The sequence below is a fragment of the Serinus canaria genome, chromosome 1, assembly GCF_022539315.1.
Source record: "Serinus canaria isolate serCan28SL12 chromosome 1, serCan2020, whole genome shotgun sequence".
In the NCBI taxonomy this organism is placed as follows: Eukaryota; Metazoa; Chordata; class Aves; order Passeriformes; family Fringillidae; genus Serinus; species Serinus canaria.
The window spans coordinates 96,957,545-97,245,902 of record NC_066313.1 but is presented as its reverse complement, the minus strand read 5'-3'; the positions used below and the strand labels follow the sequence as shown (position 1 = coordinate 97,245,902).

The 288,358-nt window shown below is 39.7% G+C and overlaps 3 protein-coding genes across 6 annotated transcripts; 1 reads left to right on the top strand and 2 right to left on the bottom strand.

The window, feature by feature from the left end:
- Positions 1-63,035: 63,035 nt before the first annotated feature.
- MOSPD2 (motile sperm domain containing 2) lies at positions 63,036-95,374 on the bottom strand. 2 transcript variants are annotated; one of them, XM_009089670.4, is made up of 15 exons: positions 95,237-95,374; positions 94,961-95,027; positions 85,984-86,139; positions 85,160-85,246; positions 83,689-83,843; positions 81,247-81,307; positions 79,987-80,025; positions 78,911-79,035; positions 73,698-73,868; positions 71,439-71,551; positions 68,060-68,156; positions 67,227-67,323; positions 66,423-66,552; positions 65,157-65,259; positions 63,036-64,401 (listed from the first exon to the last, which is right to left on the bottom strand). In XM_009089670.4, exons 1-15 carry the CDS (start codon positions 95,243-95,245, stop codon positions 64,255-64,257), a joined length of 1,557 nt encoding a protein of 518 aa, XP_009087918.1. In that variant the 5' UTR covers positions 95,246-95,374; the 3' UTR covers positions 63,036-64,254. The 2 variants fall into 2 exon arrangements, with proteins under 2 accessions (XP_009087918.1, XP_018769107.1); XM_018913562.3 differs by having other exon boundaries at positions 94,961-95,024; positions 95,237-95,347.
- Positions 95,375-95,421: 47 nt separating this feature from the next.
- On the top strand, positions 95,422-110,678 carry FANCB (FA complementation group B). Of its 2 annotated transcripts, XM_009089669.4 has the most exons (9): positions 95,422-95,775; positions 96,334-97,371; positions 98,391-98,543; positions 99,057-99,149; positions 103,506-103,634; positions 104,492-104,658; positions 106,731-107,185; positions 107,940-108,177; positions 109,271-110,677. In XM_009089669.4, exons 2-9 carry the CDS (start codon positions 96,439-96,441, stop codon positions 109,689-109,691), a joined length of 2,589 nt encoding a protein of 862 aa, XP_009087917.3. In that variant the 5' UTR covers positions 95,422-95,775; positions 96,334-96,438; the 3' UTR covers positions 109,692-110,677. The 2 variants fall into 2 exon arrangements, with proteins under 2 accessions (XP_009087917.3, XP_050833814.1); XM_050977857.1 differs by lacking the exon at positions 95,422-95,775 and having other exon boundaries at positions 96,435-97,371; positions 109,271-110,678.
- A 34,395-nt stretch (positions 110,679-145,073) lies between these two features.
- On the bottom strand, positions 145,074-267,537 carry GLRA2 (glycine receptor alpha 2). 2 transcript variants are annotated; one of them, XM_009089667.4, is made up of 9 exons: positions 267,470-267,537; positions 265,185-265,318; positions 241,930-241,997; positions 234,755-234,978; positions 221,417-221,499; positions 220,345-220,482; positions 217,961-218,175; positions 172,291-172,440; positions 145,074-145,352 (listed from the first exon to the last, which is right to left on the bottom strand). In XM_009089667.4, the coding sequence occupies exons 1-9, from the start codon at positions 267,535-267,537 to the stop codon at positions 145,074-145,076; spliced, it is 1,359 nt and encodes a 452-aa protein (XP_009087915.1). The 2 variants fall into 2 exon arrangements, with proteins under 2 accessions (XP_009087915.1, XP_009087916.1); XM_009089668.4 differs by lacking the exon at positions 241,930-241,997 and adding an exon at positions 241,766-241,833.
- Positions 267,538-288,358: the final 20,821 nt, after the last annotated feature.

The window sequence follows — 288,358 nt, the reverse complement described above, 5'->3', positions numbered from 1 at the left end:
GCTATACTGACACAAAAGGAGATGTCTTCTCTAAATTTCTGGTAACCACCTGCCTCTCACAAGAAAGGACTAATATTTGTTTTCAGACATGTGTTCACCCCTCCAGTGACTAATGTAGATTTAATTGCTTCATTTTCTTTAATAGCAAGTGGCTGTGTTTTCCTTCCTTCCATGATAATAGTTTTAGAGTTTATTCAATAGCAGAAAAACAAAATGGACCAGTTTGGAAGAGTTTCTAGGTCTAACTGGCTTGAATTTGCTGACAGAAGAGTCTTTAGTAACCTGCCACTTTCACTGGGTAAAAGCTGAGCTGTTGGCTGAGATATGTCTGTTCAGCAGTCAGCACTGTGACTACAAGGATTGCAGCCAGAGCTAATAATTAGCTAGATACAGTCAGCAAAAGCCATCAGTGCTGCTGTATAGACACCAGCAGGGTCTAACTGCCCAAGTGTGTGCTCAGGATGTGCTCAGTATTTCCCACATCAGCTTCCTGCCTACCACCACTCCAGGATGCTGGAGCTGGCTCAGATGTGATCATCTGCAGCCACAGCAGGGGTGAGAGCACAACCTGGCACAGCCATTTGCCAGCCAGCTCAGCAAGGGTTGAACACTGGCACTCCATAAAAACATTTGAATACAGTGGTAAATGTTTGTGAAAACAGTAAAGAGCTTTGTCTCAAAACTTTCTTACAGACATCAGTCAAGACTTGTTGCTAGGAGTGCTGTGAGCCACAGAACCTTCCTTCTGCTCTGGGTGCTCTGATGGTCTCTCCAAGACCTCTGTTTCCACATGTGTGAAGGAGGAATGGAATTTACTGCCACGAAGCAGTTTTTTGTGTAATATAATTCCCTGAGAGCTGGACGTGCCTTGTGAAATCACTGCAGAAATACGGTTTTCTTTCTGTAGAATACCTGAATGAGACTGTCAAGCATGAAGGTATTATCTGTTTCTAGTCTGAATGTGAAGGAACAGAGAGTGTTACCCAACAGCAAATACTGATTTAGCAGCAGGCAGCACTGTCAAAAATTGGGCAGATGAGTGTAATGAAACCAGTAGTATGTTACCCAAATTTATAGAGAACTAGATGATGGTAGAAAATAAACCCCTTACTGGCTATTTGATTCTTTAAGACCACATTTTTTGCATATGTACTCTTCTAGTCATATCACCCAAAATTATTTTCCCGCAGAGAAGATTTGTAAGGACCAGGGCTTACTTTCATGTCTTTTCTACTTTTGTGATTCATACCACAGTTTAAGCAGTTTTTTCTTACTGAGTTTCCTCTGCCCCAAGCAGCAAAGCCAGACATGCAGGGCATGTTCAGGACTTGTAGTTCTGGGTGCCAAAGTGAAGTGGTGCAACATTTACAAGAGATATATTTATACATTAAGCATCCTTGTTACCTTACTATCCTTCAAAGCAAATGAGAGCTTTTACAGAGTAAGGTATAAACCCTAGATGCAAGTTCAGGAATAGGTCATGTCTCTTGCTATTTTTAGATGATTCAGGGATGCCCCTGTCAAGTCAAAATCTTGATTGTGGAATCATCTTGAGTGGGAAAACACAAACTGAGCACATATTAACCAGACAAATTTCATGTTACAGAAATAGAAACAAAGATGTTTCTCAGTATGAATGTGTGTGAGTTCTCATCACATTCTGCATTCTCAGTCTTGCTCACAATAGGCTTTTCTACTTTCAGATTGATTGTCTCTGAAAACAGAGCTTTTACAGGGCTTTAAAGTATGTCCTCAGTCTGCAGATGGCATCCTTAATACAGCTCTAAAGATACTGAGTGTAAGCTGGACTAGACAAGTCTGAAAGTACTGAAAACATAAAAAGGAGCACAGTTTTATGTCATGATCTAGAAACATCTTCCTGCCTTCATGGACACCCAGTTCTGTACTCATGGAGTATAGAACTGTTCCAGCTGTGCTGAAATATGGAACAAGTTTCATACAGTGGTTCACAAATTATTTATGGATCAAAATTACCTTGTAATGACAACAGACTGATATGGTTTCAACTTTCATTGTAAGAATATAACAGAACTCTGCAGAAATGCACATGCTACCCCATGAAAATATCCCTAATACAGTCCTGGAGGTGGAGTGAAACATGCACATAACCATACTGTGTGCACATAAAGATTACTGGCTATAAGAATTATTGAAGTTCCTCTACGACTGCCATATGTCTGATTTATTTTTTTTCTATGCAAGATGTAATATGCTACTCCAGAAGGATGTGCACCAGAACTTACAAACCTCACTAGATCCTTGCAGGGAAAATAGGAGTAACTTGAGCACACACACACAAGGTGGTGCTGCTGGGCTGACACAGTGAAGGTCCTGCTACTCCACTCACAGACCATTTTGTGAGAGAAAATCCCACCCTGGGAAATCTTTCTTTGATCCCCACTTTCTGAATACTCCCCCCTTCACATGTCAGCTGGCCAGGAAATAGTGGTCTTGTTTCACAGAGATGGTGCAAGTCTGGCTTTTGTCTTCGGTTTTTCAGTATTTTTGGCATTATTTTACTTGTGTCCTAGACACCAGTTTCAGTGGGTTACAGATACCACACAGATCTTTCACCAAAACCTGGGTCAGAATGACATAAGGAAAGATTTCAAAGTGCCTGTGTGAATGTCACAGGGTGCAGGATGTGTAACAAAGGTCCAAATATCTTTTTTCTTAAATAATTGTGGTATCAATTCCTAAGCCATCTAGACACCTTTGCAAATGTTATGAAGTCTCTAATTTTACTTCATGGGATCAAAACAGAAGACACCTTAAACCACCTTATGTCTTGGGGATGGAATTCACACCTGTGTTTTTAAAATAAGCAGTTACATAATACACACTGAGATTTACATAAAATAAAAGACTGAACAGGCAAATTTATTTGATACAAAGTATTAATACAAGCAAATATGGAAATGTAAGGTCTCACAATGCAAACATTTGTGGAAATCTTTAATATGTGGGTACGCTGAATTCTTTAAGTAGTATAATTTCATGCCAAATGAATTACTTGCCATGAATTTTCAGATGCTAAGGGTTAAGTTCAGTAGGTTTATGTTGATTTGAGCTGAAATAATTCTGGAGTTTCTTAAGGCTTACAGCAGCAATACAGATTAGAAAGCCAAATTGTTTTGTTAGACATTAAAAATTAAATGAAATCTAGAATTAGAATAGCAATGAACATGTGTAGAATGGCTCCTTACCTGAAGGAGAATTCTCAGCAAAATTTGAAGTGCAGAGGGAATCTTGAAATATGAATTATATGCTCTAAAGTGTAGGTGTTCCTACATGATTTCCTCTAGACTATCTGTACTGGCTCCATTGCTGACTAGTCAGTCTGCCCAGAGCACCCTTTTTTGTCTCTTAAGGACAGCTAGTGTTTTGATAATCACAAAGTAATTAAAGTTTGCATAACCATCACATGGATGCAGGTTACTTATTGTTCTTTGATGACACAGAAGTTGCTGTACTTACAGGATGGTTGCAGACACTGGCAAAACTAAATAGGCATTGCTTTGCTAGAGAAAAAGCTCTGTGTTGCCTGTCATCAGCTCAACACAACTTGTTTGAAAATTTTATCACAAGAGCTCTCTTCCTTAATTAGCACAGTGTGGCAAGGCAGGACACTTGCTGTGATTGTGAAGAGAGCCTCTCCTCTTTCTAAAGGTTTTAACATGAGTGGTCAATTTGTGATCACCGTAGTGGTGGCGTAAAAATCTGCAATAATTCTTCAGTGCTACCAGGATTCCTTAGGTAAACCGGTAAACCACTGCTCTTATTCTTAACTCACATTCCTGATGATGAGATCAAAATCTGGATCCTAGCAACTGTATCTCAAATTTTGGTTGGCTGATTACTCAAAATATATTTCCCTCCTTCACTGTTTCTCCCCAAAACCAGATTCTCCCTGTGACAATTTTCACTTTATTGTATAATTAGAAAGACAAAAATTCCTACTTCTTTATTTAAGCAGTGCTCTCTTGCTTTTTGAACTACATTTATATCTTACAGATATATTCCCTAGTAACTTACTTGCTTCTTTGAATAGTGTCTGCCTTTTTATTTGTTGTGTTTCAACACCGTGTGGGTTTTTTGTGTTGAGTGCTAAGTTCCCTGTTGATTCTCACTTTGAAATATTGGCACCTCCTTTTTGTTTTTGAAGCAAAGACATAGCAACAATTTAAAATTTCTCTTTATTCCCCCCAGTCTGTGCATTTTTCCACTGTCATTGGGCTTTTTACAACAACTCCCACTGTAAATTTCTGTTGTAAATCCAATCATGTACTGTAGATGGAGCTTTAAGGTTTTTCCAGGAAGAAATCCTTTCACTAAGCCACAGAGATGTTCCAGTGGTAGAAGGAGGGGGAGACTCACAAAAGATGAGTGAGGGAGTCTGGTGTGTTTTTGATTTGGATTTGTACTATGAATTTTCCTCTAACAGGGTAGCACAGAAAACACAGACTCAAAAAATCTTGTCTTTATCCTCTCTGTAATCCTCAGAAAATCATGAAGGATTGATTGGAGGTCCCCTTGGAGCAGGGAACCAAAGTATATGCCACAGAAAGGAGAGAGAACTTTTCAGCTGGTGTGTTGAAAGGAACAACACAGCCAACACAAAGCAGAATTATAATGTAATAAGTGAAAAAGATTCCTTCAAGCCACAGTCTATGTGAAAGTGAAAGGTCAATGACAAATTCTAATTAACATAACATTTAAAATGGGATTAGTCCTAGCCATATGTATCAGCAACAGATGCAGTCTTGCAAAAGGAAAACTGAAATGGGCAAGAGGTTAATTATGTAGGTAGACATCACAGCAATAGCCAGAAAAAAAGCCAGCTGTGAAAGAGTAAAATTGTCATATTCATTTAAAAGTAGATTTTTTTCCCAATTTCTCCCTGTTCAGTTGGAAAATCCAGAGAAACAGGAGCTGCTGTATTCTGGGAGTGACAGTGATCCAGGTTAGCATAGCCTGTTTTCCTCTGCTTGTATTTCCCTTCCCTCTCTACCCTATACAGACACACACAAACCCCACTAACCCTACAGCTAACAGTCCTGCCCTGTGATGTGTAGGAAATAAGTACACCTAGAAACCAAGAAAATTTGATTTAATCTGGGAGGTGATTTCATGCTGAGCAGCACTACTGCTGAACTGGTACTGTAGGACAGAGAGAGCAGCCCAGTGCCAAGGGAGAGCTGTATCTTGCTCATCTTTAAGATGTGTCTGAAACTACTTTGAAAGCCCAGTCTTGTCTAGTGCGGAGGCACAGAGATGAGGACATTAAGCCCTGAATTGAAATGTCACCCAAAGCAAATGAAAACTGAGAAAGATTTTGCTCTTCTTGCTTTTTATGTGTCTTTGCCTACACTAGAAAAACAGGATTCAGGCTCATCCTCACCCTCAGGCAGCTCACATCCATATCTCTTATCCTCAAAGGAGCAGATAGTCTGAGGCTTTTGGTGGTGAGTGCATCCAGCCTCTCTCCTGTTGTACCACACTACAGCTCACCTGGGTTAGAGAAAGGCAGAATATATCTGTACTCTAGTGATGCAGGGACTGACTGAAGTCCCTGCAGCCAGAGCTCCATGAGTTGCCCATGAATTTTTATTAGCCATGAAGCTGTACCAGCCCAGAGACCAGAAACCAGTGCTCCAGCAGAGCCTTGTCACAGATCAGAGCACCAAGAGATGCTTTTGTTCATGGAGCTGGGCTCTTGCAGCCCATTTCTCCAGCAGGACACTTGGGCTCGCCCTCTGCTTTTACAGCAGCAGCCCTGGCACCCCTGTCAGATGACCTGACTTTTACTCCCAGCTCACACTGAAGTGACCCAAACCTCTGTAAGGAATGCTGCAGTCAGCTGGAGTATATAAATTTAGCTTACATCTATCTACATTATTAATAGACATTTTAATAAATTGCTGTAGCCAGCTGGAGCAAGACCAACAGGTGAGCAGGCTCTCTAAAACGGTATCTCATCTCTACCTGTGCCTTCTGTTGGGGTGCATGTATCTATCTATTTATGTCTGTAACATGCTGGTAACATTAATTAACCCTCCATAAACTATTTATAGGTGTTCTTTTCATATAGAAGTGTCATCTGAAATGCAAACACAGGTTTATCACCCTCTACCACACTCCTGGCATGCAGCAGCCCATGCCTTAAAGATTAGAGTGACAGCTGGTCTCTTTTTAAGTGCACCAGGGCATGAACCCCCCCTTTCTTTCAAGATTATTCAAGTCACTCAGAGGGAAGTTTTCTAACCAACTCCATGGGGCTGAGAATCAAAGTGGTAGTTTCTGTGTGCAGTAGGAACATTCATTAGATGTGTCAGTGCATAATGAAATTACCATGTCAGTGAGAGCACTGCATTAGGAAAAGAAACTGTATAAGTCAGCCAATGAATTATTCTAAAGGCACTTTTATCTGGAAAACCCCTACTCTTCTCAGATTTTGTAATATCATTAATGGTACCTACTGCAGCTTTATTTGCAGTTAACACAACTTTTTTAGCTCCCACTCTGCAGAAGAAGAAAAAATGATAAATTAGATGTCTCTCTTTCTTACTGTGAAATGTGGTCTCTATTTTATTATAACCTGTAGAATCTATGATTAAAATATATGATATTTTCCTCAGTGTCCAAATGAGATGAGAGATCAACTTATTTCTTTCTGTTAGATGTAAACACTGTGTAGTATCTTACCAATGATCCCCTTTAAATCACCCTCATCTTCTGAAATCCTCTTTATTCAGATTACTGCACAAGCATGACAGAAAATACAATAAAGTAATTCTGAAATCCTTCTTTGATCTACTTTCAAGGCCAGTTTGCTGTAAGTTAGCTCCAAATTGATTTCAGAAGTTAATCATCAAATAGGCAAACCACATCAGTCAATACCACGTATTAGAAAAACTTCCCAATCTGATGGTTAAAAAAGATTAAGAGTTCAGAAACACTCTCATTTCTTTAATATTTGACATTATGAATCATAAATCATAAATAAAAATAAACTATAAATCCTGCTTTTTCACTATAAATAGGAAATTTTATAACAAGAGCTTGAAGTCAGGGTTTACACAGTGTTGAGTGCACACCAGAAATCTGCCAGTTCACTGTATAAATGCTGCTTTTGGTTCTGAGTTTTGTTTCTCTTCTGCAGTGCTAACTAGACTAATTCAACTTTTCATCTTCATGACACACACAACCAGACAGCTTTTTAGCATTACCTGGTTAGTTGTCCAAATTGCAGCTGTTATCAGATAATTTTGTACTAACTTTGAGAGGGCTTCTTAGGTGTTTAGATTATGCTTATTTGTATGAGTGGGTTTTGTGATCCTGTGGTCTTTTAGTATACCAGTAGCATCTGCAGCTGCATCATTATTTGAAAAAAAAAGCAACTCAGACAATGAAATCTCATTTTAACAACAACAGATTGTGCAATGCAACATAATGTAAAGAAAATGAGATGTCAGAGACTCCATCCAGGTACCATTGTACCAGTGAACTCAGAACTTTAGGCACCAGTCAAAATTTTGGCATGCATCTTTGAGACTTTCTCTGGCTCAATTTTAAATAAGATAAGGGTTTCCTTTTCTACTTGTGGCCTGTGTTTTGTTATCTGCCTTGCTGATAGACCAAACCTGCTCTCTTTAAAATCTACAGAGTTCCTCCCTCCAAGGGAATGGTCTAACAAAATGACATTTGCACTATCATGATATCATGTGGAATGATACACATCAGATTATGCAATAGGAGAAAGAAATTGTATGTTAGTGTCACACCCCAAATGCAGACTGGACTTTGTGGTGCTTCACATGTGTCTGGTTCTTCATAAGAAAACCAGGAAGCAGCTCCATCATGACTTCACACATTTCAAAATGTTTTATGTCAGTACAGTGTGTTCACTGCAAGTTCTTACACGTGATCCAGCCCATGGCAGAGCCCAGCACTGCAGTGCCTGGCAGTGCCTATTTCAGCCCCACAGAGTCCTCAGCCCTGCACTGCGTGCCCAACGTTCACAAGATCAAACACCCCAACCCATGGGTTTGTCTGGTATCCCACAAGAAGGATTTATCTTAGATAGAAGCAAATGGAATAAATGAGAAAACTGGTTGAAACAAGGAAAGTGGCAAGACGGGATGTAGCCCTCAGAAGTCACAGCCCTACCACAGCCCTGGTCACAAAACACAGCTGAGAGATGAAAATTTTACAGCATTAACCAAAGATGTGGGGGATGCAGCTGGAGCTCTGCAAGATGACATACAGGATCAGAACCTCACTCTCATCCATAAGTGAGACCAGGTTTTCCTGGCTGCAACTTTAATAATGAATAAAATTATCTAAAGCTTGGCATAGCACAGCTCAGAGATCACACCTACACTCTCCAACCTTTCCAAAGACAGGGTTGCTACCACAATCCAAAATGTGCATGGATAAGGTCCTTGGAAAGCCAACTCCCTGTCCCTGTCTAGTTTGTCAACATAGCTCTTGTCCAAGTGAGCAGGCATTCAGGAAAATCTAGCCCAAGGTTTACCCTGCTAATGTTAATCTGCTGCTGTGGAAAAGGTTACCTCTAGTCTGAGTCAGAGAAAAGGACTGTACAGATCCCAGAGCCTGGCTGCTGGAAGCCTCACATGGAAGATGAGGTTTATAGCCTCTCACAACTTTTGAGATTAAATCAGTAAGATGTGAATATTAAATGTCACTACTGCACACTAAATATTTATCTCTACTGGGGCTGAGCCCCAGATCTCACCTTTCTTAGGTGGACACGCTGCTCTTACTTAATGTCTTCTTAATAATAGAGAAGGGACAGGACACAGACAATTCCATGCATTAAATATGCAAGCTCTAAACTGGGCTGTTGAATATAAACACTAATTATTTTTGAGGTACCTGAAAATGAAAGTTTAAATCACCTGAATAAGAGAGTGGGCATTAGTAGAATTTACTATTGCAGTTTGTGTAACACATTGGTTAAGAACCACTCTTGAGCCACAATGAACTCATTAACATATTGGCATGACCTCTAAAATATAGCTTCAACATTTAAAGTGATTAATGCATTATATTCATGAGTTCTTTATGTATATGTCACACATTCCTTTCTCATCCTTGTCATTGCTAACATGTTAGCTAAACAAACACACTTTCCAGTAAGAATGTTCATTCTTGCCAGTATATTTTTGCAGGCTCAAAAAAGCTCTTGTTTATGCCCAAATAACTTATTCCAGATTAAGGAAAAGCCACAAAACATCTAAAAACTAGAGTCAAATCTCCAAGAGATACTGTTTGTTCTATCTACATGCTAATGATTTAGCACAGCCAAACAATGCTCAGATGGTTTCAGACCTAGAAAATATAAAGGTGCAGAACACAGAAAAACAAATGTTACTTAGTTTCTTAGCACACACACATATGGCACATTAGCCAATCTCTAAATTTTATTGCAGTGATTTACAGAACAAGAAGTAACTCTATGTCTTCTTTATAGTTTCCTATCTTTAATATAGATCTCTACTGGTACAGCTTTTCCCAAAGATAGCTTTCCAGTGGGATGTACAGAGCTTGGATAATAATTTATCTGCTTTTTACTACATATGCAGCTTGGAGTCAGAGCTTACAATGGGATTTGATTTGCAAGGTAATGCCTTGCTGATGAGCAGTAACACCTCACTGGCAGCACAGACAAGTCACAGGGCTGTGGGTGACTTGCTGTACAGATGAGAAAGAATTTCCAAATAAAACCTGCCACCCCAGCCACCCCACTGCTCAGTGGGAAGGGGAGTCCCTACTTCTTCTTCTTCTTCTTTTTTTTTTTTTTTTGGTTGAAAGGAAGGAAGTCTCTTGTCCCACATTTTTCTGGAGAAAGAGAGGCATTCTCTCTGCTTCCCCCTGTAACAGGAGGTCAGGCTATGCTGCCTTGGCTATGATTTGGAGCAGGCTGGTAGCAATTTCTTCGTCTATGTGTGTCTTGCTGTGGTCAGGGTTTCCTGAAGGAAAAAAAAATGGTCATGCAATCTGCTCCTACCTCCTATGTGGGATTCTATGAAATGGTGTTTCAGGACCCAGTAATAGAAAAAAGTTTCAAAATCTACTGTTCCAGTGTACTTAATAGAACAAGCATTCCTTGACTGGTCAGAACCAAGAGGACTGGTTGTGTTCTCCATCCTATAAGTGTTCTGTCTGGAGAACTGAAGGTCAAGAGTACAGTTACAACCTCTTGGAAAACAAGGAAATTTTTACCTCTCACTCCAGTGTGTGCTATAGGGTCCCAAATATTTTGAGCTCTATTTCACAAACTTTGTGCTCTGGTGTTGCAGGCAATGTTTCCCAGAAAATGTTTCGCTGAACTTTCTGAGCCTATGAACATTTAATAGCCACTTTTATGAAAGCTTTTTCTTTATCTTTAAACACAGAGTGAGGACCCTGGTTTTTAAGTGTAATTCATGGCAAGAACATGTGACAGCAGCATCACTGCCAACATACAGTGTTTCCAACACACCACTCCTGCCATGTCTTCTGTCTGATGTCCACTCTCTGACTGATAAAATTAGTCATTGTCATGTTAATAACATAATGCCCCTGAACCTTGTTTCAACTGCAATTTGGGATACTATTCTTTTTCATTTGACATCTAAAAGCAGAGTGGTTGGGAAGACCTCCAAGTAAATATGTGTCATTTCAGCCATTGGTATAGGAACATAATAATATCTGTTAAATTACATCATCATCATTATTATTATTGTTATTACTGCTATTTTCATCATCAACATCATATCAAAATTGCATATTCCTTATTGCCAATTTAAATACTCTCCTAATCTGCACTTACCTTAAATACTTATCAGTAGCAACCTTTACCACTTCTTAACCTGTGACAAGGACTTCCATGAAGCAGCTGCTCCTGCCTGTGGAAGTGTTGTATTTCATGGCATGCATCTAACCTTCCTTTTCCAACAGGAAAGTTCAAGCCATGCAGAAGTCTGTGAGATTCAAATTCTGTGCTCACTTTATTCAGGCGAGTGGACGCTCTATCACATTTCAAGTAGGAACTTGCTAAAATGCTAAAATAATATGCTGGTTTGCACTTAGTAGGCATCAAGGTCCCTAGTAGCTTCTGATTTAGCCTCTTTGGAAAATTGCAGACAGTGCCATTCTTTATGGGCTTTTTGTTGTAATTAAAATGAAGAAAAGGGATAAGTTTCCTAATAGAACCCAGTAAATTTAATTTTTGGTACATTGTTACTAAGGAAATTAACTGGAAGGAATAAGTACATTTGTCTTTTCAAATGTGCTTTCTAATACACATTCAATATATCTGAGAAGATACAGACAAGATCCACAGAATATACATATGCTGTAATCTCTATTACTCTAACCAAGGATTGGAAAATTAAATAGGAATCCACTGCTTTTGTGTATTTCTGGACCTGACTTACAGACCTGGGTATTTTCAGATTATCATAGAATGATTTGGGTTGGAATGGATCACACCGTTCCAACGTCCCTGCCATGGGCAGGATCACTTCCCTCTGTCCCAGGCTGCTCCATGTCCCAGCCAACACTGCCAGGGATGGGCCATCCACAGCTTCCCTGGGCAGCATTCTGTGAGAGGTGAAGGGAGGATGTGTGCCCTGTGGTGTACAATTAGACACATAAGAACCCATTCATATGTGTCTTCTTCCTTCCAGACTTCTCCAACAACAAAGGTCAAAGCCTTCCTCATTCTCAGTCACTCCCACAAGCCCAATTTCTATGTCTGCTCTTATTTGCTACCCCAGAAAGGGCTGTGCTGATTATTTAGGCATTAGGAGGAGTCCCTTGACAGGAAATGTGGGTACTGTCCCTTATCTTGATAGCTGTGACATTGAGGGCTGTCAGTGACCTGTCGATGATAGCAACACTGACGGATTTGAGCTTGTTGTTAGAAACAGCTCCTTGGGTAGACTTGACCTTGCAAAGCAATGTTATGGATCTTCCCTGATTAGCTGATGCCAAGCAAAAGGTTCTGGCATAGTTGATACTGGGATGTTGATACAATGAGTAAATACAAAGTCTGAGCATGGAAAAGATTTCAGATGTAATTTTTGAGTGACATTTATCTACTGGTCTCCATGAGCAGTCAGCTAGGGTCATACAGCACTCTTCTGTGTGTATCTAAGCACTCTCTTCAGTATGCTTACTCAGCCTGAATAATTAGAAACATCAAGCTTTGCCCAGTCTTTGCCAGGTGAACTCAAAATTGCACTTAAAAGTACATTTCCTTAATTAAAATATTTCCTAGTTAAACACTAAATATTTGTAGGTCTTATCAGACTCCAGTATAAATATTAATGAGGTGTAAATTTTGAACACACAGAATTTCAGAAAGTAGTTGTGACTTTCAAATTACCCAGTACACTGTCTGGTACACAATACTGATGTATTCATCTGCAGACACTCCTCCTGGGTTTGCAAAGTTATTTCTGCATCTAATAAAACCTTTAGAGGTTCAGACCATATGAGCTCATGTTATATGCATCCTTCATGTTCTTACTCAGCCTCACCTTAAGCCCATTGCTGCAGTGCCAGGTTAGTGTGCTGTCTCAAGATTACTTTACATGATCTCTTCAAAATAAAGTGCAAAATCCTGAATCCAAAAATTTCCTAAGAGGATTGACTTAAAATTAAAAACACCTGAACACATAAAATAATGGAGTTCTCTGAATTCATTAATTCTCCAAGTTCCTAAAGCACATTATATCTGTCACCAGTTTTCCTACTGTTGCAAAAATGTCTGGAGTATAAAATCTATAACATAGAAAGCACACTATAGGAGAAATTACCTTGGTTGATGAGAAAGCCCTTCTGCCTGAATCCTCTGTTTTGTTTTGTTGTGTTTATTTTTTCCCAAGACTTGTGAAGAGAAGAGAGCAGACTACAGTCACAATCTGGTGAATATTGTCACCTCATCTGATATTTTTTCCACTCACTGACAGAAATAAAAGCAGTTAAAACATGCAAACCTAATTTTGTGTAATAGTGATGCTGTTTGCAGAAGTGTTTTATTCCAGAGTGCTGTAGGATTCACACTGGTGCCCCATGGTGTGGTGTAGCTCACGGGTTTGGTCATGAGGCAATTGTGTTCCTGTGAAATTCCACAGTACCACATGCACCATATTGAGATGTTAAGCATCATGTGCTGCTGAAATAATGCTTTGCAGTTTTTTCAGGTGTTGGATAAGTCCAACAGAGACATACAAGTCCAACAATGTCCACCATGCACAAATGGAGCTGCAGGGAGACATTTAGCACCCCATGGCAGACACTCTGCTCTCCCTTCCAAATCCACCATTCCAGATGTGCCCCCCTCTCTGTGCTGCTTTCTGGGATTGCCTACACATATTGCTTCCCTAACCTTGCACCTCCTGAAAGGGAAGTCCCACTGAGCCTCCCAACCCTCCCAGAGAAACGATTAAATAAACTTTTCAAGTGGTCAGTTTGTTTTTATCTTTAGCATGAAGAAATTAAAAACCATAATTTTTAGTTAAGCTGACCTAGTAGTCCATTGACTGGGGATTTCTTTGATGTGTCAGATCCCAGCAAGTCACCTACATTTTATCAAAACAAGAAGCATACAGATGGGGAAAAGCAAATGGAAATTGTTAAGATGAACATTAGAATTAAGTATGAAAATGTTCAGAACTCTGCCTAATTTCACATTTTTAGTGCATTTCCAATAAAAGATTTGTATCTGTTTTCAAGAACAAGATGAATTCAGTTATTCTTTATATCATATTCTGTGTTCAACTTTGTGAAAGCAAGAATGACTTTTCAAGCTACTTAACCTGCCACATCTACAGCCACAGTCCTAACCTGTAGATGCTTAACAGTGTTATGTGAATTAGTTTCATAATTAAAACACCTAAAAATCTAGCTTAAAATTCTGTGGCTGTAAAATTCTCACCAACTTGTAAAATATCAAGTATAACATAATTCTTTTTTTAAACTAACTTTCCACTGAATCTCAGCACAGACACTGAGCATCTCTGAGCAGGAGGATGTAAAAAGGTATGGATGTTGTCCTCAGACTCACAAACCACATGCATGTCACACACAGATTTGGGAGCAGTAATCCTTGTGTGTTTTCCATGCCCAAACTTGTTGTACTTTACCTTCCAATGAGAGGTTTAGCCTCCAATTCCTGTGTGTTTTCCCTGAGATAGGAGGTGTGGGATGGCTCAAAACATGTTTAGCAACTTCAGACCTGGAAGCTGAAAAAGACAGAGATTCTTTTCTGGGCAGTGATGCACCCCAGGTAGATAAATGTCTCCTGGCTCCCAGCAGCACCGATGGCAAAAGGCTTTTGCAAGTCAGAAGTGATTGTGACAAATCACAATCACAGGTAGTTTCTCAAGATGCACTGAGAGGGCATCTTGAGAAACTACCTGCCACGTAAAAAAAGCATTTGCCTGCATAAAAATTCCCTCAGTGCTATCTTGGGTGCTCACTCAGGTGTGTCTCTGCCTGTGCAGCTTTATTAGAAAGTGATCTTCTTATCTTTTGTATCTAGAATTCTAAGGAGAGATTCACAGGATTGCTCACACTGGGACGGATTTGAAGGTTGGGTAGTCCAGCCCTCTGCTCATAATGGTAAAACCTAGATCAGATTTCTGACAGGCTTGTCCTGTCATGTTTTGACAGTGTTGTCTGTGGGGAAGATCAATGCAAACTGTCTGGGTAGTGTCTGGCAACGCTTGTGGTGCAAAATCCTTCTTCCTGCCCAATCAGAATTTCTCTTGCTGCAGCTTCTGCTCCCTGCTTCTCATCCCACCATCAAGCAGAGTCTGGCTCAGTCTTGTCTGTAATCTCCCATTAGAGGGTTATAGGCAGCAGCAAGACCTTCTCAGTCCCCTTCTCCTTCTCTTGGGAAGACACAATGAACCCAGATCACCCAGGTGTCTCATAATCAGAGATTTCTACTGCTCTAAAAACAGAAACCTGTGCTGAAAAACCTTGGCTTCAGTCAGCACAGCAACACACTGTGCCCCCACAGCAGCTGTAATTTCTGCTCAGCACCATCTTCCTTTAAGCAAGACCTTACTGCAGTCAATGGATGTTTTTCCAGAGAATAAAAAGTGGAAATAATTCAGTTGTGCAAAAACCAAGTAACAAACAAGAAAAAAATCAGGTATAAACAAAAAAGAAATATCCAGCTGTCATTGGACATAGTCCAGCTCCAGCTGAGGTCTCTATCAGGTCAATGCTTCAGGCTCAAGTCTGCTCATGTGTTTACACCTTATTATAGTTCCTCTAGTAAAGCAGAATTGTAATTGAAGCATGGCTTGGGTTTGCCAGAGTGGGAGGAAGCCTCCCATTCCAGGTACATCCACAGCCCAGCTGTGAGTGGTTTATCAGTGTTATTTGCTGCTGCTCAGGGAAAAGTGATAAATTAAAGCCCTGGCAACCCCAGGGATACCTTTAGCTTTGCTGTACACACACCTACACACCCACACTTGTCAGACCTTCTGCAGACACAAGGGCAGGGAGCCAAGGCTGTTCAGAATGCAGTAATGACATCTTGGTGCTTAGGCTGGGTTTATGTTTCTACAGATGGAGGCTGTTCTGTGCCTTAGCTCTGCCTAGAATCTGAGGCTGCTGGAAAAGGAAAAGGAGGTGTTGGCATGGCTGCCTGTTAAAACAGTGTCTGCTCACCTCAGTAAGGCCAGGCAAAGGAAATGTAGTCATGTTCCTTTTCTTTTTATCACTAGGAGTTGCTGCCTTTAATGAAGAGAAAGCTGTGTCCATCAGAGTATGGTTACCATTCTCCATGGGCTGGCAAAGCAGGGCTTTGCCTTCTGACATGTCAGGAAGTAGGAGCCTGCAACATGGATTTGACAGTCAGAACTGAGAAACAGCAATTTGAACAGTGATAGCAGTAAGAACCCCTTGATGCTAAAAATCAGACAAATTAACTCAGTGCTCAGAACTCTTGAGTGTTGAGGGAGAATCACAAAAATCCATCAGCCTCCTGGATGGCCTGCCACTGTCCATGTCTGGCAGCAGCCATTGCTCCAGCCTGTCCCTAGACCCAGCAGAGCTGGTGCCCTCTGTCCCATGGCCAGGAGCCTGTGGGATCTGCTGCTCACCCAGGGGCTCTGCAGGCTCAGGAGCCCCAAGCCTCCACTGTCCATGGGACCACCAGTCTGGGAGCCAGGACATTTCCTCTTGAGATTTTAGCAAGGTTTTCACCATTTTTTTTTCTCTTGAAGATTTGTCTATAGGGCCCTAATCTGAAACAGGAGGCAACGAGTTTAGGTGCTTTTTTGTTTTGTTTTTTTTGGTGGTTTTTTTTTTTTGTTTTTTGGTTGTTTTGGGTTTTTTTTCAGTTTCTAGCTAGCCTTTATTCAGGACTGAATTTTTATCAAGTAATGAATAATAGAGTGAGACAATATGTTTTGCTGTCATTTTTATGAGTGAATTCCATCTAGCTAGCAAGAGAGTATCTGAATGTTAATGCATCCTTAAAATCTTCAAATCTGATTTTCCACTTATAATCTGTATCACCTCCTTAACCAAACATGTAACATTTAAGTGTCTTATTTTAAAATATCATATAAAGAGAGCAGAAAGCACCAAGACAGTAATTGCCATACATAGGAAAGTATGAAACTACCTTTGATAGCAAATATCTCTCATTTCTGCACTCCTGGGTTGTAATGTGCATCTACATTTTATGCCACGAGGAACAGTGAGGTGAACAGGGTATATAGTCATCAAATTAATACGGTGTGTTAACATGGACAGAAGGAGACCTGTGTCCCATCCAAGTGCAGAAACACCAGTATCTGTTTTCCAGATTAATATTTTATGCTGAACAAACATGCAGTCCTGGTCAGTGCTGCTGCTGGACTCACTCTTTTGGCAGTTCTTGGCTATATCTTTTTGTGACCAGTGACATTTCTCTCTAAATGGATGGGAAAAATAATCCTGGCAGTCATCCTCTATGTTGGTTTTTTCCTTCTCTTTCAAGCTATAAAGCAATTTAGTGAGGTCTTTTCCAAAGTTATAGTGTAATAGTGATTTTCAATGAGAGCTGTCTAGAAAAGGGCCAAGTTTTTACAAAGGGACCAAAAAAGATTTTCATGAGTGCCTGTGCTTCAAACTCTCCAAGGTGCCGATGGAAATGCGTGGGCATTAGGCATCCAAGGCCCTTTGCACTTGGAAAGTGAGATTTTGGTTTCAGTCCACTTTGCAAAGCTTTAAAACATATTCATTTAAAAATATTTACCTCCATCATCCCAAGTCAAATCTCTAATCTCCAAATGAAACCTGTACACTCCTTGGCACAAGAGATTTGTAAGTTTATTTTTTTTATAAATTAAAAAAAGGGGTAGCTGCTATAATCTTTTCTCAGTCACACCTTTTACCAATTCATCCATTCTCTTCTGCAATGTTTCATGACTGCTGGCTAGAATTTCACTCTGTGAAGTCTTGCCTTTGCTGCACTCAAAGATGATTTTTTTGACTTGCAGAAATCAAGATTTCAGTCAGTGTATCTATTTGACACTTGACCCAATCTCAGCTGGGCTTCCCAGGTGCTATCAATGTTTTCAGCTATTACTCCATGATCATCAGATTGGAAGAGAGGTAGGACTAAGAAGTGTACAAATCTCCACAGTCAGGCTGCTTTGAAGAATCACAAGCCTACAACCCACACCTGACATTGCCTTTTTGAAACGGGAAAGTTCACATTCAGGGTTGGATCACTGGGAATGACTTGCCTGGCTTTCATTTAAAGAGATGCTTTGCTAACATTTGCAATAAAGCATTATTATTTATATGGCCCAAGTGTTTAAAACACTGCCCACAGAGGAGGAATCTACTGTAATAAATGCTATACAAACAGAGGTAGGAAAGAGCTTTAATCTAGCCCAAGGACATTGTAACATGGGAGAAATGATAGTATAGAAATGTAGACAGTCTGGAGAATACTAAGAAAAAATAAGTCAATATTGGTCAGCATGTCAGACAGTAATCCTAGCACACTGGTGGTCTAAAATACATCAAGCATTCCTGAGTAGTTCCAGACACAACAAAGAATTAAGCAGGGATTTCTAGGAGAATACTATGTGGTTTGGCACAAAGAGAGCATCCCACAGCTGGAAAGTCGTGTAGGTAAAAGAAAAAAGTAATAATAATAATAATAATAATAATAATAATAATAATAATAATAATAATAATAATAATAACAACTGAGTTAGAGAAGCTCAGATATAGAAACCATCTTTTTAATCCACAGTGAGAGATAATAGAGAAGTGAGGTAGGCCAGAAGGGACCTTAGACCTTTAATTTCTCTGTGTCTGAGAAAAAGCTGCAGGAAATGGGGCATGGTGCCCTCTACAGAAGCAGTGATTTGGTTCTGGGTCTTGCCCAGGTCCTGCCTAAGCCTGGCAACCTTGACCACGTGCCTTATCTCGTGTCCTGTTCCTTCCCAGCCCTCTGCACCTTGGCAGGTTGGGCAACAAGGTCAAACACGGGATAAAGTTATTTTTGCAAGTGCATTTCTGTGTGCACAGACAGAGCAAGGATGGGATGTGAGAGCCAGGGGAGCATCCTGCAGGTGTGGGGAGAGGAGAGCAGCATTAGCCAGTGGGTGGGCGCCAGCAGCCAGGTTCAGGTGTTTTGCAATAAAGCTGAAGTGAAGGTGGGAGCAAGAACCTCGGGTGAGATTTGGGTTGCAGAAGTGAGCAGGTTACAGGAGTATCTGCTGTAATATAATAACTGTGAAAGCAATTTTGGAGGAGGACTTAGGAGGAAGGAGACAGAGGTTGGATTTAGGCACATTGAGCAAGAGCTAATAATTTTACATCCAAAGGATCAGAGGGACAAACATGGAGATGTTCTTCAGGCATGTGAAGGCAAGTCTAAAGCTGAGGTTTAGTGATCAGACTATCAGTAAGCTACAAAACATTATTTATATCCAGGAAAAGTTCTTGAAAAATTAATTATATCTCTTCACTAGAAGTCAAATAATTCCATTATTCCCTGGAAGTAAATTATCTTGCTGGAATTAACTTTCTGTGTTGACTGTTCTTTCTTCTGAGAATAGAAACACGTGTATTTAAGCAGCTTTTATTTCAATGAAAATGTATTACCTACATCAAAGTGAGGTTCTATACTCATGTCCTGCTGTTACTAATTTCTGTCTCAACAGTTGCTCATCTGATCTTCATCTTTTTATTTTCCTAAATTCAGTGAGCAGAGAGGATCAAACATGCTTGAGTGATAGAATTTTGCTCACCAGGAGAAAGTCACATTATGCCTTGTTTATTAGACTTTGTTTCAAATGAAAAATGTATTTTAGTATCCTCAGCCTCAGTAGGCACACTGCTGTGACTTACTTTCCTCTGAGTTGGTAGAATTATAAAATCATAGAACAGGTCAGGCTAGAAGGAATCTTGGATACCAGCTGATCCAGCCTTCCATGGGAAAAAGCCTGGAGGGCATTATTTATTGCCCTGTCCAAATGCATCCTGAAAAACTCCAGAGACAGGGTCTCTACCACACACCTGGGGTGGTTACCCCAGTCAATGATTGTTCACACAGTAAAAAAATTCTTTCTCATATTGAGATGGAACCTTCCCCTGGGCAACTTTTAGTGTTGCCCCTTCTCTTGCCCATGTGCTGCCTTGTATACAGAGATCTTCCATCCCCTTTGTGGTCACCTAAGTACCAGAATTCTGTAGCTGCACTTCATAGTACAGAAAAAAAGCAAGGAAAGCAAAGAAAATTAAACCCTTCTTCTTTCATTAATCCATTTTGCAAAGGAGCAAGTTGCTTTCCTTGTTAGGAATTTTACTGTTTCACCTAGGTATTTTATACTTTAAAATTTTTCTGGGAAAAAAAAGATTTGGAAAATCACTGTATGACTCTTGAAAATGTTTTTCTTTACATTCTTAAGTGGGTGAATTATGGTTGGTTCCTATTGAGGAAACATTTTACCTGGATTCAGGCAGTTGCTTCAGAAGTAGGCACAGGCATTTTTTTTTTAAACACTACCTTCATATTTTTTTAATAATGTCTTAGTCCAGATTTTTAATTGTTAGTATCTGCCAGCAGTCAGGTATTCACAGACATTTAATTATAATCTGAATTTCTTACCTCCTCAAGGGAGTGTAAAGTGAATTCAATCATATTTTTTATATGGGCCAGTTATCATGATGCAGGATGATTTCTGGTCCAGGTATTTATTTAGGATTTGTAGTTTCCTGAGGAGGGGAAGAAGGGGAAAATATTAACTGCTGATGGAAGATATCCAGATAAGATGTTATTCAGATAAGATGAAATTCCTAATATTTCATTATTAGCATACAAAGGATGTGTGAAATTGTCATCCTATCCTGCTCCCTCTACCTCTCAAAGCACAAAGTAAAAGATATTTTACAAGTAAGTATTCAGACAGGGAGATGCCAAAACCTGTCAGCTAACTGGCAAGGCTGAAGGGTAAGTGCTCTGCAAGTATTTCACCATTTAAGCATTTCAGGGCTGGTAGGCACAGCTGAAGGTGCATGCCAGGTCTCAGGAGTCACATTTCCATCCAGTCAGCCCCAGTACAAGTCCCAGCAGCACGTTCCCCTTGTGCCTGCTGACCACAGGGCAAAGAGTGGTGAGTAACAGGGAGGGCATCTGGTGCCACTGCTCCCCTGGGCTGATGGCTATGGAGCAGGGCTGTGCCAACAGGCTGACACAAACAAGCTCATCACTCAGATGAACCAAGCCTGCTCTGCAGCCAGCTGTATATATTTTTGCTAGTTATCAAAAAGATCAGGGGTAATTTTCAAACTGGTACAGGTCTGGGAATGGCAAACACATGATGAGGATGTGGCCATTTATACAGGTAAGTGGGTGTTTAAGGCATCACTATGCATTAATCATCAAACACTCAGTGAAATAATTTAGAATACACAAAACCATTACACTGAGGGTATGTGTGGGTGTGCATAAATAAATCATAAAATTACAGAAAGATTAATTTTGGAAGGAACCTCCTGGGGTGAACAAGTCCATCTGCCTGCTTCAAGCAGGGCCAACTTCAAAGTTATGTCAGGCTGCTTAGAGCCTTCTCCAAGTGAGGTATGCAAATCCTCAGGGATGGAGATGACACAACTCCACTGCATAATCTGCTTCAGTTTTAAGCTGTTGCAAACACTTTTTTCCTTATACCCAGATGGAATTTTCTCTTGTTGCAACATGTGAGTTTTACATCTCCACCATCCACCATCATCTGTGCTGTTCAAGAGGTAGAAGACTACAACCTCTTCCTCAGCCTGCTCCTTTTCCTAAGCTACACAGACCCATTCCCTCAGTCTCTTCTCACACACCACGTGCCCCTGTTCCCAGCCAGTCTGCCATGGGACCCTGCTCAGTGTAGTGACACACAGATGTTGCCTGGGAAGGCACCGTGGTGAGGGCACCTGCAGTACCTGCTGCTGGAGATTGAAGCCCCACTTGCTGTTTGTGGCCAACAGTGTGGTTGTGCTAGCACCTTTTTATTGCCCAGCTATGTGAATGAAGGGAACCTGGGCAGGACGTGAGGTGCTGTGCTGAGCTGTGAGGCACTGACCTGGCAGGTGACACCAGAGGTGCTCACATTCACTCTGCAGCCACAAGAGACTCTGCAAAGCACATCCCCTGTCTCTGAAGGGTGTCCTAATCAGAGTGTGCTGAGCCAGCACCCAGCCTACTGCAAATTTCAGTCTGTCATTTACTCAGCACTACAGGTGGCTGATTTGAGACAGCCTAAATTCTATCTGATGAGACACAACATCCTATTTTAGCTAAAGCTAAATCTGGGGATGTTAATACCAAACAGATTAATTCAGCTTAATTATATTCTGAATTTCTTACCTCCTCAAAGGGCTGTGAAGTGAATCCAATTATGTTTCCTACGTGGGCCAGCTGTTGTGACAGAGGGTGACTTCTGGTCCAGGCATTTATTTAGGATTTGTAGTTCTTTGAGGAGGGGAATTAAGGGAAAAAATATAAACTGCTGATAGAAGAACATATCAAGAGCTGTAAGATTACAAACATATTTCAGGTCTTTTTGCAAACCAGAGAGCGATTTTTTTTTTGTCCTCAGAATTTAAGAATTAAAACAGACTGATGACAATATTCATCCATCTGCCAGACTTATTCTCAAAATAAACTCTCTTCCCACAAAGTTAACACAGGAATTAACCTGCAGCAAGATCTATGTCTGACCTTTGGTATATAATGAATATAGAAAAGCTTAAAAATTTCCTGACAAGTCAACTCTGGCTATTTTTTAAGGCTTGCTGGGCTTCTCTGCAATTCCTGGCATATGTGTCCCCTTTGAGTATTCTGAGACTGAAGTGGAAAATACCTGCTCTTCATCTGGAGAAGGTGGACTGGTGTGGGTCACTCCAGTCTCTGTTCATGGCACCCAGCTCACAGACACCTCCCATCTGTCCTGCCTTCAGCTTGGGTGGAGCATGTCTGTCACTGCAGGGCACAGAGGGAGAGTGCCAGAGTGGCTGGCATAGGTAGAGGGGAATGGATCATCTCTCTAAACCCAGACATGTAATTCAGGCAGCTCCAGGGTATCTGAGGCATCTCTGCTAAGCCAGCAGATTTGGCACAGGACATTCACAGTCCCTTTGATAGTCTGGAGCAGCAGGCAGAGACCTCTCTGGAAATGTGCCATCAGGTGTCATGTGGTCTCATAGAGCATCTCAAGAGGCATTGGACACCTTGGCTTAGGCAGCTGAATCTCATTCTGTGTCACACAAAACTCACAGACCACAGCATTTGCAAGATGTCAGGTGCTGCTCTGCTTGCATGTCAAGCAGTGTTGATCTGCTGGAGGGTAGGAAAGATTTGCACAGGGATCTGGACAGGCTTGATCGACAGGCTGAGGCCAGTTGTGGGAGGTTTAATAAAGCCAAATTCCAGGTCCTGCATTTCTGTCACAACAACCCCATGCAGTGCCACAGGCTGGGTCAGAGTGACTGGGAAGCTTCCTGGTGGAAAAGGACCTGGAGGTCAGCAGCCACTGGGCCAGGGTGTGCCCAGGTGGCCAAAAAGGCCAGTGACATCCTGGCTTGGACCAGAAATCTTGTGACCAACAGGGTCAGGGCAGGGATTTTCTCTGTGTACTCAGCAGAGATGAGGAGGCCACACCTCAAATCTTGTGTCCAGTTCTGGGTCCTCCAGTACAAGGGAGACATTGAGGTGCTGGATCATGAGCTTGTCCAGAGAAGGGCAGTGGAGCTGGTGAAGGGTCTGGAGCACAAGTTGGATGTGGAGCAGCTGAGAGAGCTGGGATGTTTAGCCTGGAGATGAGGCAGCTCAGGGGTGGCCTTATCAATCTCCCCAACAGCATGAAAGGAGGTTGTAGCAAAGTGTAGGGTCAGTCTCTTTTCCCAAATAACAAGTGGTATGGTGAGAATAAATGGCCTCAGGTTGTGCTAGGGGAGGTTTTGAGTGCATATTAAGAAAAATTTCTTCACCAAAAGGGTAAAAATGTTAAATGTTGTAGTGGACTGTTCAGGGAAATGGCTGAGTCACTGCCCCTGGAGATGTTCAAAAGACATGTAGATGTGGCACTTAGGGACAAGGTGGACTTGGCAGTGCTGGGTTAACTTGGGTTAACTGGATGCAGTCACTGTGCCAGTGGCATTTGTCACAGATGTGTCTGTGTCTCTGTGCCAGTGGCCGTTTGTCAGAGATGCCAAGCAAGCTCTGACTTGTGCAGAGTGAATATCACTTGAAAGCCAGAGAGAAGAAAAACAGTCATTGCCACTGGTGTGGATTTTCTGTGCCTCCTGATCCTCATAGATATCTTCAGAACCTGATGCTGCCTGAACACATCTGCTCCATTGCCAATATTGAATTGACAGTTCTTGACCTTCTTTAATCCTTTAGCTTTAACTTTATTTACAGTTCATTTAAGTTTAATGGCTTCAGGCAACCATGGGCAGTCATGCCTTACTCTCTTCAGAGTTTTTGTTATGTGTGAGGACTCTCTGTCTCCCACTGTTTCGAGCCTTCCAATCCCAAAGGCTCCTCAGAAGGATCACGAGTTTTGACTTCATCAGAGCTACTCATTGTAGCCACAGTCTGGAAAAACACAAAGTAGCTCCAACCAATTTAGCTTGCACAGATCTGTATTTGTTTTTTTAATGGACTCTCAAGCTTGACTACTCATCCTTGTCATTGACTATGCATGAATAATACATGTTGCTTGAACTAGGTGAGATGAATTCCCAGCTGCATTCAGTCATCATCTACCTGCTTCATGCCTTGGAATATAAAACATGCCCATCTATTTTCAACTATTCAAGACCAAGAACAATACAATTATATACGTAGAGACTGGTGATTCATTTGCCTTGGTTGCCTATATCGATGGAAATGGGGGTTGTCACTATAAACAGAGTTTTGTTGGCTGAGAGGGAAGTCAATGCCGAAGCCATCTTGTATCAATAAAACTTGAAATATTGCTATTAGGCCTTCAATCATAGGGCTGATTCCTAAGCTTTTTATATATTTTTCATTTATTTGTAGCTTTGTAGACTGCTAATGCATGGCTGTAACTCCAGTAGTTTTCCTACCATTTTCCCCCAGGTTTTAGAACAATAAGCTAACCTTGTGATACATTCCTGAAATACTGGTTGGTTTTATTGTCAGGAAGAGAACCTACAAAAAGAATATTTTATTTTCCAACTAGAATCTGAGAAGTCATAACAAGAAGAGGGGCAAAAAAGCCCTTGGACCAACTCCAAGGGGTTGACCCAGGGTTGGGCTACTTGGGTGACTGAACCTCCTATTGGAGGTACCTGTTAGGTGTCCTAATTAATTAACTTTATAAAATTCTAGGAATCTGGTGCCAACTGTGCCCATCACCACTGGGACACCTGGAAGGTTTCAATAAAGATCTGTTTTTTAATTTATTATTCTAACAGTGTTGCAAGGTTTTTTTCTCTGTTGATTTTAGGCAGCAGGGCACATAAGAGCCTGTATGAAAATCCTACAGCCTGAACCCTTCTGGGATGGCTCATCAGTGCCAGAGTCCATCTCCTCAGAGGTAATCCCTTGTGCCACTCCCCAGGGGTGTCTGATTTGGGCTATTCTGAGTATTGTAGGCACCAGCAGGTACACCATGTGGTGTGTGTGAATATGTATGCTCCTTGGGACTACATGGGGCTGGCTATATGGATATATTCAGTGTGTGCAGATCCACATATTTCCATGGCAGGGAGAGGTTACTGAAGAGAGTGCAAGAGTAATACTAGAGGTCAATTCTCTGTGACAAAGAGAAATGGGTGATGCAGTGCTGCTGTCCTTTCAGGAATATACTAGAAGGTGTGATGGAAATCCAGGAATCACCTATCCTTTCAGTTCCTCTGTGGGGCTCAGTTTGTCTTTCTTTGTTACAGATCAGTAAGGGTGTTTGCAGAAAAAGGTCCTTTCCTTTATAAGTTTTCTGCATTTTTCTGTTACTTAGTTGGTAATGATAGGTTCTCGTGCATATTTTATTTGCTGGTAGATGGGCTGGAGACAGTAAAAGTATTTTAAAGTATTCTAATTTATTACAAAGGACATTCTTACAAGCAGCAACTACAAAAGATATCAGTGAAGCTGCTGTCACAGGACTTCCTCTCAAACACTGGCATAAACTGGGGGTGGAGACTTTGGTGTGTTAGAGAAAAGGTGCAACAGCTTCCAGGACCCAGGGGGCCAAAATAACACCAAAAGAAAGGCTGTAGTCCCCACAGGGTAGATCTCAAATCTGGCTACATGTGCTCTCTTTTTTTGCCTGTATTCATGACCTGCAAGTTCCATGCTGGGCATCTCAGAGGAAAATAAACCATCATAAATTGAGAACTGCAATGCTGAGGGAGGAATGGACAAGAGGAATGCATGAATTCTCAAGCAAAATGTGATCAATGTTGGGATGAGATGAAAGGGCACAAATACCTGCAGAGCACCCAGCTCTCCCTGGTCTGGAGAGAACTTTCTACTCAAATAACGGCAAAGGCAAGAAAAACCCTGATTGTTTCCTTAAAATCAGGAAGACAATTTCACTGTAAATAGTTTCCAGTTCACAGCCCTGCTTTGAGCAGCAGGGGCAGCTCTGAGGGAGCACACCTGCACTGCCCTGGGAGTGTAGGGGACACAGGTGTGATGGCAGAGGCAGGGCCAGCTGTGCTGGAGGCAGATAAAGCTGGAAATGGTCCCTCAGCTGTGATGTACCAGAAGGGCTTGGCTGCTTCTGGGGCACTGGGGACATGCGTGGTGTGAGCCCAGGCTGTGCCTGGGATGAGCTGGAGCCCATGAACAGGGCAGCTCCACTGGGTAGGCTCAAGCTTGTAACACCCCATTTTCCAGCCAGCATCCCTACCTCACTGACAGCATCCCATCAACAAAGGGCAGTAACTGGGAAAACAGGGTAGCAGGCAAGGAGGAAAGGTTTTCCAAGCAGAACAGAAGAGAATGTTCCAGATGACTGTGCTGCTAGCAGACCTGCAAGTTGAAAGTCTGACTGCCTTAGCATCACTGCAAAGCACACACTCCCAGGCTGTCAATAGGTGAGGAGGTGGAACCTGCCAGAACATTGACCCAATTCCCCTGTGGGCAGTGACTCCCCCATCCATGGCTGTGTCCTGCTGACTCTGGAGTGCCTGCCAAGTCAGACAGTGAGCAGTCTGGGGGGCAGTCCTTTCTACTCATCCTTTGCAGCAACCTGTCACCTTCTTCTCAAACAATGCTTAATGTGGGAAATCATTAGAGGCAATTTTGTGAACTGTATGGATGATACCCTTATTCACCCGCTCCAAGCTTGGAGTCCCTTTTCAGTAGCTCAGTGCAAGTGCTCATTATTCTCACACGCTCTGCCAGTTATCTAACAGCAGGGACATCTTTCATCTTCAAGGATCTCAATTTGTTGTGAGATCAAAGTTATTTCAGCTTCAAATTAAGAACATTCATTACTAACACTTTCTAAGTAATATAGGTTCAGGAAAACCTTTCCAGTGAAAATAAATTGACTGGTTTATGTATTGAGTTGCCACACAGGAGGTTTCAACCAGTGCTAACAGACTTCTAAAAATTCTGAATCTATTAATCTGATCTATCTGGACCCAGCTGACAAATAGAATAATGTTTTTGTTTGTTGTTATGCTTGCAGGCCATTTTCTAAGTAATGCTGGTGTTAGTATATGCTTAGTTCTGGAAGGTTCTGCCTCTACAAAAGAATTAATTTTGGCATAAATTAATGTGATTTCTGTAATAACAACTAATAAGATCTGACAAAGCAAAACCAAAATGCACAGATGATAGGAGGAAGTGTGTCTGAAATAAACTCCAGTGTGATGTAGCCACACTCCCTTAGACTTTCAGTGCAGTAAATTTGTGCAGCATTGCTTTTTCCATGGATACAATGCTGTACTGGGCACAGCTGACACAAAATGAGCTCTCTGGACACTGCATTGCAGCAAGCAAGAAGGATGCATTCAAAGGAAAAAGTTTCACTTAGATAAAGCTAAATTGAATTTATGCAGACCCCCGTTGAAGAAAAGTATTTATAGAAGAAAATATTTTAAAACATGTTAGAGTTTGTCAAAAAGAGGTAAGTGGTACAAAGCCCATTTTTCTGAGTCTATGGAAGACCATATTTGCAATCTATAGAAATTATTTGTTTGGGTTGAAAGGGGACATGTTTGACACTGGTGGGGAATTCTCCAACATGCAACACACAGCCTTTGGGGAGGTGATCCCAGGTCCCTAACTTGGCCTTAAAAATCACCCCAGAGTATCACACTTGTCTTAAGCCATTGCCCAAAGATTGCTGATATTTCCTGACATGTGTTATTCACACAAAATTCTCCCCTTTTGATGCTAATGCATCGTGATGCTAACCCCACGATGTTAACAGGTTGGATAGCTCCATCCTTTGGAGCTCAGTGAGTTCATAGTCCTTACTGGAGTTATTCCCCATCAAAGGCAGGATCTTGTTCCGGAGAAAAAATGATGAACCATGGGGTTTAAAATCACTCATCATTAAATTTTCCTTAATACCATCATTTAGGTGGGGCCTTGAGGAGAAAAACAAGAATTTCAGAGTAGAGAAATAAGTTCCCAGTGCTGACCAGGAGTTTGCTGGGATCTCAGCAATAGAAGACATCTTACTCTTGTGTAATCAATACACCAGCCAGTGTCTATGCCCTCAAGTATGTGCAGATACAGCAGTAAATATTGCCATAAAAATGTGCCCATGGACCATATATAATTTCTATCCTTTTTTGGGAGAAGATATCATAAGTTATTAAATGCACTTTTGATTATTGCTAGCACTTACTAGACCTATAGGGAGAAAAAAAGAAGAAAGTCTTTTAGAGTCTTTACATTTGCAAATGTTGCCCTAACTTCCTCGGTTTTTCTTTCATAGTAGCAATGTGTGAGTACCCAACACTGACTGTCACAAGAACACAATATTAAAGAGTCGTTTTCTCTTTAAAATAGCAGATAATTAGTTTGGCAGTTTGGCAGATAATTAGCTTGGCACCTGGTTACTGTGCAAGCAAAACTATTTATAAAGCTGTAAAGTGGCAAACCACTGGGGTCTGGTGCTTTGATGTCTCCTGTCTGAATGAGCCATGGGAAGTAAACTGAGTATTTGCCCTAGTGAATGGGGACAGGAGTTCATGTCACCTGAGTCCTGCCCAGGCTCTGCCCCAGGATCACTCCTTACCTTGTCCTGACCTTTTACAGTCTCTCTTCCATTCAGCTCCAGTGGGAATTTTCTCTGGGAAGGAACTAACTATAACACATCAGTTCAATGATCAGCAAAATAAACCTTTCAGTCACAGGGACCCAGAGCTGTTTTCCATGTTGCAAAAGCACAGCATCACATCTCAGTGCTGAGGTACATCTCCATGGCTGCAGGACCCAGGCTGACAGGCCTCAGGACCAGGGACCTGCAGAGGAAAGCCCAGCTCACTGACAGGCACACACTTGGGCTGGTGGATCTGTTCCCTTTTCTCTGCCTGTCCAGGAGCCAGAAAGCTTCTGTACCCAGGAAGACATTATCATAGCAGATTTTTATCTGCTTATCAGTGCTGGTGGATTCAGGTGCTCCTGTTCCCATAGAGCTTAGTGCTCTCTGATTTGCACACAGCAGAAATGCAGGCTTCCACCATCTCAAAAAACCCACATGCACACAGAAACCTTTCTACCAGAAAGCATCCTTTATCCCAGGCACACCAGGAGCTCAGTACTAAACTCAGCTAAGCAATCTTCAAAATCATCTCTCAGTGACAGGAATCCAGAGCAGCTGGATGCTCTATGTAATTGAAGTTATCCAGGGAATCAGTACTCCTTTACGGGTGCATTTTTCTCCTTAAGAAGTCAAGGAACCAAATATTGTTTGTGGATACATCAGCACTTTTTATAAACACCCTTTGAGAATAGTCAGCCTAATTTATGACATTTCCACAGCTGCCTTATGAGGAGGTTGTGAATCCATATCTGCATTCATCTTGGAGTAAAGATGCCTTTATCTCCATCCCTCACTAGCCTCAGGAGTAATGCCACTGGAGTCAATTGAATTGCAATGTGTAAAGCCAGCATAAGCACAAGCAATTCCAGAATGCAAAGCAGCATGACTCACTAGGTGGGGAGCAGACAGATGTGCCAGGTGTGAAACTAGTAAGGAATCAAGAGCCACAAGTCGATTCCCAAACCAGTTTGGGTGGTGGCAGCAGCTTGTCTGGACCAGAGAAAATGCACCAGAAAGGAGCTCTGTCCTACAGCAGGAAATGCTCCAGAAAGGAGCCCTGTCCTACAGCAGAAAATGCTCCAGAAAGAAGGCTCCTGGAGCTCAGTGACCTTGCTGGGAGCAGGCTGGGGGTCCCTGCATCAGCCCCTGCCATGGATTTACTACAACAGGAACGTGTGAGAGAAATTAAAGTAAACTTCTCTCCATGCTGGGATTCAGAACTTGGCTTTTTTTTTATGAGATTTATCTATGTACCCAGAATGAATGATAAGACAAAGCATATTCCAGTCTTTAGGGCATCTTTTTTTAAGTATCTGCCAGAGTTTCTTTTGACCTAGAAAGTGAAAAAGAACAAAATAGAACTAACAATCCCCACTGCACAAGACCATCATTTAGTTGAAAGTATCTCTGTTCTCAGGCATTCAGCTGAGAATAATAATATATGAAGCAAGAGAAATAGGGAGAGAACACAGCTTCTCACATCTTTCACTATATGAAACTCTGACATTTTGCATTACATTTTTAATTAGATGGTTTTCAAATATTTATGTTTAATACCAGATCTGGATTTTGGAACAGCTCATTTTAAAATGAGCCTGAAATTACCTCACAAAATAAATAATGATGTAATATAAATTCTTCATCTCCCTGAAAATTCTTTGTAATTTCCAGGAAAAAGAACCCAAATATGTTCTCTTGAGAAAATGTAAAATTTGTTTGCTTTTGGAAGGCAGAAGCCCTCTCTGTTTATTAAGGGACCTTGTAGAAGCACTTGGACAGTGCACAGGCTCCATGATGGATTATGGCACTGCCCCCGAGCATTATCAGCTCCATGGCATTCTGATAATGGATTATCCAGTGAGACACTGGCACTTAGCTGCAGATTTTCCTTTACAAAAATGAAGGTGTGATATATTGCTCCAAACTATGGTACCAGGAAGGACATACTGGTTACATTTGAAAGTATGAGAGGAAGAAAGCTCCTCACACTGCACTAATATTTTCTGATATATCTTTAACTTCCTATTCTAGGAAGCCTCTGTAAACTTCCAGTTTCCCTGAAGATATAATAAGCATATAATAGAGCCAAGTCAGGGAAGAAAATATCTTTTTGCTCTTAGATGGCATGGTTCCTATATTTTACAGCAGAGTAAGGAGTTTGAAAAAAATTACCATTTCATGCCTGTATATGAAAAAAAGTTCCTTTGATTTACATATGATCTTTTCACAATCTGTACTGCTTGTTTAACAGAAAACACTGTCTTTGTGGTTGCCTGCACTGAATGGCTGCCTCTCGTGGATGAGATGGCTGCCTTTAACTTGTCTGAAATGCTGGGGTGAGGTGGCTTCAGCAGCATCACCTCATCCTGGCACCAGCCTCTTGCCCAGGCCAGCACACCTCCCCTCTGTGTTGCTCCCTTCCTGTACTGGAGACTTTTCATTTCAGAGTCTTTTATCTCTAGAAAGGCCTCATCAGCTCAGTTTTTTTCTGGGTTAATTTGCATTAAAAGCTACAACCTATCAGTCTTTATATAGTAAAAAGGGATGTGGGACAGTGCAACTAACTTTGTTGAGCTGTGTTTTCATAGCAGGCTTTCCCCTGGAGAGTTAGCGCAGTAAAACTATTGGGGAGGCTGATCAGCTGCCCAAAGGGTTGTTTCAATGGCTAAGACAAGATGAATAACTGGGAAAGTGTTGTCCTGTTATAGCCTGTGTTGGGCTACATGCTGATCTCATGCTCCTGAGGAATAACCTGGGGAATAGCAGGGGAACCAAACTCAGATCTGTTTCCTCAAAAAGATACAAGTACAACAGAGCAAAATTCAAGTCTGGCCCTTTTCCTTCAAGCTGGAGATGATTCTGAAGGCACACCTTCCCTGAGGAAACAAGACATGTCTTTTAGGAAGAGCTAACAAAAGATGCTGACACTCTGTGTGTGTGCAGCAGCAGCCTGGCCAGTAATTGGCACACAGATTCTTTTACTAGAGGAAGGAGAAGGGAATAATTCCATCACTGTCTTGTTTAGCTGCTCTAGGGATAATATGAAGGAGCTGTGGATTCAAAGTCCAGTTTAACCAATGCTTATGGTTCAGGCAAATTCCAAATTTGCAGGCAGATGAGGTTTCTGTGTTATTGGGTAAAAGATGTGACACAGTACCTCTGGACAGATGGCAGAAGTGTAGGCAGAGAAAAGGGCTCCACCATGGATGACAGCACCGTGATGCTGAAAGCTTTGGGAGTAGACAGCTAAGGTGCCATGATTCCTGGGCTACAGCTGGCATTAGATGTAACCTGATGGAAGAGCTTTCCTTCTGCCTGAATCAAGAAGAAATCTGGTACATTTTTCCCTTCTGGAGTCTGGACTGGGGAACAGTGTTGTAGCCACAAAGGGCTGAGCACAAAGTGTCCTGGGGAGAAGGACAGGAATCTCTTCAAGCCCCAGCTGTGGAAGTTTGGGAGCTGCATGGATGAAGCCGTGTGCAGGGAAGCAGCATGGTCACCAAGAGGGTGAAGAACTTGGAGAGGACCCCGAGGGCATGGCCCAGCAGAGCTGTTCCAGGCACAGGCTGCAGTGGCTGACTCAGACTTGAGGAGCAAGGAAACTGTCCTGGCTTAGTTCAGTCATGCTCAAGGGAAATGATAGGATTTTGTAAAATAAGATACTGCCTCAAGAAATTCCTGACAGCTCCCAGCTTCCCAAGAGAATCAGATGGGACACACAACAAAAGCCAATAAGCCACATCATCATAGCACTTGGTGCTGTTTTAGCAACATTTATAATATTAGCTTTTGTGTTTTCTAGACATGTCTTTGATGCCACAGCTTCTGGAGCTACTTAAGCACTGTCTGCCATGAGAACAGACATGCTTACACTGTTATGTATATTGACAATGAATTTAGGTGTCGGATTTTAGTTTGTATTAATTGACAATGTTCTATGAAAAGCAATGGGACTGCTCAGCTTTGCACAACTTGAAAGTGTTGCCCTTTAGTTTCAGTTTCTAAGCAGAAAGAACAGTGCTCTGGTATGAAAAAATGCCATACATGGGCTTTTTACTTATTTCTTTCTAGTATTGCAGAGATATATGGTAAGGAAATAATTATTTCTAGAATAACCAAGGTTATTTATGTACTCTAGCATTAAAGATTTAACAGTATTGGGAAGTGTTACTTTTTTTTCTATAGTAATCAAAGTAGGTGCCTTAGTCTTGATGGAGGAAAAAAAAACCCATAAATGATGACATGCAAGTCCAATTGGGATATTGTCCTCTGTTTGCCATAACAGAAATACAGAAGTCTTAAACTTATCTGTGTGCACAGGTCCCTCTTTACAGTGCAAGGAGCTAATCAGGAAAACCACAGGGACCTTTTCTGTTTCTCAGTGAGTTTCTTACTGAAAGTTTTAGTTCTAGAACCAAGTTTTTTTCAAACACTGTTAGTATCTTCCTGTGGATACTGATGCCTTGCCAAGAGAATTTGCTTTGGTGTTGCACCAAGAGGAAATATGGTCCACCAGGAGGAACACTATTTCATAGTGTGCAGCTCAGCAATACCAGACTTGTACATGCCTTACCTGCTCTATAAAAAACCTATTTTCAAAACCTTGTAATGTTCCTCACACGTTTTCCCTATGCCAAGAATCAAGGTGTTCTGAAACAGTTCTCTGGTAAGGCAAAAAAGGTTTACAAACCCTGAGTACTACTGACAGACCTTATGGAAAACATTGTGAAATTCTGCAAAAAATGCATGTATCTTATAGTTCATGGATTTATGTGTGGCAAATTTAGCTGACAAAGAAGTGAGCTCAGACACTAGACACAAGGAAATTTAGTTCTCCAAAGTATAAAAATATATTTGATCTGGTAGCAAATATGTCATGCAGATTTCTACCCTGCTAATTCAATATTCTTTTCCTATATATATATTTTAGGATAACGTATTAAAAAGTTGATATCTGCCTACCAGGCAGTTTCTACTCTGTTTCAAAATAATCTGATATGATGCCACAGAAGAACACCCCATTGTACCTATACTTCCCACAAGATAACCTGGCAGGGTGGCATAAATTATAACCCAGACCTCTTTGAAATGCCAGTGAGCTGTTCTTTTTATCCAGATCAGTGGAAGAGTCTAATTAATTTGGCAGAATTTCTGTGTCCTCGATTACAACATCTGCTCTGCTGTGGAATGATCCAACACAACCATCTGTCTTTCACCATGCAAAGCAAGTGGCTGAGGGAAGATTTAATATTTTTCGACAGCAAAGGTTAGAAATGAACACAATATCAAATTTAAAGCCGTGTTCTTCAGACAGTCAAGGTTAACTGCTGGAGTTATGCATAGACCAGCACATTGGACTGGGGAGAGGTGGTGTGTGCCAGCACGTCATTAGAGAAGGACGAGCAGCAAAGGCACTCATTGGAGCTCACAGGGTTCATTACTATTTCTGTCTCGACTAGCTAATCAACATCAATCCCAATATTATGCCTGAGGCATCATTTTTGAGGCTCTCTCAAGCAGAGTATAATTTTGCAATCCTAAATGTGGTCTTCCCTTTGAAAGTAGCCAACAGCTCAGTATCAATGAAAGCAGCAGGGGGGAAAATCTTCCTTCTCCCCATCATGACAGGCATGCCAGCAAAACCCACAGTGTATATCGAATTATGCAGGCAGAAAAGTAGTTCTGTCAACTTAAATATCTTTGTTTTGAGAGACAGCTTTACCTTGACCAGTTTAGGGGGATTCTCCTGCAGCTGCCAGGCCTGCAGTACCAGCAGAGCTGCATGTCCATGGAGAGAAGATGCCTGAGAGATGAGCCTGTGCCCTTCATAGCTGTGTGCCTCCATCAGGCTTTGCTTTGGCTCCCTCACAGATAGCTGTGGGTGGCCAGGTGTGCAGTTTAATAGCCCCTGTCAAAATGAGTGTGTGTGCTTAGTTTTTCATTTAGAGGCACAAATCTTGGAGCTACCAAGCATTTCCAGTGGGAAATTGTTGCTTGCACACTGTCTGGAACATTTTTATTGTAAAATTACTGGTGCAAAATGCCTCTCTGACTGATGTGAAAAGTTCTGCAGTAGGGCTAACCTGGGGTGGAGCCATTGATTTCACTGGTAGGAAATGTTGGCTGCTCAAAGGGCAGCAGCATCACAGATGGGTGTTCTGCAATCATTCCATGACTTGCAGCTCCAGTTTGGCACTGGTTATGTGAAATGCATTGACCATGTGAAACTGGATCTTGTTCTGCCGGTCCACTAAGGCAAACAGAAGTGTTAGCAACAGAGCCCATCATTAATAACAGTGTCTTCTTACCACATCAGACTGATGGCAGCCAGTTGTGAAGACGCTCTGCTGTGACGCCAAAAGAGGTAAATTTGGGTTTAAGATCAAACAATCCAGCATTGTTCACTGGTGTATCCATACCATAAAGTACTGATATGGAATGGCAGCCTGTGGCCTGTTTTGTCCCTAGATTCAGGATTGCAACCTGTTGTGTAGGAATATAGAGCCTGTATCCTTCTCTGATGTTTTTCCTGTCACACCCAATTTGCAGCAGGGCAAAGTTTTATCCATGCAGTGTACTGGACTTTTTCCATGCATCTCATTTTCTTTCCTCTTCTCGTTTCACAGTTTTGCCTATCTGTATTATGCTCTCTTATTTTGTGAGAGTTCTTTAGTTTTGCTGGGGTTGTTGGACTTTTTATTTATTTATTTGGCTTCTAAGGAGTGCCAGTGGCTTTCTTTAGTGGCTGCATTGGAAGCAACATGAGGAGATGAAGGCAGCAGCCTGCCATGGAGTGATCACAGAAAGCCACTGGGTTTATTTCCTATTCAGTCCCCCAGTTTCATACAGGTTGGCTCCAAAACAGCAGTTCTATCTGCCAATTGCTGCTGCCCAGACTAAAGAGGGAGACTATCTGGCCTTTACATCACCCAAAGCCCACTGAACTCAGATCCTACAAACTTCACTGGTCTTCAGGAAACATGGCAAGGGCTTCACACCCAACAGCAGGAGATGCCCATGCCACCCCCACATGAGTATGAATATAAGCCTCACTTTTCTCCTCCTCTTTCCAGAACTGGGAGACTGTGCAGACCTTGCTGCTTGTTAAAGCTCTGAGTTAACATTCTGTGGTAATTTGTTTGGCCTGAAAGGTAGCTACAGTAAATGTGTATAATGGGAACACGCTCCTTTTATTCCCTCCCTCCCCAATGCTTCTGTAAAGCTGTGGTTTGTGCAGACTTTAATTAGAGAAGAGGAATTTTGCATGCTCTCCAGCTGAGCTTTCTTGGATTTAATCATCATTTTAGATTTTATTTTTATTGAATTTGTAGCAAAACAAATTGGTGTAATCCTCCGATCCAAAATAGATATAATCCTCCAAACCAAAAGGGAATGCAGTAATAGAAAGAGGGCTATGATAAAAATAACCCACTTCACTCTGGCAAATACCTTCGTCATTCAACAGAAGCTACCTGCTGTCATGAAGACCAAAACTCCTTATTTACATGGCATTATTTTGATTTCTTGAGTTTCCAAGTTTACTAAAACTGCTTGAATGACACATTTTATCTATTTTTTAATTTCTTTTTTGGAAAAAGTAATGACATTGGTTTCACTACGGAGTTCAGCATCATTGCTGACAGCCACAGACTTCAGCAAGAAAAGGGCTTAGGTGTTTCCTTCATTCTGAGGAAATGAAAATCCCCCTTCTCCAGGATGATCATTCCTCCTGAACATCAAGCTGCCTCTGTGCCAGAGTCTGATGTCTGCATCAGTGCCCCATCTGGCAAGAATGAATGGGCTCCATTAAGGAACCTCATCTGACAGGAGACATGCCAAGGCCATGACACAGAGATTACTTGTGGCCAATGTCAATTCTTCACACTGCCACTTCAAATACATGTCCTGCTCAGGGTGTGGGTGATGCACATCGACACCTGGCATATGGCAACAAAGCTTCTGCATCTCCACGGAAGGAAAGGTGAAGACATTTATGTCAGCTGTGGTGGAGACAATCAAACTGTTGTGACAAAGTGAATTAACTTGCTTTTCCATTGTAGATGACAGACAGATAGGTTTATGCACTGAGGTTAAGATGTTGCTTAACAAAATTGCTTAGGAAAAATTTAGTCATCTAGGCCATAGGCAGCTTTCAAAACCACCCTAAATAACCCCTTTAACCACTGTGTGCCATGGTGCACACCCTCACTCTCACACACAGAGTCATCCATCTGTCTGCCTCACAGCCCTGGGTGCTTGATATACCAAGTTCATGTGAAGAGTGTCCTCTGTCCCACCAGCCCAGAGCCTGAAGACTGAAGTTCTGGGCAAGGGATCTGAGCCTCCTTTGGTTAAGGATCACCTTGGCCATAGTATGACATGCCTCACAAATCCTGCAGTATCCATCCCCACCAGGGTATTATGTGAGGGATCATTGCTAATATGGATTTGTTCTTAGGTAGTCACTTTTCCCCCTTTTACATGCTCTGGATCCTGAGAGTTTGGTGACCACAGATGGTGACCTGGGCATATGTACACACCTATATTAGGTATGAGGGGCTTTGGTGTCACCAGGGACACTTCAGATCTCCTGACTGATGGTAGGTGTCTGCATCTTACTGTAGTAAGACTACATCCCTAATCCTAGATATTGTACCACCTGCTGCTGCTGCCAAGTCAGGAGCCAATGAGACCTGAATTTGCATGTAGAACAGCCAGTGGGGTTTTTTTACTGTCCCACAGACCTGGTAAGAGCCAAAGGCCTGTGCTATTAGTACTGGCACTGGCTGGGGCTCACACAGGGGGAGGAGGTGAGCTCATTGTTGGGGTTGAATAGCTTCTGGTCTGTCAGCAGTCCAGGGACTCTGCACCACTGTTATGCCCAAAGTGGAGGCTGGAGATAGAATGAGGATGATGGCCAGAAAAAGGGGAGAAGTAACATTTGTGCTGGACCCTGAATGGTCTGCAGGCCTGCTACAAGATCTGCTGCCAGCAGTGTAAAGGATGTGTTCAGCCTTCAGAAGGGGCTGGAGATAAGGCAGTGACACAGTGACACGTGTCAAAATTAGAGTGTAAGCTACCGTGAAATGATGACATAAATTTGTTACCAACCATCAACAGTGTACTGTGTTTGGAATGGATTATTTCCAGGGATTATTTACATTTAGATATCTGCTGAAGTCCTACCCAATGTTCAAGTCAGACAGCATTTGAGTTTAGATTAGTTTAGCCTTAGGGGCAGGCCCAGAGAACTTTTTGATAGATTTTGGAAGGCTTACAGAGACAAGGTGATGTCAGATATTGACAAATGCAGGAAACTTTTGGTGGGCTCCAAGATGAGACTGGAGCTGGGGCTGCATCACTATCCCCATCCTGTTTTCAGGCAGTCCAAGCATGAAGGAGGATTGTTGGCAGGTCATGCCAATGTGATTGATCAGCTTAGGTTTTTGAGGATGCCTGCCAGTTTTCTCTAATATTAAAGGTAGGGGATAGATTAGGCTCTGGGCTAGAGAAAATATAAAAATAGGTTTGGAGCTGGATTACCATGGAAAATGGAAGGTTGGTAAAGCTGGGACGAGGTGTGGTGTGGGTGAATTAAACGATGTGAACAAGAGTCACTGAAGTATTAAAGAACAGGTCAAAGATGGCATTTAAAGCTCATGTAGGGATAAAAGGGTTGAGCCACCAGATTTGTCACTGGGTTTTCCAGTGACAGATGAAAAGAGCTTTGTGTTAGGTTGGTTTAATGAAAGGTCAGCCTTATATCTTTACACCTAAAGCTAGGACTAGAGGGAGACTTTTTAATGGCAAAGACAGAAGATGCAGTGTTATATTTGGACTCTACATTGTCCATTAATGTGTCTGGGCTTAATAAAATTTTGTTGCATTAAGTTATTTTCTTTTTCTTTTTTTTCTTTTTTTTTTTTTTGGCAAGGATTGCCATACTCAGATGTTAGAGGAAAGGTTGGATTTAGCTTTAAAAGCAAAGGTTTAGACCAGCAGAATTGAAGAATACGGTTTATAGCTTGCTCCCAAGGGAAGTGATCAACTGCAGTGAGTTTCTTTCTGGGTGAATGATCCACAGCCATTGCAGGATGTTGTTAGGCTTTGAGAGAGCAAAGGTAAAGGAGCCAGATTTGCAGCTGGTATCTGGCAAGGCAGATATTGACAGGCAAAAATGGCATCATCTTAGCACTGAAGTAGTCACTGGAATGTAAGGGATAGGACTGGTTTAGGATGACTTGCCAGAAAGGTTGCTATCAGCAGGGGAATTGTGAAATGCAAAGTTGGGCACTAAATGAGGATGATGGTGAGATGAACAAACATCCAGAAACTGCTAGAGGCCACTGGGTTAGAATGAAAACCAGGTGCAGGAGGATCAACTGGTGTAGAAATATTTTTGGACTGTTGGATTCAGGATAGATAAATAAAGTTTTAATAATTGAAACAACGATAGGATTCAGTTTGATTGTTGTTAGGGGTCCATCAAGCACTCACTGGGATATATTATATATAGGCTTATTACAAATGGGGTTAAAAAGCAAGGTGGTTTTGTGTCTGCTGAGTCCCTCACACTACACAAAGACTATAACCCCAAATAAAACCTTCCCTTAAGACTAACCACCTGCTAACCAACCTGCTCAACCTCTTCCACCTCTATCCTGACTGGAGTCCAAGGACTCATTAGATCTTTATCCAGGGTGTCCAGAGACCTAATGTAAGCCTTACAGTGTCGAGGATTTTGAAAAGATCTCAGAGTAACAAGTCTGCAAGACCGGGCTGTTTTATTTTTTCTGGTGAAATTCTGAAAGGTTGGTTGGCCAATGAGATCAGCTTTTCTCATTTTTTTTAATAGTGTTTCATAGATACTGAGCCTGGGGCCTTCAATGATTTATGGTTCTGTTTCTCATTTCAGTCCATGGAGGCTATAGCACTGCTTTTTTATGAGAACATTTGAAACTAGTACTGCTATTACCAGGCATGGGAAAAATGTCTTGACTTTTGTGGGATTTAGGTCAGTATTCAGGATAAAAGGACTTGAAGAACAATTTCTTTCATGTCTCCTCAAGCTCTGGCAGCATAACAAATTGCATAGTGTTGGGCTTGAGGTTGCCAACCAAACAGTAAAATTGCAAGGTTTCAGAATGGAGAAACAGAGCTCAGTACAAAGGGGATGAGCCAGATTAGGGTCTGTACCTGAAGGCTGTGATTAAGGGCATCCTTTGAGAAAGCATTTCTGACTGTCCAACACTGTTCAGTCCATTAGGGCAGGCCAGGTGGTTAGTTTCCTGTAGCTCATAATAGAAACTTTATTTTAGGGTGAGACAGATTTCAGATTCATGTTTAGAATTGGTTTTGTTTAAACAGAATGCATCAAATTTTGTTTGTTTGTTTGTTTGGTTTGGTTTGTTTTTTGTGACAAGGGCAAACAACGTTTTGGTAACCTGGCATTGACCACAATCTTGGCTTTGCAGTTGGATTTTGTTGGAACTTGAGATATGCTACTAAGCCTTGATGGCATCATGTCACACTCTGCCCTGTTGATCTTTGAGGACAAGCTCCTGAACACTAACCCTAACTTGAGTCCAGTGGAACTGCAGGCCTGGGCTGATTCAGAAATTCAATTTACTCTTCAGTTTTCTCTTGCCCTTTTAGCTTATTCCCTCTCCTCCTGCAAAGTCTAGAAATAAGGTTAAGCTTATACCTCAATTTTCTTAATTTTAGTCCTAATCTCAAAGATGTCTCTGTCATAAGATCCACTTCTGATGCAGGGCTGCCCATCAGCCATTCTTCCCCTCCAGCACCAAACTTCACTCAGGCTTTACAGAACTTCCTAAACCAAAGAGCTGTATGGTACAGTTGATATCAATACTGCACCCAACCCTAAACATAAATTCAAACCTGACCAAGTCACATATACAATTGATTCATGTCTGCTGCACTGGGCACATTAGGATTTCATGTCAAGTCTAGATTTTGACAGGTATATTAGGATTTCATATCAAGTCTAGATTTTGAATGCACTCATTATTTCTCCTTACTTCATTCCCCATCAATGGTAGTATGGGATAGGCAGTCTAAACCAGATTGTGGCCAAACCCTGAATATAGATGAACAGGAGTCCAGTAGACCAGATTTGTAACAAAACAAAACAAAACATCAACAAAAACATCATAAATAGCCATGGAGCTTTCTGCCTTTCTTATCAATTAAATTCAGGAAAAGTTCTGGTCCCTGCTTAATCTCCAGGGATTTTTGGTGCCTAATTGTCTTGGAAACAATATTTTCTTTCTGCCTTATAAAAAAGATTGGATATTGGGCAGACACAGAGTCCACTCTGTGAAGAACAGCTCAGTAGCCACCTGGGTACAAATGTGACAAGCGTAGGAGTCCCAGCATCCCAGTGAAGGACAGGATGGGAAGAAAAAAGGTGAATGAGAAGCAGAAACCTTGTGAGTCCCACTGGTTACATAACCAGACTAACTAGGATGTTTGAGCTCAGTTCAGTGTTTTGCTCATATCCAAAAATGTGAGGTGAAGCTGCTGGGCATTTCCATGGTGCAGTGCTTAAACAAGGTTGGTCACATAATTTTGAAAATATTTTCTTTCTCCCAGGATGGAAGGGGGAGAAGCTTTGAAAGAGAAGCTACATAAACCTTGCTGCACGTCTTGCTCAGATGTGTTGTTCCAGGCAGTGTTAGATGGCTGCAATTGATAACACAGCCTTTGCTGTATGTAAATTAATACATATTTTTGGAAGTGCAGAGAATGTAAAGAGAAAAAACTACATTAGCTCATGTAAAGAGAAAAAAACACATTAACTCATTTCAAAGATGAGAGGATTTGGGGTGAGCATTGGTCCAAAACCTAAGTTAGGTTTCCAAAAAAAGACAGCCTTTCCAAAAAGAGTACATGAAAACTCTCTGGCCATCCTGTTTTGGTAGCCATTGGGTCTTGAATGTCTGTTGGCTTCTATGTGTTACACCATCCTGAAAATCCTAACTCCCTTATGCGTCTAACCAACAGCAAAACTTCCATTTCCCAAAGTATTTAATTTGCATTGTAAAGATCTTTCTATAACTAATCCCTTAAGACCAGGGCAGGAATGGATTTGTGGATCCTGTTGTAAGCATCCTGTTAGATAATGCTGAAGGAAGCCCTTTGCCTTTCAGCAGAAGGGGAACCAGTTCAAGGGTGCAAATGAAGGATGTGCTGCTGCTCTTTCCTAGCCTGGTGCTTGTTTCCCAGGTGAATAAGAGGTTCAGTCATTGTTCACATTGCCTGATGGCAGCTGGGAAACAGGCCTAGGGCCTGTATAGTTTAGCAAATATTTCCATTTTCATCTTTTCACCCAATATTTGGGACAAATTACTGCTGCACAGCTAATGTGGAGAATATTCAAGAAAAAGCTATTTAAGTATTCTCCCTGATATGCAATTTTTGAATGCCCAGAGGGAGTCCCTGTGAACTGGAGACCAGGTGCATGAATGGCTGGAGTCATGGCAGCCTTGGGGTATTTAAAGAATAGGTATGATACCAAGAGGGAGTCCTTTCCTGAGTCTTTCAAATGGAACTCTCACTGCACACTGCAAATGTAATGCACCACAGAGACCTCTTCTTAATCCAGTTCATATGCAGGATTTGTGGATATTTTCTTTCCCTTGAGATGCTTTTCATTTTCTCTTCACTAGCTAACTTTATGTCTGAAACAAAGGCTGCATTTTGTTCTGCACATCTCAGAGAGCAAACAATAACGCTTGTGAGGAGTCAGAGGAAATCTCTGGAGGACAAGACATCCTCCTGTCCCACTGTGGCCTTTGCAGCAGACTGTGCTGAGGGGTTCTGCTGCTCTGGCTGCTGCTGCAGTGAGGAGCTGTTCTGCACACAATTCACCTGCTTCATGGATGTGTGTGCCTTCCTCAGGGTACTGGGAGGCACCAGCAGAACACCCTGCACACACCAGCACCTCTCAGCTACCTCAGACAAAAGCACTGGATGGACAAACCAGAGTGCCTTTTCCTACGGGTGGTTTTAAGCTGTTGCACACCACCTCAGCTCCTGCATGGTGGGGAGCCAAATAATTAATGACACAATTAATGTAAGCCTGGCTCTCGTGGGAAAAACACTGTAATTAATTGGGAGTAATGTAACTGTTATGCTACAGAGGAAAAATTAGGAAGGTTTTGCTACTTAGGGTAAAGAATTATCAGAGGGCAGCTTATTACCATACTAACTACTGTCCTTTACTTATGAAGTCACAAACTGTCAGTAACATGATTTAGACATTTTCTGTTGTAATACACCAATCCACTGTCCAGATGCCAACTAGTGTTCTGAAATTTTTTTATCCTAAATTCTTCAAAAGTCCTCAGATGACGTTATCATTGAGACTCTGTCAAACATAGTTTTCTCAAGAAGAGAAATTATTTTAGTAACATGTTCTCTGACTAGGAGAAATGATCAGAGTTCAGTTTTATAAAAGGGATGCATTCAGATATTGGGACAATTACTGTACACAAGCAGGCATTACTCACATCCCACCTTTTCTGGATTTGCTGTTCCATGGATTGTTAGGTGAAGACTTGGATATTTCATCACATCCACAGAACCTTTCACTCCCATGTATCACATTAGCTAGCTTTGAAATAAAGTTTATTGGTATGTACACTAATGCTGGCATGGCTGAAGGTGGTGGTAACTGATGAGAAATGGTTCATCTCTGTAGTAAGTGATGAGTAAATGTGAGGTCAACTCATCAGCTCTGCAAAATAGATAAGGGGGAAAATAAAGAGGAAGGAAAACAAGAACTCACATGGCACTATGCACAGCTGACAGTGAGGGCATTCCTGTATGCTCCCCTGCTCTCCTCTGGGACATCCCAGACTGCTTCAGCCACTGGAAAAGCTTCTATTGGTTGATGAGATTTATTTGTTGTTCTCCTGGTTATGCTGTTTCTCTCAGTGAAGGCTCTAACAATATTCAAACATGTTCTGATATAGGAAATATTAGAGAAGGCAGCAGCCTGTAAATGAATAAAGCCTTGCAGACAAGAGCAGTGGTGCTCATGTTTCATGAGTTCCTGGAAACCTCAATGTTTCCCCTTGATCACCATGGTGTCCTCTTGTGCCTAGTTCTTACAGTGTGTCAACAGATACCTGCCAGGGGAACTCCAGCTGCTGCAAGCCTGAGCATGCTACTACACTTCTAAAAGATCTTTGTTGCATACGTTTTCTCTGTATTTTTCAAAGACCATTTCTCCTCCCTCCTCACGAAATCCAGTGCAGATAGAGACCCAGAAGTTCAGCTGGCCTGTAACAAGATGCAATTTCTCATGTCTGTCTTCAGCTACTTGTGTAAATTCACTACTCTGATTTGCAGTGCTTGAAATTGATATCCAGATACACAAGTTAGTTGCCAAAACATGGGCCTCAGGGGGTTCCTGCCTGGCCCTAATGCTCACCTCAAATAAATCAGGGCAACCCTGACGTCTGGCAGAAATGACTAGGAGAACTCCATGGACATCAGAAGGCTAATTAATTACTTTATTATACTATATTATATTACACTATATTACACTACATCTAAACTGAATCTGCCAAGCACTCAGCTCCAGTCAACTGCACAGAATCTGGTGACTGTCAGCTGGCAGTCCCAGCACACTCACCTGGTTCAACTGGTCAATGAATCAAAACAAAACACCAGAATACAATTACCAAATTCCCTTCAGGTAAACAATCTTCCACAATGCATTCCACTTGTGAAGAGCAAGAGGAGCAGCAATTGAGATAAGAATTGTTTTTTTCTTTCTCTGAGGTTCATAGAATGTGAAACCCAGAAAATCCTTGGGAAGTTGTGCTTTGCTTTTTCCTGTGAAGAGAAATGTGGCTACACCCACCTCATGAGGACACGGGTGTCCCACATGCCTTAGGTCATGTGACCCCATTTTATGCCACAAAATCCTGGATATCTTGGCTCATCTCCAAGGGCAGCAGCCATCTCCATGTAGGCAATGGACTCTTACCAAGATTTGGTGTCCCAGGGCTGGTGATACTTCAGCCTTGAGCAGCAGATGCTGCTGGGATCACAGCCCAGCCCTGCTGGGCAGCATTGCCACTCCTTGGATGGCCTGTGCTGGCCTGGCTCCCCAGCTTTGCCTCCTGCTGCTTTCCAAATGCTGCTCCCATGCCAGGCAGCTGTGCCACAGCCCCAGCTCCCCAGGCCAGCTGTGCTTCCCCACCGAGGGCACGGGGCTGGGTACAGCAATGCTGCTCCACAGTCTGGGCACTTTGTCATCCCTGCCCCAATTACACAAGAGCACTTCAAACAGATTTCCTGCTCACATCTGTGTTGTACTTTGTAGCACAATCAAAACCAAAGCATCATCACAAGAAGTTAACGAAAAACCCCAAACAAAATCAATTACTAATTGTGTTGTTAAGAGTTGTGATAGTCTAAGGGTAAAGGTAAATAGTTTTAGACCAATTCCAATAAAACAAATTGCAATACAGATGCATAGATACTAAAAAAAATTCTATTACTTTATTTTTCAGGGTCTTAAATACATCTTGACCTGTGAAAATCCCTTTGTAAAAGTTACCTGTCATTCTTCTCAATCCCAGTAGTTCACTTGTCATGCATTTTCTATTGTCCTTTCCATGACTTGACACCTGCACATTGAGGAAAATATCCAAACTTAAAATTTTTATGTCCGGGGTTGTGCTTATCAGACACTATTTCTGCTAGTCATGCAATGTGTGTCTACCAATGATCTGTCTGATCCAACAGGACTCACAATACTTTTTTAAGTTCATGCAACGTCTTATGGACCTCTCAGGAATATTAAGGAGCTGGGGATGGGTGAGACATTTGTGTCTCCATTCTCAAATCAAGCTCATGTAATTATTGTCTGGAATTTTTTAAAAGAGATCAGTATATAACAAATTATTTATGCTAGCATTTAGATGCATGTGATAAATGGTGCATGAGGTTTCCAATATTTGACATTGGAGAAGACATTAAGTGTTTTGTTATTACATATGAGTATTGGCAAGTTAATTAATCTAGCCCAAAGTGTCACCAAGTTTGTTCCTTGCTCTTTCTCTGTCTCCTTTTCTTTACCCTTAGCACTCAGCAAAGTTACTTGAAGGTGTTTTCAAGGAAGTCATGGAGGATTTCCACAAGCATACTTTTGTGATGACAAGGACCTGTAGTCAAGAAGCACCAACATTACAGTGAGTAGTCATTGTTATTTATCATCTTTGCCATAGACCTGGTGAAAGCTGCTTCTAAAAATTATAGCAGTGATGCTACAGAAGTCAGTGACATATCCCACAGGGAACAGCCTAGGAAAACTCTCCCTTTGATCCTGTTAATATAAATCAACCTGACAATCAATGTCAAGGATGACTGTGGGCCACAAACTGGCAAATAATGGGAAAAAAGTCTTCTTAGGAAAAAAAAACTGAGATGGACAATTCAGCTAACATTGACATTATACCTAAGGACAGTTAATTAAAAGTCTAAGGTCAGGTATTTGGGTATAAAATATTGGGAAATTCAGCTTTTATTGTTAGTGTCAAATCCTATCTTTTTCTTTAGGGAATAAACAGATTTCACACATAGAGTTAAAACTGCGTGGCAGCTAAAATGTGGGAAGTAGTGAAGTCTTTGTTTATATTACCCTGGGTTATTTGGTGTTCTTCTTGCTAGTTATAAAATAAAATAATGAAGCGATATTGCTTTGTTTATGTTCAGTTGTCAAGGAGAAGGAACAATACTCTCTGAGCCATCCAACATGCCTCCCAGCCTTTTTGATTAAAGAAGACAATTGCTCAAGATTTGTGGAAGCACCTCACCACCTGTACAAGGAAATATCTCTCTATAAAAAAGTCCATTATGAAACAATTTCCATTAAGAAACACATTCTCTGTCTTTCCCAGAGAGGCAGTGTGGCTGTACTGAGCACAGGTTCCCCCTTGCTCTGCACCTTGTGCACTGCTTCTGGCCCCAAAGGTTTTGACTTCCAGTCATGATGCTGTTCATGGTTCATGAGCCAGGTAACTCCATAGCAGCACAGAGTAGCCTCTTCCTTTGTTATCTCTCAATACTATAAAAATTAATATCCTTGGATGATAATAAATTCTTCCTGGACTTGCAATACCATCAATTATTTATTGTGACTCTCAGTAGAGACTCATCCAGGTGTAGGACAGCAGATATCCCCAAGCAGCACATCACAAAATGGCAATTTTTCACAATATAGCTGTAAACAGAAGGTAAATTTTTGAGCTTTGAAACTTGCATTTCTGTGACATTATTGGAAATGTAGTAGCTGATGCTTGTGTGTGCCTGCTTTTTCAGGTTATGGGTCTGCCTTTTTGGCTGTCACTGCAGAAGACACTGAACCAATTACTTGTCTGTGTAAACCATGGGCAGCCTGGTGCTCAGAGCAATGTGGGGAGCAGAACTCTGGTCCAGGGACAATCTGCAAGTATGCATCTCCTCAAGGCTGTTCCTGCCTCTCCCTTTGATCTGGGACAGGGGGTGTCACTTCTTTCTTGCTGAGAGCAACAAAGCACATCCTGGGGCACGTTGGACACATCATCAACACTTAAAAGAGGTGATCATCCCACTGTGGTCAGAGCTGGTACAGCCTTACCTGTGTGCTGTGTGGAGTTCAGGGCCCCACAATTTAAGAAGGATATGAAGGAATTCAAATGAGTTCAGAGGAGGGAAGCAAAGATGTTTAAGAGTCTGAGAGGAATGTCCTGTGTGTTGTGGCTGAAGACTTTGGGCTTGTCTGGTTTGGAGAGAAGAATGCTGAGGAACAAACTGATTGCTCTCTACAGCTTCCCCAAAAAGGGAAAGCAGAGAGGGAGGTGTTGATCTCTTATTCCTGGGCTCCTGTGACAAGGTGCAAGGGAAGGGTTGAAAACTGCACCAGGAGAGGTTCAGACTGGATATTAGAAAGCATTTATTTACTGACAGGGTGGTCAAACACTGGGACAGGCTTCCTGGAGAGATGGTCAGTGCTCCAAACCTGTCAGTGCTTAAGAGGAATTTAGACAATGCCTTTAAAAGCATGCTTGGTACTTTTGGTCCACCATGAAGAGCATTTGCAGTTGGACTAGGTCATCCTTGTAGATCCCTTCCAAATGAGTTATTCTATTCTATTCTATTCTATTCTATTCTATTCTATTCTATTCTATTCTATTCTATTCTATTCTATTCTATTCTATTCTATTCTATTCCATTCCATTCCATTCCATTCCATTCCATTCCATTCCCCAAATTATCCGAGTTAAGCATTTGGCCAAGCAGTTGGCAGCACCCTTCACAGCAGTTTTCCTCCTTCTTAATGAAAGAGAGCAGTGCTGATGTTAGAATGGCAGACACATTTCCATGATGTTATTAGTGCTGATGTTCAGTATGCTTTTTTTTGTGCTGCCATCAAGTCAGTAAGCCTAGATTTTACAGTGTTTGAAACTGTATTATTGTACACTGTACATAAGTACAAATGTTTGTACATAGTACACAGAACATATATTTTGCAGAATTCCTACTTTTTAAAATTTTCGATTTATTTGCATCCTATGCATTTTATTAAATCGTAAAAATACTTTGCACAACTAACAAAGTATTTGTTTTGAGGTTAGAAGGACTTAATGTTGCTTTATCCCCTTCTAGAGTCCTCTGTACCTCCTCCATGCCAGCAGGACACTGAGTGGACAAGACTGGCATCCTCATACAAGGTTGGGAGATTCACCTCACTTAGTCACTGAATATGGAATCAAGTTTTAAATTACTTCAGGCTTGTGAATTGAGAAATTTCCAATGGCTCTAATATGCCTAAGCAGTTTGTAGAGCAGAGCCCAAAGCCCAGTCCATTTCCCAGGAACTGGGAAATCCACCAGAACTGGTGGAGTTGCAACGATTTTTTTGGCATCAAGCTGCTGGCAAAACCTTGGGAAATGTTTCTCCTCTTTTTTTGTAACACACAGCTGGATATAGTTACTCTTGGCATGACCAGGAAACTTTCTTTGGCATCCCAGGAATTTGGGGAGCTCCTTTGTAGATCTTGGTAACTTGAAATAAATCTTCTGACCATGTTGACTGACTAGACTTTAGCATCTCTTGCAATATGTGTCCTAAAAGAGAGGAGTTCTTATCAAGTTTCAATCAGTTGAAATTCTGCACTTTTCAAAATGTTTCAACAAAATCCACTGGCAAAGGTGATATCCGGGAAAAGAGGGAGTCAGAACACAGAGATGAAATTGGCTCGCTGAGGTCTCACAAGAAGTCACAGTAATAGATGCTGAGGTTTCTGATGAGCAGCCCTCTGGTCTGATCTCTTGATCACATTGCCTTCATCTTTCTTGACCCAGTGTCATTTTCAAAGTGTCCTGTGAGCTCCTTCTCTTCCAAAATTGAAAACTATTGTATCCTACACAAATCTATAAAATTAAGACAGGAACACAGGACAAAGCCTTACTGACACCCGGTCTCTTTTCTTTTTTCACAAGGATGCTGTTATCTTATGCCCAATGAGTTTTCCCTCAGTTTTCCTGTTGTTTTAAAAATGGTGTGTAAAACTATCTTATCTATTTGTCTCAATAGTGCTGCCCCAGCCTACAATCTTGTCTGTGCTAGTAATGTTGATTGCAGGGCCTTTTTGGCAGTCCAGACATTATATCAATGGCAAAAGAAAACCCTGAATTTCTTTCCTTACCTTTCTCTAATTATACACATAATGATGCGTGCATAAAATACCCAGTTATTTTCAATATTTCTACACATGTTATTTGTAGGGTACCCAGACTACTCTTTTCTCTCACATTTTGTGATGGGTTTCTACACATCCATGTAATACCAAAAGTTTTTTTCCACAGTTCCCTTTCCCTTGCTGGCATCCCTATTTCTCTTACTTTTCCTCTCTGATTTTCTATCTGTTATCTGGTAATATGCATCAAAACCAGCACTTTTAAAATGCTGTGAGATATCTGAAGTAGGAATTATATGCATCAGGATATGGAATTTTTCACAGCTTTATTAAAAAAAGAGAAAAAAAGAAAATGTGTGTTACATTATTTATATCACTTTGTTCCCATTTTAGCTGTACTTTAGCCATATTTACTCTCTTGTTTTAGCTCTGTGATAGATTCTGCCAATTATGATTTCTCTCTAACAAAGTGTGGACACTGAAGAAAGGCAGAACATTATCAGATTCAGTTGTGTAATTACAAGCTACAGCTATGCAGCCAATCCAAATACTGAAAGATCATTGAAACAATGATTAAGAGTATAATTTCAAACAAGCTCAAGTATGCACTACAGTCGTGCCTTTACATTAAAATTCACATTTTGAATACTCTTCTTATCCAAGAGAGACCTAATATGTCTTTTTTATGAATTTGATTCATCTGTCAATGACAAATATTTCTGAACATGAAATCAAATACACTTTGCTTTCACTCATTAACATCAAATTCTGCCACATTATGAATATCACCAAGGGAAGGGCTGTCCTTGTTCCCACTACATTTGACATTGTTGTCATTTTGCCTCTCTGCTTCCCCTCCACATTCACACACCCACATTCACACACACCTTTCATATTTCTTTTCTTCTTTTCCCATCAACTCTGAGCCCAGTGGCTGCTTTTAGCTCTGCTTTTGCTTTTATCTCTGCTTTTAATGACTCCTTTGAAGTCTGACACTTCTATTATAAGAACCAAATCGGAAGACATTTAGCACCCTCAATTTCATTTTCACTATAAAAAATAAGAGTATTAAATGCAGGGAAGCACCAGAGAAAGTAATACTTAGACCTACAAGGGACTGTTTTTATTGAAGGTGGCTCTGTGAGATGTCTGTGAGTTTAGTGCTCCATCTCCCTCCCCATCTGGTGGGGGGATCCAGCAGGCAGCTCTGGCCTTACCCACTGCCTTCCTGTGGCTGCCCTGGCTGCTCTGCTGTGTTTTGCTCACATTAACATTGAACATGCTTTCCAGTTAGACTTGTTCCATCCCAGGAGGCCCAGCAGATCGCTGTGGCTCCTTCCCTGTCTCACGCCTCCTCCCACAGCATCCCCATCTGCAGTAGAACATCCTTGGAGCACTCAGGCTCCACACCTGGCTCTCCCCTGGATTCCAGCCTGCAGAGAGATGGCTGCACTCCAGCAGCCTGTGGAGAACAGCTCTTCAGCTGACAGATTTTCTGTGTTCAGTTCAAATATTTGATGCTCAGAGTTTCCCAGTAAATCCTCGCTTTAGGGGGTGAAATTAACAACTGTAGTGATAATCCTGCAACTTCCTCATCCAGAGAACACTGATGGGATTGTAAATGGAAAACAAAAGCAATGCAAAAAATATATTGAATGGCCACTGGTTTCACAAAAAATGCTGTAAGACACAGCTTTTGTTATTACAGCAAGCAAGAGGAAAACTCTTACTGAAGATCTTAAAACACCAGTAAGTTGCTTCTGAAGCCAACCTCAGAAGCAAATCTGTCCAGGAAATATTAAAGATTGCCTGGAAGCAGAAAATATCTGACAAGGATGGCAGAGGCCATTCCCAAAGACAACAAACTTTATGTTCCTGAACTTCTAAGTGATAAAGATTCCACTAGAACAGTAATGTGAAATAACTTCCAAGTATCAGTGCAAAGGTCTCTGCTGTAATTTTCCTATCACTTGTCAGGCTTAGATAGAATCATTATGCTGTTATAAACATTCTTGTTTAAGAAACAGGTTTGAACATAACTTTTAAGGGAAATTGCACAAGGAGGCAGAGGAAATCACAACCTGTATTTGGTTTGTTTTCAGCTGGATACACTCTTCTCAAAGTACCAATCAGAGACAGAACAGCCATGACCCTGTTTAGGTGAGAGAAGCAAAATAGATCTGAGCTACAAATTATGGGAAACCCAGGTTGGCTCAGTTGATTATTTTTTATATATATTGGCAGTTACTGCTTAGACCCCCTTGTGTCTGATTAGGATTGTCAAGGAACAAGAGCATCCAAATATATTCAGCTATTAGGATGTGCATGACTTTGCAAATAATAATGTCAAGTTGTCAGAGGAGAGATCATAACCCCTAGAACTGTAATATTGCCTTTACTCAATGTTTTGATTTTCATTTTCCCTCCACACTGTACATTAAATTCATATGAACTTGAATGATATTTCAATTTGGTGAAAACTTAAATTATAAATGAGTCTGTGCAGCTGGAAGAAAATTGTCCCATATAAATGTCATGTCTGAGGTATTGAGATAAGGAAATTTGAACCCACTCTCAAATGAGACAAAATTATCAAGATAGGTTCAGTAGTGTTTGCAGCACACACTAATGGGAAGCAACTCTGTGTGGCTCAGGCCTTTCCTCATACAGTTGGAATCTCCATCCTTGGATCCCAGATAAATGGTTTGGGTCATCCTGTGGAAAGAAAACCCCATGCTTGGGCTCACCCCTACATACCAGACTGATTCACTGACCCTAACTCACTTTCTGACCTCCGGGTATCTCCTTCAACTTCTTGCCATCTCAGGAGCTGTCAGTTCCAGCCTGCATCCCTGTGTCCAAGAGGGCTCTCCCTGGCTGCTGCTGTGATTCTCTCTCCCCACTCTGCCCTCCATTTCACCCTTTGAAGAGAAAATATTTTCACTTCCATTTAGCACCATCACCACCTCACCCCAATGCCTCTGAAGCTGTCTCATTGCTGAAGCTGTCCTGCTAAGGGTTTTCTCTCCCTAGCAGTCAGATTGTCCTTGATGCCTCTTGAAACAGCAGGACTGGAAATGAAATCCTTCAGCTGCAGTCAGAATCATGTAAGGAGTGAGAATTGTGGGCGTCTCCAGAGGCCCTGGCATTGTTTGATTCCCTGTCATCACTGCAACCCTGTTAGACCTCAAATGCTGAAGGGACCTGTTCCCACCAGCCTTGCTGTGGGTTCCCAGGGGGAACAGCACAGACACAGCACAAACCTGCTCAAGCTGGTGACACACATTTCTGAGCTGGTCTACAAAGCTCTCCAGCTGCTTGGGGAGAGGCTGGTTTGCATTTGACAAGGGGAAGAAAAGGTCATGTTCTGTGTCTGGTGCACTCTGCATATTTCTGCACCTCTTGAACAGCAGCAAGACACCGTGAGGCTCAGTTATGAGTCTCTTGAAAAGGGATTTGAATGCTTTTCTCAAATAATAACAGCAGAATAGAGTGGTGTCATGGCAAAAGCTTTTTCAGAGAGACAGCTCTTTCCCAATTTTTCTTTTCCTGCTGATAGAAAAGGTCAGAAATCACTGACATTTATGCTGCAGAGTCTGTTGAAATGGGTGAAAATAAAGTATTTATGCAAATAGAAGTGCACAGATAAATAGAGACAGACATACAGATGTAAGCATGTGTACCTGTGTAATACTGAGCAGGATGTGTGCAACAGCATCAATGTTACTCTTGATTTCTTCAAAACTGTGAGTTGATATGACAAGAGCAAGGTTTGTTCAGGATCTGGGGAGGGGGAGACTCCTTAGGTGTCAAATGCAAGAAAGGATAAGCAGGAATGCCTCAGAGGTGCTGAACATCCCCAGATCCAGCAGCAGCAATAAACATACTGAGATAGCTCAGCCTCCATCCTGCAGGTACTGCTCTGTCCTGGCACAAGCACCCACGGGGCTGGCCACAGGTCATGCTGTTTAAAAGGAAAATGGGAGCTGTTTAAAGGGAAAATGGGAGCTGTTTAAAGGGAAAATGGGAGCTCCCTCTTGCCTCCTGTCTCCACAGGAAGCACAGGAGACATCTGACCTGGGAAGAGGCGTGGATCTCCTGTGAGTTTGGGCTGAGAATTTCCACCCTTTTCTCCTGTTCTCTCCATTCCTGTTTTACAGCCCCACTCCTGCCCTGAAGAACTGCAGCTCCTGTCAGCTCTGGAAGCAGCAGGACATGTAGTGAGCACTAAGCTCTCTGTGTCATGGCAGCAAAGCCTGCAGCAGTGTGAAGAAACTCGCTGCCTTTTTGTGTATGCACTGGGAGTCTCCCCTCCAAGAAGATGCAGTGTCTGGAGGAACTGCAGTCCCTCTGGAATGGAGCACAGACTCTAATCTGATTTCCACAGACTGAAGACCAGTGTCTTTACAGGGTAGGCCAGCTTTCCATGCAGTAGAACCTGCAGATACTCACTCCTGATGTTGTAGCCCAACATCTCCCAGCCATGCCAGGTCAGACAGGTGGTCCATCCATCCGAGCATTCTGCATTTCTGAGCACCCCTGTCTGAGGCAGCAAACAGAAACAGTTCTTTTCTGTCTCAGAAGTCTCAGAGAATTCACAGACTTGGATCTGAATGAATTTAAGAGAAAGAAGTTTCATTTCCTAGAGTTTGGAGAGGGGGGAAGTGGTTTATATTGCTTTGTGGAAGTCTACATATTTTCATGAGAGAAGGAACTACCTTACACAGGACTGCAAAAGGTAATCTTTCCCCTGGAGATTCATATTGAGCTCACAAAGAGAAAAAAAGAAATATCTGTGAGCAAAGCCAGCTTGCTTATTCACTCTTCATCTCCAAGTAGCCTGCAGTCTACAGCACATTCACTCTCCATCACAAAATTTAGCACTGGCTCTCTTAGCTGCTAGACTTTTCAAGAGCTTTTCTCTTTGACAGCCAACAAGGATTGCAGAGGAGCACTCATTTCCTCAGCTTGTCATTTTTGCAAATCTCTCTGAAATGAAATGCCTGCACACAGACTTTGTTGATACAACAGAGAGCAGTATTTAAAATGTTCATGGAACTCTTTTGGCACAAATAGTCTCCTGGTGGATGTGGCAAGAGTACTACCCAGCTCTGGGTTTAAACATTTGCAGCAAAGCAGCTGAGTAATTTTTGCCAATGACACTGGGTGTTCCATCTGTGCAAATCCCATCTGTCTAATTTAGATCAATCCACTTAAAGAACATTACTGGCTGTCATGGCTTTGAGAGATTTCCTCTGTTTTTCACTCAGGTCAGAGCCCACAGTCAGAGTGCTGAGCAATGGGAGACCCAACAGCTCTTCATCATACCAGAGTTTTCAGTCTCACACTGAAGAATAAACTGCTCTGCATCCAGCAGCATCATGATTGTTATAAATTATGAATAGTGCTTATCCACAGCCAAGAAATCTCTGATTTGTGCTGACAGACCCAACATCAGTATTCAACATCAGTATATCACTAGCTCACGTGCAAGTGTAATCCCAGTTGTTTACCAGGCTTGTGGGAAAGGGAGCACTAAAACTGGGGGATTCCACTTCACTCCTTGAAAATTTAGTAATCTGCAAAAATATTTTCTCTTTTGTGGCAGTAAAATGACTGTTATATGAAAGATCTACATAGAATGTTTCCAGATATGGTATCAGAGCTCAGTCCTGTCTCCTCTGGGTTTTTAAGACTTAGACCTTTTAATGTTTCTTCTTCCTATACAATCAGATTGCAAAGCAGACCTGATAGTAGAGTTCAGATCTATTTCAGCATGGATTTTGGAAAACTGCTGCTTTTCACTACAGCCCTGCTGTGATGCAGCTCTCAGGAACTCCCTTTCTCCACCAGGCATGGCTTTCCCAGGCAGGGTAAAACACTTCCTTGTAATGTCAGCCTTGTATTTTTAAGCTGATACATTTGATCACCTAGCAATTATAGTACAATTTACATAAGTATGATGCAGAGTTGTTAGAAAAAAAAAAGACTGCAGGCTACTCCCTGCCTGCTGGGCTCCTTGTTCCACAGAGCCTTCTTCCTCCTGAGTCAGGCATGGCCAGCAAAGATGCACCCAGGACCATTAGCCCCCATCCTTCCCTTAGCACCACCAAGTGCCCCTTGGCTGAGAGACATGGAACAGAGGTGTTTATAATTTTCATTTCAGCTGCTAAACAATTTTTCCTTTACATTCTGTAACCTAAAATTGCTTTCCAACCCCCAGAATTCTTGGAGTATCTGCCACCTTTACAGAGCCCTCAAGTCTAAATCCTAGCAACATACTGCCTTTAGCAATCAAATATTTTCTCTAACTCCATAATATTTTGATTCCCTTATCCTCCAGCACTAAGTTGCAAATTATATTGGGAATTGTCTATCAGTTTCTCCCACAGCTTCTGGCAGAGTTGCTATGAGTTATCAGATATGTTCTGGAAGGAAATCCAATTGTAAATAACAGCACAACATATCCCTAACTTCAAAGAAGACACAGATCCTACTCCAGAAAAGTGTGTCTTCAGATAGACAGCTGGCAACTCATTTTCCTGATGCAAAACTGTACATTTCCTAGAGAAGCCACACACCAATTTAGAAATTCTACTAAAAAAAATAAGTAAAAATATTTAAGATATTTTATTATAGAATAAAAAACCTAGAAATATAATTTGCTTAAATTTTTTAGTTATCAGTTCATATGAGGTTAAGATTACTTTCTGGTATCAAGTTCTTTACTTAAGAAGAACATCAGTTTCAGGCATACCTCTTTCCAGCAATTGAGGCATTTCTGTAGTTTATTTTCCCTTACTGTAAAATTGAAAACTGACCATTCATATCATAGCTTGATGTGAATAACATCAAGCTATGATATGAATCAATATGGGCACTCCCAGCTCTGCTAGGTACTACTAAATACTACTATTTTTTTTTTTTTAGCTGATCTAGAGAGAAGTGTTATACAATTTGCAATACTTACAGTTTTTATATGATTTCGTTTTTCTTGCAACTAAAATTGTAGTCCTCTACAGACAGGTTTTGTATCTAGTTATTGCCTGCACTGATACCAGAGAAATACTGAAAAAAATGGCAATTTGGTCTCTAAATGGTCCCCTATTTCTCCTTTTACTTCTCTTGAGGATAAATTCACTGTTCTCCCTAAAAATTGTCCAGTACTACCCCAGTATGAAGGCCATTTTTGCTGGTGTGACAGAGCTGTATTTGAAGCATCATCCCACTTCCAGGCTGAAATTTTTCTGGGAGAAAACACAAGAGCAGCCCTTCCCCTGGTAGAGCCAGGCTGTGTTTTGGGGGCATTGCAACCCAGGTGTTCTGCCCACTGGTCCAGACAGGTTGGCAAGAAAGATCCTTGCATTGATGAATATGGCTGAAAACCCTAATATGTATTTATATGTATTTTCCTTTGAGAGACAACACATTTACCTGCAAGGGCCTTCACATGGACACTTGCCCATCATTACACAGAGGTGACTTTGCTGGTCAAGACAACATTTTCACTGCATGGACCAAAACAATTTTCAGTTTGGCTACTGAAGCAATTTCCTTTTTTTTTTTTTTTTTTTTTTTTTTTTTGTGTGACTACTTCTTCCTGGAGAGTGTTTTTATGCTTGCATGCAGCAAACATGAGGGGTCTCTTTTTCTTGCACGCCCCTTGGCAAGTTTGAGAGCCTCTGCCTCAGTACTGCATGAGGTCAACAAACACAGGACACACTCTGCCTGTGCAGGGACTTTCATATGCAGGGCCAGGTGAGGACATCTGGTGCTGGGTACATTCCAAATGGAAACTGCACACATGCTGGCAAAACAGTGCTTGGAAAAGGTCCTGGAGGCTGTAGGGAAAGCAGGAGTCTCCCCTGCACTGTGATGTTGCATGTCATGACTCAATTCCAAATTACCCAGTGTTTGATGTAAATCTGTGTGTCTCCTCTGTCTGGCCACTCTTCCAAGAGCACTGTTTTCACTGTTTTCAGCCCCTGTTGGTGTTTTATAAGGTAAACAGGAGAGGAAGAGGTTTTAGGTGAGACAGGTGGAAACAAAAGTTGCAGTAATAACTCCTTGCCCTGTGTCACTGGATTGCAGCTCAGGGCATTTCTTCCAGCCTGTCTCTAACCAGAGCAACTTTTTCATTATTTTCTTTTGCATCATGTCAAGAAAATTCAAATTCCTCTCCCCCGAAACTTCAGTTCCTGCTCTGTCCCTCCATGCCTGTCCCTTTCTGCAGCCCAGGAGCCCCTGTGGCCCACACAGCAACTCTCTGAGTGGTACCACCTCTCTGCAGGCTCCCCCCTGCCCCAGTGAGCAGTGGTCAAGCAAAACTTTAAAGTACATTTATACAACTTTCCACATAAGTTACTTTGTGATTTGATCCTAATGTGATATTGGCTACTTACACTTTTGCTGTGAGCTGGCATCTATGTGACTAAGGAACTTCAGATACTTTTCCAAAGTGAAATGATTAATGGAAGGTAAATCTCACTGAAAATGGGCAAACCATAAAATCAACTTATCTGTGTATTTTCAACGTGCAGCTTAGAGAAGGCAATTCCTTGGCTATTTCACCTTTTGTTTCTCATGTAATTCTTCAAGTTTTCTACCAGATGCACTTAGGCAAAGAAGCAAAATGAAGTAGTTTCTTTCTCTGGTGCTTTTGCAATTTCTCCTCAATTTGGGAACTTGTTGGATAAGTGAAGGCTCTCTCTGAAGACTCTGAGAACAGAGTGGCTGTACCAGTTCCCCATATTCCTCATCCATATACCAGTATGGGACAGCCAGCACAGGAATACTGGAGTCTGCTTTCAGTATGGGCTAGGGATGTATGATTTAACACCTACTCTCAACTTCAACACATATCCAGTGTGAGTGTAGGACGCATCATGTGAATCACAATGCCTGCCAGAACTGCCCAGCAGTATCTGGGATTATATATACACAGGATATTATGTTCAGGATTGTAGTTAAAATTTGCAACAGATTAGCATGAATGAGCACTGCTGTTCTGAGGTGTCCCACCTAATCCCAGGCTGCACTCAGGAGCCATGTTTATACATCCTCTTTGCAGGTGAAAGTTGATTAAACCATGAACTCAAGAAGGAAATGCTACTTTCTTTAGAATGAACTAATGCACTTAAGAATGCACTAAAAAATAGTTCTGTGAATCATCACCATCAGCTGCAAGTTTAAATTCCAAACAAAATTGTAATGTAAGAAAAGAAGGGAATGTGATAAATGCTACTTGGGTACAGGAAAATGTACTGCAGGGCATGGGAATTATAGTAATTCAGATGCCAGGAGGTCAAGCAGCAATCTGTAAATTTTAGTTTTACCAGATTACTGTAGCATCTGTGGTGTTTGCCTAGACTCACTTTTGCATTTAGCAATTTATCACTTGTAGCATTATAGACAAAAATTAGTTAAAGATATTCTATTAATAATTCTTTTTCACACTACTATGGTAATCTCTGTTTATTTAAATGGTGTTCCTTATTTTTGTCATTTTTCCTGCAGCTTGACGAGCAGGTGTTCAGATATAGCTCCAAGCTGTCAAAAATAAAACTGGCAATGACTTTAACAGACATAGAGCTGAGGAAATATAAGAGAGTTACAATTTTGAAAAATTAAATGCCACAGAGGATTTGTTAGACTACATCATGGTTGCCCAGAGGATATTTTAATTTAGATTTCATCATAAACAAAAAATGGAATTGTGATTATGGTGGAACTGATAGTGGAGACTTGGACTTTGGTCTCTTGTCTTGCATTTCTTTGCAAACTTAGGGAAAACACAGTAAATCAGAACCTGTCAAGATTGTTTTGATCCCTTTACTGAGGCCTAAATGTGGGGGCAGTTCCTCTAGAGAGACCCCTTAAATATCCTGTTGGGGGAAGCCCATATCCTTACATAGCATTTTTCCACCTTGTGCTCCAGATTGTCTGGGTAACATTGACCTGTGGGGTCAATTTTCTCACTGAGCAGCCATGCAAGTTAATTGTGTGGCTCCTTCTCAGTATCTACAGACATATACTGGAACAATACGAGTAGATAAATGCTGTTATTTGTAGCTGGGTCTGTGACAGAAAGTACATATCCAACTATCTGTTCCTTCTGGGAAGTTCCCACAGGCCAAGGTTTTTGCTTCTTGGTCGAGTAAACTTGTGTAGATTCAGAAGGAAGTTCTGAGTTTTCACAAAAATGAAAAAAATAAAATCTTTGAGTACATTCAAAGAAATCACTGTTTCTTGCAAACTGAATCACCATCAGGTGCTGGCCTACTTTATGCAATAAACAAGAAGAATGAAATACATAATGTACCACCATTCTAACAAGGTATTTTTAAGAGAAAAGAAAACCTTCAAAAATACTTTGTGCAAAACCACCAAGTGACAGTAAAATAATAATGAGTACATGCTATTGCTGCTTAAAGAAAATGAAAGATAACCAAAAGTTACAGGCTCTTGTTTCATATCCAGGTTTTCCAGCATTTCAAACAACTCCAATAGAGTATAGCACAACTAGTATTGAGTGAATTAGAATTGAATAAAGAATTACTGACCAAGAGACCCTGAACTGGCATGAGAACGACTGTAGCAGACCTTTGGGTGGGTTGCTGCTACACTCAGGCTATGATGAAGACAACAATGGGCAACTGATAAACAGTTGGGTCTTTTCCCCTTAAAGGGCTTTGTATAAGGAAAAAATCAGAAGGAATTGCCTAATGCAATCTAAACCCAACAAGTGCTATCAGCTGAAATCTTACAGCAGTAATTGAGCACACTGCGCTTTCTTCAGTGTTTAGGAAAACAGAAGTGACTTAGAACATGACAAACAGATAGGCTGGTCCACCACTCTTGGGAATAAAGAAAGCCAGGAGATGAGATACCTACTGGCAAAAAAAATCTGTCCAGCTGCTTACTTTTTGCTCACATAACTTGGGAATTTCAGTGCTTCTACTCAGAAGTAGCAAAGCAGTAATTGCTCAGATCTACCTGGAAGCTGCCTATATCAGGCCCAGAAGAGGCCAGCACGTGGAACTTCAGTCAGTTCCTCCACAAAGAGGAAAACTCACCCCTGCCACACTCCAGAGAGATGGATTTCCTGTGCTTTTTGTTTTGAGCTATGTCTCTGCATTCCATGTATATTGTATTACTGCGTGCAACCATTATAAAAGTGTCAAAAACAAGAATAGTGAAGTTCCAATTGAAAAGTGGCACTGAAACAATTGAGAACACTGAAAGAGGGAGGCTGTTTCTCATCAGCTGCAGGAGGCACAGAGCCAGAAACTGCTGATGCTGAAATGTGCCAAGGAAGCACCAAGGATACTGAAAAGCCTAATTGGAATCATCACTTACCATCACATACCTGTGCTAGCACAAACATAATGGAAATGTAGCAACTGCACAACACCAGGCTGGTAATTCCTCAGTGAGCCATCTTCCAGGGAAAATAAGACATGCACTGCAGAAGCTGACTGAAATGTCTTATTTAGCCTCAGAAATGAGGACACAACCTGCTCTTCCTGGCTGATTAGAAGTCATTAGCTCTTCCTAAATCAATATACATACTGTCTATGTATAGTCTGTGGCCCCTCATGTCTGGGCCACAACACCCCAGGGGGCTATAGCAGACCCAAACTGGTGAATTCTTACCAGAATTCTTTGCAGAATGCTGTTATCCTGACTGAATGCCCACTTTCCCAACAAAGCCATAGAACATGAGTGAACTAACACTGTGCTTAAAAACAGAACAGCACATACATCCTCATGCTGCCAGGGTAATACACAAGAACATCAAGACACTGCATAGACTTAAAATGCTCTCCCAAAATACCCCATACAGTCAAAAAAACCCCATATAAATTAACAGCCTCTGGAAACAGGGACAAACTGAGATTCTGAAGGCAAATAACAGCGACAAATTAGTTACAGCAGGGAATCACTGATGAAATATAAAGGAAATTTAAAATCCCTGCTCCTGCTGCCCCTCATCCCCATGTTGTTGCTGTTGTTTTCTTTTACAAAATGTCTGATCTTTTACACAGGAAAGTAGAAAAATTAAGCTCAGAAGAGGGTACCAAAATTCCTTGCTAGGAAAAAGACTTTGTGTTCTTTTGGAGCAAAAACTGCTAATTTTTAGGATTACATCTTTGTTGTCTCTTAATTGTCTGTAAAAGCTGAAAATAACTGTGAATCTACAAATGAGGGAAAGGAAAACTAAATTTTAGATCTTGATAGTTCATGTAATCAAATCCTATTTTGTGAATTGTCTAAGTTCTAAAATGACCCAGTTTTATAAACTGAGTTTCCCATAGTGTGAAAAAAAAAATATTTTGTTTCTTCTCTTGATTTTGGGTCTCAAATCATGTTACTCTGTACCTTCAGTGTGTGTTAAGAAAACCTTCCACAGTGAGACCCATTTCCAAGGACTGTCACACAAAATCTGAAACTACTAACAACTGAAAGCTTTGAAAATACTGGGAAAATACTCGGTGATGATAGAAAGAATTATGTTCTCAAAGAAAAAAAATACAAATTGACTATTGTCCATTTCAGGTTAAAAACCCCTACAGTCACTTTGTGTGGACTTGCATCCCTTGTGCCATGGTACCACTGACATGCCAGTACCACGTCCATGTGATTATGTCAGGCATTCTGTTCAAGAAGCCATTGTCACCTATTTCACATTTGTCTGACAAGTTCCACCACAACTTCTGTTGCCAACAGACTATGGGTCATCACCACACTTACCTCTCATACATGAAGTATCTGCAGACTAACAAGAAAGCAAAAGCCTCAGGAGAGGAAGGTATTTTTAAAAGACTAAACATTCAAGACTATGTATTTTGTCATATTTATTTTTTAACTGTATTTTTCTAAAATATATTAAAATAGAAAAGATGTTCATCTGATTCATACAAAGAAAATACCAATAATAAAATAAGTAATAAAATACTGAAAATATATGAAAGCACCAAAACATTAAAATATTCATATTGGCAAAGACTCTAAGAATATATTTCTGGCAATTATACAGTAAAGTGCTATTCAATCCACCCAAATTAAGGAATTGGCATTTTAATAGCATGGTTATTGTTATCTTAAGGTTACAAATTACTTTGTTACTTTTCTCACTAAGACAACAACCTGTTTCTTGTAAGCAAAGCATTTGAATTGCATGCACATAAAAAGAACCCAAGTAACAGCTTCATTATAAGCAGTTAACAATATTAATTGCCAAATCATTAGGAATAGAAAATACTGAGAAACAAAACAGGCAGAAATGAGATTAGTGAAAAATTAAGAAAAAGCAGACGTGGTAAACCATTGTATAAATTAAAAGAGGACAGAAGGCTATGCAGCAAACCTTTATGCAGCCTTACTTTGTACATGGCATTTTTTTAGTAATCATATTGCTGGCTTTATTAGTTAATCTGTTTATTATTTTAAACTGCCCTTTTCTATTTTCTAGAAATGATACATCACCAACACACTGTAAGCAAAAAGACAGAAGCAGAGTATGACCTTTATTTTTCCTTAACAATCACTTCTCATCTATTGAAGTCAGCAGACAAAACCAAATCTGTTACAAAGCCAGTCTGTAGCAAAAATTAATTCAAGTAACATAATTCTCTTAAATCTCCTAGAGTGAAAATTTTAAAAGTATGAAAGATACTATCAGTCTCCTTTTAAGTTTTCATCATTTTAATATACATATTTACAGCAAGGAGTACAAAGAATCCTTGTTAGCAGAGTTCTTTCTAGCTTCGTGCACCATTTCCACAACAACTTCTGTGAAATGGCAGATATAATACTTTTATGTTGCCTTCAAGTGTATTTAATCTTTCTGATTTGACTTGCTTTTTTCATAATTTCATATGTCATTTAACCATATTGCACAGCTCAGAGTAAGTTCTTACACTGACTATTTAATAGCCTTTTTATGAACCAATAATAGGCCATCACAGTAAAGAAGTCAGCTGCCACACTCCTGTAATTTCAATACAAGCTGCTTTCCAAAAAAAAAAAATAGAGAACAGGAATAGTGTCTTGTCTTGTGCGTATGTTACTTGGTAAGAAATGTTTACAATAACTTTTCATTTAGAACAAGCACAAAAATAAGAAACTAATCAATGAGGGCAATGAGGCTGAGTTATCAGAATAATTACTAACAACAAATATCTTTCTTTATGTGTACGTACATACACTGAGTATATTAAAAAATCCACCTATACTACATAATTTCTGTCAATTTTCCTGGATGAACAAATTAACCTTGGAATACACTAAGTTGACTGCTTGCATCTTCTATGGGAGTGATTCAGAATGAAAGAATAAATATGATGAAAAAAAATGAAATATTGTATTTAAAGTAGTTGAATAGAGGGAAAAAAAAGCACAACAGTCTTAAATAATGTTGTATTTGGTTTCCTCCTTCCAGTTCAGTAGCTTTTATTGAGTTGTACAGTGAAAAGAGGTCCTAGCTTTAACATCTTCCTCATGCCCTATTTTAAGTGTCAACTTAAACAATAATTTCAGTAATTTTTTTTGCTGGTCATTCATTTCTTCTATCTTTTTTTTTCCCCAGTAAACTGTTCCTTGTTCATTGCTGTAGGCTCAGAGACCTCATTTTGGCAGTTCCAGAATCCAAGTGCAGCACTGCAATCTTTTTGACTCCAACGAGCCATGATAGGCAGCAGCACATCCAGGGCACAGCAATTCTTTTTAGCTTCTCTGGGCATATGCCAGGTAGAAGCAGAAGGCAGCAACAGTAACTGATAGCAGTGATAAAACAACTGACAGCTGCTGGAACCAGAGGCAGCGATTCATCTGCTCCTCAAGTCTTTTATTAATCTGCAGTAAATGAGTTAGCTGAAAATAGAACAGTTTCATTAAGTCAAATTACTGCACTTGAAAGCACTTGGCAATTTTGAACAATTCTGGCAATAAGGAAAAAGGAAAAGGAAAAGGAAAAGAAAAAAAGAAAAAGAAAAAGGAAAGAAAAAGGAAAAGAAAAAGAAAAAAAAGAAAAGAAAAAGAAAAAGAAAAGAAAAAGAAAAAGAAAAAGAAAAAGAAAAAGAAAAAGAAAAAGAAAAAGAAAAAGAACAAAGAAAAAGAAAAAGAAAAAGAAAAGAACAAAGAAAAAGAAAAAGAAAAAGAAAATGAAAAAGAAAAAGAAAAAGAAAAAGAAAAGAAAAAGAAAAAGAAAAAGAAAAGCCACCTCTCAGTGGTCTCTCAGCAATACCTTTTCTATCACTACACACTTCAAGAATCTCTCCCATGAAAGGAGCTTCAAATCTTAAGTTACGGATAAACAATAAGGCCTGAATCAAGCAGGCAACATCTTTACACTCAGAAGCAAAAGATACCCCTGATGCTCATTGATATGTCAGATCTGTATTTACACAAGAAGTATGAGCAAACTGCATTGGAAATTTATGATTATTAAATCATTATCATTAAACAAAATAATTAAATCACTATCACTGATATAGTTACCTTCAATTGCTGAGACATTCAAATAGTATAATTCATAAAATACCAAAAAGATTCAGTAAAAATTCTTTTTATCTCTACCATATTCTATAATTTGGCTAAATATTCAGCACAAAGGAATATGCTATTACCTGTATATGTAAATCTTCATTAGTTTTTGCTGGAACATTAAATGCATTGTCTTTTAATGTCAGAGAAGAGGGCTTACTACTTTCTACAACATGACACCTGAGCCTGTAAAAAGGAAACAAGAACACACACCAAAAATCACAAATTTAATGCAACATTGTATAATTAGGAGTAAACAATCCATCTTAAGAGGATAGTCCCTACGCTTTTAAAATTTAAGAGACAATATTATAATTACACTACGTTTAGTCTAGGTTTACCAAAAAGTAAAGGTCAGGTTTATATTGGTGAGTAACTAATGTACACAGCACACTTGCAATCAAATAACCTCTCTCTATTGTTTCAGGGTCTGTTTAAAAAAAAAAACCCAAAAACACTGCACCAATTATGCAAGGAAGCTCAAGGCCACTCACATGATGTATATTTTAATCAAAAGGGAAGTAAGGGATAAGCCCTTGAAGCAAACACAGAACAGGATTTAGGCATCAAGACTCACAAAATACTTTTTCCACAGTAGTTTTAGCCATGAAGGGGTAAAGAAGGCTCCAAAAAACCAACCCCACAAACCCACAGAAAAACCCCAGGAACAATCTATGGCAAAAAAAAAAACAAACAAAAAAAAACCAGTCAAAACTGCAGGAAACTTTTCCTAGACATGTTCAGTGATACCACCCAATGTGATAGGATGAGAGAGAAGAGCAGCAGGTGCATTTAAAAAGTGTATGGGGAAATGTATTTTTCTGGTGACTTTTCCAGATTACATTTTCACCAATAAATATCAAAAATACACATATGAACATGCAATAGGTTTTAGAGAAATTTTCTACAAAAAAAATTTTCTGATATTTAATAGTAGAAAGGGAACATTTTTAATATGTTCTAGAAAATACTTCTGTGTTTACTATGTCTGCTTTCCTTAACTGCTTCCTTTCAGAAAACTCAAGTGACGCATTCTTATTAAAAAACCAAAACCACTATTGTTCATGTGAATTGTCACATGCATTCATATTTTTTCCACTTAACTCTTAATCAGCATGAGAATAACAAGAAAAAGAGAAGAGCATGTCCAGAATACCAATTTATGCATTAAACCCACATCTAATCAGTTCAAACAGAGCAGAAGTCTCAGCAATGTATTTTGGTCAGTAACCACACAAGTGAACTTGGAGAATCCTTCATTGATTATGATTACACAAATGCTATAAATCAGCTAATTAATAAAAGCTTAAAATCCCCAAACCCCTATTACCAGAAAACCATATGCTTACCTATGTTCCATCACTTTGGTCCTAGGGACTTCTTTCCAAAACTGAGTCAGTTCTGGCACACCTGCTCCAGATGACTGGTCCATTTCTGCTGCCATTATAAGGAAACGATCTTGCAAAGAAGCTGCAAAACCTGCCCTCAAGGAAGATTAAAAAAAAAAAAAAAAGCAACAGTGTGCTTAGATAAAACAACAATATTGCAAGGAGGATAAAAGTATTTTGGACAAAACTGCCATAAAATGAGAACTTGCTTATTGCAGGACACCAGACATTGTCTTACTAGAAGTAAAAACTAGGAAATCATTCTCTAAAGGTCAATAAATCTAATTACAGTTTTCCCAAAATTGTATATGTTATTTAACAGAACTAGTTTCATCTTAATAGCTCAAAGACAACCCAAAATTTTGTAAAGAACATATTCTCCAGCAAATTCACCTGTCCTTGCAACAATTTAGGTATCTGATTTACTGTAGATAAACTCCCACTGTAATAATGAACCAGTGAGACAGCTGCCACTCAGACTTTTTGTTTTTTAAGACAAGAAAAAAAATGGGTTGCAGTCAACAGCTGCTTATGCCTCAGTGAAGCAGGAAATCAGTAAAAGCAGTTACTCAAATCCTTTCTGACATCCATGTTTTTCTAACAAATGGTACCATTCTCATACGTAGAGTGAGAAGTAGAGTCACGTAGACATGGGCATCAGTCAGTCCCACACACCAGCAAGCACACACAACCATCAGTGTCTAGAGCATGTCCAATACTACTTGCCCAGATTTCTTACAAGCTCTATTTTACAGTTTTACTTACCACCATGAAGAGAAACTATTATATCTAATGATGTGCCAGGTTCACAGCTGCTGTTACTGGGTTTAACCCTGTATTTTTCTGGTGCAGTTGTTCTCACCTATAAACAAGAAATATGAAGGATACAGTAAGTGCATGCAGAAACTACGACTGCTTCATAACTTCTCTCATTCTGTAATAACTAAATCCCCAAAAACTTGACTATTAGGACAAATCTCCAAAATACATCATTTTGTAGGCGTAATAGGACTCTTGCATATTCCTTTTTCCTCTGTGTCAATTGCATTTATCCTTTGTTTTCTTGCATTTGCTATTTTTCTTTTGCATACATATTTAAAACCAGCCAAGAACATGTAATATAAATATGAAAATATGAACATTTTAAGTTATTTTAATGTGCAGAGAATGAAAAAATCCGCAAAGATGCAAATAAACTCCATCTTTCTGAAGCAAATATAACTACTAATTCCTTTGATGGTGACATTTGCAGATGGATCTGCATCATTTTGGAATATTTCTAACTTGTTTCCAGACAGTATTTTAAAAGAAAGATTATAAAAAGATGACTTCCCAAAAAGTATTACTCTCACTAAAAAACCAACCATCACTTTAGCTCTTTTTTACTCAGTGCTCCAAAGATTTGCAATACTAAGTACCCCCTTTGAGGCGGTACATTGTAGGCATAAATTCAGCCAGAAAATCTTTGATCTGCCTCAAACATCATTACACAACAAAAAATTTTGCCTGTAAAATGGATTTAATAGTATTCTTCCTCCTGACAGAAAACATGAAAAAGTTACACAGTTAGTAAACCAGGCCACAGATAAAACACTTACTTTAAAAGCCACTACATTTTTAGTGACGTTTGTGAGAACTATCAAACATTTTTTCTCTCCAGTTTCTTTGGATCCAAAATACAGCTCTTCTGCTGGGCTGATAGGAAATTTAAAAAAATTTAGTTTCTTCAGATTATCTTTAGAATAGATCATAGAAAAAACTTGACCACACCTCCAGGAAAATAAAATACTTTCTACCCTGCCATTACAGTCAGGATAAACAGATTTTCATCAATAGAAGCTATGAAAATAAAAAGCAGAAATTTTGTAGTGAAGCTCAGGGTTGACTCATGACAAGTGGAACTGGCTGCCTCAGCTGATAACTGCCCTTGACTTCTGCCATCTGTAACATCAAGAACAGCCAACGGACACTCAAGAGTCAGCTACTGCATCTTTGGGCAGTGTGTTAAGGGAAAGCATCGCTGACTTTAATTTATGCTTCTGTTAAGTAGTATAAGGTGTCACAGACAGGGAGTAATTTCAACCTCAAACATCCATCTTTGTCATGGATATAGTGCACACATAAGAGAAGGCAGATATCCACAACTGGCCATCATTTCAACCACGACAGCTGAATCCACTTGTACTTATGAGTCAGTCTTCACATACTTGTGGTATCACATGCATAAATAAAGTTACTGCTTGTTTTTAATATTCTTGTGCAATTAAGAGAGTCATGCATGAGCTATTTTAAACCACATCAAACTACACAACTCAATTATGATAAGCATTCAAATGAACACTAATAGGTAAAAGGTAGGGCATGCTCATATAATACAAGTTGAAAGGAAACTTGAGTAGCAAGTGAAGAACTTTTCCTTCATTATGTCACATGAGGAGCACGCAAAGAACTGCCATTCTACTCTGTATCACTGAACTGCATATACTTTTTCAAAACACGTGATTTTTTTCTCCATGTCCTCTTTTTGGAATGCCAATTTCATGTTAGTTTGACCTCCTCCTCAAAAGACTTCCTTTTATGGTACCAATCCTTCTGCTCCTACTTAAACCAGGGTATGAGCTAGGAAGAAAAGCCCTTGGTGCTGCAGGGCAAGTGTGAACGCTCCTGCTGGAAGCAGGTTCCGGGGGTGACTGTGATGTTGGGGTGCTGATGTTTTACAGTGCATTAGTCAGTCCACATGACAAGACTACCTCTTTTGTGGTGGGGATAAGGAAGTGTGCCTAATAAGGTAGAAACCAGAAAATAGATAAGTTTAAAACTGCTTTATTGGGTAATTCCCTCCTCCTCTCAGTATTCTTTCAATTCCAAATTGTCAATTGAAGTAACCAGTGCTAGGGAAGGGAAGGAGTGTAGCTATCTTAATACTGTACTACTGCAGCTGTGTGCAACAGTGATTGCAAGATAAACCATAAATGAAACAACATAATAATCAGCCTCAAAATAAGCCACAAACATGATCAAGGGAAGGAACATTGTGCCAGAGCCTGATCTTTCTTGTTCTACCCATTATGGTCATTGAGCAAAGGAGGAAAAAAAAAAAAACAAAACCCAAAAAACTTGGAGACCATGGCTCTATGGCTCTTGTTAGTGAAAGCAAGTTCCACAGCATTGGGGCTAGGTGGCATGTATCTATTAGGAGGGTGGATTGTTTAAACAAACACCCAAGCTTTTTAAATTTCACAGATGCAGGAATTTCCTTACTCTGATCTGTGTGACATAACCAGCTTGTACTAGAAATTCTTGTACCACAACACACCACGAGCTGCTCCTCTGCCAGACAATACAAGGAAGCTGCTGCTTTTTGTCTGACCAAACAAATTAATTTATTGAGAAGGAAAGTCAGAGGCAGCCTTTCACTGCAAGGTATACAAGGCAAATACAATTGTGGTCTAAATGAAGGAGACAGCTGACTCATAAACATGACTAAAAATACAAGAAACAAAATAGCACGAGGACCCAGCTTTGGTCCATAATTTTATGGTGCCAGAGCTGCAGTGCCTCAGCTGTGTGCTCAGGCTCCTGGCTGCTCCCTTCACAGGGCAATGCTGAGAGATGAGTAAGGATGCAAGTTAATCAGGGTGGCAGAGCTTATGGTCTCTGTGATAGGTGCCTACAACTGGTTATGAATGGCACTATATATTATTGGCTCAATCACCTTCAGTAAAGTGTCCAGAGCAAGAGGTGCATTCAGGCTTTTACTTTAAAAACAAAACAAACAGCAAGAACAATGGAGACACCAGTATTTTATTTTCCATGACAGCAAGACTACAAGTATTAACACCTCTACACTTGACTAACTTTACTCTTCCATGTGTTGCAGTCCATGTAAGTTACTTCTATTCAGTGACAGCTTGAAGTATTTTAAGAGAAAAAAAGGAAGTTTCTGGGGGTGTTTCTGCTTGTTTGAATTTTTTTTTCTTGTCTGCTTATGATTTGTGCTCTTTTTTTAATTAAAAAGTGGTTGGAATACACATCTAGCATTTGTGATTGTCACAGAAAATGTTCAACATTCTTTTATAATCACAGTTCTGCAGTCTACACCTTGGTCTTGCCATATAAGAACCTAAGGCTATACAGAGGAGGTTTTTAATTTCAAAATTAGGAAAAATTTACACATATAAAATATATTTATGCTAATGAACATGTCATTATTAAAATTCATTCCAAAACTAATTCATTACAGCACTTTAAAAGTTAGCTAAGAAATTACCTAAAAATTAGATATTTTCTTCATTCATCTAATAGCAAACTGAAAGTGAAAATAAAAGTTAGCATCTAAATCAAATTCTAAGCAAGCATCTTAACCTAGAAGACAGTGAAAAGAAAAAGTTATATTGGCTAATTGATTTCTTTATTTTAGTTTAGTGATAAAAATAACTGCGAGATGTTGCATCTTGGATGACAAAACCTTCTGGGTAGATATGTCATTATAGAGCCCTTTCCACACAAAATAAATTGGACCCATGAATCAAGTTTAACTGCTGGAAACTATTACTGTAGACATTTATACCATCATAAGGCAAAAGAATTCAAGCAAGATTTGACAGTGGAAACGGTCTTGAAAAAACACTGGTTTTTCTTGAGCCAATGAAATCAAACAACGTTAAATCACTGCTCTCATTACAAATAAGGACTTAGATGGTTTCTCAATATAAACAAAACACTTCTACAATTCTGTGGAATATACACCTATTTGTACAAAAAGTATACCAATCTTTGGTTATATCAGAAGATTCCCTGAAAACTTGTAAAACCAGAAATACCTTTTTGAGCTTTGTAAAAATCCATCTTAAAAAGTTGTTTCTAATTTGTTTTCCTCTAACAGTCTGAAAAAAGTTTATTTTAAAAACCAACTAGTTCAGTACTCTAGAGTCCAAGGCACATTGTAAAAAGAAAATTTAAGAAAATTATTATTACCTGATATGTAATAAAGGTCCTTTAAAAGTGGTTAATGCTTTCTTTGCATTTTTTGGTTTGACCTCTGTTTTGTCAGTTTCCTCTGATTTGGAAATTTGTTCTATAGAATTCATCTGAGTAAAAATGATAGTTATAATGATTAACTAGAAACCTGGATTATATGTTACAGAATCATGCAGGTATTTAAAAGAATATGATGAGTCTTATTTCAACAGTTTATATATTACAGACCAAGCTTTATATATATTCATTCCCTGAAGGTGCTTGAAGCCCACTGAATAAAATTATTTACTATAGAAATTACATAACACATTAAATGTTTATGAAACAAAAATTCTGCTTTGTTTTTTTTCCATGTATTTTCCTGCTGGTCAAGTCTGTTTTTTTAAGTTATAGCACATCAAAGATTATAAAGCACTGGTATTATTCATCCATTGCAAATTTAAAATTAAAACAGATTAAAACAATACAATCACTGTACCACTGTAAGAGAAAACACAGTACCAATTCCACACTTCATTGCATTGCAGGGTAGCTAAATATATCTTCATTGCTCTTGGTTGAAACTCTGAAGTATTGCAGAACATAAAAGAAATAACGCTGATTGAATTGGTGCTTTCAAAACTGCAGGTACATCCTAGGTTCTGAGGGTTTTCTTCTATAACATTAGGAAAATACATGCAAAACAGGGCAGGTGCTGGGAGAGGGTACAGAAGACTGAAAGAATTAGGGACATCATGATTCCAGATCAGCTGGCTGAAGAGTTTGCTTAGTCTCATTTTTTATTCCACTCTTAATATGGAGAAAACACATGAAGAGAACTCAGTTCATGCAAGTTTGAAGTATGGGAATGAAAGGAATACAAACTTTATATGAACTAGGCTGTATAGAAAGAACCCACAGGGGAACTTTTTTAATAATTATATAAAAGTGGTAGAAAAAGGTTAGTGTGCAAATACATTGCACTAGTTATATGTTGGGCTTTGTTTGACATAAAACTACCAGAAAAAATATTACTGTAGATTACAAAAGTGGAAGCACCTACAGGACAGGCACTTACTAACCAAGTTTATCCCTCATGATTCCCCGTACTGAAAAAAATTGAGTTACCTTGATTACACTGAATAAAAGTGAAAACAATTATATGCTTAATGGTATTTCAAGAGTAAAAAAAGTAAAAAACCTAAAATACCTTATGTAGAAAGATAAGTCACCCAAGCAAATTAAAAGCCAGCAAACACTGAGGCTTATTAATTACCAAAGGCAACTCACAAACAGAGCAGAAATTCTCCATGTTTCTGTATGTGAGAATCAGAGCTTCTAAAATGTGCCCCCAAAAAAACAAACTACTGAGTTTAACTGTGATTATGTAATGCTTCCTTTTGACCTCAAGGTCAGTGAAATTATCTTTTTTTTTTTTTTTTTTTAAAGCTGGCCAAGTTGCAAATAACAGCTGGACTACTTAGTGAGCTGCACATTTCAAATTATTCTGACAAACCTGTAACAGTAAATGAAACTGTATTCTACTCCACTAAACAGAAGTTTTGCAAGTAATATTCCAAAATTAATTATGGTAATAAAAATTTCAAAATTTTTTCTACTATTTTCAATAGCAATACCCCCAGTTAACATTACTGCATATTCCTAAATATCACTTCATATGAACTTGTGCAAAACAATGCCTTTATTTCTGGATAAAGAACACTGCAGGAAGATTATGTTGCAAAACATGATTGATGGAGTAGTAATACAATCTCTCCTGAGACTAAACGAAAACATATGTTGAGATTTTATCAATAATTTAAGAAAACAAAGTAACATCCAATAGTGCATAAATATTTAACAACATTTTTTCATGTACATACTGATTTAAGCATCAGAGAAAACTAGATCTATTTCAAAATGATCACCACTAAATATCCCAAGATTAAAAAGAAACCTACTAGAAAAACAACCTTTGAAAACAAAACACAAAAACCTTTTTCCTTTTGCTGCACAATTCACTATATTCCAAGAGACAGACTAAATACTTGGTGCACGTTTTATGCATTTTGAAGCATGAAACTTGTCTTAACAGACCAAGAGTCAAGGCTGAAACTGCAATTATAATTTTTTAGTTTTTCTGTGTTTTTTTGCTAAATTAGAAGTCAGAAAAACTGGTAAAAACATAGAACACAAAGACAAGTAACCAAAATTATACACCTCTTGTGCCACTTTGTAACCACCTAGCTAGTCTTGCCTAAATCTTCACTCAGATACCTTTTTCTGATTAAGGTTTTGTGCTTCATTCAGCTCCCCAGTCTCCTTGGTGTCTGCATCTATCTCTTCTTTACTTTCATGCTCATCTTCACTTGTAATGGGCCCATTTTCACATAAAGGAGTTTGAAAATCATCATCAACCAATGGAGGATAACTGTACTTGAAAGAATCCTGAAAGATAAGGATTTATAAAAGATGAGTTATTCAAGAGGATTAGAAGTGCCTTCTCTAGGGTTTTTTAAATTGAAACGCTGTCTTTGTTTCTTGTTTCACATTACTTGTATGTTTCATTTATCTATTTCATGTTGCACCCCTGCACAGAAGGCTGACACCAAGAATTCCTATTTTATCATCAACAGATAAATAAATACAGCCATCCAATGAAGTCAGTAAACTGTAACTTATTTATATTCACAGCAGAACTACAGAGGCTGGTCTATCAAGGATCAGCATTCAGAGTCTAATTGCTGAAGTTCTCTTCTTAGTTCTCAAAAATGTGGTTTAAAACTTATGACAGCTATTTCTAAAAATATTTCAAAAGTGATGAAAAAAATCAGTTGTTCCTTTTTAGTTTCCTAATGGCCACTTTAAAAAAAGGAAATAAAGCCCAAAACCATAAAACAACCCCAAATAATCCCTTAAGTTTAACATAATGTGTGTGTGGACCTTTAGCATATTCTGCAATTCAGACCTCTACTCTTTGGAATGACAAATCAATTTAAAGACCATATTTAAGACATCTGAGTAACGCAGCAGCAGAATACTTAAGTTCTCAATGACTCTACAATAAAGGTACCTTTTCCATTGGAAGATCAGTAAAAACCAATTTTTGCTAACTGGAAATTTTCTTAACGTTCTCCAAATTGTTTTATTACATTTAATGTTAGAGGCAGCATTGGAACAGGGATCTCATCTCTGTTCCTACTACATTTTCAAGCGGTTTTAAGCATCAAGTAAACTGATATAGTCTGTCAGCTTTTCCAGTGGAGAAAAATAACATAGCTTTAACTCCTGTGAGGCAGAATGGAGCAACAGCCCTGCTTCACAAATGATGCCTCCCTCAGCAGGGAGTTACAAAGAGGTGTTTCCAGAGAGCTCTCCATAAGCAAGAACATCACATTATTCCTTGTTTTGAGAAAATATTAAGAAAGATTAAAAGGGAGAAGTCTTAGATGGACCTATTCAAAGAAACCACAAACAAAAAAAGTGCTCATCTATAATCAAGGTCTAAATCTCATCTACTCCTTTGTAGCAACAGTCAAAGACCTCTAGGTGAATGAAACAGGTAGTCACTGGCACAAACAACATCCTATTAAGGGCCAGAAGGACAAGCTTTAGGTATCAATTACAGACTAAATCACTATTAAAAGAAAAGTCTCCAGTCCACAAGAAATATTACAGTAGTCTTTCAGAATACTGACATCCCACATTTGACAGAAATATCCAGCTTCCCCTTATCCAAACCAACAGAGCCTTGTCATTTCCTCCCAGCATAGGATGAAGGGCATGTAACAAAGTGACCTTAATAGAGGGAAATCAGTTTTGCTGCACACATTACTTGGCCTTGTTTATCCATGCTGCTGGATAGCTTCAAGAGCTGAGTTGTCCCACTGATGAGATTCTGTTCTAAGTCCCACACTTCCTAGTCACACTGCCTAAGTTTCAGTGACATGAGTGTATCTACTAACAGGGTGAAAACCCCAGCCAGGTAAACAAGACATTTATTCAATGCCTGATACATCCATTCTATAAATTTATGGCTCTTTTTTACCGCAGATCTAGAAAATGCATGCTACTATTTTTGGCTGGTTTTGTAAAGGTGTCTTAATCATAGCAGTGATATATTCTAAGATTTCATGGCCACTGTGTGCATGTAGTCATATGCAAGCTTAGTCATGTCTTAACTTCAGGCCACTGACCTATATAAGGTACTTCCAAGAAAACCTGTGGGCTATCAATTTAGATACCCAGGTGAAAAGCAGAGCAATTGCACACATTGTTCAATATAGGCACCAGCAAAGAGAATCTCAATCAATTCATCCTTGTTAAATCCATCTTCTGACAAAGAAAGACTGGGCAAAACAACAAATCAAAATCCTACTGTGTGTGCATGAGTTGTATCAAAGTGTACATGGTATGTACTTCAGTCTTGCAGAAAATATTACTGAAGAGATAAATCTCCGTGCTCAGTCAGAAATGTGTATGCCTTAAGAACTGGACTGTTCCAACAGCTGGAAATGGCAGAATGTGTGATACAATAGATAGGAAAGCCAGAAAGCACCGAGTTAGAATACATTTATTATTAAATGAAAAATATTACCAAGGCTCTCGAGCACCTAACCCTAATTTTCCAGGCTGGCTAGCATCAGCCTGCTCCTAGATCTGCCCTGAGCAATTCTGACAAGCTCTACCAAAATAAACCTGCTATAAAGCAAATGACCTCTGTGCTCTATGGACAAGAACAACTCAAAGCCACATATGTGATGTGGAGCATGCATGGATTAGCAATATCGTAACAGCCACAGCCAACACACTGATGAGGACTTGAATGGAACTTAGACCCAATTCATACTCTGAGGTCTTGCAAAACCCAAGTTTCTATTTTCCATAATTAGTTTTACTGCTTTTGGTACTCTGGAGACACCTTTGCCCACTAGTTGTCTAAAATAAAGCATGTAATATTCCTCTTTCACAGCTGGCTGACAGTCAAAGGATTTTAAAACTATAGAAAGTTTCTGATTCATCTTTTGAGTGATGCTGAGACAGACTTAAAATATGCTTAAAGATAACTTCATTGAGACATTTAAGTTGGAGGCTTCCAAAAGAGACAAAGAACAGTTCCCTTAGTTAAGCAAAGTAATCACTGACTCCAAGTTCAACACTATTAATTCTGCAGATTTTTTTGTTACTACCAGAACTAATCTCTCTGAAATACAAAGAACGTAAGTGCAGTGGAATCGAGGTATCTCCCCAAATTAACCTGCCAAATTATCTGCTCCACTGGCTGGACTTAGCTCTTCAAAACTGGATCCTGGTAGGGGACACAGCAAAGGATGCACAGATATGCTGTGCTCTTCACTGCATTAGGCTCATGGCAAATATGAAGATCTGTAACAAAATGTGTGGAAATCAAAGATGACAGAGAAAAAAATCAGAAAGAGGCAAAAAAAAAAAAGTGCCTCACAAACAAAATCAAGCACTTTAGAGAAAAATGGAAGGAATCAATTTGTACAAGTCAGATACTGCATTTAAAAAAGCAACGCTTGACAATACTAATAATGGTGAAATGTACTCTAGCTAGCTGCCTCAAAAGAAGCCAAGGTTAATCACATCAAGAAAAGTAAAATTCTGAGAAAGGACATTAAGTTGTCTGTTGTCTGGTCAGTGAAAAACTCCCTGCTATCAGAGATGCAAAGATCCTGCTTTACTGTATACACTAAAAAAGTCTTGGGAAGAAAGATTCAGAGCACAATTTTGGAGTCTCAGTATTTGCTAACAATTCCTCCAAATTATGACAGTTCTGAGGTCAACGGCTCAAAACACCCATCAAGTGAAACTCAGTAGTTAGACAAAGCATGTGCTGGTTCAAAATACAGGGCTCTTAATATGTAGAGATAAAGCTGTTTTTCTGAAATTGTTAAAGCCCCTGGAGTTCTTGTCAGACAAGTTTACTACTATTCTACTACTTTATTTTGCCACTGCAACTTCTTACCCCAGACAAATGATGTGGATAAGCTACCTCAATGATTCTGAAACTTGTTAATGCCCTCAGAAGATGGGCAACATGAAGCAAGCTTGATCAACAATCACTAATCAGCAATCAGACCTTTCAGGTCCAAGGCAGGATTACAAATAACTAAGACAGTATATTCCATTAGATGCTTCAGGAGGATATTTAGAAAAACCACATGTTTTTTTCTTTAAAGACATAATGAACTATTAGGTAAGATAGTCTAAAAAGCAGATGGGAGACACTCAGCTTTAATAAGGAAAAAAACTTGTCCCTCTATTGCAATAGGACAATACCACAGGAGGCAGGCCCAGAACCACTGCTAAGCAACATTCAATCCTTACTGAAGCTACTTCAGGCATCATCAGCCCTTCCCTCAATGCCCACTCCTGCTGTGCACTAATTTCTGCTTTCTTCCATATGAGAAAGTTCTTCTGTGAGACTGAGAGCTGGGGCAGCCACTTTCCACAGAGAAAAAGGGTATCTTTTCTTCAAGATTCACATGTACTTTTTAAAGGCTTCCTAATATCAGTCAAATGAAAATCAAAGTAACATTCTTTTATGTTCCCCAAACAAGTTTCTTATGTCCTGGCCACAATAACACTGCCCTGAATTCATATACAAAGGAACATGGCCTCCTCTACTATTGCTGAAACACAACCCTCCTTTTCTCAATATTGTTACTGCCATAATGCCAAAAGTACTTCAGAAAAGAAAAGGTGGAAAAAGAACCATGAAAAGTAACTCCCTTGCAGTGGGCTTATTTTGCTACCATAAATGGCCTATTAATATTTTAAAGCACAATTTTTCTGCTAATTTATTTTAAAGGTTATGCAATACTGATCTACTAGCCTTGTGAAAAGTGAAACCTGTTGTGCAAGATGCTTCTGCTGTTCCACTCTTTCGATTGCACTAGAACTGGATTCTGGTTCTGTTAAACTGATGCTGCTTGTACCACTTTGGAGCTCTACTATACTCTTTGAAATGAATCCTCTACAGCCGTGTCTTAAAATGCACCCCTAGAGATAGCAAAGGAAAAAGAGCTACAATATAACTGTCTTTAAGGAATCATAGCTCTGGAGCAGGAGTAGAACTCTCAGAGGACAATGAAAACTACTTTCTGTTCATAGAACTTGTTTCATAAACAAATACCATTTCTAATTCACCAGGGAGCAAAAATGTGCAAGTGATAATGACAGATAGTTTTTCAGACTTTCAAGAAAAATTAAGTGGTTTTCAGTGACTTATAAGGGGATGAATAATTCATAAAAAATAGTAGCAGTAGTTAAGAATGTATTTAAGGATGTAGATATCAAATTCTCATGAAATTCACCTATTTTATATTACTGTGATTTTGAAATCATCAATGGCAAAACAATTTCAAGAAATATCCCATCTGTGAAGAGCCAGCCCTCAGGCCCACACAGGAATTTATATAGGTGTCTCAATCTGTCACAACAGAAACATGACATTTCATACTCACAGTTCCACCCATGTGAGGTGGCAGATACTCTCCACTGATGTATTCCTGCACGTCATTCTTGTTTGTGAACTTTAACATGCTTATTGCATCTGGGCCAAGCCAACCCTTCACAATTTTAAAAGCAGCTTTAAAAAACACAACAAAAGGTATACATGAGTTAACAGGAAAGCAGTTTTGTTATTTTGTTTTTGTAGGTTTTTACCAGTGTATTGGTAGATCTTACAAAAAACAAGTGAGTTACATCCCTCAAGATATTGCAGAACCTGCTCTGAAAGTATCTATAATAATTGGAATGAGCAATGCAAGGGAAAAAAAGTATTATTTACAGAGAAAATGGACAGAGTATCTTTGATTTAATAACTGACAACTCTGCTGTCTTAGAATTTAGCCCTTGAAGTACTGAGCAGGTAAAACCCAATTGTGTTTCCAAATCTGAGTGAGGGAGGTTGGGAAAGATGTATACACTCTTCCTTGCTGAAATGTCTTGCTGATTTAAAGGATATTTGTTTAGATTTATGAAGAATTTACAAAGACCACTGTTATTTTTACTGAGAGTAAAACACGAATATGCAGGAAAATATAAAGCCAACATAAAAATATGTATTCATATGGCAACAACAGAGCAATACTGTATTTCTCCTGTATATTATAGTTACAGCTAATTACTGAAGTACCCATATTAGAACAAATGTAACCACATCAGCACCCAGTGTCAGGCACTATCCTAAACTGTGTATTCTAGTTTTGAGCTAGTTAAAAGTCACCATCACTGCTAATGACAGGATTCCTGAAAGGATTCCAGTTAGCAGCATTCAAGGAATGGATTATTTATCAATGTCTCCTAACCTTTGGAAACAACAGGATGAATACGGACTTCATGTGAAGTGTGATCCAAAATACAATGATAGAAGGAAAAATAAAAAGGTTGCAACCTTTAAACTGACAGATTTAAAGATGCATTTTTAACAAACTCCCTTATTCATCTGTATTTACACAGAGTAGAAAAATGCTTCTTATTTATGCTACTAAATTTTAAAAGTTATCACAATCTGAAAAAAAAAAGCAGAAAAACTTACCATTCATTATCCAAGGCATTTCAAATATTACTATCTTTGCTGAAAAAGAAAAAAAAAAACTGAATACCAAGTGCTAGGTATTTCTCTGTTTAAGAGCAAGTACAGCAATAATGTTCATGTAAAAAAGCAAATACTCACTTTTACAAACCTTCATGTTCACCTCCCTCTAAAAGCAATTTTGTACAAACTAATTGCTATTTAGAAACATTAGCTGTTTGCTTGGAAAACAGTAATAAAATTCCAAGCTTTACATTGTTTATGTACTTCCTGGGATATTACTTTTCAGATATTTTGTTACTAATAACTCATCTCACAAATAAGGCAAAGAATAAGAGCTCAACCTGACCTAGAAAACTAGCTACTTAGAAGAAGAAAGTTTAACAAGTATATTCAGTACTCCTTAGTTCACAAAGAAACAAATAAATCTGGTACATCTATTTTTTCCAAATATTCTTTATTTAACCATATAGGTTAGAAAACACTTAAGTGTCCCAGTTTTTTTTCCTCTTGAATGTCAAACTACAAAAAACAATGTTGCTCTTGCCTTTAAGATTGATATTTGATCAAAGCTTTGAACTTTGATCAGCAAGCCAAAATTTAATATTCAGATTTTAAGCAGTTGCTATATGGAAACTCACCATTCACAGACACTTTCACCTAAAATTTACAACATATTTAAGATGAGCTAGCATAAACTACGCAGTGTTTGCTTATGCATCAAAAAAATAGCAGGCAAGTACGCACAGTTTTCTAAGTGCACACACAAAAATGCCTTTTCAGAATACATAATTTTCAGAATAAACCATTTTCATTTTCAGAATAAACCATTGCTCCCCGTAAATTTCCAGAGCCATTCATTCTTTGACCACTCAAGACTCCTAAAAAGCACAAACTATCATCAAAGTTTGTAAAACTTCTACACAAGTAAGAAGCAAAGGAAAACAGGTCAATTCCTTTCTATTATGTGCTTATAGTTCTTACTAGGCATAAATATAGTAAGAACTATTACTTAGTAATAGTAATAAACATTATTATTTCACAAAAAGAATTGATTTTTGATGAAAGTAAAGTTTATTCACAAAACAAAGTTGCACTGATTTCAGGACAAGAATATCCTAACACTGTAACATTCACATTTCATGAAGTTACCCCAGAAAGCACATGGAAAAAAAAACCCAATCTTCCCCAGCTTCTATCATATTATGAAATGCTCTTGTTACACCAGTCTACAATGCTTAATACTTAACATGCAATACTTACTGAGGAAGTTTGGGTAATAATCTGTAAAACAGTTGACAATAAACCGAACAAAATCCAAGTCCTAAAAAAAAAATTTAAAAAAAAAATAAATTAAAACCACAGCATAAATGCAAAGCAAGCCAAAACATTAAAAGTACAGGCTTAGTTAAGGCATTTAATGAAAAGCACAAAATAGATATATTGTAGTCAACTGTGATCAAATTTCACATACACAACAAATATCCTCAAAGCACAATGCAAGGCTTTTTCCTCCACCAAACTGCTGCAGGATTGTGGTCACACTTCCCCTTATCATCAGAGAAAGAAGTCAATACACCTCTGATCACTGCAATAACTAAGATCTAAACTACTGCTGAGTATCAACAGGACTTAAAATGTGCAGGAAAGATACAGGAAAAAGAAACCTTTAGCACTAGAGAAACTTGACAGGTGGAAGAATACTCAATATACTGAAATTTCCCTTCAGTAATTATCCTACATACAGTTCAATATACTACTGCACTCAGTACAATATTTCCAAAGGGAAAAAAAATAGCTTTCCTTTGAAGAGAATTCTTGGGTTTAATATTAGTTGGCGGCATGCAGAGAAACTGTGGGCAGAGACAGTGCTCAAAAGAGCTGCTTCTATACCACCCATTTTCAGGATGCTTCTATCCAATGAGCAACTGTACAGAAATAGTACAGTCAGTCTCCTTCGCGAAATCCAGGTATGATGGAACTGTATCACACAGTAAAGGGCAAGGAAGGGTTTTTATGAAACAGGTATAGAAATAAAGTAAGAGATACCTTGCCACAATAAGGTACTCAGGTGGGAAGCTTGCCATGAGTACTTTTCCCAGTCCTTTAAACAGAAATGCCCACTACTACTAATTTCAGAAATAGTACAGACTGTTTCTGGCTGAGGATCCAAAGCCTCAGCCAGTAACAACAATGGGGAAGGAGCTCCCAGGGTGACGTAAACACACTACCAAAACATCTGTAGAGAGATAAAAAAAAAACACAAAAAAACCCAAAAAACCCCACTGTGTAAAGGGACTACTCACAACCTGAAAGCTTTTTAAGCAACTAGAAACTAACTTGATATCTTTACAGGCAGAAGGTGGCCTCTAATAGAAGCATTCATCTCAACTGTCTATTGCTTGTACCAAGTGCAATATCTTTCATTTAACAGAACAAACACAATGATAGATTGGAATGACGAGAATCTCCATTAATCAGGATGCTGCTCTCTATTCTGCTGCCTATGCAAAAGCAGCACTATCAGACAGCAGAGGGAGAGATCCATTATTTTGATGAAAGTCTGGAATTAGAAGTGCAGATTTCACAGACTATTCAATAACTGCATCTATTCCAGTTACCTGAACTGGTACAACAAGCCATGAGCTACCAGAATTATCTCCTCCATACTAGTGATAAAAGTGATATAGCAGATGTCCATAGCAACAGAACAAACAAATGAGGCATGCTCTGGAAGAGAGCTCAGATTTCTGTTAGGATAGATTCATCAATTACTCCACATGGCTACAAATAGCCATTAAAAATATACTGAGATAAACTATAACACAAGACTGTACAATGGGACAGTTACAGACAGCACTTGCTCAGATTTTGTCTCTGGGAGTCTCAAAGACACAGGGGGAAAAAGCTGCTTCAGGATATAATCCATAAAACCCAAATCAAATTAATCTTTCACATCAAGGAAATTATTACAATCCTTTACTCCTGCTACGTAAAACTGTGGTTCCAGTACTATCTTTAGGAGCATGAACAGACAGCTCTCACTGTACAGGTAGGAGCAACAACCTTGCAAGACAGAATCACACCACATTTATTTTTCAAATTACCTCTCCATAAGCTGGTGGCCCTGTACTGCAGAGCTGCAAGGTCCCAATGCAACATTAATAATCTTCCCTATGCCAGATATAGACAAGCTTTTGAAGTTGGGTTTAAGGTTGGGGTTTTTTTGCTTACAGTCATTCTTGCCATAACACCACCACCCCCACAAAAAAAAAAAAAAAAAAAGCACAAAGATACAAGTTCCAGCCATTCCTGTAATAACAGGACAGCATGGCACTCTGTAAGAAAAATTTAATTATTCTATAGAAATACATTTTTTTAACATATAGACAATCTGTGAGATTTTTAGTTATTAGATTAAACCTATAAATATGTACTGATAGGCAAGATCCCAACCTTGCAATCTAAACCAGCTCAGCTACCAAACTAAAAGAAAATTTTCAGCATATTGCAGAAGACAAAATTTAATATGTAACAAAATATTTTGGAAACTGCTCATGTCATGGGAAAAAGCTCTACCATATCACTTATCTCAATGACTGTTAAGTCATTTATGTGTCAAGGACTGCACAGTGACTTCCTTTTTTCTTGTAACACAGGTTAAATAATTCCAAAATAATCAAGACAAGACATAAAAATACTTACTATATGACTGATTCCAGTTTCAGCCATGTCAAATACCACTGTCAAGGGCTTTCCATGATCTCTCTTGGCATAATGTTCTAACCAAAAAGCCACCAGCTTCTTTTTGTCAAGTTGCTGTTTAGGATCTCTTGTATGATGCTTCACTTTGAACCAAACTTGGACAAAAACACACACAAAAGTTGAAGGAACAATCCAAGCAAACAGAAAATATCATGCAAGTAACTACAGAGGATGCACTGAAATGTATTAACACCTCTGAGTTTGTATTTTATATTTGTCCTGATTTTGTGATCACCGAACAGCCAGAAAAACTGCATACTTCTTCACAGGCCCCAAGTCTCTCACTTTTTTACTATATTTTTTTAGAAATTGAAATTATACCTCAGAAGAAACAAAGTGAAAAAGCACTTTTTGTGTATTTAAAGACTATTTATCTAGATTAATATTTCATAATTTAAAATTAAATCACAAGGTCTTCAGACAATACTATGTTCAGCACATATTCTAAGTATAGCTGTAAAATTAATGTTTCCTTTTCTTCTTAGGTTTCTTACAGCACTGCAGAGGATGTGTTCTGGAAAACGATTTATACATGCATTAAAAATTATATAAAAAGCAACAGATCTTTCTAAAATAAAATTAAAAATTCCAGGAGGTGACCAGCACTCTAGAAATGAAAGCCTTGTATATATTCTTCTGGAATAAAGAAATGAGTCATTCAGAGGCTTGTTTTTCCATGGGGGAAAAAAAAAACAAAAAACAAAAAACCAAAACCTCACAGACGTAATTCAAAGTAAAGACTTGATAAAAATGTCTGAATCCAAGTTAGTGATTATACAATAAGTGAGAAAATAAATATAAATATTCTGGGCAGCAACGTGAAGGGTAGCTTCCATTTTTACTACCTTTACAGAATCTAAGTTATACAACTTATATGAAAATAACTTTAGACATGCTTAATATTCTTCTCCCTGAAATCTGGAAAGCTGTAGTAAAAACCAGATTTCTTCTCCATGTCTTTTACTTCCAGTTGCAAAACTTAAGTAAAAAGCAACTTGTTTCATGTGAAGAAACAAATGTTTTTAAACAGCATGTTTTTAAATAGCATGTTAGCTAGGCTGTATTTCAAGATTAAGAGAAAGCCCTATTCAAACACAGAACATCCATTAAACTATTATGTTCTTGTTTAGGACAGTGATCACATCACCAAGCCAGTCAGAGTCAGGCCCATGGTGTGACTCTGAGGCTGCCCTGTGCAGGGTCAGGAGTGAGACTCCATTACCTGCTGGGTCCCTTGCAATTCAGTAGATTCTGTGATAAATAAAACCTTAACTCAACTACATTTTTAAGTAAAAACAGTAGCCAATATATACCTATGTCTGTTTTTAAAATGCTTATTTTTCAAGAAGATAAAATGCTGGAAAGAAAACAATGACCAAAGGCTGAAAATATTCTATGCTGTGTAACTTACATAACTTATAGCCCTCTTTATCATATCCATGCAGAAAGAGAGCACCGATTTCAAATAACCATTTTGGAAGGACAGATTCTGACAAGTCTGCAAAACCAAATGAAATATTATTTCAGTAATCATATTAATAGTCACCTTGTAACTTAACAGAAGTCACTAAAAATTGAAAAGTCTCACAAAAAACCCCCAAAACATCTTTATAAGCCACTTTCCAAGGCCTTTATTAAACTAATGCAAATAGCAAAGATTTCAAATTATCTCAATATCTTGTTCTCATGCTACAGAGCAGAATCTATTTATGAAGTAAGAATAATTGAAAAAATCTACAAATGCTGCAAATGTTTATTTTTTTCATATTTGAAGCCTCCCCACCATGCTCTACCCTTCAGAGTGTCAAGTCCTGTAGACAGAGTTCACCTTCAAAATATTTACACAGCACAAAAATGCAATCTTTTGTTTAATGCACCAGACCAGTGTTATTACAATGAACAACACAGCCCTGTTTGTTGTGGGGTTTTTTGCTATTTGCTTTTTTTCTAGAACTCTATGATGCAAAGAGACAAAGCAAGAGATAGCTGCGTTCCTTCCTTCCCCTTAAACACCCTTTCAATGGACACATGGAACCACAACAAAACTGAGACACTACTAGTCAACATAAAAAACAATATTTTTTTTCCTTTTTTCCTTTTTTCAAAGTTCTTGCTCAGCTCTCCGTGGTACTTGCAAACTTCAAAAGGTTATTAATGAAACTACATATAGAGGTCAGTGGTCGTTCAAGAGGAAAGCAACACACACCTTCAAAATCACTGTATAACATAGCTTACCATTAACTGTGTATTCTTTCCTCCACTGAAAGCTTTCATCAATCATCTTTAACGTATCATCCACAACATCATGACGCCAAATCAAGTAGTTTTCAACCCATTTATCATCTTGCTGAAGTCTCTCCACATCTCTAGAATCATATTTGTCTGATTTATCTAGGAAATAAATAAGTTAGTGTCTATAGCATTTGCTTCAGAAACGTGCAAAGATTTGTAAAGTGTATGTCTATAAGCATCCACTTGGTACATAGGATTTCTCTTGCAGTTTCAAATTTTAGGAAACAAAACAGAGCATGATAAATTAATGAAAACCATTTATCTGCTGCAATGATATTTAGGGACACTACAACATTAGTCTCACTAGAAAAATATTTTCTGTGATCCTTATGCAACAGAAAAAAACAAGGTGCATTTGGGACAGGTGTAATTTTTCTAAAACCAGTTTTCTGCAATTAGCATGAATTAGTATATAGTATAGAATCTGTGTACTGATGAATGTATACAGTAAACATCACAAGTACATGCTTGAGTTCTCAAACTTATAGGTATCAGCATGTTAGACCATAAAATGTCTGACAGCAAATAAAAAATTCGTGGTTTTGAACATGCACTATACATAACTGCATTAAACAAAATTGTTTTATTTTAAAAATGTACAGTTTACACTTGTTCTAAATTGTTACCCTACCCAAAAAAAACCTACATGCAACTCTAGAGTAGCACAAAAGCCTCCAAGGCTTCTTGTATCTTCTTGTATCACATTAGCAGCATGATAAGAGGCTTACATGCTTTTGGAAGTACTTCAGATTAAACAAGACTTGCTGGTGTTCTGGGTTTTTTTATTTTTAAACAGGAAAGTAAAACACAAATGCTAAATGGACCTATTTCTACTGTAGATACACTTAAACAAAAGCCTAGTTTTTAAATCAATGATCCTCTGTCTGAGGAATTGGTAAAAATAGAATGTAAATCAAAAGCCCATAATAGAAAAAGGCTTCTGAAAGCAACAGACACTAATACACATCTCTGCTAACTAATAAAAACCCATAAACTCTTAAACTATTCACTTAAGTTCATGATTACCATAGAAAAAATTAAGAGTGTTAATAAAAGAGATTTAATTGTCACATACTGGAAAGAACTGTTCCTCTGTCAATAGCAAACTGCTTCAGAGCCATTTACATCTATCTAGAACTGTGATGGAATGGCTTGGCAATGTGTATTTCAGTCAGAAAACTCTGAGGGAGGAGTTAAGAAAAAGACACCTCTAAATTCTGCTAATACTTGTTGTTTTACTAGCCTAAATACAAAAATATGATCTATTTTACTTGTCTTTCAATTTATACTGTTTCCTGTTATAAATTAGTCAATATAACTGCAAGAATATACCAATTTAAATGTGTCCATTCACTAAACTGTAGTTGCACTCCCCAATGCATCTCTTCACATCTGACTGCATCTCACATTCATCATCTACCATGTTCCCTTCTTCATTAGGCTTCAAATTTTTCTTTCCCTTAATCCCATTCCACTACTTTATTCCTTAGACAACCCTAGAATTTAATACCACTTTCCTTAATCTTAGTCCCCTACTTTCTTCTCTGTCCAAAAGCCTCTAATCCACTAAAATCTTTTTAACTATTGAATTTCCTTTTCTCATCATTTCCATATTTGCACTGGACAGCTGATTTCCTATATTCTGAGCCCAGCGAAGTGATCACTCAGCACCAAACTGAAGTGTTTTACTTCTCTGTGGCTCTAGAGGAACCACAGATGAACTGCAAAAATGCTGGGAGTGAAATTTTGTAGTCTCAACTGCTTATTTGAAATTTGTAGTTCCCCCAATGATTTAGGAAGTTTTTTTCTGAGAAAAGCTAGCAGCACCTAGTTTTAAGTTAACTACTTCACTTTGGTTTGATAAACTCTTACACACACTGGCTTCCAGCTATGACTAACTGCAGTTAATCAGCCAAGTACTTTGCTGAGATCAGTCCCATGTGTACCTTATACAAATAAGGGATTAGGGTACTCTGTAATTAAAGAGAAAACCCACTACTGGGTAAAAACTAACAGGATAACACTTCACTTTTTGAAGCTCTCTTTGCTTTCAGTATCTGTCTGAGAGCACAACTGTCAAAATGAGAGAATTGTGCACCCTGTATCAAAGTGTAATTTAAAACCATTGACATACCATTACGTGGAAGACCTCAGAACACATTTCTCAGCCACTAACAAGTTTTCCCAAGCTCTGAACTTAGAGAATATTTTTAAGAACACAGACATTTAAGTTTGTGAGTATTTTAAGAAAATGAAAGAGAAACAGAGAAAATGTTTAATCCAAACTTCCAACATCAATAGAAAGCAAGCTGCATTCAGTGATTAGGATAGTTGAAAAAGCATCTTTCCCTCTCTTCTGTAACTAAGTTCTCAAAAAGACACACATAATCTGAATTTACAAAATGCTACAATATACCCTAAAACCAGGGGAAACAACTATTCAAGTTCTACATCCACAAGTACTTGCAGAATGCCAGTATTTGAATCAGGTTAACTTGAGACTGACAGAACAGTACTGAGTACTGATTACTATATGACTTTTACCTGCTTGATCCAATTTTTGCTACAAAATAAGTAAAATTTAGAATAAGAATGTGAATCCAAAACAAAGGTGTCCTATGTCACACACAAAAAGCAGAGTGATATAAAATTGATGGATCCCTTCCAAGAACCCACTGATTGAAAATGTGTCAGTTCAGAGGAGGAATTCCTCTTCAAATCTGTACATGCCGCGTAATTCTACAGACATCTGGAAACTTGTTTTCAAAATATACTGTGAAATAATCAGAATGTTTCTATTTTAAATCACTCATGGAACACTTGGGTGCAGTTACTATATTATTAGAAACTTCCGGAGTTAAATGAGAATTAGTTGAAATAAAATAAGATCTTTATTAAAGTTCTTATTTTAAAAATTTAAATACATCCTGCACAACTAAGAGGCCAAAAAAGAAACAATATTTGAGGGGTACCCAAATGGAAATTCAGGTGGAACTATAAACTGTAGTAACTTACCTCAGACAATCTCCAAGCCTACCCATTTAGATACCCGTAACCATATACTGATGCTTTTCTCAAAGGAAAATTAGGTGCTTGCTTCTTCACTGAGACACTAAGTTTAGTCACCCTCCCCTCATGAAGAGAGACAGCTCTGTAATTGAGTCCAAAATGAACAGAATTTCATAAGGTATTTGGAACACACAGCACTCACCCCAAAGGTAACACAAGGAACAGCACTAGCAGATATTTCTGTTCAGAAAGGGCTACTGAAAATCCCGCGTGTGGCAGCAGTGCCAGACTTTTTGTATAACATTTCATAGTCCAGAGGCTTGGAAACCTGGTTGCTCCCTCAGCCCAAGACAATCAAACCTTTCTGTATCATAGAATAGTTCCACAGCCATGGAAGAGGCAAAACTGGGTGCTGCAATACTTTTCCACTGACGCAGAACACTGTAGAAACTAAGCAAGGCTCAGATCCAAGAAAGCAAGAAAAAGCATAATCTGCCAAATTACAAGTTACACATAAGGGAGTGGCAGTAGCAAGGAGATGTGGCCATTATTAACCCTCTTTATTCCTTTAGCTGAAAGCTCTTCAGGAAAATTTGAGTGAACAAAACTGACCAGGTATTCAACCTTATTTTGAAAATAGTTGGTAAAAGTCACTGCCATTTTATCATTGGGCATTTGAGGTCAAGAGAAAAGACTGGAAGAAGACAAAATGCTTTTATTACTTGCCTTTTTTTTTTTTTTTTTGCTTTAGTGAGGACTTCTGTCCTTTCCATGAGCACATTGACACTCTACCACTTAATTACTATGTTTCAACATAAATAATCTTCTGTAACATCAGAGAACAGCTCTGAAAACAACTGCAGAATTACACATAACTAGATAGACACAAATTTCACTGCAATACTTTCACTAAAAAATTTCATTAAGTTTTCTGAGGCACAAATTGTAAAATCCCTTTTCTTCATGTTACTCTTTTTTTCACTGCCATCCAATTTCTATGCCAGGAGCCTCTGGAGCAGGTCCAATGGAGGGCTACAAAGAAGATAAAGGGACTGGAGCATCTCTCTGAGGAGAGCAGGCGCAGAGAGCTGGGCCTCTTCAGCCTTGAGAAGAGATGACTGAGAGGAGACCTCATCAATGTCTGTCAGTATCTGCAGGGAGGTGGCAGAGGATGGGGCCAGGCTCTTCTTAGTGGTGCCCAGCAACAGGGCAAGAGGCAATGGCAAAGACAGATGCTCAGGAAGTTCCAACTGAGTATGAGGGAGAACTTCTTCATGGTGTGTGACTGAGCCCTGCAACAGATTGCACAGAGAGGGTGTGGAGTCATCCAAGGACTGACTGCATGCAAACCTGTCCCCTGTGCTCCAAGATGACCCTGCTTGAACAGGCTGGACCAGACAAGCCACTATGGCTCCTTCCAACTTGATTTATTCTGTGATTACCAGAACAGTGCTGTGCTGTTGTGTTTTCTTCTAGTGTTTATGCTTTAGGAAAAATAATACAATTGAGAATATTCAGCAGGAATATAGAAGAATAACTACAGGATTCAAAACTAGGCAGCACAGCTGAGTCACACACTAAATTAATCCAAAGAAGTTCAGAATTAAAAACCTGAATGACCTCTCCCTTAAAAAAAAACTCTTATCTAGAAAAGTAGTGCTACAGAACAACCCATACATAAAGCTAAGTAGGGACAGCAACTGAATATCTTGTAATAGAGAACAAACCCAAAAACTGTATTGTACAAAGCAGAGAGAAAAAAAGCAACTCAGAAAAGTATGTCAAGGGTTACTTTACACAAAGAGATTCATTTAACTACTGTCTTGAAGCTATTCCAGCCAAGAATTCTTGGTCTAAAATGGTCACAATCATTTCTCTGACTTTGACCAAAGAGGACACCCATTTTAATTGGCTGTTGATGTCAAACATTAAACTAAGTACAGTAACAATTCAAGTACGTGCCCTCAGTTGCTACATGAGAAAATCAGCAAGACTAGAAACAATTTAAGAAGGTCAGTAGCCAGAAAGGAACAAGGGTGAGGAACAAACTGAATACTATTTCCATCTAATAAGGAATTATTTCAATACCTCAAGCAGCAATAGACAAATATCTGCATTCACAAAGTGAGATAAACTTTTAGCAAAGCAGAACACTGTCAGTGACAAAGACCGCTTTCAACATAAAGCTCGATCATTAATGTTACAGAGATTTTTTTGAAAGTATGCTTCCCATCTTATCCTTCCACCAGTCTCAGCCTGAAAGCTAAGAACCAGGGGAAACAGACTTTTCAGAGCATAAAAAGACATGCAAGTATGCAAAACATTACTTAAGAGTCTTCTTCAACAGTCTTAGCACTGATTTTTAAGGGTGTCCCACATGCCTAAAAATTTATTTGCCATCAGCCCATATGATTAACAAAACACCTTTGCTACTGGCTTAAAGAAAGTCATGGTGAAATTTAATCCTTTACACTGGAAGGATGGAAAATCCCTCTTGCAAAATCTTTTCTGAAAATTAAGATTTGCCTGAAGGAGAAAGGAAAAGGATGTAAGTGGGGATTGCCAGGAAATCACAGGCAATTAGAAACAGTTAATATACAAAACAAAATACGAACAAAACTAGCTTACTGAAAAAAATCAAACACGACTTGATTGTAAATAATTTCCACTGTAACATTAAAATAGAAAGTAACAGCCCAGAAATAAGAGCTAATTTTAGAAATCCTCTAAGGAATGGAAATTCACTATAGAAAAAGACATGCTTGTTTGCTAGAAAACATTGTTAGTGCCAGTCAGTGCTAGAAAAAAAATCTTTTGTTTTCATTGTTCCTTTCACCAGTAAAACCATTTACATCACCAACTCTCACAAAGACTCTAAACAGGCAAAACAAAAATTAGGCCCAAAACCAGTGAAGACAAAGTGCCGTCTGCCTACCACATCAGACAGCGCTTGCCAGTCTATTGGACTAACAGGGACACTATTGGAGATAAACCTTTTAAATACAAGGGTTTCATTATTGGGACACACATTCCTCACAAGAACTGAAGTTGCCTTTGGAATCCAGCTAGAAAGTTAACTGAAGAGGAAAAAACCACCACAAGATTTCAGTTAATAATAAATATTGTTTTGCAGATAAGATCCAACAGTGGCCAAGTTTTCCTTCTAGAACACTTCAATGGCCAAATTAGCTGAATTACTTCAGCAAGAAAGTTCTCCTCCAAATTTTGGGAAAGTGAACCAGTAAGGTTCTCTGACACTTTCACACTGTATCTGACTATCAAAAGCATCTTCTGATTTTGTCACATAAATGAAACAACTGTATAATTAAAAAAAACCCCAGATTTATGGTGCTTCCAATTGCTGAACAGAACTTTTCCCACCATGAAAATTATCAAGACCACAGCATATTATTGTTATTATAATAATTATAATACATGTTGGAATATTAGACTTTTCTGAATCAGCTATATAATGTATTTTTGTAGATTCTACTTTAATCTAAAAATTGTATTCTGCCAATAAATAATTTCAATCAAAAAGTAAGATTACAAAGACCCTCTAGGTTTTCATTTCATAGCAAAAGTAAACATTACTGTAAAGGCCATCACAGCACTTTTGACCATTACGAAATCTTCCTGCATGAAGAGGGGTGGGAGGGAAACTAGTAACTATGAGTTACAGAATATGAGAGAATCACATCATCTTTGATGATCAGAATTACTGTGTTTCTAGAATAACCAGTTACATTGTTTTCCCCACAGGGAAAACAAAACAGTGGCAGTGTAACTTCCAGGGAAAAAAAAAAAAAAAGAAAAAAAAAACCACACACAAAAAAAACCCCTGCTTGAAAACTTTTCTCCAACTTTAACACCTGCAGCTTACCAGTGAACAGAAAAAAGTTTGCTCTGTAGAGGCCCACAGTTCTATGACCACACTAAACTTTACAGGAAGGATCAGCTTCTCAGTGTAGCCTGACAGTGCCCTTAGTTTTGAAAGCAGACTAAAATTCCTGGGTATGAAGCAATCATTCGCACCTTTACACCCTAAGTCACAGGTTGAGGGTGTCTGCATACATGCAGCCCCACATTCCTTTGATTAAGAAGCATAAAATAATATGTTTTAGAACCCACACAGTCAAGGCTGATAGACCAGTACAAAATTAAAATCCTGTGGTTTTCACTCTTGGTTGTGGTCATGAGAACATTAATTTGCTTGTGGCGTTCCTAAATTTGTGGCAGAATCTTAGCAATGCAAACTCAAAAAAAGTCTTAATCCTATTTTCTTGAGAGGGCCAAGAGCCTAAAACCATGACCCAAAAATGGGCTTACTGAGAAAAAGTGTTCAAAATACTGCAAATAGGATTATAGCTTACCTTGCAACAGTATTCAGTCATTTAATGGCTGTATCCACCAGCCCAACAGAGACATCATTACAACTAGAGAAACTTGTGGAATTCCAAGATCTTAAGCAGCAGATGAACAGAAAGAGTAATACCCCTTTTCCACAACCACTGTCCCAGAGCAGTCCTAGGCTTTCTGAAATAATTATTTATGAGTGTGACTCTGGGATAATAGAATACAAAGCAACTTGAATCACCCACAATATAAAAATATACACTAATTGAAAACATTAAGAGGCAGAAGAAGGTATTTTTATTCATTTAGAAATATCAAATGGTAAAATAAGCTCTCTCTACTTCAAGACTTTCTAAATTTTGTCATCAGAAATAAAGGTCATCTCTAACCAAGGCCAAAGTAGTCTCCTTTATGAAAGTTAGCAGAGCAACCATATGAGACAAAGTTGTACCACCCTCAAGACCTTCAAAGTTTTCCAAAAGCATGTGCTAGCCCACTACAATGAAGAAGCACATAACCCTTACATAAAAGTGATAGATAGCAAGGTAACCTCAATAGTTCTGATCAGAAACATCAAAGCAAGGCACTTGTTTGCAGAACTGAGGCTCATATTAAAGGAGATGCAGGTAACACAACTAGGGGACTTTCACTGTATTTGTACTAAAAATTGCACAGAAGAACGTTTTTAGTGGAAAGTCTCTACTAAATGAAACATACACAATGTTTCCCAATGCAACATACTGTTTACTACAATTGTTAGCATACTCTACATTCCTCCAACATAAGCAATGCAAATCAACCTTGAAATTAAAAGAAACCACTCCAGGCTTACTCCAGTCTTCCCTCTCCCCTAGGCATCCCAGCATCTCCTGCCCTTCATTTACAAATTCAAATGCACCTGCACTTAAGAACCGAGTTGGACATGCAGCATGACCTTAATTATGGCCTGCATGAAATTCAAGTGCAAGTTACTCCAGAAAAACAACTCTTCCTTTGACAAACTCGGTGAGGTCAGAATTCCTCCATTCCCCCCTCCCTGACATGTTTTATGTTCAGAGAACACCAAGCACAGCAATGTCCCAGGCCACACTCTCCCACCAGCCAAACACACCTGCAAGAGAAAAGGACCAAGAGCTTTGCCCCAACACAGCAACCCAGCACCGAGAGCCAGCACAGAAACCTGCTGTGCACCGTACCCTTCCATGGACTCAGACACCCGAACTGTGCCAGGGCAAGTTCAGGATGGACATTAGGAAGACATTCTTAACACAAAGAGTGATTAGATAGTCGCAGGGGCTGCCCAGGGAGGTGGCAAAGTCACCATCCCTGGAGGTGTTTAAGGAAAGACTGGATGTGGCACTCAGGGCCGTGGGCTGGCTGACAGGTGCTCAGTCACAGGTTGGCCTCGAACATCTCAGAGGCCTTTTCCGACCCAGTCGATTCTGTGAAAAAACACAGGCGTTCCCAGACCTGGGAAAGCAGGATACCCAGAGCTCCGAGAGGAAAAGTGACAGCGGACATGCCCCAGAGCCCGCACCCACCGCCCCCTACTCACCTGGCAGGTACTCCGCCTCGAAACGCCTCCGGGTCTCGCTTATCAGCGCTCCCTTATCCTGTCGCTGCTGAAAGGAAACATGGAACAGGAGGGCCGTGAAAGAAAGGGGAAGGCCGGGGCCCCAGACAGCCCCAGACCCTCACCTGTACGGCAGGCCCCGGCCACCCGCCCCACCAGACCACCAGCGCCGAGCGGCTGCGGGCAGCGCCTAGGGAGAGGACACCAGCCAGGCGGGCAGAAAGGCAGCAGTAAAGGGGCAGGGGCGCAGGGACTCACCTCAGCCATGATCCAGCGGGTCCACCCGCACCGCCCGCACTGAGGCGGCTCCGGCAGCGCGAGGAGCGGCGGGAAAAGGGGATGGAGCGGCGCCCGGGGGGCGGGGCCTCAGCGGGACCCGAGCCCGGCAGGCCCCGCCCGGCCCCGCCCCTCGCGGTGGCCCCACCCCCGCCCGCGCTCCCGTCATGCTCCCCGAGGCGGGAGCTTCGGAGCGGGCTCGCCGGCTGGGAACCGCGACCCTGCCCGTACGGCTGGGAGCAGCGGCACGGCCTCAAGGGGCTCCGCCGGCCGGGAACCGCGGCACTGCCTCAAGGGGCCCCGCCGGCCGGGAACCGCGGCACTGCACCGCTAGGAACGGCCCGGCCCGGCCCGGCCCGGCCCGAAGAGGCCCCGCCGGGAACCGCGTCACGGCTTTGCCGGCGCCGAGCCCGCGGTCGCTGCCGTTGTCTGTACCCGGTCTCTGTGTGGGAGCGGGCGGTATCGCAGCCTGAGCCGGGCGAGGGGCGTCGCTGCGGGTCCTGCAAGTTGAGTGAAGCTTGGTGAGACGGCTGCGGTTCCCTCGGGGTCCCCGGGGCCTTCTCTGGGCGAGGAGGGAGAGAGGGAGGGAGTCTGCTTGGCCGCAGAATGACTGGATGGTTCTTCAGAGAACTTTCTCCTTTGAGGCCTTATAATTTTAACAGAAAATAAATTATAGCTGTTAACAAGCACTACACCCGAGAGAAGGCTCTTGAATTTCAGAACTCAAAGCACAGTTACTTTCCAGTCTGCTCAGTATATTTGTGGCTTCTTCAATAGAATTACACGAATTGTGAGTGTGTGGCTTGGTTTCTGTCCATTTATATTACACTGTGGAGCTGTCGAATTCATAACACAGAATTCATACTTTGGTAAAGGAACATTTCTGAAATGTTTCTGTTACTTAAATCTCTCAGTACAAAGTTGTTTAACTTCATTATTAATCTGTGAGATTAAAGCACATACTGGCTTCATTCTCAAATTTTTCTGTGTTATTGCTTTGCAATGCATGGTTATTCTTAAGGCTCAGTTCATCTCATCCCAAAACAATTTAATTTTTTTTTCTTATTTGCTTTTTGTAGGTGGAAAATGTCCAGAAAGATTAAAATTTCCACAAAGAAATAAGACTGACAGAAATAGGGACACACGATTTTCTTGTAGAGGAATATACATAAAGTTAAATCAAGATGCTTCTGGGTGAGCAAGATCAATTCTTGTCCTACAATGGTGAAGTCCTTGTGTTTCAGTTGTCAAATCCAAAGCATGCAGAGGAAGCAGATAATAAAACAATGAATTTATGTGTCAGGAGGATGGCGTTCAACAGAGACACTAAGCTGTTTGTTCAGAAGTCTTCTGGAGCATTCAGCATGGGAGCCAGTCACTCAAAAATTGAAATGGTTTGTTGTAGCTGCACAACAGATTCCAGAACAGGGCTTATTCTTCCCTGCATTTTGATGAAGAAGCAAAAACGGAACAGTATCAAATACTTTTTATTGTTGCTTCACAGTTCGAACCAATTTGAGCCGTCCTTTTATTTTAAATTGGATTATGAGTTGAAAGAAGACATCAGGTTGTTTGCTGGCCCATCATTGTTGTGGAGACATGCCAACAAGCTGTTCTACATCTCTTCCAACACCTGTGTGGTTCAAAGTGCTCCTGTTCATCTTTCTTGTGTGGTGTGGACAGGTGAAATTGTGGGTGAAGGCACGGTTGTCTTAGGGATAAGAACTGCTTGCCTGCCAGAGACCAAAGACCCAGATGGGTTTTCTGTTTCAGACAGAGCCATCTGGGGCAGTGAGTTCTTTGGATATGCAATTCAATCACAGACGTTTCTGAGTGGCACCTGCTTCATGCCTCATGCCTACAGCAGAGTGGTGTCTTCTGCCTACATCTGCAGGAGTGAGAGATTGAGGAAACAGCTCCGAATATCACTTGTTGCCATAACCCACAAGAACCAGCTCATTTGGTTCCAAAATGGTGCCCCTAAAGGTGTTTGTGAGCTTCCTTACGAAAATCCATGTTCAGTAAAACCAGCTGTAACCAGCAGCAGTGATTTGCTATTTGCTGTGTCTTTTGCCTCTGGAAATAGCTGTGTTGTACAGAGGAGAGACAGCTTACAGGTACTGTTGGCTTTAGACAGCTCCATTTTATTGTGGTCTTTTTTCTATATATTGTCTTATTAAAAGCCCTGCAACTAAAAAAACCTGCATGTTTAAGTTCTTTAGATTTCTTGTTTGTTTATTATTGTTGCTGCTGGTAAAATAGCCTGTGTAAAGTATGACATTGTTTTGCTTCCATTGCTTGCTTGTATGTCTGAAAATTAAGCTAGTATTCTCTCGTTTAGTAATACATTTATGAATCTGACCAAAGCTTCTGTTGTTAATTGAAAACTGCATAGTGTGAAAACTTGAAGTTGTTAGGCAGTTATGAGTGTGCCTGGATGACTTGTGTTAGAAGTAGCCTCGTATCATTGCAAAGTATAAACTGCTCAGTGAAACATCAAAGCTTTTTGAGTCTTAATTCCTAATAACAAAATGTTGTTTCTAGAAAATGTTATTTTTATGAAAATGACAGGAAAAGGCCTTACTATTGTTTCTTAAAATTAGGAGAGACAGAGTTTCTGCTATGTTTTTGTAGTAGTCTGACAGGAAGACTTTTGTAAATCAGGAAATAAAAATTTGTACTATTTAGTTGCTGGCACTATTATAAAAAATTGTCTTTAACTTTCAAACATAGTTAAGTCTCTTGTGGAACAAAGATGTTTCTCAATATCAAAGGTACAGTGCTTTTAACTTATCTCCAAGTATTACTGCTTCTAAATAAATGTTACAACATTCAGCTGTTCAGCTGTTTGAATATATTGAAAAGTTGTCATCTTATCTGTAACCTGTAATCTGGAAAGTGATCTTTAAAGAGAAATGGCTAATTTCTCTTTAAAGATCACTTTCCAGGTTTTCCCAGAGTTACATAGGCTCAAAATGATGAGGTGAGGGTGAGAGCTTGAAACTTCTAAATATTATTATTGTATTTCACGCAACTGAATAGGCTCTCTCTCAATGGCAAGCAAGCTTCACCAAAATGAGATCTCAAATACAAGATTTATTCTAATAAACGTGTTTTAAAACCTCCTCTACTGTAGGTGGCTTCCAAATGGCAAAAAGTGAAATGTGTTCTGGTGGATGATTTTATTGGCTCTGGAAGTGAGCAGCTGTTACTGCTTTTTAAGGATGACTCCAATACAGACGTGTTAAGTACATTCAAAATAACAGATCTTGGGGAGGTCAACTATGCAGTAAGTTGAGCTTGCCTTTTCTCAGCTACTCAGTCTGTGCTTACTAAATTAAGAAAATCTTAACAAATCATTAAAGTATTGATGCAAAGTGAAATTGGATGTGTGCTGTGAAATGCCCTGAAGTTTGAATACAATATTCCCTGCTGTAATCTTAAATTATCTGAAGATGTTATTTTGCTTCTGTGATTGTATCAACATTCTGTTGGGAAATTAATGCAGCTGAAAATGCTTTACATACATAATAGTTTTGCCACAATGGTTACCTTTTGGCTAAGAACCTTAATTTAATTAAGGCCATAGTGCTTGTTAATCATCTTCTCATAATTGAGTCTTTCCAGTATGTACTATCAAATTCTAATTGCTTTCAGAAAATAGGATTTTTAAAAGACATAGTGTGATTCTCCTGGCTTGTTGTATTTTCTTCCAGATTTTTATAATGCTGTGTAATGGCCTGTACCTTACTTTCAGCTTTTTAATTCATTCAGGGTTTTGATTTGTTTTTTTCTCATTCAGAGTGGTATCAATTATAAACATGATGTTCCTGCTGCAGAAGGATTGCAAGAGAATGGTTTGCTTACTGTCCGAGCCCTTGAAACAAGATTACAGGTTTGTACTCAACAGTTCTGCCTCCATGTTTTCTGTAAATTACTGTTCTGTATCATTGCATTATCTAGAGGGTGAGGCTAATGATACTGTTATTATTGAAGAAGTGGTTCAGGGAAAAGGTCAACATGGTTAAGTATTTTTACTTGAATCAGTAGTAATCTGTGTTTCAGGTCTCTCAGTTGTTATAAGTGCATTTAAGTAATTGTAGTGGTCTAACTTAATTTTAATTAAAAGTTTGAGATAATGCTGAAGCTGTCTTATCAGAGCTCCTTAGCAGTCATTTTACTCATGTTTAAATACCAGCTTTAAAAAATAGAAAGGTTTGCTTCTTTTGCTCCCCATTACATAAAGAACTTTCAGGTCATGTAGTGGCAGGTTCCCAGTGAGTGCATTTGCACAATTGGTGACAGTGGTTATTTCACCACCTCTGATGTTCATGGTCCTGTTACTAGTGGTTTTATAAGGATAGTTTTGAGATGTACTATAGATAAAGCTAAAATGTATCCTTCTTTTAACTAGAATAATTTATAAAACAAACTGGGGGAAGCTTGGGCATTTCCCATGCAACATACTCACCAGTGTGAGTGCTTTTGCAGTGTGTATATTAGCCTCTATCAAATGGGTAATAATTGACAAATAGGAAGATCATTTAAGGAAAAAAGGCTTTAGGGGAGAACATGAATTTCATACTGAGTCAAGGATGTGAGGCTATTGTTAATTTGCTAAGTGTGCTTTAAAGACTAGATATGAGGTAATTATTCCTGTCACTTGAGAATTAGTGAAAACATAGTAGGGTATTGTGGCAGTTTTATTTCAAGGCTTTAAAAATGAAGCAAATGAATTGGTAATAGTTTACCAATCAATAAATAAATAGAAGGAGGACATATTAAGAAAAGACTGAAAAAGAAGACTTTTCTAGTTCTAATAACAAACAAGATATCCAAAGTACATCATCCAAAAGATAAAAGCTGTTTGGATAACAGTGGACAAAATGCTTTTTTCCCTCCTAGAAGGCCAAGAAAAGAGAGGCTGGATTAATTTTGAAGACCTCTTGAAGTCCCTTTCAATTCTACAGTTTTACAGCTTGCATGTTAGAGGCCTGTTGGCTTTAACAGAAGTGCAGTCTTCCTTCCAAATGCATCTTTTTCTGTTTCTTCATTTTTTTTCTTTTTTGACAGTCATATTTTAAAACTGACTTCACTGCTGCATTCTTGCCCTACTCATTACATTACTTTCCTCTTCTCCAAAGCAGAAAGTAGTTTCTGTTTCTTATTGGCTGCTCCTTCCACAAATCTAATGAGCTTGTCCACCCTGCCATTGACAGCTGTACATTCTATGTTCCATAACTTTGTCCTTTCAATACACCAACTGCCTTCCAGCTGTAGAGCTCTGTGAATGTGTCTCAGGATGAAATTAATTATCTGGTTTGCACTTACTACTGGTTCTGCTGGAAACAAGCCACTGGTTGTATATTTTATCTATTGTGTGCTGATATAGTTCTCACAGACACAGAATCATTCCCAAGACCTAACATTTCTGTGCTTTTAGATATTTTTAATCTCTAATTTTCAAAGCCATGTGCTAGCACAAGCATTGTAAGCAGTTGGAAATTTACTGTGTTTTAATGCTGTAAATTTTTGAAGTTGTCAAGCTTATGAATTTGGAAATAGGTGCAGATATTTCTTTTTAACCTCACTGTTGCTAACTTGTTGAAATCCCCATTGTTCTGTATTATATTTGCTGAACAGTGAAGTACTCTTGCTGGTTTTTATAATCTGATATATAATTGAATTTCAAGGATGCTTGTTTTGAAGCAATACTGCATGGGTTCTGCTTAGCTTGGGAATTTTCAAAGGTTATTTAGTCTTGAAGTGGTGCCTCTTGATATTTATCATCAAAATTCAGGTGTTCTAGAAATTTGCAATCAAATCAAGTTTTCACAGTCTCCATGGAATCTTGTGTTTTAGAGCAAGATAAAATAGCAGATGCAGCCCTTTTTGCATCCTTGTTGCTTAACCCTTGTTTTAAATCTGCACAGCTGTTTTCTTAACCACATGAGAACTTTGGCAGGAATGAATTATAGTCCACTGGATAAGTAAGTTGTGTTTAAGTTATACATAGTAATATATATATAAACTGCATTTTGCAGGCAGTGAAATTGAAAAATAGATCAGCTTGAGCAATTTTGAATTGTTCTGTATTTATTTTATATACACTATTTTGGGCCTGAATCCAGCCTTTTCTCCTTTGAATTTTTTTTACTTGTGTTTTGGTATCTTCTGAAGAAGACATTCTTTGGCAGAGTATTACAGTTCCATTGCAACAGCTGAGGTTACAGGGTTTCTCGTGGTTTTAGTTGATTGTTTTGGCAGAAATAAAGAAGTGTCTTTATGTCCACTGGTCTGTTCTTCCCCCCATTACTTGGCAGTTTTGTAAGGACTGTTAATTCTGGGTTTACTCACAGCTCTATTGTCTTTGGCTCTGGACTGCCTTGTTTTTATGTTCATGCTTATTTTCTCTTCTAAGGTGATCTACTTTTATTTTCTTAGTTTCACAGCACAAAACCTGTAACTCCTGCTGATGCTTGCAGTACATCTTGGCATACAGCAGGAAGGATGTGCCTGTCACTTGTGACAGAGGGGGACACAACTCAGTTTTGAGTTTGCTATGTGGTGGAATTCGGGTCTTTTTCTTGTGCTTTAGGAAGAAAAAGGGCTTGCAAAAGCCAGACTGGCTAGCAAGGATACAGCAGTGAATGTTTGGCCATTTTGACTGTTTCCACATCTTTGCTTCTCCATTTGCTTTCTGGTTCTCAATTGTTTATTCAGGAGTTGGTTTCAATGGGAGTAAATGATGGCTTAGTGTTCTGATGACCTAAATTAGGAAGGTATTGCAGACTCATCTTCATTTTCATCTCTTGAGTCAAGTCTGGCCCTGGATTACTGCTTGGAATCTGGTGCTTAGATTCACAGTTGAATTGGTGACAATTTTTTTGCAAAACTTTTCATGAGAGTGCTGTTGGTCTAAATGTCCTTTGCCATTGCAGCTTGAGCAGAAGACATCACTTTACTTACAAGAGCTGCTTTTTTATTCAGGCTTTTAATGGATTTATATGTGTTATGTATTTGTGTTGGAACCCTAGATGCTGGGAATTTTAAACTTTCTGTGTTTAAAGGCACAGACCCACAATAGAGCACTGCATTTGACCCAAGGCTGGGAAGAAAATTGATTCCAAAATTGATTGATAGTGCTGGGATTATGGTGTGTAGTTGGTTAGAAGTGTGCCATATCCCAGGGTGGAAAACTTAGAGTTTGGTATTTTAGAATATAGAAATAAATATGAAGCAAGATGGAGGTTTTAGGGTAGAGACAGATTTTTCTTCTTTACCTTCTTCTTCCTTCTTCATGGGTTTGGGTGATGTTTTGTAATTGGACAGAAAAGTCCACATTGCTGTCTTCCAGGGATCAGTTATTGGGTTAAAAGGGAAATAATCTAGGTGTCCTTTCTTAATTGGATAGTTTAGTCTTAAAAGACCTTGTAACAAGCGTTAGTTAGCCATTTTGTGCCTTGCTAATGAAAAACTGCTGAACTCATGGTTGTGAGACTGTTTCACTGATAAGAAATAATAAACACTTGAGTCTGAACACGAACTACTGTCTCAAGTGCCTTCAGTCCAGACCCTGAGAAATCAATATGTTTGGGGGGGGTTTCTAAGGGGATGGAGAAGAGGGAAGTTTGGGTTTGCATTCCAAAGTTGAGTTCTCTCCTTGAGAGACTTGGACTTCTCAGGATGTTCCTTTCCAGATAATAGCTTTTGAGGAACTTTCTTAAAACCTGAGAAGCTGACATAATTTTTTTTCCTTACTGCTTGGTTTGTAGGTTTTTTGGTTGATTTGCCTTGGTTGGTTTTTTTTGGGTATTTTTTTCATTGTGTTTTTTTAACAGAGATACAGCCAACTGTGTCTGCTTGTATATCTGTCAACTCTTCAATATATTTACTTGACCAATAATCAGTACAAATCTTGAGAAGACGATGAAACTGCTTTCCATGAAAAAGTGAAGCAGGATTAATAATGAAAGAGATCACTCAGAAATATATGTATGGAAATATATCTGAATATCTATGTAATTTGATTAAGTTTACCTTAATATTTATCTTTAACTCTAAGTTTCTTATTGAAGGACCAAGATTCTGAGATTCATATTTTAACAACAGAGTAGCATGACTTGAACATTTTTTAGAAATGCTAAAATGCTATTTGTGATTTTTGCATAAAAATGGAAAGCTGAAAAGATATTTTGATAGCTTTAATATCTTTTCTTATGTGCAGTAGTCTAATGATTATCTTTTACAGGCGGGTTGGACTTCTGTTCGAGAGCTGCAGCAGCATTTAGGACTCCAAAAGAGGGTTATTCTTGAGTCTTGCAGAGCATTAATAGATCTTGTTGAAGAAAGAACCCATATTCTACCAAACTCAAAAGAGGTAAAATGCAGCAGATGGGCCAGATCATTTCTGAATTCTGCCAAGCCATTTGCAGAGGGTGCTGCCATCAACCACTTACCCCTTTTGACTGTAGGGGTTGCCACTATCAAAACTCATTAATCTGCTATTTAAGTCTGGTTCATTTTCTTAACTTGCCAGTATATGTATTTAGGAGTAAATTTAGTTGTTTCTTGAAATTGATGTGCACAATACCTCCTGACAACTGAGTGGTATGGAGGAGTAACCTCTTACAGAGTTAGTGACAAACACGAGGGGAGTGTACAGTTCTGATTGCCACAGTTGCCTAGGTATTGAATATCTGTCTGTAATCTCACACGTTACAAAAAGAGAGTTGTCATAGAACCATGTGAGCAAAATTGATTTTTATAATGGTTCTGAGTGAACTGTGGGCTGAGAAGGTGATGGAGGTTGGGAAAAATCTTTTTTTAATATGTTGCTCCAAAGAAACCTAATTTAATTGAAATGGAGGTGATCTCTTTCACTTACTGTTGTGACATTTTCTGGGTTTGCACAACAAAATATTGAGCAATTAAATGCAATAATATAAATTCTAGCACCTTAAATCTTTGGACAATTAATTGTATGACAGGTAAAGATTTTGACATATGATATTTACAAGGAGAGAATAAGTTGTACTTTACATGATGATATGATGTGTTTTAAGAAAATTCAATTCTATTAATTGTAGACAATAAACTAGTTTATATATATCTTTCATTTTATGTATCTTAAAAACTCTTCCAGCAGTCACTTGTAGTAAAACACAAAGTAATGCAGTATTAAAAAAAAAAAAAATCTCTCCTTAATTTATCTAAAAAACCACATTTTTTTGTAAGGAAGGCCTTGTTTCTCTCTGGGATGATGTAGAAAATCCTCCTGACTCTCTTAGTAAAGAGACATCATCGGCATCTGAAGTCCCAGAGCACTTCACAGAGGAATTGTGGCAGCGTGTTGCAGGTGACAGCCTGGTAGTTGGAGTAAAGCTAACTGAATCATTTTATTTGTGAGTATATACACTTATCCCATAATTTCATTGGTAGTTTTATAGAAAATGAATATGTAGGTTAAGCTCTGTGGTAAATTTGAACTTTCTTATGTTGAACATGTGCATATAAAGTGTTTCAAATGTGTCTTTGTCAGTATTTTTGCTATTGGTTGCTTGCTCTCTAGCACTGAGCAGAAAAACACATTATACAGCCAGAAATCAGTTGTGTGAGTATAATTGCAACATTACTGGAAGCTTTTTGTAAAAGAGTCTTCTTTGACAAAAATTATGGCTCTTTGTAGTCCATGTTGACATAGCAATGCTGACATCATCAGTGTGTACTGTAAATAAAGGTCTGTCTTAGCTTGGTTCCTGATGCTTTACTGTTAGCTACTTGCCATTCCTCATTGATTTGCTTCAAGAAGCACAAAAGAAAGTATATTAAATTCTCTTACCAATTAATTAATACTTAGCTTTTGAATTGAACTCTTCCAGTCAAGTACCTAAGCAAAATGCTTGCACAGCTTGTATTTTGCGTAAATTATGTGGAACAATCAACCATGTAATACTTAAACCTTCAAAATAATTTGGTTGGGTTTTTTATCATCTTTAAAGTTATTTGTTTCATTTATTTTAATTACTCAGTTCTACTTGTAAATACTACTTATGTCTCTTTCCCTTACAGAGAGGGAGCTAAGTTGAAACTGTATGAAAAAAGAGGATTACATAAAATATAAAATTACAACCTGAATTGTGTAATGTAAACTTTGGTGGAGTCAGAACTTATCTTTTGAGCCATGTTCCCACAGGCAGTGTTGCTGAGGCTGTGTTAGGCTGAGCTCAAAGACTGCTGATGCCACTGGAAATCATTCAGGTGGCTGTGAGGGAGCTGACCTGTTAGGCCCTCTGGCCATTCTGCTGGAGCTGTGGCTGTATTCTTCCTCAACTGCCAGATTGCTGTAACTTTCTTGTAAAGTTAACCTCATCCTCTTGACAGCCTCTCTTAAGAGCCACTGAGGCAAAAGATTGTTTTTTGCCTTTTTAGTGTGCTTCTTTTAGCTTTGATGATGATGCCTTTGCTTTTATTTTTTTTTTTTAAGTTAAATGCTTTATTCCTTTATAACTTCAGAAACCTTCATCAGATTTTAAAAACCAGCAGCAATCTAGCCCTCTCCCCCATTTTAACAGTTGAGAAAAGATCTGTGGGGAAGGCATTTGTCCAAGATTACCTGACAGGCCAGCAGCAGAACCTGGGTCTCCTGAGCTCCAGTTCAGTACTGTGTACACCAACCTGTGTTTGTGGAGAAAAGAACTTGCTTTATCTCCAACCCCAACACAGTAATTCTTTATTGCTTGTTTTCGTGCTTTCTACTAATGCAAGATTGCAGTGATATCATAGATCGATTTATGAGGTGGTGATACTTCTCTGTAAAGAAAATTAGACATTCATAAGACTTTCAAATGTCACTGACATCTTGAGATTGAATTGATTGACAGAATAATATATTCATTGAGAGAGGGTCTGGAACAGTAATATTAGGATTTCATTGAAAGAGCCCTTTTTTGAATGAATAATGTACTTCTTACATTTCAGGAAATTGCTGCATGTTCAAGGTAATAGTATCTTAAACCTTTTATTTTATTCTACATTCAATTTTGTTTGAATATCTATAAAAATATAGAGTACTAGAAGATCTTCTAGTCCTCAAAGGGGCAGAATTGATATTTTCTGCAGTTTTTTCTTAAAAAGAAAGTCAAATCTTTTAAAAAAATCCATAAATGTCATATAGTATCTTTATAGGTTACGTAGACTTTTCTGAATTAAACATCTAGATTCTTTTGGTTGAAATGAGGTGTCTAACTCCTAGAAGCTCTTCAAAAATTCAGTCCACATTTTGAAAAATCTTTATATTTGGTTTATATGAAACAGTCATGTGAAGGACTTAGCCTCTGCCAAGTCTATGACTTGATCTGGAATAGTATTGGAATTTATGTCTTAAATGTCTGTATACCTCTGCAGAGTTGTGGTTATTTGTCAGAAGGCAGAAATGTGAACTGGGAGTGCAGTCATATTGTATGGATTTTCACAGGTCACTGAGTGATGTCAGTTTATCCCTAGTGATGGATCAAGACTTCTCTTCGATTTCTCCGATTATCAAGTGTCAAAGTAAAATCATTAAGCTGAACAAAGCCTTCTCAGCATTGGCAGTCTCCTCAAGTCAAATTGAACCTCCTCCAAAAAAGATGAAATTGGACTTGCATAGCAAGAATGATCTGAGAAAAGAATTTCCTAAGAGATCTTCAAGAATTCAGCTGGATGGAGCAATGACAGTCATTGCTGTCACCAGCCTTCCACCACTACTGGCATTTCATCGTGTGTGCTGCATAGTTCTTTTACATGCCAGAAAGCAAAACCATCAGAATGATGGTTTACAGCAGAGCAAAAAGATTACTGTACTCTGTGGGAAAATTTTGTTAAGTCTGGAAGATATTTCAAGTGGCAGATATTCAATAAAGATGCTGAGGGATAATAGTTACTGTACAGGTAAATGGATTTATATACTTTGGATTTATAAGTATATATATTTAATTCTTCTGTTTACTCTAGGTGGTGCCCAGCTAAGTTTCTCTCTGAACACAGGCTGCACAGACTATGGAACATTTCTCAAACTGGAAAAAATGTTTAGTGAATTGCTGTAAGGTTTTGCTAGCACTGGTGATAAAGGGTATCTGGAAAGGATAATTTTGAAGATAAGTTTGAATGTAAAATGCTGAAGCCTATGTTTTTTCTATAAATAAGATACTCTAATTAGATACAGAAGTTTTTTCCTGACATACTACTACCTCTTAAATAATACCAAAGTAATTGAAGCTCTTCCTCATCTACACATATATTAAGGTAATTTATTTTCATTTCTTTCAATATTCCTGATTGAATTGATTTTGAACTGGGCTTTTTACTCAGGTAATGAAATATCTTTTTTATTGTTTGCAGTCTGCTAAAGCCAACATGTCATCTTACTATCACAGGCTATTATTAGTCTTCTTTTGGCAAGGTGATGTTTATCTTAAGAGCTTTCATTGTACTGGTGGGGCTCCATTAATCAACTGTTTTACTTGACAGAAGTAGGGACAAGAGTTTAGGTGAGAAGAAAATTCCCAAAGAATGCCTGAAGTCAGGTGCAAATCCTTCACAAAAAACTGGGGAATATGAGCCAAAAAAATCAAAGTTCATTTAATGCATGCAGCATGATGAAAATATTTAGTTCAAATACCTTTTTCTACTGTATTTTTTGCAGGTTCCATGGAAGATATACTTGCTGTCCTCGCAGTGTCTGTCAGATTCTCCTTTCAAATTGTGTCTTGTGACTGCACATTGACTCCAGTCAGTTCATGGTTACTGGGAGAAATGGAGTGCACACCATTTAAAGAATGCCAGGACAACATATTCTGTCATAAAGCAGGAATTGTCCATGGTACAATTTTTAATTGGGCCCTAAAAAATCCATTTGAAGGAGCTCTAACAATATTTTGCAGGTAAAATCACTTGAAGAGTATAGCTTATATTCATCTTCTATACACTCTTTTTTATCTTTCTGCTGTTTCTTACTGGTACCATAAACAGCAGCCAAAATCATAACCACTGGGCTGCCAATATGATAATATGGTAACAGTCACCAATAACAGACGTGTTTTCAGATCAGAACTATGGGAAAACCTGAACTGAGTTGTTTCATTTTGTCTAGGTTGGAACATTGAATTACAAATCAGTCTAGTCTCCTTAATACCTTCTTGGTACTATTCCTTCCCTTCATTTTGTTGCATCTTAATTTTATATTCCTTTTTATTTACATTAGTCTTACTATAATAGGTTATTTGTAATTTTTTCTTCCATGTGTGGTAATTTAAAAAAACCCTTCAGTAATAAATATTTATATATTAATATTAAAACAAAAAACAAGCAAACCACAAACCCCAAGTTAAATTAAATTTATCACTAGGTAATTTTTTAGTTTAGTATTGCAATATTAATGTAGTCTCATATTGTACATGTTTCTGCTATGGTTATTTCCTATCTACCATGATTATGAAAAGGAAATGATCTGAAGAGTCTGACTGGTGTTCTTTCTTATGCAGATTCTTGGACAAATATTTCCTAAGCCAGGTTAGGCAAGTTAGTAATGCTGCCACAATTTATGACTTAGCTGGATAAGGCTTATAACATAAGAAGTACTTCTGGGATATTGACAAATGTTGCTGTTTTGAAGAGTTCAAGCTAAAAAATAAAAAAGAAAAGGTATAACTGGTAAGAATATTTTGTAGTGAGGTTCAGTCTTTTCCTCAAATTAGGAGTTGATTTCCTCTATGTAAAAGGAAAGACTGAAATGTTTAAGCAATCAATCAGTAGAATTGTAAGACTTTTGTTCCTTTTGAAAAGTGATTTTACTTTTTACTATTCAGTTTTGACCCATTTTGTTAATAGTTACTGAGCCCCATGTTTATGGGCTGTGATTGCATTTTCTGTATCTTTATTTGGATTGCTCTGTTATCTGGCTAGAATATTTCTGTGATAGGTGGAAACTACAGAGAATATACTTTTTTTGACACCATCATAATTTTATTTTTACAGAAATCTGACTGTCTTGTTCCAGTGCCTTCACAGCCTCACTAGAGTTCTCCCTCCAGGCTGCAGTGTAAAACTCCTGAGATCTGGAAGCAAAGCAGTACTTAATGAACAGTTAGCACTGGCTCTGGAAAAGGAAATGCTCACCTTGAAGAATTCTCTTTTCTTAAAAGAAACTAAAGCTGGAAACAGCTTTACATGGGAGAATGAGTCTGGCAAGAAAATCAATAATGCTCCTCTGGCTTCTTTACTGGACACTGAGGAAGGAGTCCAGCAATTCAGAAAGAAGCTTCAGAAGGAGCGGGAAGAGAGTGTGCAGAGTTTGAACCAAACACTGAACGGTGCCCTGTACCAGAAAACTGCCTTGAAAATAGCAGAAGCTCAACTCAGTTCAGATATGATTGTGTGGAGACTGGCCAAGTCCTAGAAACTATTGACTAAATTTATTTGAAAAAAATTTTATTAAAGTTATACCATTAAATATTTATATTTTCATGGGTACTTATACTTCTTTGTATTCTATAGCATTTCTGTGTTGTTTCTACAGATAAATACTGGTATTTTAATTGATGAGTACTGGAAGAATTTAATATTAAGATTGAGTCATTATTTTGTTACAGATTTTGAAAATATATTTTTAAGGTATTTTCTAATAATTCCTACTCCAAAATCATAATTCTTGGACTATAAAAGAACTATTTTAGAAAAAAAGTGAATGTGTGTATTCTTTAAAATAGTTCTGTTGAACTTGAAAGATGACTGTTTATACATATAAATGTAAGCCTTTTTTAGAAATCTTAAAGCAGGTATAGAAAGGATTTAAGTTATGCAACCAAATGTAATTCATAATTTGAGTATAGAGTTTGACAAATTCAAAGAGTCCGTTTATCTTCATATGTCAAACCTTTTAAATAACTTCTAGTGATACCACTTGAGGAACAAAACTCTGTACCTTTGAGCCCTGTCTTCTGGAGTCCACCCTCACATTTATGAAGTATTTATTGGAGGTGGAGAACCAGATCAGACCTCTTAACCAAATTTCAGGAACTCATGAAGATTCATTCCACGATAAAGCTACTTCAGGTTTGAGAGGTCCATTCCCATGCACTTTAGTGGTAAGGCTGGTCTCACTGGTAAATCCTGGCCTTCCTTGGATGTTAACCTAGCTTCAGAGTCAGAAGATTGGCTTACTCAATCCCAGAGTCAGATGATTGTCTGCTGATGCTAGCTGCTCAGTGGTTTTTGGCTTATCTCAAGTAGTTTAAATAATATTGGGCAACTCTTCTGTTATTAGTCCTCCTTTTGCTGGCTTGAGAAATATCCTGCTTATGCTTCTAGGAAGAGAATGGCCTGTACTACTTACTGAGGTAGTGATTTTGAATCAAATTTTTCCCACTAGCTTCATGAGGGGTAGAAAGGTTAGAAAATCCCAAATCACAGTAATTTCTTCCTCTAATCTCTGCTTTATCTAAGTAAAACATTCTTATTGGTTGTCACCATTTTTCTGAAGTTGTCCGAGTTTTGCTTTTCATTTTCTCTGCAAACAGAGTTAATAGTTGGTGTCTTCACCATGATCTCTCTCTGACAAAGTTTGTCAGGAAAAGTGGAAGATATTTATTAACTCAAAGATATACTGATGATTCAGAATAATTCTTTTTGTCTCATCAGGAAATTCAGCTTCTGTATGTATGCCCCCTAGAAGCATTAAGTGCTGATGTTTTTCAGTCCAAGGCATCTTCTCATTCTGGCAACAGGAGTAAACTGATGTACATTAAATGCAAAACATTGCCTAGAAAAACAGTAAATGAGAGAGCTCTACTTTGGAACCTTAACCCACTTAAGTGATAGAGCTTCCCTTTTGAGATACTCAAAGTATTAAATTACTCCTTTTTAGCTACAGAAAAGGGAAATCTTCCATTAAGATGTCAAGAATGTCTTAAGAAATTGTCATGGGTATTTGAATCTCAGTATTTACTGGATGAGAAAGTTGAGGGTTTTTTACAATTCTTTCTTTGTTAAGCCACAGTCAGGCAATAGTCAAAGCTTAAGAACCCATTGTCAGGGCTTGGCAGTCAGTTGTCACTGGAATTTCCAGAAGTTCCTGATTATAAACACTTGAATGAAGAAAAAAATCTCAGGGTGCAATCCTGTAGCTTGCAGCTAAGGGCAAGACCTTGCTAAGCCATGTGAGCAGAAACCTTCAGAGCAACAAAGCTACTGTTCAGCCCAGGGCACTTGCAGGAGATTTTGCAAAGCAGAGTAAACAGTCCAGCAGTTAATTTTTGTCAGTACATAGCAGCCTGCACTCATAACTAACTATCATTGGTCTGTCTTTAAAGAGAAATTTCCATTTGTGTTCACATTCCTTTGTTGAAATAACAGTGGGACAAATGAGGAAAAGCTGCTAAACACAAGTGTTGGCTGTCTCTAAAGAACCAAACAGTGAAATCACAGCAGAGTAGAAGTGAAATTATTAGAGTAGAATAGTAACAACATGTTCCTACTAAAGATACTTTCCTTAGGCATGAATGCTTATTTTGTAAATCATCAGATGAGGTCATTAAACACTTTCCTAACAGCTTTAGGATTCCTGGGAGCAGTTCTTCAACTGTCTAGTAATGCATAATAGCATGGTGCAACTTTCAGTGGTAGTGATGCAGGTGTATTGCTTATGTGCCTTACTTTTATGTGCCAAAATCTAAAGGTCTCCTGGAAACACTTGAAAGGTTTCTGCAGATATGTGTGGGTTTTGGCCAGGGATAAGGTGAAAATGGAACAGACATTAACAAGGATTCAGGCTCACTAGAATTTTATCTTCAAGTGGCAGCAGCAAGCATTTTGTTTAGAGGTATTTGCTTTCCTGAACTTGCCTTTCAGAGGTAAAAGCAACTAAAGTGTTAACCTACTTATTTGATCTCTCGTGATGATTAATGCCTGTGCATGCTGGTGTTCAAATGAGAAGTCTGAATTGCACGGACTACAAAAAAGGTTAAGTTGGCTAAGCATGTTTCTGTCATGAGCTGTTGGAGTCCCATTTTCTGCACCTCCAAGAAAGTCTTGGAAGTGACATCGTGCATAAAGTGGGTTTTGCAAGTACTTATCTGAACAAGTCATTTGAGAAATTAAATCAGTGGCGGCAGCAGTCCTAGTTATGGAGGAATTAGTATTGCCAAGAAATAACTGATGAAATAGTTGGATATTTGATTCTGTAAATAAATTCTCCTTTCCATGGTAGTTGATCAAGTTGGGAAACATACACATCCCAAGGAACAGAAGGCTTTTTGCTATTAAAGCTGCTACTACTAGCAGATAACTATTCACATTCACTGTCTAACACTCATGACTCCTCTAGGAGTAGTCACAAGTGTTACACTGGGAGGCCAGTCCCCACCCTGGGACCTCTGGCTCCTAGGCAGGTTACAAAGTTCTTTGAAGAGCTCTTTGCTTCATCAGGTGTGTATGTGTAATCCTGTAGGATTTTTTGTTTGCATGTAGTAACCACTACCTGTTTGTGCATGATCCAAGTTAATGCAAACCATGGTTGATACTCATGTGTGCAGTGGCTTTGTACACAGCCAGCAGGCTTCTGGTGTTCTGAATTTATCAGTTCTGGTGGATTTAACAGAACAACTGGTCTCCAGAGCTTACCAGTCCTGGGAGACTTTCACATGCTGCTTCTCAGCATGTAATAATCTCCTCAGCCTGCTGCTTGCTGGTAAACATTTCTCCCTCCTGAGCTGGAGAACCCTGTCATATAAGCTCACACAAAGGGACCTTTAATAAGCAGTAAAATTGTGCCCAGAATCAACTTGTCTTGACCCCAGTAGTCCTGATTTCTGGAAACCAGCAGATGTCAGTGGTGTCTGACAGGTATCTCTAGGAATGGTCCCAATCTTCTGGCCATGACAGTGTTGTGTGTGCAGATATTTAATTAGCAATGACTCTTTTATCACATGTTTCAAAAGGCAGATATGCAAAAAGGAAGTCTGATGTAGGAAGTATGAGCTGCCATGCCTGGATGCACTCTTACAAGATTAGCATTTTTAAAGTCAATATGATTTATGACCATAAGAGGGATTGCGTGTCAAAGATCTCTGCTTTTTCTGGCCAAGTTGGTGTAATAAATAGATTAACTTACAGTAATTTTTCTCTGTCGTTCTAAGGCTTCTCAGGAAAAAGAAACCTGTCTGCTCTGGAGTTGTTTCTGTTAATAATATTTTCTGTTAGTAATATTTCCTTTTTAAGTTTGTGTGTGTATGTATTCCAAGTCAGCCACAGGCTGCTCACTTGTTCATAGTAGAAGAAGTTAACCTTCTCTCTCAGCTGCTAATTTTTGTTTTCCCACATCTTTTCACAATTTGGGAACTGTGACAGTCATATGACTGCTCTCCTCTGAATCATACTGACTCTGCTGACAAAATAATAATGGTAGCATGTTTATCCCTGAGTGAGTTATTCATTACAGGCTATTAACAAAGATGATAGGCTCAGCAAAAGGAGCATTCAAACAGTGGTCGTTTTCTTCTCCTCCTGTCTCTACTTCCCTCGGAGAAATGAAGTTTTAAACAGTGGAAAGAAAAATCAATGCCAGGATTTAAAATCCCAAATAGTTGTAAATTTGAGCAATTACTTATTGCCAAGTCTAGTTTATTTTGAGGTTTGCTTGTGGTTTATTTCAGTATTTTCTTTTCTGCACTCTAGGCATGCCATTGGGTAAGCACAAGGTGAACATCAGCATGTAGCAAGAGTTTCTAGCCAAGAAAATCCTCCCAGGGAAAAAGCAAAAGAGTAGGAGGTTTGATGCTGCTGTTTAGTCATGGTAATTATTGCTTTAAGGAGGTGATACTACTTGGGTCTTTTCTGTGACCTCAAACTTGTGGTATGTAAAAAACTTATCCGATGAATATATTGAGAAATTCATAATTCTTAGGTGCAAGACGGCAGCTGTATGTTTGTAAAGCACTTGCTTAGAGCAAAGGCTGCCCAGCACCGAGTTCGTATCGGTCCAGTTCCTGCCTGGAGTCCTGCATTCACAAAACCCTGGTGCTTAACTCTGGTATTTAGGTCAGAGGCACAGGTTGGTAAAGCAGTCTCAGGTTAACTAATCCTCCTCCTTATTGCCTAAATGGGGAGGCGGTGACTCATGAGCCGGGCTGTGATCCTTACCTGGCAGAGAGGGAGAAAGGGAAGACTTTGAAGCGAGTCCTTCAAAACAGCGTGCGCTGCCTCTGTGCCTGCCCCTTCCCTCTCCCCGGAGCCCCACTTACAGTTTCCAACTGAACACTTCTTCTTTTGTAATCCTGCCTTTGAAATGTTCTCAAGCATGAGGAGAAATGCGGAAGCTGCCAAAAACTTCCAAAATTTATGGTTGGTGGGAGTCTGCTGTTTCTGTGAAGTCTGTACTATTCCCTGCACAGGCTCTGCTGACTGTATTTTCATGCTTCTCTCTTCCCCTTGCCTCAGTGATCAAATAATGAAAACCAAAACCACAATCACTTCTAAAATGCATAAAAAAACCAAAGCAAAAAATCCCTTTGCCATGCTTTGTCCTGTAGGAAACAGGTATATGTTCTTTTCCAAACTGCTGAATCACAGAATCTACACATAAAAGTCATGAACAAACTAGATGTAATTTTCAAGTGCTGCAAGTAATTATGCAACACAGAAAAAAGCATTTCTTCTCCACAGCCCTGACCTGAGCTTTCTACCAGCTCTTCCGGGCTGTTTATGCTGATAAGCTGCACAGGGATTTTTGTTCGTTTTATAAAATCTCTGAAGTTAAGGCTCTTTCACACTTCTACTTTACTTGTTGGTAATAAATTTTAATGCTGCCTACAACATTTTAAGGTTTTGCTTTAATTTTGCCTTTTCTCAGCCTCACTTAGGAAAATTCAGCACTCGTTGGACAGGTTAGCATACTACTAGAATTGTTAAACACTATTTAGATATGAGTTGTTAACACACAAGCTTCCAGAAAGGAGTGAATTTCTGGGGGTTTTGTCAGAATCCCCTTTCTTTTTTTTTAAGTATGAAACCTTCTAATTATCAAACCATCCAGATGTGTCTGAATGCAGATAGTAGACCAGCTGTTTTAATCGCCACAAATCAGCTGCATAAGATAGTTACATCAGAGAAAGCACACAAAATTGTTATATTGGAGTTACATATATTTTTCAACACAAACATAGGGAAAAATAATACAAGACAGTCTGGCTAGTTCAGCAATCTTCCCTGTTTAACAGCTTCTATTTGTTTGTCAGCATAAGGTAGAATAGTCCAGGAGAGCAGCTGCTGGATTTGAAGATCCCATGACCTTTCTTAGAATATGCAGTGTCCATGAGAAATAATTCTCATTTGTGATCACATTCATTAGATTATGAACTCTTCCTCTAGGTGGAGAGTCATGTTGTACATAGGAGTGGCCTTTTCAACAACTGTCCCATCCAAAGGCTGTCTGTGAATTAATGACAGGAAGGTAAATACAACCACCACCCTATGGAGAACAGCAGTTGTGACCTCAGCAGGAGCAGAGCTGAAATTACACATTTCAGTGGGGAATAATAGCTGATCACCTAATGCTGATGGCTTCACTGGGATTGATTTCCCTAATGATATACCTGTTTTCAAAATACATGATTTCTAGTTAGTTACTCAGAAAGGGTGTTTGTGTTGTGATAGTTTTACTAAAACACTCAAGAATTTTATAACTTCAGTTTACTCCATAATTTACCAGCCACTTGGACGGAGGAGTGCCTGTGTAAATGCAGAAATGAAAAAAATAAAGTTCCTAAGGTACTATATTTATGTATCTTTATTTCACTTACTTTTGCCGTGTGCACTATTCCAATGCAAAGTACCTCAATAGTACACACCACCCTGCCAATAAGTGTCATAATTTTTTAGCTACAGATCAGCTTTTAGTAATTTTCTGGAAAGAACGTATCAGTTACGTTCATTTCAAAGGAACTCACATTTTAAACATATGCTCTGAATATATATAGACCATATATATATGACCCAGCATGTAAAATTCATCTTACTTTAGTACTGGGGCATTTTCCTTCAGAAAGAAATAACTAACTTTAAAACTTTTCCCTCTATTTTGTAGAACAGGGAGAATGAAGTAGACCCCACAGAAATAATCAAATAGGCTGAATAAATTATCCCTGCTTATTGCATTTTCCCCAAAGATGAATATATTGTCTTGTGAAGTTATAACTAAGTAATCAAGTAAAATAACAATAAGTGTATAATCATAAAAAGATATATATATATATATATATATATAAAAACTTGGGGAATGAATAAACCCCTACTCTATTTTCCCACCAAAGGGATAGGAATTTATGCAAACTGGTGTATTTTTTCCATAAATTAGCATGTTATAATCTAAAAGAGGATAAAAAAAAGAGGAGCCCTGTCCTGTTGAAAATTATTTTTTTCTACAATAAGAATTTTTTCTTACTGGCTGTTGAAAACACTTGGAGTGAATTTAATTCTTCAAGAATCCACATTAACCTTCTATAAATTAGTAGCATAAGCAGTAACACATTAACAGTATGAATGATCCAGGATTTGAATGATTTAACTGACTGTGGATAGCCTGAGGTTATAGTAATGATTCCTTTAACGCCATCTGAAATGCTTTTTGCTTTTCTTGAAGTTATTAAGAATTTGTTGTATACCAACCCTCTCATACACATGTTAAGTCTACCCAGTGAAACAGCTCATCCATGGAGAACTCCCTTCTCACACTGCTGTTGAGCCATCACCTTGCCCAGTACTAGCTCTCATGCCTTCCCAACATGGATTTTTCGTCCCACTCCATGTACCCCCATGCCAGCATTGTAGCTGTACACCTAAAAAAATTAGAATCTTCTCTTCTAAATATCATAGAATCTTTGACTTTTCAGCATTTTGTTTTCATTTGGCTGGGAGGTGTTGGTTCATCTGTATACAAGCCTAACTGCCCTTTCCCTCTGCATGTCAATTTTTAAACTTGGAATTCAATGCAATGCCTCCTGCTCTCCACTGCCTCCCCCTATCCTGAGCTCATTTTTATACCTCTTACACTTTTTGGCTTAGACCTCATCCAAGACAGTGGGGAGGCTTTCTGAGAACTTACAAGGTCTGCACATCCCTGTCATGATTCAGAACCTGCTTTTTTTGTCTTAGCAAGGGAGTTAGCGGGTTTCACAAATATTCTACCCCTCTGCCCAGCCTTCAATCAGTCATTAGAATAATTTTCTGGTCGGTACAACTTGGATGCCTTTCGGAAGTAGTAAAGGCAGAGAACTAATAAATTCTTAACAGAGCAATAAATTCAGGCTTGCATTTATTCTGCAGTTAGTCACTGTTTATTTGAGTTTCTGTCCCTACTTATTTCATATTTACATTAGCAATAGATGTGATGCTTCAATTTTATTTGAAATTGTTTGCAGTAAAACTGGTCAATAATGTGCCCATATTCAACAAGGTAGCACTGTACAGCTTGTTGTAGTCATTCGTAATGATATTTCGGGCTCTATATCTTCATGGCAAACTGTACATTTTGAGGATTGACTGAACAAATACTAAAATACCTGTGCTTTGAATGCCAAAGGTGTGCTAGAATTTAAAACCAGATTTCAGTTGTGAACTATGAGAATCCATTAAAGTTAGATTTAATTTCAGAGCAACGGAACACCATTTCTTCTTCAGGTTGTAATAGAAATACTGTGTGGGGTCTTTTTCCATTCTAGGTTCAAGTTCTTCTAAAATCATAACAAAGAAATAAAGACATACTTAGGAGTTCATGTTTCCAACTTCTATCACAAAGTTTTCGAGACACAAAGAGTAGCTTGAAAGCTAAATAGTGATTGCTGATATTCAAATAAACATCTCCAGAAGGAATTACCAAGTTATTTCAAGTATGCCAACCAAAACACAAGGAGTTCTTTGTCTATTATCCTGCCACTCAAAAATCACCATCATCCTTGTGGGAGGTGCTATCAAGTGAAAAAGTGAGACTGGAATAATGAATGTAGTTCAGCTACATAAGCCACCTTATGTGTCTGAAAGACGAAGAACAGAAACGGTAGGCTACCAGCAAGCTAGCTGTAGGGTACCTTGAGGTGATTTTGATGATCTGTGAGACTGCAATTTGGGAATCAGCTTCCTTGCTTTGTGGCATTCTTTATATGCTTTATCTGTGGTCTTGGGCAGATAGTGATGTTAGTACAGGATCTGTTATTTAGCTTAAGACGTTTTACAAGACAGCTGATCCTGATAAAATGCTTCAAAGGCATCTGTTGGTTCTAAGCGATGTTGTTACTTCAGATTACTTACAAAAAAAATTATCAGTAGCTTCTTATACATTTGAACACAGTTTACTCTTCCCTTATTGCTGTAGAATTCCTATTTTTATTGCAGGTGATGTGTATTGATTTACCTCACCTTTGTGCTTGAATCCCTTCCCACTCCATTCTGAGTCAGAGCAAATCTTACCTCACTAAACTGTGTTGAGCTTCTCATTTCTAACATCCTGCCATTACAACATTTGCAAAATTGTGTTTTATGGAAGAAAGAAAAGAGTTGAATTTGTATTGTCTTAAAGACAAGACTGTATCACTAAAGAAATAATAATTAACTTCATTTGTTACCTGAAAAATGAAATATTATTTCCAAAAGCAGAAGTGATTTCAATATATTACTTGAAATCGGCAAAATACTTCAAATACTAATTCAAATACCCTTCAAATACTCTTGGAGGGAAAAAATTGTATTTTAATCTCCCTTTGGCATTTAATTACTTTTAGCCTACAGCATGTCTGCTGATTAATAATCATTGGTGGACTAAGATGCCAGTCAGTGGAAGCACATCTGTCTGCAGCTGGCCTCTGGGAATACATAAAATAGGAGATGATGCCGTGAGGTTGTTTGTGCCTACGCACAGCGGATGTTTTTCTTAAAGCTGCACAGAGAATTTTTAAGACAGCTTTTCAGAGGATTCTCTGCTCTCTGGGAGGGTCTCCCCATGAGTGGTGGGTGAGTCTGCACACGCTGGCCCTGGGGATGCTCCGTGCCCGCAGCGTGTCCCCAGCCCTGGGAGGGGAGGTGGCCCTGGCTGCAGCCGCAGGTCGCGGCCGGAGGCGATGCTCCAGGGGTTGTGGTGGCAGAAATAGTGCTCCTGCATGTAAAAATAGTTCACTCTCAAGTGATGGTGGCAGGCTACTACACTGCTGGTTTATTTATAGCTGTGGAAGAGCCTCGAGCGTCGTAACAGAGGATCAGGCTTGTGCTGTGAGTTATTTTGATTGTTTTACCGCTGAACACCATCTGATTTATAAAAATCCTTGTTTTTCTGCATCAGTCTCAGATGAGAGATGCAGAAAGAGAGATGCTATAGTGATAACTACCAAAAAAAGTTTACCAAATTTAGGAACAGAACCCAGTTTGGGAGTACCTTTACTTTTACAAAGTACAAACTGCATTGATTCATCTGTTTGCACACAGAGGACCAGGATGCCCAGGCCTGGACACTCCCACCTTTCCAGCTGCTGCCAGGCTGGGAATGACCCAGAGACTTTGTGATTCAGACCTGAAGCAAAAAAAATTATTTTTGAGGTGGTTGGTTAGATGTATCTTTGCAAGGCTGAAAAATAAACATCTCCATTTCCAGTTTGAACCGGGAGTGCCACTGACTGACTTTCTGCCCCCAGCAGCAGTTGATGGATCTGTTTCTGAAGCAATCAGCTGCCAGTGGGTGCGTGCAGGTGGCAGGCATGTCAGGAAGGCAATATTTTTGACATCATGATTGGAGATTGGTGATGTTCTTGTAATGATTAGGAGGCAGCAGGAATTGTTTGTGGTGAGTAGGTTAATGCATTAGTCTCATGCAGATGCCTCACCTTTAGATGGACCTCCTATTTCAAGTCTTGCTTTTTGCCAGAGAAAGAGTCCTGCACAAGGGAAGTAAAGCAGTGTGTCGCAAATAATCATAATTCTGCAACTTCACTAACTCAGCAATGGGTGTTCATGGCCCTGACTGTATATGTTGGAAAAGGGGTGATGATGATGGAGGCTAGGGAAATAAATGGCTCAATAAAAGACTACTCACCACTTTTTTTGAGAAACAACTTCTTCTTTTGATATAAAGCAGGTTTCTTTATAACATGTACATTATGGCAGCAGCATTTCTGATGGAAACTGAGGTGCTGTTCTCTTAAAGCATACTTGTTCAGGTCAATAAATGTACAGTGACTTACATCCAGCAGTACAATTTTCTGCAAATATTAGGGAAAGGGAAATCCCAACAATAATATATCTCCAGATGACTTTATAGAGAAATACTGATGGGAGCTATGCACTTTTAAGTCTTTGCTAATACTTTGCAGCTCAGCACAAAATCCCCAAGTTTCTATATTACAGATGAGGTAGGGTAGATATCTGTGTAGAAAAGATGTTTCATTTCCTCATAGCATTTTATTTGCCCAATTTTTTTTCTCTACAGTTTTACAATAATTTAAAGTTTGATTGTTTTTTCCTAGTAAGAACTGCCAGACATGAAGTTAAAACTGAAAAACTTCTCATCCCTTCTGTCTAGAGGTAATTCTAGAAGCAGAGTTAAGAAGGCAGTTTGTGATTAGTTTTTCTTCTTTTCAAAGGGCAGACAAAACATACTTTATGTTTCTAAAAGATTTTGTCTTCTTTGATTTTGTCCTTCAAACGACAAACAAAACTTGAGTTCTTTCTTTCTAATCCTTTGCTGGAACCAGGGGGCACCTCATTATGCACTGAATCCATCCTTACACAGACCACGAGGGCTCAGCAGCACTCACATTTCTGTCTGTATGAAGCAGTGGTTTGTCCAACAGAAGGGAAGAGGAGAACTTGCTGCATGGTTTTTTCCTAACTGGTAGGGCCTGTTTCACTGTGATCTGGCTGCATTTGGTGAGGCAGCTACAATTTTACAGCAGTTTGGGTGAGACTGCACTCTGGTGAGGAGTGAGCAAGACAGATGTGCATGAGGAAGGGAGGCAGTGAAGGAGTGAGGAAGGAAGGAAGGGAGTCCAATCTGTACAGCAGCAGCATCACAGACTGATGTGGCCTCTGCAGCTGTGTCTGTATGGGGCCATCCAGGTGCACCCAGGGGATGGGTTAGCACAGGAGCCCAGTGGTTGTTTGCTTTTCCAAAGTTTGTGTGAGCCTGAGGGTGAGATGAGCAATGTACCTGGATCCCACCTGCACAGTGGGATGATGTCTGGTACACAGCCACAAGACTAAGAGTCACTATTCTCACAATAAAAGGCTTTTTGTCTTAGATAGCATGAGTTCTAATGCCATTATAGTGCAAGGATTTCATATCACCAGAGCTTCGCACCTCCTCAATGTTTCGCACAGGCAGCTCCTCTAAGCACTGGCCTGGTCCTGGTCCTGGTCCTGGTCCTGGTCCTGGTCCTGGTCCTGGTCCTGGTCCTGGTCCTGGTCCTGGTCCTGGTCCTGGTCCTGGTCCTGGTCCTGGTCCTGGTCCTTACAGCAATCCTCTGACTCCAGATCACACCAATCCACTCTTTTATACCACTTGTTCTTATTGGCTACAGGTGTGGCCTGTTAAGATCAGGCCTGCTTCTAATCTTTAGTGATTGGTGCAGCTGCAACTCATTGGGGGATAAGATTACCTTCTATGCCACCTTCATTTACCCATACTGTATCCCCCAACAAAAGCTCATGGTAAGATTAGCCTTAATAACACTACTTATCACCAAGCACCTTACAGTAATCTTTAAGTATTTTAATGACATATGTATATTTGTTCTAGAATTTTTATAAATCTACATCTAGCACTCACCTGCATTCTTATTTCTGTCACTGACCCGCTGCTTACATTTCATTACCCTGAATAAAATGCAATATTCCATTTCATTTACCATCCAAAGTTGAACTCTTCCAACAAATCCAAATGCCCCCCAGTGATTACATCAAGAATTGCACTTGATGGCTTACCCTGCTGTATTGCATGCAACAAACTGGCTGCTGGAATAATTTTTAAAGACAGATAATTTATTTTTGTGCGTAGACAACTCTGTTATAAAATCAACACTTCCTGGGACTAAATCAATTTCTTAGCTTCTCATTAGAACACCATACAGTTATAAAACACCCTTTAATGTTCTTGGGATTCATTTTCCCAAAGAAAATGCTTCTCAGTCCACTTTAACTATAGTTTTTATATGTTGCATTTCCCAAGATGCCTCTCGATGTGTTGCATTAGACAGAACGGAGAACCAGCTGGATAACATGGGACATTTGTTTTACCTCCTACATAGGTGACATTTTGCCATTTCTGAAAATCCACCCAGAATTCTGTCATGGAAGAGCACGGTATTTTTGTTTGTATATTCCTTAACTATATTTGTGTTTTGCAAAGGTGTGCTTTCTCCAGTGTCGTGTCATTCTGTTTGCAGATGTAATGTGAAGACAGAATCCATTCTGTTGAGAGAAAATGCTTTGTTTTGCTACTATGATTTCATACCAGGAGTTCTCTTGCAGGCTACTGCACTCTATAACCTGCATTTTTTAATCAAATTTTCCCCTTTTGGATACTAAGTAGGACCATTTCCTCCTGTGACCAGCCCTGTGGGCTCCCCTGCATTCCTGGGGAGTGGTGTTTGTGCAGTGCTGGCTGGGAGCTCCTGCAGGGAGCCAAACCTGCCATGGGGACAGGGACCTACGGGTGCATTGTGTGACTCAGCTCAGAGAGAGGAGGGACTGTGCAGCCCAGGGCTTGGAGCCACCTGCCTGGCACGGGTCATCCCGCAGGCTGGGGAGACAGGCTGTGGCCCTGGGAGAGCAGGAAGGCATCAGGGGCTGGGCTGTGCCCCAGGGCAAGGTGCTGTGGGGACAGGGACAGCAGCAGAGCTCTGCACAGGCTCTGTTCAGCACTGCCAGCATGGGGGCACAGCACTCCTGCTCAGAGAAGGCAGCATGAGGCACCCCATTTCACCAAGCCTTGTGCAAAGAGTGAAAGCAGTGGTGCAATTCTTCCTCCCTAGCACAGCTCTCTGTGATGCTTTACTAGTCACAACCTGATAGCTTGACCTGAAATGCAAATTTAATGAATGTGCAGAGTGACTGCTATGATGCTGACAAATCCAGTACTTCTGCAGGTGTAAAACACCATCCCTGATCCTCTCTTGCTGAGAGAAGTGCTTTTGAGAGCTGTATCTGATGGCATTTGACTCTTTGCTTAGTCTCTCTCAATGCACCACTGTTCACCGTTCCTGCTGCAATTTCCTGTTGCTCTGGACTCATTTCTCGTGCACTGACCCACAGGAAGATGTTAAGAAAGGAATTATTCATCGACCTTTGTATATATTTGAGCTCTGAATGGTAAATATTGTAAGCAAACCCAAAAACTTCACGAAATAAACTAGTAACCAGAATGCAGTAGATGCTCTCCAGCAACAAAAGAAAAGGTGCAAACTCGTCAAATAAACAGAATAAACTTTAAAATAAATATACATGATTCCTTCAAACCAATTTTTATAGTTATATCATTAATCACATGGAAAAGAGAGAAAAAAATATTTATTATTCATTTGGCCAAACTCTTCTCTGTGCAACTTGTCTGATGTTTATGAAGTTAAGAGAGCATTTGGCCTTTCATCATGATAGTGTGCATGTGCAAAGAGCAGAAACAAAGGATTTATCAAAGATGACTAGCACACTGTGCATGTGATTATTGGCTTTTTTGGTTTTTTTAGTGGAGATGTCTCTGTAGAAGACTAAAAGGCAATTGTGATTAAAGCTTCTGAAATTCTGGTTTACTTTTAAATGGTGCAGTAAAAAGATAAAAAATCATTTTTACAGGAATCAGTAGTCACTTATAAGAGAGCTGATCGCACCCAACGGACTGTGAAGCTGATAATTAACCAGAAACAGTCAGGTTCATCATTCTGTAATGAGCTGCCTGCAAAACCATCTGATGAAGAAAGGCTGTCAAACAGAATCTCTTGGCATGGCACATCCACCTGCAGGGCTCACTACAGATGGCATGACAGTGTCTGACCATCTGATCCAGTCAAGAGAGGCCAAAGAAGAAGTGATGTGTGCTCCAAACAATATTTTCTAATTCTTCACATGCTGCAGCAACAAATGTTAGAATTTCTATACCCACAACTGAATTTCAGGGTAAGGAGGGAAACACAGTCCCAGTCCAGTGTTAGAAGCTAAACACAGCAGTAAACACCAAAATTACATATGCATTATTTAACACCATTACTGGAGAGGATGCAGTGGTGGAGAAAAAGCTACTATAAAAGGATGAAGTGGAATCCCAGAGCATTTGTAATATCTACCTTCCCTGTGGCACAGACTGGCATACATACAACTACCCACTATTTGTTGCAATTTGTTCAATTCAAAGCTATTTTCACCCTTTTTTAAAAGGCCTACCCAGCAGTCTTTACTCAAAATAAAACTGTAAATGATAGTTTCTGAAGGCTGCAACTCCATTCACGCAATAATACAGACCTGAGTTCTACAATGACAATTTTCAGTTTGTAAGGTTGTGTTGCAGTGCTGAAGGCACCACAGATGCTAAAGTTTATGGTGCTTAGAGGGTACCATGCAGTGCATAAAAGCCAATTGGACAGAAATACAGGGTGATAAAGAAACACATCTTTCCTTTCTTCAAACCAACCCAAGCCAAAGCGTGTTCTGGCTCTTGTTCAACCCTCTCTCTCAAGGTGAAGAGTCTCACTAGCACTCAGCCCAAGTGAGTCACAGAGAGCTGAGCCCAGGCAAGCCACACAAATGACCAGCAAGGGCCCACCACAGCCAGGTGCATTTGGCCATTTGGGTTTTCAGAATCAGGTGTAGATGTGAGGTTCCCAGGGCCAGCTGCTTCCAGAGGTGAGGGAGCTGCTTGGCAAAGAGCCCAGCTGTCTCTGCTCAGCCTTGAGGGCTGCACCACTCACAGGGAACAAGGGGCTGCTCTGCAGAGACCCTCATTTAATAAGGGTCAGCATAGCTCCAAGTACCTGAGAGCACCTTCAGATTTCCTTCAATACAAAGTGCTTCTCCACATCAGCTGTGCAAGATTGGCACAGGCCAGGGCAGATCACCTGCTGCCATTGCTAGAAGATAGGTTTTGCTGGGTCATTGAGGCAAACTGTGAGCCAGGTATGCAGCTGAGCCTGTCACCTCTGTGCTTGCACTGAGCCTCATCTCAGGCAGGGAGTCTCCCTGGAGCCCAGGAGAGCCCAAAGAGTGGGGAGATTTGTAATAGAAACATGGAGATTGGCAGGAAGAGAGTATGATCGAGCACCAGAAGAACTGGCAGAACAAAGGGTTGAATGCATAGAGACTCCCCTCAAAAAGCACACTTTCCAGCAGTAAAATGGAAGCAAGGGTGGTTGTGCCAAGCCCAGAAGACCTGCACTGAAAGACCCCAGGCCAGCTGACTCCCCAGCAGACCCTGCATTCTAACAACAGGAGGGTGGCATTGGCATAGCAATAGATCCCATAAAACATTGCATATTTTCCATCAGCCCACAAGGAAAACTTTTCAAACAAGAAAAAAGACACAATGAGCAGCAACCTGGCCTAAAAGGATTAAAGACCTGAAATTAACAATGCTCATACTAGAGACTGCCCCGTAAGAGATGATAGTTCCTAACAGATACGAGATCCGTCCAACATGAGATTTTGTGTGGCCCTCAAGAAGGAGTCCAGGGACAAATACAGGACTTGGCAGCCTGTGTTCTTTGTTATTAGTGTCACACACAGGTGGTCCAAGTCAGATGTCTTGTTGCTTGTACCTATGTGGAATGAGGGAATGTGTGAATAAGGTGTTTAAGGGAATGGCTGTGAACAGGTAACTTTGACTTTTTGCAGATGTTTATAAATAAATATCACCTCCCCCTCCATCATAACCTACACCAAGTTTTGTACCACTGGTATACACATCTCCCCAGGTTTAATAAACCTGCTGCCTCCCAGGCAGGCGGGATATGGGTAAGTTGTGCTCGTGCTGCTTTGTCCAGTTGTAGGGACCATGTGCCAGCAGCCCAGGTCTGGCTCTGTGTGTGGTGAACTAGGTCCAGGTGTCTCACCAAGCTGGAATGGCATATTTGTTTCCCAAGGCACTCTTAGAAACAATGCAGTCATGTTCACACCTAATAAACATGGCTCTTCATGAGATGCCTCTGATGGATCTTGTGCATCCCAGGTGCCAAGGGATGGGTATTTGGGATGAGATCAAATACCCCACTTTCGTTTTCTCTGGGGCACAATGTCCTGTCCAGTGAAAGATACTGGCATGCAAAAGGCAGGAATAGTGCCTGATGTTCTTGTTCCACACCTGTGGGATTTCCTAGAGAGGGCTGTCAGCAACATGTTGACCTGCTGAATCCCATAATGGCTTGTGATTACTGATTAACTCCTTACAGACCCACTTGCTGCAGTTTGTAAGGGCAAACAAGGAAGAGATTGACATTTTTGTTGCTGTTGATGTTATCAGTAGCTTCATTTCAAGGTAATTGAGACTAATCTTGCAATGAGTAGAAAAAAATATTTCCCATTACCCCAGTGCCAGCACAGGACACATGACTGCTGTGGTGACACCATCTGTCTTGAATATGATTTAATTTGTAGAATTTCATACATGCAGCAGTAAACAGTGTACTGACTATGATATTTGACTGAACTCACAAACCTTCAGTTTAAATGTATTTTATTTATATTTTTTTTACATTTGGGATAGTTTAAATATGAAGGTTAGGAGCAGCTCTACAGGCAGGGTTAAAATGAATTTTGTACTCAAAACCTCTCATTTTCTTTATATGTGCCCTTCCCAAATGCCATCAATTGTATTTTCTAAGGCTTTACAAATTAAGCATAATGATTAGAAATTAAAATTAATTCATATTAGTATGCCAGAGCACATAAAAACCAATGTACAAATTTTTTGTGCCAGTGCCCTTTATCTCCCTAGCAAAAGCATACAGTGTTATCCCTTGCTTTGTACATGGCAGCAGCATTACTAAAGCACTCCCTCTCGTCATTTCCCCAAGCTGAACTCAAACCAGCTGTGTTTGCCCACAAAACATGAAGCCTGCAAGCCACACAAACCCTGCCATGTCACCTGGTCTCTGAAACAGAATCACAGAATGCATCAAGTTGGAAGGGACTGCAGTGGCTCCTCCCTGTTCCAGCAGGGTCATCCCAGAGCACACGGCAGAGGGCAGAGGATTGCATCCTGAAAGTTCTCGAATATCTCCCCGAGGGAGGCTCCAAACCAGCTCCAGGCAACCTGTTCCAGTGCTCAGTCACCTGCACAATAAAAAGTGCTTGTTCATGTTCTGGTGGAACTTCCTGGGCATTGGTTTCTGCCCATTGCCTCTTGTCCTATTGCTCAAAGTCCAAAGTCCCCTCTCAGGTATCTCTTGCAGAGTCTGAACAGGCTCAGCTCTCTCACCCTATCCTGGAAGGAGAGATGCTCCCGTCCTTTAATTACCTCTGTTCCCTCCACTGAACCCACTCCAGGAGCTGAGTGTCTCCACTGAGGAGCCCAGAACTGGACACAGCACTCCAGGTGATTCTTACCAGGGCTGGAGCAGAGGGGCAGGGGCAGCTCCTCTGACCTGCTGCAAAAGCTCTTTCAGATGTACCCCAGGATTCCATTGGCTTTCCTGTCCACAGGGACACACTGCTGACTCATGGTCAGCTTATTGTCCACCAAGACTCTCAGGTCCTTCCCTGCAGAGCTGCTTTCCAGCAGGTTGGTGCCCAGTCTGTGGCTCCCAGCTGGTGCCTGGGGCTGTTCCTCCTTGCATGCAGAACCCTGCACTTGCCCTTGTTGAACTTCACTGGACCAAAGCCCCACTGGTGGTGTTAGAAAGCATTTTGAGTGCTGACCACACAGCACAGAGGTGCAGCTCACACATGTAGGAGACTTACATTCATTTCCATAAGGATGCCCTTTGGAAAGAGCAGTGATCACTTGCAGCTGCTCTTCTGCATGAGCAACAATCCCTCAGGCACCCAAGATCAGTGGTCCCTGTAGTTTGCTAAAAGAGGGGACATTTCTCCAAACATTTGCCTCTGCACTCAGCAGAGGTGAGACCCCCAGCCCTAGGTGGGGGGCATTTCCAGGAACACCTCTGATGCCATTCTTAGGTCTTGTCTACAGAAAGCTTCTGTAAGAGCTTGTATTTAGGAGCAGTCCTGAGTGTGCAACAAAAAGAAAAGGCTGGTGAGTAGGAGAGGGGCCAGAACAAACCACCAGGGTGCAATCACCAGGCTGACCCCACAACCAAATCCGCCAGGCTCCCACAGGGAAGCCACCTCCAGGTCACCCTGGGGCCTTCCATTGCTCTCCAGGAGGCTAAGCAATTTATTCTGTGACACAAAGAATAAGAAATGGCCTCTTTGAAAAAAAACTTTTTTTTTTTTTTGTGTAAGATCATTTTTAGTTGCAGAAGTAATGTCAAAACCAAATGTTGAGCCATTTCTGAAAATCATGAGATAATGTATCTCCTCCAGAGAAGAGGCAAAGGGAAAGGCAAGTGAGACTACAAATATGGGATGTGTACAAGAGAAGTTGAGAGGTAGTGCAGCTTAGCAGAAAGCTGTTAGTCAGGAGTGATGCTATAAATCCCCACACTGTCAGGAGCTGCTCCAGGAGACCAGGCAGCTGTCCTGTCTTGTGCTTCCTTTCTTTAGCATAGACTTGAAATGCACATTTTGCTTATTTATTTTTAATGTTTTCCCCTCAAGGTGTCACTGCAGGGTAGACTTAAGGCTATTTACAGGCACCAGCTGAGTATTCTCATTCCTGAAATTGTTTCCCTTTCTTTGAAATAAAACATTAACTATAAACCTTGGTAACTATTTACCTTGGGTAAATAATGCATGGTTTGAAGGTAATGCAACATCTCCATATAATGTCCATGTCCCTCATGTTACTCTTCTTCAATTTACTTCTTGGTGTTTTCTCCATCTTGGTCTAGTTCATATGGGAAGGGGAAGACTTGAGAATGTCTAAGGCATAGGATTTAAGCCTGTTTAAAAGCAGCTCTCTTGCTGGTTCCAGAGAAAAGCTGATTTGGGATATCACATGTCCTTCTTGTTCATGCAGTAGGGCTGCTCCCTGCACTAGTGAGCTATTGACAGCCCTCTCCAGGAACCCTTTAATTTTCTGTCAAAATCCTAAATCCAAGAGGCTGTCAGCACTACCTCTTTGCCCGGCATTGAAAGTGGTCAAAGGCTTAGGGAGAACAACACAGCTTACTTAGAGTGATTGCCTCTTTGCTGAACAGGCCTTGAGATGGACTCTTTTTTCATTATTTCCTCTTCAAGTGGGGCCATTGGTAGGACCATTCAGTAGTCTGTGAAAGGAAAAATCAGTTATTCTACTGGTGAGGAGAAATAAAGCCTTATCCTTGTAAACCTTCCCTGCTTTGCAGTAATTTCAGTTTCCTTGTCTGTCCCTTGTGACAGCTCAGTCTGGGGGCAAGATACGTGCCAGCTGCACAGCAAGCAATTGTTACAAGTATGTGTTATACCTGAAGTCTGCCTAACTCTTCATCAGGGAGATGAGGGGATTAATTTTTCCCCATGAGGTCTTTTACTGCATAAAAAAAGATCCAGTAGATGAACTAGGGAAGTTGCTTTTAGCGTGAGTCAGATCCTGTAAAATCACTAATGTACTTGCTCATATATATATATATATATATATATATATACACACAGGTTGCAGAGGTGTGTGAGAAGATGTAAGTATCTTTATATATAGGAACTAGTTAATTTGTTAGCTTATTAAAGCATCCTCTATAAAGGAGCTAGTACTCTACTGGCATGGAAGTGAATGGGAGTCTGCTGGTACTTGGGCTGGTACCTGCTCAGGCCCTGGTAATTCCATGTCCTATATGTAACACATCCAGCTGCTGGGGACAAATGTCTTCATCACAGATGGTGCTTGCCAAAATATTCACCATCTTTAGCAGAGGCAGCAATAGAGCCAATCAGCCATGGGAACTGGCCCACCTTAGCCTTCATTGCTTCATGCATGTCAACATCAAATGTGCCTTGGTGGGAGAAGGGAGAAGTAGTGGTTTTCATTCCACTCCTATCTTATAGATATTTTGACTCCAGGCTTTCTTGAATTTTTTCCCCTGTCCCACCTGCTTAGCCAAGCACACAATGAGTGGGAGCAAAAAGAATCTTGTTTCTTACCTTTCCTCTCCCCCAGGCTGCATTTTGTCTTGCACCCTTCATCTCTTTCTTGTGACACTTCCCTGTTGTTGACAATGATAAGACATTAACATTGCTACTTCTGCTGTCAGAATGTCAGAGCTACCTCTCAGAAAAGTGATTGGATCAACAGTGGGTATTATGGGGGGAATCTGAATTAAAGCACATGGGGCTGATGCACAGAGATATGAAATGAGGGGTTATTATGCTGAACCTCTCCACTTGTGATGCAGTTGTGATGCTTTAAGCCAGCTGCTGTGATCTAATTACATTCACTAACTATATTAAGAGAGTGTTTTAAGATGGTAATTCAATCACTCTGAAGTCAGAAAATATCAGCATTTAGGTTATCTCTGCAATCCTGAATACATGTTATACAACAGTCTCCAATTACTTTCTTTTAAATATATTTTAAAAATCACCTTCTAAACTGAAATCTAAATACAAGAGTAGGGCTTGGAGGCTGCTCCAGGATGTGGGCTGAAGTATTCCCTGTGGCTGCTATCCTAGTTCTTAGGTTGTACATGCTGGTAAGGATTTCTCCACTGTCCCCAGCTCACACCCCTGACAACTTTCAGATACCTCCAGCCACCTCTTTTCTCCCCCTCTGGTTCTGTTCTCTCAAGCACCATTACTCTTGTTCAGCAGGACAGGGGTGTACTGAGCCCTACAGCCTCTTCACAGAAATTGCTCCTACCTGCAGATTTCTGTGTCAGTGAATACTCATCAGGATTTCTCCCTCCTGTCTTTACAGGCACCCTCTGTGGCAAGTGGACTCCACAGTCACCACTTAGCACTGGGCTTTTGTGAAATTTGTTTGCTGCCTGGTAAAAAGCCAGAAATGAAGAATGGAAATCCCTTGGTGTGCAGAGCCTGGGATCTGGACTGGCCCACAGTGCCGAGCCTGGAAGGGCAGTTGCCACCAGACCAAGAAGGCTCTCCAGCACTCATGAAGGTGCAAATGGTGAGCTCAGAGAACACAGCCATCCCCTCCAGGATGTATAACTGCTCTGTCCAATTTTACTTGCCCTGCTTAATGCTGTGTGCCAATTCATGACATATTGATTCAACTTATAGAAGTAATCTTTTTTTCCAGTTCATTTAAATTATAGTTTAGACTGTACATGCTTGAAGGAGATGTCCATAAGTTATGTCAGCTTTCAGTAAGTCTACATTAAAAATGCAAAGTAAATCAAAAGTGCAAACTAATTTTTGTTTAATTATTGATTTAAGCTTACTCTGCTTTGGAAAAAGTAATTACAAAAGTTGAATTTGGCCAGATCTACAGAGGGCTATATGGATTCAAGTGGTAATGGAAAGAATTCAGTCTCCTAGATCAATTATGAAAATATGTCCTTTGACAATGGCTCCAAAGAAGTCGTCCAACAACATTTCAGAGTGCCTGTTTGTATTTTAAGCCATTCTCCAAAGGATAGAAAGCATCAAGGAGTTTCTGGGTTCTCTCCAACATGGTATCTCCCTGAAATACCAAGGAGGGCAATGCTTTCTGAATTAAAAGGAGGTCAGTTAGGTATTGACCTGAAATGAATGCATGAATTCCCTATACATAAATTATACCTTCCTGACTGCCTATTTATTACCTTCAGAGGCTGTTTTACTTTTCCTCTATATCCAAATATTAACTTCTACAGCAGAATAGGGGAGCCTTCTCAGGAGGGAAAGAGACACTACTAGTAGGATCTCTGCCATCCTCAAACCTTTGAAGTACAGAAAGAAAGAGTCCCAGGCCCTGACATGAGAGAAAGCCCTAAATAAGGATTGCAGTTTAAATTAGGATTATTCAAATGGATTCTGCATGTTGCCCAAGAAGGAGACAACCCCCTGAGGCTTTGTACACCTGGGAATCAATCAGCACTGAATCAATCAGCACTCACAATGCACTGAAACTCATGATCTGGTAACTCCAAGCTGTCAGAGTAATCTGAGAGCCTGGCTGCCTGGAGAACAGCATGGAGAGGTTATTGTTGCTGTATCTGCATTGCTGTTGTTATTGTGATTAAGCTTGTATCAGTATTGAGTTGCTTGATCTTGCCACTATTATTGAACTAGCGAGGTTAACCCTGCTTGGAGAGATGCTCTTACCAGGTTGCTCCTATCCATAATGTTTTCTGTGACATCATCTTGCCAGACCAGCAGGTTAAAAAGTTTTAAACTAAAATTTTAAATATAACTTTTTCAGACTACCGAAATATGAATTCAGATTTCTTTAATGACTCTCATAGTACTACTGAAGGTTAAATTTATTAGTCCTAAGATTTCATTGCTTATAAAATAAAAATTATTTGCTGATACATTCTTGAAGGATAATATTAAGTTTGTAGGAGGTTTTAAAAGATTATTTGAAGGATTGTGAAATAATTTCTGGATAACCCCATATTTGTGGTTTTGAATGATGACAGCCTTAGTGTGGAAACCACAGTAGGAAGCTTTCCTTCCATTACAATTCCTCAGCTTGCTTTCTGTCAGGAAAACAGGGGGCTCTGAGGGAATTCTCTTTCCCAAATAATTTAGATTTGCTCACAGCCCTTTTCCAATAGGAGCTGTTTGTTTTCCACTTGTTTGCACTGCTGAGCAATTAGTGGGCTGAGAAGTAAGTTGGGACCATCGAGGAACTCAGCTGCACTTGCTCTCCTCTGTCTGCTCAGCTCACCAGACCTTTGCCAATCCCAGCAATCTTTTTGGCAGGGCAGTGAGACTATCAGGAATCTTTATAAAAGGATTTGAAGGTCAGCCAGGAGAATTCGGCTGGGAGCAAATGTTGTGGAGGTCATTTGCTGCTGCAGGAATGCTTGTGACCTTTCAGGATCAACTGGGAAAATCGATCATGGGAAAATACCTGTGCCCCTTGCAACATCAGGGAGCTGAGATGTGGTTGGGTTTTTTCAAGGCTGTTTTTTCAGAGTGTTTCCATCTGTAAACCTTGGTTTCATGTACTACCTAGAGGAAAGAGGTTTCTGTGAGAAGCTTAAATGAAGCTGATGCATCCCTGCCAGGAGTTTTCTACCAACAAAAAGCAAACGCGCTCTGGTCCTGCTTGGTCGGCAGCCGGGGAGGAAGTCCCTGCTCACCAGGCAGCTGGGGCTGTCTCCCTCTGAGCTCTCAGCCAAGAGAAAACAGCTTGCAGCCCATGTGGCACCTCAGTGTGAGCAGTAAACATCACATTAAGGTTTGTAGGAGCGCAATAACCTGTCACTGCTGGTTTGGCAGCTCTGCCTGAACTGCCCCGGCAGTGGGAGCCATGTGTGCAAGGCAGCTGGGAGCACTTGGGGACAGCTGGCCCTGCCCTGGGGCTGCACAGGCTCAGGGAGGGGGGACAGGGCAGAGTGCCTGTGGCCAAGCTGTCTGTGCACCCACCTTGTGAAGGAAAGCCAAAAGTGAAACTAGGGGTAGCCCCCATGGGCTCAGTTCTCCCCTGGCCCAGAGAGGGCTGGAGCAAGAGGGGGAATGTTGGTGGTGTCTGACATGTGCTCAGGGGCCAGGGCAGTCAGGAGGAGCAGGAGGAGACCTGTCAGGTCCTACCTAGCCACGGGCTGGCAACCACTTCCCAAAGCACAGGGGACATTAGGAGCCACTCCTGGCACTCCAGAGACTCTGTCTCTGTAAAGCTGCCCTGGGGCTGTGCATGGTTTTATCCTTCTTTCCATTTTATTTATTAGTGCTGTTCTTTTCCAATGATAGAGGCCCCATTTCTTGCACAGGCCACGAGGACTGGAACGCTGTACAGTTCTGCCATAGCCAGGACAAGGATACCTGGCAGGGAAAGGCTGGCTGAGGAATCCTGGCTGTGTTGTTTTCCAGAGGGGTGCTGTGGAAACCTCAGTCATTTCAAAAGCAACCTGTCAGGAGGTTTCCTCTCTCCCCAGGGGAGGCTCATCCTCTCTGCTGTGCAAAGCTCCACAGCCTGCCCTATGCTGACACCAGTGTGTGCCACTGGGAAAAGCAGGGGTCTAAAGCACAGGGAAAGTGCAAACACTGGTGACATGGAGAATTGTGGTAGAGCACCCCATGGGTCCTGCTAGAGGACAATGGGACTGGTGTGACAAATAGATGTATTCACAGTTCCAGGGAGGGGACAAAACTGAGAACTACACTCCACTTGTGGGAGAGTTTCTCTTTAGAATATTGATAGTCTTCTGAAAGCCTCTGCTGAAAATTATTCAGAAACAATGGGGATGTGATTTCTGGGAAGATTTTGGTGTCCTTTTTTAATCTTCTGCTATAAGGTACATAGGGAATATTAACAGGGTGGAATGCCCTTCTGAACTTGCCTTTTTGCTAGGATGCTGCTCTTAAAAAAATGTCTGACAGGCATCTTTTCCAATTTTTCCTGTTAAGGCAACTTTTACAGTCCTCTTCTTACTGCAAGATGTAAAATACAGCTCACCATGTCCCCAGGGGTTTTGGCCTCTGGTTAAAAGGCCAGGAATCTGAAACTCAGAAACTCAAAAAACTACTCCTTGTAAGAAGAAGGAAAAAGATGGAGCTGCAAGGAAGTGACCAGGAAAAACTCCAGGTAAAGTAGTTTGTTCATAATATTCAAGACTGAGATTTCCAAAAGCACTTAGTGATTTTGAGTGCCTCACTTCTTGGGTGTTCAACAGAGAAGTCTTTGGAGGCCTCAGAATCCTAGAATAAGTGCTTGACATTTCCTGAAAGTTATGTCTCCATTAACATATTTCAAGTGGTGCATGAAAAACAGGAGGTATTGAAAAATCACAAGGCCAAGATATTCTTTAGTGCCTTAAAATGGTCAGACAGAGCATATTGTCATGCTCAGATATAGCTCTTCAAGGATTTTGAACATTTTTTTTTCTTTCTCTGAAAGAGATTAAATAATGGTATATCTGAAATCTTACACTGCACTTCAGTTGTGTCATGAAAGATAGAATTCATATTTGATATTAATGGAGCAGGTGAGACATGAAATGATATTTCTTTAATCTTTAATGAAACTTCTGGTTTTAGCATTTAGGTTGTCTGTTCGATGACACAGAAGAGCTAATAATATCACTGTTTTTGAAGGATTCATTCACTACAGGCAGCCTGATTTTCTGAGTCTGCTGGAAGCTCTTTAGGTGCTCCAATGATGCATGAAAAGCATAATAATAAAAAAAATCCTTTGTCCTTGAAGCCCAGTGATCGTAATTGGAAACATATAATTAAAAAAGAGGAAAAAAAATCATCCTCCCAGTAAGCCACTCCTCTGGAACAGAGATGCAGTAGTTTAGAAAATAACAATTCTACAGGAATTAGCAGGAACAATGGGGTCTCAGGAACTCTTTGATCCAATATGCTCTACAGCTTGGATAAAAACCTGTATATTCAAGACCAAAAAGATGAATGGTGCTTTCTGTAGCAAACTGTTTCTTTGCTGAATGACATTGTTGTTTTAAATTTAGCAGTTGCTTTTGTAAACCCCCATGAGATAGGAAAAGTTAGTAAAGATGATGCAAGTTTTTTTAGGGAGAAAAGGATTTTTTCTTATGGGGATATATAAATGAGAAAATGTTGTGCATGACAAAAAGTTTGCTTTGAGACAGAGCAGAACTAAGAGGAGGTTCCAGGGGACACACAGCCTTTATTCTATCTTCAGACAGTCACTTTGAGGCCAAAGTAGATCTTGCAGTCTCTTAAGGTCATTCACACCTTAATTTTTCATTACCTCAGCCTAGAACTTAATTTTCTTTTGAGGGGCCAGTGCTGACCTTCTTGAAACAGAGGAATATTGGAGTAGTGTCCAAAGGATGCAGTTATTCTTCTAAAAATCAAAGATGCTCTCCAGTACCATTAAAGCTAGCTGGTAATGGAGATAATACAGACCTTGGCCATTCTCCCAGCTGACTGTCCTAATAATAGAAAAGCCCCTCTGAGTGAGTAGCTGATACTGGGGATGTGCCAGGCAATTTTCATTAAAAACAGCAATTGGTGACAATATCCTTGGAGAGCTGGGGATCTTTTTGTTTTACTCATATCACCACTGAAATGAGCAAGAGGATCCTTTCTCTCTGTTTTCAGTTCTCCTTTTGCTTTTGGGACTGTCTTGAAATCTTTGAAGTTTTTTGAGATATCTCCAAAACCTGCTCTCCTCTGCTTTCCAGTTACACTTGAGTTTTTTTGCACACACAGAGCTGCACCCTCTCGCGTTTTCATCAGCTCTTAGGGAGCCTCCCACTCCTGTGTGGCTGAGCTGGGGAGCAGCTCTCTGGGTGGTTTGGAGTTGGCAGGTAGGTTTCTTTCTCCATCTTTCTAATTTTTCAGAAGACCTGGCTCACTTCTCTGTCCAGTTTGAAGGCAGTGAATAACGAGTGAAAAGGGAGGGCAGCTAGAACACCCCAGGGGTAGGCCAGAGGTGAGATGTGCAGAGTTGCAAAAGGCACCAGAGTACAACCATGCCATCACCTAACCACAGCTTGAAAACTGAAGTGTGAACAGTGTGAACATTAGGGCTTGGGCAACCTTGAAAAGACAATTTGATCAAGCCACGGTGAGGAGAATAAAGCACTTGTAAAGTCTCCTCTTCCTGGCTGCTCCAGGGGTGAACATTGCTGATAGTGTATTCTGGATGTCCCTTGACCTGTCTGTTGCTGCAAGGCAGCCCCTCTATGCCCTGAGGGATGTCTGGGAGGCTGGGATTGCTTCCCCAGCCACCAGTGCCATGGAGACCCTCCCCAGCTGCAAAAGGGGCTTCTGGTGTCCTCCTGCATTGTTGTGGCTCTTCTGCCAACACCAGACAGAGGGAAAGGTTAAAGGGTCCTCCCTTTTTAGTGCATATTTCTCTTGTGATTTATTAAGATCAGCCAGAATTTTAGTTGCAGGAAAAATGTCCATCAGTAGTAACCACAATCACATTTGCTGCTGAAGTCTTCAGATGCAACCCAGAAACCTCACCAGAGAGCACTGGGCAGAGTTCCTGCTTAGCAAAACCCACTGCAGGTGCATCCCAGTACTGCCACTTGCAGGATGTCTGAGCTGTGCCTCTGCTATTCCAGATGACATATATATTATATATTTAATCCATGGCAGCATATTAGCAGATCAGACTTAGATTAATCAGGCTAAAGATAATTTTTGGACCTTTTCCACATCTAGGTCAGAGGAAAAGAAGGTAGATATTTATCTGTGCTACCACACTGGCTAGCACTGTGTAGCAGATTAAATTTTCAGGGACATCAATCACCAAAATACTGCAATAAGACTGAGGGAAGCAAAGTGAAAGGAATGTGTGTGTGTATTGCACAAATGCAATACAATTTGCAGAAGCTATCAATTTCCAATGAAATTCTCTCTGGTATTATAGCAGAAAATAAGCAAATTTCCTTTGTGATAAAATACCCTCCTATGTTTCCCTGGTGCCATAAAGCAAGTCCTGCCCACTGATATTATTGCAGAAAACTACAGACAGAATAACAGTGCATGTGTTCAAGGAAACCCTGCTGCATGTCTGGAACAGACCTCATGTTTTCAGCCTTGGTGATGCCTGGAATAAGTCAACCAATGCATAGGAATTAGTTCCTTTAAAAATAGATTAGGTCACATTTAGGATGTTTAATGTGAAATGTTACTGTGGGTATTAATGGAGCACTTCTTTTCTGCAAATTAAAAACTGAGCTAGTGTTAATAAATCAAAGGAAACATTAAAATGCTCTTTAGCCTCTGCCAGTGTCCTTTTGAAGAGGCCTTTGAAAGACTACTATGCGTGCAGATTCTGATGAGGAAAATTTCATTTGAATTCTAAATGTTCTTTAGAAAATTTTTCAGTTTTGACCTCACTTACTGCACTTGCAACACCAGAAGGATGAGTGATGGAACCTCTCACTGTGGTAATTCAAGAAAATGAAGTCACTGGGCTCCAAAGTGAGGAGCAAATGTGCCATAACAGCAGACAGCCAAGATGTAGGCTGAGACCCTGCCCACATGGAAACTTTCATCATCAACCTGTAACAGCTTGACTTACATCTGAGGTCAGCATCAAAGTTTCTCTCGGTTTTGACTTGAGCTACTACAAGGAAAAATTGCCAAGAAAAAGATATTTTCTCTTTTTTTATCTTTGCTTCTTGCATGGATTAGTGGAAAATTGTGATATTCTTCCAAGCAGAAAACATGCTTTCAAAGTCCTATTACATGCAATGTAACACACATGGAAGGGGAACCCAATTTTCCTGCAGCAGGCAGCTCTTTCAGCTCTTGTTTTTTAAGCTAATGACTCAGTAACAGCCCTGCTCTTCACCCCTCCTCTGAAGTGCATCTTTGGCAGACCCCTGTTAGGAGCCTCACTGATTATGTCCCTCATCTCCCCTGGGGGATAGAGTTCATTAGCTTATTGCAGGAAAAATGTGCTCACTCTCCTCTTCTAAAGGTTAATTAGCTCATCACAGGCATTTGTCCATGCTGCTCTCCTTGGTCTCCCCCTAATGCAGCCATACATGTGTCCCCTTTGAACTCCAAGCAATGGCTAAGAGGAGATTTAACCATGCATTGGCAGCTTCCTCATTGCCAGGCTCTCCTGCCTTTCATAACATCTCTGCCTGACCATGCAGAGGGAGGAGGAGTTAGTGTGTCCAGGGTGAATTCAGTCATTGGTGCTCTCATTTTCTCACTGGAAAACCCTCCTAAAGACTCTGGTTCCACAGTGTTTCCTACAGAGGCATAGCACTTTTCTCTTTTGGTTTTAAAGGGAGAACAGGGAAGGTGTTCTCTGGAAGCCAGGTGATAAAAATGGGATTTCCAAACATGTCCAGCCATGGGCCAGACCCTGGCATGTCAAGGGTAGCACTCTTCATCACCTCAGGGAAAATGGATTCATGCCAAAGCAAAGGTAAGGTGGAAATCTGTGAGTCCCTCAGCTGCTCTGTCTAAAGTATTTTCATTCAGCACTGCTGTGGAATATACTTCCTGTGTGCACTCTCAGGGATCTTGCTGTTTTTCCTATGGAAAAAGGAGGGGTGCATCCAGCTGCCATCTTCCTGGCATGGCACACACTGTCCACCATCTCCACAACAGGAGCTCACTCTGCTGGGCATCAGATTCAAGCCTTGTCATAATCTGAAGGAGCTGGTTTTGAATCAGTTGTGCAGCTGTTCAGAGGACTAGAGAGGATATGATATAATTTGTCCAAGTAAAATCCCATTTTTAGCACAATCAAAATGAGATCAGGATCCCTGGTAGTCACTACTTTTTTCCTAATATTGACTCACAGCATTTCTCCATAGCAAAGATAATTATTTAGCATGTTCATTTCAGTGGCAACTTAAAGAACTGAGTGTATGTATTTCACAGAGTCAGTTTTCCCAATTATTATCTGAGATGCTTATTTTGACTCAATTTTCGATTCCTCCTGAGAGGAAGAGAGTTAATCCACTCTGAATATTTTCCCTCTCAAATTATTTCTAGTGCTTAGTGTTGGAAACCAATCCTTCAAAAGAAACTGATCTAGAAGCTATTGAAGAATTTTTTTCCTTCTGCTTTCAGTAAGCACTGCATTGGATTTGGAAGTAAATTGCAGAGATGAGCTTGCCTGGAACTGGTGAAGCTTCTCTTGTTCTGAAGCTAAGCCCTAAATTTGATGAAAATTCACAATTGCCTTGCAAAATTAGGGAAGGTGACAAATGACAAAATATCTTCTTTTTTATTATCTTCTTCCTGTTAAACTAGAGAAGATGGATTTTTAATGTAAAATCTGTGAGGGGCATTTAGGGAGAAAATATATTCATGCTTAGAGTATTTTCCCAGGCAGAAGTTTCTCTAGACATCCTTGGTTTTGTTTTTTAGTTTTTCCAAAACATTTTAAGACACAAAATTCTATGCCAAAAATCATTAGAATAAATTACTTTCAAAGTCTGGCAGAAGATAATTTTCCACAGATACTACATTATAGATAATGAAAAAGAATATATTAAATAAAATTATTTTCATACTACTTTGTGTAATACAAAGCTGATATTTTTACAAAAATTTGCTTCTTTATTCATTGCTGTGTTCTAATTTTAAATGGGTAAGAAAGCTGTGCATATACTTTTTATAACCACACATTAAATATATTTATTCTTGTATTTAGAAATATATTTCTAAATACAGAAATGCCACTATTGGACTGAGTAAGATCTTTTGAATAAATTCATAAAATGTGACTTCCAGGGCAGATGCAGAATCCTGTTGCTGTGGCAGACACCACTTCACCCAAATGAAAGCCCTTCCCAGGAAATGCCCATGTCTGTAATCTGCTAGCTCAGATTCTTCCACAATATTTTCAGTAACATCCGCTGCAAAAGGCTGTAAGTTTGGGCTGGATCCTCATGTTTGGGCAGCAGCTCCAGTGCCACCCATGTCAGGCAGGTTTGTATAAAGATGAAGAGCTGCAGCAGTTCAGCCTGAAGGAGAAAAACATTGTTTTTCCATCAGCTCTTTCCTGTTGCTTTCAACTTTTCATGCTGGGAACAAATGGAATCAGAGCAAGAAAGTCTCAATGTCTGTGGATGAGGTTTACCCTTACTCCTCACCTCTGCAGCACGTGAAAACCTCTGACCCCAGAGTCATTGCATATCCCAGAGTTGTTCTCCAGCAGTTATGAATTGCTGCTATCCCATAGGGGTTACTCCAAAAGCCTCTATTGCTACACCATGTTTGATTCAGTACATCACAAGTGATGTCTCTGCTACCTAAAGAAATATGGAGAGAAAAAAGCCAGGAAAGAGTAACAAAGAGAGATCTCTCATTTCATATCATACCATGTCTTTTTTTCATTTTTCACTTTCCTCCTAATGTAATAAGATTTTTTAGAGATCTCTTTTATCAGTTAGGCTTTATCACAGCCCCTGGCAGCATTATCTGGTGAGAGATGGCTAAACATTTCCCCTTGACTACTGATTCACTCAGGTCCAACCTGTAACAATGGTATACCAAAGGCCTGACCTGATGTTGCATCCTTTAAAGATATGCTCAAAGTTTTTTAAGCTTTCTTGGTAAAGTAGAAGTCATCCTAATTGTCTTATAACTAAATGCAAGTAGTTTAAATGCCCTAAGGCTTAATTTTATTTTACCAGCTAAAATAGTAGCATGTAAGCTTTCTAATATGTGTGGAATCTCTTCGGAATTAATCCTGGGTCTCTTTTTTTCCATCCAGATGTCTCCTCCTGTTTCACAAAGGCTATTTGTCTCAGAGTTATTTTCTGAGTAATTTTTTTTCCTCTTTCAATGGTGTCTTGGAATAAAACTTCTTTACTATTTAATTCTTCTGCTTTCCTGAGTGCAAGGTGATCATTTTGTGAGTCTTTTTTCACTCTTAAGCGTACTGAGAATTTGTTTAAAGTTGAGTCCTGCTATCCTTGTTAATTGATGGTTTTTCTGCAGGCAGTTTCTCAATCAGTTTCTGGTGCCAGCCATGTTCTTTGAGAGAAGGTTCTTTAATAGATGGCTAGTATCAAACCATCTCTGTGTCAGAGGGGTCACAGCCAGCACATGGCAACTTTTCTGTATCATGTGGCCATTCCTATTTGTCATGCTTGCTGGCCTTGTCCATTTGCACACATTGTTTCCAAAATTTAGTTAGATAATTTCAATATCTATGACTAATTGACTAATTGTCATGTATCCCTAAATTCTGTCTTCAGAAGAGAGAGACATCTATTCAGATTTTGTGCACAGATTATTCTCATTACTGGACCAAAGTTTGTACAGAAAGCAATAGCAGAGCAATCTGTCCATGGATACTGTCAGCAAACCTCAGTTCTGATCAGCAAGATATTGTAGTGAACTATTTGATAAATGCTAATAGCCAAGAATTGCAAAGAGAGCAGTTGAATTTGTGATGTAGATGCTGGAGGCACATGAGCTTCACCACAGGAAGGGACATAAAGACATCCATCAGCTGAGAGTAGGTTTGCATTCCTATTGCTGTGGCCTGCAGCCATTTGGGGCAGCTGTGAGCAGCAGGCTCTGACATTCATGAGAATCTCTGCAACACATCTGGGCACTGAGCATTAATCCTGATTAATGCTGGCATTACACCTTCATTTGAAACACTGGTTTTGGAACAAGGGGTTAGTAAAAGTGAGGTCTGAATGTTCACACACCAGTGAAGGCTCCTAACTTCCCATACAAACATGGTTTACAGCTGGGTATCTTCACCCTGCTGCACTTCATGGTGCTAGGACTGTGCTGGGGTTTTCCCTCACTACATTATCTATGATCAAATACTGTTCCACTTTAAAAATGAATAAAAGCAAATCTGAAACCATAGAAATTGCATATGTAATGATATTTGAATTTGCATCAAAAGCTTGTTTTTCAGAGCAGAATAGTTTAGACAGTTGTTTTGAGTTCTCACTTGTTACCCTTTCTGGGGCTGTCAGTCACATCTGGATCCATTGTCTCAACAAGGTGGAGGTGATGTTGCCAGCTCCATCAGGGGTGTAAGCAACAGAAGAGTCTACAAAGCTGAGGAGGGTATGGGAAAATAAAATGCATGACTGGCATTCTGTCACCCATTTATTGTTCAGGAATCAGAGCTGTCATGACCTCCAGATTCCCTCCTGTTCTGGGGAGGAACAAAGGCTCTTAGCTACAGGCTAGCTAATGTGGAGAGAGATGGGAACACAGACACATAAACACAAAGACACAGGCTCAGACAGGCTGTGGAACCTGTATTCTCTCAGCAGAAGCTGGTCTAGGAGCATAAGCAGAGTGACAGGTGCTGAAGGTTCAGCATGTCTCAGCTCCATATCTCCTTAGGGGAGGGAGAATAAATGCCTGTACTGGGCAGCTAAGTGTGTGTATTTGGGCCTCACAAGGGAAAGGCAGAAAACTGAAATCAGTTTTTAATTTGCTTTTAAACTATTGGTCATTCCCATGTCTATGAGGAGCACCTGGCACAGGCCATCTCAGCATGTCCTTCAGCTCACCAAAGTGGTGAAGGTGTAAGAAAGCCAGAAGAAAGTTCAGGACACCCCCAAGCCAGGCACAGCATGTGTGAAGCTGGGCTGTATTTCTGGCTCTGCAGGGTTGGTGTGAGAGGGGAGCAGCATTGCTCCTCCCCCAGGCCTGGCTCAGCACATACAAATGTTCTACAAATGCTCCCATCGTATTCCAGACACACCTCTGTCAGTCCCTCATGTACTCCCAGGGGCTGCAGTAGTCCCCTTGCTGCAGGATAGACAGAAAAATTTGGTGTGCTAAGTCATGTCAGCAGAAGGCTGCTTTTCACCCTCTTTCTGCTGACAGAGCAGTGGAAGAGCTGGGCTGTGGCACGAACAGCCCTGCTGCTGCTGCTGCTGCTGCTGCTGCTGCAAATGAAGAAGAGAGTGAAGAAATGTTAGTACCACATTTAGCTTTATTGAAATTGAACAAATACCTTTTTATAATAAACCCTTTTACAGCAAGTGTAAAATTTTAATGTTTTACTCATCTTATGTTACAGGTTGTCTTCTTCCATGTAAGCAAAAATACCATCTTTTTTTTCCTCTTTTTTTAAATTTTTTTCTTTAAATTTTCTACTTTAAAACATGTAGCAAGGATTTGAATAACGCAGATCCGGCACCAAAAGGTAACAGGTTCTGAAAATCACAGTACAGTTTTAAAATTCTTAGGTTAATTAATGATATTTAAAATGATAGCCACTTTGAGTAAAGATATAAATTAGAGGTCTGTAAACAAGTTGTGTTTACCTATAGAGCTATTGACTGCAGCTACAATGAGAGCGATAATAGAAACTCAATGCTAAACTGAGCTACACCTTTGAGGAAACAAGTTCTTACTAAGTAGTGTGGTACAGGGTAGCACAATAGGTAAAATACAGTTTGGCACCTCAAGTTGCATGTAAAATCAGCAGAAATAAAATGAAGTAAGTGCACTGTCTCCCAACAGAAATAAACCGGGCAGTTTCACTGGTTTCGGAGTGTCAACTATCAAATAAATCACATGACACACAAGTTCAACCCCAAAATTACAATTCTAGTAAAGCAAGATAATATTAAAATGCACACCCACAAGGATAGTAAAGTATAAATTTTTTTTTCATTATTTTTTCCCTCTCCCCTGTCAGTAGAAATAATTTACAACCCACAAAAGGACTCCTTGGTGAAACCACTACCTACAGACATGATCATGGAATGTAGCTCAGTAGACTTGTTTCAAATAGAAAGGCAACATTATCCTGAAAAATTTTGGTCCTCTTATAACTCACTGTACTGTAGCCACCACAGTCTCTTGATAGATGCTTTAGGAGAATTGTTTGTTTTCTGATTCTCTTTTTTTCTGAAAGGTAATATCTTGGTGATAAAGCTGGGTATAATTTGGCCCCAATTACAGATGTCTGATCGATGCTGAATCTGGAAGAACACACTAGGAGTACATGGGGGGACCCTCTTGACTGGTCTCACAGCATATTTTGTCAGGGAATCACTTTTCCTTCTACATTTCTTTTCCTCTTTGCTATTTTTTTCTCCAGTGTTCTGGGGGAGTGGGGAAGAAACCCTTTGTCCATATGACAGAATGACATTTTGCTGTTTATTTACAGGTGGATCACTTTGGCTAAGAAGTCCTGGCAAGCCAGAGTTGCCTATTTCTTGTGAATGTCCTCATGCCGTATAATTTTGTATGTAATCCAGTAAAAGATGTTGAAAATGAGGAAGGCGAGTGGGAACGCAGCACGGGATATTGTATCAATCCTTTTTGCACGGTCAACAAACTTCTTTTTGATGGAATCTGAATCCTTTGGTGGTGCTGGAGTTGGGTTGGGTGGTGTAGCCTTGACTGCTGTGCCATCCTTGACCTGGAGGCAGTGGCCCATGCCATAGCCACTGAAATTGAATCGGCTGTCACGAGCAACTTCGTCTTCCTGGAGGGTAAAGAGGACAAATAAGACACACAATCACCTGTCTATTGGGTATGCCATGTAGTTAAGTAGTTGAGGTACACCCCTCCAAAGCTCCTCAGCAAATTACCTGGTTACATAATGATACAAAATCTGGGTTTTAAAGACAAACAAGAAGTTAAAAACCGCATGAAAAAATATGTGGGAGTCAGGTGACTTCCAGTGTTTGTGAATTTCGGCTTTAATTTTTCTAGCTATGTCTAAATCAAGAGCCCTGAGCAGCCAGCTGTATCCCAGCCCTATAGGGAAGAGATTTGACTCCACAGCTTTGTATTGCTCTCCTTGAGCTTTCTGTGGGGAGGACACATGGTCATGTTGGTAGCAGGATGTCTGCTCCAGCCAGGCTGAATTGAGTGACCCAGAGATCCAGGGGCCCAAGTTCATGTCAGTGGGTTTCCACTGCTCAGCCTCACAGCTCCATCTCATCCTATGAAACAAAGGTAGATCATGGTCCCTCCTTGCTCACTGGAGTGCTCTGACAATCAGTACTTCAGCGTGCACTGGGCACTTGGATTTAGTGGTAGCTGGGAGTCAGGTGCAGTAGCACAAGCTAATGTAGCATCACCCTGCAGAAATCCATTCTCTCTCGTCTGAGTGGGAGATATTTGTTTTTGGAGAGGTGAGTAACTACCACTGAACTTTATCAGTATAATAACTGTGTGATGAAAGGCTTGTGACTGTGCTGGTAAATTCTCCCTGATGTTTCTCCTGTCTGATAGAACAATAATACACAAGTTTACAGCTGCTGGCAGCTCTCCATGAAGGATTCAAAACCAACAGACAAAGCAGCTCTATTCTTTTTCATTCCAGTAGGGATGAATTGTAAGTTCAGAAGCTTGTTCTAGTTAAAGACCTTTTCTTTGACTGACAGATGCTTCACTGTTGACTGAAAATAACTACTTCTTGGGTTGATAAGGAGCCCAATCCCTCATGAAGATATTTAATATCCTCATATCTCTTACCAAACCAGAGCCTTCTGAACTTAACAGAAAATCAAAAACTGCAAGAAAAAAAAGCATCACAGCAGCAAGATATTGAATAATGAGTATATTGCTGAACTTGGGGGTGGGAAGGAAGGATAATTTGCACCTATTCAGGATGTAAATCACTGCTCCTTCACAGAAGAACCTCTTTCAGTAGTAGCATTTTTCTCTCTCTCCAGGTCCAGGACTAGAATTGAATATATCACCCCACTTGCTGTCCTTACCTTGGAGCTGACACGCAAAGGTGAATAATCAGCAGTGTGATTCAAGGCTACCAAATGAGAAATAGTCACTCTGACTGCTCATGGCATTGAATGCTTATGGAAGGAGGGTAGGCAGTAAACAGTGCTCTGGAGACCCTGTCACTCCAGCATGAAGGTCTATTCTACAGTGTATCCATAAGCAGGTGGAAAATTGCATCATTGCAAGGCTGTTTGAGCACTGATCCAGGGCTTACAACCTTTCCATTTCAAAAGTTCACCATCATTAAGAAAAAGGATGGTCCTCTCCTTTTTCAGTTTTATTTATTTGCAGTTTGCAGTACCTCTGTGAAAAAGCTTCTTGTCCTAGTGATTATATGTAAAGTATTTTTAAAGATGAACCCACTGAGACCCAAGTTCTGGATAGCCTTATTAGGCAAAGCTTCTCTGGCATGACTTAATGACTTAATAACACTACCAAGTCCCCCAGTAATACAGGGAGGTGCCTTCCTCTCAGTGTTTTCATTTTACTGAGTTTAAAGGATAAAATGCATGCCCAGGACATGAGAGGTGATTAAAAAGGGTAACAGATTTTCAGCAGCTGTGTTGCCATATGTACTTCATTCATTTTTAAAAAATTTAATTTCTGTTGCTCCTGAGAGATCTGTGGGAAGAATAAAAAGTACTGAGCTCAATGCCAGCTTGGAGAGTCCTGACTTCCACTGTGCCCTGGTGGATCACATCTTTGTCACGTGGGGCTGAGCAATTCATCTTTGTCACAGCCTTTCTTTTGAGCTTATGTGTAGCAACTTGAGTGGGAAGCCATCTGACATTAGGGACAGGGATGTTTAAATCAAATTATTTTAGGTATTCAATACCCAACCTTTAACTATAAGGAGCCACTTATGTCCTAATGGGATTTAGAGCCCTGCTTTTCCAACCTAGACAGTCTGTGCCACTTCTTTCTCACACAAGCCAGAGGGAAGCATGTTCAGTACCCATGTTAGTTTTTTATATAGGACTGCAGCAGATTGGATTTACCTTGGGTACAAGAGGTACAGCATTCACCTGGGGTATGAGGGATACCCTCAGAGGTTAATTTTCCTCTCTGCTTAAACAGATTTTAATCTCTTTCTCACTAACAAATCTCTGGATGGGTTTGTTACTGTTTTCCCAACATGGAGCTATTTTCTAGTTGCAAAAAAAAAAAGTGTTTATGTAGGGTTTTTTTAACCTTTATCAGAAAAAAACCCTTTTTCAAAGACTAATTAATTGATTAGGAGAACAGCACTGTCTTGCTAAACCCACTTGTTACTGTGCCTGATATAATGCATTTACACTAACACAGCACTAGAGACACCACCCAAGCTGCAGCTGTTGGGATCTTTTAAGTGCCACCAGAGGCAAGGAAAGCCCGGTCCCTTACAGCCCCGCCTCCAGCCCTGGAGATGCCACGGCTCCATAACCACCGTGGGATTTTGAACTGGAAAATCCCCCAGGAGCAGAAGGAGCTCAGCAGCCTGGCCTGTGCCTGCACTGTGAGCACTGACAGGTCTCACAGGCAAGACTTGATCCCATCAGAGCTCTCCCACCTGACCAGACATCACCTGAAAGACCTCAGGGGTGTGAGAACTCTGCCCTTCCCAATGAAATGGCCAATAGTGTTGAAAGTCAACAATTAAACCCTAGAGATACGAAGACCCACACGTCTGAGATAAGAGGATGCTTTTGCCATGAGACTGCAGAAGTGGCCTTGTGTCCTTTTGGACCTCTGAGCCCCTAAACTGGTTCCATCCAAAAGGAAGCAGAGGGGACAGAAAGGCGCTGCTGAGGGGAGCTGGGGAATCAGCCCAGCTGCTGGGAGTTCACTGTCCCTGCTGCTTGTGGGTTAGCTCGCTCTGGGGTGGATAACATACCAAAAAGCTTTCTCCCAGACAAATCTGCCCCCCTGGGAGCTGATGCCACTGCCATCATGGGCCATGTGGTGATATCCAGCCTCAGCAACAATAAAACCCCCAGTGTGATTTACTTCAGCATTACGGATGTAGTTAAAAAAATCAGTCCCTAAACCACCATAATCCTATGACAAAACTGCAATTTGACATTTCAGATAATCTTCCAACATCCTGTTTCATATAAAGGACTTGGGGGAATAGTCACAGAGAAAGAAAAAACAAATTTATATACTATACACTAAAGGATAAAGAACCTTTTTAAAATTATAATTCAAAATGTGAGATGAAGAACTGACCTTAAGTGCTTTCCCTTAAGTAGTGGACAGGCCTTCCTTTGACCTAGAGGTGAACTACTGCACAACTTACCTTGGGTACCTGCTGCTGGGGCTCCAAAATCACTCTTCATTCTCAAGGTCACACTCAGCTCATACCCTCTGACAAGTCTACCACCATGGACACTCATCCACTGACTGTCCTCAACCTGCTCTCTAGCTTAGTCACTGCTAAAGTACTCCAAGTGACTTTTCAAACATCTCTATCATTATTTTAATCAGACTACACTTAAAACATATTAATTTTAAACTGGACAGAATCTCACTTGCATAAATCCCAGACTATTTTTTTGTTTACAGATTTTAAAACCTAGATCAAAGAGCAGCTGGAAGCCACTGGACATCAGCTGCAGTGGCAGAATCCATTGGAGTTGTTAACTGCCATTGGAGTTATTAACTTTATCTTTCTAAAGGGATGTCAAGCTAGGTGATACATAAAACAGAGTCACAACTCTATCTGTCCTTGATTAAGGCACAGCGGAAAGCGTCATAAACTAGGATGAGAAACAGAGAATAAATTAATAGCAAGAGGAAAGTGTTCTTTTGATAGTTTTCTTTTAGATGTTCACACCCTGAATATTTCAGAAGAATTATCCATTGAAAGCTAATTATATTTCCTGAGATTTGGGCAAATACTTTCTATAGATGCTTTTTCAACACCATAAACTTATGACTATTGTCTTATGATGTCATAATGAACAGGGTTAGGTATTGGCTTTAAACAACTTTCATTAAACAAGAATTACATATTTTTCTCATTTTTAATCACCCTTTATGAATTTAGTGATTTTTTTGTGCTTTACAAATTGATGGCAATAAATTCTCTGGACTTAGTTTTACAGTAAGCAACATATAAATGGGAGTAATACTTCTGAAATGGTTTTCTTTTTTCATTTTTCTTTTTTGTAAAGCTTTTATTTCTACTCCATCAGGGCTAGAATGTATTTCATACTACCAGTTTCACACCAAAGCAATCAGGAACAGGAAAAACACTTTAGAAAATCTAGCCCATTCAATGCCTTCCATGCTCAGCTTTCTGTACAATGCATTTTGAAGCGCTTTGTCCCCACCACTTTTAAAAGCTTATTGTCAGCATTGACTAAGTTTTAACAATGAGGAAAATGAGAGAGAGGCTGGCTTCAAACAGTGTATTTAATTTACTCTCTGATGTGATTTATTCTTTTAATTTTGCTACTCTTTTTCCAACATATGGCGGAAAAACTATTTAAAAGACTATCTGCTTTAATTAAATTTCAAGGACACAGATGATTAATTTTAGGCATAGGATAGAGAACATCAGAGAAATTTTCCTTTTGGTATTCATAAGCACAAAGTTAGAAGCCCAGAATCAATTCAGACTTGAATGCAAAATGGAATCATTAGGGAGTGGACACCGAAATATCTTTGGAGATTTCACTCTTAAATCATCTTTACGACTTTGAGACACCTCCCATCTCTCATACTTTACATAATTCATGGTGTGGGTTTGCAGACAGTCATGCTTACATGGTTTCAGTTCTCAGGAGTCACTGAGTATGTGGACAAAGATAGTTCAGCTGAGAAGCACATTTGGACTTTCAAATCCCCTTTGGTTCCTCACAGAAGCCTCTTACAAAATTCAGTTCAATTAAACTCACTTCAGTTGAAGAAGATAGGAAGGAAGGTTCTTTCACAGATTAACTGTTTAAAAGGCAGTAATGGAGTTTAGGAGCAAAAGATCAATTTCATAACTGGGGGATTTGCTGGAGGGGATCTCTAAGAATCTGTGTGAGAAGCACTCAGAAGGAACTGAGTTATAAATAATCTGGGACAAAGGTTCCCAAGGGAAGGTACACAGGTGAAACAGGATATTCAAAGCAGACAAAGCCAAGCCAGGCTTTCCAGAAGGATTCTGAAAGATGAGTGACTAAGTAACAAAATAGCAGTAAATGAAATACAGGGTTGATAAGTGCAAGGTATAACATTGCAGAAGAAATCCCTAATTACACATAGATGGTAGTGGGCTCAAAATGTTGTTTTTTCTTTTCCTTGTTTGTGAGTTTGGGAAATTACTACATGTATGATTCTGACATTAGTCCTCTGCTAAAAAGCAGTGAGGAAATGGGCAAACAAAACAGAAAATGCTATTTTGCAATTTTATCTACTCACAGAGTGATCAGTTTTTGGACGCTAGAGGTATTTCTGGTCACTCAAGCCTAGTGAAGACATAGCATAAGTAGATAAAATACAAAGAGGAGCAGCAAGGAAGAAGAGCATAAGGAAGAAGAAAAGAGATGAGATCTCCTCAAATTGGAAAGGCTGTGTTGGGAAAGTGATATAACAGGATGCTAACTGTCACCGACATGTTCTATGAAAAATCCTTTCCTTAGGACTTTTTTCCTCCTGAGAAGCTGAGAGGCCTCAGGAACAATATGTAAACAATTATTATCTGCTGCTGTGGAATGCAACAGGTGGATCTGTGATTGGTCTCATGTGTTTGTTTCTAATTAAGAGCCAATCACAGTTCACCTGTCCAGACTGTCTCGGTCAGAGACAAGCCTTTGTTATTCATTCCTTTTCTATTCTTAGCAAGCCTTGTGATGAAATCCTTTCTTCTATTCTTTTAGTATAGTTTTAATATATTATACATGATAAAATAATAAGCCAAACCTTCTGAAACGTGGAGTCAACTTTCTCGTCTCTTCCCTCATCCTGGGACCCTTGTGAACAATGCCACAGCTAACAAACTTCTCTGATTTCTTACAGCCTGAAAAGCTCTGGATGTCATTCCCACTCCTTCATAATGCAGACTTCAGGGGAGCAGAAGGTGATGTCAAATTGTCACCATCTCACTTCAATCCTGCCCAAAGTATAGACCAAATACTTTCCAGAATAAGGTTTAAATATATTTTTTCTTAAGTATTCACCAAGATGTTTAATCAAAACCATAAACAGTCTCTGACTAATCCTACTGCAAGATGACACTCTATCAGGACCCATCATTCTACATGTGACAGTGGCCTTCACCCTGTTCCTGCCTCTCTTAACAGCAATTTTCCTGCTCACTGAGGTTTGCTTTTGCTCTCATTTGAACCCTTGTGCCTTATGGAGTCTAAGTAAAACAGACCTTGTATTATAAATAGGCATTTTAATTAATGGAAGTGAAATTGGTCATTGCTGTCTTTGGTGAGGGTTTCCAACGGACAAATTTAGGCTTGTTTCGGAAATCTGTGTTTAGTAGTATCTTCTGCTTCCAATAAACAGCAAAAAAGTCTCTGAAGCATGAGTGATTTACTTACACAGTCTGTAAGAACAGCAAGTGAACTGTTGTTAATGCAATAATGAAATGGTAGTTAATGCAGCTTCGCCCTTTTCGAGTAGGAATTGAACATTATCCAACTGAAAGAGTAATATAATTTAAACATGTTGTGAGCAAAAATATTTTCCTGCCCTGAAATATCTATAAGTAGAATTGAAATTTTTCAAAAATTGCTTTGATATTAAAGATGATACAGTTGGTAAGGGTGAGTGGTTTGCTAGAAAAAAAAACAGAAAACTTTTTCTTTAGTAAAGAAAGGCTTTTTCCTCTAAATTTTGCAAACAACATTAATGAAAATTTTTTATTATATATCACTTTTTATATGTAATATAATGAATGTTTTCATCTTAGGGGAGGGAGAACCAGATGAACTACTATTTTGCAAAGCACCATAAATGTTATGATGGAGTCATTTCTCCTAAAAAGTAGATTGATTCCTGACACAGTCTTTGTTGCTTGTTTCCCTTTATTATAAATGAAAGTTATGCCTTAAAATATTCACATACAGTGATCTGTTAGTCTTATATGTGTAATTTGACTGGATATTAAATTCTATCAGGACAATAAATTCTGGAGACTTGACTGCTCTTGGATAACTTCTGCCAGTCTCTCTCCCAAGAAAGAAGAGGTTGGCCAGTTTATCAGTGGGAATGGCACATTATTCTGTTTTACATCAGACAAATACATGTTGGTGACCTAGATTTGAAGGATAATCTGCTCTGACCAGAAATCTGTTAGATAAAGGGCAACTGACTTCTGCTCATTCTGTTGGCATGCAAGGCTGAGTAAAATGCAAAGCTGGTGTTTAGATATGTGACTATTTCAGCTAGAACATGAAATACCTGTTAATGGGCACATCAAACTAAACAATGTAAAGCAAGACTACATCAGCTAAAATTTTAGAAGATCAAAAACCTGAAACACCAATGGAAATGTACCTAAAATTCACTTCATTTTCTCTTGCTTTCTGCAAGAGGTCTACCTCAGGAGAGATGAGCAGACTCTCACCTTCCTCCTTTCAGCAGTGCTCAAGCCTGAGCCTCAGAATTCTTCTCTCTCCCTCCCTGAAACCTGCTGCAGGGTCAATATCACAGGACAAGGGCACACGGTGTCCCCAGGTGGGTGACAGGCATGGGGGAACTGCCACAGCAACATGTGGGACACCCCTGCCACAAATATCTGAGCTACCCTCTACACAGGATTTTTCCCATCAGGTTCTCTGGTCCTTTTCTCAAAGAAAATTTAAATACTTTGGGGAAGATGATTTTTATCACACCTGTGTGAAATTTCTCAGTGCCCTCTTCCTAAACTGCATTTATTCTAGGAGACTTTGCTAGACCACTCCTGTGCCCTGGCTGTGCCATCTCACAGTACCTCAGAGTAGTCAGTCAGTCAAAATTTAAAAATAAATAAATGTCCATACAGGGCCCACAAACAGCACCCATGATTGGATTAATGCAGATTGCCCTCTAGAACAATAAATTGCTGGGATGTTTCATGGCTCAGGCTTTGTTTGTCTCAGCTCCCCCGTTCCCTGGGGTGATGTGCAGCCCACCCTGCAGGCACTGTCCCTGCCTGGGCCAGGGTGGGGATGAAGTGCTGGGGCCTGAGGCATCCCCACGCCTTGCTGAGGTCTCCTGCTTGGTGCCAGGAAGGAGCACGGGAAAGGGACAGGCAAAGGGAAGGAAGAGGAAAAGCCTTTTTTGCCTCTCCAGTGGTGGACTCTCACCTTCAAGCCATCTTCTACAACAAACACCCAGAACGAACCCCAGCAAAAGCAGACAGAGTTACCAGGGCTTTCTCAGACATTCATGCATTTAATTCATGCAAATACTGAGCAAAATGAATTAAATATCGCAAATTACATTAATTATTTAAATTCTGTAGCTAAAAATAGTCAAGAAGATTTGAATAATCTTAAAGTGTTCACATGCAAATTTTATAAATTTAGTTGGGGGGGGTGGTGTATTTTGTTTGTTTCCCTGTTTTGGGGTTTGGGTGTTTTTTGTTCCTGAAGGGACAAGCCTTTTTTTTCAGTTAGCAGTTTTTGATACCAGGCTTCCAATAAATAATGTTTTGGGGTTTGTTTAATTTCTTTATCTTCTATTACACAACTTACCCTTTCTGGCTTTCCATATCATTTATTTCTTGTTGTTAGTCAAGATCTCAATCTGTATTTCTCTAGCTATTCTTGCATGGACCCAAAGCATCATTGGCTTAAAAAAAAAATTAAAAATTGCCAGTTATCTGCCCTTCAAACTTGCTTCCAAAATAAATTGCTGCAACTTAGAAACATCTTGACTGTTTGAATGTATTAGAAATTTACTACACATATAGACCTCTGTATTTTCATTTTTTATTTGCTTCTGTGAAGGTTGCTCTATAAAATTCTGGTGTTATTTATTCTCAGGAAAATAAACATTCCTCATGAGGCAAAAATCAATGACACTCAATGCTATAGCAACTTGACAGTGCAATCTCTACATGGAATTGTTGGGGTGTTTTTTTCTCATCTGATAAGTAATAAGTCCACAAATTCTAGAAGGTCTTTGGATGTATGCATACAATGTAAATTAAATATTATTTCATTTAAAATGGGTTTGATAGTTTTTCTTTTACTGTGTATTATACACACACACACACACAGTCTGGATGCCCCCATCTATGTACCTGCATATAGGTGGAGAAAATTTCTTAATCTAGTCATCTCATGTATTCCCTGAAGGCATTAGCTAGTGGCAAGTTCACCTAGGGAGAACATTTTAATTCTATTTTAAGATTAAGGGCACTCTCCTGAGAATTTATTAATTATTAATTTTTAATAACTTCTTGAAATGCTAACTTTACACTAGCTTTTCCCCTGCAGTAGTTCTGAGAGCAAGAATACAGATCATACAGGTAACGGTCATTAAACCTTCCCAATCCTCTCTGCCCATAATTGGCTCTTTGGTGGGATGCTGGCATTTTTCCAGGAGGACCATCTGCCCAGGCCAGTAACTAAGCAACAGATCTCCTGGTGATGGCCTTTTATTACTTGGCAAAAGTGATACAAGGATAACCTGAAACAAGAGATTTAACTGTCTATGGGAGAAGCCAGTACTGAGGTACAAACAGATGAAATGTGGAAGCATGGCTGTAGCACTGGAAGAGGTATTCTTGGGAGAAGACCTCAGATGCTTATCTGAACTCAAGTTTTGTTCAAGAATATCAAGGAAAACAGGAGAATAAATGCCCAGTTAATTTACCTAAAAGACAGAGCACACGGATAGTACAAAAGTAAAGGGTTGCTATGCCAGCAGCCTTCCTGAGCCATGCATGTTGTATGTTTCATTCATTATGTCCTGGACTAATTCTAAAACAGTGTTTACAGTGCCAGAGCTCTGGAGAAGCCAGCCATGAGATACAGGAAGAGGTCAAGGCTCACTGTGACTGCCTGAGGTTCCTGACCTTGAGGTTCCACTTTTGAGATGGGATGGCACCAGGATGGCATTCAGAAAACATGCCAATAAGCCAAAGAACAAAACAAAGCAGGAGCACCCAAAGAGACAGGGAGATCTGGCAGCTCAGGTTTCTACTTCACTGAACGTCCAAGAGCTCCATAAGCACCAGGCAGGAGCAGATAGGAAGAGGTGTTTGGTGACAACCTACATTGTGCACAGTAGGATATCACACACACTGTACAGTCAGAATGGGTGGGCATTAAACTGATTTGTCGTCCTCTGAGCTGGAAACATGAATGGGGTCTTAGAACCCCTAATGCGAAACACAGGCACGTTGATATCTACTCTTGGTCTTTTGTTTCCCATCACCTTATTTCTGCAACTATCTCTTCTCTTCACTCTATTTTAACTTTTTTTCTCCAACACATTTTGCCTCCCAGATCTGTATTTGCCTACCTCCTCTCTGATGCTTTCATCCTCACTGTTTTCCTTATATGTGGCCCATACCTTCTGCTTGCAAAATTCAGTTCCTTCCTTAAGTCCTATCTCCTGTGGCCCTTTCTGCTCTTAGCAGCTAAATTATCTTCCTCCAAAGAAAAGGCAAGCCATTAAAGTAGAGCTCCACCTTGGCAAGACCACCTCTAAGCTGATAGGTGTTACTCTATTTTTTAAGAATAGCCAGGAATTAGATTTTGTTTTCTTTTGCTGGTGTTGGGGTCTTTTGTTTGTTTTTTTAATTAAAACCATCTGCTTTTGGAAATCCACAGAGTTGATAATTGCTCAAAGAGTTTCCAGTACCATAAAGCATTTTGAAATGTGATGATTCTCACTTGATCTACTGCTCATGACACACAGCCTGTCCCACTGCTGGCGGGGAAAGCTGAGGATCACCAAGTGTATGGGCCCATGCAGCAATCTGTGACTGTGTTCTGACCACCCAGAATATGCAACAGGAACCTTTTGGAAGCTTTGGAAAATGATCACGAGTGCTGCAAAACCAGCAAATGGAATTTTGTTTTTATAAAGCTCAGGAAAAAAAGAGTTGTTGTTTGTGCATAGCACATGTTCTAGTCTACTGAAAACTGAGTAATGTGGTAGTATATGCAAATAGTAAGAGATTAAAGACTTGGCATGCTCCAGAATACTCCAATGACATGTCCAATCACAGCAGTACCATCTGCTTTTCCTTATATGTGCTAAATTTATAACGTTCTGCTAATTTCTGTAAAAGTTTACTCACCAGTTTCAGGAAATTATACTTAACAGAATGCAATATTTGGGTCTTGTGACTTACTGTTAGCAAACAGTTAGTAAAAGCCTCTTCAGCTGCTCATCTCTTAGACAAAGGACTTTGGAAATCAATAACATCGATTATGATTCTTAACCCCGAAGGAATAGCAGTGATCTGCAATTCAAATGATAATTCCCTAAGTTTTTGCTCACACTCAAATTTTGTCAGACCCAAAGGCAATTAGACTTTCACCTGGAGCTTGGAAACCAGTAAAACACAAGTCTGGTATTGTACAGCTAAATTAAATTAAATCCTTCTGTTTGGAGTGGAATTTTTAGCAGGTTGCTTAACTGTAACTTCTCTTCAGGCAGTGATCAGTTTGACCCAAGAAGACTGCACAATATTGGCAATATCCGTCTCATAATTGCTCACTGACACTCTGAGACATAGGAAAATAGAAAACTAGGCAAGGAAAGGCTCCCTTCAATCCCATCTGTGTTTTCCATGAGTGTTTTGCCCTGTTGGCTTCACAGCTGGATGTTTTACTGATGATACTGGAGTTCATTTAGGGTGTCTCTGCATGGTGCTGTGCTGAATGATTTCTTCCCACAAGATAAAAGGCTGAGTTATCCCTTCTTTGGGTTTGAAGGGAGCAGGTTTTCAAAGTGTGAGACTATTGAACCATCACCAGAGGGGACAGTGGTCTAGAGGATATTTTAAACGTGTTTGACACATTTAAATAGATGGTTTCAGGTTGCCAGTTTTGGAATGGATCCTAAAATAGAAGTCACTATAAAGAATAAAACAATTTGTTTTGGATAGTTAAGAGAATATGGCTCATATATCCAAGGTGTGACAATTCCAATCACATCTTCATTTTGATTCACAGGAAAGAAATAAACTAGACTTCATTATTGTTCATACTGCTGGTGCTATATATTTGACATGATAATCTACAGTATTAGTCAGTAAATTGACTCACTGGACTGCCCTTGATCATATGCTCCATTTTCTGCTCAGCAGGGCTCTCTCTAACAGCTATATATAACCAGGGAGGGGAAAGAAAGAGAGGGTTCTCTCTTAGATCATTATAAAATGACGCTGCGCTCGGTTTCCCTGATGCTTCAAAGGTTACAAGTGATGTGATCTTTTCCCCGTCACAGATAATACATGGCTGCTGTTTGTCTGACTTGTCAGCTCCTCACACAGAAATCCAATACTTCCCTCTTGTCACATATTCATTTCAGAAATGTGCTCTCTTGCAGGCCTGAAACGAAATAGTCTCTGTATTCCTATCTGCCAGGTTTCAAGTCTTGCCTTGTGTGGTCCCTCCTCGTCATACCACGGTTGTCACATTAGCAACCCACATCAGTACTTGCAGCAAATGTAAAATCTCCTGATTGTAATTAAAATTCTCCATGCTTTCTATTAGATAACCCAAATCATTGTGCATCATAATCCATAGCTCTGCTCTTATGCCACTGTTTTAAAATGTCTGATTACTGAGCTAATTTCTCAGGCAGGTTGTTTTTAGGCTGTATAATGCATTTATAGGTTATATATCTCTGTCAAAATAAGCACTGGATTAATCTTGGCTCCTCGTCTACATGTTGAGAAATTGCTTCCTCAGTCCAGACAGAAATTATAGTCTGGAGCAGCCTCTAAAGGGGGCTAAAGGGTGAAGGGCAGCTGAGAAAGACTGAGATCTCACAAACAAAAAAGCAGTAGAAGATTGGCATGAGTTACAAAATACAAACCTGTGCAGCTGTATTTCAGAAGCATATCTGCAGCTGTAATCTGCATTGCTGCAGAAGGAAGGGGAAGCAAACACTGTTAGGACAGAAAGAGCCTACCACTATTTCTGTCCAGAAAGGTAAATTGTTCAGAGACTCTTTTACTCACCTTTGCTCCAGAAGTACTTGCAAGTCAAAGAGAATTACAGGATGTAAATTGTAAGTACTCAACTATGGGTCAGCACATCTACAAAAAGATATAACTCAGCTCACATTCTCCCTTAGGAGCAGCCCCTGACAAATCTCTTTTAAACTCACTCCTGATGTACCGGGCACATTACAGAAGAATGTTTAACAGCACTGATTAATATTTTCAGTGACTGTAAATTGTCCAGTGCACTGCCTGGTGCTGGCTCTGCCAGCTGGCTCTCAAGGGCTCTTCTGGTGCTGTTCCCTGCCATCCTACAATTCTGTGTTTGCAGTCTGAAGAACGGAATAGAAATCAATCACTGTCCAGGCCAAACAGCTTCCTCTAAATTGTAATGCTTTAAAAATGCAAAGAGGCTAAAGTCTAAGCCTCTTTGCTTCGAAGGTTTGAAAGCTGCCAGCAGAAAAGATCCCCAGATTCATGTGGTACCAATTCCTAAGACATCTTCACTCTGAAATCGAAGGCAAGGAGGGAAGACTTATGGTAATAGATAGGTCAAAATTTACATCCCACCATGTCACACTGATTACCCTTTGGGCACCCCTGTACCCCTGGGGTATGGTGCTTTTGCCTTTCTATCTCCCCTCAGATGAATGAGACCTCACCATGGGAGAATGGGGTTCATGTTTCATAGCTAAAGGAGGCAAATATTTGACAGACTCACAAGAGTCAGGTGTGGCAGCAAGGAACATACAGCAGTGACAGGAAAAAAAGTGAGGTGTTGAGAACACTGGCTGGGATACCACATGCAATAAAAACATCACTAATCTTCACATGGGCTTCAAAAAATAGTCATGAAATAGCAGCTGTTAGATTCAAATACAGCATCTGATGAAAAAGATCTTTTTTCATGATATAAGTCTGATATTCAACCCCAGCTACACAAATACTCACAAGAGAACTCACCAAAGAGGAGAGCAGTAACAGTACAGAGAAGTGTGACAAAAGCAGCAGTCTCCATGCATCAAGAAGGAAAATTCAAATAGATTATTTTTACAACAAAATAACACAATATAAGCCGCAAGGGAAAGTGAACAAAGATCAAAGAGCAAATAAGAGACAGGCAACATAAACAGGCATCCCCAGTATCTAGAAGTCAAAGAACAGCAGCATACAGCACCAGAGCATCTTAAAAGAGCTGTCATGTCTTTGGGGAAAAACATCCTTTGTGCAAACTTGAAAAAAAAGGAGTATTTACATTTAGGAAGTAAGACAACATTTTCTGTGCTTGGAAAAAGCTACCCTCTCTCGACTTTTTATTATTTTTTCTTCACTTCTTCTTCCTCACACTCCTGTCTGGTCCTTTTGAAAAAAAGTACATTTTGTGTCTCCATTGCATGAACATCTAGCACAGGTAACAGTAAGGGCAGCATAATAAAAGACCAACCCATTAGCAAAAAATATAGAACTGACTCCACTAGATTTCATGACAGACAAATCTAGGACATCTTCAAGATAAGGAACAAAATGTCAGTTCTCAAAGACATTTTAAAAGAGAACTGCAACAGCTAGATAATCAATTGCTTTTACATCAAATCTAAAGCCAAGGTGAAAGTTTGGAAAGGCAGCACTGACTTAGTGTTTAATGATTTCCTTTTTTAAATGTTTTAAATGTTAATTATGAGAGCAAATAATCTTGTTTTCCCCATTACTTTTTCTTCTTTGCATGGGCTAAGGACCACCAGCCACCCCCCAACCACCATCTGAGAAATCTGAAATGGCAGAATGAAATTGTCTTGCTCTAAATCCCTAAATGTGCTGATTTTTTTCCTGTTTGTGTAATGGCGCAAACAGAAATACATCAGATAGGAAAGAAAACTAGCACAACTGCCTCCCCTCCTTTGTCTTTCAACCCTGCCCTCCTTGCAGGTGCAGTCACTGAACTCAGGGTTACTTTGCTCGTGACAAATACCCACCAAACACTGTGGATATGCACTACAGCTTGCAAAACCATTAGTCATCCTGTTTGCTTTCATCTAATTCAGAGCCTTGGTCATTTCTACCTTTGGATTCACCTCACACCAGATCTTCCTCCACTTCCAATACCCTTTTCACTCCCATTGGCTCCAGTGGCCATACATACTCCTGGTCCCACAAGTGATGCAGACCTAATATGAACAACTCACAGCAAGCTTTAAAAAAGGATTTTAATAATTCATGAATCATCACATTGAACTGACTGCTCTACCCATAAATAGCAAAGGCTGCTCATCACAAAAATACCACCTCTGGTTTAGAAAGTCCTTGAGCTGCAAAGTCCTGGAGCCCAGGAGGATGCATCAAGGACTATTGCTGCCACACAGAGCTTCCCATCAAGGCAGAGCCCTGGCCCAACACAGGACAGCCTTCTTAGAGTTTTTGATTTCCAGATGGAGCTTCCCACAGCACAGAGATGTGGCCAGCTGCTGAACAACTGCCTCATGAATTTCAAAGCTAAACTGGCTATTTAACTAAAAAGTCTGGATAATGACCCAAATAAATGTTCCTACCAAATCCTTTCATTTTATGATTATAATGCTGCATGTTAAGATTGAAAAGGTGACAAGTCTGTTTTTCCTAAGATGTTTTTTCTAAGATGTAAACCTGAAAATAACAATCTAAATTCAATGTTATGCCTTTCCATAGACATTACTAAAACAAGTGTTTATAAGCATTTAAAAAAATAATCTATAATAAAGATATATCTTATTTCTGATAGGAATCCAGGTTTTATGGGGTCCATGATAAGAAATTAGACTGTTGCTAGCTAGAAAGGTAAAGCTGAAAACAAATGCTACATGAAAAACACAGTAAGTAGGTTGAAAAACCAAAAAACAGCTTTGCAAATGAGGACGAACATCGAAGTTCATGCTTGGTAGGAAACAGATGAGAAGTAATTAAAGAAGAAGCTATATGGAGCAATAATTTTGAAAGTAGCAGATAAATTTTAAAAACCCTAATCCTCTTTAATTTTTCTTGAGAATTCACAGCTAGAAATATTGGTGAGGCTACCTGGAGTGAGAAGCATGATACCCAAATGTAAGATGCTAAAAAGGAGTGCCAGAATTAATAAATACAGGAAAACTAAAGCCTGGGCATGGCAGGATATGCCAATATATGGGAAAACTGGCGATTACTAAGTAGACAGGCACAAAAGAAATCCAGAGACTTCTGTGGAAAATACAGTGTAAAGCTAATGGAGGGAGAATAGTATCTAAAATAAGTTATGCCTCTTCTGCATTTTGGTCTTGGACAAACACCCAACCCCCACCCCCCCCCCCACACACACACAAGTGTGTGTGTGTTCCAAAATAAATGCTTTGGAGGTTTTTTCTTGTACCCCAGGAGGAAACTGTGTGATGGAAGATCAGCTGTCATTATGGTGAAACAAGGAAACAGCAGTAAAATAGGTGCATAATTTGCCTCTATTCCTCCAGAAATGATGGGCAAGAGCTTGCAAATCTTGAAAGAAAGGCCACTGTCTTCTGCAAGAGCCACTGGAAGGTTATAAGTAAAACACATGTAGTCTATTAGTAGAGCTGAAAACTACTGAACAAGAGCACATAGTGATTTTTCAGAGGACTTATCTACTCATTGGTGTATACCCCACCCATTCTGGACATGCAATGAAACACTTGCACCAGAAAAATACCCCTTAATTCATCTGACTAGGTGTGTAATGGTGAAAAAAGAACATTAGGACCTTGAAGGACTTACAGACAGAAGTTACCAAGGGCTGTAAAAGAGCATCCTGTGATGCACAAGTTCTCTCTATCTCACCAGCCTGAAGTGGCATTGTGCTTTATTAGACTTGCTAGAATTTCTCTTGCCTGTGAGGATCAGCACACAAAAAAAGCCTAGAAGATGAAAATTCTGCTGATGGGGCAAATGAGTAGACTTGGTACCTGATCCCACTGAGGAAGTCAAAAAGAAATCTGGCATAAGTTACCAGACAACAGATAGATAAATTTCATGGAAACTTTGTGCTAGAGAGTCTCAAGGCTGCTACTTGCAGATGCCCGTAAGACTTTACATCCTGAAGAGGAAATGCACAACTTTCTTTACTAGAATGGTGTGCAAGATCTCACATTTGTGCAATGCAGATAATCTCTAATGAACAGAGTTTGTGATCTTTATTCTAAAGTAGCTATTCTTTTGACAGATGAATATTACAGAGAACCCGAAAGCAAGTTTCTACCACCAGCAGGCTTGGGAGGGCTTAACAAAAAAAAAGGAATGAGTCAGAGGCAGAGCACTTCCACATGACTAGCAGAAAGGGTTGTATCAGAACTCACATGGAGAACCACTTGAAGAGAGTGAGGTGAAGCATGAAAGCAAAGGTGTCATGTCTCCTAAGAATTTTGTCATGTTACTGCAGAGAAAATAAAACCTTGGACCCTTAGTGAAAAACTTGCACTTATGCAGGTGGATTATTTGTATGTACAAATGCACACCCAGTATCTGTATGAAAAATTTCACATAAAAGTTAGAAATTAAATTACTTTAAGAGTTATGTCCTTGCTCATAGAGAAGTTACTGGATCAATGCAGAAGTTCACAGGCAGTATTCTGGACTTCTGGCACCTCATGTGTATTGGCAAACACAGCAGCATTTTCTGACCTTTCCAATCTGTTTCTGCAGGAGCTAAAAACACTCTGACATGCTCAGTATTCCAGATATATTCAAGCAGCCACTGGAAAATGGAGCACTTCAATAGTAAGTCCTTCTTGACATTGATCCTGCTGCAGTGAAGATGTAGAGTGTGGGAAGAGCCAGTGGACAGCTCTGAGATTCAATTGGGAGTTCCCAGAGAGTGGAAGTGAGTAAACTTTTAGTGACTTATGGTTTGTCTTGGCATGGAATTTTCAGGTGATCCCAACTCAAAATGAGTCTTTGTGAGGACTCTGGCAAGACTCAGCAACAAGTGCCCAGAATATGTAGGGTTTCAAGGTGTTTATTCCTTCCAGTGCAACTATCCCTAGCCCCCTCCTCATGTTGTAGAAAAGAAAATCTCCTTCCTCACCTATCCTATCCATCTACTCCCAGTAACACAGAGTGCAAGATTAGTGTTATCCCCCACCAAAAAAAAAATTAAAATACCCAAACAAAAATGAAACCCACAAAAACCACCAACAAAAAAAATAACCAACCAAACAAACAAATTTAAATATCAGGCCACAAGAGAAATACCTAAGTACAAGTTATCATATTGTAGTAAATAGCATCTTTCTCCAGCAGTGGATTAAGAGGAATAAACACATCTGATCATTAAATCAAGCCACATGTGTCAGAATCAGGCTCTGAGTGATCAGTTTGCCATAAAAAAGCTGTCAACTTGAACAGGAATGACTATAAACAAGGCTGTTTTCCCTCAGGAGAAAAAAAATAAGTTGGAGAAATAAATGGTTTCAACACCACTTTTTTAAAAGTACTGTAAAAACTGGATTTTATGGGAACCCATGAAGTTTTTCAGACTTGAGAGAGAATGAGCTTTCAGCAGTCTGGTTAATACAATTTGGTTTTGAACAATGCCATTAGGACAACATCATTACAGAATGCTTCACAATTAATTACATTCAAATAGCAGTTTCTATCCCCTGTGGAGAACGGGATTAATTGGGTCAGATGTAAATATGCATCTCGTGGATCCTACTGAACACTTGCCCATCTCACCAGTTTCCATGTAATTTGATACAAGTGGTGTAGTATGCTCTGGAGATCCACAGGGCGAGCAGGGCTGCTAGTGAGGGTAGGAATACACAGACACAGAGTGTACATTCTCAGCCTGCAGTATGCTTGGCTCTAACTGCTCAACCCCTTCACTCTCCTGTAGAAATACTAATTTATTTTGCATTTTGCATAAATACTAATTTATTTATTTATTTATTTTATTTTGAAATACTTTATTTTGCTGTTGAAAATGAGGCTTGGGACAGAACTCAGAACTCAGAACTGATATGAAGCATCACGACAGACCCCTGGCAATGATGGATCAGAAACTGCTCCCCTTCTGGTGTCTTCACTTCCTCCATTGGAAAGAGGACCTGGCCATCACAGCAGTGAGAAACCCTGAGACCAAGGCCTTACTGGGTGCTGACTCTGGGCATGGAAAGAGTCAAGATAAGCTACCTACAATGAAAGAACAAAGGAACCAATATGGGGTGAAATTGTCTCCTGTGCTGCCTAAGCCTGTATCTTGGGTTTGTAATGGCTTTTCACTCTCTGTCTGGAGTCTTGGGTAGGGGAAGCTTAGGTTAAACATACTCCTTCTGAAGTCTACTTTCCTTATGTTTTTTTATCATTAACATATATTTGACAATTTTATCACTGCCTTTTTTTCTTTCCCCATGAAATGAGGTGGGCCAGAACACATCCAATGAAAGAATCACCATTTTCTAAAATAATCTGGAAAACAAAAATCTGTTGCCTGTGGCAGATGGTTCTTGAAAAGCTGCTTGTTGCTTTAAAGCTTCAAAAATAAGAACATTTCCTGTCTCTTTCTAACTTCCTCTGCCCTATTTTCAGTTTGCACACTCCCCTAGGTATAATAAGAAATAAGACATTTGCACTCAGCTGGAGAGTACCTTTCATGAGCTGGAAAACTGCAGAGTTCATTTTTGGTGTGTCTCCTGCTGCTCATGAGTAACTACCAGGACAAACTCACTTGAGTGAAGTGCAAACTTCACTCTCTAAGGCTCGTCAGTTCAGAGCTGATCCTCTCAGCCAGTTCATGCTGGGTAGGTACAAGAGAGGACTCGGAGTTTCTAAAGCAAAGTTCTGCTACTGAGCGAGTAAGAAAAAACTTTATCCAGTACTCCTGGCTTTTCCAGTCCTACCTGTCCCATGTGGTACAGCACACAGCCACTTCATCACCCCAGATTGGAAATACTGCAATATTGCTGTCCCCTGCCCCACAGAGTACTCCTTGTGGTACCACTGATCAGTTCAGAGGGTATAAAAATTCATCATTCAGCAGCCTTACCTTCTCCCCACCAGTTACCCACCTTTCTGGTTTCCACCCTTTCTAAATTAGCCATGATTTTCTTGTTCTCATTTTCTGTGTTTTTCTTTTTTTGTTTGTTTTGGTTTGGTTTTGTTTGCTGTGACTTCTTCTCGGTTTGGTTTGGTGCTATTTGTTTGGGTTTTTCGCCCCAGAAATTCTAAATTTTTCTCTTGATTTTCTTCTCCTGTTTTTTCTTCTCCTGGTTTTTCTTCTACTATGATACCTGGAGTCCATTACTCCAGCTTATGCACTAGAACTCTACCCACTTCAATTATTGTTTAGATATTTGGGACTTTCCCAGGAACTGGTATGACATGTTCCATAAATTAGTCTGCCTGTTGATACAGAATGCTTCATTGTTTTTTTATTTGGCTTCAGAATTCTCTCCCTTGAAATGCAACTATCTATTTCTTCTTCTGTTTCTTGGTTTGGGGCAAAAAATCCACCCCATCATAGTCCATCATTTTTTTGTGTCTGACGCACTAAAACACACAAAACACAGTAATTTGTTTAGAATTTTTAACCTTCCTTTCTCCAGTAAGGGAAGGAAAAGCTTCCATTTCACTTTCAATTACCCTTGTAAACAGGACACTATGAAACCCGATTTTTCTCTTTCACTGTTTCTTTGTCTGTGTTTACTTTCCACTGAAAAATCTACATTTCCAGTAAACTTAGTCTCTCTATTTGGTCAGACTGCTCTTATTAGAATTTTTTGATCCATTGCTTGGATACCAATCCCATGGCTGAATTGCTTTTTTTCTTACAGGTTGCTCTTTCTTTGGGAACTCATGTCTCTAGATTTGTGCCTAGAGCTAGACTAAGGATTTATATCAAGATAATTTTCAAATTTGAGATGACAGGATTTTAAAATGTTTAAAGTACATGAGGTATGTCCATTTTATAAAAAATACAGATACTTCCACTGATATTAACTAGGACCATTCTTAGCTTATTCATGCTCAATATAAAAAGACAGACAAGGAAATTCAGATGAAGCCACAAAGTGACATGGCAACATGATGCAGTGAATTGTGTCTATTGTTTAACTACAGCTAAATATTCGCTGCAGTTGTATGTGGGACTATAACTTCCAGCTAAATGATAATTTTGCTGTATTTATCTTCTACTGAATTTTTATCTGCACAGTTACAGTAAAGCACTAATGCAATTGCCCTGGAGAAATAAAAGTAACCACAGTATCTTGAGGGTGTTTATCTACAGCAGAAGCTACATGCGCTTTAATCCATTAAAGTAAGCAAGATGAGAGAGAGAGGGAAAGAAAAAGCCATTCAGACTCAGATTCCTATTTTTCACAATGAAACTCATGTGTTTGAGCTTGTTCAGTGAGTTCCAAAAATAGCTCAGCAAAAGGGCTTTCCTTGAGCACTTCCATTATTCACATGATGCGGCACCTTACATAACGCGGAGCGTACACATCCTCCTGCCGAGTGCGCTGCACACGGGTGACAGCAGGAAAGCATTCCCACCAGGGACGGCGGTGCCAGGTGCTTTAAAGGCAGTCAGGCTGAAAGCACTGATTTTTTTTTTCAATGGGCAAGTCTAGAACACCTTAGAAAATTATTTGGGAGATCTGACAGAGGGATTTCAGTATGATTAAAATGACAGAGATGGTCTACATAATCTGGTGTTACTCAATGCATATCTCTACTCCTATTGAAAGGTAGAAATACTGTATTATCTCAGTAACTTTTTCTGGGCACTTGGGGTACTTGCTTCACTACTGGCAGCTCCATCCAGAGGCCAACAATTCTTTGAAGAATTCAACCAGGTGCTTCCAGCTTTGCTTAGAGAGTTATCCTTTACTTCTGTAATCACACTTAGTCCCAGTCCCAGCTCTTTCATTTGAAAACACCATTTGTGACCCCTTTGCTAATCTGCATGCACATGAACCCCCTTGGTCGCAGCATTGTTATTTGTATTGCTCTGTGTGCCCTGCACATGGGATTAAACCTGTCACATCTCCCAGCTGCACAGTTCTTCATTCAAGCTAGAATGTATTGCTTTTAATACTAATGGTCCTTAACTTAGCCCCTAGTCTTGGCCACAGTGACAACCATCACATATATAATTTGGGAAGTCATCCCTGAGATGATGATATGAATATTAGTGTACTGTGACTCATTTTGACTACTGATCATATAACATAATAATTATTGTTTTCAAAAAGGAATGATTGAACCTGAGTAAACAGTTCTGCTTCCCTGCAAGCCCATCATTTTGAAAATTAAGAAATAATGTTTAATTATTAAAAATCATATTTTAAAATAAGTTATTTTCTTTCAAGTGATCTGGTACCATAAACATTTAGATTTTAATATAATGTAACTTCACTATATCCTCAGTATCATTAGACTCCTGGCTTCTACAGCCTGTACTCTCTCTATTGCACCATGATATATAAGAAATAGGCAATCATTTCTCTCAGCAATCAAGTATTAAATACAAGCTTATTTACACTGATGGGTGTATTTAACTTGAGCAGAAAGACTACATGAACCTTTAGGAAAAACTTTGAATGCTTCCTCCAAGAGAAATTGTGTGGGGAAGCCAGACAGAGTGAAGCACTGATAACCTGAGGATATAGGGATTCTGTGTGTGTGGAAGATGCCAACAGGTCCTGATAAAGCTGTCTTTTCAAATGGTTCATTGTAATACAATTTCTGGATGATAAACAATACAACCCAGACTTTTCATAGAAAAACATTAACAATCTGATGCTTGACTTAAGAGATTTGATGGTCTCTTAAGATGTCTGCTCAGACTAACTGGTCTGAGGGCTGTAGCACTAAGAACAAGACCCAGCACAGGCAATAACAAAAGCAGTGCCAGAAATACAGGCTTACAAAACTAATAGCAGGTATTTTCTTGTCCTGTAGATGAAGTTGCAAATCCAGGAATCATGGCTAGGTGTGCTTCAGCACCTTTTTCCTCTCCCTAGTGTAGATACTCAACCACACTCTTACACTGTCTGCTCTTGACTATGACTTTCACATTTGCATTTACATAAGCTTTGGTTCAGTGAGCAATACCTCAACAAATCAAGTTCCCTGCTTGTGAGGCTTCTTGTGGCACCACGGGCTCAGTTCCTATATTCTCTTCTGTGCATAAACATCCTTCTCTTGAGCAGAAAGCTGCAACCATGGCAGCATTGCTCCAGAAACCTCTGCCTTGCTACATCTCCTCTGTTGACCTCTCAAATGTGCATCACTTATGTGACGGGAGTTCTCCAGGGGAAAACAATACCAGAGCAGCTCCAGCTCTTGGGCTCTGCAGCAAAAGCACTGCAGTGACATGGCCCCTCTGAGTACTGCCCTGCCTGTCTGTGCATGCACAATACTCTAAAGGAGAAGAGAGGTTTCTGCAAGCTTCCCTAAAGGAGGGTATAACCACAACTTACACAAACTTTAATTGGACTACCAGCACTTTGTGACTGGTGAGATATGCAACACTGAGTACTTACTTGGACTACTTTTGTAGTTGTATGCATCAGCTGTTCAGTGGCAGCATACTAATACTGGTCATATCTCCTAGAGAGCCCCTGATTATTTTTTTTTATATTCATTTTTTTGTATATATGTAAATATGATTAGTTCTACAACAGAAAGTAACCAGAAAGTAAGGCTTTCTTCTACTGCTTGAGTTTGTATCTCTGAATGATTTATTGCCTTTTAAACCCTCTATCTTAATTTTGCTGTGTAATATGAACTGTGAGTATTTCTTTGATTTTGGAAGCTACTAAGTCCCTTTACAGTGTATAAAATTCACTGAATTCATCGGCATTTTATAATAACATGACTTTACAGAGCTTGATCAAAGTTGGAAGCCCTTTACAGCTCAAGAGTGCCTCAGACAATGTTTTTGCTCTGGGAAATCAAGTCCTAAAAGATTAAAACCCCAGTCCCTTTTTATTTAAATGAACACATTTCATTCCTCAGCCACTAGTAGCAAGCAGCGAGCTGCACACTAAGCTTGTTTCTTTCTTCATCATTTATTTTATTACCTCCACAACTCACCCCTAATCTGGATGTATCAGCTGCTATCATGTTGCTTCTGATCTGCTACGTTACACTGCGTAAAAGAGTTCAACTTCATGGCTCTTCTCCAAGCAAATAAAAAGAAGCCACGGAAATACTTTTTTCATTCATAGCTATTCATACTCCACTAAGCAGATCTTGGGACATCACGATGAGGAAGGCTGCAGGTTGACAGTTCAGGAATAAATACCACAGCAACAAAACCACATTTTGTTATACATACCACATTCTGTTGGGACACGCTCATCTGAAAGATGACACAAGGTGGAATTTACTGTCTCAAGGCACTTCCTAGGGCCCTCTCCCCCCACCCCATTCACTCTACACAGGACCAGGCTGCTGAATATGCATGCACTTTCCCTAAGAGGTTTGGAATAGGGGTGGCATAGCCCAGCCACAGTAAAAAGCAAGCATAAGGGTGGGCCATAAGAACGTACAACATGAAACTGCTGTTCATGCTGGGGACAGTACTGTGTATTTTGTGGGGCATTTCGCAAAGAGAATGCAAGAGACTACTAGTGATGCCAATCAAAATGGTCCATTTTGCTGATTTATGGCATCGTTGCACATACTAAAACTCTCTTGCTTTCTCTTTCTCACTACAGCTTTACCCTCAAACTTGAATTGCCGATCTGATTCACTGTCCCGTAAGCTGATGACTCTTTGCTCCGCAAGCCATTCATGCGCCGCACGGACTCAACGCTCTCATTCCCAACAGCCACAGTCTGTGCCTGTCCCCAGAGTGTCAGCATAGATAGCAGCAGCAAGAATGGGAATACCACAGCAGCAGCATGACGACACACACACACAACAGGCAAAGAGAAGAATGGCTTGGTTAGAGAAGACCATCATGCAGAACAATGAGAATCACTTTCAAGGCAAAATAAACTGAGAAAATCGTGAGAGACAAAATCAAGTGTAGAAAATACCTCCTAAAAAACTGCCTTAGTAACATAGTTCCCTATTTTGAAATTTCTGCAACCATATTCATAGAAAAAAAGCAACCCTATGCAAATGGATAAGTCTTGCTCACTCAGCTGCATATTACCTTGTATTTAATTATGTTGTTACCTGTTTTGCAAAGAATCCGTGCACCACATGGTTTAGGATAAACACAAGTCTTCTGATGATTTGGTTTTAACAGTCTTTTCACAGTCACCAAAATAATAGTTTTCGAAGCAGATGAATGACCACTTCCATGGACCAAAATCTCATAAACTTGAGTAATGTCACTGGATACTGTTACTTACCAAGGATGGCTACTTGTTCACAAAAACAGATCTTGCATCCAAAAATGAAATTACAGATTTCAAACAGAAGCTTCTCCTGCTGCCATGCTGGGTTTGAAAACAAAGGCTTCCAGAGGCAGTGCGTGTGGCCTGTAGACAGGCAAGCATCTCTGCTCTCTCCTGTAATCTAATCTTCACTGGAATCTCAATTCATCTGACAATAATATTAAACTAGAGAACAGCTTTCTTCCCAGAGTATCCATCAAATATTACATTAGCTACAGAACATTTATTGGACAGACCTGTCAAAACACAAATGCCCTGTGCCATTGCTGTCATCCCTCTTGTAAAGGAAACCATTATTTGTGGCTTGAAGCACTCGTGCAGCTCAAGCAGATATTTACTTCACCTAGCAAATATATATGTATAGTTTATGCTTCCAGATTCTCTAGACTGATCATGACTTGAATAAAACTCAATTTAATGTCTACTCCTGTCTTCCCATTTACTGGAGAAAAAAACAAAAAACAACCCAGGACAGATGGACAGATTTCCTAAAATTATTTCTAAACTGGCATCTAGGTTACAAACAATCCCCTCTTCTACATGTCAGTCACTGGCATAAAATTATGTGATAGGGACACTCACAAAGATGTCTTTTGCTAAAAATTTGAAGTTTGCATCAGTCACAAACTGTGAAATGACAGTATCAAGAGAGGAAATTCTCCTAATCCTTCTCCTTTTTTAAAATGGCCATGTTTCCTGGTTTCAGCTGGGAAAGACACCAGTAAAAGTGAAGGCAGAACTGCCAATCATTGCAATGGGCTATCCTAGGGAATCTCCCACTTCAGCATAGCTAGGGCAGCACTAGAAAAAACAGATCTCGGGCATGTTCTGATGACAGCACACATGGACAATATTGTTCCTCTGTCTGTGTCATTGCATTCAGTTCCTTATCCACTGGTGGTGCCACATAGTAGCACAGTATTTGTAGAGGTCCAGCTGCCTCAGCAGTTGCACAAAGAGAAGAAAATTCTTGGAATTGGTGACCAATCACTGACATTTGTCAATAACTTGCTATGCTGCAAATAAACCCAGCAGCCAATTATGAGCTCTTTATCAAGGAGTAAATCACTCAAAAGGAAACTTTAGAAAAAGACTCTCCAGCAAGGGGAAAAAGTGAGGTAGGAAATCAGCTGCACATGAGCAGGGCAGTCAGGGCACATTCAGACACCCCAGGTAATGAGCAGCTGTACCTTGTTTTGTCTTCTTTGCCTTCTCCGAAGCCTCAGAAACTCTTTGTGCTGCCTTGAAACGAAGTTGACTGCTGCATATTCCAGCAAAGCAGCAAAGACAAAGAGGAGACACACAGCCATCCAAATGTCGATAGCTTTTACATAGGAGACCTAGAAAGAAATAGGACACAGCATGTTATATCTCAAACTACTTCTTAAGCTGAAGATATCAATGTGAAAAAAATAAACACATTTTTTTGCTCAGCATGAGTTCCATGAGGTGGGTTTTTCTTCTTCTGTGTTTTGATTTATTAATTCATTGGCCAATAAAAAATTCATAATTCAAATATTAATGAAAATGAGTGTCCACAAAGAATACACAAATGAGCTATTGCCTTTAGAGAAAGATAAGGGTTACTTTAACAAAATACAAGTGTTCTTATTGTCACAATCAAAGTTTGGGAAAAAGAAAACAAATATAAGATATGATAAAAAACTACTGAAAAACAATTGTAGAAAGTTTATAGGTTTCACCTTTTAAAATTTTTATGACGCAATTACTATAATGCTTAATTAGAATGCTTAATTAGCTATATGTGGTATCCACAACCTCAAAGTAAACTCAGGGTATGCTATTGTATGGGCTGATACAATTTAACCAATTAAATATTCCATCCCAGTTGCTCGAGACCTTTACCCAACATCTCTATTAGAAAAATAAATCTTCATAGATATCATCTACTAAAAATACCCAAATGCCAGCTGCCTCTGTTCTAGAAAATCTATTCTGATTTGAATTGACTGGTCCACAATAAAATCAGATATATGACAGCACTGCAATGTCACAAGATGCTTATCATATTACCCACACTGGGCCAAACAGTAGCAAATTAATGAGCTACACACTATGCATATCAAAGGTACATTCTCCATAGGTGTTCGGTCTCTGCCTTTCTTTGTAGTCTTGCAGTTTTTAAGCAGAGGTCTTATGATTAAGTAACAGCAGGTTGTCTCTTTTGTTTACCAGGTATTACCTCCTGAGTGGAATTACAATGATCTGACTTAATGTCTACAATGTACATGTGAGCTAGTTGCATAAACTGCTTTGACATAAATAAATCAAGGAATGACGAACAATGGGCATATCTAGGATGCAAGGCATTTGAACTGTTTTACATGTCTTCTCTACAATGAGATTAATAACACCCAAATAGAGTTTCTTCTTCTTCATGTCTAAGGAGGAGCTTAGAACACCACTGTAGGCAGAGGCACCCAGGGCTTTACACAGTTGTCTAAATAACAGCATCACAAATTGACACATCCATTTGCTAATTCAGCACAGCACAAAGCTTCAGTATCACACATTAACCAGTGACCCAGAGATGTCTCAGATTCTCAAGGTCACCTCAGTTTGACAGAACCCATGGCACCACCATACAGATGAATCAAGACAGGAAAAATGGATTGTACCTAAACTCTGAAATATTATAAACATTTAGATAATAACCTGCAGGCAAAACATTTCATTGCAATCAAAACATATAGTGCCCAGAAAAGGCAGCAGAAAAGGATGTTGTGTTCCTGACACTCATGTTAAGGAGACCAAACCTCCACCTTGGAAAACTCCCCTTCTATCCTTTGCATACTATTCAGAATGACCTCACTCTTTTGGCTGGACAGCTATTCTGTGATGGAAGGAACCACACCTCTAGGTGTAAATTGCACCTCTAGGTGCAAATAGGTTTTGCTCCTATTTGCCATGTGCTTGAATAGCATCATTTTTCAAAGTCCATAAAAGATCTTTTGTTAATGTCAAATGGAATATACTGCACTATGTGCCTCAGCAAACAATATAAGCAGAGGAACTGGCATTTAGAGCACAACAGAAAGGATACAGAGCTTCATCCTGCAGATCCTGAACACTGAGAATGACATTTTAGAGGAGCCAAGCACTGTTATTCAGCCTGCGTCAGTGGAACATGCCTTTCAGTAGCAGTAGTGCAGCTCCACGTGGCAATGCCCACCACACAGCTCACACAGGCTGCCATGTAGCAGGCTGATGTGACACCATGAATCTGTGCTTTTCAATTAGATACACAGCAGGTATGTAGTTCACTCCCCCACATATAAAAAATTGTACAAGTTAACGTCTTCACTGAGCAGCTGTGAAAACCAGAGAAAACTCGACAGTGTCCCAGACGCTCTGTGCCACAGGCTGAGGCACAGTAGGAATCAAGTCACTGTAATTTGTGTAAAATGCAGCTGAGATTAGGTTGTTTGCTGCTTTCCTTGAAGGGGCAGTTTGTTTCCTTTACAAATGCCCTTAGGAGATGTATTAAACATGAATAAACAGCTGGACTGTGCTGTCAGAGACAGTACAACACAAGGAGCTGAAGTCAGAAGAATCAGCATTTCTGACTGTGCAAATCCTGTCCTGGTGGGCCTAAAGCAGGGAAGGCAAAATGATAAAGGAAGCCCTGAGTTAGTCGTCCTGGCACTTATACTGTGCTACCATAAATGGCATCCCCATAGCTGCTGAGCCAGCTGGATTATTTTAACTCCAGCCCGCTGGGCTGGAATCAGAGAATCACGATATCCTTGGCAGATACATAGCTTGTTCTATTGTTTGTCCAGGGCCACACCATTGCACAGCTTTAAATGAGAAAACAGAAAGCAATTGCTTCCAGCACAATACTAAAAATAAATAAATGGTAAAATCCTGTAATGAGTAAAAGCTGGCACCTTTGTTTTCAAATCAATTTATTTAGTTTACCTATGACCCCCCAGTATATACAGAATTGTGCTGCTCAAAGCCTAAAAACCTATGGAATTTTCTGACATGCTCATAGAAGCTGGAGTCTGCAAAACTGAGTAAATCATGAAAGCCTAGACACATCCATTGCTCAGGAAGGTTCTTCTATCAAACTCAAAACCAACGTTGTCAGCTAGGGGGTTTTCCCCCAGATCATAGTAAAGCATTAAAACTCATATGTTTGTTCCACTTAAAGGCTTATAGCATCAGCTTTGATAAGGACTCATCAAACAGTACTCTCTCTCCAGCTTCCTTAACTACCATGTCTGTGCTTCATGCTCCATACTCACTGCTGGGTACATGTAGGACAGTGCAAACTGAGTTTTTGTTGGAGGTTTCTTCTCACCTAACTTAAAAAACACTATGTACATGTGAGGATTTTTTTTCAATTAATGTTAAGAAACAAGAAATTTTAGGACAAAATTCTTCAAAGCGGAACATAGACATCTACACTGTAGTCAAATAAACTGTACCCTAAAAATGCCAGTCTCTCCTTTTTTGACCAAGACTGAAGTTTTGGAAGGCTATTTCAGGTACACTTGTATGTTTGATATACACTAACTTTGGCTAGATAAACCCTATGACTTATTTCTGTTAGCCAGTACCTTGATGTAATCCTATTTAGAGCAGAGCAGAATAACAGAAATGACCCCACAAGAGCTTTAGGTAATACAAACTGTCACCTAAGCATTCACCACCTTTCTCATAATTTCACTTGCAGCACAGAATCCAGCAAAAATACAAATTCCAAGTTGACAATATTAAATTAGAATGCATAAAATAAAAAATAAGTGGGGTTCTTTCAAAGGTAGACCTTGTTAAACCTCCACTGAAAATCCTGTAACATTGACAGTACACTGGCTCCATTTGCTATAAAACACTTTTAGAAGTGGATACTTGGAAACTCTGCCTTGTTCAGTGTTACCATGTTCAGAAAGCTCAATAAGATTTTCTCATCCTTTACTTTCTTTAAATAGCTGCTCCATTTTTTACTGCATGTTGCCAAGCTTCCTCCCTAATGCTGTTTGGGAGGAGGGGATTTAATGGCTCCCACCAATAAAACCATAAATTGTATCAATTATTCAGATGCTTTGTAAATGTTTTAGGGCCAGCTAATGAGGGAACTTTTTCCGAATTAGAGCTGTCTGCATCAAGAGCCAAGTATGGTAAGGCTAAGTATAGTAAATGTGACAAAGCTGCTTCTTTCCCTTCCTAATTTTCCTCATTTGTTATTTGGCCATACCCACTGGATAAAAAAGGACAAGCTTGTTCTCCACACACAGCTGTAGCATCAATGACCCCCGTGAAGTTCCTGGAAATGAAAGTACAAGGAGAATTACACTGTTGGTGAACAACTTGAGGGGATTAAACCATCCACTTCTCAAACTGTTTTTATTTTGTCACCGTGACTGCCCCAGAGCTCTCGGGCCCCTTTTGGCACAGTGCCGCGTGTCACCTCCAGAACGAAAAACGCCTTTGTGGAGAGAATCCAGGGGAAAACATGGTCACGGGTCCTGCAGGTCAGCAGCTGTCATTTGCTGACATTTCTGAATCAACCCAAATGTGAGCTCTGGTTTTGCTACAATGCCAGTCTCATGAGAATCCAGACAACTGCTTTAACTCTCTGATTCTGTCAAATGAGTGTAAAATGGAAATAAAGACACATCCATCCACTCCCAGAGTTCTGCACTGTGAAGATAACTTCAACATGCAGGGAAAGGTACTCCAATTGTGTTAAAAAACATATATTCATTATTTTGGTAGGTAGAATCTTATGGAAGAATAGCTTTTACTTGTGATATGAATCCACAAACCTCTGTTTTTACACAATGCCATATTCTGGGCAAGGTTTTTTAAAGAATAAAATTTTCAGCTACTGTGAAATCCTACTATTTGAAATTAACTTCTTCCATGCATTAAAAAAAACTCTAGTAGAAAAAGATTCCAAAGAATTTTTCAGACTGGAAAGGCGGAAATAGAACCAAGTATAATTTTAAACCAAAACTGAAACAAAAGTTACTTTAAATGCAAAGTGGGCAATTTTCAAAACAAAACAAGAAGCAAGCAAGAAATGTTTAATTTAAACGGGGTGAAAAAAATACTACTACCCTCCCTCTATATACTCAGATTCCATATAAAAGTGTACACCTTGTTCAACAGGGATTCACAAGTTGTTCTAGCCACCCAAAATTGCCTTTTTTTAGTGAATAAACTATTCATCCAAACAGTTTTGCTCTATTTCTACTGCTGGTTCTGCCAAGTCATGAGATGCTAAACCTCCCACTCACTGCTGATGCAGAAATAAATGCTGACTGCATTCAAGCCAGGAAATGTATGGGAAATATTTATAGTTTGTTTTTCCTTCAAAGATAAAGGGAAATTTTCTTCAAGTCTTTGAAGAAGATCAGCGAGTTAAGGCATTTCCAAAGACGTTCAAAGAGCCCCCTGGGCAGGGGCCAGAAGAGGTGATCACCAATAGGCATGTAACAAAATTCACTAGTAAGCCCACTAGCTATTTTTGTTGTTCTAACCAGGCCAAGATGCCAAAAATACAGGCCTGGTTTGTGAGTGGTCACAGCTACCTCTGTGCCAGTTCTATCCAATTCCCACTGAAGAGAGAAGACAAGATGCTCCCCAACTTCAGAGTGGGGCTGGACCCCAAGAAATGGCAGGAATTTAACAAAAAAAAAAAAAAAAAAAGGAGTAAACTTGTCTTCCAGGTAAAGTAAAGCCACTTTAGAAAAGCAAATAAAATATTTCTTTTTTAGCATGGGCAGTGTCTATTGACACATTTTGATCTTCCTTCCCAAATGGTGTTTCACCTTACATAACACTTTTTTCACTTTTTTAAAGTAATGCTATGAATGCAAAATCAGTTTGTAGATTGATGAAGCCAATACTGCTTGGGCTTTTTTCCCAAGGCCATATGAAGTATTGGCACTCTCATCATGTGTCATTTTGTGCAATCATATGGTGTTGTTGCTTTGTCTTTCCCATTTGTGAGAATTCATTCTTTCTGTAGAGTAAATTTAAGACAGGATGCAGCATTTCCACTTCATCCTGCTTGAGCAGGGAGCTTGGACCAGATGACCCACTGTGGTCCCTTCCAATCTTACCCATTTTGTGATTCTGTGATTCAAAAGCCCTCAACTTCTCTAAAAATAGTATGACTATTTTGCAGACAAAGGAAAAGAACTCTGAGTGATAGCTTAAGGCACTTTTTCTAACAGAGCAGGTTACAGCTGAGAAAACAAAGGCTTGAGATTTGGAGGTAATGGTGCTGGTGCTCAGCTTGGGAGCAAACTGTGACATTTTCTTGTGCATTGATGATGCAGGGACAGGCTGACCTCTGTCAATGAGCACCAAGTAACACAATTTGAAATTATAACCAGGGTCAAAACCCCACTTTTACAAATTGATAGTCAACTGCATGTTGTAACACCTCTAAGATGACGGTAATGTCTGGAAATGTCTCGTGTCTCAGGAGTTCAAGCCCAGCTCAGACCACTGCAGAAATAGTTAACCAAGTATAGAACTGAAATGCTAAATTATTTGGAAACTGGAGGTTGTGGTGGCCCCACCCAAGAATTGTGTTGAGTTCCTGCCTTGTAAACCATGGTAGAGTGGAACTAAGATTGAGCAGAGCCCTAGCCCCCTGTGGAAACAGACTAGAACTATAGAAAAATGAGAGGGGAAAAGTGAAATTTTCTCTGCTCATTTTTTATTATGACTTTGGCATGCACCAGGACGCTGCTGACTTTTCTCATTGCCCTGATCCTCAAAAATGCTGGGGAGGAATAGGTTGGGGACACCTCTCCCACCAGCTCAGACACATCTTTAACACCATATGTAGATAGCAATTTGTGCCTCTTGCAGCTCTTCAGCCTGGTTGCATCTCTCTGCCTTCTTGGTGAAAAGATTATGGCTGAGCTGGCCAACATGTGCATGCTCTGCAGGAGTGTTGGAGACCAAGAGGCCCCTCACACCACCCAATGCCGTGGGCAGAGGCAGCACTGTCTGGTCAGACTTCAGAGAAGCCAGTAACACCCACAGTCTGTGCTTGAGCTGTCACAGGAATAAACCTGCAACACCAAACATCAGCTTCTCATCACCTGTATTCTGCACATCCTTGCTCTTTTCCTTGATCTCATTTTGTATGTTTAGTCTCCTTCTGTCTTCAAGAAATTGGTCTTGGATAAGTACTTGCAACCATTTGATTAAGTTTTGTTTTTTCCCTTGAAAAACAACCAGATTGCCAATAAAGCTTTCTACAGTAAAGGGAGAAGAAATATTCCTGCCCCACAAAAACCCCTAAAAAACCCCACAAAAACCTTAGGATTCTGTGCTCACACAGCCCCACAGGTTACCACAGCCCTACAATCTTAGCACATTTCAGTGCTCTTCATTTGGCTTGTAAATTCAGCAAGCTGATATTGGCAGAAATAAAATAAATAATACCAATATTTGTAAGGTTTCTTGTGTATGAACCAAAGTAAGTAATCAACAGATCGGTGCAGCCATGGTGATCAGTTTACAAAGGTGACAAATAAGGATTGATGTCTCTGCAACAAGGAAGCAGCTTCTTATTGCTGAGTAATTGAAGGACATTTATCACACAGAACACCCCCACACATGAGCTGAGCTCAGAACAAATTGAGAATTATATGTGGCTGCGTTAGGATACTGGTAAAAACATATCCTGACAGCCCTTGCAGATAGATGACAATGTCAGTCTTGGGTCTTGTTTACAACGAGAAGATTTTGCTGTTCCTTCCCAGTGAAATCAACAGATAATATTTCTTTAATGTCATTAAATGCTCACTTGAATATTTGGACTCTAAGTGGTAAATTTTTCAGTGGATGTGGACTTGGATAAAAACAATCACTAAGGAGAAAAAACTGAGAAAGATTACATGTTTCCTAGCAAGAACCACTGGCCTGATCTTTGAACAATGTCATTAAATTCATAAAGAGAGTCAAATGCTAATATTGACCAAAAAAGCATTTATATTTAAGATTCACTTGAAATCAGAATTCAGTGTGGTATGTATCTGAGCACAGCAGAGTGCCTACTTCTGTAAGGCCAGCTTTCTGCTGTGATTATGCTTTTCTGAATTTTTTTTTTTTTTGTTAACTCAGCTTTAGAAAACTCTTTTTGTTTGTAGATCCAAAAGTTCTTTAGCTGCCTCAGGTGAAAAGTAATCTTCATTCCGCTCAGCCACAGCCATGCAGGTTCAGTTATTACCTCTGCCATTCAGTTAGGAAGAATTGCACCAAATTGCATTATTCACTGACCTTTGAAGAGTTAACTGACTCAGTGCATGACTGTTATCAAATAACAAGTCAGGATTTCATTTTTGTAGCAATAGGAACAAATCTCTTCCCTCCGAGTAAAGCAGGTAAGGAGCACAGAAGTGGAGTATGGCAGGGTAGCTACTGTGATCATTACTGAGAACATGTGCAGCTACACATACATGCTCAGGTGTTATTTCTTCATTGGATAGCATAAAATTGTGTTAAATCTCACCTGACTTCAGAACATTCTACAACATCCTCTCTGGGCTGTATTTCCTGTTGCAGCCACAACTAAGTGAACCACTAAGAGTGATCCAAATCACTGAACCAAACAACAAAACCCTAAAATTATAAAAGGATGTCTATGGCTTTTTTTCCTCCACTTTTGGTCTCTGCCGTTTGTGAAAAGAAAGTTAATTTTCTAATGCTTCTCTAAGATCATACTCCTAAATTCTGGATTTCCTAGGACTTGCAGCAATGTAATCTGGTGGGAAAAGGCATTTGTTTATTTTTTATTACTTCTGGTCTCTCTAGATTAGAGATGGGTAAATCAGAGTAAGCCTTTGGTCAGGGAAAATGGCCTTATCAATAATAAATATAAGATTAGACTAAAAAAAATCTGAGAATGGGTGGGTCATTACATTACTCAGTAACTCCACATGCTTCTTTCTTGGCTATTACTTGATCAGTTACTTACTATTACTGAGCCACTTATCATTCTTATCTAGCATATCTTCTGGCTCTGGATTCTGAATTGCTTCTTTCATCTGACTCAACCGGAATGGGAAAAAATGCTTTATGTTTGGATAATTTAAGCAATTTGTAACTAACAATAATGGCATAATAAATAGGTCTGCATATACAGTCTATGAAGATTGTTTTGTCTTTTTATATTTCTTCTCTTTCTATCTTTGAAAAAAAAATTTAAAATTAAAAATAAAAACATCTGTAAAAACAGATCTTGAAGCTGAGCTGATGTCAAAGAAAACAGGCTCTGGCAGGATAACATGGTCCAATTCCAATTGTAAGCGTGAGTGAGTCACATTTCATGTACAGTAAAGCACTTAAGGAAATGCAGAATTGAAAGAGGATGTATAAGGGGAATAATAGAATATGGCAAAGGTGAGAATGTACGTTGAAAGAAATCGATGGTCTGAATATTAATAAACACAAAGAAAGAAAATGGGATAAAGAGGACAGGTTAGAGGAAAGGAAATGGAATTCAAATAAAGGGGAATGAACAGCAGCATTTAGCAAGATTCATGCAAAGATTTCTTTTTTTAATTTGACTGAATCAGTTTCCATATCCCAGAGGGATCGGCGCTGCTGTGTTAATGTCAGTGCACCCATCACACACCCAAATTAGCTGGAGCCTGGGAGCTCAGGACCTGGGATCAACACTGCCTGTGGTGAAACACAGGTTGCATGCCCAGACCCCTACTTTTCACCTCACTTGGGATGGTGGAAGGAGCTGAGTGATTCATACTTTCCCATGGGCTCCTCCAACCAAGCACCTGGCTGACCCACTTGGGTCCCACTAACCAGCTACAGACCAGCCACCTGCACCTCCTCTTTTGGAGAAAACTCTGGGCCTGAGGGCTCCTGGAGCACCAGGCTTTGTGGTGCACAGACCTGCACAGTTTGAAACTACTGGCCTGTACCTTCTTCCCTGTTTTTCTTATTCATATTCTCTGAAATATAGTGATATTTTTATCCTCTTCTCTGTAGAACTTCTTAATCAAGATCTCTCTGTCCTTTCCAGCCAGAGATGTCTATCTATTGATATTGTTAAGTAAATTATGCTTTCAATCCCTTTGTGGAAGACCAGGCCTTGGGAAAAAAAAAAAAAAAAGCAGGAAAAACCTGCAGAGGAACTCATCATTGCAGGCTCCCTTTTGTGTTCATGTGGAGCCAGCAGGAGCACCTACAAGGACTCAGAAGGCTACTTAAGCACAGAAGAGACAGTTACCTTTCATGCTCATTTTCTGATGCAGATTTTGATTATGGTAATAACTTGATGGGCTGCTGCATAATTGTCTCCTCAGTAATTTGAAAGACAAAAACAGAACTCTGATGATTTAGAGTAAAAATTTGTTGCCCCAAATTCTGAACCTTTCCTTCCAAGCGGAGTCTTGTACTAAGGTTTTGTTTGCAGTTATCGAGTCTTTCACATAATTTCATTTTCACCTGAGCTATAAATCTGAGAACTTTCTGACTCATACTGTAATGTAAAACTGTCTCCAGCACTCTGATACCAAGAGCTTTGTTCAAGACAGTGTCATCACACGTTTCACTCAGGCTGAGAGAAATTATTTTGAGTCACAATAGTTAGGAACTCAGTACAAAAATATAAACAAAGCAATAACTAAGAACACCGTTGCTTCTCACTGAAATGTTTGTGCAGAAGCCTTTTAGCCAAGCACTCTCATGTATGGAGCACATCTACATTCCCTTCTCAACTTAACTTTGAGCCAAAGTACTGGACTTTTATAACAGGAAAATTCTTTTATGAAGTTTATTTGATTGCTTAGCCTGATGGCCAATGTTTACTCCTACAAACTGCTCTTTCCCCCCCATCCCTTTTCTAAAGCCATGGTGGCTACACTGGTTCTGCAGTCTGCAGCTGTAGTTAAAGAAGCCAGAGGCTCTCCAAGGAACCCCACAGCACCGAGCACTGGCAGCACCACAGCACCCAGGGCCAGTGACAGCACTGTGGAGCACTCTGGAGCACACATGGAGAGCTCTTTGAAGGACAGCACAGGCACCTCTCAGACAGACTGCTGGATGGCCCTCGAGGCTCAGAGCACTGCAGCACAAGGAAAGGGAATGGTTTTCATGCCACTCTGATGCCACATGCTCAAGGCTTGTTGAACTCTGTTGCTCTGTTGCAAGCAAAATCTTGCTGCCAGAATGACTTCATGATACTGATAGATGAATGCTCACCTTGTGAAAAGGTTGGAGACAACCAGGAGGGAGCTAACAAACCTGGAGGGATCTACTGAGGATATCACCACTGCTCAGTGAAGATTCACAGTGAAGATTGCTCATCTGTGCAGGAAGTAAGGACCAGATAACTTCTTTCTTATTCCTATTTACAAATGTATAGGGTCCTGCATATGATGTGCTGGGTTACATTCTTGCTACAAGAATGGCATGATAACTGATGGTATAGTCCCTTTACTTCTCTTTGTGTGAGTGTTTGTGTGCGTGCATTCCTAGTTTGTGTCATATACTGAGTCTGTAAAACAGTAAATAGATGAGGTTGAACAACCAACAAGGAGGAGAGACTTCTGCATCCTTGGGGAAGTGCTAATCCTGCTCAAACAGAGAAGGCTCAAAAGCCTTAATGATATGGGATCTGGAGAAACTGCACTGAGAAACTCTCCAAGATGATGACCAAAATAATTTTCTGAAAGCCCAGAGGAGAGCAAACTGAGTTTTCTGCCACTTAAAATCATTGGGATGGCTGAAATTGAGGACATGGTAGGTGGGAGGAGAGCTGTGCATGAACTTTTGCACTCCCTGCTTAATCTTATCTAGTTGCTCTGACTTTTGTTCATTAAAAAAAAAAATTCTTGTTTTATTCATGTTCTGATGAAACATGGGTAATTTTTAACTTCAGCTAAAACTTTTAATCCCTTGTGGCACCTCATTGTGAGAAGGTAAAGGGACATCCACTTCAAAGCTCTGGCTTGCAATTGTCCCTCTTGCAAAGTCACAGACCCGGTGCCCAAGAGCCTGTTTTGTGCTGTCCCTCCAATTTTGGGGACACCTGGCACAGTCACTGCAGGAGCCCAAGCTCCCTGGGCTGGGCACAGCACGTGTCTGAGGTGGGAGAGGAAAGGAAAAATGGAACAGTTTTTCTGACTCTCAGGCAATTCTGACATGCTCAGCTGACTCGTGTAACTTAAAAGAAGCTGCAAAACTGAGTCAGCCTACGCAAGAGAGGAAAACAGCCCACATATAAATAACAACCTATATAGCTTTCCCCCTGTCAGTTCCATAAGTAGCTGGGGAAGAACAAAGCTTTGAAGTGAGTCATGTTACCCCCCCACCTCCAGTCTCTCTCTTAAAGTTCCAAGGAAGCTCAGGAAACACATTGGTCAGAATTTTAAGTCATGAAGATCAGGGTCCAACTCTTTCAGGAGACTTTAATGAACTGCCTAAGCCAGGAATTCTCTCTGCTTAATTGGAAATGAACAGGTATCTTTCCTGAATCATTCTGTGGGCATTTACCTTACTGGTAAGTCTAGGGTAATAGTAGCTCACCACCAGGTTTCTTCCCAGCACTAAATATTCTTACAACATTGTAAGAATGCAATGTTCCCGCTACTAACTTAGATGTAGGAATTCACACCTACATCATTTATATCCACGTGGTCATTACAACCTCCATTTCCATTATGACTCAGCACATATTGCAAAGATTTGACTCCTTTTAGATCAAAAGAGCCTGCTGGTCCTGTAGAGAAGCCTGGGTTGCATTGCTGTGTTACCCAGTATTCACATTCAGTATAAATAAACAAATATTTTGAAAAATCCTACCAGTTAATAACTCTAGCCCCACTATCAAGTTTCTGAGGAGAGTCACACATGGCTAGAAATACAAAGAGATACACTTCATATTATATTTAAGAGCTCTCTTTCCGTTTGATAAGTTATTAATAGATGTCAGAATTTCATTTCCACTTACTCCATCATGTTAGAGCTACGGGGAAGTACTTGCCTGGCTGGTGAACCCTGTTACATGTTTCTCACACAAACTGACTTTTAATCAGTTGCATTTATGGAGATAGAAAATTAAACAACAAAAGAAAATTAGAGAACTGTTTTGCATGGAACATCACAAGTTAGCAGAGAGTAGATTGCATCTAATGAGACTCAAAGACTAAGGAGTATTTCAAATTACAAGTATTTCAAAAAAGGAGTATTTCTCTGCCTCTTTCCTCTGAAAGATCTTAATGACGAGTCTTAAAGAAGATAATCTGCCTGCTTCCCAATGAGTATGTGCAATGTAGGGAAATAGCCTGAGCTCCATTTTACAAATAGGGAAATTAAGGTTTATATATGGTAAACACACTGCCCAGGTTTTCAGGAGGAGCCAGTGGCAGAGCTCTGAATGAAATCTTAATCCATGTTTTAGAGTTCTGATCATCATTTCCAAATCCACATTGCTGACTGTTCCACAGAACTGCCTAAACCCAGAAGAATTTTCCTGAGAAGACTCTGCATCACCAACACTCTACAAATGGCATTTTGCAAAAAATGCGTATCTGTGTCACTGTCAGATACAACAGGAGAAGAATGAGAGATAGGCAGGGAAAAAGATGTGCAATAACAGTGCCCACTCCTTGGCTGCTGCAGTCAGCTTGCTTTTAGACAGAATAAAAAGCAGTGAAGAGAAATTAAATCAGATTTAGGTTTTTTCAGAGCAGGCCATACTCATGGGTAGGGTGAGGGGAGGGCAAGGGAGATGTTTCAGCATATGCAGCTGCAAGAGAGATTTTTGCTTAAGTTGTCAATACAGTGTTGTAAACATATTTGTCAGTTTTGCCGCACTTACTCTGCCTAAAGCGTACCTTGAACCTAAAGTTATTTCAGCAGCCATGACTTTGATCGATTGCATATCAGGAAGCTTAAGTGCAGAAAACTCCCACACAAAAACACTTTAAAGTACGGAAATTAAAATTTAAAGTCTGCTTTTTTAACATGCTTTGTGTGCCAGAGCAGCCCAGCCCCAGTCTGAACTGTGAGGGCAGCAAGGAGCAAGGGCATCCCAGCCACTCAGTCCTACTCACACAGGTCATGTCCTAGGTACAAATTACCTTAAGTGGTGTTAAGGTGGGAGGGGAGCAAAGGAACAGAGCTGACAGAGATTCCTATTTCTAACAAACCCACATCTGTTTAACATTCCCAGCTGCCAACTAACTGCAGAAGAGCTTAGAAAAAGCCACAAGCAGGGCCTGGTTCTCCAACAAATATGCTCACCACATTCCTTTTCATGCACATCCCATCAAAATCTGTCAGGGCCATTCAGTCAATATTAATGTGCTTTTACCAGAGGAAGGGGTGCACAAAGCATCCTCAAGCAAAAGCTTCTTATCCTTAGTGAATACTGTCAGAGAGGCCCTGCACGTTTGGCAGCAGCCATTGCTGCACAGAATGGCTTCCACAGAGGATCTGCTGAGCTCTAGGGAAGCTCTCTGCATTCTTATCTGAAGGCTGTTATTTTTTGAGTACTCCTCAATATATCTTTAGAAAGGCAGAAAGTCAATATTCCTCCTGGCACCGGTGCTGCCATGCAGCAGGTGCGTTGGCACTGATTTTCCATTGCTACAATAAAACATCACAATCTCTTTCCTGAGGAAAATAACCCACTTTTACAGGGCAGGTGAAATCTCATGACTGCATTAGGTCCAATGGCCTGCAAAGTAATTTGCTGTATCATAGTATGTTCCTTCTTTCAACTCGACTCAAGCAATGTTCCCCTCTTGGCCTTAGCAATCCGGTTCTCACAAGTATTTACTCTTTTCTTTTTCACCCAGTAGCTGTACAAAGGGATAGAAATTAACTGGAGGGAAGTGTTTGTTTCATCTTTCCACTCTATCCAGTCCCTTTGATCACAGATACAGAAAAGATCTAAGTGCTTAAGTCCAAACATTTTGCCCTTGTTCAGCTGCTGCTTAACCCAAGTTCAGCAGGTCCTTCACTGTTAAACTTCAACATTTTCTGGGCAGCTGAGTTCTGCTCATGCCCAGAATCCCCCCTTCTATGTGCAGGGAGGTATCTAGCGCCAACCTGGGTCAAACATGATTTGGGAGCTACAAGAGGAACATCTAAGGACTGTGCACAGGAGTTTATTCGGAATCCACCACATACTGACAGCCTTGGGCCCTTTCAAGAAATGCCACTGTAACTGCAGGAATATCAAAACAAAATCATGCTAATCTCTTGGAAGATCTGTGGCACTGGCACTCATCAAGGAAGAGGGAAATACACCTTAAATGCCTTTCCAAGCCTAATAAGATATGAGTGCATCTCTTCTACCTTCCACTATATGAACAATAGGCCATGAGCAAGGATGGGAAGAGAAGGGGATTTAAAGCTCAGATGGGAACTGTTCTGCACAAGAACAGAAAAGAAAGCAAAATTCCTGAATTTTGTTTCAATGAAGAGGAGAAAAAGAGGTATGCCTTAGCTGCCTCTTGTATATTGTCACTCACTGGCTAGAATGGAGAAATTGATAAATATTTGATTGGTTATTTGATTGGTTATTTGCTCTCTGTTCAAGCTGCTGTCTGAGGAAAGGTCCTCAGCCATGTGAGTGATGGGGGGAGGATTCAGCTCACCATTTGAACAGACAGGGAGCTCCAGGGAAGACTTCAACCCATCCACTTTGGAGGCTGATTGGCCACAGGGATGAATTGGCTCTCTGGAAGTATTCATTTCTTCCCACTGAAGAGGGAATTATGATAAAGGATACCTGCTGGCCAAATCAATTTGAAAAACCAGGTCATTCATTCAAAGGGGGGAGGAAGGGGAAGATAGAAATATAGGGGAGAAGAATCCAATTAAATTAACTTGGGGTTCAATTCTGAAACTACAAAGCCATAGGATTCCCTGATTCACTCTGTCCCCCTTCTTCCTGTGAACAGTGTTTTAATTGGAAGAGAAGTTCCTTTTTTTATACTGGTTTGTCTATTTATCTCCAGGGCTTAACAGAGACAAACTTATTATTAAAACACATTTTGGAAAAGCCTTTCAACACCACCATTTGTTTTAAATATTATTGTTTAATAACTGATTTTCCTCAGGTAATTATGCTATCTTTAGGCTTTGGAGTTTTTTAATCGGTGTTTTCCTGTGGCTCGGGTGTGATTCCTGCAGAAGCCTTGTAATAACCAAATAACTAGGACAGTCTAATCTAATAATTTGTGCATGCATATGATGTTCAGAGGGATTATTAAAGTTATTTTCTCACTAAAATGTTATCAGCTTAGAAAGCCGAGCTGTTCCAGGCCAATGGCTTTTTATTGCAAAAATGTTTAATACTGTCATATGCACCAGACTGCAGTTGCACATGTTAATGTCATTTATTCCATTGATTTTGCCTTTTGAAAGGAACCTTGCTGGTGCCTATTTTTGCTTAAAAATATCCTAACAACCAAACTAATTTTGCTCAAAAGGCAAATGTTTTCTGAAACCGAAACTGGAGTATTTCTTTAGACTAAAAGGGTTGGATAGGCTTTATTTGACAGGACTTGTTATTAGCTTATGACATGAAGCCTTGAGAATTTCTTCTGCTATAATAACATTTTATTTCAGGCCCCCAGCACAACTAATTTAAATGGTTCCAAGGGTAGAACATAATCAATTTTGCAACCAAGATGGAAGTCAGTTCCTTAGTAGTAATTTCCCTGCAGGATAAAAACAGCGATAACAAAACAAACAAGAAAAAAAAAGACCAAAAAAAAAAAACCCCAAAAAACCCCAAAAACCAAAACATCATGAGTGCATTTAGCATTACTCAGACTTTTTTGTTCTGATGGAGTAGTCTAAATTTCAAAGCCACCTCCCACACATATACTTATATATAATATTTAGAAATACAATACATCCTTAGATGTTGCATTCATTGTCATACAGTTTGTTCCTAGATAAGGAGTATTTTGCTACAGAAATCAAAACTACATCAGTATTTTTCTGCACTGATGATTCATCCTAGACACCGAAAGAAAGAGCTGGTATATGATAAAACAGGAGCACAGGAAAGGGAAAGAGATAAAGATATGGGCAGACAAACGTCAAATACTATTCAGTTTCTTGGGCCATGGTATGCACAATATGTCATGACTCTGCAGTTCTACATGCCTCATATTTTGCATTTGAATGATAATCCTTCTTGGTGTAATTGTAGCAAATATAGTCATGCTGCAATTAACATTGGATCCATTATTCTTTCAGTGGATTATTTTTAGATTTTTTTTTTTTAAGTTTCAGAACCCACATTAGGAAGGCTTTGTTTAATCAGCTAGAGAGACCACAGCAAACTCTGACAAGCCTTTCTTAGATTCTCTGAGGAGACAAAGGCTTAACCTGCTGTTCATATATTGTTGTTACTTGGCTTTGATGGCTGCAGAAATAATGATTACTGCATAAAAGTTCAAATGAAGCATTGCTTTCTAACATTCAGCTGCAGCTGAAATGTTGGCCCATTCTTTTGAGAGTGTTTGTTTAACAAAGTCTCTTCTTAAGCAAGGTCAGTAGCAAACGTGGTAGGGAAAATGAAGATATCTTTGTTCCCTGGGGGCTCTGGGGATGTGAGGACTGGTTTCCCTGACCAGTCTCCAGCCCAGTTTGGGCTGTGTCATACACAGGTCATGGTCAGCCAGGTCTCCTGCATGGACCTTTGATCAGTGACCTGTGTTACAGAGGGCCCTGCCACCAGCCTGGCCTCCAGCTGTCCTCGATCCATTGGCTACACAGATTCATGTGTTAGTGTGCTCAAAACAGCAACACTGAAACCATCAGATTCTATAGCTAGTTGGTTTTGGTGGGGCTTAAGCTGCATTGCCTTAAAATCAGAATAAAATTCAAGAGAAGAAATAAAGGAGTCAGGAGGATATGATTTTGATCCCCTAATATGAAAGATATGAGGGGTAGCGATGAACATTTATACCACTTAAAACCTTTACAGGAACATTATTTTATATATCTGTAATGTGAAATCATTGCCTTTTACTGGACAGTTCAACTGCATCAAAAAAAGGGAATGTCAGCAATTTGTTAAGAATATGAGCATCATTCTAAAAGTAATTGGTCACAAATTGGTCACAAATCTGGGATAGAATATAAGTTCCCAAACAGGGCTATTTTCAAACTTTGTGTTTCCCAGTGACCTTAAAGTCACAGAAATTTCTTCTGCCAGGTAGAAGCTTTTTCTTCTTTTCTTCTTCACTGGGCTCCAGCATGGCGGAAATTTTTCCCTTAACTCCTGTGAGCCTGACAGAAATCACATCTGTGAAAGATGTCTTAACTGCAATTTGTAAGAATCTGGTGTAGCTTCTTTACCTGATCTTACATTTTCTGGCTCACTGAAGTTCCCTTTCAATCAATGCCAATGTCATTTCTAGACTCATCTTCATTTACAAATCATGGCAGAACATCCTCTCTCAATTTCTATCCTTAAGCAATGGCACAATGTCCATGATTTTTGTTTTGTACAAGACTAGAGATGACTACTTTGAGAAATGCAACATAATATACACATCACTTCTTTTGTCCTGCTCAGACAAGTGAAACAAGATAATGCTACATCTGAGGAGCCTGGTGCTATGGTAACCTGCCTCATGAAGCATCCCTAGGAAGCCCCTGATCTGCAGCAGATGGGAATCAGCTGAAGACTCCAACAACACACAGTCTCCACATAAACACTCATTGAATCCTCGAGTCAGTGCCCGGCTGCACTGCAGGGCTTCAGCTTCACAGCTCACACACTCCAAAATGAAACATGGCTAGGCTTGGACAGAGGAGGAAGGCTCTGCACCCGACACAACAGATTCTAACAAAGCCAGCAAGGTGACTTCTGACAAGTAGTTTTCCCTACGTTATTATTTCACATGTTTTCAATAAGCAATTTTTAATTCACAGTTGCATATGAATATGAAATTTCAAACCATTATATTTTCTATGTAAAACATGAAATTTCCCTGCCAAAAGGAGATATGAAGAGCTTGAATCCCTTTTAATCTATATTTGGCCAACACAAGAACATGATAAAACCCTTAAGCATATTTTGTGTGTCAGCAGCACAACAGATAAAGAAATGGTGTTTAACCTTCCCCAGCCCCCAGCTGGCTCCTTCCCTTTCAAATGCTGCCTTTATGGATAATGATCTCTGAGCTACAAGAAAGCCTTGGTGCACTTCATACTCCTTGCACTGAGACACAGGGGGATGGGGACATGGAAACCACCTCATCTTGGAGACACAGGAACTGACCATGTGTGACAGGACAATTTGGCCACTCCCAAGATGCCTGAGCACAGTAGAATTCTTGAGCCATCCTCAAAGGGCTTCTGCTCTCTACCAAAATGAAGTCAAGGCTTAGCAGACTGAGGAACTGTCCTGTGTTCAAGAGTAGTCAGGCAGCATGGTCTGAGCAGGACCACTCACTGACTCCACCATGTGCATACAGATCACTCAGGAGGGCAAACAGGATTCACATCTCACACAATTCACCCTTTTTACCATCACTCAGAGCAAATGACCAGGTGCTTGTAAGCCACGATCCTCTAAACTCTTCTTACCTGGAGGTGCAGCAGGCCCAGGAAGTGTGTTAAACTGCTTGAAAAATCCTCTTCTAGCCCAGGTCTATTTGGCATGGTGAGCACATGCACTTACAAAATGTCACAGTTTTACACCAGCCAGTGCCAAGAACCTGCATTCTCCCCGGGGCCCTGCAATTTTAAAACACTTGAAATGTATTTCTATTGTGTTTATCCTCTTCATTTTCACATCAAGGGAGCCTGTCAGCAATTTGCTGTGGGGATGGGTCCTGCACAGAACCCTAGAAAATCACCTGCCATCTTTGTCAGCTCAATGCATGACAGCCCCTCAGGCCAAGCACAGCTTGGTGGTTCTTGCTGTCAGGAAAAGACAGAGCTGTAGCTTGGCCACCTAAAGGTGTGTGTCTGTAGGGTGTCTGTAGGTGCCTATAGGGTGGCTGAAGGTGGCTATCGGTGCCTATAGAGTGTCTATAGGTGGCTATAAGTGGCTATAGGGTGTGTATTGGATGTCTATAGGGTGTCTGTAGCTGGCTATAAGATTTCTATAGGGTGACCTTAGGTGGCTGTAGGTGGCTATGTGGTGTCAGCAGGTGTCTGTAGGTGCTGGCTGCACCACCTCAACATTCTGCTTTTCCCTTTCAGGCAACAGAAAACTAGGCAGGCAACGCATACAGCAATTTTGTCTCCTGGGAATATGCAAACTGGCTTCTACAAACCATAGGTCTGACCTAGAATTCTTTTAAGGCCCCGTTCATTGTAGCTGGCAGTGTTCCAGAAATAAAGCCAGGGTTTTTAGTGAGATAGTGATGGAAGACTAGGAAATTCCTGCCCTTTTGTTCCTCTGTGGAGGAGGACAAACTTGAACCTTAGTGATATCATCTATTTTGTTGTCTTGTGGAAAAGTACAGCAGACAGCTCCAGGTTTAAACTTGCTCTATTCCCATCTTTGAATCACTCAGATTTTGAAAGGATTCTTTCCAAGAAACAAGCTTCATGTTACTATAGGGAAAATGTTAAGAAAGTGCCAGTGAAGTAGTGCTCAAAAAGAGTTTTATGAATCTATAACACTCATGTTAAAGAACCTTAAAAATACCAAAGTTCATGGTTAAACAAAAGCATTTTTTTGGTTTCTTTTACAAAAGGGTGATCACATTAAGATTCACAGCAGGCCTTCTATTCCCTTAGTTTTTTACATGAACACATGCTGAATTAAAAGATCAATGATGGTGTCATTGGCACATAATTTGCAAAATGCTTTGTAAGATGTTTCTTGCATTTTTTGTAAGTATTTTTGCATGACCCATGTATTTAGTGTGGGTGAGTTGTGGGAAGAAAAGGAGTATGACAACTCTATAATCTTCACACAAAAATAAGAGTAAGAGGCCAAAACTAGTTATTCATAACTTGAGAAGGGAAAGAAGAACTCTTTACAAACTGATTCATTGTTTTTTGTTTCCTGAAAAATGTCTTGCTGAAATTCTTGCTTCAATCATGACATTTTTACTGTGTTCTGATCCTGAATTTAAAAAAAAAGAAGTTAAAATCTGCACATGCTAACATGATATAATTTTGCTGGATATCATGTTTACTCGCTGCCTTTCTCTGCCATGACTTTTATGTGCCTTACAGATAACCAGTCCCTGGAAGGGTGTCTATGCAAATATCCCAAAATGTTAGTCAAATTCCAGAAGACCAACACTGGTCACAGTTATGTTTTATGAACTTCAGATAAACATTAAAATAACTAGCAAGTTCCCAGTTCTCTCTCATTAACTCTGCCCTGACAGAAGACAGACTGTCAGCTCCATCATTTGGAGAACATCCATGTGTGCCGTGCACACTTCCCAAAAATGGAACCTGCTTAATCACAATTTAATGGTGTGACTAACCTGACTCAACAGAGTAGCCAGTAATTTTCAACATTAACTGAGAAGAATTCTCTCTCTGTCACCCATTTAACCATAATTAGCTGACATGACGCTAGATGTTTAGTTCCTCCGAAGAGTCAGTCAAGCAGAGCATTGCATTAGCTAGTTGGATTTCTGCCTCCACAAAGGAAAACTGATGTCTAATCAAGAAAACACATACAAAATGTTTCTCTCATTTCTCTTGAGCGTGTTATAAGGTTTCAAACTGACACATTCATTTAAGACCACACTAATCAGCAGGCTATTGCCTATGTGAAAATGCGCAACATGTTTGAATGTTAATGAAGGCAAAGAAATACCTTGTATATACTGCAACTTTAGAGTACCAGTTTCTGGAGTAAAGACTCCTGTAACAAGGTGCCTTTATTTCTGAAACATTGCCAGCAACAATAAACAGAGCCCTTCAAAAAATTCTGGCTCAGACCTGTGGTATACAGAAGCCAGTTTGCACATTCCCAGGAGAGAAGATTGTTGTTCAGGTTGCTTGCCTAGTTTAACACTGCCTAAAACTGAAAAATTAAAAGCTGAATGCTGAGGTGGTGCAGCCAGCACCTACAGACACCCTACAGACACACACCTTTAGGTGGCTAAGCTGCAGCTCTGTCTTTTCCTGACAGCAAGAACCACCAAGCTGTGCTTGGCCTGAGGGGCTGTCATGCATTGAGCTGACAAAGATGGCAGGTGATTTTCTAGTGTTTCTGTGCAGGACCCATCCCCACAGCAAATTGCTGACAGGCTCCCTTGATGTGAAAATGGAGAGGATAAACACAATAGAAATACATTTCAAGTGTTTTAAAATTGCAGGGCCCCGGGGAGAATGCAGGTTCTTGGCACTGGCTGGTGTGAAACTGTGACATTTTGTAAGTGCATGTGCTCACCATGCCAAATAGACCTGGGCTAGAAGAGGATTTTCCAAGCAGTTTAACACACTTCCTGGGCCTGCTGCACCTCCAGGGCTTTCAGGTATCTCCCATTGCTTCTATCTCCATAGTTACTGTCTCTCTACAGGACTGCATGTATTGGAGCCTGCAGCATGAAAGCATAAGAGTAAATGTGGAAGCCCCATGTTTGCAGTCTGTGTAAGCTCTATTGAGTATGGACATCCTCATAATCCATCTGCTTCTGGACCTGAGCCATGCCCTAAAATCTCAATGAATGGAGTGGGTACCCTGAATCTTAAAGCACTTGGCCAAAGGAATGCTGGAATTCCTCATCTGGATCTGGATCTGTACCTACTCTGTTACCTCACACTTATAAGATGCCTTTAATTAGTGGCAGGAGCTAAACAACAGGATCTAAACCCTTGATCCCTGAACAATAATCACCAGGAAAAGAAATTAATTTTGATGGGGATGTGCTGCAAGTACTCCTCAGTGCTCAGATTAGAGACTGCTAGGCTCAGAGTCCTTCCTTAGGAAGCATCTGTTTCTCACTGACTGCCCTGTCTTCAAGCACTTCTACTGAGCCTTCCTTCTCTCCCAATCAACTAATTAATTTCCACAATGGAAAGCAAATTGAAACAACCTGGGATCCCTCCTGCCTCCTCATCTGGTCACTGCACATGTAACCAACATTCTCTGCTGCCTGTTTTTCTCCATTTCCCACAGCCAGGTCCTTTCCCCAGTATCTCCAGCCCGTTTGCCAATTCCCTGCTCTGCACACCCTCTGCTCAGGAGATGAAGAGTCCTTCAGAAAAGCTCTTGGCTTTACAAGGAGCAATGTGGAGTGATGAGGGATGCCTCCAAATGGCATTTACCTGCTGTCTCCTTCCAGCCCCTGCAGCTGAGACTAGACATTTGCCTTTCTCATTTGGCTTTTCCTCTATAATTGCCTGCAGCAGATGTTTGATATTTCACTCAGCACTAACTAGAGATGCATATTGTTTTTATTTCCATTAGTGAATCCTCGACACTTTCAAAGTCTTTTTCTCATGTATTTTATAACCCAGCTGATATTAAACACAATTAAATGATCCATCTCACAGTGGCTGCTCAAAATGGTACTGAAATGTGGATTTTCTCTTTCTGAAAAAAGTAATTAAATTTTTTAAAGTAATTAAACTGACCATGCAGCCTACACAAGGGTTGCCTTGACTGCACAGTTTTTTAATACTAAAACTGCAGAAGATAATGGTGACAGATCTTTTGTCAGAGCCACTCCAGGATATTTTTCCAGGACCATCCAGATGTAATCCCATCAATATTGAGGAACGACTTAATTTTTAGCAGCTGAGAGTTTAAATCTACTGCAATACAGAAGAATGCAAACAAATAACTGCAGAGGAGTTGCTGCAGCCATGATGGGCTACAGATATAAAAAGAAGTAGGTTTAAGGAGATGAGTTCTCTCTTATAAGGGCAGACAAAGTTCCTAAGAAGAAGAGATTGGGTTTGGAATGAGAGACCCTTTATGATAATGGTCAGAGCATAAAGCTGACAGGAAGCATCACCATCCAACAAAGCAGCACATGTACAATAAAGGCACCTGTTGAGCCATTCTCCCTTTTCCTGAGGGGATTCTCTGCTCTTACCTCTGTCTTGCTGTAAGTCTGACCTTGAAAGGCTCTGGTCCCTGCCTCAGAGGCTGCCTCAGCTCATCTGTGCTCATGGAGGAGGCAGGGAGGATGTCCCCAGGGCATGCAAGAACCAGATGGAAAGCTGCACTGAGGTGCAGGTGCCTGTGTCTTTCCCCAGTCTTGTTTCCTTGAACCCCCTGATGGCAATGAGCCAATATTCCCACATCCTCCCCTGCTTTAGCTCAGTTGAGAGGCTGCTGGAAAGGGGAGGCCATAGAGTGAACACAGCAGGGACAGGGGTGATCCAGAGACGTTTCTGAGGTGAAACTGTAGCCTGTCAGGAAAGGACAGGTACCTTCAGTGAGGCAAAACAGAATTTGAGATGCACCTTTTCCCTGACTCTTCCTCTGATTGCCATCTCAGTTGGAGAAAGAATGAAGAGAGGGGTAAAAGTTCTGTGGCTGGAGAGTGGATGGCATGGCAAAGACAAAACAAAGGAGGCTTCAAAAGGTTCCTTAAGATTGATATGAATGCTTACACATGTGAACTAGGATAAGCTGCCTTCTACTTTCAACTGGAAATACATGATCTGTTCCAAAGGCAAGGAAAATGGAAAGGAAAATGGAAAGGAAAATGGAAAGGAAAATGGAAAGGAAAATGGCTCTCTCTGCCTCTTCTTCTGCCCTCATATTGGAAATTGTGTTTTGTCATTCTTCAAAGTGTTTAAGTTGCACAGCACATTGGTTTAAGTAAAAAATGACTTTATCCTGGTCAGGCATGCATAAAAATAGTTTTCCTCCATATAATAATAACAGCAAAAAAGTAAATATGTCAAAACATTAACAGCTATTTCCTTGATACAGTAAGTGGGTTAAATCTCATAGTGATATCCTTTTCTTATAAAAGCATCAGTTCAATTTGTCCAATTATCCCAATATTTGCTTGAATTTCTAACCCAAAGAAATATTATATGTTCAGAAAAAAATTTTCTCACCAAGAGCTGGGTATATGTCCTCTACTAGTAAATGGTGATAAAAAGCTTTAAAGAAAATTTCTTGCAATTGAAAGAGTAAAAAACAATCTCAGTTATATGAGTTTCTGAATACTGTTCCTCCAACAGACTTTAAGCAGAGTATCTGCCATGGCTCTATGTTCCTCTAGGTATTTGCAGGACTGTCCCTCCATCTGCCCACCCTTCTAAACATTTTCCCTACACTCACATGCAATGCTAGAACTTCCTCTTGCAGAAAGTAGAACTTGGCTGAGTTGGGGATATAAAATATGAGCTTCAGAGTAAGAATTTATTTTGGTTCTAAAAGTCATGAAAGATCATTAAAAGCATTATTTGTAGTCAGGAAAGAACACATGGGTGTTCTTACTGGGCTTTTCTACACCTAAATTGTGAAATAGAGACAAATCAGCAGCAGACATGCTGTTGGATTTTGCAATTTCTTTGAGAGGGGGCAATAAGCAACTCCCTTTTCATTTTTTTCTAAGACTTGCACAGATAATAAAAATTCATGTGTGCAGTTGTCCTAATGATTTTGAAGAGGCACAAATCTGACAAACAAAAAGAGGTGAGAGATGCTGTTCATAATTCTTATATAAAATCCTATCTCAAGGCTTTTTCTGCCTTAGTCCTTTCAATTTGCTTCTATCAGTGCCAGCCATGGGAACTCAGCAGTTAATGTGGCTTATTTTCACACCTTTATAAAAGTCACAATCAAAAGCAGTAGGACCTCTGCCCTGAGGGCAGGGAGGGGGACTGGCACATTGCAAAATAGTTGTTATTTTTCTTTAAAAGGTGAAGTCATCAATTATTCTTGTCCCTTTGCACAAGACTTCCTTTGCCCAAGAAGTTTTAATTACTATAATCTAAACCTCACTTTCCTGTGTCATCCTAGCTAACCTGCAGTAGATAAGTTGCTTTCTAAAGGATTTAATGTGAGTGGGCAGGACTGAGTTCTTAGAGAGGCTAAAAATATTTGCTCTCTTAATGCCATGGTAGGTTCTGTCCATAAGAGGATTAATTAAACCATGTCTGTGAATATACAGATATGGTCACCAACTGCAGAGCACATTTGCGCACACCCACAGTGAAATGAATTAATGTCTCCAGAGAACTGTGTCACTTTACCTACCAGCAAACTTCTCTATCCAGGCCCTGTTTGACTCCCTCTGAAGTGGGGAGAAGAGACCACAGCCTGGTCTTGGGTCCTTTCAAGCAGGACTGAGTCCCAGCAGGACTGAGTCCCAGGAGACAGCAGGGAGTGCTCCAAACCTCTTCTCCTGCCTCCACATGGACAGAGCATGCCAAGAGATGCCTGCCAGGGAGTCCCCAAACAGCCCTCAGGAGCCTGCATCTCACTGGCAGGATTAACCCACACTTCACCAGGGAAAGAGTATTGCAGATGAGTTTGCAAACCAATTGCTTCAGAACTGAGGATGCCACCAGGTGTTCTCTGCAGGACGGGGTGTCTTGATCACCCTATGGTATCGTAAGGTGCTAGTAGTAACAAAATCTTTTTTTTTTTCAGTGGACATGCTATAGCAAGTTGGTCAGAGCAGAGCAGAGGGCAGCTCCCCTGCTGTACTTGCTGTATGTCAGCTTGTGATTGTGTTCTTCACTTGAATGGGTTTGGAGCTCACAAGTAACATTCTGTGATGAAGAGCTCAGAACAGATGTGTTAACCCAGCCAGTAACTAAACACCATGCTGTGGCATTCACATTCCCTGAAAAAAATCCCTTTGCCCAGGATTTTTCTCCTGGGAAGCAGAGAAGCCTCAGAGAAAAAGAAAACAGTTCTTATCTCATTTGCTTCTCCTGTGTTGTGCTCACATGTGGAATGTATTTGGAGATTGCTTACCCACAGGTGATTGTTTCATTGGGTTCTGGTGTGAGTTGTTTTGACTCTGGTCAATCAGGGCCAAGCTGTGTTGGGACTCTGGAAAGAGTCATGTTTTCATTATTACCTTTTAGCATTTAGTAAGTATCCTTTCTGTACTCATTAGTATAGTACAGTATTCTTTAATATAATATAGTATTATAAAGTAATAAATTAGCCTTTTGAGAACATGGAGTCAGATTCTTCATTCCTGCCTTCGTTGGGGCATTCCCAGCAAATACAATACCATGCAGTTCACTCTTGCTGCTCACTCTCTCACCACTCCCTGCTGTGGTGTGGAGGAGAATCAGAAGGAGGTAAAACTCATGAATTGAGATAAGAAGAGTTTAGTAATGGAAATAAAGTTAAATAACACTACTACTGCTATAATTAATAATAATAAGAGTAGTAGTAGTAGTGACAGTAATGAAGGAAGAGGAGGACAGGGGGCAGAGAGAGGAATAAAACCCAAGAAAGAAGAGGGATGCACAGTACAACTGCTCATACCCCACTGACTGACATCCAACCCAAACAGTGACTGGCACCTCCCAGCCCACTCCCTCCAGTTTATATTCTAGGCATGGTATTGTGTGGTGTTGAATATCCCTTTACCTAGTTCAGAGCAACTGTCCTGGCCATGCTTCCTCCCAGTTTCTTTTGCACCTCTCTGTCAGAGCATGAAAAACTAAAAATTTCCTGGACTTAAAGTAAGTACTATTCAGCAACAACTGCACCATCAGTGTGTTATCAATATTATTCTCACACTAAGTCCAAACCACAGCATGGTGACAGCTACTAGGAAGAAAAGTAACTCTATTCCAGCTGAAACCAGGGCAGAACATAAGGTACATACAGAGCTGGTCACTCATTTTCAAAGTGAAGTTCAGGGCTCCTCCCACCAGGGCAAGCCCAGGTCATCAGGTCCTAACAGAGAAAGAGGCACCTGCTGAACATTCTACCTCCCAGTTACTGCCTACTTAAGGAGGTAGGAACAGTGCCAAAATATCAGGGGAAGGAAAAAGAAGGAAGGAAAGGGCAAGGTTTTTCTCTACTACAAAATAACAACAGATTTTTAATGAAACACATTTCAAGAAGCAGCTTCCTGTCTTTAGCTCTAGGCAGTGCAAGAAGCTAACTCCAAATCTTTCATGCACCTGAAGCATCACTGGCCATGCCTGGGACAGGGCTGTGTCTCAGCCCTCCCCAACAATGCTCACAGCATGCACTGGCCTGGGGAGACATTCCAGCTCCCAGACCTCTTCCAAGGCTTTGGCAGGAGCTCTCTGTCACTATCGGGTCACAGGTGACTCTGGTGCTGAAACAGCATGGAGAGCTCAGATATTCCAAGGATTAAACTGCCAGTAATGATGTGTGGGGGCCCCTAAAAACATAATTCTATCAATCCTTGTCTCCTGGCATGCTTTTTGAGAGACCTATAAGCAAACTCTCTGCTCAATGCTGACCACGTGACATTACTACAAGGCCAGATGGGGCAGGCTGAGGGGGACACTGGCAGGGCATAATCTATATGATTCACTCATAACTTGTTCTGTCATAGTCCCCTGAGCTCATATACACCTTAGAGAGCAACAAAGCAAGTCAGGCCTAAGCACAGGACTTGGGAGATAAATGTGGTTTCCCAGTGGCTCTTGCTGTGCTGCCCTTGACTGTGTCCAAAGCTAGAGTAGTGCAGCCAAGCTGGGCATTGGGCTGGGGCATTGCTAACACACTGGAGACAGCTGAGCAAACATGCTCAAACTGGTTCTGGTGGGGAAGTTACTTTCACTTGTCAAAAGACAAAGTAGAGAAAAGAGAAGTGAAATTCTTGTAAAACAATTTAGCTATCTTAATTTCAATTCTGGATCATATTTAGGACAAATAAAAAGGGGAGAAAACTTGAAAAATGTTCTTTATCCCTTTTGTCAGTGCTGGTTTTGGCTGTATAAGTGATGTGTGTGTTTACTGATTGCAGCTACCTGCGTGAATCTATCAGGCTACACAGAGCTTTGTTGTATAAAATGGCAGGACAATGTCAAAGGGTTTCAATGCAGAATGTGAAAAAAGAGTCCTGTAATCTCAACAAAAACCAGAGTAAAACAGTATCCAGGACCATTTCACAAAAAGTACAAATTTTAGTCTTATGAAGTAGGTAGTTCTATTTTCCCTGGTCACATAAAAAGGATTATACAAGTGTTAGCCATAAAAATGTTATATAAAGACAAAGTTATCTTTCTATTCCCATTCACAGCTGACTTGCCCATAGACCAATTTAGTCCCTTTTAAATGGCATCTGTGTGTAGTCCTTGTGTAATAGCTTGTCCCCTATAGTTTTGAAAACTGGGATTTACTGATTTCTAGAACCTATTTGCTGAAGTGTGAGTATGCATGTGTTATACTCTGAATATAAAAAATTTGTATTGGAAATACTTGGAGCAAAACCAGATTCAGAGATCTCTATTTCCTGGTTTTGTGCTTCAGTCTGCTAGTTGCTCTTGGATCATAGAACAGCATCCTGTCCTAAGGAAAGTTGTCTGAACTGGACAAATCATGTTTTTCAAATAAAAAAAGAAGATTGTGCTGAAAAAACCCCAACCAGTAAGATCAAAATCCACATTTGCCACCAGACAGGTCTGGTGCTGGGCTCCGTGGCTGAGTCCATGGCAGCACTTGGACCTCTGTGCACTGCTGGCGGTAAAGAGCGGCTGATATCATCACCTTCTTTTTGCTCCTCCAAGAGCCATGAATGTTAGGTAGTCTCCAGGTCAGTGAAGCTTATCTGAGACAAATGTCAAAGACACATTTCACACTCCATAAAGGACATGGAAGGAGCCAGTCTCCAGAAGGACGTGCTCCAGTGCCCTCCTGTGCTGATGTACCTCACCCTGAGAGTGCTTGTGAGGGTGCTTCCTACACACATCTCCTGCCCCTGCCAATACAACATGGAAACACCTGGAAGGGAAGCCCTCTCCACAGCAGTCCCAGTTCTGTACCTGGGAACAGCTGGGAGCCTGCAAAACCAGCCTTTCTCACAATATCCTGGCAACTCTGGATGGAATGTGCTCATGTGCACACTCCATCCAGATAGGAGGGGCAATGATATGGGGCTGGTTGAAAACACTTGTATAAATATGTTCACTTCAGGTTCATTTTTACAAGTGACATGTACAGTATAACAACAGATAGCTATGTACTTTTTTTTCCCCACTGCAGCTTTGGTGTTGTATGAAACCACCAATTTGCAGATTTTCACCCAAGTTTCTAGAATCAGAAATGACAGTTAAAAGCAAAAAGGATGCAGGATAATTGCTTTCCTTCAGTTCTATTCCAACACTGAAGTCCCAGTTGCAGTGCTGTTGTCTGCTATTATTGCTGGGCACTGGTAGCAATGGTGAAATAGTTAAAGGCTTTTTGTGATGTAGCAGTAAGCAGAATTGTTGAACATTCACAATAGCCTTGATAAAATTCTCAGAGGAGGGGAATGCTTTCTGGAGTTGGTAAAGTATGCGCTTGTTTGTTAGATAAAATGTAATTTCACTTCTGGTTTAATGTCTTCACAGTATTCTTGCATTTAAATCAATTTTTGGAGAGTCCGAATTACAAAATATTCTGCCTTCATCACCAAATTCATGTATAAACAATGACACCTGAAAATTTAAATATTTGCACATGAAAAGTAAGGTGTAATGTGACCACTGTTAGTTTTAGAGCTAAACTCTTGCACTGGAGATTAGCTAGTAGAATAAAAATAAAAACAAACATTTTCACAAGAAGAGCATATTGGGAACTAGCTGGGGTTTCACAGATCTGTTTTCCTTAATCAGCAAAAGTTCCTGGTCTTTTGGGATCCTAGATTTAGAAGTGACCAAGAGACAACACAGGGAGCTGGTAAATCACAAAAATGGTTATGTCAACAGTGTTGAAATAGTAACAGGTGATTCTGTCTAAAGGAGCACTGGAACTAGCAAGAGCACACACAACAACATACACCTGTCAGCTTTCAGATTTGGAAAAAATCAAAAATCATTCAATAAAGAAGGACTACCACATGTTTTCTGGAATGTGGTTTAGTTTTTTGTTCTCCTGGGTTACTTGAGAACCCCTAAATTTTGCATTTAATGAAGACACTCATCTGCAGAATGTTGATTTAATTAAAGAAAAAAAAATCTTCCACTAAAAAATAAATATACTCAAGTAAGTTCTCCATTTGGTAAGTTAGTCAGAGGTTTTGTGTCATTTTAAAGGAACTGAAGATTTAGCCTCACTCTGAAAAGCAGATCTCAGTTTTATGGTGTGTGCTTGCTCCATGCATCTGAAAAATCCATGGATCCACAAAAAATCCTGCAGAATTTAACCAGCAAAGCTCAGCTTTTCATTTTCTGACAGACTGTAGAATCTCCCCGTGCAGCTTGTTGGCACACTAGAGCAAAGGACTCAATTAAATCCTTTATATTAGATTCTGAGACACACTTGTAACCTTGCTCACATACTGACCTCTACATGCATTTACACAGAAAATAGCAAATAAAACATGACCCCAGTGAGCAAGAAGCTCTAAAATTATATATTGGACACAAGCATTGATCACAGAGGGAAAGATACCTCCTAAGTCAGAGACTTGCATTTGCCTCTCCTTCCATCAAACATGCATAAGCACAGTGACATCCAGCATGTGAAAAAGTGCAACCCAGAGCTCTCAGAGAACATCATATAAATGCTCAATGCATGGCAGATCTATGCATAAATGTAAAAATGACACTGGTACATAACTTTAAATGATATAGGAAAACCAATATTGGCTCCAGTCACCATGAAATGTGACCATTTTATAAGCAGGAGGATTTTATAAGTTTAGTTGACAATCCCTTCTTGAAATGCTTAAATCATTTTTATCCAGAAATGCATGCATTGAAGAAACCACTAATGTCAGCCTCTGATTTCCTCCTAGAATGCCAGGTTATGTTCAGAATTGATATTTTAATCCACTGTGAAGTCACATGTTCAAATTATTTTTACTTTGTATGTATTCAATTTTGTTTTCTAATTTACAGCTCCAGGAGTCAAACTGAGTCTTTGTGATAGTGCAGTTGCAGCTCTGTGCCTAGAAAACTGGGACTGGAGACAGAATTATGCCCTGTGGGCAGCCTCACTGCCTCTGAGCAGGGTCTTACAGTCACCTCCTGTAACCTGTTTGCCTTTAAGATTAACAAACGTGTAACAGGCTGAAATGAAACAAGACTTTGGATACTACCTCATCTACAATTAATTTCTTCTAATCCCTTTTGGCATGGCACATGAATAAGTGTGAGAAGGAAAAAAATAATTTATTTTGCTAAATATAACAGGTTTGAGCTTAATCACACACAAATAGTATATGTAGGTAAAAAGATTCTTGTATAGCTGCTTGTCTGAAAAAAAAATATAAAGTTTTGAATATTTCAGCTTTATGATGTGCTTTTTAGTACATTTCATATTGCATGTTTGGGATGGGATTTACCTCACACTGCTTCAGACATCTGACTTTCAGACTGGTCAGCTGGGCATTGCTGGTTGACCCTTGAAATAAGAGGTCACCCAACCAGCCTCACATACCTAGGTGAGTGTCAGAAGAACTTGGCAGTGGAGGTGCCTCCTTCTCTCAGGTGTCTAGAAAGACAGTCCAAAACAACTTTCAGTCACCTCAGGTGTGACAGCTGAATCTCACTTCAGGTTTACAAGTCAGTTGTTTACGTTCTGATTTAAAATCAGTGCTAAAAATACAGATGCATATAATAAAATAGCCATCACTAGTAAAAATAGCAAAAATTTCTCTGGCTTTCTCTGAACAACTTCAGAAATGCAAATAGAACCCAATTTCTTTCCATTATGGGCTATTTTACTCTTTCTTCAGTCTGCTGTTACAAACCACAGCTGAAAAACAGCCCTCTATTCATAATTACATAGAGCTATACATTCATGTTTTCAGTGCATGTTTAGAGTCATAGAATCATGAAATTGGTAAGGCTGGAAAAGACCTTTAAGATCATCAAGTCAAACTTTCAGTGCAGCACCACACCACATTCACTATTAAAACATTCTCAAGTGTCACATCCACACGTTTTTTGAACACTTCCAGGGTTGGTGACTCAGCCCCTCCCTGGACAGTCTGTTCCAAAGCTTTTCAACCCTTTCTGTGAAAAGGATCTTTCCTAATATCTAATCTAAACCTGCCTTGGTGCACCCTGTGGTCATTTCCTCTTGTCCTGTCACTTGTCACCTGGGAAAAGAGGCTGACCCAGCTGGCTGCAGCCTCCTTTCAGGAAGGAGAAGAGTATATTGTAGAGACCAATAAGGTCCCACCTCAGCCTTCTTTTCTCCAGTTTAAACACCCCCAGCTCCCTCAGCTGCTCCACATCAGACCTGTGCTCCAGACCCTTCCCCAGCTCTTTCTCTAGACATGCTGTAGCACCTCAATGTCTCTCTTGGAGCAAGGGGCCCAAAACTGAGCACAAGATTGGCTGTGTGGCCTCAACATCACCAGTGATATACATCACTAGTTGATTTTAAATTACTAAAGATCTTGTTATATATTTCTTCCTCTCTTCACCCTGCCCCATCTGTTAAAGGGGTTTTTCTTTTTTCTTTTTTATCTTGCATGGATGAAAAAGTGACTTGTTACATTGGTACAGCTCCCATAACCCAAAAAGACTTCCACATTTAAAATTTTTTACTATTTTTAAAATCATCTTATTCACTTCAATTGGTATTAGAAATTATTGCCTATCCACTTTATTCATGAAGAGCTTTTTCTCTCTCAGACTAATGCTGTCACTGTGTTGCCTTACATATCTTGAGTTCTAATGCCATTATAGTGCAAGGATTTCATATCACCTGAGCTCCACACCGCCTCAATGTTTCTCACAGGCAGCTCCTCTAAACACTGCCTGGTCCTTGCAACAATCATCTGACTCCTCCCACTCCTGAGCCCATAACCCATTCTTCTATATCACTTGTCCTTATTGGCTACAGGTGTGGCCTGGTAAGATCAGGCCTGCTTCTAATCTTTAGTAATTGGTCCAGCTAGTAATTGCAACTCATTGGGGGATAAGATTACTTTCTATACCACCTTCATTTACCCATATTGTATCCCCCTACATCACTGGAACTCTTCTGTCTTATAATCAAAGAAACTCATACATTTACATGTTCTATACAAATCCACATTACTCCCATTTGATGATACAAAGACTTCTTAAAAATTCTGACTTCACCTCCCCCATACACCCAAATCATCACTTGTTTGTCTGGCTGGAAACTGGGAGGCTCTCAGGCAATCACACTTTTCCCAGCTGCCCAAGACTCTACTGCAGTTTAAGTGGCTAAAATGAATATAAACTACCATTTTTTACAACCCTGTCTGATGATACTCCTTCTAAGTTACCACTCATTTTAATGAAACTTTTCCATTTTTATTTCAAGAGGTATAGAAAGGGACTGGCAATGGAGCATCAGCTCTGGAAAGATGTGGGGAAAAGATGAATATGGCTGAGACTATAAACACAACAGAGTAGGGGGAGCAGGAAGAAGGAAGCTATTTAAAGAGTTTCCACAGTAGTGTAGTTGGGGTTACTATATTTTAAAAGATTATATTGGCACAGTGAGAAAGATACAAGATTGAAGGCTGACAAAGACATTGAATGAGTGAGAGGCAAAAGAAGCTCAGTTTGTAGTTCACAAACAACAAAAAATGTTCAAAAGGTCACTTGGTTTCCTCATAGGATTTCCTGAATGAGAAGACACTGGGTCTGGATAGCATTTGGAGACCAAACAAGAATTGCATAGCAAGGAACACTGGCTGGAGGGTAAAGCCAGAGAATCCTGTCTTAAAAAACACTTATAAGAGTGTGCCCAGGTAGTTATTGAAATAAAATTCCAAACTCTATTTTCAAAAGAAGACTGCACACTGTTCAAGACAAGATTAAGCCAAATACAGTATATCTATAAACACAACTGTAGCAGAAATTGGGTGCAAAAAATAGTGTTATCCTGGAAAGTCACACTGGCCCTTGTGGAGCTGGAAAATTATTTTTACAAGTCACTAAGCCACATCAGAATTCAAAGAGGCCAAATTATGCCCCAGTAACTTGAAGCTTCATATGTTGGCTACAAAGAGCATGGTTGGAGCTCAGTGTGAGGCAGTTTGATTTTATTCTTTTCAGTGTTTGCGTGCCTGAGCTTGATCTTGTGTGCTAAGTTTTTAATTAGAGCTTTTTTTCTCTGAACTCTTGGTATTATTCATGCTTGAAAAGTACCTACCAGTATCTCAAAAATGCTAGATCTGAGTAGTATGCAATTTTTCCCCTCCCTCAAGATTTTTGACATTTCAGAAATGTATTCTAAATTAGAATTAAAAGAAAATGTAAAAAAAAAGTCACAAACCACAATTTTGGGGGTTTTAAATAATGTAAATTGAATAATTTCTATAATTTCTGTTATCATGTCAAACTTTTCAGATATTTTTAGACTGGTTAAATTTTGATTTCCAGGTAAGGAGGCATTTCAATAATAGTAATAATAATAATAATAATAATAATAATAATAATAATAATAATAATAATAATAATAATAATAATAATAATAATAATAATGATGTTTTGGAGAAATCAGACAGTGGTGGCTGGAAGTCAACAGGAATTATTTGGGAAATTTTTCCAACAAATGAAAACATGATGCTAAAGTATCCTTTTCATAGCTTCAACAAAGGGATGTGTTTTACAAAAAGCAGCTCCTCAGAGAAAAATGCCTGACCCCCACATAAAGTGTTTGTCACTGCTGGAGCACAGATCTAATACAATGTGTACTACACAAAGAGAAGAAAGGAAGAACTATTTATTTGATTTCAGCTGTAAACTGCAGAATTCGTTTTTATCTGGAGATAGCATATCTGAAAATTCACTTTCATTCTCTCTTCAGGGTGATTTTCACTTGCCTTTTCTTTAGAAGAGCATCTCAGAAGAGTATAAATTGAAAAAAAAAATCACAATGAGAACAGCAGCTAGCAGTGCCAAGGATGTATTTTAAAGTCTCTTTCACAGATGGCAGGCAGAAGAGCTGGGTAAGATGATTTTGAACTCTGCTGTGGACAACAGCTGCTATAGAAAACACCTTGCTTTAACTAAGAGGGAAGTGCATCTGGAGGAAGTCAGTCTAATCACAGAAATCATGAATGAAACTGGCCAGATGAACTGCCTTGAACTGAAGTTCCCCTATTGAGGCAATGCACAGCCTTTAATTAGATATGTCTTTCAATTTGGGAAAAGCTTTTACTGAAACCTCATTAATGTAAGAAGCTAATCCACTCTTATAACTGCACTCATCAAGAGAATTTTACCTTTGAACAATTCACCCTGACATCATTTGCCAGGCTACAGGTCTCTCCTGGAAGGATGTGTAGTACACACATTTTTAACTTGTCAAACATCTGTCTGCTGTTCCAGTCAATGAAGACTGTCCCAGTCTGTTCCAGCTGTGCAGCTCACACATAACATTTCTAGCCTGAGCAATGCAGTGTTTATCCTGATCCTAACAGGGCACTGGAAAATTGTCAGGAAAAAAAAATTCTCATTTACCAAAAGTCCCCAAGCATACCCAGTTAAAATCAACACTACACCATTACTAAAACATGAGAAATTAACCAGCTTCAGAGGGAATCATTAACCAATTAAGAGAATAATTATGTGTTTTTCTTCCCCCTCACTAGCTGGGGTAGATAAAAAAAATATACCAGAAAAAGAGACCATATTACTTCCTAGAGTGGTATTTTATCCTTTTTCCTTTTTGAGATACATAAAACCAATGTTGGTTTGGTTGGTTTTTTTTGGTTTTTTTTTTCATATCCAGGCATAGATATATGCATAAATGAGTTGATCTGTGCTATTTTCATAACATAATCTTGTCATCCTTGACTTTGGGGAGCCCTGGCAAAAAATAAGGGCAGCAGTAAAGCCTGAGCATCCAAAGTCACATCATTGCCAGTGACAGGATTTTGTTTTCATTCTGAGCAGATTCTGTTTGTGCTAGAATGTTCAGGAGACGGCAAAATGCAGCCAACAAACTCATAAAATAGATCCTGTCAGACAACTACAGCTTTCTTTAAAAAGCAAGTGAGTATCTTTATTGTTTGAATTAGAAAAAGAATCAGAACAGAGTGTCTAACTCTAAAGAGCTTTTATTTTAATTCTGACATTTCTGCTGCTTCACTTTCTTAATTTTTCATATTTTCTTTGTCAGTTCTGTGAAAAATCAAAGTGGTTTTAAGTCATTTTTTATGAGCAGAGCACACCCAAGCATAAAGTGGTGTGGTCCAGGAGGATGGTACTCTCATTGCAGTCTGTCACCAATATATATGGGTCCCTCAGAAATTAAGTGATGATTTCAACTTGATCATCCCTTAAGAAATGGATGGACATCAATGCCTCATGATCACAGATAAATTTAAACAGTAGAACTGCTAACAAAATTTTAGCACAAATCAATCAATAAAGTATTCCAATTGCTAATACATGCACAAAGGAAAATGCCCTTCTGCAGGAAAGAGACAGAAAATACAATTATTTACATCAATGAAGTAATTAAAGACAATTTTTAGTTTCTCAGTATACATCTTTATAACAGAAAGGGTTTCTCCAATAAGTGACAAATATTGATATATTCTCTATATATGTGTCATTATCAATAGCTATTTGTAACATAATTGTACTATCTTTTCAGTGAATCATTGAACTGAGCAACATTTTTTATGTGTTCTCTCTTTTTTTTAGCTTACATTTTCTGCTGTGACTTAGTCATTATGTTCCTCTCTAGACATACTGAAAGCTCTGGCTCTGTTCTCCAGAGCCTTAACCTTTGGTAGAATGAGGGAAGACAGCACACCATGTCTGTTTCTCACAGACAGGGCAGCCTAACACCAGAGAGAAGCTTCTGAGGATCAAAGCTTTTTATTCTCATGCTCTCTTCTCTTTGAGACAAGATATCTCAATTAACTCCAAGCTTCTTGGAAGAGGAAATAAGAAGAAAAAATCACTGTTTCATCACGGTTTAAAACTTTAAGACAAGGGTTTGTGAATAATGACACATTCCAGAATGCATGACCATGCCTTAAAAACCAAAATTATATAATTTTCTTGGCAATACCTAGATTAGAATTGCGTAATTTCCAAAGCTGAACTGAATTCAGCAAAGACTATTGTGCCACACTATTGGTGAATTAAAGTTGTAGTTTTGTCATAACACAGATATTTTATGTAAAAACAAGACACACTGAGTCATTTAATCCCTGCTCCAACAGAAGTTTGTTTGATGCATCCATGAAAAATCAAATTATCTCCCTGTCTTTTCCTTGCAGGGAAGAGGGAGAGGAGAAGAGGGAGTTAATACTTTTAGGTATTAACAAGCAATTCTTTTTTCCCATGAAAGTCTTTCCCAAAAGGAAAAGAAAGACCTGTCATTCAAGTAACAGAATTCAAATGGCTCCATTGTCACTCAAAGACAACTTTTGGGAGTAAGATGTCAACGGCCCAGCTGCTTCAGCAGCCACGTGCGGTGAGCACTGATATTCAGACTGGAAGGCAGCAGCCTTGAGGTAAACTGCAAATGAAAATGGTTTTCACAGACTCCAGGGGGTCCCATCAACATTATTTCAAATGAAATATTAACAGATTATATTCATAAGTAATAGTTCTAGATGATCTAATAGAGTCAAGTCTTGCAATTACTTGAAAGGCATGAGCCACAACAGAGTAAGTCATTGCTTCAGAGAGGGTTTGCAGCGCTTGTGTCTGTGAAAGAGCAGCAGAAGGCACTCCTCAGAGAGACACTAAAAGCCACCAGAAAGTCCTGAAGGGTGTGACAATGAAGCTGAAGGCTCCAGTATCGTGCCAGGGTTATGAAACAATCACCAGACTGGTGTGCACAATAACTTCAACCCTTCTTTGATGCTCGAAATAGGCTCTGCTGAATGCCAGCCCTCCCAGATGAATGCATTATAAAACCTGCTGAGGAAGTGCCAGGAGTACTCAAACTACATCCCAGAGGTATTCAGACACATTTTATGGCATATTTTTAGCTGTCACACATGACAGCAACTACTGCTTTTGTTGTACAGTAAATACCACCGTCTTCACTATACAGAAAAGCAAACTTTGAAGTTTAGATGAGTACAGTGGAAAAGGTGACTGATTTACTCAGCTATTCATTTTTCACTTCCACAGAGTAGAATCTGCTATAGATCCTAGTGTATTGGTATTAATCAAACATACCAGTCATATCTCAGCAGTCAGCTTTGCACAGAATGAAGGAGAGAGGGAAACTCCAGAGCCCACACACAACCACTATAAGACCCAAAGACTGTCCAGGGTACCACAGACCTGCAGCCAAACTAAACAGAATAAAGTGACAATTTCTAGCATCAGATTAAGGTGCTGTGTTTTAACTGTTATATCCTTCTTCCCACTGCTTTTCCCACAAGTAGCATGGATTCTGCTGGGTTTTGTCTTCTTACCTATGCAGAATACTGAAGATTTCAGTTTTATAGAACTAGAAACAGTTGTGGAATGGAAGAAAAAGAATTCTTCCTATTATGGATGCATGATTACAGCATATATAACTGTGCCAGCGATCATCCAACATCATTTTAATTGAGGTTTCTGCTCCCAGTGAAGTTGTAACTGCACAGGCTAGCTCTGTAAGTATCTACCTAGGTCTCAAAGGTGCAAAATTTTGAAGAAAACAAGGTGTCTTTAACAAGACCAGCTGCTGTACCTGGAAGTAGAAGAGAAGTTTCTGGGCACCACAGATTCTTTTAAGTGGGGCCAAGGATGTATTTTCAAGCTGGCACTAACATGGCCACAGTGCTATTAATATTTTAGGAGACTGGAAAGTTCTCTCTGGTACTCCATGTATCATCTGATGAATGCACCACATCTCCCACTGCCATTCTGACAACCTCCTGCCCTCAAGCACACACACATTAATATCCTGCCTCAAAACCATTACTGAGAATACATACTTAAAGGGAGATGAAGTAAGAATAAAGAAATGACATATGAAAATCTGTAGAGCAGAACCAGAAAAAACCTTTCCTGAACTATAAGTTATGGTTAGGTACTTATAAATGACTTGTCAGGAATAATTTTTTTTCTAGCATTTTTTAGGACTTTTACTTACACACAAAAGTCTATATTTAGTTCCAATCAGTTTGTACACATTTAATTGTTTCAATAAGTCACAGTATGCAAACAAATGTCCACTCACATAAAGCTTTTTATTTTTGGAGCTTTTTTTGTTGAAAATTAGGTTCAGTCAATATGACTTCCTTCATCATACAGAGTAGAACAGATTTCTATATCCAGATTCAAATATTGTGTGGAATACACCAATGGATATTGCAAATATTGTCTCAATACAAAAATTAGTTGTACTTATCTTTGTCAACCCCCACCCTCCCCCCTGCATAAAAAAAAAAGAGTTAAAGTAGGTTTCAAGATCTCTTAATATTAGTAAAAGGAGGAATATATGTTGTATGTCAAAACTACAATGTGAACAGAAAAGAAAGTTATATAAGAATGCTGGAAATTAACAAAATGAGTGCATCCTAAAACATTTCCATGCAGGAACATGACTGAAGAGTAGTTCCTCATGGCTACCTGACAATGCAGCCTGACTGCCCAAGACTTTGGACAGGATACCCTCTCTCACTCTTTTAGAAATCTGACCACCAATAAAATATTCATGGGATCCTGAACAAATTTTTTTAAAGTTTGTTTACAGTAACACTATCAGGACACATAAATATGTGATGTAGACCAGACACATTAAAGTACCAAGGTTTAGGACCATTAAGTCTCCAGCAGGAATTTGTAAACAGCTTATAACAATAGGGTTGTCTTAATCACTTAAGCAGTGTGTAAAATGCTCAGACACCCACATAATCCAAGTGCCAATTAACAAATCTCATGACTGCCAAATTACTTCCATATTTCCTCTTCAGATCTGGAGACTAGACTAAAAGTAATTTGTCAAAAAATTGCTTCCATTCCAAGCTACTTCATTATTGCTTTTTTTACCATAATGCCACAGCAGAATGTATCATCTCTGTGCTTTGCTAATGAAACAGTAAGTGATCACATTTGGTGCCCTACTTCCTATCAAAGCAAATGTACACAGAACAAAATCATTACTGATAATGGCAACTATTCCTTTGTCCTTATTGGTATTGTTCCTCATTTCTTTTTTATTTTTTTTTTCTTCTTATTATGGTATCATTTTACCCTTAATTAAAAAAAAAAACAATCAAAAGTGCCATATTCTTGTATCTTCTTTACTTGATAGCTTATGACATTCAAAAAAAGAAAGAAGACTGGCCTGCCAGAAGTCAAAGAATCTGTAAAAGACTCCAAATATCTTGGGGATAGTGGATGACACATAAAAACAGTCATTTGCTGCCAAAGGGGATAGACTTCTTTGGCTTTGGTTTTTCAAGTCTCTGTACCTATGCTTTTATTGCATTTGGTAATATATGGAGTGATTTAAAGCAAAATGAAGTGAATGAAAGGACTCCCAGAAGTTTTGGTGAGCTTTGAATGAGCCTTTTTTTCTGCACTGATTGTTGTTCCCTGGGGACAGAAAATGCATTCATTAAGCACTGTGCATTAAAGCAACACAATATGAATGCTATGCAACTGTGTAAAATACAGTTGCCATCACTTGACTTAAAATATCCTGAAATGTTTTGCTTTATGGCATTAAAAGTAACTCATTTTCTTGGACTGTTGTTGCTAAGGTTTGGTTTATGTAAGTGTTTTAAGAAGAAAGCAGTCTGAAAAATACACAACTGGCACAGCAGAGAACTCATTATTCTTTCAAATGCCTCTTTTGAAAATCCTTTCAAACTTTTTATTCTGTTGATTCAACAGGAGAGCCATTTACAAGTAAAAAGAATAGCAAGAAAATGGTGCTTCAAAGCTCTGAAGAAAAGAACTGTTTTGGAACACCTCTTAACAATTCTGCACTACCTGCCCTTGAATTCCCCCTGCTTTACTCCCCCAGCTTATACACATCTGGGACTGTAAGTAAAGACAGATGTCCTGGTGTCCCTTGTGGTGCCCAGACAATCCTCAGCCCCTGTTTTGATGGATACATGGTGCCCTCTGGGTCCATGGGACTGCTGCTTCCAGAGGACAAGCACGTGCTGGGCCCTGCCTGGATGCACAGCCGGTCACATCAGGTTCATAACTGGTGCACACTGGAACTTCTCTGCAGAGGTAAAGCCCAGCACAGGCCAGGGATGTAAGGGATGGCTTGTGCCCAGGACTCTCACAGGGAGCTCAGGGTTACCTGGAGATTTCCCTGTGGCTGTGTGGTCCCAGTGATTGCCCAGTTGGCACCCAGGATTTCTGCTCAGCTGGCTGATCAGCAAGAGCCACTGGTGCAGCTGGGTGCACAAACATTACCCAGATGGAGTTTCTAAGTGGAAAGGGATGATGGGACCAGGGAGTTCAGACATAAGATTATCAGATGTGGGTAAGACTTTTACACATGCACCTGTGGGAAGAGGAACTGATCATAGAAATCCTGCTATTTTGGATCCCCGTTCCTGGGCATCCCAGTGATGAATTAGTCAAACTGGAAGTAGGGAATTCCATCCCAGCTTTCTGGATGAGTTCTTTAACACCCCCAACACAGGGCAATTCCATGTTACAGGACCCCTCACAAGTTCTCTGTAACATACAAAAAATAATTTCATCACTTTAAAAGAGATTGGCTCCATGGTGAATATTTCTTGGAATTTCACTCCATATTCTTAGAGAGCATTACAAAATACTTCAAATATAGTAATTCCACAGAAATACTACAAAATTCTCCAAAGAAATATATTTCATTTAGAAGATACATTCTAGATAGTTCTCTCATATGCAGCAAATATGAGCTTCAGATTGAATTAATTTCATTCTTTCATTTCCTTTCATTTTCCTTTCTTTGCTTTTCAGCAATCTCAGTCTTATGTTTAATTTTCAACAGCTGAGTGCCTAATGTCTGTGTGGCCATGACCTACTATAATGAAATCAGTGTATGGAAATGAATGTTAATTATTAATATGGAAAAGAGCTATTTGAAGCAAAGAGAATATTGTTGTGTTATCTTACACCAAGGTTGAGAACAATACGTAGGTAATTGCTTCTAAACAGTAACACTTTAGTCATTTAGATAGTGACTTGGAAACAGACAAAGACCCTAAGGAATCTTATCACAATTTTTCTTTGTCTTTCTTAGGTAAAGAAACTATTCCCTTTAAAGCTGGCAAATTGTGATACTTTGTTGTTTTCTGTGGTAAAGCTCTATTAAAATAGAGAAGAATGGAAAGAAACTCTTGGCATGAAACTGGGTCAATTAAAGTTAAATTGCATAAATCTATATTAATAAGAACAGGACACAAAGAAGGATGGGGAAATTATATTGGATTCAATCCTAGGCTGCTTTCACAAAGCAAAGTTGCATCTGTGTTTTTCAGTATTCTTGCAAAAATAACCCTCCTGAAATATCTTATTCTTTTAGACATTCATGCTAGGAGCAACTTTTAAATGGATGTTTCATTGGCAGCCTTACTTCCTGTGTCTTGGCAATATGTAGACAAGGTTTAGAAAACCATTTTTTTTTAAACAGGGATTTTGAGGCTTCCGATCTGACACTGATTTGTTTCAATTCTTTTCATATTTTTATTTCTAAGTGCATTTCAGCTGGACAGATTTTATTAATAAATACAATTTTCATATTAAGTTACAGATGGGGTTTTAAAATAGCTAAATGCCTGGAACAACGATAGCAAGAAAATCTTGTTTTTGTGTAGAAGGAATCAGGTAGTGGTGATTCAGGACCTGAATGGTGCCCATGTTTCCTCAAGCACCTGAATCATCCAAGGTGGGAGTCAGCTGGCTGGAATGCTGGCATTTACTTAGAATCACATTTTTAAGTCAAGTGACACACCTTCAAAAGCTCCCACAAGGATTAACTAACATATAGAGATCAAAGCTGTAAATTAAAGCTCAGCTGAATTACACAGAAAAAATGCAACAGCCTGACTGAATTGAGTTGTACTGAGCTTTCTGGTGAGATACTTTTCTTAGTTCCTGTGTTCTGGCAAAGCAAGACAGCAGAATAGGAGAAGATGGAGTATGGGCAGAGCACCACCATGCTCTGACAGCTGATGAGATAAATGTATTTAATCCTGAGGCTGGAGAAGAATCTCTGCAATAATCAACATATCATAGTCAACATATTTTGCATCTTCCCATTGTTCCACTCAGAAAATATTTTTCTACTCAAACACAACAGAATGCAAAAGGGAAAACATTTCAGCTGGATCAAAGGCCTGTGATGAAAACACCTTCTAAAGCATTTGGGGCACACCAACACTGCAGAGCCTTTTGTTTGCCCAGCAGGAAATGTGGGTAGGAATCTCCACCACAGTGATTCTATTATCTATACTTCTCAAGCCAGATAATTTATAATAAATTTGGAATATTTCACCTGGATTCATGTTGTGCCATCTAGACACAGTCTTCATCAACTCAGAACTTGCTATTTAAAGAGCCTGTATGCTTCTTGCCAAGATTATCTTTTCAGAAATTCTTTCCAGAATGTTCACTGGTAATATGGACTGAATTGTCTGAAGAAATCTTTAATAAATTTTCAGTTTGAAATTCTGAGTTAATATATGAGAGGCTTTCAGTTTGCATTGAAAATTATGTGTCTCTCCAAGTGAATAAGGGAAGCTGAATGAAACGTACTCCCCAGATTTTTAAGTGATACTTTCTCATTACTAGCAAAGGAGCAAGACAATCTGTGCACTTTTTGGACTTGCCCTATATTTTTTGAAGTTTCCCTCTACTTGAACAACCTGAATCTTTGGAATGAGACCAAATGTGATACTGAGGGTGAAGCACCACAATATACAGCCTGCTTGCTTGGAATGGGTCATGATATACACAAACACTCAAAATTTGTGCTTTTCCTTGATACTCTGATCCCAGTCCCTTTGATGCTAGACTGCTGGAAAAGGACTCTTCAGGGAGTGTATCTCATAACTCCTTAGACTGTGGCAAACTTTCCTACCTCTGGGCTCCCTTACTGAAAGTTGTATAAAACCTGAGTTTGCACACTAAATTTGGCTCGGAATGCTGTTACCAGAGGCATTTGGGCTATGCCTATGCTGAAAAGAGCTGTCAGCCTGACTAAAGAGAGAATTCAGCCTGTAATCTGTAAATTCATCTACAACATCTGGCTAGGATTAATAAGACCACAAAATTTGACTGAGAGGATATTTTTGTGCATAGATGGGATGAAGGTCTTCAGTTGACACTTGAATGAGTGGAATATGGACAAATTCTGCTGTGAAACAAAGACACCAGCAGTCCCCCCACTAAAAAGGTTCACCAAAGAAATCTTTTAGTTGCATATATGTTACAAACATGTATTTTATATATACATTTATATATATTTATATATATACATTTTATATATACATTTCTGGGGGATATATTTATATATTAAATGGACTAAATGCCATATCTAGAAACATCAAGATATATGAGTGTCTAACAGTCCAGTGTTTTTTAAATCCCTAGTCTGAAAGAAATCCAGTAAGATATCTAAATACTTTAGAAAGTCTGGTTTCTAAACACTCAAAAATAAGTGTCAAAAACTAGTAGAAACTCCTTAAAAATTCATAGTGCTGTACCATTCAGCCATCCACCAAAGCAGCAGAAACATTCCTTAAGTCAAATGCAAGGAAGGGTACTGCAAATTTAACATCACACTGTTATCACTTTCTCACATATCCTTATCAGATGCATATTTACACAGATCTTCCTGAAATTTAAAAGGGTAGCACAAACATTTCTTATTAAGAGCAAATTCATGGGACAAAATTATTTCCTTACTTTTGGGAGGGAAGCTCTTGATCCTGAGCTTTGTGTGGTCATTGTCAAAACTGTAGTGATGCCCAGTGCAACTCTGGCTGGAGCAGCATCCATGTTGATCCAGAAAGAAACCCAGGATAAAATGACAATCAGCAGGCTAGGAATGTACATCTGGATTAAATAGTATCCCATCTGACGCTCCAAATGAAACTTGACTTCAATGCATGTAAACTTTCCTAGAACATGAAATTACTTTCATAAATGCTTTTTGCACATTTTTATCTTGTTTTCTGAACATAAGTTAGATGTGTGGCCTGTTTCCTAACCTAATACTGTAAGCAGATCCTGATACACAAGCACAAGTCAGCCACTTGTTGCATACTAGCTTGGGGGAAGCATGGGACCACTGAAGTATACTGTGCCCAGTTCTTCATATTAACTGATAAAATTAATATTAGCACAATTGTTTCACCTCCAGAAAATATAAGGTAATGCCTCTTTTCTCAAAATTCAATGTACTTTTACTTTGGTCAAATATAATTTTAAGCATTAAAAGGGGACAGCATTTTGGTCTTTTAGAAGCATGATATTAAGCAATCGTGTTTGAACAGACAAATTGTAAACTACTGCTCTTAGTCCTAGGGTAGATCACACTCCTCATTCTGCCAATGTCACTTGCCCCTGTCTGTGGATTTTGTCTCACAGCAGAATCAACTCAAAATCTGCTTTGAATTTTGCTAAAAGTCTGACTCCAGGAAGCCTAAACCCATCTCTCGTGGGAGGTGAGAGATTCTTCAAACAAGCAATAGCTGCTGCACAGCAGCCCTGGGGGACAGAGGTTCTGGGGTGCCTTGCAGGGGAAGCAGTTGTGCAGCAGGAGATGCAGAGTCCTGAGCTGCAAGAGCTCATCAGCTACTAATGCAATCAGTGCGCTGCTCTCAAAATTACTCTGGGTTAGGTACTCACTGCAGGCAGACTACAGGAAGGCCTCTCATTCCTAAAGTGTCATTCTAATGGTTTCAAACCATTTTGTGTTGGTTGGAAAATGAACAAAGATGCATTTTTCCTTGTTCACCCTTTCAGGGGAAATTAGACTTTGCTCCTCCGCGTGCTGTCCCTGTAGTTTTCTGGTGGTCTACAATGCTGAATGGTGGGTGCAAGAGTCAGTACAAAGGGAAGGGCAGAGGCTGACAAAGAAAGGAGGGGAGACTGAATAGCATCCTCTGACAGCCCAGAAGTTCTGTAATGAGTGAGCTGTGACTGGAAAGGCAGATGCTGAGACCTGGGCAGAGGCTGTTCCTGGCCAGTCTGCCCATTCAGAAGGGGACAGGGAAGGGCTGTGCTGGCCACCTGTGGCAGCAATGGCAGGAGTAGCACTGTCTGTCACTGGCTCTCCAGACTTCTATGGCACAGCCTGGACAGTGAGCTTAGGAGAAGGCTGAGTAATGAGTTTTATCCACATTTTAATTTCACACTAAACCTGAAGGAGCAAACTACAGAGAAGACATTAGTGGGTGTGCCAATCACAAAGTTTTCCTTCCTTGGTACTTTGGGCTCCAAAATGAGAGGATGCATTTATAAAAATTAAACCAAACAATTTCCATAAGAAATAAATATGACATTATTTTTGGCAGAGGCAGAACATCTCATATTGTATTTTTTCATAGACTGAAACAAATGTATTTGATGCAACCAGATCAGCTCTTATGCTGAAATGATGAAAGAGCTATTTTAGATGAGAGGGATTATATTTAATCCCAGAAAGAACCCAGAAAACTGTTCTCTAAATGCTGTCCCCATTAAATAAACTCCAAGCAGCTAAATCAAAATTTTAACAGAGTTTCCTCTTCTAGACTCCTAAACAGCAAACAATAGAACAAAACTTAAGAGTATTAAAAAAACAACATTCCATGTCTGTACACTATTCAGATCAGCAATGAAAATATTGTCCTTTCACATGCTACATCTCATAAATTAGACTACACATAAAAGCTGGTGAAAATTTAATATTTTTCCTCACTGGAAATTTGATATGCTGGAGAAATAAAGTAGGTTCAGAAAAATCAGTACTTTAAAAGTGATAAATCAATGTTTAATAAAAGAATAAGTTTTTAAAAATTTTTCATTTTAAGAATATCAAAACAATTAGATTTTTAGCAGTTTTTAAATATTTTTAATACTTCAATGATTTTACAGACATTAGAATAATGAAATTAAAGTGAACTTTGAAATTAAATCTTTCAAAATTTCAGAGAGAAAATTTCTTTCTATTCAGATTTAAAAATAAGTGTGACTGAATCAAACTTTAATTTATTTTTTTTTCAATTTACCCATATTTTTCCATTTCAAATTGGCAATGGATACCACTGGAACAACTGATAGAAAAAAAATAGAATAATGCTCACCAGTGTTGTAATGTTTTGTACAATAACCAAGTTCTTTATCTTCTTTTAAAATAAACTGTGGCAAGGTCAAACCCTCTGCAACTTGCACAGGTCCATCACTTAGCCACTCAAATATCAGATCATTCATGGTGTAGCCAACTGCAATAAAGGAATCAGAGTTTATTAGATGGCAACTGACCAGAAAAGAGCAAATGTTCTTATGTCTGAGAAGCATGTCTTTTATTGCAACATGTGTAATCTCAGCTACATTTTCAAACTGTTCAATTAGCAGCACAATTCCTCTTAGCTGTTGGTTGCTATAACTACACCATTACTCTATTAAAAGCAAGAAGTGAACACTGTTATATTCTGAAGTACTGCCCTGGTTTGCCACCAAAAACTAACTTTGCTGGCCCAAACCAGTCTAAGATTCTCTAGGCACAAAGGCAGGTGCCAGCCCACAGTTCATAGCCATACAGCTAAATCCTTTCTCCACTAAATGAAAAAAAAATCTCGGGGTAGGCTGGCACCTGCTGAAGACTGGGAATGATCACTGACACCTGCCAGAGCCTGAGCCACTGCTGGGTTTGTGTGCTTGTTACCTGGGCAGGTGGAGGCAGGGCTGTGGTGTGTGCTGGTTCCCCAGCCCATGCCTTGCCTGGGTGAAGCTCACCAGCTTAGGTATCACTAATGGGAACTCTGCTCCTCGGGTATTTCACTTCCATTTCCCAAAAGTGAGCCTGACTCTATTGGACATAGCAAATCCCTGACTGTGTAATAACTGTTCTCACTTTCCTGAGATTTAGTAATTTTCCCCTCAAAGGGTGGAGAATATATGGAGAATTGCTGCATTTACCCCTGGAAGTGATGCACCTCTGATGGGTAAGGTGATGTGACCCAGGAGGGAGAAAGATAAAGGAGCAGGAATAGCACAGAAACAGGCACTCCTCACATTATGGTGATAAACATAATTCCCTTACAAAACAGGAATACTGAGTCTCACCACAGAAATGTGATGATGTAAATACAATCTACTCACTGAATGTTAGGGTAAAAACTTGTTATTTGATAGATAAGGCAAGTGGGCACTCACAGCTCTCGAGCTGCATTGTACATGTCTGTACATCCATAGGAAAATTCTTCAAGTCCATGGGACAGGACAAGGTTAAAGTGAGCCTAAAATTAGAGAGGAAGAAATATGTTAGACATCTACAGATTTCATCTAAAGCCCCATACTTGGAGTTCAAAGGATCAAGACCAAATCTTAACACCTCAGAGGCTGGGCTCATCTCCCCTTTGAGCTGTGGAGACAAAATGTGTGAGCAAAGCAGGCACCCACAGCCTGCCCTGGCTGAGCAGAGCAGAGACAGAGAAGACAGCATCAGATTGGTAAGACATGATCTCCACTAATGCACCAGTGAACGTTTTGTGTACAACACCGAACCAAATAATCCAAAAGCTGAAATGCCTGGTCATGGGACACGTGGTTTTAAGTTTTATTTTGGAAAAGCAAAAAAAAGAGGAAAAAACAACCATGGGGTTTTTTTAACAAAGTGCTTTTGTTCTGTTGGAATGAATCCCATTTCCAAGCCTTCATTCTTACTGCTCAGCCACTAAAAGAAGGAAAAAAACATTATTCAGTAAAAAATCATATTGCATTAAGGGAGAACAGATAGAAGAAAGCAAGCCTAAAGGAACATATTCATACAAAATATATTTCTCCTTTAATTTTTCAGTTGTTGTTGTTCCAGATAAAGCATAACTTGACTTAAATGGGAATACTTTTAATGTTTCTTTCTTTCTTCCTTTTTTTTTAGCTGATTTAACCTTTTAAGATTTGATTGAAATCTATTTCAAGACTGTCTCTTCTGGTTTTTTTTTCTTTTTGTGCGAGAAGAAGCCATTTTTAGCTAACAAAGATATTGAGATGGCCTAATTACAAACAACTAGCATTGATAAACAGTATAAATATTAGGATTTTGTTTTAAATAATACTTTTAAGATACAATTTTATTTCTGATTACATTCAGCACAAAAAAACCCTCTCTGAAACAAAGAATGCAAAAAAAGCCTCTCTGTGCCCATTTATTATGAAGGGCAGTAACAAGTCTGATTTGAAGGGACTGAAAGATTGACACATTATAATTATAATAATTTTTTAGTTGTGTCAGTGAGCCCACAGGTCACCTGTTTAGAAGTATAACCTTGAAACTATGTTGTCCCACAAACACATGTGATCTCTACCGAGAAATACTTGACTAAATTATCTCTCCAAAGATGATTTTGGGGTTCTTACCACATACAACTATTCAAGGTCTTTCAGTCTATTTATTCACCATGTGAAGTTTTGGTAACCACCTGTCTGGGGCAAAAAGATGATGTTTAGGTAACTGAAATCAAAATTGTCTCACCCAGATCTACGATCACATTCAGCATCACTGCTGTGGCCTACATGTGGGCTATCTAGAAAAAGTTACACTATTTTCATCTTGACACAATCTTCAGCAAACAAGATGATAGTATCAGGAAATTAGAGAACACTTATATGTGGCAGTGAGATGAAGAAAAGTCCCCAGTCTCAACATCTCCATAGGAAATAAACTCACATTTAACCTTTGGGATCAAATAGGAAGAGTATTAAAAAAATAAAATTTTCATCTAGAGAAAAAAGTTCATCCAGTAGGTGTGTGAGTGTCATTGAAAATCTGTCCTTTCCTGATTTAAATATTTTAAGTCCTTGCAAATGTTAACTAGTCTCATTTTCGCTAGGTAATTTCCTGCAATAAAGATTGAGCTAATTAAGTTGCTAATCCCCAGCATTAACAAAACAGTGCCTCTGTCTCTTTCCTGAAACATTGCTATATCAAACTCCCTTATTTTCAGTCATCTTCTAAATATGGCTTAGATGTTTTAAGCTCTTTTCAAACATGCCTTTATGCAAATGCAGCCTTTGTAAATATGTCATTTGTTTGCATACATTGAAGTAGGCATGGGCTATTCACCCCCTGGATTTTAATGTCTGCCAGGTGTGGACTGCACACTGACTTGTTTCCTTTCTTCTTCAGCCCTTTCTACTCCCCAAAACTTCAAGTAATTTGGGGGTTTGACTACATACATGGTCAGGAAGGTCCCTCATTATTTTAATATCAAATTTATGAGAAAGCAAATAGACCCAGTTGCAGCTTTCAAGATTCAAAAGGAAAAAATATCTCCATTGATATAAGGCATACATATAATTTTTTTCCCCTGGAGGTGAGATGAGAAAATTATGTAGGCTCATTTTGTAAGTCCACACAAAGCCTAATGTCCTACTTTCTCTTCCTAATCATTGTTGTCTTTCAAAAAGACTTAATTATTCTCTTCTCACCCTGAAAAATAATTTCTATTCACTGAGTTGATGAGAGTAGCTCAAGATGCCATGTTTATAGGTATAGTTTTACCTCTGCCTGTTGTTCACCTCAGCACAGTAGCCATTCAGAATGAACATCTTTGCCTCTGGTTCCTCTTAGCAGCAGCAATGCAAGTGTTGAAACAAGTGGTTAGAGCCTTGTGTCATCCACAGATCCACTGGTTTTCAACAAGATTACTACTTACTAAATGTTCAGCAGCTGGAATTTGAAACAGACCCACTGAGGTCCATGGTGGTGGGTCAGTTTACACCAGTTGACTCCTTTTCAGTAAAACTATGAGCCTGCAAATGTTTCTAAACCCCAGTGCCATGTCACTACCTATATATATCTACATTAATAAGGACATGGGGTCATGAATGCAAAGTGTTAGGTAGATATAGCTACCCCACATTGCTGATAATAACAGTGTCATTGACAGAAAATATTTCTGCAAAATTAATGTCTCACACTTGGCAAATTTAAGGGCCCCTGGAGGTTTGGAGCAAAGAGCAAATTTAATGGGGAATTACACTGATGAATACTTTAATCGTTAATAAAACAGAACAAACAGCTACAGAACAATTATTTTATTTTCCAGGCATCCCGCCACCAAGGCATTTGAGATGCATAAACAACAGATTGGTGGTAGAGAACCACAAAACACTGATGGGAAGTGCTTTATGAACCATCTGTAAAACTGAAGTGAGAAGAAGTTGACCAGGGACTTGATTTTGCCTTCCATTACCTGAGCACCCTCCACCCCACGGCAGCCAGACCCAGGTGGCACAGCTGGCTCACAGAAGGCTCTGGGGCTGAGCACATTTTATTTTCCAGCTGAGCAGAGAGGGCTCATGAGGGAGCAGGAGGGAGTCACATCTCCAGTGCCTCAGCACACCAGGCAACGTGCCAGGGACAGCAAGCTGCCTCAGAGAAGAGGTAAAGCTGCTCTCTTCTTTCCCTCCCTGCTCCCTCACTCAACCCACAGCCAAGGAAGAATCAAACCCTGGAATAATGCAAATAAGAGTATGAACAGAACAAAATACAGAATCAGAACCAGAAAACAAAGAATGAACAATTAGATGCCACTGTGACAAAAATAATAAATAAATAAATAAATTATGTCACTGAGCAGCACTGTAGCACAGACAGGGCTATAATCCAAGTACTCCAGGGCAGCATTCTCTGTATTATGTTTTGGACCCTCTTCCTGACACCTTGAATACCTTCAAAGTGCAGCAGGCACTGCTGGGATTTCTTCACTCAGCATTTTGGTCAAACTCTCCTCTTTCATGCCCTGGTTTCACTATAAAGTGCTGAGATATCACTCAGACTTGGATTGTGGGCCAATCCCTCTTCCCAGCCCCACTCAAAATTTTTAAATTTCTGGTGACCCCAGGAAGCCATTTATAGCATTACTCAGAGATCTGCATTCCCCAGTTTCAGCAGGCAGGAAGGCAAGGTCCTCTAGGCTGTGGCCACTGTCACAGAAGTCAAAATAAGGCATCTCACAGGAAAAAAATGAATAGTCTGACTGCTTAATCAGAAACTTTCCTGCTGGTTATCTTTCACACCTGAACATGTTTTGTCAGTGTTTTCCCCTGGTGAGAGCTGCCATGGCCCCAGGTGTGCCAGCAGCAGAACTGGGCACAGGCACCGCTGCTGCCCGGAATGCAGCCGCAGCATCGCCACCCCCTCCGAGGGAAAGGCACTGGAGGGGGCACACACCTGCAGCCAAGGGGCTCAGAGGTGTTTATGGGCAGTGCAGCCAAGTCCTGGGCTCAGCACTGGGGCTGAGATGCTGTGTTTCCTGCCTTTATCCTGTTCCTGCCTTTATCCTGCTCTTTCTCCAGACCAGAGACATTTTCCCCATATCCTCCTATGCCTGTCCATCTACCCTACATCTCTCTCAGGGATACCTGCATGACACAGAGCCCAGACATTTTCCTTTGCCTCCTGGTCTCCCCTCACACCCTTCCCCCCTCCTTCTCCTGTTTACCAATTCCTGTCAAATGCCACTCCCACCTGCTTTCAGGGTATTGAGCTGTGAGGCCAGTCTGCCTTTGACAGCTAACCCCCAAAGCAGCACCATCAGTAGAGGGTAAGGGTCTTGAGTTTAAAAAAAAACTGAAAATAAAAAAATTCAATAGAAATAAAATGTTTGTAAATAGATTATTCTCAAGATGATTTCCAATCTCATTCTTTCACTGGAGAGTTTTGAATGCTGGGGCTCCCAATCATCACACCATTTCTCTGGTAATATCACAATGCAACAGAAACACTTCAGAGAACTTTACAGACAGACTGCTTGTGAATGGTCTGCAATACAAATCTGAAGTAATAAACTGCAAGTATTTTGTGGAACACTTAAGGAATTGTGTTTACACAGTACATAATCCAGGATTTTTTTAAAAATAAATTTAGGAGAATATATAATTTTAACTGAGATTTGATGTATTGCCTTGTCTGCAGCAGCCACTGAACTGTATTCTAAACCACTCCTTTACAAGGAGCTATCACTCCTTAGCCTGATCTCTTGCAAGACACCCAAAACTTCCCTTGATCTCAGTGACATCTCATCCCAGAGGAGGACACTGGTTCCACAAGAGAAGGGCCCTGGGGATCATAATATGTGGTATATCATGACAGGGGAGTATTCTTTTCATTAGTTATTCTGCAAGAAAGGCTGGTTATGAGTGGGCTACAGAACAGCAGCCTCCTCACAGAGTTTTTTGTAATGATAAATAACTAGGATCAGTCCTGTTATGCATAGAAATACTGTTGGGAATTTAAAAAGTCCTGTAGGTAAGGGTATAAATCCCTTCTGTCTGCAAAGAAACCCCCAAGATTATCTCCTCACTAGCATGAAAAGCAATAAATGCCTCACCATGAGTAGGCACCATGTTAAAAATAACATTTTGTTTCTATTCTTATCCCTTCATTCTTTCACACGACGCCCATCTGCACCTCAGCTGCTGGGACAAGAGATTTCACAATCTAGGATTTTATGCTGCAAATACCAGAACATAAATAGCACATGCATGATCACTGGCAGCATTGGCTACATGCCATTTTTGTCACAAAACTAATACCTGTGCAAACCCCTCAGTGTTGGATTTAGTGAGACAAGTGGGATTTCTTTTCTCCAGCATTGTTAAATCTGAAGATGCTATTGTAAATTGCAAGGTTTCTGGTATTTTTCTTAAAGCTCCAAGCTGACAATAAAATTAAAGATATTTTAGTGGTACTTTTTTTCTTTGAAAGATTAAACTCCTGATCCTTCTAGCTGCTGAAATAACATTAAAATATTACTGAAGCACAAGCAGATAAAGTTCCCTATTAAACTGGCAGGGGAGATGAAGTTGCACAGCAACCATGACAGCTTTGCATGACACAGGAGCAAATGCCATTCAGGCTAGTGACACTGAAACAGGGAGGAGAATCTAAAATCTCTTTATATTCCTCCCAGCCCCCTCTCTTGGGTGCCTGAAAGAAGGGCACACACACTGATCACTTATCAGAAGGCAAAAAAAAAAAAAATAATTCCCAGTGGCATTCTTCTTTTAAATGTCTTTTCATTTTGTAGTCCATCTCATTATTTTGTCAGGGACCTGACTCATCATTTTGAATGCCAATTCTGGTAATTTTCACAGCCTACAGGCTTTGTCCAGTTAAATTGAACAGTCAAACTGACTGGTTTTTTTTTCCTTATTTTTGAGGAGTCCTGGAATCCCTCTCTAATAATTGTCATGTTCTGCAGCTTCATTTCTGCCAGGTGGGAATGGGCTGAAGTTGAGCTTAGAGGAGATGTGGAACCCTCACTGCTGAGGCAAAATGTGAGTTACAGGCTGGAGTTTCAGTACTGCTGTTTCTGAGCATGTCCTCTCTCCCTCCAGTGCTTTGCCTTGCTTCATGTACTGCTTAACAACACAGGAGCTGGCACAGAGCAGGGTGGTGGAGTTCTCATTTCAGGCATCCCACTTCTCATTGTAATGCAATCACTGTCTGCAGATACACAATGCCAGCACATGAGCTGCCAGCAAATGATTTTCCAATTATTGCTCAAACAAATCTATGAAATTAAATTCAAGTGTGATTGTATGTAACAGTTAAATTCTGTAAGCACCTCTTTCCTTTACATGAGGAACAATATTTCACTTTTTCTCTTTTTTTTGGCTGTTATTTTCTGTCTTAGTTTTCCTGCAGTGTGTGTTAGGTATGGTGTTGCTTTCCTCCTGGCATGATGACATCTCTGTTCTAAGCCATATATTTCAATCCAATTGGCAAAAGATCTTTATCCCTGCGACCATGTTCTAGGAAAACATGATATTTTGTACCTTTTGGGAAGGGTTCCTTCACCTGCATCATTTTTCACCTAACCTTTAGCTGGTGAAATGAAGTGATTGATCACCAGCAGTCGAGGGCAGGCATTGCCAATAGCCATAAGGAGGGTGGTACACAGACATCTATTGGTGGTGCAACCATCCCATTGGCACAGATAGCCAGAAGTAGCCACCTGCCAGTATTTTTGATCCTGCCAGCACAGATCAGCTTCATGTGTACAAACTGGTCTCCAGCAGCATTTCTCACTTTTTTACTTAGAACAAAGTCTTCCCTTTTAATTGAGACATGGCAATACAGGGCTGTAGAAGTGACATTTCATGCCATCAAGTCTGATCATCTGCTATCACCCAGAGTCACATCCTCTCAACCCTTTCAAAAATGATCAAAGTTCATTTCATGGTATCTAGTGTGTGTGTCCCTATTTCTGTTGGAGTATAGTTGCAGGAATTCAAGGTGTATATGGCAGTAAATTTTGTAACTTCCTCTCTGAGCTTACTTATGACCAGTTAAGAGCCATTTGTTCTTCTGGCAGCATTGTCCCTTGGTCTAAGCACTCCCCTCTTGTATTTACCTCTTCTGCTCTCCTGCTTCATCTGGGGATTTGCCTGCCCTTAGAGGAAGAAGTGAGCCAGTGCATGATCAGACATAATGCCCATTCCCCTGCTTTGCTTTAAATGCCTTATGAAGTGAAAATCAACTACTTCTGTGTCATTAAAATGTAATTTATTCTTTTCTTAAGCAGTGTAATCAATAGGGTTTTCACAATAGCTATGTTAGATGCATAACAAAGTACCCACATAAGTTTTATTATTTGCTATGCAAAGCAAGATCCAACAGGAAAATAAGGGTATTGGAAACATGGGGCTAGATCCTTAGACTGAATTTGTAGATTGGGAGAGAATGAGAAAGAAGGGAATGGGTGATGCATTAAAGAGAGTATTTGGAAACAACCCCAAAGGATGAGAAGAGTCTGAGTTCATTTATTTACAAGGCCCCAAAAGGAAGGAGCTGGAGTGGGGCTAGAAGGATAGGCAGGAGTAAGAGCAAAAAGGAAAGAGAAAAGCAGGGTGGAAACCAGAGAGCTACTGATAATCCAAGGACATTGGGTTCAGCTGTAATGAGAATGGCTGCTTGTCCCACAAAAGGCTGCAGTTTTTAGCTTCTGAAACCATTGCTATTATTGTAGTCATGCTTATGGGAAGACAAATTTGTCAAATTCACTGGATTCACATAGCATACAGCCACAATTTGGGAAGTGTCCATGTCCCAGTAACATTGAGCAGCATAATAAAGTTTAATGTTTATAGCTCTAGAAGGCCTCAGCCCACAGTGCATATGAGCTGTCAAACACCAAAATGTTTTGGATGTTCTGTTTCAGTTAGCATTTCCATTGACTATTCTTCAGTGTTTTGATTTGGTTTAAATATAGAAAATTTACTTTGACATGTGCATATGAAGAAATTTTGTGCTTTTGTAAAGTCAGGGCAGTTAAAATGGGGCAGTGTACTATTTTGCCAGTGCAAGAAGGAAATAATTCTCAGTGAAAATATCCCTGTGATTATTGACATTCACTTCCAAGGGAAAATCACCACCTTGTCAATACCAGTGTTATTCTGATAGGACCTGAGGTAATAGATATGTTTGTGTGAGGTGGCAGTTTAATAAGCAAACAGACATGTCAATCATAATAAATGTCTCTGAGATCCCACCTCTGCCAATCTGTCACATGGAAAGACAATGCTGCTAGTCAAGTCCAAATCCTCTTAAATCCCAACAATAGATTGTAAAATAAAATTGAAGTCATCAAATTAAAGCACAGAATGCACACAGAGCTATAGAACATAACAATTTCTACCACTATGCTAGGCCAGACCATGCTGAGACATGGATGATTTACACATAATGGGTATAAATGGAGCCTCAATATCGTTTAGCTGATAAAGTCTGTACCCCAAAATTGTTTTAGAAAAGCTACACCTAACTTTACTGCAACATGACAACACATTCTATAGCAGCCATGCAAAAAAATCCCAGACTGCATCTTATTTAAAAGCAATATATTTCAGCAGGATAGTGAACTTTTTGCCATGAGCAGTCTGTTGCAGAGGGATCAGCAGTGCTACCTATGTATTTCATTAATCTGCTTTTCTTTCCCAGAAGGCAAAAAACATTAGTACAGAGGAGATTACAAAACACAGAAGTTTCTCTCAGAAAAACTTAGTTATAAAAGTGTCATGGATTACTTCTGATGATTTACATGATGGACATGGCAATCATTACTCCTGATCTAACACCTAGACCTGTGTGGGGTCATGGGGGTGCAGGAGGGAGTTGACTCAGAGCTCTGTCCCTCAGTGCTTGGCCACGCCAGGAAGAGTTGATTTTGGAAACTCCTGAGCAAGGCAGCTGGCATGGGAGGCAGTGTTGCAAATAGCTGTACTGCTTCACAGAGACTTCTCTTGGCTTGCATAAGCAGGTGAGGGCTTTGGGAGGTGCCAGCTCCCACTGGTGGGATGTACCTACTAGCCTGTCAGCTACTTCTTGTGGAATGGAGGGCTGGTAAGCATTCCCAGAGCAGCTACACAAACAGAGCAATCCAACAGCTGGAGCCTTCTCTGTTTCCAGTGCCCCACAGCACAGAAGTGCCTTCAAACAGGCACTCTGCCCCCAGCCATTTGCAATTAAAACAGGTCGATAGTTGAAACCACAAGGAACTAATGGTCTACATAACTAACAGTTCTGGCACTGGGAAGAAAAAGAAAGCCAGAAAAACAGGCATTTTGAAAGACTTGAGGAAAATCTTCCTAGGTAATTAATTGCTCTTTGAACAGGAATAGCAAAAATAGGGGAAGAAATGTAATTTGTGAATTTGCGCAGCTCTCCTGCCTAGAATTCCAAGTGTCTCTCTTGTTAAAAAAAATCATGCAACACATTCTAAAATCTCCTCCTTTAAAAAAATAGGTAGTAATCTGCTTTGTGACTATTTCTGGCTAAATACACTGGCACTACAACTCAGAGCAAAGCTCAACTGAGAGTTTTCTGGAGCAGCAAGTTAAAAAAAAAAAGATATATATATATATATATATGTATAAATGTGTATATATATATATATATATATATATATATATATATAAATTCACAATGCTTTTACCTTCCTGACCAATATATTCTAGATTCAATGCTGTGGATCAATATTATGGTTGAATTATATCACCTTCTGAATCAATTTCATATGGCTGAGATGCACTGAAAATATTAAAAAGAGAAGGAGGCAATTAATGCAGAAAAAAAAGCCACAAACCTTAAATAAAACCACTTTCTATCATTTTGCTAAAATAAGCTTTTAGGCAGATGCTAATATTGTGAGCTGGCTGGCAGCCTGAAATTGGTTTGTGGGAATCAGGTAGCACAAATGGGTGGCTCAGAGAGAATATAAAGCCTTCTGTGAGTTTATTTAGCATTTTCCTGATGTCCCAGGTGTCCTCAGGGAGCAGAGAAGACAGGATCCTTGTCCCTGGAACATAAAGTCCGTGCAGTGGGGTGTGCAATGCAAAATGCAGGCGTCACACAGGATGTGAGTGCCTGGAACAGGACTCTTGGTACCATCACACCATGCTGCAACACTTTCCAAGGGCAGAACCCCCTCCAAAATCCAATCCATGCAGAAATCAGTCAAGGATTGGAAGAAGATGAGTGACAAGTATCTAGGGGGTGAAACTGTGTAGGTTATGGTTTGAACTCTTACTGTTTTTTCAGCTCACAATATAAACACAAACTAATTTATTCAACACTGCTATTACAAACATTTCTTGTTGACTACTGTCTACAGAGTGCTTTAAAATAAAAGTTACAGCTATTTAACAGTTTTTCAGTTGTTGTATATGAGTGGAACTGAGACTGATCTTGACTAAAGTGAAGTTCTTTGCCGAATATAACTTTGCTGTAATTGCAGACTTCTCAAAATGCATGTGCCTCTGAGAGCTGTTGCTACATCTGCAGTGGCAATAGAATCTATTTGCAGCATTAAGTAGTTCTGGGTTCCCTCCACAAGGCTCTGGTTTTCCCTGCAGCACCCAAAGGTGCAGACCAGTTACCCAGCTGTAGAGCCTACAAGGCTGTACACAGCATGCTATTTGAGGTCAAAAAAGCTATCAAGGTAATCATCTGAGCATGCAGCAAACATATAAAAATGGGGTTGGATTTCTAAAGTTATGATTCAGAGGTGGGTACATCAACCATCAACAAATTTTTATTTTCTGTAACAACTCCCAGGGAATTAAATATAGCTGTAGGAATCTTCAAGTATGAGCATCATGATTATTATAAGGCAAACTCTGATGGAAATCTACATTATGCCTCTTCTGTGCTGTGTTAGGCTTGTTTCTTTGACCAGCTATACAAGAGGAGTATGAAGAGCCTCATGCTTACCACAGGGTGAGACAATTCCCATAGCCAAGCACTGCAGAGGAGATGATACACGGCCCAGACCCTCACCCAGGATTTTTCTGAGCACCCATACCCTGCACCAAATGTCTCATTTTAGTGAAATATGGACCATAAACTGTTGCCTCAGGTGACTTTCCAAGCTCTGTTCAGAAAGGGCAGGTTTGACCTCTGGGAGCATTTAGCAGCATAAGCCAGTTCAGCCTCCTGCATGGTGCATTTCATGGTTTTGGTGCAGTATATGGGAAGAGGGATACCACTGCCATATAAAACACACACCTTTCTTCTTGCCCATTAATTTCCAGGAGCACTTCCAAACTCACTCTATGCAAAGAACATAGAGTTCTTTGCATAGAGTGAGTTTGGAAGTGCTCCTGGAAATTAATGCAAGATTAATTTGATCTGGATTTTGTTAAATTTGAAAATATGACTAAACAGCCTACCTGCTACATCCCAGAGGCATTTGTGAAATGCTTTAAGCATTTAAAGCACACTAAATGCTAAATGGTAAATACCACAATGACAGGCAATGACTGCTATTGGTGCAGTAGTGAACATTCCCAATGTACTGAAACCAATCACTAAAATATTCTTGTTTGTTTCTGCATACCACAACTACAAGCAGCTGACATGAAATAGAAGTCTGTAGCCCAGTATTTAGAGAGTGAAGGCAAGTATTTCTAACTGCTCCTGATTTTAAGTTTGCATACTCCAGAAAGTGTTAAAAAATTCTATGCCAGGTTGGATGTGCCGGGTTACTCTGTTACTGTTGTGTGATACAAGTGAGAAGTGATGAGCTTTGCTCAGTGCTCTCTTGGAATTCTGCTTACTCTGCTTCAAGTTAATTTGCATTTAGGTGTAGGAATTTTACAAATGTGATATGGCAGCTCAAAATATCACTTTTCCTGCATGAGCAAATGTCAGGAAAACTATCCATCTGCATTCAGAGCAGCACCCAACTGCACTATTTCCTCCAATAAAATGGTGTCTGATGTCATTCAAACAAACAGGTGCATTCATTTCCTTCTCAGGGTGAAACAGGAAATATTTGTAAGTGACAGCATATTTATCACTCTGCTAGTGCTGGTACCATCCTTGTATCCTATTATTTTTCTCAAACCCTTCAGGTAGAGAAACTTGAAACCCTGCTCAGTAACCCCGCTTCATCTGTCCAAATATTACTGGGCTCTTATCAAGGAATTTCCCCAAGAATTATATAAGTGGATGAAGTTCCATGCTAATATTTATTTATTTAACATCCTAAAGAGCACTGCTATGCCAAGCTTGGAACAATAGCAATTCCTTAATGAAAATGCACTCAAAACCACAATACCCCATCAGAAGCAACTGCCTTCTAAACTAATCTGCTTTACAGGTAAGCAAATTCACTAAACAACCTGTTAAACAAATACTATCATGTTTACTTTCCACAATGCAAGAAAGGGGAAAAATCAAGAAGCATCCTCAGGAAATAAAACTGCTCCAGTTATTGCTTCATTTTAAACAATCCTGAGAGCAATAATAGAATATTTTGCATCTTTGGCTACCTCTGTTAAGCAATTAATGTCTCACAGTAAGCTGAATGTCAAATGAATATTGCAGGTTGTTTGTTGCTTTTAATGCCTGTGAAATGCAATTTTGGTTTTCTGCTTATGTCCTGTTTCATGAGATCATATCAAATCATATTTTGTCAGTGTTTATTAATTCAGCTAAAGCTAGTCACATGACACACACTTCAGAGCTCTTAGTACTAAAAACAAAGGCTTTCTATAGTTCCAGCTGTTTGGTTTTTTTTTTACGTGACTAGATACATCCAATTAACCAGTGACTTGCATGTCAAATTTATTGGATTTCAAGCATGTTTTCACTTCAAGTGTTGAGCAGTCATTTAAATTAATATTCCCCTTTACTTTTAAATTGCAATCCATAGACTACTGAAGAGATGATTTCCTCTCTGCAAGAGGAGTGACTTGAGCTAATGCTAATGGGAACTACTGAGGCATACCATTAAAGTTCTAGACAGCCTCAAGTTTTCAACAAGACCAAGAAGTACCACTGTGCCCCTTAGAGACTATTTTGCAAAAAGTAAAATGTTAGCAAAGAAATGTAGGCAAATTTTCCTTCCACCCTGGTATTAGTAATTCTCATTTTAGTTGTACACATTGGACAACAAGAAATTAGACATCTACATTGCATCCAGAAAAACAGAGAGGGAAAGAAAGGGATGAAGAGAAATAAAATAAAATTAACTGGTTTACCTGATACTGTACAACACCTTTCCAGTTTTAGAAATCCTCAGCAACTTGTTGTCTGTTGTGACATCATGGAAATTTGCTCCCTTCTCATTGGCAAAGAATAAATCTGGCTTCCAAATAGAATCCAACATAGAGGGATCCAAATCCAGGGAATCATCGGGATATTCGCTGTAAGCCAGACGTGAATCATTCCACTGCTGCCTCAAAAAAATGTTCACTCTGTAGTCCTACAGAAATGTCATGCAAACAGGTTACTAAGCCAGCAGAACTGGAAGCCCACTTTATCTTGCTTTATGTTCTTAGATACACTGCAGTACCAGCATTACAGCAAACATTTGTGTTATCCTTTGAACATCAGAGCTGTCATTTGAAAATAAAGTTGTCAAACTGCTTCATTGAACCAAAGAAACAGAACTGGTACATTTTCCAAATCAAAATTGCTTTGGTGATGAGAAAAATATTAACTGCAATCTCCACAATTAAATGTAACCGTATTTCAAATGTAGTGGATTACCTAAGAGAGATTCATAAATTCAAAAAGCACTGCAGCTTAATATATACAGTGTCATCAAAGAGGCTACAAAATTACCAATTTAAATAAATTTATTCTAATATGTAAGTCATTTATGTCTAATGTACTCATGAATAGTTTTTAATTCCTGTGAAGCCAAAATTGTACAGAAGAAATTAAATCACTGCTTCTTATTTACTACTTGTTTCCTTTTCCTATTTACTTTATGATTTCTGTGTATGTTCCTTCATTTACTCCTCCCTGTCTGCATCCCATTAAAATTGGCCTGATTGTATTCTTCTGCTTGGTGGCCTCCTAGTCACAACTGGGAAAGGAAGCAATTACTTAGAGGTTCATTTAGAACCAACATTAACATTGTGTCAAGAACTGGTTATTAAAGGGGAGTAAAAAAAAAAGATTTCAGTTCCTAAACTCTCTGAAGGGAGTGGAAAGAAACAAATGTTTACTCTCCTAAACCCAGGTTTCCAAAGTCAGCAAATAAGATTTTCATCTCTCTGAAATTATAATTTTTAATTTGTTTGTGAACACTCTCTTAGAAATCCCATCTACTCTTCCTCTAAAAGAAAACTATTTAATAATTTTTGTATTGATTATATTATCTGAAGGAATGCTTTATCAAATACTTCTGCTGAAACTACAAAGCACTAACATTTAGGATTTTCAGCTGCACATTAAAATGGCAACACTGCGCTTTTGACTTGGAAAATGTATGAGCTGGCTGGGTTTTAGTCAGGTACCTGAACTGCATAGAAAAGAAGTTATCACCCTTGAAATGTAGATAAATATTCTCCCTGTGATCAGAGCTGCAGAAAGCAGCTTGCCCAATATGCAGACTCTGGGAACAAGCCCCTCCAAGCTTCAGTTTTCACCCCCTTTGCTCCACGGGGTGCTAGTGAGGTGCTGCTGCCCTGACAGAAGATTTCTGACATCCAAACTGATGCAGATTTTGAACCCAATGGGAATATGCTTTACAATCTCAGTAGGTGAATAACTTTTCTTTTTTTTTGTTTTTCATTTTCATTTTGCTCTTGGGCAGATGTGATTCCAAACAGGAGTGTTGACTAATCAGAGCAAGACACACCTGAGAGGTCTCAAGAATAATGTTTATTAAAGATACTTACAAAAGCCTGTATCTGTTTTTCACAAGTCATTGTACCTTTTATGGTGTTCTTGTTTCAGACATTTAAGTATCCAATAGCTACTTGCAGTTCTGAGCTTATAAAATGTCATCACATCTTGTGAGGATACACCATCCATAATCATACTATCCCTCATTTCTTGATCTTAGAAACTGAGAGTTTCTTATGTTTATAATGTGTCTTTAGGCTTATATTTATGTGAGTATAAGTATATGTGAGTCTCAGAGTTTATATGGGACAGCTTTAGCTATAAATCCAGGAATGCACTGATTCAAATTCTGCAGAAAAGAAGGCAGGAGCAACTGCTGATAGAATAAAATTGCTACAACTAGTTGTGAGACTGGCTTTAATTCTTCACTGTGATATGATATATAATGAAGTCTTTTGAAAACACTGGGATTTTTTTCCCATGACATAGAAATTATAAATAAGTTAGATCAGTAAATTATATAGAAATATCTAAAAAATTGCTTTGAAGAACTTCAGTGCTTGGTTACTTAGCTAATAAAAAACAGTCTGGAAAATCTTTATTCATAGAAGAGATTGCATAGGATAATATATATTATACCAAAATCATAAATAGTGACAATAAGATTACCCTATATTTTTCAACACGTCCCTTCAAAAATTTATCAGTCCTAACACCAATACACATAGAAATGCTTTCCCTCTGCAAGCTTTGTTGTTAGAAGCAAAACAGAACTGAAACCTTTGTTTACATCTGATAGGCTTTGCATATATATGTGCAGATATTTTAATGAGAAATTAAAATGTAAATATAGCATGCAAATCACAAGAACAGCATTATTTACTCCTCCTATGCTTGCTGTATAAGCTGTAGAGAGGGATGTGTGTTTACACAATCAGACCTAATCATGTGCAGAATTTTGAATTTCGTTTTCCTGAGCTACTACTGTAACTATGTTTTGAAGGAAAATTCCCTTGAGAATAATAGAACAGCATGGAGTTGAGGCACACTACAGTGTGTATGTGGCAAGGTCCTGAGGGTAGGAGTGGGTGTGCTGTAGTAAAGCACTCCTACCCAACCACAAGTACACCTACTCTGCAAATTCCTTCTGACAGCACCACCACTCTCAACGAGGAGTGTGGACCTGAAGATTCAATCTCAGATGCACTACCAGTGTCAGCAATAGCTCAAGGCAACTCAGATAAACAGTTTTCCCCTGTTCTCAAGCCATAAGCTTGCAGCAATACAAACATACTGAAAGAATATTAATCTGATTAGATTTAGTAGCTCTATCTGAAGATTTAGGGACTTGATCCACAGATATACTTAGGCTGTATTACAGGAATGTAGATAGATATCATTTTTCTGCAAATCTAAATCCAGATTCACAGAGCAAAGCCCTGGATCCCTTTGGCCTCGGGCACTGCTGTGGCAGGAGGATTGCAGGCGAGCCCCCTGCGCTGCTCAGTGCTACTCTCTGTCTCTGAGCCAGCACTTGCCTTAGGTCTGAGCTTTCCTCCCAGTTTCCCCTCCAACAGCAGTGATTGCCCAGGATTTGAGTTGGGAGTCTGAAACAAACAGCAGACTTAGCTGGCCTTCCATGAATAGGCAGGGTTTGCCAAAAAGACTACTCTATCTCTCTCTCTAAATCCTAAAGATAAATGCTAACTGAAAAGCAGTGGTTGGATGACCTATTCTATGCTAATAGAAAAGCACTTGGCTACCTATGGGTGTAAGCATGCAGTGTGTCCCCAATGGCTTCAGTGGGAGTCTTATTTAGTTAAAAGTATAAATGTGAATTTATCAGGATCTAATAAGCTTATTTGTAATTATGGGGGGTTTTCTCCTTTAAATGGGAGATAGTATCATACAGCTAGCCACAGCAAAGCTTTTAAAATTAAGAAATGGCAATTTTTTTCTGCTAATATAAGTACTCAAAATACAACTGGAGTTTGGATCGTTTACCCTAACAGAGAACCTGCTGCATAGTGTAAGTCATTGATTATAGGGCACAGCAACAATAAGAATGTCCTCACAGTTAGTCATTTCTGTAATTAACAATTAGCTTGTCGATGTACAAACCACTCTTAACTTCTCCTACAGCTGATAGCTAAAAAATCCTGGTCATTAGGAACACTAAACATCTGAATTCTTTGGGAAGCTGCCCAGGCTGATGTAGATTACTCATCTGTGATACTCAACTGCAGTCATGCTGTACAGTGAATTTTCTGCTGAATACTGCATGTGTAAATACTTCCAAAAATAGATACAGAGTTTACTCTCATAACTGCTTTATTCAGTGAACTTATTCAGAAAAAAACTTTGCCTCTTTCTTTCCAAGTTAGGGCTTAAATTAAAGAAAAATCAAAGAAAATTTTCAACTATATACTCTTGACTCTGGCCTTTTTTTACCCTTTTTATTTTGGTATAATATATATCATTTGATAAGGAGGAAAAACATTTCTTTTGCAGGAAAAATATCTATTGGGATACTGTCCCATATGTGCATTATAGAGCAGAAACACGGTTACATCTGCATTTTGTTTCTCTAGATCTTTGGGAATAAAACTTGTGAAGAATGTATGGAATTCATCCATCTGAATCAGAATAAAATCCCAGGTTTATTTCTTAATGTAAGGTTTTCATTTTTAGAAGAGTGTGCTGGACATTGGAGTCTTGCTGGCCTTTCACATAGGGAGGAATTTTATCCTGTACTGTGTGTCTTAATCAGAGGGCAGAAACTATTCCTGATAATGCTACTGAATTTAGTAGGTCTGGGACTGTAATCCCGTTTGCCATGTTAATTTCTTCTCCTGAAAGTTTCCCTGAGCAAGTTTTCATCTTCCAATTTCCCAATGAACTGCTGTAGATGGTCCAAGTTATATTCTGATAATGTCCCTTCAGTGTATGCACATGGTTTCACTAAGCATTCCTCTCCTCTGAGGCAGGAGTGTCTCCATTGAATTTACAATCCAGGCTTTTAAATGAATCATTTAGTTTTATGTCAAAACCATCAAGAGCATTTTATAGGGAAAAATGATTCCTAGGAGTCAAACAAACTTGTTATTTATCACAAGGGATGCCAACAATTTTACCACACAATTATATCTATTTCAGAAAGGCAAAGTAGTTGGAACAGCAATTGATGTCTGCCTCTCAGAGCAGACTCCTAAAACTAGTCACAATAGTCATTAAAGAAGTGACAACATTAAGAAAATCAATATCAAATAAGTGAACAGCATCTTAGAGACTCTTTCCACACTTTCAGCAGATATAATGAACAAAGCAAAATAGGAAAGCCAATAGTCTTTGTTTTCATCTACTTGAATGTTTGGCTGTTTTCAGCAAAATGTGTTAATGAGCATTGGAAAGGTACACATTAACATATTTGATAGAAGGTAAAATGCAATGAGGGGATTTAATCAAAGCAATGAAGGAGTCTAATTAATGCAATCAGCATTGGGTCGTGCAAATATTTTCATTGAATGCCATCTTGTAAAGCTAGTGACGTGCAGGGTTTTTGCTACTTAATGCTATGCTGATGTCTCTACACACTGGGATCAACAGACATGGCTGGGTAAAAATGCTACATTCAGAGCTATCTTCTCAGAATCCTTATACACAGGAAAACAATTAATGTTTTCCAAAATAATGAAAATTAAGTCTGTTGATAATTATGTTACATCATGATATGTTTATTTCCCTGTCATTTTAAAATTTATTTTAGTTTTCTTTTAAGGTGTTTTTTTAAAACATTACAGATACATAGTCTGAAGCATTAACTTATCTCTTTGTTTTATAGCTCTCTATGTTACAGCTTGTCATTTATAGCAAAGCTTTTCCCACATGGTTAAAGAAAGCAACCTGGCCTAGCAATAACTTGCCTTTTATCTCTAGGAAACATTAAATAACAGGGTGGGTTTTTTAAATAAAATCATTTAGGAGCAGAAGCTTTGTGTTGCTACATTCTTTAATTGCCACTTACTAAAATTATGGAATGAGTTACAATTGAATCTAAATTAATATTAAACAAAATACATAAGTCAGGCTAAAGACCTTCTCTTCCTTATAATGCAAGGTCTGCAAGGCAGTATCTATTCCATCTTACAAAAAAGCTGTTTTTTGGTTTACTTCAAGTGGGCAGCAAGCTCATTACTAATTACCAAGTTTTCAGTCCTACAGGAAGCCAAGCACCTTTATTGCCTCTGGCTTCAGCAAATCCAGAAAACCTGGATGCTGTGTAGAAATCTCTTAAAAACAGACTTGTGAAACCACACTGCAATTTCTGCAAAAGTACTATGGATATGAGCACCTAATAATTAGTATGGGTTTCTCACATTACTATGATAAATTTGTCAAAAATATCTCTGTGGATTAACCCACATAGTCAGGAGTATGTAGGCTTGAATAAAAAGCAGATTTTTTTTCCCTTTTGAAAAAGATTTAAAAAACTCAGCATCTTTATAAATGGAATCAGAAAAGTTTTGGCTTTTTTTTTTTTCCTTAGCAAATATTGAAAAAAAAATAGACTGATAGACTTCTGTACTAAAAGATTTAAAAAAAAAAAAGTTGGATGAAAATTTTAATTTTAATTTTTTCTTTGCTTGATTTTGTTTATACTATATTTTGCAATTTTTTAAATGAAAATATGACCTTTTTTTGACTTTGTTCTTTGCATCAGTCAAAATACAAATTTCAGTCAGGCGGAATCCCATCATTTCCTAGTACTAATTTAACCTCAAAATACCTAAGTCTTATATCCACATGTTCTAGTCATTTGACTCAACTTTTACACTTCCTTCTGTGACTGATGGGGCTGCAATTCACAGAGATCTATCTCAGTTAAACAAGACCATTTTGTGCAGCAGCAGGTGATTCAGCATGTGGTGTAAAGCACACTCAAATATGGTGCACTTGGCAGAGAAACCCACAGCTGGGCTCCAACCATTCCTCTGCCTCTTCAGAGCTAATGAAACCTGAGAAAGCAGGTTTGCACACACCTATGTTTGCTGCCATCACAGTCACTACAGACTGTGGTGCAGTCCCTATGTAGGGGTGTTTAGACTTGATAGGTAAGTTAATTACATATATTATATATATATATATATATATATATATATATATATATATATATTTTTATATATTTATATAATTATATATTTTATATCTAGTTATAAATTATATCTCTTTTATCTATATATTTATAGTTATTTTATATTTATGTTATTTTATTTTATGTTATGTTATTTTTACTCAGGTTTTTAATGGGTTTTTAGTAGCTTGATAACAGTAACTGTTCGCACATCCTGAGGATCTCTACTCTACATCACATCCCACTCCTTCACAAGATGGCTTCAATGATCAGTCCCACTCACCATTGTAGTTTCTGCTATTGAACCAAAGCTGTTGATAAATATGTTGCAGGTAACATTTACAGGAGGACCTGCAAGTTGAACAATAAATAGAAAAATTGACAGGTTGTGTTCATGACATATATTAAGTATTGTTGTTCTCTTGCCAATGGCATCATAGCACTTACCATTGTGGTTTCTGTGACTGATCCAAAACTGTTGATAAAAATATTGCAAGTAACGTTTACTGGAGGACCTGTGGAATGCAATAAAAATGTTGCAATACACATTGAAACAAAAGTACAGATCCCTCAGCCTCCGACCAATCTGGTACAGATGTGGCTGGAAACAAGCAGAAAGTGAGTTTTTCCAAACAGCTCACGTAAATTTTGATCAAAAGAGAAGCATTATCAACACTAATTTATTTAACCTAGTTTCATTGGAAGTTGCTACATAAACACACAGAACTACATCCTTGCATTTAGAGACTGACAAGAGAGTTGAGTGAGGGCTTTTTCTTACCCACAGTACCAGTGCAGAATATACTTTAGCACTGCAGCCACTCCTCTCTTCCTTCTCCCTTCATCCAGAACTTTAAAAGGTTATCTCTCCTTATTAACTCTACTCAGGCAAATGTTTGCCACTGAAATTAACAGCAAGGGAAACGTTTCACATTGACTCCAGTCCACAAGCAGCTCTTCCTGCACCTGATCTGGAAGTGTCTGGCTTGCCATAACCAAATATTTTAGCAATATCTGTTCTGGCTTGAACAGATAGCTTTCATTAAACAGCTATTTGTATTCTCTTCCCTCCCCCCACCTTTGCTGTTATTCAGCAGTCACTGATGTGTGGCAGAATGAATGGGGACTTAATATTTAATTAGTTGTCTATTAGCCTTCTTGATTTTTTAGGTGTGACAAAATAAACAGGGGTTCTCAACAGAATCAAAATGGATTCATGCTAAAGTCCTGAATTTCAGTGTCATAGAAATTGGTACAAGCATAGAGTATTAAGTACTGTCTTCTTTCTTTTGCCATTACTATTTTTAATCATATCATGTTCCTTAGAAATGAAAAAATGTGAGTGCAGAGAATATAAATATCCCCATTTGGGTTATAATTCAGGTCTGAAATTTATTTACAAAAGATGGAAACATTATTACTCTCTTTTTCGTAAAATGGAGTAAACTAATGAGTTCATTGTCATCTTCCTGAGTGCTAGACTACCCACCTTAAAGGAAGCAATCATGTTGGTTTTGGGAATAAAAACCACAACAGTAACGTGTTTTGAGGCTGTTAAATTTCAATGAGGTGTGTTGTTCAACTCAGTTTTATTACAAGAATTATTTTTACAACACTTCCTTTTTATTTTGCAAATGTGTTTTTATTTCCAATACCAAGCCCAAACCAAGCCAAATAGCCTGCTATTTTCCCTACAACAAAAATGATAATTTTTATTCCTTTGAATTGATGGTACTTCTACTAGCTAGGCACCTTGAGCAACGTGTTTCTCTACATCCAGAAATACTGACTCGCTGTATCATTGAAGCTGGAAGGAACCTCTGGAGATCACCCAGTCCCTGTAGTCCATCTTGTCCCAGAGCAGGATCAGCTAGAGAAGGACTGTGCCACATCAGACTCTGAATTTATCCAGAGATGGACACCCCACAGATTCTCTAGGCAACCTGTGCCAGTGTGCAGTCACCCTCACAGCAAAATGCTTCTCTTATGCTTAAGCGGAATTTCATTGGTTTCAGCTAGTGTCCACTGCCTCTCTTCCTGTAACTAGGCACCACTGAGAAGAATCTGGCTACCTTTTCTTACACCTCATCAGTTATTCATGCACGCAGCTGAGATTCCCCAGAACCATTTCTCCGCAGGCTGAGTGGCCTCAGCAATCTCAGCCTCTCCTTGTATGACAGATCCTCCAGTCTCTTAACTACCTTCATAACATTTTGCTGGACCCATAGCAATAATTCCATGTCCCTCTCATACTGGGGAGCCCAGAGCTGGGCCCAGCGCTCCATGTGTGTCTCACCAGTTCTGAGCAGAGCAAAGAATCCTATCCCTCAACCTGCTGGCCATGCTCTGCCTAATGCAGCCCAAGAGATCATTGGTTCCCTTTGCTGCAGGGGCACGTTGCTGGCTCATGTTCAGCTTGGAGTCCACCAGGCACCCCATGGCCTTTTCTGCAAATCTGCATTCCAGCTGGGCATCTCCCAGATTGTTCCTTCCTAGTTGCAGGACTGCATTCCCTTTCCTGAACACAGTGAGGTCCTGTTGGCCCATTTCTGCAGCTTTTCCTGGTCCCTCTGAATATCAGGAAACTCTCTAGGGCATCAACCATTCCTCCAGTCTTCTATCTCCTGCAAATTAGTGGAGGGTGCAGCATGTCCCATCATTCCAGGTAATTAATGAAGATGTTAAAGAGTACTGACCCAGTACCTGTGCCAGTAGTACAACAGCAGTGACTGGCCACCAGCTGGACTTTGTGCTGCTGATCACAACCCTCTGAGCACTGCAATTCAGTCAGTTTTCCATGCCCATTTAGCTGGTCTGTTCCAACAATTTGTTCCATGTTTTAAGAGACACTAACAAATGCCTTGCTAAAGCTGAGATATACACTGCTCTGCCCTGATTCATTAAGCCTTTCAAGTCCACGTAGAAGGCTATTAGCACTCCAAGGAACGATTTCCCATTCAGAAATCCATGTTGACTACAACCAGTCATCTTCCTGTCCTTCATGTCTGGAAATGGCTTCAAGAGGATTTGCTCTAGGCTTCCAGGTAAGGCTGGCCAGCCTGTAACTCCTGTATTCTCCTGCTTGTCTTAGAGATAGGAGTGACATTTTTCTCCCTCATGATTAGGAGCCTTTACCAGTTGCCATGGCCTTTTAAAGATAATTAAGAATGCAACCACCCAGCTTCCAAAACTATGCTAAGCACTTGTGGGTGTTTCCTATGTGGTCTCATGGACTTGTCTGTGTCCAGTTTGCCTAAGTGCTCTGTAGCCTAGTTCTTAATCAATTTTTTGGACTGATTTGGACTCTTTTACAGGTCTCAGTGGCATGGGATCCCTAAAGACCATTTTTAATGGTAAAACTGTGGAGAAGGAGGCTTACAGCGGTTGTCTTGCCAAGGTCATCATATGTGAGCATCACAGTTCCAGTTCCTAAGTGCCAGCAGAACATAGTACACATGCTTAACTGTGTTAGGAAAACATGGCTTATGTATGTTAGGAAATATGCTGCCTCATCACAGACTGCAGTCCAGATGTGCAGGAGTAGGTACATGCCAGAGTGTGGTATTTTACAATAAATCAAATACCTTCCTCTGCTTCCGTACCTAATTATAATTAAGTCTTTAACTTTCCTTCTGCTGGTAGAAGTGGAACACTCTTAGAACTATAAGAACTCAGTAAACTCAGTAAAAAAACAGAGAGATCAGGTTTCTTCCTCACCTGAGGAACTTGAATATAAATAAGTCTATGGACCTGATTAGGTGCATCCCAGTCTCGAGGGAATTGACTGATGTAGTTATCAAATTACTTTCCATGATATTTGAAAAGCCATGGCAATCAGGTGAAGCTCTTGGTGACTGGCAAAAGGGAAGCATTTTTAAAATGGGAGAAAAGGGGACCTTGGGAACTACTGACCTGTTAGCCTGACCTCTGCGCTTGTGAAGATCACAGAACAGATCTTCCTAGGAGCTGTGCTAAGGCACATGGAGGACTGGGAGGTGATTTGGGACAGCCAGCATGGCTTCAACAAGGGCACATCTTGCCTTACAAACCCAGTGGCCTTCTATGGTAGAGTGACTACACCAGTGGTCAAGGCAAGGCTTCTGCAAGGCCTTTGATGCAGTCACCCACAACATCCTGCTCTGGGAACTGGAAAGGCGTGTAAAATTTGTTCAGCCTGGAGAAGAGAAGGTCCCAGGGACATCCTATTGGGACTTTTCAATACTTAAAGCAGCCCTGTAAGAAAGATAGGAACAAATCTTTTGGTGGGGGCATTCTGCAGTAGGACAAGGGGGAATGGTAAACTAAAACACACTTCATCCCATGAGATTTTTCTAATAGTTCAATTAAATGAAAGCAGCAAACTTCCATGAAGCATAGCCAAGGTTTCAGACACAATCTAAAAGTCTTCAAAGGCAAAGGAAATAATTAATTTGACTTTACTGCCTTAAATCTAAAAAGAGTTGACATTACCTACAAAACATTAATCAAAGTATACTTTATAACTAAATCCTTTTCTCCCCCAAGTTTTTCTTTTGTCACTTCCAATGCAACAGTCCAGGTGCCTTTCAGGCACATTCAAGATAATCAGTGTTCTTTGAGTCATAACGAAAATGTTTTTCAAAAGGACTCAGGCAAAAAAAACCACCAAACCAAGCCCAAGCCATGCAGCTAATGCTCAAATCAACCAGAAAGTACATGTCTGGTATTCTGATAAACAGCTCAGATATTGCTTCTGTTCCCTGCAGCTCCCTTTCCTCTGCTTCCCCAGAGGGGCTGGGGCTGCTGCTTGTACCAGTCAGCAGGGCTCTCTGATACACTGCCTCCTTGAAAAACCCTGACATTAGAATGTGTCACACACCTCCTGTGACTTTGGGGCACTGAACTCTTACAGAAAGTCCCCGGCACTCATCTGCTCACCTTACCTACAAGAAACCGGAATACACAGAATATTTCCCTGAATGTGCTGTGGCATGTTGCCTCAAAACTCCTGTACCCAAGGTGTCTGTGATCTTATTGCCATCTGGCTAGAGAATGAATCTTTTCCTTATCAGCTGCCAGAGCAGGTGAATCCATCCCAACGTGTGGAACAGTCCCCGTCATGGTTTGACCCTGGCACAATGCCAGTGCCCCCATGAAAATACCTTTTCCCTGGTGTCTGCTGTGAGATGTGATCAGAAACAGAGCAAAGCAGGCTCCAGCTTAGGAATAAAAGGGGAAAAACTTTATTAACCTACAATTATATATAAAGAGAAACACACAGAACTCGGAATGAAAACCTTCCAAAAACATTCTTCCTCCCCCCACCAAATTTCCAATACATTTACCCCTCAGATCACCAACTCTCATTCCATCACCACTCTTTAGATAATCAATTCTCAGTTCATCAAGGAGAGAGGAATCACTCTTATGCCATAGGCTTCCTCTGGAAACACAGTTGGAACCTCTCGTGTTTCCATGTCACACGTGGCACCGCCCAGAGATCATTTTGCCATCGTGACATCTTCCTTCCATGCCCAGTGCTCTCACCACTGTGCATGGACCAGAGCTGCTTCTAGGGTTTTCCTTTTAAGGGAGCTTTGCCCAGTTCTAAAAATAGCACAGTCTCTCACTTTTGGGACCTGTCTCCCCCAAATTTTACCCCCTGAGGCCGAGGGGGTCTCGAGAACAGAAATCATCTCCTTCCCTGAAGATGGAGAGCACCACCACCCTCCTCACCTGTCATCTCTGTTCACACACTTCTTCACATCACATCACTGCACTCTCTTGGCTCCAAGCCATTGCCTCCCCCCTAAATGCAGTCTCTGTGTGACAGAAAAAATGGTTCTGTGTGGCTATACAAGAAAAGTCCAGCCAAAGGCCATTCCATCATCTCCTCCCACCTAGGATTCTTCTCAATTTCTATTGTGGCCCATTTCCTCTTATCTCATCTCATCTCATCTCCTCATTCAACTTCAGGAGGAATCAGCATTTGTAAGGTTTCCATCATCCAAGAAAAGGGTTAAAAGTCTCAGGCTCTGCCTGTCCAGAACTCCCACGCTGTCCTGCCAGCACCTCACCACAACCCACCCCTGCTCCTTCACTCTGTCTGTGCTATCAGATTTCAAGGTGGCACAGGCACAGACACCAGCTTGCTCTCTCTCTCTCTCCCTCTCTCCCCCGGGAGGCAGCCTGAATCCTCTCAGTGCTCCTCCACCCTTCCATCCTGTGGGGGCCTTCACCTCCCTTCTCTGTCCCAGGCCCAGCCTACCTCCTCCAGCCTCATGGCTCCCCTCCCACACCCAGCTCGGACCCGGGCAGTAGAGTTCTGTTCTCTTTCATGAACTGGAACCAAGAGAGCTTCCCCCTGGGAGTTCTCAGCTTTTAACCCCCCTGTGTTCTCAGAGGCATATCCATGTCCTCAGTGGCCACACCAGGTGCCAATATTCAAATCTGAGCACCTATTGGTTTGACCACAGCATCCCCAATAACTCACTTCCTCTCAAACCACGACAGTCCCCATATGGAGTGATGAGTGCTGAGAGGAATACATTTGAGGCCAATCCAGCTCCTAACTCCAGCCTCTGCTAAATATTCTTCAGTACTGATAGCCCACGGTCACAGATCTTGCTTCATTTGGTATATTCTTGTGAAGATTTACTCATACTCTTTCACTGGAGATGATCCTAACTGCAGCTTATCACATCTACATCCTCAAGTTCATCCCAACTCTTGTCGATTTTGGTGTAGAGTTTCCAGGTCTCACCTGACAGACTTTTACATTCACATTAATTCCAACCATATAGCGAAATTGTCCTTAGTGGGAAGGGAATATTAAAATCACGCAAGCGATTTAAAATGATACCTGTGCACTTGCCAAGTTTCTTCGATAAGTGTATTTATTAAGGGATTTTGTAAGGCAAACTGAAATACAGTACACGTAGGGAACTGTGGGCAAGACATGTGGAAGCAAAAATAAAAGACAACGAGGCAGAACGACCTTATGGAATGACAGTGGAAATATTTACAAGATATTTACAGATCTGTGAAGAATCTTGTATCTTTTTCTATACATAATATTTTCTGGTCTACCTCCTCAATTTGACTCTGTGCCAATGCAGAGGTTTTTTCTCGCTATCTCAAATTATTTATTTTGTAGATACAGAGGAGAAATCTGAGCCAAATCTCCCTTTTCCCCTTACCATGGAGAGCAGGATAATCAAGCCTATTTGAAAAAAGTAAAATCAATCCCACCTGAGTGTGGAGATAGAGCAGGAATCCAGAAACAGAACCAAGGGGCAAAGTGGGAAGGCAGGGATTCCACCAGGGATGGAGAATCCCATTGTCTGTAGGAGAGGGATTTCAGGTCAGAGCTCAAACAAGGGAGGTGATCAAAATGTGGATGGTGGCAGGACAAAGACCCACATGCTGACATGAGCACCAGATAAAGTAACACACACATCCTAGGAGAGCAGGGATGTGTGTTCAAGTAACACACATCCTAGGACAGCAGGGGAGGATAGAGAAACTTGTTGGACTTGGTTTTTAAATGCGAGTTCTGGAGACAGCTGGGGTTTTAGAAACCATTTATCCCCAACCAAACTGAACAGCCTCCAACATCCATCAGAGTCCTCATGAGACCTAAAACAGAGCTGACTCCTCTGGAGGCCTCTGCTTCTGCAGCTGCAGTACTACGGGTGCCTGAATTACCGCTTCAAGAGTTGCCAAGACAGCTCTCCATGGCCCTGCAGGCGCATCCCTGCAAGTCAGACAAGGATAAACTGCTGCTGGGACACCTCAGCTGGCCATGGTCATTAGACAGGGACAAGATGTTCATCATCCTAGCTCCTTCCCTGCTCAGAGTGTAGCACACAGGAGAACGACTGGAGAAGAGCCATCAAAGGCAGCTCAGCCAGTCCCTTGGCCAGTGACCATGGGTTGGGCCAGACAGACAAAGGTGCCTTTGATGCACTGAAAAAGTTCCTCTGAGACACAGGGATCCTGCAGCTGCCCCAGAAGAAGTGCAGCTGCACACTTGTTTCCAGGGGCCCTTATAATGTGTAGTCCAAACTGTGATGAAAAAATTCACACAATTTAATGAGTTTGCTTAAGGTTATAGTAAGAAATCAAGAGGCAGACTACAGGTAGTTTTTTTTGCAAGCACCTAGGTAAGATTTTCTCTTTCCCTATCATTTTGCCTTTGGGCAAAACCAATCTTTTCCTCTATTTAAACATCATCCTCTCATTAGAGTCTTAACAGCTCAGTCACAGGAGGCAAAATTAACGGCACCAGGACAACATAGTTACCCCGAGGCTGACAAATCAAGGTGACATTTTTTTGCTGGGTAGTGATGCCTTTCTTCTGTGAGGTTGTCTTTCTATGGGTTTTCTGTCAAGTTCATCACCCTGACTGCCTAAGTATATCCATGCCCAGTAAACACAGAATTTCTTCTTCCTTAGATGTGTTCAACACAATCCAATGTGGATTATTAAATTTATATCACTTATTATTAACTCATTATAATAATACCTACTAAATAAACAAACAAAACCACCTCCAAATTAAAAAAAATAAAAACCACAAGAACAATAACAAAAAAAAAACCACCAAAACCCACAAAAACACAAACAAAGAAGAAACTAAAACCAAACAACAACAACCATAGGAAAAAAAAAGCAACCAATCAAACAAAACACAAAAATCCATAAGGCCAGAGGTCTCAGAAATGCAGTAATTGTATGCTATTTTGCACTGATTCAATTTGCTGGTAAACTCAAATAAAGACAAAATTATTGTTCTGCTTCATGAAGCTAAAACCAACATCCTCTGAAAGTTCATCTGTCATATATAATAACTTAGCTTGCTGAGAATGCCATTTGCCCTGGTAGGAATATGGCAATGAATTTGGGTGCTTACTGTTGCATTCATGACTCAGAATTGTATTTTGTGTAATCAATATGTATTTATGACCAACAGACTGAGGCTAAGAGTCACAAAAGCACTTACAGAATCAGAGAAAAACCTGTAGAGACCTTTAGATGCCTAAAATCTTTTTAGGACTCTCATTCCCATCGATATCACTCGATTCAAGACTTACCAAGTGTCTGAGAAATGCATATGAGCAATACCATTTATAAAAATTGTATCTTTCAGACTGAGGGAGACACAACATGCCCTACCCATAGCAGGTGAGCTGTAGAGGTAATGCTGGATGGAATCAGCAGGAAAGCATGACAGCAGAAAGTACAGTTTTTCCCTAGTTCTAGCTGCCTATTTCCAGAAGTGCACATGCAAATACATATGAACAAACAAACAAAAAGAGACCTCTACTCTTATATCAAGATTTAAGCTGCTTCCCTTCACTTGCTTGAGAAAGCATCTAAGCAAGAATGTGGCCCTATGAGATGACCTGGATTTAAAAAGGGCATGTGATATTGCCAAATTGAAAGCTCTTCATCAGCAAAATACCACTGAGGCCTCCCAAGACAAATACTCCAGTGATTGTCAGGTACAGGTGGTCACAGGAAGAGACACAGAAAGAAAATTCTCTGGAGTAAGTACTGCTAAAGCCATCTCTGTCTGTATGCACATTGACACAGCTTGAGCTCAAACAGTGAATAGTCAATTCCTGAAGTAGTTTGTGAGTTTTCAGCTGTGGGACTATTGCTGAATGTAACTGGAGTCATGCTGGTAAAATCCTATCAACATTTCAAGGAAGGAGAATCCCTGCTAAGATGCACTTTTTTGTGCCTTAAAGCTCTTGTGAAAATTGTTGGATTGGCATGCTTCACATTCAGTGAATGCTTTTGTCCATAGACCCAGTTCTGGCAGAGGAAAGTAAGTCTCACTCCACAAAGCCTCTTCAGTTCTGCATTTGGCATTACAGGATAGTCCATATGATGTGTTCATTCTTCCCTGACTCTTTCTGCTGAGGCTGATAACAGAAACATACATTACTGTCAGCTCTGGGTTACAGTGGGATATATTCACACAGGTTATCTAATAGACACTGAGCAAGAACAATTTTGGGGCACTATTTCATTTCGCTTCACGAACCAGGAGTTCAGAAAAGAGAAGCCTGTTAAACAGTTGACATGCTCCTGATTTACCCAGCTAACCTGAGCTGGTCTGCAGAGAATATACAGCCCCAGCAGTCACACCAGATTGTATAAATGTGCTGGAGCTGGCTTTCACGTGGGGAGCTTGAGGGATGGTACCAATGTGGTCATGGCAGGCTGGAATTCACTGGAGGCCATTAACCCCAGACATTATAGCTCCTGCTGAGCTCTGTATCACCCCAGTGTTGTTCAGCACATCTCTGAGGAAATCACTTGAAAGCTCACTCAGATATTTCTACACAACCCTCAGCAACACTTGTGACTGGATGCAGCCACTCCCAGAGCTAAAATATTCCGTGTGCAAATGAAACAGTGGAAATAAGTCTAAAAAACAGTGAATCAGAAATCTTACATCTAGAAACTTCCCACTGGAACTACAAGATTAGAGGGCAAAGTTATTTAGAATTTATGTCAACTTTGAGAATATTCAAATCAATCCTTTAATCTTTCATATATTCATCAAATTGTTTTTCTTTGTCTGAGCTTTCCACTAACCTTTCAGATTTTCAAGTCATGACAAGCACCTCTTTGCAAGGCATCTCTTTCTAAAGTTTTCCTTCTTCCAACGCAATAGAGCAATGGGCAGTATTTGGGCAAAAGGAATTGTTTGCTTTTCTTCTGACATGAAAATATCCAGACCTCTATTTCTCTTGCTAACACAAAACAGTGCTCACTGAAGTGGCTCTCAGCAGAGATGCTCCTTACACCTGATCCTGAGAAACTGCTCAGTTGCTCTGCATTAATTAAAACAGAGATCTTCCCTGCTGATTGGCATATGAACTGTGTAACATGTGCAGAGGCCTGGGACACTCCTGAATGTGGTTAAATAAAAGATGGTACTTCATCTACAGAAGTGAAATCATGAAATCTGCACTCCAGCATAGGGTCAGACAAACACCCTCTGAGTAATCTTACTAATAATTTTTTATGAATCCAGGGTAGCCAACTCATCTAAGAGACTGCATGGAATCACAAGGTATAAATATGTTCACTGAAAAGAGAAGGCAGGAGGGAAGAAAGAAAAAAAAGAAGTGTATTAAGAATATTAAAATATCGCTACTAACCTAGGTTTCTATTTTAAGTCAGAATGAACTGATTACTCTTTCTTGGCACACATTTCAAAATATTTCTTTTAAAAGAAATGTTACTTTGCTCATTTTTCTATAAATATGTCTTATTCTGTTACTTCTCTGTGATTCTGATCTTGTGTTGCAGAAATTAATGGAAGCTCAGCTGTAAGTGTCAACAGCTATAGTCTCAAATACAAGTTTAGACAATACCTATCCCTGTGGCTACAGAAAGGACTCAGAATCCATTTTACTTCCTTTCTTGTTCCTTTGAGCCTCAGACATTCATTTTATTTAACAATTCTACCAGCTTTTCTCCATAATCATCCTTGTTTTACTGTCTGAAGGCATATGCAGGACTTGAATTATAAAAGCAGTTGGGTGACTAATATTAGAGAGCAAACATTGATTTATGGCTGATATGGAATTATACACCAAATGATACATGGGACACAAGTGAACAATGGGATTTAGACAAATAGGATGGCTCAGGGATAGGGACAAATGACAACAGAAATGGTCAGGAGCTGGTATAGATGTCAATCAGCAACAGGTCAGAGACACTGACACAAACACCCACCAGATCTTGCACTAACAAAATAAAATTTTCCTTTTATTTTTAAGTATTTAGCATTTTTTACCACCTTACAATTCAACTCATTTTCACACAATGTGTGCAGAAGATTATTTTGAAATTAATTCCTCCATACTGACTCTCATCTTCAATGTTCCCATCAACTGATCTGTTGCTTGTTTAACTCAGCCTCCTATCCCTGTCCTTCACACATCTCCTTTCCTCTGGGGAATATCCTATCTTGAATCCCACATCCTAAATACAAGAAAAAAATTGTGTTTTTGCTGCAAGACATCCTTAAGATACTTCTTAGTCTCATTCACAAGAATTTTTTTCAGTCATCTGTTCCTTGTATATATAAAATGACTGGAAGAATGGGAGGGGAATAACTCTTTGCCAGCCTAAAAAATAAGCATCTTCTAAAGTGACTGCCTTATTTTTTTTTTTTTTTCTCTGTCAATACCAAATCTGCACTTTGATGCAGGATGTTCACTGCATTGCTGTGAGGAGCACCACCTGGCTTGCACAAAGGCTCAGAGCTCTGCTGACATAAACCATGTTGCAGGGTCAGGGCATATGATCTTTTTCTGGCTTCTACCACCAACACTCATGGTGAGCAGAGGTCTTCTACAAAGTCATCCAAGTGAGACTGTGTCCACACTGAGGAACTTATTCATCTAAATTGAATCTATCCCTATTTATATTTAACTTTGATAAGTCCAATTTATATTTTATTAAAAAACCAAGGAGTTAAAGCCTCATTTTAACAGATTGCGTGTGTGCTTTGCCTCACACAAAACACACCTCTGAAGTGTGACAGAAACTAAAACTCTCAGGGGTATGAAGACAAAGAGTGCAAAATTATTTGCAGAGGTACAAAGCCAAAGAGCTGAAAAATTCTCCCAAATGCTTTTTATTGGATGTTTCCTATAACCAGACTGACCAAAGGCTTTAACACCTCATTCTGCTCCATCTGATGGGATATCACTGGAAAGGAAAATTGCTGCAGTCTGAAACTTATATGGAGTAAACATATCTTCCATTTTAGTATAACCTGAGGGGGAATTTACCTCTTGCCTGTGCATAAACACATGCACATGTGCTTATGCACAGGCAACAGGCAAATTCACAACTGGGAAAAAAAGGAATTTTTACATATGCTCCTGTTTTGGCACCATGCATGTAATTTGCATCTCTTCAACAGCTGATTTAAATTGCAGTGTGAGAGTTTATAGCAGCCTTCTAAGCAAGCTGTTCTGTTGTTTTATTTATTATTTAGGACCAATACTTTATCAGACATGGTAAACAGAGCAAGAAGAAATAGCAATTCTGATAGCATGGTTTTATAGCCTGAGACACAGACATAGAACAGCACACATTGGGAGCGTAGGCATTAGAGGCAGCCTAACACTGTGAGTATTGATCTGGTAAATTTCAATCCTAGGTTTTCCCTGACTGATTATGTCAGTTTAAGGAAGGTATTTAGCCTTTTCTCAGATATATTTCCCCAAGGACAAAAGCAAGGGAGATAACCCATAGCTGTGTTCCTGGGATGGGGGAGCAACAAGTTTGTTCGTGCAGCATGAACCAACTGAGTGTTGGTTACCATTCCTTAGTGGAGAGTGCCCTCAATTCAGCCAGTCACTGCTGTGCCCAGTTGCTTCTCTGCAGTCCTGGGCTTTGGAGACACATAAATACACAGGTAGAGGTTATTATCTTTTGGAGGAGAGCATCATTCTGACACAGTGCTTCTCCAGATAGACCACTGCTTATTACAGCCAAAAAATTCTCAGCCCCACTGCAGGCAGAAGGAGTTGCAGTGGCTGCTGCTTTGGTGCAGAATACCCAGGCCCTTGTGGAGGAACCATGTGGTCCATGGGGCAGAACATGATGCTTCAGCACAGCAGGGTTCTACTTGCAGAGAGCAAGAAATCTGCAACAGGCTGTTTGTGTGCCCTCCTAAAACTGTGATTCTCAGGGGGCTTGAGGTACCTCCTTTCAGGATCCACTGCTCAGACCACTCTGCACCAGATCAGCATATACAACGTTACACTGGAAAATCAGTCAAGAATTTCAGTTTTTCCTTCTAAAACATAGTCTTTTTTGTGGCCAATAACAAAATATTGAGAGATTTCATGCAGAAAGGATCCTTTCTAAGAGCTTCAATCAATGCCTGTCTCAGATTGAAGGGATGTCGACTTGCATCTCTTAGGCTGTTGATTTTTAAGAAAATAGGGTGGCATCTCTCTCACTGTCTTTTATTCAGAGGAGGTTCATCCTAAAGTGCAGCCTGTGGTTGCTGCTAAAAATACTTCTATCTTAATGGTTAGGGCAATCATCAGGAAATGTGAGAGAAGTGCTGCATCTCAAAACCTGTCCTCACAACATTTTCTGTGACAGTCACATCAGTTGCCCCCAAAGTGTACTGGCTACAACAGGCACTTCTGTGCATCTCATCAAAGTGGGCAAGAGTAAAGGCTCTCCTTTCTCAGACAAGCAGCTACATTGAAAGGTTGAAAAGTCACATTCCCTGGCTCACTCAAGTTTGAATTCTTTGCTTCAAAATAGACCTCTTAGAATCATTTATACTCCTTTGGATCAGATGGAGAACTCTTCAAGCTGAGGGAAAACTGGACCATAAAACCTTCTCTGTATTGTAGAGGATGGCAGGCCACCCCTAAGACACCATTTGTTTGGGGGTGTCAGGATGGCATGTTAAGTGATTACAGATCCACACTGAGAGGAATCTTTTTCCTGTGGAAAATAAGGCAGGCTCTGAGATGCCTGGTCCATATAGGGAGATGGAGGTGGGGCAGTGTCTCATCAGAGTCTAAATTTGGATTAGGAGAGAGGTGGGTGCTCTGTCAAGCAGACTGGGGCACTTCTGTGCACACTTGAGAGCAAAACTGAGAGAATCTGAGAAACTTTAAGTAAAACAGAAATGCAACGCCAAGAGTTAGAAAGCTGGTGGATCAGAGATTTCTGGAGGGGGGCATGGGGTTTGTTTGTGGGCTCATATTCCACCTAAGTCCTATTTTAAATGCTTTCTTCTTTTATTGACTCATGAAATGCTAACATGGAGTTGATGTATCAGGAGTAATCATAATATCTTCATTCCCCAGCAATACTTGAGGATTTCTGGTAGTTGGCACAGTTCAAATAAGCCACAAGGCTGCTCTTATTTAACCCTCATAAGTAACTGAATGCTTGGTGAATTACACTTCTCTCTCATGTATGTATGGCTTAGATCTTGCACAGTGTCTAGCATCAGAGCCTTTATATTTCTATAAATTTAGAATTTTAATCATGGACTTGGTGTTTACTACATTGACAGCTCACAATTTATGCCATATATAGTGCATCCTTCATCTTAGAGTTCTGCCAGATCCTGTACCACCCTGCCTGCATCATATGGGGTCTCCTCTCTGCAGACTTAAAATCACACATTTCTGTGAAAGACTGTGAAATGTTAGTTGGGAGCTGAATTGTCAAACATACATTTTTGAATGACTTAATCAGAGATTTACACATACCCAAGGTCAAGAACCCCCCCAACACACACATACACAGAGGGGGGCAGTAATGAAGAATGCAAGTTTGGACAGGCAAGGACCTTCAGGACGATGAGACTTCACCTGAAGGCTGAGGTGCCATCACAGAACCACTCACTGCTCTGGAGAGTGAGGAGGAAAGACCTGTCAGATCAGGATTGCTGCTGGAACTGAGCAAGGCAGCTCCATCTGCTCCCTGTGTAACAACCTGTGAACTGAGAAAAGGGACATTGGGTGACTCCTCCATGAGGTGTGGAGGGAGAATCCTTGTGCTCTCAAGAGAGGTGAGCTGCTTACCCTCGTACAGCCCATTATTACCCACTGCTGCTGCTTCATCTGGGTGCCAGTGACACAGCCAGGAGATGCCTGAGGAGTACCAGGAAAGATTAGAGAGCCCTGAGTACAGTGAAAAGGGACTCTGGAGAGCAGAACCTCTTTCTTCAATCCTGCTAGAGCTGCAGTCAACAGCTCAATATCCAAGTCCAACAGCTCGTGTCAGTATTGGGACTGGTGCTGCTCAATGTCTTTGTCAGCGACATGGACAGTGGGACACACAGCCAGCTGGGTGGGGTGGTGAGCACACTGGGGGGAAGGGATGCCATCCTGAGGCTCCTTGAGAGGTTTGAGAGGTGGGCCTGTGCGAACCTCATGAAGTTCAATGAGGCCAAGTGCAAGGTCCTGTATGTGGGGCAATGCCAAACACCAGCAAAGGCTGGGCAGAGAAGGGATGGGAAACAGCCCTGGGGAGAAAGGAAAAAGGAAAAAGAAGGAGAAAGGAGAAAGAGTTGGACATGACCAATGCGTGCTGACACCCAGAAAGCCAACCCTATCCTGGGCTACATGAAATGCAGTGTGGGCAGCTGGGAGAGGGAGAGAGAGGACTGTCCCTCCTTTTCTCTGCTCTCATGAGACCTCACCTGAAATATTGCATCCAGCTCTGGCACCTCAGCACAGGAAAAACATAGATTAGTTGGAACAGGTCCAGAGATGGGCCACAAACATGAGCAAAGGGCTGGAACACCTCTTCTATGAGAACAGACTAAGACACTTGAGGTTGCTCATCCTAGAGAAGAGAAGGCTCTGGGGAGACCTCAGAGCAGCCTTTCAGCCTACGTAAAGTGAGCCTGCAAGAAAGATAGAGAGGGACTTTTACAGGGACATGTAGTGACAGGACAAGAGATGTGGAGGGACAGAATGTAAGAAAATAAAGATAGTGCAGAAGGCAGTTTCACCCCTGAGGAGTTGCAGCTGTACTAATCACCAAAGATTAGGAACAAGCCTGCCCTTAATTGGCCACAGCTGGGTCCAATAAGAAGAGTGTTACAAAAGAGTGGGTTAGCTGGGTGAGGAGGGAGAGCGAGTTTATTGGTTGTGTTGTGAAGAGAGTTGGAGGCTGTGAAAAAGGAGTCAGTGCTGTGAGGAGCTGCCCATGAGAAATCACCAAGAAGGCACGAGAGCATTACAATATGATGACAACAAAAAGATAATGTCTTTAAACTGAAATAGAGTAGGTTTAGATCAGATATTAGAAAGAAATTCTTTTCTGTGAGGATGATGAGATGCTGGAATAGGTTGTCCAGAGAAGTTGTGGAGGACCTATGCCTGGATGTTCTGAAGGCCAGGTTGGCCTGAGATCTGAGTAATCTTGTCTAGTGGAAGGTGTCCCTTCCTGTGGCAGGGGGGTTGGAACTAGGTGATCTTTAAGGTCCCTTCCAACTCAAACTATTCTAGGATTCTGTGGAAATCTATAGAGGGAAAAAATAAAGTATTCAATCTGTCTAATAAAACTGCATATTTCTGGTTTATGAATTCATTTTTCTAGTAACTGTAAAACAGATTTGTAGCTTATAAATGTCTATACTTATAGTAAATTTAATGTACATGTTTCTGTATGTTCTAAATATAAATTGCATGCTTTCTAAAACAGCCAAAACACAGCAAGATCTTTAATGAGTGACCCAAGGGCCTTGGCTTCAACTGCATGAAAAATTTAAGTGTGAACATGACACTGGATGTGATAAAAACATTACACTTATATTAGAATACGATCAAAACAATAGCATCTACTCCTTTGATATGAAAGGTCTTTTGTCTCTGGTTTTACATTTGTTTTTAAGAAATCTCCTTTGCAGTTTATGCAGCAGCAGAATAATATTCCATGACAAGAGCCAAATCTATTGATATCTCTCAATTAAATAATTAGTTCTGAATAAAAGCAACACACCAATACAATACAGATGACTGTGGCTAAACTTTTATATATAAAAGAAGACCTGGACTGATCCTCAGCTTGGATGCCAGGAAGCATTGGTTAACTTGTGCCTTACCCTGCTGCGTGCTCACAGCCTCTCTGGCTTGCCCTGGAAGCAGCTGGCTGTGGGTAGCTCAGAAAGAGATCCAGTGGATGAGCAAAAAGCCAAGCAGTGTAGCTAATCAGGGGTGCCTTGAGCTTGCTGTCTGGCCCTGTTTGTCAGGTAACCTGGATATAACCTAACTAGCCATGCAACTCATTCAGCCTCTTCATGTTCTGAGAAAACCTGAAATTAAAGTATGAGAGGAAGAAGTGCAAGCTCCGTAGCCCTTTTTTGTTCCCCTAACAGTTTTAAAAGAAACACAATTAAGAGGCTCCTTCTGCCTGAAAATGTGCATACCTTGTGCAGAGACTGAGCATCATTTCCTTAGCTTCATTTTTGCAGTTGAAGAAAAATAAACTCCCTGTCCTGTGGGTAAGTATCCTTGTGCAGCATCTTGCTGTGCAATGAGGTGTGTATACATCTGAAAACATTGCAAAGTTTTAGATGTGTTTCCAGACAGAAAATAAAACAGATGCTTACCTTCCTAATAATAGATGCTTGGACATCTCAAGCAATTATCTTTAGGGAGCGCAATGGTCGGGCCAGATCTGAAAAGTGCCCCATTAGTTGCCCTTCTCCTATAAAGAATCCTCATCCTAGCCCTAAAACTTGAATGCACCAATAATGTGCCCTTTCTTACAGCACACTGCTCTGCCTGAAGATTTGAGACTCCATTGGACTTGGCCCTCTGAGCCTTTGAACCTCTGTGAAGAATAGCCCAGTAGAGGATATTCACCACATGTGACTTCAGGGCCAATAATTATTACCAACTGAAGTGGAGTGGGAAGGTTGTTAACCACTGGAGAACAAATTGCTGCAGTCCTGCAGCATATCTTTGGTGTGTTTTTCAACTTTTATATGTCTAAATAAGGGTCAACTTTTGCAGACAAATCCTCTTATGTGCATGAAACTGCTTTTATTTATTAGCTTGATGGCACTAATTTCACCCTTAATTGTCATTCAGTTTTTTCCATTCATGTTCTTTAAACATTTCATTACTGGTCAATTCAAGGGGCCAAATAAGTAAGCAGTGGGTTTGAACATATGGGAAAACCTGATCCTTGCTGCCAAGGAGTTAAAGTATTAAAGTATAAGCCATTTCCTGTAACAGTTGTCAGGCTAATTGTCAGTAAATTACTTAGTCTGTGTGTTTATTATTCAAATATAAACCCACAGACTCGGTGTGAAAATGGCATTACACTGCTGTAATCACAGACTAATCTTTTACAACTATGGCCCTACACCCCCAAACTGCATCACTAACAAAACAGCTTTTGAGCAGGTTAATTCACACTGTATTGCACCATCCAGTCATGAGGGTAACATTAACACGCACTATTGCTGCACACCTTCAGGTAATTCCATAAAAATCAGAATAATCTTTTGTAAATAATGATTCAATCAGAAACACTGGATTTAAAACATGAAATGACATTCAATACAAAGAAAATCGCTATCATCTTCATTGTAAATGTTTTCTATACCTGAAGATGACACACTTCTGCAGTTCTTGGTGACCAACTCCCCTGCTCTGTGCCCTGGGCGTGACAGCCAGCCTGTTACTTAAAGTATTTGGCATAACTGACATAGCAGTGCCTATAGATAATGGAGTTTTTTCTATCTGATAATTTCTAGATTGCACTTTGGTTTTTAGTGGTAGCAGATGATGACAGTGTTAAAAAGTTGAAATAATTTGGTAACCTCTGAAGATCAACACCTGCTTGGAAATGTTAAATTCAAGTTGGCTTTCCATTAGCCCCAGATCTCACGTAATTCAGTTTTGATAGATCCCTTGTATCCAGGCATTACATGCAGTGCTCTTGAGCCTAGCTGAATGTATACTAAGCAAAGATACCACTTCACCATCTCTTGTTTCTGGCAACGAGAAAGCGATGTAGAGCACCTCTGTTATGAAACTGGCCAGGAATGTGCTATTTCCTGCCTTTTTTTTCTTAAATTTGAAAGCAAAGTGAGCATTGGAGAAAGTAAGAGATATTGTGTCTCTTGTGTTTTACCATCAAATAATAGAAAATTAATATTAATAAAGTAAAAATGCATTGTCCAAGCCTCACCTTTCAGAAGCCATGCTCAACTGCTATTATAATTGAACAAGAAACTGCAACTCAGCTCACAGGACTATATAAGCATAGTTTTGCTGTCAACAGAAAGTCTCTCAGGGACTTCAGATAGTACTAGACTGCAGTCTCCATATTTACATTTTAAAAGTATTCCCCTCTGTGTCCTTACACAAATTATTAGCCTATTCCAATTCATTGAAAGATAAGTGGAAGATGAAAAAGTGTGCATTAAATATCTGACAGAGAGTGATAATTAAAGAAGGGCAGTTTTTAGAGCTGTCACTCTGGAACTTCCTTCTGGCTTTTCATCAGGGAGATATCTCCTCTTAGTGTCTGGATATTTTGTATCCAACCACTTGAAATCAAAAAGAAAAATAAATATGTTTTTCTGTGTTTGAATGATTGTATAAGACAGAACTACACAAAAGAGACAGTATCTTTCATTATAGAGTATTGCTGGGAAAAAAACAAGCACAAAACCAAAAAAGACCAGCCACAAAAAAATAAAATTACAACCAAAGAACCCCTGTTGTTGATGTCTAAATGTTTATATATTCACCTGTTGCTCTCCCACAATCTTCCTGAATTTTTTAATTTGCAAGAACAAGATAAGAAAAAGTAGTTGCTAATGAAGAATGCTTTATCTGGATAAAACACCTTGTTCCAGTAGCATTTTCCTCTCTCTTTAGAGTGCATAGCCTTTATTTCAAAAATTGATCTAATAGCTGCTGTTTTCCAGTAATTCAAACTAGTCATAAAAGTATATTTAATTATTGCATAATCAGTGGCATAAGATAAATGTGTTCTACTCAGTTGCATTTCCACGAAATCAGAGTTTTCTGACACATTAAAATCCCTGTAGTGGGCTCAGAAAAGGCTGTGTAACTGGTCTAAAGCAGAAAAAGCCAGACAAATGCATGAGTAGAATCAGAGAATCACAGAATGAACTGAGTTGGAAGAGACCATCAGGATCATCAAGCCCAACTCCTGGCCCTGCACAGGGGCCAAGAGAATCCCACCATGTGCTTGAGGGCATTGTCCAAATGCTTCTTGAGCTCTCTCGGGCTTGGTGCTGTGACCACTTCTCAGGGAAGCCTGGTTCCAGTGCACAACCACCCTCTGGGTGAAAAATCTTTTTCCAGTATTGAACCTAAACCTCCCCTGATGCAGCTTCAGGCCATTCCCTCGGGTCCTGTCTCTGCTCACCAGGGACAAAAAAACAGTGCCTGCCCCTCCACTTCCCCTCATGAGGATGTTGAAGACCACACTGAGGTTTCCCTCAGCCTCCTCCTCAGCAGGCTGAACAGACTGAGTGCCCTCAGCCACTCCTCAAACAGCTGCCCCTCAAGACCCTAAGAAGAGAGACTGAAGGTGGCACAACTATCTTGATTCACAATGTCATTTCTGAAACATAGTAAATAAATTTAATCCCAAGCCTAAAATCAAAACCAGACAGATGATCCCTAGTTTAAACCATTGCTCCAGGAGCCTTTTATGATAAAAAGTTCTTTCCTTAAAATATGAAAAATGTTATGAGTCAGGTACTCATTCAGCATTTCATTCATTCTTCCATTTATATGATTTAGAACATCAGTATTGTGCAATAGGCCTTACCCCCAAAATTACCTTAAACATGTATTTAAATGTTAAAAACCAGAACAATTTATTATGGACAGAGTAAAGACTCAGTAAAAAAATAATCTTTATCATACTAACTTCAAGCAAAATAAATTTATTTGTACTCCTTTGCAGCTGTCCTTATTCTGTAAAAGGAAGAAGTATTTAATACAGAACAATTAGTGTTTTCCATTTATTTGAAACATTGCTAAGACTTGAGCAACAAAAACATGGATATTGACTAATAAACAAGGTTTTTGAATGGCAAGGTTTTGACTGGTGATGTGAAGTTCAAAACTGCATGACTTAACTCCCTAGTTCTAAACTCTGGTCTAAAATAGCATTCAAATGAGCATAGCAAAGAACAAGGAGAACTTTCAGGCCCCTCACCAGGAGACTGAGAGCTCTGGGAGAGCTCACAGACATGAAATTATGAGAAAGAACTGAAGATCTATTTACCAGTTCAAACTACCACAAAGTACCATCCTGCTCTGGAGTGTGACTTAATAAATAAATCAAAAACCAAAATATGGCAGATGCTTTCCCAGTAAGGTCTCACATGTGTCAACAGGCAGCAGCTTCACTTTGGGAATGCAAACAAAACACAGGACTCAGAGGGGAGAAGTGTCTGTCCAACAGCTCAATGTGCACCACACAATACCTGCTCCACACACTTCAGTGTCAGGGGAGCAAAGCCATGAGCCTGCCTCCTGTGCCTTCCTGAAGTGGTTGTAGATACAAACTGGGGAGCAATAGAGAGCTGTCATGTATGTACATGGGACTGTTGCTATTACTGTTTTTTGTCTGAAATACAAGAGATGATTTTTTAGTGCACACCCCACCCTGACCCCCTGCTCTTTCCTCTTTAAAGATCAGGAAAATGTTCTTAAGGATTGATATTGTGCTCAATTCAGGCAATTTCTGCCTTCATTTACATTCTCTAAAATTTCGCTGATACTCACGCAAATACACAAAATTAATGTGAGAGACTAATGCAATATTGCTTACTATAAGCTGATGTGGATACCAGCTCAGGAACTCAATAAGCACTTTTAAAAATACTCTGAAATTAAGACTTTAGACTTCACTGACTCGGTTTTCTTAATTTGTCAGCTTTCAAACCTTTGGATCTGAAATCCATACTGGTTTGCTCCTCGCTCAGGCATAGGAAGCAGTCAAAAAAAGGCACTTTGTTCTAAATCTTGTAATTTGCACATGTGGAACAGAGGGAAGAAACCGATCTTTGATCTAAATTTAATTAAACACTTTTCTCATTGACATGTGAGCTTCTTCCCTCCTTACAGTTCATTCACTGGCTAAGAAATGATTATTTTTTCCAGCCATTATCAACTTTCACAGTACTGCTAAAAAGGCTTAATACAGGAAAAAATGCATTTCAGTGGCCAGAGCTAATAGATGTGAGTTGCAAATGTGCATTGCCGTGAGATCTGTTAAGGGAAAAAGCATTCCATCAGTTTTCAAAGTAAAACCATATTCTGAGCTTTAAATTGGCATAGAGGAGATGATTTTGATGGAATTATAGGACTTTCCCAAAATGCTAAATATTGGCAATGAAAACTTCTCTTCCAACTCCTTTCATAGAAAGCCACAAGATATTCCATGCTGTCTTCTATAGGGATTTACAGGACTACAGCAAGGAAAACTTGCTTTGAGTAATAATGTTTGCAAAAGAAGCTTCCAGACTTCACAGCCTTCTTTGTGCTGGGATGGTGGTGATGATGTTCCACAATTCAGCCCAAATTTTGGAAGAAAAGGCGGCTGTCATAGAAGTACCAAACAAAATACAATTTCTATATTTTATAGGGATCCTGAGCCATTGGTTTTTATCATTCATTCAGCATTTGCAGGATAAAATCTTCTGTGTATATTCCTTGACTCCCTCCTACCTTGGGGAAGAAGATTTTACTTTCTTCAAGTTGAAAGAAAACATAGATTTTTTTTTTCTTCAGACACTGCTTTAGGAAGACAATATCTCAACATGAAAGTTTAAATGATTCTGGTTTTGTGGCTTAAAAATTTCAGAAACAAGTAATCTCATTTGGTTTTAGTCTGAAGCCCATAATCCTATTCACTATGTTAAATTAGAAAAGTCTTCAGGAGCATTTTCTGACAACTGAACATTATTGTCATGTCAAAAGAGGGGTTTCAAGCTCTGGACCCTTATTACCTACACTGCTCTGTCTCCTAGTCCATCCCATGGATAAGCCATTTTCCAAGGCACTATAACACTCGAAAAGTGAAGTTACTGAAAACATAATCTAAACCCAGAGGTTAAAAACCCCTCAAAACCTATAATTTACCCCAAACTTTATCGATTAATTAATTAGAAGTCTTAGAAAACTTACCTTTAAAATTTGGTCTGATTCTAGCATCATACCCCGATGTCCTTCCCATCAATTTGTCCAAAAAATCTGAAGGAGACAGGGTCTGTGAGGGGGATTTTCCAGATCTTGAATCATGTTCTTTACAGAAAGTCGTCCTAAATAAATTATTAGCCACCATTAGCTAATATTTAGCTTGTATTGTATTCAAGTCATGGAGAAATTACATAACTAAATAAAATTGTCTCAACTCAGTGAAGGTAGAAATTAATGTTTTTACAGAGCAACATACTCTACCTTTCATCTAAAAACTTTATTCTAGAAATAAAGACAAGTTCCAGGTATCATGCATTAACACAATTTTCTATTCAGAAAAAGCCTTAGCTTTAAAAATAAATTCATTATAGTTTTAAGACTTTAGAAGATTCAATTTACTCTTCACCTTAATGTGTAGATCCATCTTCGAGTGAATTTGATATCCTATTTTATATCATTATTTTAATTGCATGGATGCTGTTAAAATGTTAACACTGGTTTAAGGTGGTCTTAAACTTCCAAACAACCAACAATACTTAACAAGCAACACTGAAAAATACCAGATTTGTTAATGCTGAGAAAGATACAGATGAAAAAAAAATTGTTTTTTACAGATGATACTCAAAAAATATTTAAATAATGCTAATGAGTGTCCAGATTCCTTCCCAACACAGCAAAAAGGGTTCTGGAGTCAGTCACAACTGATCTTAGGGGAGTTTCACTGCCACTCCATGAGGACTGAATAATAAAATTTAGTATCACCAGGTGCTATTCATATGCAAGTTCATTGAACATGTCTGTTTCAAGGATTTAAGGGACAACTTCTGGTACGATATCATGTGTGTGAAATGCTGTGTACACAGCACATTGTGTATTGCAAACACATAACACATTGCAGAGAAAGACAGTTTAGGAGTTCCCCATGGTTGTTCCCCTGGGAAAAAGAAACTAGGATGAAAACGGTCATATTTGGTGTGTAGAGGCACAGATTTAATAATAAAACATTATTTTAAGCCTTAATAACCAATTTCATTGTGTCTGTTTCCACTTTATCTTTGAGCTAAATTAAAAGTAATTCTGACTCTGACTTCTTAACCACTCTCTGTTTAAATATTTGCCCAAAGGGAGCCTCTCCATTTCAGGAGTGCTTCATGGGGTGTTTTCATGCATCTACATGCAAGTATAAAAATATCAGATACATATCTGATCACTTGAAAGGAGAAGAAAATATCAAATCCTCTCTCACTACAAAAGAGAAGCAATTCACTCAAATTCTTAAAAGACAAGGTGATAGTAAATTCTCGTGGTGTGATTCCACACATTTTTTTCAGGTTCCATTTATAGGAGGCGGTTGCTTCCTTTTGCTTTTGTCAATGACAGAGTACCATTGCAAATATTTTTAATATTTAATACACAGCAGATGATCTGTCCAACTAAAATAATGAAATAATTCAGTTAAGAAAATAAAAACTGGAAAATCAAGACAGTACACTTATTCATATACAAATTACTTCTGTTTTCATTCAGAGCCCACTAGTTAAGAGTCGTGTTGTGAAGCCAGGCTCACAAATATAAACAGTTTCACTCTGTCACTATATGTATCCCTCATTACTCTTAGAACAGCACTTTTACGTGCAGATTCATCTGTACGTGCAGACGCACAGCAGCACACAGTCCAATAATGAATCTCATCTACAATGCTATTCTGGTTAATAAGACTGACCTGTTTGCTTAGCACCACAAAAAAGTCAATAACTGGAGCAAAAGCTCATGAAACATTAAAAAAAAAATCAGAAACACTGGGACTTTAAGAGAACACAATACTAGTATGATCCTGGGTTTCCCCAAAATCAGAGGGCTGGTTCTCTAATTTCAAATAACTACATCCCTGACAAAACCGGTACAATCATTTCCAAAGATTGAAGAGGAGGGAACCAAAGCAACTTCCTAAACAACCTTTGCCAGGAGCAGAGAATTTGCATTTAGGAAGAAAAGCTGAAGAAAATGTTCTCAGCTGTACTGATATACAGTGAAAAAAAGCCCACATCTTTGCATCAGAAAATGGAAAATAGATCACCCAAACTTGAGATTATTATTTTTTGTGTTTGTTACCAAGCAACGAGTCTCTGAGTGTAAAAGAGATAGTCTATATAGAATGAACACAAAACACTCTCAAATACAGCAAACGAACTAGGTTATTGTGACGTAGTATCTTTATAGTTATGATTCTCACAACCTTTTGACAAATATTATTACAGAGTGGTATCACCTACCTGAAGTGGTTTGTCTCTAAGAAAAATGCAAACAAGGTTGTCAAAATTTTCACTAGCTGCCGGTTCATTCCTCCTGCTTTCTGTGATGATTTGGAAATATCCCAGAAACGATTCCAGAGAGATGCAGGGAAAAAGTAAGCTGCTGCTGCCTAGATTTCCAAATTCAGCAAAAATTTAATTTTCTTGACAATCAGGAAGAGAAGGTCTGGATCTCTACAAAGTGGGGGTAAAAGAGAAGTGCCAGTCCTTGGAATCATGGTCAGGTCAAGCCTAGGCTCATCTCCAGCAGTCAGCACAAAAGAGATAAGGCATCAGACACAGTCGTTCCCCCTACTTGCTTTTGGTGATAGAGGGGGAAAAATAAACAAGCAAAAAGAAGAAAAGAAATGGAAAGAAAAAGGAAAAAAAAGGGAAAGAGAGGAGGAGAAAACCCAACTATGCGAGGAGCATCAGGCAAAAGGGAACAGCGCTGAGAGCAGTTCTGTTGTCGATATGTTTTATTCCCCTTTCGCTGAAAATTAGTATTTATGAACGGTGGCGGGGCTACCGGGTCTCTCTGCTTTCCCCCTCTTTGGGTTGGGAAGCGTCGGCGTTGCCGGGGAGGGCGGGAGGGTGTGAGGGAGGGGGGCTGTGGGGACGGCGGGAGCGGGGCGGGAGCCCCGGGCTGTGCTGGAATGGGGCGGGCGGGCGGGAGCGCCCGGATTCAGCGCTCGGACAGCTCCGCGCCCGCGCTGCGCATGCGGGGGGCGCGGGGGGGCGCGGGGCGCCCGGGGCGTGTGCGGGGCGCGGTGCGGGGCTGCCGCGGGGGCGGGCGGGACCTGCGGGCTGGGCTGGCTGCGAGCGGCGTGGTGGCTGCGGGGCGCTGCGGGGCGCTCCTGTGGGAGAGGGGGCTGCGGTGTGCGGGGGTCGGCGCGGTGCGCTTGCCACGCGTGGGGCTGCGGAGCGGCGCTGCCGGCGCGGCGCGGTGCGGTGCGCACTCCCGCCGCTGGGGGCGCTGGCGCGGCGCGGGCAGGCCCTGCGGACGGCAGCCACCGCCTCCCGCTCCCCGCGGGGCTGCACCCCTGCCCTCCGCCCTGCCCTCCGCCCTGCCCTCCGCCCTGCCCTCCGCCCTGCCCATGCACCCGCCCCGCAAAGAGAGTCTGAGCCGGGGCCTCAGCACCCTGCGGGAATATCGACAGTGCGAGCGTCGAGAGGAAGGGGCCAGGTTCTCGTCGGTGGTGCCAACCGCTAGGAGGAGAGGCACCAGGCAGAAGCTGATGCACAAGTTCCACCTCAACGTGAAGAACTTGACTTTCAGTACTGTGGAAATCAATTCCTGCAAAGAAGTTGGGATTTTTACCTAGCCTGCACTCCCAAAATAAGAGGAACTATTGTTCTTTCTTCAGTTTTAGGTTCATCTCAAGTCCTGACACAGAACCAGTGCACCTGAACACTGCTTCACTCCACAGGAGTATTTGTACATGCACACATTTTTCATATCTCCAAGTAAAAAGCCTACAGCTTCATGACAACTACTGTTACCATGTGTCTAGTCATCGTAAAAAAAAAAAAATGTTTCTGAAAAAGGATTGTTCACACATTAGCAAGAGATCAAAGCCACATAGTGTTCATTAAATGAAAGTCAGCTGTTGCATTTTGTTTGTTTATTTTAGTTTAATAAGGTAGGATGTATCTGAAAAAAATATAAATTAAATAGAATATATAAAATTTTAAAATATAGAAGACCATAGAATGGTTGTGGTTGAAAGGGACCTTAGATATCATCTAGTTCCAACCCCTCTGCCGCGGCAGGGACACTTTCCGCTAGACCAAGTTGCTCAAAGCTCCACCCAGCCTGACCTTGAACACATCCAGGAGGGCGGTGTCCACAACCTCTCTGGACAATATTTTGCAGTACCTCACCACCCTCACAGTAAAGAATTTCTTCCTAATATCTAATCTAAGCCTGACCTCTTCCAGTTTAAGATCCATCACTACATGTCTTTGTAAAATGTCCCTTTCCAGCTCTCTTGTAAGCTCCTTTTAGGGACATAAGATCTCCCTGGAGCCTTCTCTTCTCCAGGATGTACAACACAAACTCTCTCATAGGACAGGTGCTCCATCCCTCTGATCATTTTTATGGCTCCCTCTGGACTTGCCCCAGAGGTCAGTGCCCTTTTTGTTCAGGATGACCCCCTGAACCTGGACACAGCAGCCCAGGAGGGGTCTTACAAAGCAGAGGGGGAGAATCACCTCCCTCTATCTGCTGGTCATGCTGCTTTTGGTGCAGTGCAGGAGCTGTCAGGATTTCTGGGCTGCAAGCACACATTGCCAGCTCATGTCCAGCTTCCTGTCTGCCAACACCACCAAGTCCTTTCCCCCAGGGCTGCTCTCAATCCATCCTCTGCTCAGCAGTATTTGTGCTTGGGATTGCCCCGATGCAGGACCTTGTTCTTGGTCTTGTTGGACTTCGCAAGGTTCATGTGGCCCACCACTCAAGCCTCTCAAGAACCTTCTGGATGGCATTGCTTCTCTCTAGCCTGCCCAGCTGAGTATCATCCTTAGGCTAGTAGAGGTTGCACTCCATCTCACCATCCATGTCTCTGTCAAAATGTTAAAATCAACCTTATTAGCGGTCCTTAGATAATGCAACATTTTATGCACAAAAGATTGAAATAACTGAAAGGGCAACCCAAAGTTGCAAATGTAAACTAAATTCCTTATTTCTTTGGCTGCTGGGTCTGTGTCAGTGACATAAATTAAGGTCCAGTAGAAGGAAGGGCACTGTATTTGCTTTTATTAAAACTATGAACATTCACCATGAGACACTGAGCACTGATGCTGAATCGCTGTGCTGTAAGATCACCTAACCCCTTCAAAAGACAGGTCTTCCCACAGCCATATTAAAGAGGAGAGGTTAAGTTATGTCTCTTACTGCAGTGTCTCATTCTGAGAAATAAAGCTCACAAAGCTGCATCTGGAAATAATGGAATTCTGTTGAGTCAACAAAGAGGTGCATTTCAAAGTTCATGCCTCTTCCCATCTAGATAGGAACCTAGTAATAGTGCTGTATATTTTTACCTTAAGTTGAGATAAACAGGAAAATTGGAAAGCATTTCTGATTTCTATCAGCTGCAGGAAAAATCTATGTCTCTTTAACCTACACTGCCACCTGCTTCAAAGTGTGGGGAATCTCAGAACTGCTTGCAGAGTTCGTAATGCAGAAGTCACTGAATACAGCAGATGTCTTTCCAATGAGTCTGTTAATATGGATTTTGTGACATGACATGCTTTTAAAGACCTATAAATGTTCATTACCCTTCTTGGTAACTGCAAGTAACTGAACATTTCCTTAAGTTTTCTAACTGTAGAAAACGTACTTAAAATTCTGCTTTCCAAGATTTAGCTGCTACTGGCCATTTTCTGCACTTCATGGCTTATTTGAAATGCTAAATAACTATATCTCTAAGCTAAATAAAAATTGCAGGAAGTTCTTCAAAGCAGACTTCCCTTAATTGACGTGGGCTTTTTAAAAACATGGTGAGGGATGTCATGATAAAAATTTAAAGTATCTTCTCTACCATTCCTTACACCTCCAAATGTCTAGTCTTCAGTGAGATATTACTCAGCATGGTGGTTACATGGAAGTGCCAAGCAAAACTTAATTATTAAGGGTTGAAAATAGTGTGTTACTGATGTTTATTTAACTAATGGCAACAGTCATTCAAATAGTTCTCTGCTTGAAATTCTGGGGGTTCAGAGCAAATGTTTTCTGTAATCAAAGAGTCAAGCTCCCATGTGCACTGGGGGTAACGGGGATCAGACTTCAGTCCATCACCAATTTTTCGTGAATTAACACATGTATGAAAAACTTCTTACTTTCAGCTGTTCTTGCAACACAGTTTCTCCTCATCCTCCTCTCACAAAAAAGTTGTTTATAGTTGTTTTGAGTACTGTAAGTCTCTGAGCTGTCATTCATTCATTCACAATGAATATGTGTTTATTAAATGTGCACCCGATGGCAAGGGAGGATTCAGAGCTCTGCAGAGCAGGGGAACCATTTGGGAGCTCAGTTGCCTGGATGTTCATGGCACTTTGTGGTGTTCTCCTCCTGTGCCAGAGCCAGAGCTGTGAGGGGTGGTGCCACTGATGTGCAGCAGGTTCTGGATGAACTTTGTATGTCCAATTGCACAGATGGGATTCTTTTCAATGTCACTCATTTGTTATCTCCCACAACACATTTCTGACAGCAGAAGTGTTGCAAATGAATAGGAGTCAAAGACTCCCACCTGGGATTGGAGGAGAGGCTTGTAAAATGGCACAGGGATGTGAAAGAAGACAAGATGGAAATGTTTTCAGGTGAAAAGGCTAAATAACACATCCCTGTGGTTCCTCAGGCATATACAGAAGCTTAATAATCGTGCCAAATATGACATATTATTTCAAGTATGAGCTAATTCCGTCCAATTTCTCTATTCCACCTGAGTTTCTTAAGCACTAACTTACTGGGCAGAAAATAGGACAGAATTACCCTGTTTCCATGTAAATGGTTTTATAAGTTAGTTGATGGAACATGATTTATGTTTGTTTGCACTGTTTATGCATTTCTGAAAACCTAAGAAATGGAAGAAATAAGGTCATACCTCTTTCTCAAGTAATGATAAATAAGGGATCCAGATGCATACTTCTGAGAGAACAAGATCCATCACTTCAAATATGCAATTAGTGTCTATAAGAAGAGAAAATTCAATATAACTTTGAAAATGGTATGTCAAATTATCATAATTGTTGGATGCTGGTTAACAATGAATAGTGTATTTCAATATAGTGCCAAATATAAATGAATTGAGAGTACAGTCTATGTAAAATGTCCAATTATAGTGAAGGTAAAAAAAAAGCCAAAATGAAAACCTGAAGGTAATCTAATGTGACTGCATGTTGAGCTAAGAGTAAAAAACCAACTGGCCTGGATTTTGAACCATACATAACTGTGTGTGAGCCATAAAAAACTGTGTAAAGGATCAAACAATGTAATTAAATCCTGTTTCTTTTAAATTTTGAAAACTCTGTTAATAAGAAGTCTCTTTCAGTGAATGATAATGATAGCCTTAGTTGTCAGGAAAAGGCAATAGCTAGATTTTCAGCTGTTCAATATGAAAACAAATGTTTTATTTAAAACATTTTATACCTGGCATTAATTTTGTATATAGGCAAAATATTTTCACCACATCCTTCCCTTTTTTTTTTTTCACTACTTACCTTAGTATCCTTAGTATCTCTAAATTAAAATAAAACCTCCCACGCAGAAATTCCTTGTTGTTCTATATTATGCAGTTTTTCCTTTTAAATAGTAACAAAAAGAGCTAGAAAGAGACCATAACAAATTTACTTTTAATGGAATTAGGTATTTTAAATATACCACTCATATTGAGTTTACATCCTCTATCTGATTCTTTTTTCAGAAATCTTGAATATATATTATATAATACATAATGTATGCATATATTTATCTTTGTATTGTAATTTTTTTACACAGCAAATGCAAGAAATAAAGAATGAACTAAATCTCATTTGAAAATTTGTTCCCTCCATTAAAGGTCTGGTAATTTTGCAGTGTAAAATTATGAGGGAACTACATCAATTTCACTGGCTGGCTCAGGTAGATCCAGCTTTTGAGTTTTAGGTTCTTGATTTACATGATTTGTAACACTTTACTCCTCATGTGGTACGAATGGTGCCATTACAGAATAGGGGAGCATTTCATACAAATAAAGTAAAAAGATCTGGCATTTCGAATTTGATAACATAGGAAATAAGGGGAAGATATGAATAAAATGTTACTTATGTTTCAATCTGACTGTAGGAGAAGGCAGGAAGGTTAAAATGAGCAGCTCATTCAGTCCTTGAACTTCAGCCCCAGTATGTGATTCATATTGGAAGAGGCTGTCAGATACTCAAACAGGAAAAAAAGCACAAAATTGTCTTATTTCCCATTTCATATTTCATCCTGGCAATTTAGATATGAATTGAATAGTTCCTAGCACTTTGTGTCATTTATGACTTAAATTCCTTAAGACAACATGTACTGTATATTGTATTTCAAGAATGTATCCAAAGAGGACCCTTTCACCCAAGGCAATCTAGTCATGATGAGAGAATCTGTCTTAAGCATTTAACTGGTGTCTTGTTTGTTTAAATTTTCTCTTGGGAAACCAGAACCTCCTTACTTGGAAATGCTGGCTGGCTTAGAGGAAGGGATTCCAGTAGTAAGAAGTGATTGCAAACCCATTCCAGCAGAGCATTTCTCCCTCTCTGCCCTGTGATACTTCAGCTCATGATAGCCAGGAGGCAAAGAAGGTGGCATGAACTGACAAGGTAATGTCCATTACCTACCTTCATGCAGGGTCCAGGGACAGGGAAAACAGAAAATAACCTTGTTTGCTTCTGCACAAATATAGTCTGCCCAAAATATAGTTAAATGAGTTGTGAGATAAGTTCTTGTTCCTCTGAGTGAGCCTGGGCTTTGGATCACCACCTTTAGATCATCATTGCTGCAGAAAAACAGGTTAAGACTTTTGTTTTGATCTCACTTGAATGGAAACAACAGTTACAATTTCTGCAAAACACATCACGTGCAAATTGAGCTCATTGAGTGGGGCCACTCAAAAGGAAAATCAATGATTTGAACTAACTTATGTTTACATTTACTGTATATGAACCTGTATACAACAACTTTATTGTAAATATATGCTATTACCCACCTCCTTTGTTTACTTTCTCTGAAGTAACTACAGCTATGACAGACATTATTTTCACAGAAAATCAACATGCCATTCATTTCTTACAATTTAGTAGCAGAAATTAAATGTCTGACCAGCATTCATTCATCTTTAGTATTTCAGGTTTTTTAAGTTCTGACAGAAACAATAATACAAGAGTTTTATCTAATGTATGTCTGATAGGCTGACTAACAAAGAGCTCTGTTATGCTGAGATGATTTATCTGGTGAACACTTCCTTCCTATGTATATGTATAAATACATGAAAATTCCATCACACTTCTCAATCTCATTGGCAGTAATTATTATGTGCCAGCTGCTATATGTTAACCTGATGGCTAAAATATCTTACTTCTATTGTAGATTAGATACTTCAGCAGACAGCAGAATTGTATGGTAACAATGACTAATGCTGTGCATAGTAATCAGTTTAGTCGTGTCTTCCCTTAATGCTTGTAAGCTAAATTTGCTTCTGTTCTCATGGTATTATTTTGTAAATTTTGGTCTTTGATATTTAATCAAGTATGCATTCTTTCTGGCTTGCAACAAAAAATTTTTTTTACCCCATTTAATGCTTATCAAGCTTACTCAAAATAACATTTTAAAATAGATTTTACAGTATGGTATCTGATGTAGCCATAAGAAAGCTATGATCTTGAGTGCTATAATCATGCATGCAGACTGAAGAAAAGCTGTAAAGTTTAATTTATTTATAAATGGATTACAGGAGTTACTTTAAATTGATCTTTTAATTTTATATGCCTGCTGAAGAGCATGATGAAAATAATCATGACACAAAACATAGATGTTTTATATAATTATGTGTGTTCTGCTTGTGCTGATTTTTTCTCATCAGGATTAGCAACTCCAAAATGTAGACACATACTCATATCAGTTCTGTTAACACATGTAAAAATCTGACATACTAGAAAGGGGAAAATACTTCATCCCAGGTAATATTTGGGACACTTACCTGTGGCATAAGAACTACTATAGCATGGAGTATCAGGTATACTATAAAGTATCAGGTATACTATAAGGTATCAGGCATACTATAAGGTATCAGCAAAACAAATACTGATGTGTGCTCTGAAAACTTCATTTTGTGATTTTCCATGCCACAGAAGTGTCTGATTTCTATTTTTCTCCCTAGTGTTTACTAGAGAGGAGTATCAGGAGCAAATGTGTGAATGTGTGGGTGCATAAATTCTTTGCCTGTATCTTTTCTGTGGTTCTGCTTACGAGGAGGGGAAGTGTAATTTCTACCTCAGCTGACAATCTCTGGCTTCTGCGGTGCAGCGTGGAGAGGGAGGGGTCTCGGGTTCTGCATTCCAGTGACTCACTGCTGGCTCTGCAGCTGCCTGGCAGCTGGCAGAATTTGGGCATTCCTGTTATCGGGAGTCTGTGGAACTTCAAAAGCAGAGAAAAGACCTAGCAATGTACTGAGTGCAGCCTCCCATCCTGCATGGTTTTGGTATGCATGTTCATAGTCGGTTTTCTCTATGAATAGAGATATCTGCAAAGTGTTGTCTCAGTCATTAGCAGTATTAGAGCTGTGATTGTTTCCTAACTTTAGAACATGTGTTTGATTATGCCAATAAGGCATGCTGTGGAGGGGTCAGCTTCTTGGGACCTAGAGGAATTAAAATTCTGCTGAGGTATGTCTCAGTCCCCTGTAAGGCTGTCTGAGATCCAAAGAAGGATAGTGTTGCAGAAAGGGCTGATTTATTTGTAAATGTATCGAGCAACATTAGCATGCTATGTCATTTTATAAAAAAAACTTTCTTGGATTCTTTCTAGCATATACTGAATAATAGACATCACTAGAAAAACCTGCATAAACCAGTATTTAAAACATGGGGAAGAAAATAGTTTTATTCAAGATGTGGCATAAAATCATATAGTTAAAGGCTATACCATAATGAATTGTTCATTATGGGGTAAAATGAAGATTGCCCATACATTTCCTGAAAGGCTTAGCAATGCAGGTCTGAATTCTCTCACCTTGCTTTTTATATGAAAGTTTTGTTATTGCAATTGTTTAAATGATTTTCTCATATCTAGTGGTATTCAGTGACAAAATCAGTACTAAGTAACAGAGAGCTACAATAAAGAAGATTTTTTTACAAAACATATATATTAGCTATGCTCTCTTCTCTTTGGAAAGTAATTAAAAAACAAGTTTCTATTAAACATTTTACCAATATTAATCCTACTGGATTCCTGCCCTGGCAGGAATCTGACTAATGCTTATTAACCCACTGCATTGAACAGTGGCCTATAGAACTGTTGTAATAAGATTTTATGAAGAGTTACCAATTTAAAATTTCATTCCTTCCCAGTGCATGTACATAATTACTATCGACACCCACGTGAGTTACGGATTCATTACACAGTACGCACTGAGAGGAGAGAAAGGCTCCTACGGAGAATGTGGATCTCTTCATATCTATCTCTCAATTGTTTACACTCTAGGCAATAAGTAAAGGTCATTCTCCCAGGCTTTTCTCCTTTCCTGCCAAAATATGAGCCAAATTAAAGTCAATTGGAGTTTCACTGGAGCTTTCAGACATCGGAAGAATTCAGCTTGTTAAGCAGGTTTATTTCAAACACGTTATAAAGAACAACCTCTCCCCCACCCCCCAAACACCCCAACCTTAATCAAACAAGAAAAAGAAGCCTGCTTTGTAAAGCAATAAAAGCTTCAGTTAAAGCTGCTTATGCCAAGGTTTCAGTCATCTCAACAGTCATCGTGAGGTACATATTGGCTCTTCTAAAATCATCTGGGTCATGGTGTACCTTAGCAATAGTTCTTAGAATCTCCTATTCATTAAGGAATATATATTTTTCAAAATCAGAGTGATCAGGTTTTCTGCTTCATTAATTATTACTATATAACAGAAGAAACAAAGAAAATAAAAATAACAAACCCAAAGCCTTCCTAACAACATAATCTAAAATTACTTAAGTTGTCTTGCAGCTGTGGATCTCTATGTTGAAAAAAAGACAAGAACAGCACAGATGTTTTCAATGAAAGATATTAACCACCTACTAGTTAAATTCATGTTGTTGTGAAACTAATCCTGTTAGCAAGCTAAAGGTTGACACCAATACAGAAAGACAGCCTTCATATTGATTTAAGCAAATACAGATCTAGGAGTATTCATCAACCAAAGCATAACTACAGAGCCTTGGTGATATACTTAGACTGTCTCAATGGTCCAGTTAGAGACATAGGGACCTTCGACTTCCAATACCCTCAATCATTGTCCTTTCTCTTAAACATGAGGTCTTCCAAGTCAAAACATGCCTGTCTAATGTTGAGTGACTCAGTCACATGAGCTCTACAGTACTTTAAAACCATGGGGAAATACCCTTAGAATAATACCAGCAAAACCCTACAAATTATGCTTTTGTTAATGACACTGAGAAGGAGGCACCATTAAAAAAATTACTGAGCCTGGATGTTTGTTTGTTTGTTTGTTTGTTTGTTTGCTTGTTTTAAGGAAAAGCCTCTTCAAAATATGAATAAAAGCTCCAGTACAGTGTAGAATGAATGTCCTCCAAACTAGATCTGGAAAAACAGGATTCAGAAAAGGTCTGAAGCCTCTGAAACTTTACTGAGACAGAAAACAAAGAGTTATCACCCAGGAAAAAGTAGCAACTCTCTTACATCCTCTAATCTCTGTCTGCTGGTGCAAGCCAAAGCAGCTCTTGTGCCTGGCTGTCAGAACTGATGTTTCAACAATTCCTCAACACTTCTAACTCTGACCTCTTGGATGCCAACCAAAAATTTTTTGGGAGAGAAGTGGAGAAAAAGAGTATTTATACTATAAATGCAGGAGAAATGCCACAATCACTGCAAATGTGTAGCTATTCCATAGCATCTCCTAGAAGAGATCTTGGAGCAGAAGACAATGAATGTGTCAATTTCCCTGGTATTTAAGGTCAGAATTGCAATCCACTTGCATGTGAAACTTTTGAGCATCTGAAGGCAGACTTCTAAAAGACCTTCAGATAACTTAAGTGAGCATCAGCTTGCCTTAGCTGTCCCACCTAAGCCATTGCAAACAGTGAATTTCAGCTGTGCCTCAGGAATCCTCATGCACTCCAAGATACAGAAAGCTCAACCCAAGGTGCATGTGTTCCTACTGCTTCAGAGCTGTGGAACTGGAAATTCACAGTGTGTATTGAGAAAAAATTGGTGTTGTTGAATTAACCAAAATCTCATGTGTTTCAGTTTACTCTTGACTTCTTCATCTTCTAAAAAATATTTGCTAGGATGCTGAGGTCTTCCTTTTGGCAGTATGATTATTTGGAACCTTAATTTGGACAAATCCTCTAGTATCAGTTGCTGGAATAACACAAAGTAACTGGAACGTGACACAAACTTAAGATAAATGGTAATCAGTGTATTATTAATTAATCATCTTCCCTCTTGTGCTTAAACCAGAGGGATAATAAAATGTGCTTCAGGCAAAACTGAAGTATGATATACTGTACCAAGTGTGGTTAGTAAGCTGGTAAGTTGCTTTCAGACTTTTAAAAAATTAGATTTATTTACAGAGTGGACCTAATTGATTACTTTAGAGTACTAATGATGATATTTATTCAACCTGCTTTGAGCATTTGAATGTTTATTGTGTATCACTGATATCACTGTTTGTAAATAAGCAGGGGAAAGACTTGAAAAGATTTATTTGATGTATACTCTGACCACATCCTTCTGTTACATTGCTACCTAACTTTGTCTGGAAAAGGAGACTACCCTCAATTAATGATGAAATATTTACACAATTAAATTCACTAACATATTCCTTATCTAGCTGTTGACTCAGTGTTGCCTTTTTTTCCTATCTTTTTTCCCAGAATCTGATAGGAATATATTTCATATTCACTTAGTTTTGGGGTTTTTTAAATCTAAATTCTCTTTCCTGACCTGCACCACTGATTTTTACACATCTTCATACAGAACTCATATTGATATCAAGAGGAATTGTGTATATTTAAGACATGAGTTACTTCCTAATGCAATCAAAACAAGTATCTTTTCTGACTTCAATTAGAACTTGTGTTCATTAGGAAAAGCTGAAAGAATATGTGAAGAAAAGAAAAGGAGAATTCAGGTCTTTGATGAATTTTTTGTATAATTGCTTTTGAAGCAACTTTTTGGAAATATCTATAAATAAGACTACTAGTCTTTTCTATTTAGCAAACATCATTTTTTTCTATATTTTCTTTAGAGCAGTATTTCTTCATTTAATTTCTTTTCTTGTGATGAAACATTACTCATGGTGTCTTGACCCTTCACAACAAATTCACATAGAAGTGTAGTCCTTCCACATTATTTATTTGTTTTCATTTTTTTAACAAAAGTCCTCAAAGTAATTTCCCACTTATTCATATGCTAGACCCTGCTTCAGTCCCACAAAAAGCACTGTTCCTTCCATAATCTTCACAGGAAAGATCCATCTAATTCCTGTATAGCTGTGAACCTCATCAAGGGCTTCCTGCTCCATTACAAAATTTAGGACATGGCTGAAATGCTGTGTCACTTCATGATCTAAACCGGTGACAAATATCTGTAATAAGAAATGCCCCCTTTCCCAGGACAGAGCTATAGGATTGCTCCCCATGGAAACAAATCTAGACTTAGTCTACAATATAAATAGTTTAAAAGGAAGATGGTGTTCAAGCTAGTAGGGAGCAATCCTATATGGATAAACAAATGAATACAATTTATTTGTGGGATCATGTATGGATCTGGGTAAAGATCTGTGAGTATTATCCAGATTATGTCATTACTAAATCTGATGAACACAGTCAGATTGCAGAGCAGTGTTTCTGGTTCATCAGTGCAATACTTTTCCAATAGAAATCTTGTTTAAGGACAGCTGCCTGGGAACACTGAAAAGCCCAAATCTCCCATGTCCTGTATGACCTCTCATTGACATTTGCAGTACTTTGAAATAGGGGAGGGTCTTATAATCACTAATAGTACTTTATCAAGACTTGTATCATCCATCAAATAATTTTTTTGTTTGGCTTCTCATCATACCTGTAGAACAATGAGGTTAACGTGTTGTCCTTTACATCTGTTTTTCATTAAAATGTAAATGCATAAAGAAAAAGTTACCATAACCATCTTACAAGAGACAGACAAATTGATAGCTATAGATAATGTTTAATGGAAGATGTTAATAGAGCATTAAGTGGAAACTCCACAAATAAATTAAATTTCTAATCTAATGTTTAAAAACATAAATCCGTTGAATTTGCACAGTACTTTAAATTTTAATATGATGCTTATGTATTAAAGTCTTAATTTCTCAAATAATGTACTTTTTTTTAATTAGAAGAACAGATATCTTGGGGTTTTTTGTTTTTATTTTCTGCTGTGCCACGCACTCTACATATTTATTCAGCTTATAACTTTGCCACAGGTTCTTTTTCAAAAGATTGACTTTGACACCCAATGCTGTTCTTGGTCAGTAAGTGGAATCAAGCAGTGAAATCACAAGGCAGAAAATGACTGGCTTGCTGAGGTGTTTCAGACCATTCCCTGCCTGCAGATCAATCCATTACCCCTCTGAGGTTCTCCTTGTGTCTGTGAGCAGCTTCACCTGCTTCCTCCTGGGCCCTGTCTTTTCTATCCTGCCTCCTCAGTTGCAGTTCACAGTTCTTTTCCCAGCAACAACCACTGGGGCACTCAGCCCAAATGTCTCTGTCAGGGTCAGGTATCATATATTCTTCCTTTTATCTGGACTTAGTAGTGGTTTAGTGACTGCATGCTTAATATTGCAGAAAAAACTAATTACTACAACTGATTGTATGAAAGAATCGAAACAGCCACCAATCAAAAGGAAAATAGCAGGGAAAAAAGAGTAGTCTGCCCCAGATTTTGGATCAAACAGCTTGAAATGATCAATAAAGTTGTTTCTGTACACCAAGAAAATAAACCTCCATAATACAAACTGAACTGGAGCTGTAAGTGCTAAGCATTTTCTTATTTGATGCTACGCCCTGGAAGTTATCTTGTCCATATTGCTGGTATAAGTAGGTGAAAATCCCAACATTGTGACACATCTGTTCAGACTTGAATTAATTTTACCTTTTATACCCACAGGAGACTGCAAGATCTTTGTCATCTATCTCTTTCCTTGTATTAATGATTCCACAGTTATAGTCCACAGTCCACTGGTGTCTGTGAAATGGTCAAAAATATGTTTTCAGTTAAAAGTTTCAGATAAAGAATGCCCCGTAGTCCATGAAAAGCCATGAAAGTTGGCAGTAATTTATTAAAGGACTCAGAGGATCAATGTTATAGACAACTTACAAGATGAATGGGAAGCTTTGCTTTTGCCTTGAGTTTAGCAGGAGGTGCACGGAGCCAGCACTCCTGACATTTGATGGCTTTCCTGCTCTCCTTCACACAAGCTTCTTTCATCTGTATACCTTCAAAACAGCAAGCACCTGAACCTAATATTGCATGGCATGTCCCATTTAGCTTAACAGTCACATTTTGTCCCTCAGTTCTTGAAGTCAGCAATAGCTCTGCACCTTCCAGACCAGGGCTCATTGGACGTGTCCCATTCTGCCAAAGACCTTTTACAAACTGGCCTCATAATTCTCCCTGGTCTCAGTTTTCCTCATGCAGGAAAGCATCCAATTACTAGTAATTTGATGGATTTGAAGGATGATATCTCACTGTTTTTTTACTGTAGTTTGAGATAGAAAGAACTAAAAAAAGGTTTCTATAAGGCATCATTATTTTACGTAATCAGAAGTTATCCATGCTGTGCATAACACTCCTGAGGCATTCCTAGAAGCATTCATTTAAGTGACAGTGTTTTGTTGGTAGGGAAGGCAGCATTGCAAAGCTACCTCATTATTTCTAGATGTCCCTCAGAATATTAACAATTTTATTTCATTGCACAGAGCACAGGATTGAAAATTTCAACGTAAAAAGTACTGTAGCTAATAAGGAACCGACCAAGTACAGGAACTCTGCTTTTTTTTTTTTTTTTTTAAACTCTCTTGCAATGAGTAGGAAATTTAATGCAGCCTGACGTTATTTCTGATAACAGATGACAAACCACACAAAGTTTTTGCAATAATTAACTGAAAGTACATGCTAAGATGTTGTTACTTGACTGTAAGTATTCATTACTTCCTTTTAGAAGAGATCATATATTTCTCTAGAAAAAGGGGCATTTAAGAGAGTCCATATTCACATTTTCTTGTGAAATACATCCCTTCTACCACAGCATTCCAGCCAGTGCTCTCCTATAACTTTTGTTCCTTGTTGTAGAGAACTGGATCTCACCAAAAGACAAAATAATAGCAATGTGATTAGTTGAAAAATGTTTAAGAACACTTAGACTGAGGATCATGCTTTAAAATGCTTACAGCTGAAGCTGAGTCAGTGATATTATGCTGATTTTAAAGTGGCAAAATTGTATTGTGATCTACTGAGTGGAGGCTCATTGCTAAAACATTTCAAATCTCAGTTCTACTCAGCAGTGGGAAGCTCTCACCTGTAGAGCTAGGTGCAGGTTGGTGCTTTGTTTTCCTGAGATCTATGGACTCATTAGAGAAGGTTCAAGGGGAATAACAAGAATGCTTAGATGTCTAAATGCCCTGTGGACTGAAGAAATCTGGGTTGCTTAGTCTAGGGAAAATGACCCCAAGGTGATGTACAGTTGGCTTCAGCTGGAGAAAAGGTAGCTGCAAAACAAATATTAATGAACTCTTCTTTGCCAGCACTGAGGTTATGGTAAACATAATCAGTTTAAATTACATCAGGAGAGATTTAGATTTGATGTCAAGGAAAAGTTCCAAATAGTAAGAATTTTTGGATGCTGGAACAGATTTCTGGGAGACTGTGAAAATAAATGTCTATGCACAGAGAAAATTCCCAGTACTTCAGTCCTGAGAAAAGGGAACAACTGAAAACAGGTGACATTGAACTGGGAGAGAAGAAGCTAAATGGCCTCCTGAAACCTTGTGCAGAGCACTTTTCTATGTTTTTTATGTTATAAAAATACACCTATGGAGTCAAAGAATATTTGGCTTTGTAAGAGATCTCCGAAGGTCCCATTCACTTGCTCAAACAATGCCAGTTTATATTGCAGCTGCCCTGTTTGGTCAGGCCCCTTGGGTCCTATTTTTTTTTCTCACTGCTTGAAGAGGAAAGTATCCACCATGGTTTGTGTAGTTTTTTCTATAATTAATATTCTATCTCCTCCATCTTTCATCTGGTAATCTTAACAACTCAAAATTTTGTGTATTCTTATGTACTGGCATACCCATGAAAAGGACAGCTGTCTTTCACAATCCATGCAAATGAGTAAAGACATCTTCAAATTCCTGAGTCTGGAGCAACAGCAATGGACACTATTGCAGATGGAGACAGAAAAGTCCTATCAAGAGGGTAGTTTGAATCCCATGATGTGTGGAAGCAGTGCTTGAAATCAGCGTACTTCTGGAAAATTATTTTTCTGAGTGTTTCTTGCAATGTTCATATCTTGAAAGAAACAGGTTTGAAGACCAGAGCTGCAAGGAGCCGTACCAGCAATCAGTGAACTGCTCTTCCTGGAAACATCCTTCGCTTGATTAACACGAATAGCTGAGAAGAGACAGATTCTGCTGAGCTTCAAACACTGCTCAGCTCTACAAACACCAGACAGAAAGCACTCTGAGAGCACCTCTTATAATTTCCCCTATTCAAAATATCTCTAAAGCTATAGGAGATAACACGTTTAATTTTAGCTGCATAACATTCCTCCACAATGCATAATCTGTAACTATTTGTTTCACCAAACTAAATGGTCAGTTAAATTGGAACCTGGAGCTTCAGAGCACAACGATATGCATAGCTACCATCCAGCAACCAAAAGGCTTCCTCAAAGCCTTCACATGCCTTTTCCATAACCTCTGTAATGTAATTATTAAGAACATCACAGAAAGCAAATATTTAGGTATGGGAATGCTCAGCTTTTCACAGACAGCATGAAATGTATGAGAATTGCTTCTAGTAGGATAACACCTTTCTGGGTTAAAGATTAGCTGGATGAGGAATTGAACCTTGCTGTCTTACTTCTCACCTTGAGGAACACAGTGATCTGATTTTCAGTATGAAAGCAAAAGTCATCCACCATTGCCTTCCCTGCAATTTTGAGGCACTTAGCACTTTTGGGACTCAGCATAAACCAAGTTAGTCCTGCAATGTGTTTGTACTCAGACAGTATTCAGGCAATAGCTTCCATTCTTAAGATCTGGAGGTAAAGACTGTTACAGAAACCTTTGAAATCTTCATCATTAGATTTAGGTATAGACAAGACAAAAATCAGTTATGAACGATGAAATGTGAAAACTTTCTCCCGGTTCTTTGGGACAGGGATTGGACTTCCTGACTTTCAAATCTTTGATGATATTCCCAAAACACACAGATTTACATAAACTGATATTTGCTTCCTTTATCTCATAGGAAAAAAATAGGTTATTACAGAGTTTTCAGCTTTCTAATTTGATGTGTATTCTTGGGGTAGCTCTTCAAAGTATTTTACCATTAATATTGTACCTTTTGCAGAATTGTAATATACTCCCAAAGAGACTGAATCATTTTGAATGCACTTAATTTGCGGAACACGGAATTTAGGAAGAACACTTTTAGTATTTTTAAGAAACTGGAGGTATGCCAACATTACTGCTACTAAGATTTTTTGTTCCTAATTATAATGTTGAACATGGTTAATTTCATACCAGTCGTGGGATTTTGCAATAGTTTGTAATATACTGTGAACCTACACTTCCAAATTATATCAGAAGTGATAATTGCATTGTACCATCCTACAATAATGGTCCAATTAACCTATCATACTCTGCTCCTGTAAATCCCATTTGATGCAGTAGATTTGTCTAGTTAAATTAAAAAAAAAAAAGTAAGAAAAAATATCTTCACTCTAAGAATTAAATAATAGCTATTCTATGACAGAGAGACTATTATATCCTAAATGAAATTAATATTTTTTCCTACAATCTGTGTTGTCCAAAGAAGGATACCCTGGGGCATTCTAGAAAATCACCGATAAAAGTCTATCTGTGATGAAGATGAAATAATTTAACAGAGGAGTCTTGGAGTCTTGCCAGCAGCCTTCCTCTATTAGTCTGAGGCTGATACTGAAAAATACATCTTGGGTTTCTATTCCTACCATAAACATATTGATTTTCAGTTCCTCCTACTGAAAGTTGATTTCTGTAGGCCAATTTCTTGGTATTTTCCCATTTTCTCACCATGTATTCCCCTTTTGGGATTTCTGAAGTGCACTTGCATTTCAAATGAACTCACACAAAGATCAAGTTCCCACAATCTGCCAGAAACAGTGAATTGTTCAACGTGGGCTAGCATGAGGCTGCTCTTTTGTCAGTGCTCCCACGTCCATTTATGGCTATGCCTGAAGGAGAGTTTGTGGAGCATGTGCCATGCTTGACACCACCTTGGCTTTTCCCTCAGGAACCTGGTCCTACACCATCCTAGAGTTCCTGTAGGTAAAGAGAAGAGGAATGTCTACTCCAGTGGACAAACAGTGCACTTCTCTGAGAGAAGGAGAACAATTCAATTCTTTCGGAAAATGGATCTGAATTAATATAAAGCCCTTTCACAGTGAGGAAGTCACAACAGACAAGCCTCTATACAGGGTGGCACAAGAGTACTGGGGAGGAGGAGTAGTGACTTTAGTGTCCTTTCTGTGAATTCCCCTCCTCAGTTCAATTCAAGGTTAAGCTTTAATCCATCCTGCTTGACTTCCACTCTTACAACTATAATAGCTGTTATGTTACAATCCACCACTACGTCCATGAGTGAGATGGATTCAGGGAAAGGCTTCAAAAGCATTGCTTCTTTTTCCAGAAAGCAGCTGCTGGAAGGAACTAATCCTCCTGCTGGTGGGAGGCTGAGGTTGACTTTCAGTGGAACCAGCTTTTTTAACGGGCCTTAATAGAAGTGTGGATCTTCAGAACTTCGTTGAGGGTGATTTTTTTTCCTGTGATGAAACTTTGTGGAACTGTAGGAACTGTAACTTAGAAACAATTTTCATAAAAAGGGTGAGAAATCATTTAGGGAAAATAAGCACTTCTACTAAGGCAGAATAATGAAAAGTGAAATTGGCATGCACTGGAACTATTTTGGCAAATATTTAGAAGAAAATAGTCAAGAATTAAGGGTCACTCAAAGATATTTATTAAGCTATTGTCCCAAAAAATTATTTAAAAACCAAAAAAAGTGTGGCATTTATACTTTACAAATACATACTGACTTGAAATGTGGAAAAAATGTTTTCTACAAAATAGAAAGGAAACACTTGTTTTTCTCATTACTGTCACTAAGCAATATCTAAAGTCAAGTTCAGAGAGTATAATTGGCAGATTTCTATTTATGCCAGTTTCTTTCCTTCACATTTCTGCTTCTGGTATCAGCAAAAAGAAGTGTTAATTAACCTTAAAAGCAAAGCAATGTAAGACTATGCTCTAAATTCAGAATGTCATCTGACAGGAGACTGCAATTTGTAATGTTGGCCTGTCAATTAAACAGGACAAGACAGAGAAAGAGGGCAGAGGATCTTCATATTGTTTCCTTGAACCAAAAAGATCAACAACTCAGTCAGTCAGAAATAATTATCTGCATTACTCTCTGCAATTACTTTTAATGGGACTGAGATAATATCTGCATGCTGTGCCTGCGCAGTACTTCTGAGCCAGAGAGATGAAACAGGGCTTGTTCAGCTCTTTGAAAGAAGTGAATCAAGGAGAGATGTTTCACTGAAAAACTGTAGGTGTGTTTCACTCAGAAATGCACAGAACCATGATGTTCTGTATGTTGTCTGGAAAGTGACACAACACATTTCTGAATCTGGCCAGAGTTATTCAGCCTGTTGTATTGGCTTGGATGACAACAGCAATGCTATGCATGGACTGGCAAAATAAAACTTTAGGAACTGCCTTTCCATGGAGGGGAAATTTCAATTCCACTGAGAACTGGCAAGGATGGTTTGCGATATTTTGCAGGGGATGTTTATGAGAACAGATTTTCCTTGATCCCCTTAGAGTTTAAAAACCTATGTTTTTTTCATATCTTGTTAGCTTTTTATTGGTTTTTCATAAGCAGTTGATGTTTGTTTGTTTTTCAAAAATCATATTAATCAAAAAATGGAAAAATAACATTTCTAGAGTAATGGTCCCAAAATTTGAATGGTATTTTCAATATGTAGAGCCAAGAATGATTGGGGTATCTGAGGGATTTTGTTTGTTTATTTGTTTGTTTGTTTGCAAATAAGTGTGTAACTATAAGTCCATTAATTTATCAAATTAAATACACAATAATTAAATTTTAACAGCAAGCTAGAGAATACGATAAACACCACAGGCCTTCTTAGTTTTCCAATAATTAAAGTTTCACATACACAAACAAAAATTTATGAAAATGCACATGCACAAAAGGGTATGTAATTATGGATGGCATACTTCTCCATTGATTAAATAAAATCATCATCATGAACTTCAGTGGGATTGGGTTTTTTAGGTATTTTCTTCTTTATTCTACCAAGGTCTTCTTGCATGAAGAGTGTACTGCTTGTTGTCCAAATAATCTCATTATTTTTTAATAAATAACAAAATAATAAATAATAAAAATGGGCTTTGTGCCATTAATGAGTAGAATTTCAGTTCTGAAGGTGCAGACTACTGGTTTCAGTTCTACAGCGATATGTTAGCCCAAGAATTTTTTTAAATCCCATTTACTGACCAGTTATGTGCTCTGTTCTCTCAAGGGTTTTCTCCACTTACTGCGAGAAACCAATTCTTCCACCTTCCACCACTCTTGAAAGAACCTATTTAATTCCTTTGGGAAAGGTGTTCAGTGTAAACACAGTCTGCATAAGACACATGCATTGAATTTAAGATTTCTGCTTTGAAAAGTCACCCCTTTTACAGTTTGACTACTGCCAAACACAAATTCTGCTTTTCATTATCACAGCCTTATCTCCAGATTCATGTTAAAGGTATGAAGAGAAAATTTTTGCCATACATTAACTAGAAATAAATGCCTTCTGACATTCATATGACCAGTCCAATAC

Excerpts from the sequence above, each read along its gene's own strand:
- FANCB (XM_050977857.1), top strand. The coding sequence starts at position 96,439 with ATGCTTCTGGGTGAGCAAGATCAATTCTTGTCCTACAATGGTGAAGTC. Across the intron at positions 97,372-98,390 it reads AGAGGAGAGACAGCTTACAG|GTGGCTTCCAAATGGCAAAA; the intron begins GTACTGTTGGCT and ends CCTCTACTGTAG. Across the intron at positions 98,544-99,056 it reads TTGGGGAGGTCAACTATGCA|AGTGGTATCAATTATAAACA; the intron begins GTAAGTTGAGCT and ends TTTCTCATTCAG.
- MOSPD2 (XM_009089670.4), bottom strand. Across the intron at positions 79,036-79,986 it reads AATGCCTTGGATAATGAATG|CTGCTTTTAAAATTGTGAAG; the intron begins GTAAGTTTTTCT and ends TGTTTTTTAAAG. Across the intron at positions 73,869-78,910 it reads CACCTCACATGGGTGGAACT|GATTCTTTCAAGTACAGTTA; the intron begins GTGAGTATGAAA and ends CTTATCTTTCAG.
- GLRA2 (XM_009089667.4), bottom strand. The coding sequence starts at position 267,537 with ATGAACCGGCAGCTAGTGAAAATTTTGACAACCTTGTTTGCATTTTTC. Across the intron at positions 221,500-234,754 it reads AAGGTGTTGTACAGTATCAG|GCTCACTTTAACCTTGTCCT; the intron begins GTAAACCAGTTA and ends CTCTAATTTTAG. Across the intron at positions 220,483-221,416 it reads TACAATGCAGCTCGAGAGCT|TTGGCTACACCATGAATGAT; the intron begins GTGAGTGCCCAC and ends CCTTTATTGCAG.